Source organism: Perognathus longimembris, chromosome 28, assembly GCF_023159225.1.
Source record: "Perognathus longimembris pacificus isolate PPM17 chromosome 28, ASM2315922v1, whole genome shotgun sequence".
Taxonomy (NCBI): Eukaryota; Metazoa; Chordata; class Mammalia; order Rodentia; family Heteromyidae; genus Perognathus; species Perognathus longimembris.
Window position 1 is genome coordinate 82835307 of NC_063188.1, and position 288358 is coordinate 83123664.

Below are 288358 nucleotides of genomic sequence, written 5' to 3' on the forward strand. Positions count from 1 at the left end.
TATTTTCTATTATTGATGATCCTCTTGTATCCCCTTCCTGTGGTCGTACCTTCACTATCTCTGTATCTTATCTGAGTACATCGGAAACCGTGTATACTGGTATTAGAACTAGGAAACTGTAAGGGAATACCAAAATCGAGAGACATAGGGTAAAAAAGACAAACGATTACAAAAGCAATACTTGCAAAACTGTTTTGTATAAATGAACTGAACAACTCATGGGGGGAAAGGGAAAGGGGGAGGGGGGACAGGGGAATGAGGGAGGAAGTAACAAACAGTACAAGAAATGAATCCAATGTCTAAAGTATGAAACTGTAACCGCTCTGTATATCAGTTTGACAATAAAAATAAAATAAAATAAAGAGTTCTAGGACAGGGCTGGGGATATGGCCTAGTGGCAAGAGTGCTTGCCTCGTATACATGAGTCCCTGGGTTCGATTCCCCAGCACCACATATACAGAAAATGGCCAGAAGTGGCGCTGTGGCTCAAGTGGCAGAGTGCTAGCCTTGAGCAAGAAGAAGCCAGGGACAGTGCTCAGGCCCTGAGACCAAGCCCCAGGACTGGCCAAAAAAAAAAAAAAAAAAAAAAAGAGTTCTAGGACAACCTAGACTATGTCAGAAGACTTTGTGATCTCAAAAAAAAAAAGAAGAAAAGAAAAAGAGCCAAACAAACAAAAATCTAGTACTAAATACCAGTGGTTCCTGGGACAAGGTAGATTTTACTCTTCAAGTAATGTTATCCTCACCATTATTTTTATGCTTAATTTTTATTTTGCTGTCTGGGAGATTATTGAGGAAAAGAAATAAAAGAAAAAGAAAAAAAATTTGTTGTTGATCATGGTGGTGGGGCTTGAACTTGGGGCTTCGGTGCTTTCCCTGAGTTCTTTTTGCTCAAGGTTAATATTCTACCACTTGGGCCACAGCACCCCTTCCAGCTTATTCTGTTTATGTGGTATTGAAGAATTGAACACAGGGCTTCATGCATGATAGGCAAGAGCTCTACCACTAAGCCACATTCCCAGCCCAATAATTACTTTTAAACGGACAAATAATAATTGAATATACTTATGGAGAATAATATGATGTTTTGTCTTATGCATATATGCAGAAAGATAAATCAATTTAATTAATATATTCATCACTTCAGGAACTTACCTTTTATATAATGTTAAAAATCTATTCTTTTAGCCATTTTTCAAGTGATATGAATGAAACAAATCATGAGAGGAATTATTAGCAAACTATCTAGGACAAAAAGCTACCAACCAAAAATACATAAAGAATTTATGTAACTCAGTAGCAAAGAGTCACAAATAACCTGATTTAAAAATAGGCAAATAACTTGAATATACATTTTTTCCAAAGAAAGCAAGTACATAAAAGAGTACTCAGTATGACTCATCATCAGAGAGATGCAATCCAAAGCCACATTATCACCATGCACTTTTAGTATGGTTATTATAAAAACAAGATAATGGAGTTTGTGAGGGTGTGGATAAAAGGGACCTGTTATGGTAAAATTCAGAAGTTCCTCAAAAATTTAAAAATGGGGCTGATTGTGATAGCATTCTTCTATAACACCAGCTACTCAGGAAGTGGAGAAAGAAGACTAGTCTATGAAACAAGAGTCTCATTCAGAGTCAAAGTAAATAAGTAAAGAAAATAACCTAATTACAAAGTTGACCAAATATACCCAAAACCATGGCCCTGGAGTTAGCATCAAACTCCTGCAAGATACAGATTCAGTGTCACAAGATTTCTTCAGATGTCAATTGTAAGTACTGGGCCATGGGTCACTGTGTGTATGTGTGTGTGTGGGGGGGGGGGTGTTGGCAGTACTGTGGTATGAACTCAGGCTCTCACATTTGCCAGTCAAGTGCTCTACCATTTGAGCCAGCTTTTCAAGTTTATTTTTCAACTATAGTCTTGCTCTTACTCACCACCAATCTTTGTGATTCTCCAATCTGTGCATTCAGATAAATACTCAGTCTTGCTTATTTGTTGAAATAGTCTCATTAACATTTTTTTCCCTGGCTGGTCTTCAATCATGCTCTTATTACTTAGACTTTCTGAATAGCTGAGATTACAGGCTTGAGCCACTGCACCCCTCTCCCCTCCTACTGCTACTTTCCATTGATCACAATGGCCTTAGGCTCAATAATTTTCTGGAATGGCTCACTGAACTCAAGATTTCACTTTGCATACAGTTCCAGTTTGTTATAAAAATACATAAAACATCAGGTGATATGCATAGGGTACAGTGTTGAAGGATCCTGAGTGCAAGAACATTTTTGGGGGTATACTATCCCCCAATTCCAAGTTGGGGTACACCATACTTCTGGTACAAAGATGTGTCCAGCAACTCTGGTTTAGTTAGAGGCTTTTATAATATTATTTTATTGATGTGATTTCTATCCCATCCATGATTGAGTAAACCATTGCCTGTGGTTGGGTTCAAACTTCAGTCCTCCTCTCCCTGGAGATTAGGGAATTGGGGTACAATTTCTAATCTTCTAATCAAGACTTGATCTTGGTGTCCAGTTCTCTCATCCAGGGATATGTGTCTTACATATATCTCTGATTGCCCCAGTCACAAAATTTGATTGCAATCATCATCTGGAGTCCCTGTGATGTAAATATCTATTTATAATAAAATCCATAGAGAGAGATAAGTTAGCTCAAGGCTACGTAAACACAGCTGAAGAACTGTTTAGGCATCAATGAACTTGTATATGAAATGAGAATCATAGAAAACAGAAAAATTCATTGTAAATAACTTTAAAAATCAGTATTTAGTATACAGTGGGACTCTAGCATACATTTTTTTCCATTTTTTAACGAAAAGAATTGCTGAATGTCCTTATCATGATATGTTCTAACTTACTCTTCTTCCTGAAGTGAATTTTCTGTTACTGTGTTTGTGGAGCAACAGGTGGAACCAAGGCCTCAAGCATGATTGACACTTAGGATTCAAATAAGATCTTTCTTCTGTTTCTGCCTTCTCTGTGCTATGTCTAAGGATACCCTGTGTCTATCTAAAGAGAAGTAGCATGGTGTCTTTGCCTGACTGTACATTCTGGGATCAACACTTCTGTGCTGTGTCCTCATGTTTTCTAAGGCAATAGGGAAAAGGGCCATAATTGTGCTCTTTGGGTAGAGCCATTTTTTGTCAATCTTCATCTTGTCTCAATAAGCCAGCTCAAGGAATCCACAGATGATTCAGGTTGTCAAGTCAGGTATATCCCACTTGCCCACTGGCTTATTTCTTGCTAACTCTCTTTTGATTCAATTTCTGAGAAGTCCTGTGGCCTTGGGCAGAGGCTTGATCTTAAGCAAGCCTGTAGACTATGGAGCTAGATCTAGCTTGTCTAACACAACTTCCTGTGAAGGGCCTTAACTTGGCCCAATTTTTGTACTGCTTCAGGATGTAATAATCCATTATGGCAGTTCCTTGAGGGCCAAAACATGATCTTGGCCCTTGGAACGATCTCCTACTGTCTTTTTCTTTCTTTTGTTTTTTTTTTGCTGGTCCCAAGGTTTGAACTCAGCACCTGGACATTATCTCTTAGCCTCTTTGCACTCAAGGCTAGTGCTCTACCATTTGGGCCACAACACCACTTCCAGCTTTTTCTGAGTTTTTTTTTCTTTTTAATTGGAGAAAAAAAGTCACAGGAAATTTTCTCGCTGGGGCTGGTTTTGAATTGAGATCCTCACATCTCGGCCTCTTGAGTAGTTAGGATTACAGCCATGAGCCACTGTTGCCCAGCTGCTGTTGCCTTTTTGTTATCCTGAGGAGGACATTTGGACACTCTTGGGTAAGAATCCAAGCTGATAATGGTATACTGCTCTGGGCCGAACATGTAGGTCTTGAACTCTCCCAAATAAAAATTAGTAAAGAGCTGTGTTGACTGCAAGTGTTGGGCCCCTTTACCATTATGCATTGAAAAAAGATTGAAGAGTAGTTAGGAAAAAGAAACTGATACTGTAAGCCCAATAGCTTCCTCTCCCTTAGCCTGGCATGCTCTTTTCCTAAGCAACACTAGGCTCATCTAGTAAGGGCAGTAAATAATCAACCTCCACCCCCTTTACCTGAAGATGGCATCCCTTTAGGGCAATTATAATCATATAAGGCAACAAGATCCCCTTAGAGTGACCTCCAGGCCTGGGTAGCTGCAGGACCCCTTATCTACCATTTGAGCAGCAGCCATAAATCCTAGCCTGTCATGCTGAAGCCCCTGGTCCACATGTCCATACTGGGGTCCCTGCTTCTAAGATCTTCTAGGTTATATATGCCACCCCAGACAATAGTGGGCACTTCTCACTTCTCCCTGGTGAGGGGGGTCTTGCCAGTCCCTTTGCTACCAAGAAACCTTTCCTTTGTTCTTTTGTACCTGGTTGTCTGTGTGGTTTCTGGAAATGTCTAATATATTCTAACAGATGCATTCTAAAGAATTTCATTTTAAAACAAATTTTCTGTCCCCTGTCAAGCTTCTAGCTTCCAGGGGGGACAAAAAGGAAAAATATACAAGCTAGATAGTATCTGGAAAACTGTTCTACACGGCCTGTGTTTATTGAAACCTGTGGTATCATAGGGATGCACTGAAATATCCGTTAATGAAAAGCTGGCCGGCAAGCAAGAAGTAATAAGGACATTTTATCTCTTTGACAGTCTTATAATGAAAAAAATGAAAGGAAAGCATGTTCATTTTAATTGATGAAAGAAACATGGATTTCATGAAGTTGAGAAGGCAACTCCACTTTGCTAGGGGCAACCAGCTCTCCTCAGCGTGTCCTGCTTGGTTAAAAACAGTGAGCATCACTGGGTTAGAACATAAATTAGCTTGCTGGTAATTACCCACTTGCATAGTTAGTTTTCCTAGGATTAGCATTACTCTTTTTAAAAAATTTATAATGACATGTTTCTAATGATAGGCACAGTGCCTGCCACAGAGTTGATATTCACTAAATTATTCCTGAATGGATGAATAAAAGATAATGCATTATCCCTTCCTTCAGGAATTAATTATGTAGGTGAGAACAGAGGATGGAAACACATTCAAAACCAAGATGCTTATCACTGCACTCGTGGTTGATCATTCACTGTGATCATCTTATTATACACTCTTAATTTGGTGGTGTTTGGGAGAAGTCTTAAAGATGGTCAGTGATGGGTTTCTGACCTAGCTTGTATCCATTTTCCCAATGCTCCAGCCTTAGGTCTACCTCTATATCAGCGTGAATTTGCAGTTCATTTTCTTCAATAGCTGATTAATCCCTTGTCATCTTAATAAAACTGTCATTTATTCCTGAAGTTTCTCCATCATTGCCTGGACTAGGTTATCTGGCCCTGCTATATGTTTCAATATTACTGGAGTTCTTTCTTAATGGAGTGTAAGCCCAAGAAAGGGAGGGAAGTTCAAGACCATGGCATTGGTATCTGCCTGGCTCCTGGTGCAGAATGACGGAAAAGAAAAAAAGGAAGCAGGTATGTATGCAAGAGGGGCATGTGCACAAAACAGACTGAGGGAGGGCAGGTTTCTGGCTCTACTTCCGGTTTTCTGGTGGTTAATTGGAGATTAAGAGTCTTGCAGACTTTCTTGCCTGGGCTGGCTTTGAACTGCAATCTTTATATTTCTGCCTCCTGAGTACTTAGTCTTAAAGGCATGAGCCTCCAGTGCCCCGCTGTTAGTTCTTGAGAGAACTACTTTAATTCACTCATGATGGTGGAGCCTGCATGACCTAAGTTCTTAAAGGTTGAGTCTTCTCTTAATGCCATTGTTTTGAGGAACTGAGCCTCAACATACTTGGTGGTGGGGATAAAGCTGTGGCAGACCCTCTTTCATTACGAAATCTTTGAGAAAGCAAAGGGGTTCTGGAACATGGACCTGGATCTAGAACTCTCAGGGAGGCAGAAGCCTAGGTAAGTACTCAGAGTGCAGTCCCCGGACCAGCAGTGTTGGCGCTTACTAGAAATATGCTTCTTCAGGTACCTTCCCAGACCTAAGTGCTTTGTCTGCATGCTCAAGTGTTAAGAAGCACCATTATTCAGAGGGAAGACACATGTCAGGAATTAGCCCACCTAGGAGATTGAGCACTCTAAACTGCCTTGTATGTGAGTACCAGAAATGACTCTTCTAAATACTTAAGTTTTTCCTGCCACTGAGGCCTGAGTTCTAATCCAACCCATTTTGGTCTCATTTTGCACATTGTAAGTGATTATCTTTGTTAGGGGAAAATGTTACTTGCCAATGGGTTTTCTCCAGACACCATGGATTTCTGGTCCTGCTCTTGGCTTTATTATCAGGTGGACCCTGGGAAAGCAATAGCTACTCTGCTTCAGGCTCAAAGCCTTAGATGCCCAGATGACTGGCTGACTTTGCATGTTGGGACCAAGCCAAAGAGATTGCAGGTGGACCATACAAGGAATATCTTCATCTCTCCCACTCCATCTAAGATATGATTCACTCGAAGGCAAGTGTCCACAGCTAAGCTGCCCCCAGCTTCACAGCCCTGTGGACACAGGTGGATGTGGCAGGAGGTGGCAAGAAGAGATCAAACAGGCATTTCCAGAATGAGGCAGGATTTTACTCCCTGCAGTGGGAAATGCCGGTGGGCAGTGAGGGGTCTCAGGGTATAGGCACAGGGTCAGGAAGTTTCTAGAATCTAAGTAAGTCACAGCTGGACCAAGATTTTTTCTTCAGTCAGAGAAGTGTCCAATCCCTTTCCTTGCCTGAGGGCAGCAGAAATTTAGGATACCTGAATAACAAGTAGTTCAGGCAGTGGGGTGCATGGGTTAGAGGCTTGCTTTCAGTGTTTTTTTTTTCTTTTTTATCAGTAATTCACTGGGTGCAATCCCTTCCAGGCTCACAGCTCATCCCCCCCCCCCCCCCCCGCCAATAATGAGCATTTCACCCAATTATTTCTTTTGGGTTTTTTTTTTTTGTTACTTTTGTTTTTTCTCTTTGGGGCAGTTAGTTTTTGTTAGGTAGTCTCATTACTATTTGATCTATGCCTCCTGTTTCTTTTTGTGCCTTGGTTATTTTCAAGGTAATATCTTGTTTTATACCTGGACTGGCCTGGGCTGTGCCCACCTACTTGTGCTTCCTCATGGCACTACTGAACCCAGCCATTGTGCTTCTCCTGTAGCTGGGATAACAGGTACACCACTATGACCAGTCATTTGTTTGTGATGGAGTCTCCAGAACTTCTTTTTGTCCCAGTCTGAACCATGACCTCCAGATCTTTGCAAACTTTAGCCTCTGTGCCTGGTTCTTTCTTCCTTCTATCTTTCCTCCCTCTATCTTTCCTCCTTCCCTCCCTCCCTCCCTCCCTCCCTCCCCCCTTTTTCCTTTCTCTTTCCCTCCCTCCCTCCCTTCCTTTCTTCCTTCCTTTCCTCCTCTTTGCCCGTCTCTGTCTCTCTGTCTCTATCTTTCTTTTCTGGGCTCTTTATTTCCTAGTTCTCTCCTCATCTATAATATGGGTTATTGTAAACTAAGATAGGAATAGAGATGAAAGGCTTGGTGCTAGGCCCTTGAAAAGCCTCAATATTTATTCTTATTTACTTTACACTTGAGGGAGAGGGAGTAAGTGGGGAGCTGCTGGAAAACAATCGGATCAGCCAACCTCTCGTTCCCCAAGCTTTGTAAAAAGCTGATTGGAAAATACCATGCAGGAGGCCATGGGGTGGTGGCCGGCAGAAGAGACAATCTGAAGTCCCCCATCTGTCGGCTGGGGCGCCCGCCTCACCCTCACAGGCCCTGGGCGGCTGGGCGGGCCTCTGAGCTTCTGGCGGGGGCGGTGGCCGAGCACTCCAGCCCGGGTGGCGCGTCGGCAGAGCGGGCGGGGCTGCGCGTCCAGGCGCTGGGGACCCGCAATATAGCAGCTCGGCCCAGGCTCCGGTGCACAGGGGAGTGCGCAGCGTGCAGGCCAAGGCAGAGGCCCAGAAATCGGAGCAGCAGGCATCATGAGCAGCAAATGCGACGTGGTCGTGGTGGGGGGCGGCATCTCAGGTCAGTCTCGCTGCACATTCGGACAGGTGGCCAGCTTAGAGGAGTCCAACAGGGCAATCGCAGGGTAAAGGCTGATCCTGGAGTCCCCCCAGATCCGTGGAGATCTAGCTGATCCTCTGCACCACACCCCCAACACTCTCTGGGTGGCGGTGGGGGTGGGGGCGGTAGAAGTCAGGGACTGGAAGCCTGTTGAAGGTCTGGAGCTAGACTTTGAACTTCTCCGGAAGGCTGTTACAGGCCTGGGCTCGCCAGAATTTTCGAAGGGAGGGAAAAGGGGTTGGAGGGTGTGTGTGAGAGAGACTCTTGTTGTGGAGAGGGGGCAGGAGCTGCAAAAGTCATTTACTTCAACGGGACCCTCCTGCGTGCAAAGAAATATTGCTATCTTGGTATCAGAACCTGATTGCAAGATTCCTGCACAGCAAGAAGAGGTTGGACCCTGGCTGGTCAATGATCAAAGGACTTTGCAGATTAATTCTTTATGATTCCTTGCTTGTCCTGGGGTCTACCTGAGCCTGCAGGGCCTTTTTGACAAATACCTCCTAGTCCCTCACCTGCTAAGCTCCCCTTACCCAAAGCTCTATGCTTCAGTTAATGCTTCAGTTAGTCTCCATGGTCCAGCCCATATTTGGTAAGGATGAGTTAAGAGATGACCCCTGACTGTAGGCACAGCACGAGCTCAAAGCACAGAAAACAGAAAGGATGCCTTCAGTGGGACTCTCTAAGATAGTCAGGCAGATTGTATGGGGTGGGGCCAGTGGGAATGAGTAATACACTCAATACAAGCAGTTTATCACACTCCTATGGGCTGCTTTTGCCCAATTCCCAGGGCTTCTGCATATATGAACAGTAATGGAAAACACTTCCAGGATCTGGAGAAGTCTTGTCTAAGACTTGCCTTAACCTGATCTTAAATAGCCTTCTGGAAGAGGGGCCCACCTTGCTACTTGTGAGGAGGGGAGGGCATGGGGGATCCATTGTTATGAGCCTGGAGCACATCAGATGTGGGGAGCTCTCCCTGGTCCTAGGCTGCTGCCTGGAGCTAGGCCAGAGTTCTGGTAAATGTCTCTGTCTACCCTTCTGAGTTCATCCATGGCAGGCCACCAGCCTGGTGCTTGGGGGACACAGATGCAAAGGATAACATGCAGAGGTCAGCAGGGTTGTGCACATATTCAGTATACTTTAAAACTTTTTTACTTAAATTCTCTCTCTCTCTCTCTCTTTCTCTCTCTCTCTCTCTCTCTCTCTCTCTCTGTGTGTGTGTGTGTATGTGTGTGTGTGTGTGTGTGTGCTTGTGCCAGTAGTGAATCTTGAATTCAGGGCCTAGGTGCTGTCCTTTATTGGCTCTCTACCACTTGAACCACAGGCTTTTTGGAGTCTTGCAGACATTACTGCCTGGCTGGCTTCCAGTTGTGATATTCAGATCTCAACCACCTGAGTAGCTGGACTACATGCATGGGCCACCAGTACCCAGCACATAGTCAGTTTCCTTGGAGTATTTTTGATATCTTCTTTCTCTTAGCCTTCACAGTACACCTGCCTTAGGGTTAGAAAATCTTACAGATTTGATGACTTTTTTTTGTTCATCACCTCATGTTACAGAAACTGAGAAGTGAGAAAGCCAAACTTCAAAGCCCAGCCTTACTCAGTTGCTTCAACTGCTACAAGTGCAATGATGCCACTTAGTTGTAGGCCCCCAACATCCTTTTGTTACCCAAAGGGATATCTCATGGATTCACATTTTTCTGCTTCTCCTATATTCAGTTGCCTTTTCTGATTTATACTCTAAATCTTCAGCAGTATTTAGTTTTGCTGGTGTGAGGTTTTTTTTTTTCAGTTCTGAGGATACCCCACCATGCCCAGCCCTTATACCCCAAACCTTCAAACCTATGTATATTAGTTTCATACAAGGGAGGTTGGTGAGGGTTTAGCTCTTTTTCTAAACAGTAATAGACTTCTATATTTATCCTCAAATTCTGATTAAACAAGCGAGAATAGCCTTGTCTTTACTCAGGAAGACAGACATTGCTCTAAGAACTGAGAAAGTCAAATTTCAAAGCCTAGCCTTACTCAGTTGCTTTAACTATTACATTGCAATGACACCACTCAGTCATAGCTAGGTTACAGAGACATTGTAAAAGGCAAGTGACATGATGTGCGTGAGTACTGGCTTTGCAAAATGTAAAATATGGCATGCAGGGGCTAGGGGTATAACTCAGTGGTAGAGTGCTTGCTTAGCATGTGTGAGGCCTTGCCTTGGATTCCATTCCCAGTACTGCAAAGAAGAAACAAAAAAGGCAAATATGTATGGATGTTATTTGGGTTGAAATTATAATTGAATGGTAGAGAGCTGGATTTGCTCCCCAAGTATACAATCAATCCATTAATCAATAACTAAAATATGGTACAAGGCCTCATAAGAATTTTGCTCAGTTATTCAAACAGTAGGCATTAGAAGAGGCTGTATAATGGAATTAAAATATGTGTCATAGTACCTAGCACTGGTGGTTCACACCTGTAGTCTCATCTGTAATTCTAGCTACTCAGGAGGCTGAGATTTAAGGATCATGTTTCAAAGCCAGCCTGGGCAGAGAAGTCTGTGAGATGCCTATCTTCAATTAAGCAGCAAAAGCTGGAAGTAGAGATATGGTACAGCTGGAAGAGGAGCACCTTTGAGCAATAAAGCTAAGCAAGAAGCACAAGACCCTGAGTACAAGCCACAGCACCCACATATTCAAAAAAGTGATCATGTCAAAAGAGAAGACAACGTGTTGGTTGTCCCAGAACTTTAGAGAAGAGCAGGAGGGTCGTGATTTTAGGGACAACCTGGGTCACATAGCAAGACTATGACTTTAAAAAACAAACAGAAATAAAAAAAAAGGGAACACTTGTCAATCCAAGAAGGGAGCTGAGATTTTCCCCCAAGGACAATATAAGAAGTGATTTCTAGTGGTCTCTGGTGATCAGTTGCACCATAAGGTGACTATCAATATAAAAAAAATCACACTGTACTGAATACTTATGTTTTGGTGCCAGTCTTGGGGCTTGAACATAGTATCTGGGTGCTGTCCCCTTTTTTGCTCCACTTCTGACTTTTTGGCAGCCCAGCATGGCTCTGAGAAGAAACTAACAAAAAATCATTTGAGATAAATTTTGGGAGCTGTGTTTGTCATTCTGCAAAGATATGACTCTTCTATTGTCAATGAACAGTGATGAAAATTTTTCATTCACAAAGAAATGTGTGTGAAATGGCTGGAAATATGAGGGACTGTTGGCCAAAAAAGAAGGGAGTGATGAGGAGAGAGGGTAGGCTCTGGGTAAAAACAGGACATCTGAGAGTTGAAGGTGCTAAAAAGACACCCAGGATGAAAAAAATCTAACAGCTGAAAATATTGGAAAGAAATTGTTGTCACTGAGGTGTGTGACAGAGAAGTTTTAGTTGAAGCCACTGGGGTAAATGAAGAGGACAACAGCAAGAATGTAGAGTGTGGAATTTTAGAACCAGTCATTGACACCATAATATGTGTTTACAAGTCTCTGAATCTCACTCTGGTTTTCAAACTTAGTTACTGATTAAACTTGGAACAGTCTAGTGATTAGCTGATACATTTTTTTAAAAAGCTGTCAGCAAATTTTAATCACTTCTTTTTTGATAAACAGAGATATACAGAGAGTATACCTGGTTAATATATAATGTTCTTTTTGATGTTTAAAAAAAACACCTCATGGCAATTGTAGAATAGGTCTTTTTTCCCCTAGAAATACATATTTTATAGAAATAAATCCCTACCAGAAGTTCTTCCATGAAAAAGCCCAGGTCATCTCCAGAGATTTGGTGAAGCAAATAGTGTTTCCCAAATGAGCAGTTGTCTCAGTCTCAAATCACCATGTTAGGATTTGGGTTGGCAGGACCACAGGAACAATCTTTTGCAACCCTGGGGTGGATATTGCTCAACTATCAAAATTAAAGTGGAAGAATGAGAAACTCTGAGCAGAAACAAGAGTGTGGGGTACTTTTTGGTCTTGTTTTTTTTTGGGGGGGTTCTTTGGTGTAGGGGATCAGGCTTAGGAATGAAGATTTGGTCATCTGAGAGATATTTGTTTGAAATCTTTGGAAAAACTGGAACGAACCTTCCAAACTGTAACCAGATCAACTGGCTGGTGATTGTGTAGCTGTGATTGTGAGCCCAGCTGCTTATGGGTGTCACTAATCTGAGTAGGGATTGTCACAGGGCATCATGAACTGAGGGGTGCTGTGGGCAGATGTGGTCAGATGTTAATGGCCAAACTTCCTCCTCACTTCTGGTGAAGAAAAAAATGGAAAAAATATTTGGGCTCCTTTTAACTTGAAAAGGAGGAGGAGGAAGAGGAGGAGGAGGAGGAAAGATGGAAGGAAGGAAGGAAGGAAGGAAGGAAGGAAGGAAGGAAGGAAGGAAGGAAGGAAGGAAGGAAGGAAGGAAGGAACAAAGAGTAGGAGGGTGAGGAGGAAGAGAAGAAAGAGGAGGAAGAGAGGAAGGAGAGTAAGAAGATAGACGTGTCTGTCTAGATAAGGAGAGGACAGAGGCAATCCAGCAGGAAGCTTAGAGCTCAGGCTCTCCTTGGTCCCTGGAACACCCTGAATTCTACGTCAGGAGAAAAATCAGAAGTTCTAGATCTGTACTTCAGCAACAGTTCAGCCTGGCTCCTATTGCACTTCCCAGTTGGTCTTCATTTTTTCAGTTACCTGATTCCTATTTTAACTATGACTAGAAATAAATACATTAATAGCAAATGCTGTGCTCCTTTAATCTTATACAAGTAAAAAGGAATTTAGCTGGGTGCTAGTGGCTCACACCTGCAACTACTCAGTAGGATGTGGATCATAGTTAGAAGCCAGCCAGAGCAAGAATGTCTGTGAGACTCTCATCTCCCACGAACTACTCAGTAAAGACCAGAAATGGCACTGTAGCACAAGTGGTAGAGTGCTAACCTTGAGCAGAAGAAGCAGAAGCTCAAGAACACTGCCTAGGCCCTGAGTTCAAGCCCTGGGACTAAAAAAAAAGAAGACAAAAGAACGTGTTGACTGTGGACTGCAGACTGGGCAATCAGTCAAGAGCTTGGCTTTTCATGACGTCTATGTGAAGTTGCAGAATGAAAATGCCTGTCCGGTTCCTCTGCCTTCGTCTCACATCTCAGATACATGTGTGCAAAGTGCTGGCTGTTGAGCTGTGTGGGCAGAGCCAGGTGCTACTAAAGCCACAATTTCTGAGGTTTTGTATATCCTCAGAAGTCATCAGAACAAGTATAAAACAAGTCTGGGCCACTCATAGCAGTGGCCACAATTCCTTCTTCACTGAGGTCTGGGCTCCCTACCATACCAGGGAAGTGGCAGAGCATAGGCATCTTCCCTGGTTGCACCACTAACTAGCTGTTCCATCTTAAGCCAAAAGGTTAACCTTTATTTGCCTTCATTTTATTACCTGGTATCTGCTTCATAAGATAGTTGAGAAGATCAAAAGAGAAAATGCAAAGTACTTGAAGCTGGGCTCATTTAGGATAATTAGGCTGACCAAAGGGCTATTCACCCCCTAGTGGGCTGAGGAACTGGTTTGTGGCAATGTGTGTGTGCATGTGTGAATGTGTGTGAACACATGTGTGTGTGCGCACGCATGCGTGCGCGTGCGCACACATACACACGCGTAGAATCTTACCTTGCAATTGAAAGCTTCTTTCAAGTTCTGCTTCTTTGGTTTGTATGTGATTTACCAACCCATGTGATACACAGAATCCAGAAGTTCAATTTAAGAAGAAAGCTTAAACTCTATAATTATTTTTAAGATATATCTAAAAGATAAATATGTCAGATACTATAAATGCAGAATAAATTGCTATAAGAAGACATGGTATTGATTTGGTGCCCAGCAGGTATTAATATTAGAATCACCACACAGTTTTTATGTTTAATATTCATTTCCCTGTTGGATTTTGCCTATGAAAATTTTCCCTGTGAAAATACTTATATCGAAGTGAGTTCCAGTCTTTAAATCTTTGCCCATACCAGTGTAGCCATTTCCTCTGTAGCAATATTTTGGCATCCTTTCTTCACATTCACATGGCTGCAGATATGCATGTGCACATCCATGCGTGCACACACATACACACACATGTTAACAAGATTTTAATGAAGCACTGATCTCATGCAACTGATCTGTACATCATTAAAATTTGTTTTAAAGTATCACAGCATGTAACGGAAGGAGTCAACTGTTCTAGCCATTCCTGCATTTGTATATGTGTATGCTGGAACTGGGGCTTGTACTCCAGGTCTCTGCTCTGGTTTGGCTCTACCATTTGAACCACACATCTACATTAGCCTTTTCCTAGTATTTTAGAGATAGAGTCTCAAGGACTTTTTCTACCTGGGCTGATTTTGAATCCCAGTTCATCCCTTGAATGTTAAGAGATAATTAAGTTTTTAACCTTTCTCTAGAAGTTTGAGCCTCAGTAGATTTCCACATTACATTGGCCTAGTAAAGTCTGTGTAGAGATGTGTCATTGTCAACCCTATCTCTCTAAGGCCAGGTGAGGTGGCAAAATGCCTCCAATCCCAGCTACTCAGGAGATGAAGATGAGGAGGATCATGCCCAAGCCATCTTAGGCAAAGGAGTTAGTGAGACCCCATCTCTACAAAACAAACTAAGAGTAGTCATATGTGCCTGGAGTACCAGCTACACCAGAGGTATAGGTACAAGGATCATGGCCCAAGGCCAGTCCCAGAAAAAACCTGGAGACCCTATCAGAAAAATAACTAAGGCAAAAAAGACTAGAGAAGTGGCTCAAATAGTAAACCACCTGCCCAGTAAGTCCAAAATCTTGATTTCAAACTCTAGTACTGGAAAAACAATATTTCTCCAGGTATAAATATTGACAAATAGGGCACTATCACCAACTTCTAGTATGTTAGTACATTTATTTTTTCTTGTTAACATCCAAACAATAAATGCACATGTATGTAACTGACATATATTGAATGGGAATTCCTCCAGCTTAAACAACATATGAAAATAACAAATATAGAATTGTTATAAATGACAAGGTATAATGGTATAATACACATTACACTGGGTGTCAGCAGCACCAAGAATAAATAGAATGCTTACTACAGTTGCATATGACTTTGTATAAAGTCACTTCACTTTCATCTTTATATTTGATGGACATCATAGGTAATTTTGGCAGCTCTCTATGATTATTACTATATTTATTTTCCATACTTTATTTGATTATCTATTTAATGGTCTCTGAACTTTCCCCTTGTCCTAAGCTTCTCAAAATCAGGGACTTCATATGATTTAATTTCTCCATCTCTGGTGTTTAGCAAAGTACTATTCAGCTCACTCCAGCCCTCTCCTTCCATCCCAAATTAAATGAGGATCATGGGCCTTCTCAAGCTCTGGACCAAGAGAAGGAGTAAGTTCTGCAATTGCAAACCTGTTGAAAGAATGAAGCTAACCTACTAGCTGAAGAAAGAGGGAAAATGATGTCAAGTCTCTCCTGTTCTTCTAAATGCAAGTCACCTACCACTTCAGCACCAAGAGCCTTATGAAATGGGTGGGGAATGATCTTAGGGCTAGGTCCAGGGTTAGTTAATAAGTATTAACATGTTTCTGGCCACTGCTACGGATTGAATTTAGGGCCTTGCCCTGAATTAAAAAAGGAAGCCAGCTGACTAGGCCTGGTGTCAGTGCCTCATGCCTGTAATCCTAGTTATTCAGGAAGCTGAGATATGAGGATCAGAGTTTGAAGCCAGCCCAGGCAGAAAAGTCCATGAGACTCTTATCTCCAATAAACTACACAGAAAAAGCCAGAGATAGTGCTGTGGCTCAAGTGATAGAGTGCTAGTCTTGAACACAAAGAGGCTCAGGGTCAGTGCCCAGGCCCTGAGTTCAAGCCTCAAGACTGGCATTAAAAAAGGAAACCAACCTTTCTCTCTTTTCTCTGACATGGTACAAAAGACCATGGTTCTTTACCAGTTCATAGTCATAATTCATTGAAGTTGAAGGTCTTAAAAATTACAAATTTGTAGGACGAGGAATATGGCCTAGTGGCAAGAGTGCTTACCTCGTATACATGAAGCCCTGGGTTCAATTCCTCAGCACCACATATATAGAAAAGGCCAGAGGAGGCGCTGTGGCTCAAGTGGCAGAGTGCTAGCCTTGAGCAAAAAGAAGCCAAGGGACAGTGCTCAGGCCAAGCGCCAGGACTGGCAAAAAAAAAAAAAAATTACAAATTTGTAATTACAAAACACAAAATTCAATTGTGTGAAATCTTAGTGGTGGCAAGTACGTTTTTCCTTCTGCTGTCTGCAGGCAACTTGGAGCTTGAAATTCCTACCATATGCCTACCATCATTTACTGGGCATATATATTTTTACAGCTCTTTTTAATGTACAGCATGCCATTTATCTTGCACTTCCAAAAGTTTGCTGCCATTAACTAGATAGCTATTATGCTTCAATGCAGAAAAGAAAATAGCCTTGTAACTAACCATATTCTATGATTATTTTACCCATTTAGATAAGACATTTGTATAGTCTTTGTCCACAGCCTATTATAGCAGCTGATCAAACAGCTGTTGCATGTTCTACATTTTAATTTCCTTTCTAGTTTGCATTCACCTCCTGGGACAGATTTTTGTTTATTTACGAGAGCTGCAAAACATAGTTGGCTGTTGCATAACAACCCATTTATGCAATGCCAGCTAGTCAAAAATCAAACAGCCCTTGTGCAGAGCTGATGATTAGCAGAGAGAAAGGTGTACACTTAAGTAAATTGCTGTCATTTCATCAAGTTTGTTTCCCATCTCTCGGTTTTTGTAGGACAGAAGAATCAGTCTGTGAATTTGTGGATTTGTTAAAAAAAAAAAACTTATATTAGCTTAGGTGTGGTGGCTCATGCACGTGATCCAAGCACATGGAAAGTTAACACTAGAGGATTTTGAGTTTCAGGCCAGCCTGGGCTGAGATTCTGTTTCAGAAAACTAATCACTAATCAATCCATACTGGATGCAGTAATTGCCAAACATTGGGCTTGGAGTGACAATACTAGATGGGTAATGCATTTGCCCAATATGAGGAATTCATTATGCAGAGGGGGAATTGACATGTGTGAATGAATACCCTGAGGGGTTGTGGGTACTGAGAAAGACATGTTTACTTGGTTTAGAAGAGACTGAGAAGACCAGGTGCCAGTGGCTCATTGTAATCTTCTCAGGAGGCTGAGATCTGAGGATTATGGTTCAAAGCCATTCCAAGAAGGAAAGTCTCCATTAGCCAGAAAAATATGCCAGAAGTAGAGCTGTGGCTCAGATGGCAGAGTGCTAGCCTTAAACAAAAAGACCAAGAACTTCTGAGTGCCAGTGTTTCATGCCTATAATCCTAGCTACTCAGAAGCTGAGATCTGAGGATAAAAGCCAAACCAGGGAAGAAAAGTCCTTGAGACTTTTATCTCCAATAAACTAGTCAGAAAAAGCTAGAAGTGGCACTGTGGCTCAAATAAGGTTCAGGCCCTGAGTTCAAGCCCCAATGCTAGCACTCACAAAAGAGAGAGAAGAAAGAGGAAGAGGAGGAGAAGGAAAGGGGAAGGAGAAAAAGGAAAAAAGAAGAGAAAGAGACAGAGAAGATGGCAGCTTTGCTTGAAAAGTCTTAGATACCCTGGGGGAATATTTGGGCAGTAGGATTTATTGATGACAATAACAATCAGTTCAAATATTATTCCTTCAAATATACCTCTACAAAGACAAATGTAGGGGTGTAGGCCTGAAATTCCAGCACCTGGGAGGGTGAGGCAGAGGATCTAGGTTTGAGGCCAGCTATACAGTGAGACTCTTGTCTCAAAAATAAAACAACATAGATATACAGGTTGATAGATAGATAGATAGATGATTATATATTATATATACTATATTTTATAATTATATAATGTTTTATAATATAATTTTATATGTTGTATATGATTACGTATTATATATATATGATTGAGTGGTTGCAATGTAAATCTGTGTAAATCTAGTGGGTTGAAATATCCCTTTTTCTCTTTTTCCTATTGTACTTAAATGAGCAGTGCAGTAGATGCCTCTGTCCTTCTTCCTCTTTCTTTTCTTTCCCTCTTTCTCTCCTTCCTTCCTTCCTTCCTTCTTTCCTTCCTTCCTTCCTTCCTTCCTTCCTTCCTTCCTTCCTTCCTTCCTTCCTTCCTTCCTTCCTTCCTTCCTTCTTCCTTCCTTTCTACACTAAGAATGAAATCTAGTGCCTTACTAGGCTAAGCATGTGCTCTATCACTGAGCCATTCCCTTCCCTAAGCTTTCATCTATAGCATTTTCAATTAGCAGGTCCTGAGATGCAATCCTGTGTGACTCACCAAATGATTTAAGAGCCAGGAAAAAAATGTACTTTAATGGTTTTACAGTTGAGTAGAGGAGATAATAATTTCCATTTAGAGATGACAGCAGTCCTTTCTTCTAGATTGAGAAAGGCAGGAATCATATACTTTGGACCTGGAAGATTCCAAATAATGGTATGCGTTAAAACCAGCACACAGTCACGGGGAAGGATAGCCCCTCAATTGGTCACTTGTACTAGAGATGGAAGACAAGATGGGGACAGGACCTGAAGTAATGTGCTCAGAGTTCAGCAATGCACAGTACCTGGGAGGTAAAGATAGATTACCTAACAGCTCATTTTCTTGAAGATAATTAGAAAAATATAGAAAAGGCATTGACTGTATTATTTAGAGCCAAGAAGAAACAATTCATTGTCCTATTCCACAATATGGGGAGGGAGAGAGAGAAGGAAGGACAGAAAAAGAGAAGAGAGAGAGAGAGAGAGAGATCTTATCTAATTTATGCAAAACCTGATGGAGCTAAATAATTAGTATTGTATTGTCTAGCACTTTGAGGCTTCTGCTCTCAAATAGAAAAAGAAAAAGCACATTATTTTTATGGATGAATCAGTTTTAATCTTGTGATTCAGCCTTTTTTATTTACTTCCCACCTACATCTTGGCTGGTAGTATGTCATGTCTATCTCTGTCTATATGTTACTAGTCTTTCATTCAGAACACGTGAGCTGAATGCCTTCTACCTGCTAAGTGCTAGGAATGAACAATCAGAAAACAGTTGTCTATAGCCATACCACTCTGAACGCGCCCCATCTTGTCTGATCTCAGAAGCTAAGCAGGGTCGGGCCTGGTTAGTACTTGGATGGGAGAAAACAGTTCCTACTTAGCATTTCTGAGTACAGGTGCACGTGTACATGCACACACACTACACATACACACACACACACACAATTTAACATTGGCTCATGTCCAAAGGTCCTTTTTGCAGTCTCTTGGACAATGCCAGGAAAGGAGCCAAGTGTTCTGTCTTTCCTTATGGATGATGTGATATTGCTGGCCTGAGGAGGGAAAGGTGACTCTCACACATGTCTTTCGTGTTATCAGAAATATGGCCTTGCCCACGAGCAGTCACCATGGGAAAGAAAATCACATGGTCTTAGTCGATAAAAGGCAAAAACATCCAAGATACTCTTTGTGTTCTGCTTTTCTCTCCTTTTTCCTTTCTCTCTGACTCATGGAAACTGTCCAAGGAAAAAGAGAGGTTTCAGTAGATAAATCAGTTTGCTGGTCTACAATCTTGGGTTTCTAAGAGATAGAGCTGAGAACTGGAAGAGTACAAAGGCGTGAGATGAAAAAAGGTAGGACAGGCACTTATGTGTGGAAGAAAAAAAATCACTTGGGCTTGTGCTAGTTTTATTTCTGTATTTCAGTTTGTGAGAAGAATACTTACAAGAGGATGATAAAAATGAGAACATTAATGCTTGCCTAGCACACACGAAGCCCTGGGTTCAATTCCTCAGTACCCCATACACAGAAAAAGCTGGAAGTGGCACTGTGGCTTAAGTGATAGAGTGCTAGCCTTGAGCAAAAAGAGCTCAAAGACAGTGCCCTGGCCCTAACTTCAAGCCCCAGAACTGGCAAAAAAAAAGAGAGGATATTTTCCCCTCTCCTACTTTGTTTCGTGGGGCTTGAACTCTGGGCCCAAGTACTGTCCCTGAGCTCTTCAGTTCAAAGCTAGAGCGCTCTACCACTTGAGCCACACCACCACTTCTCGTTTTCTGGTGGTTAATTGGAGATGTGAGTCTCATGGATTTTCCTGCCTCAGCTGGCTTTGAACTGTGGTCCTCAGACCTCGGCCTCCTGTGTAGCTAGGATAACAGGTGTGAGCTGCTAGCATTGGGCTACTACTGTGTTCTTTATTTTATTTTATTTTTTTGCCAGTCCTGGGGCTTGACTCAGGGCCTGGGAACTGTCCCTGAGCTGCTTTTTTTGCTCAAGGCCAGCACTCTACTACTTGAGCCACAGCACCACTTCCAGTTTTTTCTGTTTATGTGGTACTGAGGAATCGAACCCAGGGCTTCATGCATGCTAGGCAAGCACTCTACCACTAAGCCACTTTCCCAGCCCCACTACTATGTTCTTTTAAAGATACATTTCACCAGTCATATTTACACTCTGAATTACTTCCTTAGCACACATTTCTTTGGAAAGTATTGGTAGGTAAAGATAGTAATTCATTTTTTTAAAAAAAAAAAAAGATTGTTTAGAAATTAGCTAGGTTGGGCTGGGGATATGGCCTAGTGGCAAGAGTGCTTGCCTCATATACATGAGGCCCTGGGTTCAATTCCCCAGCACCACATATACAGAAAACGGCCAGAAGTGGCGCTGTGGCTCAAGTGGCAGAGTGCTAGCCTTGAGCACAAAAGAAGCCAGGGACAGTGCTCAGGCCCTGAGTCCAAGCCCCAGGACTGGCCAAAAAAAAAAAAAAAGAAAGATAGAAAGAAATTATCTAGGTTTTGGTTGCTCGTGCCTAAAATCATAACTACTATGGGGTTCAAAACCAGCCTGAGCAGGAAAGTCTGTGAGACCCTTCTCTCCAATTAACCACCAGAAAACCAGAAGTGGCGCTGTTCAAAGTGCTAGAGCATTAGCCTTGAGCAAAAAGAGCTCAAGGACAATGCCCAGGTCCTGAGTTCAAGCCCCACTACGATGAGTAAATTAAATCAAATTAACTTCTTAAATATTTTTGTACCATCAAAAGAAATCTCCACACTGTTTTGTAATCATTCTACCTCTGTAGCATTGCCTGGGCTGGACATTTCATATATGTTTGCAAGGTTCACCTATGTTCCTATGTTGTAGCATGTACCATTACTTTATTCCTCTTTAAGGTCAAACAATATACCATTGTCTGGGTAAAAATTTGAGCTGTATCCACTTTGGGGTTATTATAAATACTGCTGCTATGAACATTTGTACTTAAGTTTTTATGTATATATGTTTGCATTTCTTTTGGATGCATAACTGGAGGAAGAATTGCTGGGTCACATGTTAACTCTCTAAGATTTTGTTCTTGGTTTGTTTGGTGTTTTTTGTTTGTTTTGTTTGGTTGTGGTGCTTGAATTCAGAGCCTGGGTGTTGTCCCTGATCTCTTCTGTTCAAGACTAAGGCTCTGCCACTTTGAGCCACAGTGCCACTTCTGGGTTTTTTGGGGGTTTTTTTTTGGTGATTAATTGAAAATAAGAGTCTCATGGACATTCCAGCCATGGGTGACTTCGAACTGTGATCCTCAGATCTCAGCCCCTCCTGAGTAGCTAGGCTAATAGGTGCGAGCCACCAGCACCTGACTTGTTCTTGTTTTTTTTTTTTTTCCTTTTCTTTTGTTTGAGACAAATCATGTTGTGTAGCCCAGGCTGTCTTCAACTCACAATCCTCCTGCTTCTGCTTACTGAGTGCTGGAATTTGTACACTGAAGCTTTTGAAGATAATCTTAAGATTTCAAAGTATAGACTGCAATGATTTACTGCAAATCTCAGAGTGTTAGCACACCTACAAAGTCATTTTTTTTTCTGAGTTGCCTTCTAGAAAAAGGATAAGGGTACCTGGCTTCCTGGGTTGTCTATTCAGATTGGAAAAGATCCATTGGGCAAAACTGTAGCCAGCTTAGCTTCTTCAGGCAATATATTAACCTGAGGCTGACCTCATTATGACCTTAGTTAGGATTTCAAAAGCAAAGTAGAGATATGGCACCATGAACCATGCTTAACCCCACCACTCCCATCTTTTAGAGCTGACTGAGCCATCTTGAATGTTGGCCTAATAATCAAACCTAAACCTCCTCTGTGGAATTAAGCACAAAGTCCAAATAAGCCCTTGTCTTGGCAGGGATAAGTCCATTTATCCAAGTGCTGTTTACCCATCCCTTGCCTGTTGGTGTTATTTGTTGAGTCATGCCCTGACCATTGACATTCCTGGGAAAGAGTGTGAAATAAGATAAGCTTTCAAAATGAAATACCAACTAAACAGAAATGCAGACATACTGAAGTTTTCTATTCAAAACTGATACTCAGAGCCAGGTGCTGGTGGCTTATGCCTGTAATCCTAGCTACCCGGGAGGCTGAGATCTGAGGAGTGTAGCTGGAAGCTAACACCAGCTAAGCAGTCTGTGAGACTCATCTCCAAGTAACTGCCAAAAACCTAGAGATGGAGCTATGGCTCAAAGTGGGAGAGAGCTACCCTTGAGCACAAAAGCTCAGGGACAGTACTCTAGGCCCTGAGTTCAAGCCCTACTGACAAAAATAAGATACTCAGGAGACCAATTTTAAATTGATAATTTTAAATATTAGACATATTCTAAGTGATATTTTCTGTATATTATAGATCATAATGTATATGTAATGTGTACAGCACTAATGCTTACAAAATAGCACAACATTCCCATGAAAATCTGGATGAAAGAAAGTACTTGCAAGTGTGTTTAAAGGCATCCATGTATGTATATGATGTATGTGTTTACATAATTTTTTTGTGCCAGTACTGGGGCTTGAACTCAGGATCTGAACACTGTCCCTGAGCTTTTTATGCTCTATCACTTGAGTCATAGCTCCCTTTCTGGCTTCTTGTTGGTTAATTATACATAAGAGTCTCACAGACTTTCCTGAAATCCTCAGATTTTAGTCTCTTGAGTAGCCAGGATTACAGACATGAGCCACTGGCACTGGCTATATGTTTTGTTAGATTTTATATTTATCTCATCATAAGTATTTTCCTTAGTCACAATTCTTATGTGAATGCTGAGGCTTTTATGTTATGCCCTGAGCCTATAGTTAGTGATGATGCTATCAAGTTCATTCCCTTAATTGGTGAACAATAATTACATTGCATTCATCAGTTTAGAAAGCACAATATAAACATCATAATTAAATTCCAAAGTTTGCAGTATAATCTAATAAAGACCTATTTCTGGTGTTAAAGAAAAACCAATTATTGGAAACAGCTCCTGTGCCTTGAAAAAATGTGTCTCCTCTCCTCCATTCTGACCATTAAGCAGTAATTCAAGTCAATTTCATAAACTAGCAGGCAGATGGATGCATGTTTTAATTTAATTACATATGCGGTTGACCTTTGGGAAAGCATTTCTATTGATCTATTTACATCCATTTTTTCTGAAACAATAAGGATTCATAGCAATATAAAGGAAGATATGACTATGATTTACAGAGAAGTTCTGCAGTTATGAGACTTTATTTGCTTAAATTTAGGTGTCTAAAACATATAAAAAGCGTAAAGAAAAGTTGATCATTTAGATGGAGAATCCTGGAATTTTTTATAAGTTGATTTGAAACTTTTGGCACTCAAAGCCTGCTAGTTTAACATTTGGTTATATTTGTTTTTGGTCTTTTGTCATAGATGTTTTTGCTTGGCTCTGAGTATAGTCTTACTATAGATACAATTGTATACAGCACAATCATTTTCTGTATTATCACACTGTTTATGAACATAGTTCAACAGTAAGACACATCACAGCTTACTTAACTAGTACCAGACTAAAGGATATTATATATTAGGTAGTGATTTTGATATATAACACTTAACTAAAGATATTTAGGAATAATTGCATTTTCTATATTTAATACACATTTCTATATCATTTCCTTAACTTTGTATCACAAAGTAACAATTTCTGATTTAAAATTATGAGTTGAAAATTTTTGACAGAGACTGCCAAATTGCTTTTATGAATACTTTCCCAATGACTCCTGCAGCTAGCTTTGTTGCTTCCTTTGTTATTGTTGGGAACATTTGATTTCATCAAGAGGTGAATGGGACTGTTTTCTCATTTTTAATTATTAGCAAAATCAAATATTTTTCTTGTGTTTATAAATAATTATGTCTTCTGGAAGGATGATTTTAATTTAATTTGCTTTTGTCTTACAATTGGAATACAGAGTAGAATCTGTTCTTCATTTTGAATGAATCAGCATTTATTTATGTTGATATTTTTTGAACTGATAGGCAACTATTATGAAACACATTTTATCCAGGCTGTTTTCCTGGCTGAGAGCCCTTCAGCCTTCTAGAATATGCATAGAAACCATTCTGTGAGCCTCTCAGACATAGCCATGTTCAAATTTCACACCAGGTGCATGGCCACAGACACAGGGTGATGATTCCTGATACTGTAATTAAAATGGCCTAAATCCATAATCCAATAAGTAGACTTCTTTGAGCACATTTACTGCATTGTGGTATTAGTCCACGTAGAATTTTTGTTGTGATTCTATTACTTTTACAACCCTTCAGGGGAACTCAGTGCTTTCAAAACTCACCTTTAGACTTGGGGACATGACTCAGTGATAAGATACTTGCCTAGCATGCACAAGACCCTGGATTCCATCCTAACATTGCAGAAAGAAACCAAAATCATGACAAGCTTCACCTTTATCAAAATGACTTCTAGGTTTCTATATATTTTCATTCAAGCCAAGGTGCAAATTAAATATTTGTTGGCTTTGCAGAAAGAGGGAGAAAGAACTAGTAGGATATAGGCATGGACATAATAAGACACATAAAGTCCCCACAAGGACCTAGCACAGGGTAAAGGGGCTCCAGAAGAAAAGATTCATGCTGTCAAACATAAATACAAAGGACCAAAGAAGCACCGAAGAAACAACATAACCACGTGATTTTCTTGCTCCTTTGTCTAAGGAGAATTTGTCAAGGATGGAAGTTTCCTCTGCTCTGAAAGAAGGAATTGGCCTCTCCTATGAGAGATGGCTGGCTGATGTGACTGCTTGTGGCTATGTACTTGAGGGTACAGAGAATGTACTTAAAGGATGTATGCACACACGTACACATACATGCATGTACACACATGCTATTTCAGCCAGAATCTAACATCAAAACACATTTAAGATGAAATATGATAATCACAGTTCAAAGCTAGCACAGGCAGCAAAGTCTATGAGACTCACATCTCCAATTAACCAGCAAAAAGCTGGAGGTGAAAGTGTAGCTGAAGTGTTAGAGTGCTAGCCTTGAGCAAAATGCTCAGGGACATGCTCAGGCCCTGAGTTCAAGCACTAGGATGAACACACACACAAACACACACACATGTACACGCACACACACACATTAAAAGGCTAGGTACAGATGGCTCACACTTATAATTCTAGCTACTTTTAAGAGGCTGAGATCTGAGGGTCATGGTTTGAAGCCAGCCAGGGCAGGAAAGTCCATGAGACTCTTCTCCATCTAACCAGCAAAATGCTGTAAGTGGAGTTGTGGCTTAGTAGTGGAGTGGCAGCCTTGAGAGAGGAAAAAGTAAGGGACAGTGCCCAGCCATCCCTAATAGCTATCTGTCTGTCTGTCAATCTGTCTTTCTCTCTGTCTATCCTTTTTACAACTACTTGATGTGGTCAGATCCACACACTGAGACTTAATGACTTTTGACCAGCTATTCAGTGGCAGATCCAAAATCTGATAGTTGTTAAATTTGGTTTTTGTTTTGTTTTGTCTTTTGAGACAGGGCCTCATTTTGTACCCTAGGCAAGCTTTGAACTCATTCAGTAAACTTACCTAGTAGGTCTTGAACTTGTGATCTTATGCCTTAGCCTTCCTAGTCTGGGGGTTATGGGAATACACCACCACACCCTAATGAGATGTCTAATTTTTTTTTAGATAAACCCATTAAGATTTCTTTTTAGCAGTAATACAAATTCAACCCAATACAAACAATTAAAATAATTGAATTGGAAAGGAATAGTGCTCACCACTAAGCACTACATCTGTAAAATTTGAATGAAAGTACCTACATTGGTTTTTAACTGGGGGTGGGGACTGAGCAAGTATTCTAAAGTGAATGGGAAAAGAGGAGCTCAGCTACGGACCTCAAACACAATTAATTTCCCCAGGTAACTATGGAGATTTTGTTTTTCTTTCTAAATCTTTATAGCAGTGTTAATTTGGGGGGGCCAGTTCCTCCTCTGATACTGACTGACAAATTGAATCCAGGACCTCTTGCTGAGTTCTAAAATTATTCTTTTTTTCAAAGTATACTTTTTTCTAAAAAGGATCAAACCTCATAAAAGTCTAAGTAATTTCATCTGGGTTCTACTTACGACCTGTCTTCACAAACATTGCTAGCTTGTTTTGGCTTTCAGTTATGTCTTTTATCAAACCACCAGCTGGGTGTTGGCCAGACATGGAAAGCTTTCAACCTATCTCTAATCTGTTGGTATAAAATAACAGGAAGAGCCACTTTCCAAAAATAATTTGAGGGAAACATTTCAAATCATGGAGCTCCCCAAAAAGATTCTTATGGGTTCACATTGCAGCCTCTGCCTTAGCTTCTCTTGTTCTGGCTCTCTGTAGCCTCTTTCTTCTTATTGTGGGCAAATCAATAAGGGGTGAATTATTCACTTCTATGAAAACCTCTAATTGGGATCCTGTCACCCCTGGGAGCCTATTAGGTTAAGCTGTCAAGATGAGGTGACACCTGAGCACTTCTAGGGGATAAAGTAGATTTAGATGAACTCTCCACAAAAAAGAACTTTGAAAACACCAAATAATGCATAGAGAGGGAGCCATGGGGGAGGTTGTGTACTATTGCTAAATAGAGACTAGGAAGTAGAAGAGGCTAGAGAAATTGTGAAAGATTGCCTGTCACAGATCATGGGTTAAACAAGACAAGAAATGAGGAAGACTCAAATTTTAGACTCGAGAAAAATCTAAGCAGACAATTTTTTCTAATTAATAGCTAGGGAAAAAAACCTTTAGGATAATAGGTAGGATTTAACCATTCCCTAGTTTCATGATAGTCCATGATCATTCCATTGTAAACATCCCCCTAACTAGGGATTTTTTTAGTAGTTTGACAGACGTGCTCTGCTTAGGAGCAGGGAGTTGATTGGAATCAGTGAGGGCCCAGAAAAAAAATGGCATTTTCTACTGAGACCATATCTCCAATAAATGAGACAAAGCCCAGGTAGAAGCTTGAAAAGATTCTAAAACAGTGGGCCACAGGTCACGATTCTCACAAGCTGGGACTAGCTCTCTAGTGCCTCAATATTTTATCTTGGTGCTTGTTTTCAGGGCATACATTCTGTAGCCATATAGCCAATGTTTGTAGCTTTCATTGCACTCTCCTCACACTCTGCCCTGCTCTACTCATACCCACATGGAATGAAAAACAAAGGAAAAATTATTTGCAGCCAGATAGGCAGACGTCTGAATGTGTTTTATAGGCTAATAGCCTTACCTGAGTTTTAATTTTATGTGAGGATGGTCCCAGAATGGGAAAAACGTAAGCTGGGGTCATGGCTCAAGTGGTAGAGAACTTGCATACACGCCAAGGTCCTGAATTCAATCTAGGTAATAATAATATTGAGAGATTAAAAGATTATCTAGTCAATGCTCTTGACAGTTGGATGCTGGTGTTAGAGTTGGCCCTATAGCCACTGTGTTCTATTTTTAAAGAAAAAAACACCTAAGTGAAATGGAACAAACAAATAAAAATTAAGTGAAAGTAGTCAGATGCATGATTCAAAAGCTGCCTTTTTAAAAACACTAGGTTTTGGCCACAGACTCTATGTGCTTGCATGCATGTATAACTTCTGGTGCTTTGTTGTAAATCTTTGTCATTCCTTGGTTTGCAGGGCTCTTGCTTCAATGTCTGCCTTCATCTTCACACGGCATGATCCTTATGTGCATGTTCCTATGTCCAAATTTCTCCTTCCTTCCTTCTTTCCTTTCTTTTCTAAAATACTAGGGTTTAAACTCAGGCAGGTGCTCAGCTGATTGATCCATATCTCTGTTCCTTTTAATATGGTTACTTTTTTGAGATAGTCTTGCATTTTGCCTGGACCAGTCTGGATTGCGATCTTCCTATTTATGCTTTCTGACATACCTGGGACAAGAGGTGTATACCACAGTGCCAAGCCTTTTCTGCTGAGATGTAATTTAAGAACATTTTAGCTGAGCTAGTCTGGACCTGAGATCCTCTCCACCTCAGCTTCCTAAGTAGCTAGGAGTCCAGGGTTGAGCCACTGCAGCTGACTCAAGGGTATCAATCAGATTAGCTTAGGGTATATCCTAATGATCTTATTTTAACATAACCGTCTTTGTGAAATAGGTGAAAATTTGGAGGTCCTAGGGGATTTAGGCTTCAGCATAAGAATTGGGGGGAATGATACAATTCAGTGCTCAACATTGTTCTGCTTAAATTTACTTAGCTGGTTGTTTCTCAGTTCACTTACAGTTCCTCAGAGATGATAGCACGTTTTTCCCTTCCTCCAGGCTCCAGGCATTGATTCCAAGTCCTCTCAACTTTAGTGTGCCTTTGCCTTGGTAGTCCTGCACTAGGTAGAGAGGGTGCCTTCTGGTTCCTTTCTTTGTAGGCCATTGAGTTTTTCTTCTCACTTGGCACTTTTCTACAACTTGGCTATACTCACTGTGTTTCTGGCCTTTTCTGGAAGCTCCCTTTCCAAGTACTGACATCTGTTTCTTAACAATAGAAACATGTTCTAAAAAGTATATTGTTAGATAATTTTGTCATTGTATTATGGAACTCAGATGCTGCATGCACAGAAATTCAATGCCCAAGACACAAGTGTCAAGGAGAAAGCAGGCAGGATTTATTGAGCGTACTAGTGAGCCAGAAAGCAGATGAATGAACGTCTCAACTGCCATCTTCCAATTCTTTGGGGAATTGGGGAATAGTTACATGAAGATACGGTTAGGAGCTACGTGCCAGGACAATCTGATCCTAACCAGAGGTGGTGAACTCCTTGGGAGGCATTTCTTTGAAATCTTGAAGGCAGGAGATTTCCTTTTTTTTTTTTAATGGGTGTGTGTGTGTATGCCCGCGCATGCATGCATGCATGCATGCATGCACGCGTGCATATCTTTGGAACCAACTCAGAAAAACAGACAAGAATACAGGCGTGTAAAATGAAGGCCATAGTCTGAGAATTATAAAGGAAACAGGAATAAAACAAGATGAAGTAGAACTGATGACAACAGCCTGGTAGAATTGTGCCAACATCCTAATGTACTTAAGCCAGTTGTATGATGACATAACTGTTTCCTTGACGATGATTGGAGGATGCCATATCTCACAGCTATATATTAACCCCTCTGTGGATTACTAACAGTTTGCAGGATTGCAAGCATCTTTAAGGCAGAATATCAAACTAGAGAGCTGCTGTACGACCTGACCTCACTCTCTAAGAGAGACAGCTTTCACGAATGGCGCTAGGTAATGTAATATTAGGAGAGCATCATCACATGTGTGGTCTGCTGTTGATAATACACCCTCTTCCCTGCCCTGTGTCCTGTTAGTCTTTGCTTTTGTCTACAGGCAAGTTATGATTTAGGCATCAACTCCTTGGCAATATACAGCCTAAGAAGAATGGTGATATTAATAATATTTGAATTGTTGGGAAGAAGGGAAGAGGCTTTATTTTTCTTGTGGTGGGAATGGAACCAAGGGCATTATACAAGCTTATGGAAGAAAGTTCTCTACCATCATAAAAGGGTTTTGTTTTGAGAGGAAGCTTCCTTATATTGAGCAAATTGGGTAACATATTTAGGTATGTCCTCCAAAATATGTTAGAAGACATTTCTTCCCTTACGAAAAATCCATCCCCTTTTTACCAATAAGTCATAAAGGCTATGAAATTAGATACATAGTAGATATAGCGTCTCCTGATGGAGTTCTGTTAAATGTTAATTTAAGTTTAACAAGGCCAGTTGAATAGAACTGGATTTGACATTTTCCTCAAGGTGTGTGTGTGTGTGTGTGTGTGTGTGTGTGTGTGTGTGTGTGTGTGTGTGCCTGTCCTAGAGCTTGAACTAAAGGTCTGTCCCTGAGCTTTTTTACCCAAGGCTAGCACTCTACCACTTGAACTGTAACCCCACTTCTAGTGTTTTAGTCTCTTGACTGGCTTCCAGCCACAGTCCTCAGATCTCAGCCTACTGAGTAGCTAAGATTACAGGCATGAGTCACTGGTGCCCAGCTTTAGAAATTGCCCCCCCCCCACCACCACCACTGGAGTGTCGCTGGACACTCATATACCTACAAACCAGATCCTACAATCATTGACATCACTCAAATTTCAAATTTTATAGGCTAGATACATTTGACAAGACAAATCATCTATATAATGAAGTCCCAGTGTCTATGTGATCATCTGGTCTCATTTAATTTAATTACAGACTGGCAGTCTCATCCATTTCCCTGTACAGATCTAATTTTGTACTTTTTTGGTGAATAAAACTGCACTGTGTGTGTGTGTATGTGTGTGTATGTGTGTCATTTTCTTTATCAGCTTGTTGGTTGATGGGTAGCTAGGCTGGTTTTATAGCTTGGCTATTGTGAATAGTGTTGCCATAATCATGGGCGTGCACTATCTCTATTGTATGCCGACTTAAAATACTTCAGAAATAAGCGCAGGACTGAAAAATCCAGTTTTCTTAGAAGAATGTATGTTTATTCAAACATATTTCATCTAATTGCCAAGAGAATTGGGGGCATGTAAATTAGAAGTTATAGAGCAGTATTAAAGACAAATGGTATAGTACATATGCTTGAGAAAGACGGCTATAATTTCTTTGTTTCTGTTCTTTACTCATCAGAGACTATGTTGAGATAAACTAAATACAAATTTTGTTTGCCACAGTTCCGATACATAAAAGATATTCAACTTCTTTCAAACAAGAAAAAGCAAAGACAAATGCTTGTATATGAAACAAGATTCATTGTGATTGCTGACATTTTTGAAAAATTCAATCATTTGCATTTAAAGTGTGATGGATAAACAATTTTTATGGTTTTAGACATTCTGAAAGGCCTTGGAAGGCAATCTCATTCTAGTATCTTGAAGTGGCTACATCTGAAGATAGGTTTCCATGGCAACATATGGAAGCTTGATGGGTTTTTTTCCCTCTTCTAGAGCATAAATCATCCCATGGCCTGAGGCTTCAGTAAAGGTCTCCATTATTTTACAAGATACTGCCATTTATTTTTGTGTTCTATATTTTGATTGTCTCAGAGAACACAGAGCAAAGGTTATCATGCCTTCAAGAAAGCTTGGAGTTTATTTTTTTCATTTTGAGAGGATACACTGTGAATAATAGAAGTCTAGATTTGTTTCCCAACATGAATATGTGTGGTCTGTGTCTTGTGTTTCAATTTTCTTTCCAAACTGTGATAGGCATGTTCCCAAGGAAGAACCGACAAGAACTTAAAGCGGAAGAACTATTTGGCTGTCTTATGCCCCTTCTCTGGATTTTTGGGATATAGCCTAGGTTCACTTCAAATGCATGATTCTCTTACATCTGCCTCCTGAGTATTAGACTCTTAGGTGTGCACTCAACTCAAAGACCCTTTTGAAGGATTGACCCCCACCCTATTGTACCAGGGGCATACAGGCACCAGATGAAAACCTCAGGTGTGTGTGAACCTGCTTTAATGTGCAGGCAGGGCAATTCACCTAAGCCCATCTGCAAATCACCCATCTTTAAACAATCCATTACTGGTCCAAGGACAAGCCACCAATTTCCTTGACCTAGTAGCGCTTTCAATAACCTCTGCCCCTTGCTCAGACCCTTTAGAAGCCTGGTCCCAAATTCACCCCCTCGCACAACCTCCAAACCCGCGGGAAGGTCTGTTCCTCGCTGTTCCTCAATGAACAGTCCTGGCCTGTTGCTGTTGATAATCAAGTCGAGCCTATTCCTTTGCCGCTCTCTTCCATTTTTCCAACACCTTTTAATGAATAGAGAATGCTGATTGAACCAAAGGTATTCAGATCTCACTGATAATAGCATTCCAGGTCTTTGGACACTGGAAAATTCCAGGTGATTTTTTTTTTATCAAGATATTCCTTCCAATAAAGCGAATGAAGAAAGATTTCTGATTTTAATTAAAATACTGCCTACTTCAAGAATTTATTTGTAACAGCCTAACTCTTTCTTTGTTACAGGAGGTGATGTGGCTCATGAAAAACACGTAGGAAACAGAAACATAGCTAGGTTTCAGACCATCATTAGCTGTTTGTAACTTGGAGGACAGCCTTGAATTTGTGGGCTTCCATTTCCAGATATGTGCAATGGGAATAATGATGGCTGTCTCACAGGACTGAATGTATGATAGTGTTAGAAGCTGTGCACTGCTGTAGAAATGTCAGGTGGTTATTATTATGGGGTGGCTATCTTTCTTCTTCCTTCCAAAAAAGGGTATCTATTACCATACCCAACATGACTAGAAGAAATCAGTTTCAGTATGTCTAAAGATTTGTATTTCTTAACCTCTATCAAAACTACACATGCTTACCTAGGTACTACTGCAGTCATTTATTTGTTTACTGAAAAGTACTAAGTGGCATCTTTGTTGAGGTGTATTCAATAATGATTTAAGTGCCTCCTCGTCCTAGCATTAAGAAAAAGAATAGATAATTAAATTCTTATCATTTAGGCAATATGTTTCTGAGCTGCAAGGACACCTAGACAATGCAGTAAGTGAGGATTGAAATCCTGCAACACCCTGACAACAAAACCTTTTGAGAATTTACCTAACAGTAAACGTGTTTTTTTGTAATTCACACAAAGGCATAAATGTGCTAGTAGAGGGTCTGATACATAAATGGTGCATGGTATTAAAAAGATTTCCAGTGTTTTTCTTCCTTCCTTCCTTCCTTCCATTCTTTTTCTTTCTATCTTGCTTTATATTCTTTTACTGGGATTTCTTTTAGCTTGAAGGCTTACGTCTATAGTTTATTTCTCAAGATTTCACACATTTTCCCGGGTTAGTTTCAGATCATGATCTTCCTATCTCCACTTCCCAATTAAGTACCTGAGATTACAGACTTCTCTCTCTCTCTCTCTCTCTCTCTCTCTCTCTCTCTCTCACACACACACACACACACACACACACACACAGTATTTCACAGATAACTGGTAAAATTGTTCATTTTATGCAGTGATATTTATCTGATTTCAGATTACCTGGATTTGAATACTGGTCCTGCTGTTTGCTAACTGTGTAACTTTGGACACATTACTAGGTCTTTCTGTGCTTGGATTTATACTTCTGTTCATGCCATAAAGATGATGGGAGGATAAACAAGTTCTGATATATGAAACAGAAGAGAAATGGGCACACAACTTATGCCCCTTGTGTTAGCTGTTTCAATTGTGGCTTAACCTGCTCAGAGGTTTTGCTATTTCTGAGCTGAGAAGTTCAACAAGTAACATCTGGATTTTACTTACAAATACCACTTTTATTTCATGACTGTATTTCGAGTTGAGGATGTTTTTCTTCTAACTGGAGATTCTTTTGGGGTGTACTTGTGTTAAATAACTAAAAGAAAACCCACTCTCCTTGGAAACATCAAAGAATTCTAGTTCTTTGATTAGGAGGTCACTTGGCTGTTAGAATTTCTGCATCAAACCTTTGCTTTGTCAGAAGCAACCAAGTGGTGAGGGCCATTTGTTCTTTGCTTTTGTTCTGAGAGAAAGTTTATATACCTTTTACCAGGGCTATATGATTAGTCATGCTTTGAGGTACTGTGAATTCATTCATTGTCAATTTTGGTTATAATGAATCCTCCTTATGCATATTTAAGTTCCCTCTTCTCTAACCACTGTGTAGTTTCAAGTCTCCCTTATAGTATCTAATTCTGACCATCGCATATGTGGAAGCAGAATAATGCCATTGATTTCAAGATCTTTAAAATAATTTGGAGATTTAGTCCTAAATTATATGATTATCACTTCAATGAAACTTTTTCCAAATAAACTTCTCAGGAAGAGAGAGAATATTTTGCTGTTTGTTTTTGTCTTTTGAAACAGGACCTCCTGGATGGCCTGAAACCCACGATCTTCCTTCTTTCACCCCCTTATATTTGCATAATTTAATAGCATGAGATATTCATTTACTGCTTTTGTGTGTATTGTGCTATGAGTCAGGGACAAATAGGGACTGCTTCTGAAAATTGAAATGATTATTTGTTTGTGAAATATTAGATGATCTTGGAAATTAAATTCAAGTTTCATTAGCATTTTTATACCAGTACTAAGGCTTTAACTCAGGTCCTGTGACTTGAACTCAGGACCTGGGTGCTATCCCTTAGCTTCTTTGCATAAGGCTGACACTCTACTACTTGAGCCACAGATCTGCCTCTGGTATTTTAGTGATTAATGGAGATAAGAGTCTCATGGACTTTCCTGCCAAGCTGGCTTTGAACACAGATCCTCATGTCTCAGCTTCTTGAGTAGCTGGGAATTTAGGCTTGAGCCACAAGCTTTAGGTTATGTTTCATTAGCTTTTGAGAAATACAGTGACTATAGTTTGCTCTTAAATTGTAAAAATCAAATACTTACCTAAGAAAAAACCTTGATATTTAAATTTTTTATAATTAGACATAGAGCAGACTATTTTAAGACATTTTGCAAGGATCTACGTATAGAACTTGGACTCAGGGCCTGAGCACTGTCCCTGGCTTCTTCCCGCTCAAGGCCAGCACTCCGCCACTTAAGCCACAGCGCCGTTTCTGGCCGTTTTCTGTATATGTGGTGCTGGGGAATCGAACCTAGGGCCTCTTGTATCCGAGGCAGGCACTCTTGCCACTAGGCTATATCCCCAGCCCCTTTAGTTTCTTTATAGTCCAAAGGTGGCAACCAAAGCTCAGGTTTGGGGTCCCTCTGTCACTTTGCTATTTTTCCAAGGCCCCTGATTGTCTCTAAATTACCTTCAGTTTTTCTTTTCTTTCTTTTTTTTTTTTTATAAATGGGGATAAAACCTAGATTTTTATGTCTTGTGATGAGGATCAAGCAAGCTTTGTATGTAAAACATTTCACACATACCCAGTGCTTTTGTGGTGAAGGCTGTTGTTACCATGAATATTTCCATTAAAAAGCTGCTGTTGTATTATTCTAGCACTGCATATTTAAAAATGCCAATTACTTTGCCTTGTGTTTTTAGGGCAAATGTTTGTGCTACTTTATGGATTTTTTTGCAGCATTATTTTCTGCACTTAAAAATGCCCAGTCTCCTTAGAGACTGTAACATCATCTTTCACTCTTTTCTTTCTAGGGCAAATGTGTTAAAAGACCCAAACAACCCTTTTGTAAGCTGGGAGGCTCTGGAGAGTTGTTTATGCTTTTTTGTTTTTTATTTTGTTGGTTATCTTTTTTTGTTTGTTTTTTATTTTGTTGGTCATGGGGCTTGAACTCCGAGCCTGGGCATTGTCCCTGAGCTTTTTTACTCAAGGCTAGCACTGTACCACTTTGAGTCACAGCTCTACTTCCAGGTTTTAGATGGTTAATTAGATAAAAGAGCATCATGGACTTTCCTGCCCAGGGTTACTTCAAAACATGATCCTCAGATCAGCCTCCTGAGTAGCTAGGATTACAGGCATGAGCCACCAGTACCCGGCTGGGTTGCTTATTCTTTGAGCAGTCAAATCCTTGATCCCCACCCCTGAGAGATTTTCTTGACAGCCAGCTTCCTGTTTATCTTAATCACCTCCTGACCACACTCCAATTTCTTAGGTAACCCAACTTTCTTCCAAAAAGGCAGTTACGCTCCTAAGCCACTGATATTAGAACCAATTATTTTTCAAATCAATTTTTGTTCACTGATGCTCAACAAGCATTTTACTACCCCTTCCCTCCTCAAGAGAACACTAATGAGATAAATTGCAACGCATTCCCAACAAGATTCTTTAGTGTTGAACCATTTAATGACATTTTTACAATTTTCTCTTTATAGTGTTTTTAAGGCACACAAGCAGAGAGAATTCTGTTCCATGGTTTGATAAGCACCTGGTTTGTTCTAATAACTATTTAGCTTTCCCATCAGATACTAATGGGTAACTGCATTCACTAAATGACAGTAGCTTTTGTGGAATTTAATATGCTAGTGTCAATGAATGATGTTCTGTTTCCTTCTGCATCCTTTTGTTTAAACCTCCCCTGTGCCCTAGGGGTTTATCTCAACCTACTGATAACAGCTGTTACCATGGCTGCATGTTATTTCATTTGTTGAACTGATGTTAGATAAGAAAAATGTCATTGGATTGTCTGCAATCCTGCATTTAAACAGAAGATCCCCACCCCGCACCCCTATGAAGGTCTAATTAGGAAACAGAAGGTTTAAAAATCCATGCCTTGTATTCTGAAATCTGAATTGTGCAATTCTTGTGTGAGGGTATGGCCTTTGGGATCATTAATTTGGCCACCAACTGGAAACTTTGGCCCTGCTCCCTGGGGATAGAGATGAGAAGACACATTAATTCAAATAATGAAATGTCAAATCAGCCTCTGAAACAATGGGTTTCTTTGCAGATCACCGCCAGATGGTGACTGAAGACCTGGCTTATATTTTGTGTTCTACAGTCTTACCAACTCAAAAGATTTAAGTGTTCTTTCCAATCACCAATAAGGAGAAAATATTGTTGGAAATGTAAATTCTCTCTGTAGCAAGCATTGGGAGAGGTAATCAGTGTCAAGAATGGCCCCAAGAAAGGGTCAAGGGTCATGTTGTAAACACAAAAGCTAGTGTTGAGATGACTTTGCCACCTCCTCCACATGTGACCTTGGATATTTAGCTATCCTTTAGTTTCATCAGCCATAAATTGAGACTCTCAGTCGTACCTATCTCATTGGAGGAGTTTATTGAATTAATATACTATAATTTTTTTTAAATCGTAGTTATCCCTCGCTATATTACAGTTCACTTATTGCGGCTTCACTATATCATGGTCACTATATTGTGGGTAAAGAAACAAACAAACAAACACGTGTATTGGAACTAGGGAAGGAAAAGGGTATACCAAAATCGCGAGACAATGGATAAAAAGACAAACCAATGCAGTAGCGATACTTACAAAACTATATGGTGTAAAACAACTGTACAACTCATGTGGGGAGAGGGAAATGGGGAGGGGGAGGAGGGAAACGAGGGAGGAGGTAACAAGTTGGATAAGAAATGTCCTTACTGCCTTATATATGTAACTGTAACTCTTCTGTATATTACTTTAACAATAAAGAAATGAAAGATAAAACAAATGTGAATAGTGATCCCTCACCTATGGCGGGAGTTACATTCCAGAGACCCTGCCATAAGTGAAAATTCAGGAAATAGTCATAAGTGAACCCTGATAACCCTGATATAGTGAGGGACGACCGTCTAAAGCTGCTACTTCGTAGACGTTCACCTATGGCCCTCCCAGGGGGTGGAATCTCTGGAACAAAACTCCTGCTATGGATGAGGGATTACTGTATGATTTGTTGTTCTGGGGAAGGAGCCTAAGGCATCACCAATACTAGCCAAGAGCTCTATCTCTGAGGTGCAACCCTCAGCCTAAATTTATGTAGCCAAATTCTACTAGTTGCTTAAATGCAGTAAGGAAGCTAGGAATATTAGTTATTGTTATAGAAGCATATGCATATATCTTTATACTTTTGAAAGACAGCATGGGAACTATTTTTCATAACAACTTGAACTCAGGACCTTGAACTCTCTTGGTTCACTAATGTTTGCCTTGGTGCAGTACCATTTGAGCCACGCCTCTCACTCAACTTTTTGTTGATTATTTTGGACATAGAGTGTCATGGAGTTTCTTGATTGCTGGCTTCAAACCTCAATCTTCTGGATCTCAGCCTCCTCATTAGCCATGATTTACAAGTGTACACTACCAGTTCCCAGCATAAAGAGCCAATTTTGATGTCCTTAGTTTGAACTTGTATGTCAGCTTCCAAATGTCCAATCTTAAAAGTAAATGCTAGATCCTCATATATGCCCAAAGGCCCACTCCCCAAGTTTACTGGCTTTACAGAATAACCAAGAGAATGAAGTCAGTGTCAGGCCAGAGACATGTACCCACGTATACCTGCTGCAGCATATAGATATATGGATTGGGGGTAGGCTTTCATTTATGTTGTTAGACCTGTAATTTAGTTGTCAAGGTAGACATTTAGTGACTGACAATGTTTTTAGAATCTGAAGCATTTGCAAAAAATGAAATCCCTTTTGTTTCCTTCCTGGAAATATCTGTTGGTTGGACTGTGGGCCTCTCCTGAGAAACCCTATCTAGCTGTCTGTCAGTTGAATGGCCCAGTAGGCCATGTGTGAGCCAATGAGAATGTTTCCCACTGGTTGTCATTGTGGGGAGCTTGTGTGTGATCCCTGAAACACGTTTGATTTTGATGCCTTTTCTTTTCTCCCTCCCTCCCTCCCTCCCTCTCTCCCTCCCTCCCTCCCTCCCTCCCTCCCTCCCTCCCTCCCTTCCTTCCTTCCTTTTTCTTCCGTGCTGGTCCTGGGGCTTGAACTTAGGGCCTGGAAGCTGCGCCTGAGCTTTATTGCTGAAGGCTAGTGTTCTACCACTTCAGCCACAGGTCTACTTCCAGCCTTTGGGTGACTAATTGGAGATGAAGTTCACAGACTTTTTACCTGAGCTGGACTTGACCCTTATCCTCAGGTCTCAGCCTCCAGAGTAGCTAGGATTAGAGAGTAAGGCAAAGGCACCAGGCTTGATCCTAATGTCTTAATGCTCTTCCCCATAGGAATGGCAGCAGCCAAACTTTTGCATGACTCTGGCTTGAACGTGGTGGTTCTGGAAGCCCGTGACAGAGTGGGAGGCAGAACTTACACTGTTCGGGTAAGACACTAAGGATGGGGAGGGGAAAGTGGGACTGAAGCTGACTTCTATTTTTAACATTTTCTTTTCCCCCAAAGTCTTCAATTCCATGAAATTATTTCTGATTGGCTGAAAATACACTGAAAAAATTAAATGAAAGTCTTCTATTAATCTAAAATTAAATCTTTAATCTAAAAATTAAAAATCTTGAGCAACTCACAACTGTAACAGAATGAGTACCAGGAAACTGGGATATATGTTGTCAGGGAGGTGTGGGGGAGGTCAAGGGGAAGGGGGCAGACAAATGGAGAGAAGTGTGGATGAATACAGTTATAATAGTCAATGTATTTATGTGAAAATAGACCCAGGTAACTTTAGAAGATGGGAGGGTTTGGGAGAGATGGGGGAGAACAAAAGAAGGGGTGATATTGAGCAAGTTGCATTATACTCATAAGCTGATATATTGAATGAAAACTCCATTGTACAACTACTTCAAGATAATAGAAAATAAACAGAAAAAAATTCTCTATCTCTGTTATTTGTTAATTTTTTGGTGCTAGTGATGGAGGTCACAGCCTTACACAGACCTTTCTCTTCTTTGTTCTCTCCTTTTTTGTGATCTTCTCACTTCATAATATTTGGCACTGTAGAGTTAGGACCAAGAGAGAGGGAAATGTGGATGATGTTTGTGTGCATGAACATGGTACACAACACAAGTCTTTATACTTTCTACCTCTAATTTTGAGGCTTCTCTAGCACAACACAATCATTTCAGCCAGATAATTTAATCTTTTTGTGTGTGGGGGGGTATGTGTTTTTGTTTTGTTTATTTATTTATAATTTATATTATTTTAAATCAGTCACAATATATTTGTGGAATACAATGTGTTTTAGATACAAGATGGGATGATTAAATCAAGCTTATCTATCACCTCATTTAACAGGTTTTGAGGCAGTCTACCCAAAATTTACTTAGTTCTTTTGAAATTTATGGCACATTATTACTGACCAGGTTAACCTGATGTACAATAAATCTCAAAAGTTATTGGTCCTATCTGAAACTTCATGTACCTTGACCAATAACTGTCCATTTGGTCAGTGCCTACTCCCTTCATCATTCTACTCTACTTTTATGAGCTCAACTCTTGTTTTAGATTCCACAGGTAAGTGAGATGATGTGGCATTTGTCCTTATGTGCCTGATTTACTTTGCTTACGGTTACAAGCTTCCAGGTTCATCCATGTTGTCCCGAATGACACTTTCCTTCTTTTTAAAAGATGCATAGTATTTCATTAGGTATATGTACTACATTTTCTTTATCCATACAAAATTGTGCTATTTTTTTTTCAGGAGATAAGTGTGATTCTAGACAATAAGCAAGTATTGACTACTAGTTAACCTGGTTCTGCCTGGACATGATCAGAGATATGGAGCCTTTTTATTCATTTCTAATTGAAAGGTTGCCCTTTCATCTTTAGAACTCATGTGGATTCAAAATCGTATTAAATATTAGTAAACAGAGAAGTCATTTCCAAAGTTCAAAAGTTTTATGACCAAATAGTCTCTGGTGCTATTTTTCAAATGTCTGAGTTTTCCTTTCTTATTTTTTGCTAAGTGAGCCTTCATACTAAGTAAGGAGACTTTAGTTGCACCTCAGATGTACCAATAACTTCTGCAATATCCATCTGCTTGTGTAAGGTGTTTTCACAAACATTTGTTCTAATTTTTTTCCTCTGCGGAAACAGAACCAAAAAGTTAAATATGTGGACCTTGGAGGATCTTATGTTGGGCCAACTCAGAATCGTATCTTACGACTGGCCAAGGATCTAGGATTGGAGACATACAAAGTAAATGAAGTTGAACGCCTGATTCATCACATAAAGGTAAATCTAGGCCAGGCTTTGCAGAATCTCAGCCACTCTGAGAATTTATCCATTATCATCAAAGGGGAATTAGGTGATGTTTCTGATATGTTTGTTGCCCTACTTTTGAGGCATTGGGATTTGAACTCAGGGTCTTATGCTTGCTAGGCAAGTACTCTACCATGTGAGCCACAAAATCCAGCCAGGTGGCACTACTAAACCTAGTTTGAAGGGTTAGTGATAAAATAATACTATCCATTTGGTAAAATATTTAACAAATTCAGTAGAGAAAAATATTTGTGATTTATTTATCAAATATCTCTACTTAAATATTTGTGACATTTTAATGTTATATTAAAAATCTGTACAGGTTAACAAATGTTGCCCTATACTTTATATTTAAAGATTATTTGTCATGCAATTCATAGAATCTTTTAAAAATTTATCATCGTGTCCCATATGTAACTCAGTGTTACTTATTCATTGTTGGATATTGACATAAATGTGGTTGGGATTCTAAAGCCCATCTATTTTCAAGGAACATTCCATTAATCTTGCCATGGTTTCTACGAATGTACAGATCTCTCATTCATGATCACATGTTGTCTCCATGATCCTAAGCTCATTCATATCTCGAGGCCTATGACTTATTTCTTCCTTTTTCTCTGTACCAACTTGAGCTCAAACTCACTATTTCATTTTGATTTTCCTCAAACAACCCAGCATTGTGTGTAGTAGACATGAGTGAATTTTGAAGAATAGATGACTTTCGAACTGAGAAATACTCTCAGTTCAGAATTAAGTATCAGACATCCTACTGACCTCATAGACCAAAGCACTCTGAGGAGTGCTCACTGATCACATTGTCTTTGTAGTCCAGTCTCCCAGCATGTTGCTGGCTGTCAGAGGCTCTTCACCTCTCTTACTTCTCCCTATTCCTCTGTTTTTCCTGGATCCTCAATTTGGTCCAAAAAGTCACTGATGTTCTCTGACTAGCAAAGAGTGACCCATTCTCCGTCCCACCTTGGAAACCCACAGAAGAACTAGCAGGGTTTTCTTTTTGAGACAAAGTCTCGCTCTGTAAGCTAGGCTGGCCTAGAGTTCACTTTGTAGCTCAGGCTAGCCTTAAAACTTGTGATTTTCCTGCTACAGACTCCTGTGTACTGAGATTACACATGTATACTACCATGCCCAGTGCTGACAGAAGTTTTGTGTTTTTATCTTTCTTCTGTTTTTCATTTACCCATTTAGATGAGAGTAAGAAGTACTGAGTCGTACTCCTCACAGGTAGAAATTATTCCTTAGAGAATAGAGTGAGTGTTTTGCATAGGTGAAGTCCTGGGTACAGGCCCCACTACCACCAAACAACAAACCAGAACATCAAAAAAGAAAAAACTCACAATAGTCTCTTGGTTAAGATAAATAATTTTAACATATTTCTATTTGTGAGCAATACTATCACAAAGGACAAATAACAAATTACACTTTATAAATCATTTAATAAAAAAATACGTAAGCAATGAGGTGGGGAATATAGCCTCATGCTTGCCTCTTATACATGAAGCCCTGGTCTTGATTCCTCAGCACCACATATATAGAAAAAGCCAGAAGTGGCACTGTGGCTCAAGTGGCAGAGTGCTAGCCTTGAGAAAAAAAAAGAAGCCAGGGACAGTGCTCAGGCCCTGAGTTCAAGCCCCAAGACTGGCAAAAAATAAGAAGTAAGCAATTACTTAATTTGTCATGACAGAAAAAGATTTCCTCCAGTAATATACATATGCTTTGATTGTCCTTCAGATTTTGCTTTCTAAGCCTTTTTTGCTTCTGAAAGATACATTAATTAGCCAGATGCCAGTGGCTCATGCCTGTAAACTTAGCTACTCAGGAGGCTGAGATCTGAGCACTAGAATTCAAAGCCAACCTGGGCAGGAAAGTCTGTGAGACTCTTGTCTCCAGTTAACCTCCCAAAACCAGAAGTGAAACTGTGGTTCAAATGGCAAAGCACTAGTCTTGAGAAAAAAATTAAGGAAAAGCACTGAGGTCCTGAGTTCAAGGCCCAGGACTGGCATAAAAAATGATAGATGAATTACAGATGAGAATATAAAAAGGATGGTAGTGTTATTTGTTGACAAACAGCCAGTAGTTCTTGATAAATAGACTTTGTTGGGTTCCTTGCTGTTTTAAATGTAAGTCATGTTGACTGAGTTTTTGTTTTGTTTTGTTTTTTGCCAGTCCTGGGCTTGAACTCAGGGCCTGAGCACTGTCCCTGGATTCTTTTTGCTCAAGGCTAGCACTCTACCACTTGAGCCACAGCGCCACTTCTGGCTTTTTTTTATATATATGTGGTGCTGAGGAATCAAACCCAGGGCTTTAAGTGTATGAGATGAGCACTTTACCACTAGGCCATATTCCCAACCCCTTAACTGAGTGTTAATGACTTCCTTTTTGTGTCCATTTGACTTACAGAAAATTAACTTCTTAAAGTACTCTGCTCTTAGATTTCTCTAGAGATGACTAAGTTTATATCTGCTTCTCTTTTGGTAGGGCATGTGCATTGATTCTTGTCAAGTTGAGAGCCATGTCTAAGAGGCTTGGCTTATCCTTGTGGTCTTACTGTTGCCAGGAAGCCTGTGTTTGAGAGAGACGTCAGCTTATCAATTGTGGAAACTATGTTGAACTTAAATGATATTTCACAGTGGTGATTTTCTTTAACTATTTCCGGTGATCAATGTGCAACTATGAAAATATAACTAATTAAGCAGTAGCACTAACTTAATAAAGGGTAAATATGCAAATATGTAACGGTGTTCTTTATAAATTTTAAAATAAATATTATTGCTTTTTAATTATTACAAAAGTAAAGCATGATTGTAAGAAACAATGTGAAAATATAGGGAAAAGAAAATACTTTGTAAAACCCTCAAATATCCTACCTTAAGAAAATCATTCTAAAATATTCTCCTGGTTCCTAGATTTTCATAATCCAGGATTGCTCTTGTCTGACCTCTGCTGGAGGAATGGGAAATATTGGTGCATTCACAAACGTTCTTATGCAGATTGCAGATGTGTACATGTTTGTTCCATCTAGCAACATACTCTTATTAATTCTCACTACTGAGAGAAATGAAACACAATGACTCCATGAAGCAAATGTTTTTGCTATCTTGTCAAAGATGCTGATTTGACCACCTGTGGTTCTAGCTAGTGAAAACTACACAATAATAAAAAATTGATAAATACTTCACTGCCAAGAAGCCCACCTCAAACTAAAGTCTTGCTTTCTACCTCCACAACTTCCATGTCTTTGGCCATAGGTCACTTTAAAAAAAAATTGTTGGCCATGGGGCTTGAACCCAGGGTGCTGTTCCTGAGTTCTTTTACCACTGAGCTACAGTGCCACTTCTAAGCTCCTGGCAGTTAATTGGAGATAAGAGTCTCAAGAAGGCGTGGGGGAGGGGGGGCAATGAGGGAGGAGGTAACAAACAGTAAAAGAAATGTATCCAATGCCTAAAGTATGAAACTGTAACCTCTCTGTACATCAGTTTGAAAATTAAAAAAAAAAAAAGAAGAGTCTCAAGGACTTTCCTGCCCTTTCTGGATTTGAATTCCAATCCTTAAATCTCAGCCTCCTGAGTAGCGAGGTTATAGGTGTGAGATACCAGTGCCTGGCAACTTTTGTTATTTGTAACCTAGACAAAGCATCCCTGATTGCTGTATCTATTTCTGGAATTCTTGACATGACAAGCCATTTCACTACCCCCAAGTGAAAACTGTAGTTTGTATAAACTAGATAGTTGATTTGCTTTGTTTCATGAGCCTGTGTGCATTTTTAAATCTCTATTTTAAGACTATCACGTATGGTGCTTGCCATATTGTCAGATCCTTTCTTCAAATCAGATCTGTTTTAAATATTTTATGTGATCCTTAATGGAAGGTAAGTTTTTCTCCTTATTATTATTCCTAAATAGTTGTACAGTAGAACTACTGTTTAATGAAGCAGTTTATGAATACAATATATCTTGATATGTTCAGCCTTAATAGTATTATGCTAAGGATCATTGATATTTATTTCAATGTCACCTCTTTCAATATTCTCACCCATCCCTAATTTATATAATGTAGGTGTTTTCTTCATGATACAGCTATGAGTACTTTAGAATTATTATTAGGGAGCCATTAAAGTTGTTTTACATATAGGCATGACAATTTCTGCTGGTATAGTTTACAAAGCACCATTTTGGTGAATCTCCTTGTCTAAACAGCCTCAATATAGGAGAATAAAAATAGAATGGAGAGTAGAAATACTAGCTGAACACCCATGGCTCTTGCCTATAATTATATCTACTCAAAAATTCTGCATCTCTGAGTAGCATCTCTAGCTACTCAGAGATCTGAGGATCTGAGCTCTGAGGATTTGGGTTCAAAGCCAGCCACTACCTTATATCCAACTAATGAGCAAAAAGCTGGAAGTAGAGGTGTGGCTCAAGTGGTAGAACACCAAATTTGCATGGAAAGAAGCTAAGCAAGAGTGCAAGGCCCCAAGTTCCAGTCTTAAGAACTGGCCCCTAAAATGTAAAGAGTAGAAATATTAAGAAATAAGAAGTCAAATGGTACTCGAATTTAGCAAATGGAAATCATTCTGCTGTTTAAGAGCTTGGCAGCTCCCAGACTTCAATAGGCCAGAAATGTCTGGTCTCATGACCCCTCATATCTCCTCTTCCACTTCTGTGTCCTAAATCCTATTAGTCTAGGGAAGCCTAGACCAAAGTCCAGAGTGCATTCACTTTTTTTTCTTTCTGTTGGTCATGGGGCTTGAACTCTGGGCCTGAGGGCTGTCCCTGAGCTCTTCTGCTCAAGGCTGGCACTCTTCCACTTGAGCCACAGTGCCATAGACTTCATAGACTTTCCTGCCTGGGCTGGGTTTGAACTATGATCCTCAGATCTTAGCTTCCAGAGTAGCTAGGATTACAACCGTGAGCCACCCAGTTGCACTTGCTTTTTTCATGATGAAAGAAGCCTCCAAGAACAGGTTACATAATCTCTTGTATTTCATCCAGGGACAGCTATTCACTTCATATGAACTTTACAGGTGCCATTTCTGTTTCTTGTTCTTTCCTCTCTTCTTGCTGTCTTCCTTTTTTGTTTTGTTCCTCCCACTATTAATCATCTATTTGTTTATTTTTTCCAACCATAGCAACCATCCACCCACCTTTTCTATCTTGAAGTTATTTTATACAAGGGTCTGAAATGTCTTACACTGAATGGTTTGGCTTCTTTTTCCTAACCTACATACAGTAATGTAAGGTAATTTATTGCTTTCTTCTTTGTGCTTTTTTGTTTTGTTAGAACTTTTTATAAAAGCCTTCTCTCAAGTTTATTTTTATAAATTTAATGACACAGACTTTGGAGAGCTCGTGATCAGTGAGAAGAGGTCAGGCGTTTTGTTTCCAACAAAGCTTTATGTTTCTCACCTGTCTAGGCAGCAGTCTCCTAGGTTACAGATCCATTAACAACAACCAAACTACTTCCAGCCAGGCTTAGTGACTGAGCTTAGATCCTTTGAGTTTAGGCAGTCTAGATCCCAAAGCAGCTGCTCTAATATAGAACTTCAAGGGCTCTTATCCTGGCATTATTGGGCTGCAGAATTTCCCAATGTCTCTGTGTCTGTGTTAGTCTTTGTGTCTGTCTTGCTCTGTTATGTATACATATATATATATATATATATATGTATCATCATTATCACCATCTCATTATCCCTATCATTAACCTTTTACTGATCTGGCTATGTTATTTTTGGTTGTGTGTCTTGATTTCTCTATCTGTAAAAAAGGAACCTTCTCACTAAAATCCACTTAGTACTTTGAAGTTTCAAAGAAAGAAAATATTAACAGAGGGAGGCTGAAAAGCCTAAGGACATGTTCATAGAAAAGATACTCTATTTCATTTTCTTTTTGAAAACACACTTTTCTAATAGGCTCCAGGGATTCTATCAAAGAATTCAATGAAGACATACTATAAACTTATACAATGAAATGTTGAGTTGAAACTTTATTTTACAACTACTTAAGGTAAGAAAAATATAAATTATAAAAGAGACACTAGATGGGATAAAGCTTTTCAAATTCATTTCAAAAAAGAACCAGGGCTATAAACTCATCCTGAAAATATTTTTGCAAGTTCTTTGCACACTGAACAGGGAGTTCTCCTCTCAAAATCCAATTTTCTCTTCTTTGTTTGCGTCCAATATTATGAGTAGACTAGGAGATTAACATTTGGATGTAGCCAAACTCACATACTCAGGCAAACTGGCCAAAGAGATTATAGAAAAGAAAAATAACATGCCTTCTTCTAGTTGGGTTACTTTCTGAATTTCCTTCCACTCCACTTGGATTTCTTTAGACTCTTGCAAATAAGACAGTGGTTATGACTAGGTCAGTTGATATCCTGTCCTTAGTGCTCCTAATAGCAATACTCCTATAGAGCTAAGTTTAGAGAATTAAAATACATTATTTTTTCTTCTTTGCCATATGCAAGAAATCTGGGAAAACTCAAATGGTTTAAGACAGTACTGTCTATGAGAAATACTCAGTGTTCACATAAATCATTGCAAATTTCCCAGAAGATATATTAAAAGGTGAAAAATAAGAGGTAAAGTTCATTTTGCATAATACATTTTATTGAATCCAGTATATTAAAAAATACCATCTCAACTTTGGATCAATACAAAACATTATTAATGAGATAATTACATCCTTTTCTGTGACAACCTTTAGGTGGAAATGTTATTTACAGGTATGTAGTTGCTAGCACGTCTCAATAGTATATGTGGCTCATTGGACATGCCTAAATAGTTAGTGTATTTCATATGGTTGTGCAAGTGTTCTTAATCCATCTTCCAATTTTAAAACATCTGTACAAAGCATATGCCTGGACTTCACAACATAGACTGTATATTATATCACATCACGAATTCTTTTCTGCAACTGAAAATGTTTGACAACACAAAGAACTTAGAAGCAAACAGAGAGTGAAATTTCTTCTATGTCTGTTGCTTCCTAAGAGAAGACCAGCTTTGTATCACTTCAAGAAAACTCTCCTATTTGCACTAAGTGATTGATTTTGTGTCTCTGTAATTTTAAAGTTCTTTTTATAGTTGTTTTCTTTTCCAGAGCTGAGGACCAAACTCGGGGCCTTGCACTTGCCAGGCGGGCGCTCTTCCGCCGAGCAAAATCCCCAGCCCCTGTGTCTGTAATTTTTATACCTGAGAAACTGAGTATGTTGGGACTATGACCAGCTCAAAAGAAATTTAACCAAGTAAGCCAAAGGGCTATCCATTGTGATTGCATTAAACACAGCCTAAAGAAGTGCCCAGAAGTGCCCAGCAAGTGAGGAGGCATAGAGGAGCCAGGCTTTCTTCACTGGGAGGATTTTATATACTCATTTCCTCTTTCTATACACATGTTCTATGCCAAATTCTAAGCAAAGGGGCCGCAGAGTAACATGGAACCCTCTATGGCTGACATTTACCATCCCCTTTTTGCCATTTTAAGTTAGCACAGATGTTAATGGCAGTTGCTATAAACAGGTGCAAGTCATGTGCAAACTGGAAAAAGCCACAATTAATAATTGCCAATGACATATACTTATAGGCAAACATACATTGGACTTTGACCATTGCAATAACTGACATCTTTAAATTTTGAAGGTGTTCAAAGTACAATTCTAAGCATTTGATATGCGTTAACATACTAACATTGAAAAGGCTTGATGGTTAATATTATTTCTCCTTTGCAAACGAAGACATGGAAGCATAAAGCACTGATAATGACTTGCTCCACATCACTTAGTTCGTAAAGGAGAGAGTGGCCACTGTCACCCTGATCCATTTTATTCCATAGCCCAGGGACTTTGCACTCAGCTGAGTTGCTGACATACATAGAGTAAGCAGACTCCAGGGATGCAAATAGGTGAGGGTGCTGAGGGCACAACTGTAGGTGAAGTCCCTGACTCTTTCCTTTCTGTTCAAGGTCTTGCTTCCTAATCCTGACTTTTTCTGCCTCGTGCTCAATCATCGATTTTAAAAAAATTCCTGTTTGACTTCCTAGGACCTCTCTGATTTCCTCATGGCATCATCAGCCCAAGGACTAGTAGGAGACATTGTTCTTTGCTAAGTTTTGGATGTGGTTTATCCGCTAAGGGTTCCATTTGGAGCTTGGCTGCCAATTTCATAATATTAAGAATTGGTGGGATCTTTGAGAGGTATAGTTTAGTGAAAGGCTATTAGGTCATTGGAGGTGCCACTCTTTGAAGAGATTAAGGTAGTTCTCATAAGAATTTGGTTAGTTTACTTTGAGGATTGGTTTGTTTTAAAACAGCAATACTGCCAATAGCCAGTGGCTCATGCCTGTAATCCTAGCTACTCAAGAGGTTGAGATCTGAAGATAAATGTTCAAAATCTGCCTAGGCAGGAAAGTCCATGAGGCTCTCCAATTAAGCACCAGAAAACTGGAAGTGGTACTGTGGCTTAAAGTGGTAAAGTACTAACCTTGAGTGAAAAGAGCTCAGGGCATGCCCAGGCCCTGAGTTCAAGCCTCATGAACAACAAAAATAAATAAATAAAACACAAATACTGACCCCTCCCCACTCTCTTTGGTTTCCTCTTTTGCCCTGTGATATCTCCCATTTCGATGGTGCCAGCTGCCATGACATAATATAGGTAGGGAGGTCTTTGCCAGACCTGAGCAAATGCCAGTCCTATGTTTTTGAACCTTCAAAATTGTCTGCTAAAGAAAATAGAGTACCTTCAGGTATTTTGTTATAGCAGCCCAAACCACACTAACACAACAGTAAGCCATCTCATTTCATTCTTAATCTAGGAATTAGAAAAATATTTAAACTGCTCTTTCTGGTGAGAATGATGGAACTCTGTGTTACATGAGATAAATATAAGAGTAGAGGGCCACATGTGCATCAGTTTCATTTTAATGTTTCCACTGCAAAGGATAAATATAGTAGGATTAGAAGACGCATTGTTTTAATGTATAATGCCATGCTTAGGTGAGAAAGAGAAGATAAACATATTTAAGAGGGATTAACAATAGTGCTGATATTTTGGCAATTAAAGAACACCACTATGATACCTAATGACATTGATCCTTTGGATTAGAAAGGATGCAAGGCCATCTAAAAACAACAGGTTGTTTTGAAGCTGACTCGGCTCTAAGGTCAGAATAATTGTTCTGCTGCTATTTTCGGGGTCTTCATATGTCTCTCTGATTGGTTCCAGGCATTTCTCCCAGAGTCTGGATTACATCTTGTCTATCTATCTAGGTTAGAGTGAAGATTTTTTGACTATAGAAGTCTGTAAGAAAAAAGAAATAATAAAAAAAACTTTTGGAGAATGAGTAGAATTCAATTTTTATCATGGCTTATAAGTCCTGAAATGATCTGTTCTTCCCAATCTCCTGGTTTAGTTCTGTCCAGTCACCATGGCCTTCAGTTTATTACTACCCTCTGATGTTTGCACTTTGAGGCAGATTAAATTTGGCTGGTGCATATTCCTTGGCTCTCACAGAGAGGAAGAAGTGGGTTTCATATCTCTGCCTTTGGATCCTTTTGGATCCTGATCATTGCTTTGAGCTAGAGAATATGACAGAAGTACTATTGTTCCAGTTTAGGGGATCAAGCCTTAAGAAATTGGCAAGGTCTACTTCTCTCTTGGAGCACTCACTCTTAGAGTCTTGACTTATAGAGACTAGAAAGAAGTCTGAGTATCTGCAGACTGTCAGGTTGGAGAGGCCGTATGGAAGAATTCTGGTCACCTGTCGAGGTAAATACAATCTAGCACCCTATTTAGGTGCTAGACTTGGGGGTGAAGAGGTACAGCTTGTCAATCCTACTCCATCCTTCAAAGGGCCCCAGATCCTGACATAATCTGAGCAACTCAAAAATTGCCCAGCTAAACCTATTCAACCCACATAGAACTGTGGGAGAAACTAAGATGGGATTTGGAGCCAATAAGTTGTGAGTTATTTCTTTATGCAGCAATAGAGACGCAAAACTCCACTTAGAATATTCTTTCTGAGGTCTTAACTCAAATAAAGCCTCCTCAAAAAGGAAGAGTAGATCTATCTTTCTTAAGGAGTAGCCCTCTGCCAACCTGGTATTCTCCATTTCTAATTTATCCTTTCTCCACTTTTTTGTAAATGGGCAATCCAAAATATACAATATTAAGTGCATCTGTAATAACATGGAACATATGATCATAGGCTTAGAACCTATAGAATCTGAATTTGAATTTCAAACTCACTATTTATTGGCTATGTGATTCTAGGCAAGTTTCTTAACTTCTCTGTGCCTCTGTTTCTTAGCCTAAAATGAAGAATAACTACACTTTTCTCATGGAATTATTAAGAAAGATAAATGAATTTGATGTCTAAAATCCTTAAAAGGACTTCAGTATACAGAAAATGTTCAGAAACTGTTTATTATAATGATGGAGATGGTGATGATAATGGGGATGATATTTATTATGATGTGTGCTGTTCTAGTTTGGATGTTTGGATCTCAAGTGTTCTCCAAAGGCTAGCCTCATTGCTTTTAAGCTGTGGTGACACAACATCACGGCAGACTGCAATGCTGTTCACTTTGTAATAACTAGGAAGCAGAGAACCAGCAAGGAAGGGCTTGGGAACAAGATATGCCCTTCCAGTGCCATCCTTCAGCGACCTGTTTCTTACATCAAGGTCCCACTTTCTAAATTTCCACCAGGTGGAAATGCCATCACAGTTTGATTCATCAATGAATTAATCCATTGGTAAATCAGAGCCTTTGTAAGCCAATTAAGCCCCACTTCTGAACTCTGCTGCATTGAGAGTCAAACTTTCAGTACTTGAATCTTTGGGGGGAATGTTTTCTATCCAAACTATGAGTGGTGGGAACTTTAAGAGGTGAAGCCTACTTGTAGAAAGCATGCCTTTGCAAAGGATAGTGGGAGCCGGGTGCTGGTGGCTCACATGAGTAACCCTAACTACTCAGGAGGATGAGATCTGAAGATTGAGGTTCAAAGCCAGCCCGGGAAGAAAAGTATGTGAGACTCTTATCTCCAATGAACTACTCAATAAAAGCTGGAAGTGGCTCTGTGGCCCAAGTGGTAGAGTGCTAGCCTCAAGTAAAAGAAGTTCAGGGACAGTGCCCAGGCCCTGAGTTCAAGCCCCAGGACCAGAAAAAAAAAGATAGTGGGACTCTAGTCTCCTTTTCCTCTCTTTTGTTCTATCAGACATGAGGTGGCAGTTCCCTTCATCACATATTTCTACCATGTTATACCACCTTGCCACAGGCCCAAGGTGGCAAGACCAATTAGTCCTGGGCTGAAACCTCCAAAATTGTAAGAAAAAAATATAAGCCTTTTCTTTTTTTATGAGTTTATTACTTAAGTACTTTGTTACAGTAGTAAGAAACTAACACACTTGCCTATCATAATCCTTAATGCTTATTTCCACATTCTTCTTGTTAATGAGTGACCTCTTCTTCAAAAGTATGGAGGTTTTCAACCAATCATAAGTACTTCCTGAGTGTCTTGGACTACACTTCCTGAAAGTAATTATTTCACAAAAGCAGATGCTTCTAAGATAGCCCTTTCATCTTAATCCAGTTGACAAAGTTTGAATTCTGTTGGAGCCTCTCCAGAGTGTCTTCCATGAAAAGCTCACATGTTGTTTCTTTGCCAAACTTGTCTCTTGCTATTATCTGTATCTCACTCCAAGATTTCTCCTGACATGTCATTTCTGTGATGGTTAGGATCTGCCCAGTACCCCTACTGCCTGGACATGTGAATTTCCCTTAAATCAAAACTATGTCAGCACTAAAGTTTAACACTGATGGGAACAAAACTCCTATAAGAGCCAAAGAAATCTTCCTGTTTGTGCAGAAAGTTTCCTCTGATTGATTTGAAAGTAAAATTCTGGTTCCTAGTCTAGAACTTCTGCGGGTGGGTAGTCTGAGTCATCTAGGTGATTTCATCCATCTAGTTTTTACTGCTAAAGAAAGCTGCATCTCTCCCAATTTATGAAGTGAAAAGTTGGTACCTGTATAGACTGGAAGCAGAAGCACACTTTAGAACTAGGTGGGTAATTCAACAGAGAAGAGAGTCCATGCAGTGCTCAGTTAAATTCAAGGATAGCAATTTCCAGCTCCTAAGGATCTTTCTAGCAAGCAAGACATGTAACTGTCGAGTCATAGAACTGTTAGACTCTTGAGGTTTCAAACAAGTCATCATGACCCCTAGGCATGTACTTTAATGCTTCTTAGAAGCTTCAATTCCAAGTCTATCAGTGGGTCTATTAGTTCCTAAGTTAAATATGACAATATATAAAATGACTATAAATATTAAGAGCTTTTTATCATTATTAATTTTCATTTGCTAGTGCTATGGCTTGAACTCAGGGCATGGATACTGTCCTTGAGCTTTTTTTGCTTAAGGCTAGTACTTTACCACTTTGAGCCACAGCACCATTTCCTGCTTTTGGGGAGTTAATTGAAGATAAGAGTATCACAGTCCTTCCTGCTCAGGCTGGCTTTGAACTATGATCCTCAGATCTCAGCCTTCTGAGCAGCTAGGATTAGAACTGTGAACCACCAGCACCTGGCTTGTCATTATTTTTTTAATCTTAGGTAGTAGAGAAACCCTTTATGAGAATTTCTTTTAAGAATTTACTCCTTATTTACAAAATTTCCAGACTAAGGAAATCCCATGTCCTCAGTCTGACATCCGAGGGAAAAAATTGATTTGAGAAAAGTAATTTATGTTGGAAGTCCATTTTTCCTTCTCAAATCTCTCTCATCTATCTATCTTTCCCCCTACCTCTCCCATCCCCCTTTCATTGTCCTAGGTTTGTATTTCATTACAAAGAGCTTTTCCATCTTCTCATTACTCTATACATTTCCGGAACATCAAAAGCACTTGGGATCTCTTTGAGTGATGATATACTTGTCATCTGGCACCCATGACTCCAGGAAGGGGCTACCCTTGGGTTAGGAAAGTGGTATAGTAGTTTTGCATTATCTGAGCTGCTCTTGGATAGTGGAGTAGAGGAGTCCAGGCCTGGAACTTCAAAAAAGGTTGGCTAGATAATGTGTGAATGAGCATTTCTCTTGTCCAAGGGCTGCTGGGTAAGCCCTTGACAATGGAATTTTCTGTTGGTAAACTCCAGCATGCTCAGGGCTGCTTGGTGAGTCTATAATTCTGTATGATGGGATTTTCCTGAGGGTTATGGGAAACTCAAGATGCATATAGAAAGGAGTTAAATAGTATATACTAAAACCATAATCATAACTTAGATCCTTCTAAGCCCATTGCATATCTTAACTCATTTCTTCCTTGTCACAGCCCTGGAAGTAGATGTTATTATCTCATGTGCTAGAACCATCTGGAAAATGCAAGTGACCTTCCCAGGAAGTGTAGGAGATAAAACAGATCCAAACATTAGTCTGTTTCCTGAGATGTTACTCCCATACTCTAAATGACAGCTGGTGGTTCCTTTGTGGGAGGAAGAGGGCAGGGACAGTAATGATAGCATCAGTCAATATTTATGCATTCACCACATGCAAGAGATGGTATGGGTGTTGTCTCACTAGTTGCCCTCACTAACACCAGGATGTTGATTCTATCTATTCTATGCAGAGACCCAGGCATGCCTGAATTTATGGCTACCTACTAGGATGTTTCCTGGTGAAATCTGTGTGCTGACCCTTAATAGCATGTATATGTAAACAAGCCAGATCCTTTAAAATACTTTTTTCAGTGCTGAGTATTAAATGCAGAAACTTGCACATGCTAGGAAAGCATTAGAATACTAAGCTACACCCCAACCTTTACATGGCTATTTTCCAAGTGCTTTCTGATGTTTGACTATTATAAAATAAAAGTTTATAGTGGTTATGATCGAATTCAGGGTCCCTATTTGCTAATTCCATTTTGTTAGATGTTCTTTCCTGCTTTACATTATTATCACAAAAAATCATTGTCTGTCAGTAGTGAAAAATTTCAAACTGTCGCGTGTCTATCAGAGCCTCAAAGTATATATTTCTTAAAGAACGGTTAGTTGAGATATCTGAGTACTAGACATTAAATCCAGGACCTCACACAAGCTAGAACTTCTCTTCCACTTGAGCCACATCTCAGCCCTTTTGCTTTTAGTTTGTTTTGAGGTCTCACACTTTTGTCTGGACTGGCCTTAGACTGTAATCTGTCTACCTTCACCTCCTCAGTACTTTGGGATTACAAACATGTGTACAAGCACATGTGGCCATGGCTATTTTAATATGCATTTTATTGATACTTTTGTCAGTGAAAAACTACATTAGACGTATTAAATTATAATGTGAAAGCTGGAAAACCTATCTTAAATGATAAATTATTTATTGGAAATTTTATGAAGGGTTATAGTGAGAATAAATGTTATCATCTCTCTAATTTAAGAATTATACTCAAAGAAATGGAACTGTGGCTCAAGTGGTACAGCACTAGCCTTGAGCAAAAAAGGCTCAGGGACAGGGCCCAGGCCCTGAGTTTAAGACCCAGGACCAGTGCATGCACACACACACACACACACACACACACACACACACACATTCACACAAGAATGGCACTCAAGAAAATGCTGCCAGTAGCATGTTAAAAATGAATAGAAGAGATTTAAATATTTAAACTTGTCTATGATTTATTAAAATTCAAAAATAATGTAGATTTTAATTGCAACATCTATTTCTAAATAACTCAAAGCATATTACAGGAGTGTTTTAGGTTGTTGGAGACATTTTTGAAGATGACACATTCACTCCTATTCCCATACAAACCTTTACTATAACATTGATGACATTAAAAATTGTAATCTAGGATATAAAAATAAGTTTTGCCTTATGAGCCTTAGATTTGATTATCAACTTTCTTCTCTCCATTTCTCCTTTTTAGTACATTTACCTACTTGACAGCATTTGTAGCATCCCTGTCATATTTCCCATTCCTTTCAGTGATTATGAAAGAAAGTCTAGAGAGAATCATAGAGAGGATTGGAATCACCCCCAAAGAATACACTCCTACTCTCAAATAGAGAAATTAGAAAATAGAGTCCTTTTAGGCCTAGTTCCAGAAGTCCCTTATCATGTTTGGGCCAATCTAGAGCCCTGGGATAGAGATTCTTCAGATGTTGTTATGTTCTGCTGTGCCCTTGCCAGCCAGAAGAATGGGTGTGGGCCTTGTTAGGATGGTTCTGAGAACCAATAGCTATGAAGGGGAGGGAGAAGAGGCACAAATGGGAGAAGTCAGACTATGAAGTAGTTGCAGGGTTTGGGCAATTTTGTGCTCTCTCTCTCTCTCTCAGCTTTCTTACTCACAGCTGGTACTCTTATCATTTGAGCCATGCCTTCAATGGGCATTTTGCTGGTTTGTTGGAAATGCAATTTTACAGACTTTCTTTTCAGACTGGTTTTGAACTTCGCTTGTCATGAACCACCAGTTCTCACCATTTTATTTAAAATGGTAATCAACCCTAAGTGGCCAGCACTTCCTAGTTGTTCCTGTTTTCTCTATCTTCTTATAATTTTTGCCTTCTAATCTACTACTTGATTTTTTCTTAATGATTTTGCTGAATGACTGTGTCATTTTCTGTGTTTATACATCATAGAACATAAGCTTTCAGGAAAGCAGACTTTTATCTGTAGTTTCTTTAGTACCTGGAACAGTGCTAGGAGGTATTCAAGAAGTGTGTGTTGAATGAATGAAACAACTGAGAGGATGAGCATTTGAGGAGGAGATGAACTGGGCATTGCTTGGGAAACAGAGACAGCTACAGAAGTGACCTGGTGAATCATTAAATACATCATTAGCTTTTGACAATGGTCTGAATCTGAAGTGATCACTAGATTTAAATGCTTTCCAGAGTCCTTAATTAAAGCAACTGCGAAATGGCTCACAGAGCAGAGAGTCAAAATATGAGCTTTGTTATTCCTGGGTAAAGTTTATCATTTCAATCATACTATAATAAAATTCATGGGAAAAGAGAAGACATTAGGGCTGGAAATATAGTTCAGTGGTAGCATACCTTCCCATCGTGGGCAGTGCCCTGGGTTCCATCTCTAGCACTGAAAAAAATAAAAAGGAAATTGACTTCTAAATTCACAAATCTGGGCTTAAATTTGGATCCTACCCAGTTCCAAGCTGCGCAGCCTTGAACAGGTTGCTCAACCAATCTGTTCTTTGGACCACATCACTAAAGATGCATTCCAAAGCACACTATTACTCACTGTGTTGTTGTGAGGATTAAAGTAAATTCATTTAAGTAAATCTGTTAGCTCAGTGTTTGGCGATGGCAGATCAATAATTAGAAGAAGCTAGAGAGCTTTCTGGTCAAGAATATTGGCCTTTGAATGTATGGATTAAAATCTTGCTGCCACTTAACTAGCGTGAGGATTATTTGTAAGAATGTAAGTATCTCTATCCCCAAAGGATAGCATTTGATCGCTTCTGGCATTGTAATGAAGTGCAAAGAATAGATGCAAAGTACATCAAAAAGGGGAAGCACTTAGTGTTAGCTGTTATCATTATTGTTTGCTACTTCTTTTTTGTAAGAATTTTCCTTAAGTAGTTGCACACAGGAGTTTCAATTCAACAAGTTAGTTTGTGTGTACAATGCATCTTGATTACTATCACCCCTTTCATCATTTCTCCCACCATTCCTAACCCTACCCCTCCTCTCAATTTACCTCTTTCCATTTTCACATATGTATATTTAATATTATGACTAAATTTGCCACCATTCTGTTCGCTACTTCTATTCCTGAAGTGCTTGGCCTATTTTTCCCACCCCATCCCCCCATTTATCTACATGAAAAATGCTAAGCCTTTATATGTTGGGCTGCTGCTGGTGAGTTGTAAAAACACAGCTGTACCTGTGTGATGGTGCAATCAGAAGACATGCCAATGCAAATTCTAGGTGTTTAGAAGTGTGAAGAAGGGGCATGTCTTAATCTCCCAACTATTCAAGAGGCAGAGATCAGGAAGCTCACAGAAGCCAAAAAGTTCACAAGAGCCCATGAAAAGTAACAAGCCAGATGTGGTGGTATATGCTTCAGCCACATCGAAGACATAAATAGGAAAACTGCAGTCCAAACCATGATACTCTGTCTGAAAAATAAAATGAAAAAAGGACTAAGGGCATGGCTCGAGAAGTGGAGCACCTTGCCTAGTAAGTATGAGGCCCTGAGTTCAAATATAAATACTACCAAAAAAAAAGAGAAAGAAATATAAGAAGTCTGAAACAGGACCACCAAACAGGCATATCACAGAGGAAGAGGTTTTTTTTTGTCCAAGTAGAGTATGTATATTATATTATAGTATGTATATTATATTATAGTTCTTTTTCTCAAACTGGAAATATAGATCCAAAGTAAAGCTTGGTTCTCCAAATGAGTTTACTATTTAAGAATAGCTCTTGTTGGTAGCTGTAAAAACAAATGCATTATAGAGGGAGCAGGTGGCCACCTTAGGTCCCCATGGCCAGAAAAGCACACTTCCCATGAATGTCAGAGGGAACATCCTGAGGAGAAAAGGTCACTCCTCAGAAACTGAATGTAAGAAAGACAAAGCCACTTGTTTCTACTCAGAGGGATCAAGACTGACAAAACAAGATGGCAAAGAGGCCAAGAAAAAAAAAAGACACAAGAAATGCTGATCTTGACATTATTGATAGCTGCATTGCCTTGCCAGCCTATTTTTGTTCTGTGAAGATTCCAGAAGTCAGAGTTCCTGTGTTTTGAGCCTGGCAAGTCTTTACAGGCTCCAAAAATAAGTCCACATGAGAATCAATTTAGTTGCTGGTTTTCAACAAGTTTGATTTAAAAAGCCAAACCCAAATCTCTATGCCAGAAATTCCAGTTCTGGGAATTTAGCCAAAAGAGATGAATCAAGATTGTGACCATGGATTTATTAGCACAAAGTGGTAGCAAAAAGACAGATCATTTGTCACAATCACAAAGCCAACAGAAATAACCATTTACCACACATCCTATGTGCTGTGTATAATCTCAGCCCATTCCCTTGGCATAGCTATGAGATGAATGTGTTGCTTCTGATTCTTAAACTATCAGTACCAAAGGTAGGGTTCAGCTCACTGCCAGAGAGTCCCTGGATTCCAACTCCAGCACCATTTAATTAATTAAAGAAAGAAAGAAAGCTGCAAATATTGATTGGCCTGTCCTCAAACCTGCTAGCACATTTCAATGCCAATTCAAGTCCATTCTATCAGCCTCTTAAAAATCATTTTGCTGAATGATAACTCCTTTGTACAACTACATAAAAATAATAAAAGTATTTTTAAAACTATCTTGTAACCTTTCTTTATCTTTTACAATAAAAATGTCATCCACTTTTCTTCTTAGGATGGCTTTGAATCATGATCCTCCAAGATATCAGACTCCTGAATAACTAGGATTTACCTGTGTGAGCCATCAGCATACAGATGTTGCTTAATTTTCATCAAAATGATTTTGATATGTATATATGCGCTAATGTGTATTGATAATTACCAGACATTCACTATCCTATGTATACACACAGACACATGGACACACAGGCAAACACACACACACACACACACACACACACATACACACACAGTTTTGACTGATTTAGCTACTATACATTCAGTTGAGCTTCTGGTAGCTTCCACTTATGAGCTGTGAGATCGTGCACTACTAATTTGAACTTATCTGTGCATTATTTTCTTTATCTATAAAAGAAAGAATGAACTGCTACTAAGCTATCTCATAGAGCTACTAGGAGGTTCAAACAAAATATTATATGCTATTTGTCTTTGTGACTTGAGCACATCTTGAGCTAGGGGCTTATTGTGATGGCTTCATGATTTCTTTAGGACAAAGCAATCACTGGATTGTCTCTTCCATGGCCAAATAGGAGGTCCAGTCCTCTTGCACTGCCTTTGATTGTGTAATCTTATAAACATAGCCATTCCTCTCTCTCCTACTTACTCCCTGAAGCTTGGAGATTTGAGATTTTTTTTAGGAGTCTAACAATAGCTCTTTCCTGTGTTTATCAGAAGTTATCCCTAATCTGACAAGAGAACACTCGCTTTTATTAACCTGGCTAAGTGAAGCCATTGCCTGTTTGGATGAGAGCCTGAGGATTCTAAGTCAGCATATAAAAGGAGAAAAGTACTTTCTACTTCCTCAGCCTTGTGTTCTTTATGTAGCGTTACCCAGCATTTGGTGATGCTCACTTTTTATTCTGATTTTGGTTTTAGAGCTCCCAACACACCTTGTTTTTTTCTGAAAGCATTCCTGAATTTGAAGGTCTGTCATCATTATCTTGTTGGAATTTTCTTGTGGAGGAAACCCCTACTGTGTTTAGGACCCCATTGAAAGAGAGTATATATATTTAGGTAGGGTGTCATTTCAAGTAGACTACTGAGCAGGGATGGATCAAAAAGAGTCTGTGACTGGGTGCCCCCAAACTCCTTTATATTGCTTCCACAGAGCACATGCTAGTCAAAGATGCTGTCCCTGAGGTAAGAAGGCAGGGATGGGGGAAAGTGCTAAGCATACATGTCTGGGTAAGTGTCACTCAGATGTTATGGTTTGTTGATTGACTTTGTCCTCATTCAAAATTTGCCTTTAGCCCTTTTCCCAGGCCAAGCCCATGAGTCACATGGGAACTTTCCCTTTCAGAGCCTATCCTCTTTTTTTTTTTATTAATAGCTCATTTTAAATTTTATTTTCCTTCAATACTATAGAAACAAATATAATAGCAAATATAAACTGGCACATAGAAGGCACAAATGACAGAAGAAATACTTTTTCAGTTGTTATTTTACATATGGAACTAGATCTAAGTAACACCAAGAAGAGTTAAAAATAACCTAATCTTTCCATTAGTGGCTTGATGGAAGGATTCTTCAATGTTTTGCATTTTAACAGGAAAACTTAACCCAATGTATAGCCATGAATAAAGACTTTGATAGGTTATTTATTTATTTGCTGTACTGGAATTTGAACTCAAGCTGTGATTTTGGTTTCCCAAGTGCAAGTTGGCAATCTACAGTTTGATTTACCCCATGTCCCCTGCCTGTTTTCACTTTAGTCCCCCTCCCTCCAGGCATTATTTTTGCTTCTGTTGGGGCTGGCCTCAAACCATGAGCCACCTACCTCTGTCTTTTGGAGCAGCTGGGATTATGATATATGCTACTCCTTCTGGCTTTATTGTTGACAGTATTAGGATTTGAACTCAGAGAGCCTATCCTCTTAACAGAAAAAACTGTTCAACAGAAAAGCGTTTGAACTTCCCAGAAGAAGAGAGGATTCTGCTAACAGGCTACTATTATTGTTGTTGCCAGACCTGGGGCTTGAACTCAGGGCCTGGGCACTGTCCCTGAACTTCTTTTGCTCAAAGCTAGCACTCTACTACTTGAGCCACAGCACCACTTTTGGCTTTTTCTATATATGTGGTGCTGAGGAATCAAACCCAGGGCCACTAGGCTATACTGCCAGCCACACAAGCTAGTTTTATGAAAGTAATCTCTCTGTGTCAATGTCTATCTCTGTCTCTGTTATTGTCTCTCTTTCCTGTTTATCTGGAATACTGATTGAGAAAAACTCTTCTTTATGAATCACATGGTCTGGGTGGAGACACTTGTCTGCCATCGAAATAACACAAAGAACAGTCTGAGATCTCTTCCTATATTATAGCTCCAGTTTCTCTATTTCTTTTCTTTTTTGTTCCAAGACTGAGACTTGAACTCAGTACCTGGCAGTTTTGCTCATTGGCTAGTGCTCTACCAACTGAGATATACTTCCAACTCCCTCCATTTTCTATCTAAAATCAAGATGAATCTTCTCTGAATAACTTACTGTGAGATTGTGGTTTACTGAGAAATTTGAATTTGTTCTTCTTTGGTGTGTGTGCCTCTTAGTTACCAAAACCAAGTAAAGCCTCCAGGAATGTTTTGCATTCTTAATCCTTTGCTGAGAAATATTCCTCTATCTGGTCAAGATGCTGACATGGTGAGAACCCGATGGTGTCAATGTGTCTGGATCAGACATCTGGAGTTAGCTCATCCTTCTGCTTTGATTGGACTGATTTCTGGGAAATCCTGCCTTGACTTAGTAGCTATCACTCCTTTGGAGAGCTTGCTCGGAGCCTTGTCTGATAGTTCTTTCTACACATCATTGCATTTCTGCAATTTGTTTTTATCCACTTCTATCCTGTATAATATTTGTAATGGTAATGTCCTGATTGTCTATGCTTACCACAAGTCTGTATTCTAAGATATTCACAAGTATTACTCACAAATGAGATTCCATTTGGCAATGCTAATCCCACTTCTGTCCTGGTATTTCAACATTACATAGTAAGGGTTCTGATTTCATAAAGAACATTTTTTATTGTGCTTGATGTGACATCAAGCTTAGTCAAAAGAGGCTTTTGGTGGGAATCCCACCCTAAAATAATAGTGACACAAGGAACCACAAGACTTAAGTATGTATCACATATCTGTATCTAACATGATTTTTGCCTGCAGACACAGAGATTTAACTACATTTATGGTGTTCTGGAGATTTACTTTTAAAAATGTCTCTGTCTTACAGGGAAAATCATACCCATTCAGGGGCCCGTTCCCTCCCGTGTGGAATCCTGTCGCCTACCTAGATCATAACAACCTGTGGAGAACAATGGATATCATGGGGGAAGAGGTAAAGCTTCCAAAAGATTCCTTGGCTACAATTTGTATTTTTTTCATAACAAGTTGAGCCCTTAAAAGAAAGTATGCCAGCCTTTAGTGGATCACACCTGTAATCCTAGCTACTCAGAAGGCTAAGATCTGAGGATTATAGTTGGAACCCAGACATGGCAGAAAAGTCTGTGAGACTGTTATCTCCAATCAACCACTAAAGAAACAAAGTAGGGTATGGCTTAGGCGTAGAGTGCCAGTCTTGAGAGGAAAAGTTAAGGAACAGTGCTCAAGCCCTGTACCAGCACAAAAGAAAGAAAGATAAAGAAAGGAGGAAAGAGTGATATATTATCCATCCATCTTCTATGTGTAGCATATTGTGGCTCACATAGGACTAAGCAGTGAATACCTAAGACTTGAATGAATGAACTTGTTTCTAACTCAAAAAGAATAAGCTATCCGACTGCTACTTGTATGCCATGCTGAACAGAAAGAAAATGATAAACTACTTAGCCTTCATGGGATGATATTTGGAGTTTAGAAAATGCTCCAATAGCAAAGTAAGACGTCTTCCTATCTAATTCTCTATGCTCAAATCTGCAGCCTATAAGGAAACATAAGCAAAACATCCTTGGATATTCTAATTTAAACATGATTCGGTACAACTTTCTGAGTCTAGTTAAAAGGGAGAATTGGGAAATGGTCTTTGTAATTTAGCACAGTAGCTCTTCCTTATATGATAGTTTCACTTTCTGTGACTTTAGTTATCTGAATGTAGTCTTTCTCTGTGTTTATTTCTGAAATTTTCCACTTAATATTTACCAACTGATGTTACATAACTTAATGACAGTATATTGTTATGGTTTGTCCACTTGACTGCTATTGTTAATCTCTTACTGTGCTCACTTTCTAAATTAATTTTATTGTGGGCATGTATATATAGGAAAATCCAGATAGATGCATAAATAAATGTCTATTTATCTATAATCAGATATAATCTGAAGTTTCAGGCAGCTACTTGGGGTTTTGGAACAAGTGGATTAGGGGAACCACTGTCATTCATATTTGGAACTCATCCAATTAAAATATACTTCCAGTCATTGTGTTAGAAGGGTTTTTGTAAATTAAATATGGACTGAGTACTATAACAGAAAACCTATACATATTTCTTTTTTGTGGTAGTAAATTGTGTGGGGTGTGTGTGTGTTGGTACCAGGGCTTGAACTGAGAGCCTTAAATTCTCTCAGCTGCTAGCTCACATATACTGCTTTACCAACTGAGCCAACTCTAGTTCAGTATTTTTCTGGGTAACTGGAGATTGAGTATCATGCACTTTGCTGCCCAGTCTGGCTTTGAACTCCAATCCTCAGATCTCAGCCTCCTCAGTAGCTGGGATTACAAGTATGAGCTACTGCTGCTCAACCATGCATTTGCTACACAGGACCTCTGCCACTTAAGTCATGTCCTCTTCTCCCCACATCAGGAAAACTATTCAGCTAACATTGTTTATGCAGTAAAATAAACTACTGGAGGAATTTAGAAAACGTGCATATTTCTTCTTGCGATAGTTTTTTTATACTGTTTGGATATTTCAAATGGAAAATTGTCTTCCTCACTTGAATCTTTCTCTGAGTATAGATCCCCAGTGATGCCCCATGGAAGGCACCCCTGGCAGAAGTGTGGGACCACATGACAATGGAGGAACTACTGAACAAGATCTGCTGGACTAAGTAAGACCCATATTTAGACAAAGACACTTACTGTGAATGCATTTTTAAAATTTATTTAGCCATATGACTCAATAAGCTGCTTTGGGTCTAAAATCATGCTACTGGCACAGTGGGATGCTGGAACTGTCCCTATCTTGAAGAGAGCTGCACTGTCATTTTCCTTCTTTGTAATAGTTTTATATCACAAAGTTGCTGCTGCAAGGCTGAGAGTGTGGCTTAGTGGTAGAGTGCTTGCCTTGCATTCATGAAGCACTGGGTTTGATTCCTCAGTACCAAATAAACAGAAAAACCTGGAAGTGGTACTGTGGCTTAAGTGGTAGAGTGCTAGCCTTGAGCAAAAGAAGCTCAGGGACTGTGCCCAGGACCTGAGTTCAAGCCCCAGGACTGGCAAAAAAAAAAACACAAAAAACAAAAAGTAAAGCAAGTTGCTACTGCCATAAAGTCCTCAGAACAGACCAGAACATACCACCTCCTTAAAACCGTATAAAACTTTGTCTTTTTACCCTGTGTCTCTCGATTTTGATATTCCCTTTCAGTTTCCTAGTTCTAATACCAGTATATATGGTTTCCAATATACTGTGATAAGATACAGAGATAGTGAAGGTACAACCACAGGAAGGGGATACAAGAGGATCATCAATAATAGAAGCTACAGTTTCACATCGCATGTTGAAGTCATTACAACAGTGATATAACAGTCGTTTCCATAACATGGAGTTCATTTCACTTAGCATCATCTTATGTGTTCATAAGGGCATAGCTATTGGGCTCTTGTGATCCTCTGCTGTGACTAGCCTAAACTTGTGCTAATTATTCCCTATGAAGGAGACCATAGAGTCCATGTTTCTTTGGCTCTGGCTCACTTCACTTAGTATAATTTTTTCCAAGTCCTTACAAAAGCAATACTTGTAAAACTGTTTAGTGTAAATCAACTGAACAACTCAAGGGTGGAAAGGGAAAGGGGGAGGGGGGAGGGGGAATGAGCAAGGAGGTAATAAACAGTATAAGAAATGTATCCAATGCCTAACGTATGAAACTGTAACCTCTCTGTACATCAGTTTGACAATAAAAATTAAAAATAAAATAAAATAAATAAAAAACAGTATAAAACTAATCAACTTGAAGATGTTTTTCGTTTTTTTTTTGTATTATTTTGTTGGTGGAGGCTAGTCCTAGGACTTGAACTCAGGACCTGACACTGTCCTCGAGATTCTTTTTTCTCAAGGCTAGTGTTCTACCACTTGAACCACTTCTGGCTTTTTCTAAATAGTTAATTGGAGATAAGAGTCTCATGGACTTTTCTTCCTAGGATGGTTTCAAACTGCATTCCTCAAATCTCAGCCTCCTAAGTAGCTACGATTACAGACATGAGCAACCAGTCCAGCAAAGATCTCGTTTATTAAGTTGTTGATGGAGGAATAGTTCATATTCCTCACTGGCAGATAAATGTAGAGATGATTACCTTATGCATTTGAAACACTTTCTGTAATACAGTACCACTCCTCAAAGATATGAAGAGCACGTTCTGGGTTATTCACAGCTATAGGAAAATCATACCAATGGACCCACTGGTGGTAATTTCTAATGAAAAGTATGTAGTGTTGAAAACAAGTACTTATAGTACTGTAGACAAATTGTAAAGATTGTTTACAGAGATGATCTGAAGAGGCCTTACTGATCTTAAATAGTAGGGAAAGTAGAAAAGGTTATGGGGAATTCAAATTCAAGCATATGGTGAGTTTTTGGGTTTGTGGAGTAAGAGAAATGAAGGCCAAGGTCAAGGAGACCGCCCGCTCTGGTTAACCAACTTTAATTGGAAATACCTTTGGTTCTAGAGATGATGTCTTCATGCTGTAGGTGTAGGGGAGGAAGCTGAGACACTTCCAACCAAAAGTAAAAACAATTTTTTAGGAATATCTGAGTCTAAGATGTGGGAATAATGAAAAGACACACAATTACACATTTCTCTTTTCTTATTTGGTGGGATTTTGAATTCAGGGATTTGCACTTGCTAGGCAGGCAATCTACTGCTTGAACTATAATGCCAGTCCTTTTTGTTTTAGTGATTTTCGAGATAGGGTCTTACATTTTGCCCAGGCAGGTCTGCATTGTCATCTATTTATTTTTTACACTATATCTGGAATGATAGGTGTATGCTATCACACCCAAATTTTCTCTGTTAAGATGGGGGTTTTTGTGAACCTTTTTTTTTTTTGGCCTGGGCTCTTCTCAAACCTTGATCTAAAGATCTCCACCTCCTGAGTAGCAGAAAGGGAAAGATGCATATAGGGATGGAGAAAGAGGGAGAGGGGCTGTTCAGAGCTTTTTTCCTTTTCTTTTCTTTTTCCTTGATGTTTGAACTCAAGCCTCCAAACTTACTTGGACTGTTTACTCAGCTGGTGCTCTCCTACTTAAGCTGCATATGCCCAAAGCCCTGTTTTTTTTTTTGTTGTTGTTGTTGGCTATTTTGGAGATGGTATCTTGTGGACTTTTTCGACCCCACTGGCTTGAAAGCATCATCCTCCAGATTGTAGCTTCCTGGGTGGCAAAAATTAAAATTATGAGCCACTAACACCTGGCTGAAAGCATCATTTGTAAAGGAAAGAGTATTTGAAGGTTTAATATAATAACAAGAGATTGGCTAGTTGAATTATAGAACACATAAAAGATGGAATGATCTATTGTTTTAAAATCGTTAGTGAACTGAAAAATCATAATTAAACACATAGAAAAGCAGGTTGTCATGGAGTATGTGCAGTGCTAACTGAAAGTGTTTACTTATATGCTGCTAAAACAATGCAAATCCCATAATGTATTTGCTCCTTATCACTCTGTTGCATATTTTGAGTTCTTCTAGTTGTTCATTATTACTACTACATAATATTCTGACTATTCTGAAGTGTTAGAAAGCAACCAATTGGGAAATAGTTAATCATTTTGTGCCATGAAATCAGTGCTTATTAAAAGAACGAAATCGGGGCTGGGGATATGGCCTAGTGGCAAGAGTGCCTGCCTCGTATACATGAGCCCCTGGGTTCGATTCCCCAGCACCACATATACAGAAAGTGGCCAGAAGTGGCGCTGCGGCTCAAGTGGCAGAGTGCTAGCCTTGAGCAAAAAAAAGAAGCCAGGGACAGTATTCAGGCCCTGAGTCCAAGCCCCAGGACTGGCCAAAAAAAAAAAAAAAAAGAACGAAATACTTTTTTTTGGTTGGCAGCAAATACGATATACTTTTAAACACTTATGTAAGGCTGTCTGACATTGTTACGAAAAATAGCTTACAAGATAAATATAAAATGATAGTATTTATTTTTAAATCCTATGCTTGCATCGTCAAAATATAATGGAGGTTTAATTATATCCATGTATTTGTTTTTAGAACTTCTGTTATGGAAAGTTTTTTGTTGTTGTTGTTGTTGCTCATAGTGAGGCTTGAACTCAGTGTCTTGGTGATGTTCATTAGTTTTTTCACTAAAAGCTGGTGCTCTCCCACTACTCGAGCCACTCCTCCACTTCCAGCTTTCTGCTAGTTAATTGGAGATAGACGTCTAATGGACTTTTCTGCCCAGGCTGGCTTTGAACTGCAATATTTAGATTTCAGCCTTGTGAGTAGCTGCATTGCAGGTGTGAGCCACTGGCACCTGACTTGGAAAGGTTATTATACATTCACTTTGACTTTGTCTTCCCAGAGCTCTTAAGTTCTCTGAAGATAGGACCAAGTATATTTTGAGAGGATCATAGAGACTTGAGATGCTATATATCATAGCTCTTGGCCTCAACTCACTGAATACTCTTAGTTGTTGACTAATCAGAAAAGCATTCTGGGGTGGAGGAAAAATAGACTCTGCTGGGGGTTGGGCTATCAATGAGGATAAGAGAGGTTGTATGCTGATAAAATAGATTGTTTAAACTAGGAAAATAGAATTGTGAAATTTGTTGAAAATTTTGGGGGGAGCAAGAGACCACAGAGAGTAATAGAGGGGTTAGATTGATTGGAATATATTATAAACACGTGTGGAAAAGTAACATCGAACTCTCCATTCCTGTATAACAAATATAAGCTATTACAAAAGCATCCTAAGCCTATTACACATGTGCATACAAAAGGAAAATTTCTAATTTCTCCTAAGAAAGATACACCTGGAATTATTTTCTTGTTTAAAGAGAAATAATCCTGAGAATAGCCATCCTGGTATAACTCAAGAGCACAATAATGTATTCAAAGATCACTGTGCACATTTTTTTCTGTTGTCCTTTAAAAACTGCTTTCCAAGCCAGGCACCAGTGGATCACTGCTGTAATCCTAGCTATTCAAGAGGCTGAGATCTGAGGATCATGGTTCAAAGCCAGTCTGTGAAGAAATGTCTATGAGATGCTTATTTCCAAGTAACCACCAAAAAGCTGGAAGTGAAGCTATGATGCAAATGGTAGAACACTATCATTGAGCAAAAGAAACTCAAGGACAGCACCCAGGCCCTGAGTTTAAGCCCCAAGACTGGCAAAAGGTTCTCAAAAATACAAACTAATAAATAAATAAAATTTTAAAAACAATTTTAAAAAGAAATATAAATGACATTTCAATGAGATCTTGGGTGATCCTTTTTAGAAAACCTATGCCTTGAAGAAAATGCATCAATATGTGACTAGTCATTATCTTTTTGAAGTTAGAAAAATGGAAGCTACTCCTCTCATATTTTTGTCTTATGAATTTTCCAAACTTGATCTAATGTGTATATATTTTTCATGTAGGAAAATGTTATAACATTTATCTTTGAAAAAGTCAACAAGGCAAAAAATACAAAAATAGTAAAATAGTATTAGACTAGCTTTCTTGACCTTCCATCGATCAAATACTGTTCCATTTTTTTTATTGCTCAGGTTCTGAAAGTAAGTTAAATAAAGGATTAGAAATGGACTCACCTTCGGGTCATAATCATAGTCAGCTCCCTCATCTGCAGTTCAGCTCGCTGTAGTTTCAGTTCCCCATGCTCAATTTCCATCTGAAAGACTTTACACATAATGCAGAAATAGAACAATGAAATCTGTTAAAATTTTTCAAAAAGTGGGAGTGGAAATGGGAATTAGTAATCGAAGGGGAGAATTTGATTCATATATATATGCATATACATATATGAATGTATAACATGTGTGTGTGTAATATGATGGGGAAATTCTTTTGTATAATTGACATGAGTAAATAAGTCACCATAAATATTACTTTTTACAGTTATTTTAGGAGAGATATGATCCTAACAGGTAGAAGGTCAAGGCAATGGTCCTTATTAAAGAGATCCCAGAATTCATATTACCATGATGGATTTTAGGGTGCATTACATAAGACTGAGTCCTTGGAATTGCAGGAGATTGTCCACTTTCTGGTGTGTTTGTTGGCAGGATATAACCTCTTAGCTACTTACCAGCCGAACACCAAGCAGAAGTTCATCTGTCTATGTTTTAATAATCAGTTTCACTTCATCCATCCTTGGAACTTGTCTTCTTCTAGTAATTGAAATATATAACTGTTACTACTTTTATATTTCACATGTCACCTAGACTATCTTTTGCACACTATGAATGAGTTAAAAATTTTAGTTCAGTTGAAGTAGAGTATCAGTGACTCATGCCTGTAATCCTAGCTACTCAAGGCCAGCCTGGGCAGAAAAGTTTGTGAGACTCTTATCTCTAATGAACCGCCAAAAAAGCAGAAGTGGATCTATGGCTCAAATGGTAGAGCACTGTCACTGAGAAAAAAAAATACTAAGGGACAATTTTCAGGCCTTGAGTTCAAGCCCCAGGACTGGCACAAAAAATGTTCAATTGAGAATTATATTCATTCATTCATTCAGTAAGTAAGTAAGTAATTACTGAGTGCTTCCTACATGCCAGATGCTCTTTTGTTAAAAGAGACACTACAGTGAGCAAGAAAAATGATTTCCATTCTCATAGGTTGATATTCTAATGAAGGAGACTGCAGAAAAGATAAGCCAATAGTCACGATAACTTCAGATGTAGAAGACTGTTCTAAAGATATTATACAAGTGAAAAATGACAGAGTAGTAGGAATATGGACAGTGGTGCTCATTTTCATAAACACATAAGAGTGTATCTCTGAAGAAACATTAGAATACCTGAGAGAGGGTATGAGATGAGAAGGAAAAGGCAAGCCTGAGCTACATTGCTTAGGGTTTTAGAGGCTATAGTGAAAGATTGGGACCTTATTCTGATTTTGATAGAATGCTAATGGGAGGTTTTAAGCAGAGGAATAGTGGGACTTGAATTTCATTTCAGAGAGCTTCCCATGTGATGAGAGAAGTAAAGAAAGCCTGATGCCCAGTGTGTTCAGTTGATACCAGGTGGAGATGAATGGGAGCAGAGACCAATCTGCAATACTACTGGCAAGAAGTGATACTAAATTGTAGGGAGTGAAGTTGAAATGTTGTGATGAGAACTGGCTAGACTTCCCTTATAGATTGGAAGAGGAAGAAAGAGTGATGGAAAGGGAAAAATACAATTTGATTTCTAGAATTTTGACTTTAACCCCTTAGTGAATGGTGATGTGTTTTACCAAGATAAAGATCAGTGGAAGAATGGCAGGTTGCATGTGAACAAATCATGGCCACACTGAATATGGAACAAAAGTTGATTTTGAATAATGTTTCATTTAAGGGGTACTCAATCTCATAGTCCCTAAGTCTCTTTTGTTTTGTTCTATAATATTGAGTTCTGGTGACATTTTCCTGTAACTTGTGCAATGGGGCAATTGTAGAGAATTAAGAAGGTGCTTTCCTGGGGCTGGGGATATAGCCTAGTGTCAAGAGTGCCTGCCTCGGATACACGAGGCCCTAGGTTCGATTCCCCAGCACCACATATACAGAAAACGGCCAGAAGCGGCGCTGTGGCTCAAGTGGCAGAGTGCTAGCCTTGAGCGGGAAGAAGCCAGGGACAGTGCTCAAGCCCTGAGTCCAAGGCCCAGGACTGGCCAAAAAAAAAAAAAAAAAAAGAAGGTGCTTTCCTGCATTTGCTAATGTTGCTCTCCTTCCTTCCTTTGCAGATCTGCAAAGCAGTTAGCCACTCTTTTTGTAAACTTGTGTGTCACCGCAGAAACTCATGAAGTCTCTGCTCTTTGGTTCCTGTGGTATGTGAAGCAGTGTGGGGGCACAACCAGAATCATCTCAACAACCAATGGAGGGCAGGTACCTATCCATTCTCCATCCAGTACTAGAATGAAAGATGAAGCATTATCCTTCAATCAGGAACCACTGAAATTCTACACAGGCTTGTGGCTTAACCTGCTTTATTCTGACAGTTCAAAGTGTCTTTCAGAAGGGATAGGCAGATACCGAGGATGTGTCTATAGTAGCTCGTGTACTTTTATGACTAGTGTTGCCTTTATGGATTTTTGCTATTTTTTCCATTGGGATATACAGCTGATTATTGTCTGGTAAGTTTGTAGGAGATCATCTAATGAACATAGTTCTGGCACTTCCTACAAAGCTCCAAAAGGAAAGTTAGGGATGCATTTTTAATTGAAAACACACACCATGGGATGGAGTTGTAGCTTGGGGGTGATGGGGTGGTAGAGACTTGTCTAACACATGTTAGGTCCTGTGTTTCATCCCCAGCACTGTCTCTAAAAAAGTTCATTGGAAAAAATCGATAACACATATGAATTCCTTCCCTTTTCACTCATCCAATATTTGCTCTTGAGCCCCAGAATTATACAATGCACTGTGCTATAGGCGCAGAAGGAAGTGGATTGAGTTCTTAATCTTTGTAGCCTATGTTCCTCTCCTCCTCCTCTTCTTTCTCCTCCTTTTTTCTTCTCTTTTCTTCTTCCTCCTCCTTTCTCCTCCTCCTCTTCTTCCTCCCTTTCTTTCCCTTCCTCCTCTGATTTCTTCTTTTCCTTTGCCTCCATCTCCTCTTCTTCTTTCTTCTTCTTTGTCTTCCTTTTCTTCTTTATCACAAACCTATTTGATATAGTCTTTTAAATTAATGGATCTGAAAAATCAAAGAAAAGGCAGTCAGCTCAAAGGTGAACACATCCATGTAGAACATTTGGAAGCTTTGGGAGCAAGGCCTGTGGTAGGTGGTTACACTGATGTGAAATGACCTCAGTTACCAGATCAACAGTGTATGCCCAACCTAAGATGAGCTGAGCAGCCTGCAGTAGAGACGAGGTTAGGCTGGGGCAAGATGTGCTGAGGAAGATGTGCTGAGGCAAGGTGATTCTGAACCGGAGTCATCAAGGCAAGGCTTAGGCTTGCCCAGCCAAGTGATAGCCAAGCTCCAACTCCAGACAATGTTTCTCCAGGCCAGCATCCTAATAAAACAATACAGATGGGACTCTGAGCACGGTGAGAACAAGCTTGGTCAGGGATGGGGTCATTCTGAGGATGTCCAGCTGAGGTTGGAGCCTGGGAAAACGCACGAATCTCAATTTAAAGATGACTTAGAAAACCTATTAGTGTTGTCACTAGTTAGAAGACTGCTGAAAGACAAGAGACCCAACAATAAAACGACTTATTTTTTTTCCTCTGAGATATATAATACAGGAATGGGTGACTTAGGCCCATATATGTATTCCACATCAACCTCTGAATCCTTATTTTCTTTCCAGGAGAGGAAATTTGTGGGTGGATCTGGTCAAGTGAGTGAGCGGATAATGGAACTCCTTGGGGACCGAGTAAAACTGGAAAGACCAGTGATCCGCATTGACCAGACAGGAGAAAAAGTCATTGTGGAGACCCTAAACCATGAAATGTATGAGGTAAGCAACACCCTTAAGCTGGAGGAAGAGACCAGACTCCCATAGGTAACCAAAGCTTATAGACAGACAAGAATATTCCAGAATTTAGAGAGATCCTTTGCCAAAGCTACCTATGTCCGAAAGAAAGGGAAAAAAAAATTATGAGGATACTTGGGAGGAAGGAAATTACTAAAAGATAGTAGGTTCTTCTTATGTAGTTTGAAACCTAAAGGAAATATGTATTTGAGAAATGTCAAGTACCTCCCACATACCTGGCATTATTCCAGGAGTTGGATAAATAGCAGTGGAAAAAAAAAACCCAAGATGCAATTCTCTGTCCTCCTGAGGCTTCCATTGTAGGAGATAGATCTAATCAAATACTTAGTGTGAGGAAGAGAAAGAGGAGTTGGAATCAAAGGTAACTGAGGTCCATTACAGGTATGACCTTGGAGGTTACTGTGAGGAACTTGGCTTTGACTTCAAGCATGATGGGAAGCCAATGGCGATTTTAAACTAGGGAACAAACAAAAAGGGTTGCATTAGGATTGAATGGGATCCTTCTGGCTTTTTTAATTTAAATTTCATTGTAAAGGTGATATGTAGAGGAGTTACAGTTACGTGAGTCAGGTAATGAGTACATTTCTTTTTAAACAGTGTTACCCCTCCTCCATTTTCTTTCATTTTCCCTTCTCCATATCCCCTCTCCCCTCAAGTTGTAAGTTCATTTCCAACGTAGTGTCTAGTGAGTATCCCTGTTGCATTGGTTCACCCTTTGTCCCACAGTTTCTATGCTTCCCCTTCCCTTCCCCAAATCACATAAACTTATGTACAAGACAAAGGGTACAGAAGTCAAAACAGTGACAACAGGGAATAAACAAAAGGAAACAAAAGAAAGAAAAAAGAAATAACTGCAAAAAGTACTATAAAAACCCTCTTGTTTCCATTTTTTGGAGTTCATTTAAATAAGCATTGTTTTATATGGTCATACGGATATAGTTTTTGAGCCATTTTGATACTCTCCTAAGAATATCTTTTTTTTTCTCACTGTGGGATGCTTAATCATGACCAAGTGTAATTATTTGTTTTACTATCCATTGGATTAATTTGTAGGTTTATAGACATATTTGGAAATCATGCACCCTGCGTTTCTTTGGATCTTTCTTACTTTGCTTAATATAATTTTTTCCAAGTCTGTCCATTTCCTTACAAATAGGTCAATGTCATTCTTTCTGATGTAAGCATAGAATTCCATTGTACAAATAAACCACATTTTCTTGATCCATTTATCCACTGAGGAGCATTTGGGTCTATTCCATATCTTAGCTATGTATGGTAAATAATGCTGCAATGCACATGTTTATGCTGGTGGCATTACTGCAGGCTGATTTGTTGTCATTTGGGTAAATGCCCAGGAGTGGGATTGCTGGGTCAGAGGAAAGGTCTATGTTTAGTCTTGTGAAGAACCACCATGTTGCTTCCCAGAGCTCCTTCTGGCTTTGAGGTTAAGCGGTAGAAAGAAACAATAGGAGAATGAGAGAGAGAGAGAGAGAGAGAGACAGAGACAGAGACAGAGACAGAGACAGAGACAGAGACAGAGACAGAGAGAGACAGACAGAGAGAGACAGAGAGACAGAGACAGACAGAGAGACAGAGAGATAGAGAGACACATAGAGAGACACAGAGAGGGAATCATTAGGAAAAAAGTAAAGCAGCAACCTATGATGTTCAACCATTTTGCCTTCTATTTTAGGCTAAATATGTAATTAGTGCTATTCCTCCCACTCTGGGCATGAAGATCCACTTCAGTCCTCCTCTGCCAATGATGAGAAACCAGCTGATCACTCGGGTGCCTTTGGGTTCTGTCATCAAATGCATGGTTTATTATAAAGAGCCCTTCTGGAGGAAAAAGGGTAAGTACTTTTCTAATACAAAGACTGTCAAAAGAAGGTCCACACATGTATTTGTTTGGAGCTATTTCTATTTATAATTCTGAACATAAAATGTGAGTCCAGCTTCTAAATATATTTCTTACAAATCAAGTATATTGGAAGCTAGGTGTAGTGATGCATATGTATAATCTCAGCTACTAATACAGTGACAGGAGGAGGTTCTGAGGTCAACCTGGTCAAAAGTGCAAGATCCTACCTGAAAACAAACAAAAAGAAAAAGAACTGGGAGTTTGGGTCAGTGGTAGAGCAAGTGCCTAGCAAGTGCAAGACTGTTCAAATCACAGAATTAACTTACCTTGGAACATGCTCAACCGTTTTTAAAGATAATTCACTAGAAAGCTTATTTAATCCTCTTGCCAAACCCTGTGAGAATAGGTGATTACATTTTCAAATACACATTTCAAAATCATGCATTACTAAAGCCATTCACAAATGTGAGGATTCAAGTTGGGGGTGTGGCTTAACAGTGGTGTACTTGCCAAGCGTGTGCCAATTCCTTCCTGGGTTCTATCCACAGCATGTGGGCGCAGGGGCCCGTGTGTGTGCACACACACACATACACACGTGTATACACACATACACAGCGGTGAGGATTCTTGGAACTTCCAGGCTACCTCCCATTAGTGTCAGAATTCTATTATGCTAAATAAGACTCATTTCTTTAGTAGTATATAGTCATCAGATGTCCTACTATTCCAGGTCAGATAGCACATAGGAATGCTCATTAGAAGTACTGGATTCTGCAATGATGTTGAAGATCACCTCTGCTTAATATTTTAGTCTCTGGCTACATGTGTCTAATGAACATTTGCAATACAGCTAATAACAGTGAGGGAACAATTTATTTTCATTTCATTTCATGTTAAATGCTTTAAATATAAATGTAGATTGCTGAGTGAAGCTAATAGCAGCAACATCAGATAGCACAAGCTTAAAGGTGGATGTAGCTCAAGGGGTAAAGTGTGTTGTTAGCAAGTGTAAGGCTCTAAGTTCAAGCCTCAATATTGCCTAAAAGAATCTGTATATGTTGTAATTATTTTTCTCTTCCAACTAAATTTTCGTGTGTGTGTATGTGTGTGTGATTTTTTTTCCTTTTCCTTCTTTATCTTTGTAAATTCATTATGTTCTTCCTTCTTTCCTTTCTTCTCTTCTTTGTTCCCTTGCTCCCTTCTTTCCTTCTTTCTTTCCTCTCTCCTTCCAACTCATCTTTCCTTTCTGCCTTTCATTTTATACTCGTTCTGGGCATGAAACCCAGAATGCACATTAAGCACATGTTTCACTACTGAGCTACACTGTTAGTCCCTACATTGGGCCTTTCTATTTATCTCTTTGTTAATGGTTCCAAATATTTTTGTAGCTCTATTTGTTTAAACAAATCAGATATGAACTACCACTTTATTTATTCCTAATAATACACACACACTTCTGAAAAGATATAGTCTTATAAATATAAAACATGCAAAGCAGACTTTTATTTTGATAGTATACTAGAGTTTGAATTCAGACCCTCATGCTTGTTAGGCAGGTATTCCTGTTGAGTTTTGCTTCCAGCACTTTGTTCTGGTTACTTTGAGATTGGATCTCACTTTTTGCCCAGCCATATGCTTGGATATTTATCCTTGTACTTTAAATTTCCTGCTGTAGCTAGGATGACAGATGCATACCACCAAACAGCTTCTTCCATCAAGATAAGAGTGCATAAGATAAGAGTGGTGGGCATTGGTGGTACATTCCTCTAATCCTAGGTATTCAGGAGACTGAGATCTAAGAACTGGGGTTTGAAACCAGTCTGGGCAAACAAATTCATGGGACCCTTATGTCCAATTAACCATCAAAAAGCTGGAGACAGAAACATGGCTCAAGTGATAGTGAGTGAAAAAATCTGAGCAAGAGCTTAAGGTCCAAGGTTCAAGCCTCAGTACTAGCACATACACATGCAAATAGATGAAATATAGTGACTATTTTTACATTGGCTGACCTTGAACTATGATCCTTCTTATCTCGGGTTCTCATAGGTGGGATAACAGGTACATTCCACTACACCTAGCTATTGGTTGAGAAGGGGGTCTCATGAACTTTTTCTCAGGTTGGCCTTGAGCTGTGATCCTCCCAATCTCAGCCTCCTGAGGTAGCATGAGCCACCATGCCAAACAAAAAGACTTTTTGAAAAGCTGAAATTAAAACCTAAAAATGTCTCTCATTTTCCTATTGTCTGGATATATAATCTCAGTGTATTATCAGCATTCTTTTTTGGTATGCTGGTCCAAACTCAGGTTTGGGCTTTGGCAGGTTCCCTGAGCTTATTTTTTTTTCGCTCAAGGCTAGTGCTCTACCACATGAGCCACACCTCCATTTCTGACCAGGATTTCAGCCTCCTGAGTAGCTAGACTACAGACATGAGCCACCACTGCCTAACTATAGATTTATGCTATGCAATTCTATGAGCATCTTGCACTATTTTAGTTATTACAGCTGTATGGTATATTTTCCCATCTAGTGAGACAAATTCTCATATTTTCCTCATTTTGTCCTTAGTTACCTTCAAGTGGTCTTCCAGATGAATGTGAAGATTATTTGGTCAGGACTTCTTTATCCACATACTACACATAGAAATCTCCGATTGAATTCTTTTATTCTGAATCCCCCTCTCCATCAATTTCCACCACTACAATATCTTTTCTGTTCTCTCACAAGATGTTCCTTAGTGCTTACTGGGAGGGTTCCCTACTTGATAATCATTGTCTTTTTGTTGTTGTTGTTCCTTCTGGTTGGCTGGTTGTTTCTGCTTTTATCTTTGCCTTTCCCTCTTAAATGACATGATAGAAATTTCAAGAATAATGCAAGGTCTCATCTGACCCGGCTGTGGCATTTTTTTGGTCTGTTTCTGCTCCTTTCATTTTCTCCAAGTGCATCTGCAGGGCTGAGACCATTTTGCTCTGAGAAAGAAGTGTCTTTCATGAGCCTCTATCTGGAAAGCGGTACCTCTTCCCTTCCCATCTGGCACACAAGGATAATTCCTCCTCCTGCCAATGTAAGCTTCCATGGTCAGCATGAGCCCACCCCACCTGTCCTTTTTTTTTTTGCTAGTGCTAACCTAGAACTTGGACTTAGGGCCTGGGCATTATCCCTAAGCTTTTTTTGCTCAAGACTAGTGGCTCTACCATTTGAGCCACAGCTTCACTTTTAGCTTTTTGGTGGTTAATTGGAGATAAGAGTCTCATGGACTTTCTTGTCCTGGCTAGCTTTGAACTGCAGTCCTCAAATCACAGCCTCTTGAGTAGCCAGAATTACAGGACTAAGCCACCAATACCCGGCATAGGTTCTATATATTGTTTGTTTGTTTGTTTGTTTGTTTAACAGACTTGACACATCCCTTCTTTAGTCCCTTCTCACCTGAGAGGCATGCAAGTATCTCTATGGCAAGTAGCTGGCTGGGGCATTGATTCTCTCAGATGCATGGTGAGGAAGGATGTCGGAGAAGCAATATGGGTGGTTTAAGCCTCTGGTGTGTCTGCTCATACACAGGTGCACGCACATAGGAAGGGGAGCTGTGTGCTCCCAAAGTTCTTTCTTTGTTGTTCTTTCCCATTTTGAGATCATCTTATTAGCTTTTCTCTATAACATTTGTTCCAGAGACTTCCACCACAATTTTGTTTAAACAACCTCACATTTGCAAGTGAAAGTAGAAGAAGAGGAGGCGTGTACTGCAGCAGGATATTATTAGAGCCTTTTACATTCTGACTTGACATTTTCACCCCTTTCTCTGATAGAGTCTCGGTGAAATCACAGATAGAAGCATCCCCTCATAGCCATGGGTGGGTGCATTGGTTCCAGGGCCCCCATGGAAACCAAACACCTGATGCTCAAGTCTCTTAAATAAAAGGGTATAACGTTTGCATAATACCTACCTACATCACCTCATATACTTTAGATCATGTCTAGATGGCTTAGAATACCTGCTAATGCAATGTCAGTGCTTTGGCAATAACAGTTCATGTGCTCTTTAAGGAACCACAACTAGCAAATGGGATGGACATATTTGGAACACACATCCTTCACAAACATTGGCTACTCAGTCTTCCTCTTTTCTAAAAACAAATTTATTGTAAAGGTGATATACAGAGGGGTTACAGTTACACAAGTTGGGTAATGAGTACATTTCTTTATGAACAGTGTCATTTCTTCCCTCATTCTCTCCCACTGTTTCCTCCTGACCTCCCCTCCCCAACAAGTTGTATAGTTCATTTTCAGCATAGTGTCTAGTGAGTATCACTGCTACATTTGCTCACCCTTTGTTCTACCATTTCTGTGCTTTAATCTCAGGCTTTCTCTTGGAAAGTATTTTCAAACTCACAGTTTGAATCCACACATGTAGAACCAGGGGATTCCGCAGATGCCAGGAGGTCAACTGCATTTTCTTCAGCTCATTATATCCAAAATTAGCTGAAATTGTTTTCCTAATTGTTCTTTTAATTTTTTTTCTTGGTCAGGTGCCAGTGGCTCACACCTGTAATCCTAGCTACTCAGAAGGCTGAGATCTGAGAATCACAGTTCAAAGCCAGCCCAGGCAGGAAAGTCTGTGAGACTCTTATCATTAATTAACTACCAGAAAACCAGAAGCGGCTCTGTGGCTCAACTGGTAGAGCACTAGCCTTGAGCTGAAGAGTTCAGGGACAGCACCCAGGCCCTGAGTTCAAGCCCCCCGTGACCTGCAAAAAGAAATTCTTATCTTTGAGTAGTTAGACACAAAGGTTTCAATTCAGCCTGTCAGTGTGTGAGTACAATGCATCCCAGTCAATGTCAACCCTCCCATCATTCTCCTCCATCTTTCCCAAGCCTACTAATCCCCTCTAGTTATTTGCTTCCACTTTCACATATGTACACTGGATATTAAGATTGCTTGTGCTCACCTTTCTTCTCTCCTTTTGTCTGCATCCCTAATTATTCTTGAGAGGAAAATAGGTCCTTAAGAGGTCATGTTTGAATTGAGGGGTTTCAGACGCTATGGATTTAAGCTATCCATGTTCTTTCTGCCCTGTGTTCAGACAATCAAAAATATTTTTAAATAAAAAAGTGTCAGGTGCAATTAGTGCATATTTGTAATCTCTGCTATAGGGAAGTTGAAGCAAGAAGGTCATTTCAGCCAGGAGTTTAGGGGCAACATATTGAGATTCTGTCTGTAAAATTAAAAAAATAAAAATAAAGAACAACTGGAACTTCATAAAAACAAAAACATCTAATGCCTTGTATTTTACACAGTGGATGAGTAGTTCCATTGAACATTATTTATTTACTTACTTATTTACTTACTTATCATGCTCTTACCAGGGCTTAAATTCAGGACCTTTGGCTTTTTCACTCACAGCTGGTACTCTACCACTTGAGCCAAGCTTCCAGCTTGCGTTTTTGCTCTCTAGTTAGAAATGGAGTCTCAGACTTTCCTGCCTAGGCTGTCTTTGAACCCCTATCATCTGGATTTCAGGCTCCTGAGTAGCCAGAATTACAAGTATGAGCCACAAAAGCCCAGCTCACATCATGCTTTTTATTCTGAATCCTTATGAATAAAGAAATATGGGATACAAGTATTCATAGCAAGGAAAACTAGACTTCATTAAATGACATTGAGAATATCACCGGGCCCTATAGTTTGAAATTAAGGGCTTAAATGGTTTGATGGGGGGGGGGGGCAAACATTGGCTACTTAAACTTCTTGACATCACCTTGGTTTGTCATGGCATTCTATAATAATTGAAATGTTTAGGATTCTCAATTGAAAACTGTGTTTCCTTGCTAGTAGGATAGGATGATAAACAAGCTTTTCTCTTTTCATGTTCTCCAAGATTTCTGTGGAACCATGGTCATCGAAGGAGAGGATGCACCAATTGCCTACACATTGGATGATACCAAACCTGATGGCAGCTGTGCCGCTATAATGGGGTAAGGCAAAATGGTGGTATGGTGACTGTATTCATGGTTGACAGCATACTGAAACATTGTGGATATGTTTATCCTAGAATTTGTGAAATAACTTTTATTCAATGATACCACTCTCCAAATCCATCAAAAGAAACATTCTTATAGCTTCTTTTTCTCAAGGTCTTCGAAAAACAAATATCTAGAGAACAAGTAGAGTTCCTGAACATTTTAAAATGTGTTGTTTCGATTTTTTTGTTGATATTTAGTTCTGGGGAAGATATATTCTGATGAACTCTCCTTTGCTGAAACATAACACTAAGACCTTACTTAGGTTGTTTTACTAAGATGGCTTTTTGTAAGAGACTAAGTAGTTACCAGTGTTGGCTTAGTCTTTTCACGTTGCTGTAACACAGTACCCAAGACTAATTTATAAAGAAAAGAAGTTTATTGTAGCTCACAGTTTTGGAAGTCCAAGTCCATGATGACAGTATCTTCTTGGCTTCTGGTCAGGGACTCATTTTCCATAGTGGTAAAATAAAAAGAAATGGTCATGTGCAAACAGTTTCCATGGCAAGAGAGGACAAAGGAGAGCAAATAGAGGAAGCCAAACCAGCTCTGTAACAACCCATACTAGCAAGAGCCAATCCACAGTCGCTGCAAGTATATTAAACCTCCCAAATGGACAGATCCCTCCAAACCCGTAAATGCCTTTTAAAGGTCCCACCACCTCTCAATGCCACCACATTGGGAATTGAATTCCATCACGAGTTTTAGTGGGGATAAGTCATCCAAATATAGAAAGTATGATTTATGTGCAATACTGATATTTTCCGAGATCCACAGGGAGAAACCAAGTCCAACCCACGCCTTGCCAGAAAAGACCAGAACAGATGCATGAGGTTTTGAGGGCCAGTATTGACCCCAAAAGATGTTTACCTGGAGCAGCTAAAACTACAATGTCCACTAGGACATGTGTGTGTGTGTGTGTGTGTGTGTGTGTGTGTGTGTGTGTGTGTGTGTTTATATCATAATAAACCAAGGGGCTAGGCACCAGTGGTTTCTATCTGTAATCCTACCTACTCAAGAGACTGAGATCTGAAGATCATGGTTCAAAGCCAGCCCGGGCTGGAAATTCTGTCAGACTTATCTCCAATTAACCAGAAAAAAGCTGCAAGTAGAGGTGTGGCTCAAGTGGTAGAGTGCCATCCTTGAGTGACCAAAGCTCAAGGACAGTGTCTAGGCCCTGACTTCAAGTCCCACCCATTACTGGAAAAAGGTTTCAATTAAAACATAAGCCAAGAATACAACAAGAAGTTGAAAAACATCGTAGGGCTAGAAATTAGTCAGAAATGTAAAGGTTGGGAGCACAAGAGACACCTGGAGGAGACACATCCAAAGAGAAAGGGCCAAATGGAATGGGAGCTTAGATGCAGCCTTCCTTGGCATTGAGACCCAGGGCTTATGGGGGGAAGAGAATAAGTAATGGTGTTACCACAACAGAAATCATAGCCAGGCATGTATTCCCTTGAGTCCCCAAAGCCAAAAGGTGCTCTTCAGTGTCAGGAGGGCAACATGGAAATGGTAAAAAGTGAACATAAAATAAGCTAGTGTACAAATTACTTCTGGCTAGCTTTTAACATTGTATACTGAGCAGCTGAGTAGCTGTAGAAATGAAAGCAGGATGAAAAGAAAATATTAATTTCTCCCCCTTTTCTCCTTTGTGTATTTTAGATTTATTCTTGCTCACAAAGCCAGAAAGCTGGCCCGCCTTACCAAGGAAGAAAGGTAACCATAAGTACTTCCTTTCCCTTCCCTCTCCTCTTCCCTCCCTCATATCCTTCCTTCCTTCCTTCCTTCCTTCCTTCCTTCCTTCCTTCCTTCCTTCCTTCCTTCCTTCCTTCCTTCCTCCCTCCCTCCCTCCCTCCCTCCCTTCCTTCCTTCCTTCCTTCCCTCCTGTCTTCCTTCCATTTTTCTTCCTTTCTTGCTTTCTTCCTTTCTTCTTTGCCTTCTTGTTTGTCTTACAGTTGTGTTTAGCTCAGAGTTTGCCAAATGTCTACAAACGCATGCACTGCTCATACTATGTCTGTTACATTATAAGTCTCATATAAAGGTGCAGTGCTGATAACTTAGCAGCCAAGTACTCAAGTTAGTATCTATTGAGTTTATTGTACAAATAATGCCATGTTGAGAAGTCAGAGACTATGGGAATGGACATACCCCAGGTGCTAAAAACTGGCTTGTGCAGGAAATAAGCAGGTAGACAAATTTCCGAGTCAGTGAGCAGAACCACCAGTGAGGCATAGCAATTAGAGATTATAGTTATGGAGGCACTAATTTCTATAGAAGTGGCAATTAGTATTTATCACGGCCAGTTCTATATTCCCACATCACTATTGGTAACATATTTACCAACTAAGAACCCTGAGGGGTGTTATGGTATATATTCTCCATTCTATCAGGTATGTTCCTCCTTGACCAATGTCAACACCACATGGGGCCTGGACTATGAACATCTGCTCAGGACGCATAGCTAAAGATATTTCAGCTAAGCTATAAGATCACAAAGGCTAGGAATGCTGTCTGCTTGGTCCACTGCTAGATCTCCAGTGCCTAGAGAAAATAGGTTGTTTTATACTATAAGAAAATCATATGTTCTTTTTTCAAGTACCTTTTTGTTGAATCTGTCTTTCCCCCTGTAATTTGAAGTGCTCCACTTGGAGAATTCAAAATCTCCATCTCTGTTTGCTTCTATATCTAAATTTCATTTTATTTTATAACTCTGCTTAGCCATTCTGTAAAGAGGGTGTTATAGAGAAGGGAAGAAGAAAGGAGGGACATTTTGATGGTATTGAGGTTTGAACTTAGGGCCTTGTGCCTGTTAGTAGTTGTTTCAGATTTTTTTTGTAAAGAGTTTCTACAGCTGGGAGGTGGTAGCTCATGCCTGTACTCCTAGCTATTCACAAGTGAAGGGTCTCAGTTCAAAGCAAGCCCAGGCAGAAAGTTTATAAGACTCTATCTGTAATTAATCAGTAAAATGCTGGACTGGAGACACGACCCAAATAGTAGAATGCCAGCTAAGCAGCAAAACTGGAAAAGAGTCCAAGACTCTGAGGTGAATCCCTGGTCTTCCATCACACACACACACACACACACACACACACACACACACACACACACACACATCTGAGTTTCTAGCTGTCTCCAGATCTCTCAGATCTCTCTCTCTCTCTCTCTCTCTCTCTCTCTCTCTCTCTCTCTCTCTCTCTCTCTCTCTGGATATATATTTCAAACTTGTGGGTAAGAACTGGAGGAGGAAACTGGGGGAAAGCAAAGGAAAGAATGAAACACATTACCTGAATTTTTAAATAGTAACCCATATGTACAACTCTTTAATAATAACGATAAAATTATCCACTTTAGTATTACTATTCTATGAAAAGAGTCTTGGAATTACTATGTATATTTATAGAAATAGAGTTGTCTAATCTTACCTTAATTGGGTAATTGATACATCTTATTTGACTACAATTGTTGTCTTTCAATACTCCAATTAGATTTAAGAGCTACACTTTATTGCTCATTTTTTTGTTATATACCAACAATTGGGTTTGGGACTTTATATCATGATTTCTCAAATTTGAGAATCATCCAGAAGGTTTGTATCAACACAGATGACCCCATTCTCCTTTCTGAGTCATGAGCCAGCTCAGGCAAAAGTATGAGACCTTATCCAAACATAAATTAAATGCAAAAGGATTAGGGGACTGGCTCAAATGGCACAGTGCCTTACTAGTAAGTGTGAAGCCAAGCTTGTGAGTACTGCCAAAATAAAAGAGTCAACAATATGATCATATTTGTGATCTCATAGAATTTAAAGCATTTTGCTTATTTTAAAGTAACAAAAATGGGGCTTGAGGATATCACTTAGTAGTAGGATGACTGCTTAGCATGACTGAGGTCCTACCTGGACTCCATTCCCAGCTTCTCATAAAAAGAAAAGAAATGGAATGTCAAAGCTGAAGCAATAACTCACAGAAGCTTTTTTCAACAAGGGAGTGGGTATCCGTCATGTTCCACTTTTTCTTTTTTTCCTTTCCTTCACTTCCACTCTTCTCATTTGTTTTCTGTTCCCTAGGTTGAAGAAGCTTTGTGAGCTCTATGCCAAAGTTCTAGGCTCAGAAGAAGCTCTGCAGGTAAGGTGCTTACTTGGCATTTTACCGGGCAAGAAGATAGATCTTGCTTTGCCTGAAGGTGTGATGGGGTCAGGTATGTTTGTGCACACAGGACCTTACGCTATGGTTTTCTCTGCTAGACACCTAGTGTCCGCACAGGGTAGGCAACTGGCTGTGCTGGAGGCAGGGCAGGTTAACCACACTGTGCCATGCTGTAGTTTACATGGTCCTACTCTAGTCCTTGATTTCTGAGCTATGTCTGGAGCCACTTTGCCCCCAGCTCAGTCAAAGAGTGAAAAAGAGGGTGCTTCTGCTATGTATGGGGAACTCCTAGGTCCTGGCATCCAAGATAACAGTTTCAGGTGGGCACTGGTGGCTCATGCCTGTAATGCGAGCTACTCAAAAGGAAGCTGAGATCTGAGGATCACGGTTTGAAGCCAACCTGGGTAGGAAAATCTGTGAGACTCTTATCTCCAATAAACTACCCCCTCCCCAAAAGCTGGAAGTAAATTTGTAGGTCTAGTGATAGAGTGGTAGCCTTGAGCAAAAGAAGCTCAGAGAGCACTCAGGCCCTGAGTTCAAGCCCCAGAACTGGCTTGCGCACACACACACACACACACACACACACACACACACACACACACACTAAATATGAGTCTCATTTCTGTACATAAACTGCTAATCTACCCCACTGTAGGTAAAGACAGGAATGACTCGACCTTCCCCTCCTGGATGTCCCCTTCCCTGCTTTGTCTTTTCTTGAAATGTATGGATCAAAGGAAGACTGGTTGATTGGCCCAGCCATCAGCTGCGATTCTTAGAACTTTGGCAGTAGCCTGGGGAAAAGGTGCTCTCCAAATGATGTCTACCTCAGAGGTGGTTAAAAGGTCCAACAAGGAGGCAGCAAACTAGTACTTCTTTTTTGGCACATTTGATGACAATCAGAGGGTCTGAGAGACACATAGTCAGAAGTCATAACCATCTCCTTCATCAGTATTTAAAATGATAATTGTTGCTCTTCTAACAGTCAGCAGAGTGCTGGAGTATGAATGGATCATGTCACTTTTGGGAAATAGATACTAAATCCTGGACCTCCAACAAAAGCAACACAACCAAACATATATAAGCATACATTATATTATATATATGATATATGAACACATATAATACATGTATACACATATAATATATACACATAACATATACATATTATATGTATATATGTATGTGCATACATAATACACACATAATATGTATATTTGTGTATACTTACAGATGTAGATAGATAAATAGATGGATAACACATATATAGGTATATAAATAAAAACATACACATATATATATGTTAAAATCATTACTTTCCTTTCTAAAATGTTCTGTTTGGGGTAGGTATGATACCTTATTCCTGTCATCTCAGCTACTTGGGAGGCAGCAATAGGAAGATCACAGTTCAAGGCCAGCCTGAGCAAAAATTTTGTGAGACCCTTACTCAAAAAACAAGCTGAATGTGGTGGGTCATACCTATAATCCCAGCCACTTGGAAGGTGGAGGTAGGAGGATCATGATCTGAGACTTGCCTAGGCAAAAGTACAAGACTCTATGTGAAACACATACTAAAGCCAATGGGGAAGTACTGAGGTTTGGGGCTCACAGCTGGTGTTCTTCCACTTGAACCATGCCTCTAGCCCTATTTTTTCCTGGTTATTTTGGATGAACTCTTTCTGACTTTCCTACTCCAGCTGCAAAATGTACTGAGTATGATTGACACTTCACAAGGAATTTTCCTTTGCCTCTCCTTTAGACATTTGTTCCTTTGTCTTGCAGCCGGTGCATTATGAGGAGAAGAACTGGTGTGAAGAACAGTATTCTGGGGGCTGTTACACCACCTACTTCCCGCCTGGAATCATGACGCAGTATGGAAGGTAGAGTAAATGTGTACTTTGATCCAGAATCCAAACCTCAATAGGTTCCTGTGATGTGGCTTTTCTTCCTGATTTCTGGTCAAAGAAAAGAAAAGAAGGAGGAGAAGAAGGAGAAAGGAGAGGGGAGGGAAGAGGAGGAGTGGGGAGGACGGGGGCGGGGAGACAAGAAGCAGAAGATAAAGAAGACAGAAGAAGAAAAGAAGAAGCAGAAGCAGAAGAAGCAGCAGAAGAAGCAAAGGAGGAGAGGGAGAGGGAGAGGGAGAGGGAGAGGGAGAGGGAGAGGGAGTAAATGAAGGGAGAATGAAGTTATTTTAAATCAGTCCCCTGATGCTGCTTCTCATTCATCATCCCACTGCAGAAAGGAACCCCAATCCTTACAACCAATAACGGTTGCTGTTCAAGAAAAGCAATTTAGACAACAGAGGGCTCACTTATGTTGTTAGAATGTCCTAAGCCATTGGTGCCCTGGGCATACAAGTATGAACATAGTGTTATGAAAGCAAAAGAAATTCTAGCCAGACTGCAAAAAAACTTAAATTCTGTTCTAGCTGCCATAACCAACTTTGCCATGGTAGACAAACTCATTTTCTTTGACATACTGATGACAAAGCACAAGCTCTATGTGTAATGCCCAGATTTCAAGGCCCCCAAAGACAACCATCAGAGTCCAGAGTCAAAGCCAAACCGCAAGGGTCATTTATTGCAAGTTCGAACTCAGACCTCCGCCCACTCGTTGCCAGTGACGCTGAGAGCCCCGAGCACAATTCCAGCACAGCTTTTATAGACAAGTACAGGGAAGTTGGGGAAGACCCCTGGTTACAAGTACATGATTGGTTGACATTTGCCCTAGTTTACTGGTCGCTTCAGGATTGGCCTGGGTTTTCCCGCCGAACTTACGGCACCAGACGGCCTTAACCTTGGGGTACAGATCCGGGTGGGCCTCCAGGAGTGTTGTAGCCACATTCCTGGAGCCAGATGGTTCCTATCTCTTGTGCCCAGATCCGGGCCGGGGTCTGAGACTGGGCACTTAGTCATGTCCAGCCTTGAGTGGGCTCTGGGCGCGGACAATTAATCACGTCCCGGCGCCAGATGGCCGTTATCTCCAGTGCTCAGATTCGGGTATGTTCAGAGTTCACAGAGGGGTGGGGGGGGGCGTGTAGTTACAGAGTAGCTATAGGAAGACTGCTGGTATTTTTCCACTTCCTCATGGGTTAGCAAGCAAAGGTACAGAAGCAAAATAGCTGTTAGGGGCATAATGGTCACTATTTTATTCTCTACACTCTTTATATGCAGTGGGCAATAATATGTTGGGTCAGAACTGGAGTTACTTTTTAACAGCTTAATTAATTGAGGTCTAATTACATACTATGCAATTGGCCCATTCAAAGTGCAAGGGCAAGTTACTGATGTCAAGATCATTGTATTCCATGACAATAACAAGGTGAGTAATGACCTAGAGGTATTCATAATGACCAGCATAATACTACTAAGCAAAGCAATAATTTGATGCCAAGCACTCCATATCAACAAAACAAGAGATATGGAATGAGTGAGAGGAGCTTGGGTACACGCTGAAAATGGGGTGTGTGTAAATGGCTGTGCTCAGCCATCTCTCTATCACAACCAGATGAAGCAGATAAAAACGTGCTTGTCAGAAGAAGCATAATGAACTTAATCAACACGTTCCTTATCTTCCTGCAGATGGCAAAATACCACCCAAGAGAACATTCTGGGGGCAAAGGGTACTACCTGATAAGCTACTGGGTTATTGCCAAGTGTTAGATATGCTGAATGCGGAGTATGTCAATCATTGTTTCACCCAGCATGTATTAGCTCAGTGCACTATGTGGGAGGCTTCAATGTCAAGTCCAGCACTCCAGGCTGAGAAGACATGAAATTGTCTTTGGTGCTGATTTGGCTCCAGGAAGCAGAATCCAAAATGATATATGGGGTTGAAGAGCTTGGAAAGGGAAGGAAAGGAAGCAAGACTGCTCAGAGGGAAATTTTAGAGGGTAACACAGTTTCAGTGATGGCTGAAACTCACTCCCTGGAGTGCTCTGGAACTAGATGGTCTCAAGATAGGACTTAGGGCTCAAGTCTTTATAGATCCATGATGATCCATCACTGAGGGCACCTGCTCCTAGCAAACCTTGGTGAGGTCATTTGCTGCAGAGGGGGAAGTCTTCAAAGAAGGCCAACATCAAAAGGCCATCTTCTAGTGGCCTTCCTAGCACCTAGAAGGCTTCTGTTATTAAAGGGGCCTACCACAGTCTCATCTGCACAATTGATGTGGTGAGGATGCAGGTACCTTGATGAGTAATTGGCATCCAACAAATGGACACTGTTAAAATTTGATACAGTGAAGCTCAATCTTAGGGTTGTTAAGGCAAGAAACCCTAAGACTCATGAATTTGTTCAATATTACTGATAAAGAGCCAAGTATAGTGTTGCATGTCTATAATCCTAGCACTTAGAAGGCTGGGACATGAAGATCATGAGTTTGAGGCCAGCCCAGGCTATATAATGAGACTGCTTAAAAAATGTTGTTATGGTTGATTCAGTGGCAAATTTAAGCTGTATAAATCTTTAGGCTAACTCACAATCCAACAAAATGAATGCTCAAAATGAGTTCAAAAGATGGGGCATGGGGGTGGGGCCTAGGGGTGAGGAGTAGCAGAATGGGGAAGAATGTAGTTATAAAACTCAATGCACAACCTACAAAATTAGGAAAATTGAGAGGAGGAGTAGGGTTGAGAAAGATGGGGGAGAACAATAAAAAGGGATGCCATTGATCAAGATGCATTGTATTTACAAACTGCTTTGTTGAATGGCAGCTTTTTTGTACAACTACTTAAAGATAATAAAAATATAAGTTAAAATGTTATAGATGGAAATAACCTTAGAAATCATTAGCCCATCTCTTTAAGAGATGGGGAAAACAGAGTTCAATGAAAAATGGTTTGCCATAAAGGGACTCATCTTGACTGACCTCCTACAGCCTCTTACTTCATCCAGATGAAGCAAATATATAACTGGAATCCATCCATGTCAGTTCCTTTACCTATGAAGTATTGGGGTAGGAATGGACTGTAGCTTTTATTCCATTTTGTCAGTGCCATGCACAATGCAAGAGCCAGTGGTGCAAGTCTGTAATCTCAGCACTTGGGAAGCAGAGGCAGGAGGATGTCAAGTTCAAGCCTAGCTTATAATGGACTTCATTACAGCCCCAAGACATTGTTTTCCATTAGAACTGAAAAGAACTCTAACCTATTGCTGGACAGTCCTTTTTCAAATACAATGCAACTAATTGTTATTTTAATTATCTTGTAGTTTATACAGAACAGGGTTAAATATTAGAGTAGAATTAAATAATGTTATCCACGATTTCATATAAGATTTGGGTTATAACAGCTATTTAAAAGGCCACTTGGTAATGGTTCACTTCCATTTATAAAGTATGAGACATGAATGTATGTTTTAATGTGAATGTATATTCGATCAGATAATAATATAAAGCACAAAATAGCAATAAATGGCCTTTGGATAAATTCACATCACCACTTGCTTTTGTAAGTAAACGGAATGGAAAAACAAAAATCGCACATGAGCTGGAAAAGCCAGCTTGTAGACCATTATTCCAGAGCTGACAAGAGTTCTCCTTTAAGTTTTGGACCTGACGAAAGTGACTAGCCTTGGTCCTTATGGGAAAGGTCACTTGCTGCGTGACAACACTCATACTTCTTGTTTTTGGTCTCTAGGGTTCTACGCCAGCCAGTGGGCAAGATTTTCTTCGCAGGCACTGAGACTGCCGCACACTGGAGTGGCTACATGGAGGGGGCTGTGGAGGCTGGAGAAAGGTCGGCTCGAGAGGTAGGGCCCAAAGTTAAGGGCTGTGAGGAAAGACACCATTCATGGTCCTGAACAGATTAACAATATCTGAGATCCTGGGTGACAGTTCCCCAGGAACCTCATCTAAAGACCCAGGAAACACTATTATAATGGCATTTGTAGGTGTAGGCATCTTAATCTAAAAGCAATAATGAGAAAGATTTAACATATCATCACCTAAGGTAAAAAGAGTTCATGAAATTATACCTGAGAGATAATCTAGGTCTCTATTGCAGGATCAAACATATTTATACTAGGACTCAAAATGTATTATGTTTCTTGTCAGTCCCTCTGATCTCCTGTGGTATTAAGTCATGTTCACATTGCCCAAAATTTACAGTGAAACCAATGGTCAGAACCTCTTATACCACAACTAGAAGACCTTTTAGAACCTTTTAAAGGTCAAGTAGACTCTTCTGGCCTTTACCTTGGTATTTATCCAAAAAGGACAATGACTTATTCCTTTGTTTAAAGAGTAAATTAGAAGATAGGACCTGTGTTGCTATTCATTGAGGTTATACTCTTTCATTTCAGATCTTGCATGCCATGGGCAAGATTCCAGAAGATGAAATCTGGCAGCCAGAACCAGAGTCTGTGGTACGTTCCATTTCCTAAATGTAGACATCTTTCCTCAAAAATCAATGTTCCACAAGGATACACTTGTATCAATTCCACATCCCTTTCCTTAAGTGATTCCACCTACGACTATTTAAATAGGGGTGTGAGTGAAGGCAGGGGTGAGAGATTTATTTGGTTGAACTCAGTAGAGTCTAGGGGTGTTGCTCAGTGGTAGAATGTTTTATTAACATGTTGAGTCTTAATCTGTCTGAGGTCCTGGGTCCCATCCTCAGCAACACACACACACACACACACACACACACACACACACACCCTACTCAATGAATATCTGTTGAGTAAATATCTGACTTGATGAATCTCAGTAGGAGGTAGTATGTTATCTCTTGTGTGAGGCAAAGAGATGGAATAAATTTTGGAACTTATTTAGATTCTAAATCCATTCTCAATATGTTTACCATGTTTGCAATAAAAGCCCAGGAAACTCCCCCTGGCTAGGAGGAAAGATGCATAGGGGATAGATAGAGTGAAAAGCTGCTATAGCGGACGAGAGTTTAAAACATCAAAGAGACAGAGGTGCTGGTGGCTTGTTGGGGTTCTTTCTCTGACCGGGCTCAGATGCTTATTTCTTTCTCTCTTATTACCCTCCGTATCGTCCTCTCCCCTAACCCTCGATCTGCAGGTAAGTTAGAGTGAGACGTAGGGGTCACTCCGGCCAGGCGTGCGCGCAACCTACGTGGTAATGTGACCACTATCCTTCCCTGGGAGCTAGCGTACATAGACCACGGAGTAGGCTTCTGAGAGCGAACTAACTTTATTGAGAGAAGGTCAAGGGGAGATGATTCCGAAGGAAGGGGGTTGGCCAGGATTCCGATAGGCCAAGAGCTGTCACTTGACCTCCAAGGGGCTGCGTCACTCTGAGCGCGCCTAACCAGGGCGGGGCTGGTAGGCGCCGGGCTGGCTGCCGGCTAAGTCGGGGTCTATTTGCCCAACCGGTTTCTCCGGATTCCAATGTAGAGAGGGTGGAAGGGCCGCATTCCCCAGCTGGGGGAGGTGCATCAAGCCCCTTCCATCCAGGGGGGAAGATGGACCCCAATATCGGCTCATGTCTATAATCCTAGCTACTCATAAGGTTGAGATCTGAGGATCACTGTTCAAGGCCAGCTTAAATCTGTGAGATACATATCTTTAATTAACCAGAAAAAAGGCAGAAGTGAGACTGCTGGTTGGTAGAGCACCAACCATATAGAATGGCCCTGACACTAAACTCATCCCTCTCTGACTTCTGATAGAGATGGAAGTATGGGTTGGGGAAAGCCATTCATTTATTCTTTCAACAATATTTGTGACACATATTTGTCCATAATTGGCTTTGTGGTCAGAAGCACTTTCATGGGGCTCCAGGTCAGGTGGAGAAGATACATCATTAGCCCCCTAAATGTTCAAGTGTAATAGAGACAACATGCTAGAAGAGAATGTAAAAAGAAGGATCTATCTCAGGCAGGGAGGGGAGTTGCAAAAAGGCTGAGATGAAGTAAAGGACCCAATGGCAAAGAGAGAAGAGTGATTTCACTGATGGAATGCCATGTTTAATGGCCTAGAGGTTGGGAAGAGTGGGGCACTGTCAGGGAAGCAGAGGAAATAGACTTTCTGGAATAATCTTCATAAGCCCCTTGTTAACATAAATGTTCTCTGACTCCAGGATGTCCCTGCACTGCCCATCACCACCACCTTCCTGGAGAGAAACCTGCCCTCGGTGCCAGGCCTACTGAGGCTGATCGGATTCACCACCATCTTTTCAGCAGCAGCTCTGGGTTTCCTTATCCACAAAAAGGGGCTGCTTCTGCGCATCTAAAGAGACCTATGTGAAATACACCCTTCTTTGACTCTACTTGTGATATGGGCCTGGGGAAATGGTTACAATAAAATTCCTTGAAGTCATAAAGAATGTAGACTGAAGAGGGAGACCATGGGGATAGGTCAGAACACAGGAAATACAGTATCTTCTTCTTCATGTTGGTATCAGGTTAGCATCCCCTACCTGCCTTGCCACTGTGGCCCACCCATTTCCAAGTTCACTGCCCTCAGAATCTTGCCAACAGTTAAATAGGCTTGTGTAAGGCCCTCCCTTATTGTTGTATACATGGCTTTTTATCACATCTCTGTGCTGGTCCTTTCCTCCTACCTACAATATCCTCACCTGCATGACTTCTCTGCACTTGACTGTAGAGCCTTAGTATTGTTATCGCCAGGAGACCTTAGACATCATCTGGTTCTCACCCTTTATTTTTATTTTATTTTATTTTTTGTTGGTTATGAGGCTTGACTCTCAGGGCCTAGGTGCTTTCTCTGAGCATTTCCACTCAATGCTAGTGCTCTACCACTTTGAAGTACAGCTACGAATGGTGATCCTCAGATCTCAGCCTTTGAGTAGCTAGGATTACAGGTGTGAGCCACTAGAGTCCACAATTACCCTTTATTGTACAGTTGAGTAAACAAACCAATGGGGGAAGAAATTCAACACCCAAGGTACACAATAAACCACTGGCATCTGGGCGGGTAGGACACAAGTTCAGCGCTTTTTCTCTCCTGGATGCAGTCCTCAACTGTTTTCTCTACCCCTACCAGTCACTGATATGTCCCTGTGTGGCTTCACAGCATACTAAGGCTTTCCTGCACTCAAATGCTATTCAGTATACATCCTTAACTCTTGCAGTTTGTGTAGTGTCTCTATCTGATTTCAGTTGTTCTGCGAGTGGGAAACTGGTCTCTTGTTTTTCTTCTGCATCCTCCATGATGTCTCAATACAAAGGTCAATACACACTTGGGTAATTAAAAATAAAGCTGATTGACCAGATGTCTGCTGTCTTTTTTCTTTTCTTTTCTTTCTTTCTTTTTTGATGACTTTGAAGATTTTGACAGACCCAATCAAGATCCAGTAGTGGGCATATAATTGTGACTTGAAAGCATTTAGGCAACATTTTCTCCAAGTCTGAATGATGTACACATTTTCATTGTGTGACCCCATCATAGGTGCCACATGTGTGAGCACTTGGTTAAGGATTTATAATGATGTGTAAAAGACACAGCTCCTTGCTTTTCTCTCTCCCAAAAGCTGTCTAAATAACAGACATGTTAATAAGCAAAATGATTTAACTATTAAGATAATTATATTTCAGTTAACCTTTCATATTCCTTATCAGTGCAAGATTTTTTTACTAGGTACAAATTAATTTAAAATTACAGCTGTACAGTCCATTAAATCCTATTTTAATTATTTTTTAAATTAATTCATTATTTTAAAGCACTCATACCTCTCAACTCCCAAGGCCAGTTTTTATCAGGATGTATTTTATTGCCATAAAAGACCATTTCACGCTCTCCCTTAGTAAATGGAATAAATGGAATTTAAAAATTCCCTAGGGGGCTGGGGATATGGCCTAGTGGCAAGAGTGCTTGCCTCGTATACATGAGGCCCTGTGTTCAATTCACCAGCACCACATATACAGAAAATGGCCAGAAGTGGCGCTGTGGCTCAAGTGGCAGAGTGCTAGCCTTGAGCAAAAAGAAGCCAGGGACAGTGCTCAAGCCCTGAGTCCAAGCCCCAGGACTGGCCAAAAAACAAAACAAAACAAAACAAAACAAAAAACGGGCTGGGGATATGGGCTAGTGGCAAGAGTGCTTGCCTCGTATACATGAAGCTCTGGGTTCAATTCCCCAGCACCACATATACAGAAAATGGCCAGAAGTGGCGCTGTGGCTCAAGTGGCAGAGTGCTAGCCTTGAGCAAAAAAAGAAGCCAGGGACAGTGCTCAGGCCCTGAGTTCAAGGCCCAGGACTGGCAAAAAAAAAAAATCCCCTAGGGTTAATCAATAATGATATGGAGTTTTTTTTTTTTTATTTTGTAGTGACATTCACTTGCATGACTTTATAGGAAGTTTAGAAGTGAAATGAGGAAATTAAAGAATCTGCTATGATATTTTGTAACCACTTTGGCCTTATTTGTTTAAAATTGTAATGTTGGAGCTGGGGATGTAGTTTAGTACTAGAATACTTACCTAATATGACATTTCTGGGTTCCATCCTCAGTACAAAACAAAACAACTTAGTGAGAGAAGAGAAGCTTGGGCTCTTGGTCAAGTTCAGAGATTTTGTTATTCTCCAGTATCTATTTGGCATCTAAAATTAGTGCATTGAGACTTGATTTGTGACTTAAAACCATAGAATGTGGGCCTGGTATGCCAGTGTATGTCTGCAATCACACCTACTCCAGAGGTGGAAATAGAAGGATTGAAATACAAGCCTAGCCTGGGCAAAAGTGTGACACCCTTTCCAAAAACTAAAGTAAAAGAAAAAGAAGCCAAGCACTAATGGTTCATGCTTGTAATCCTAGCTACTCAGAAGGCTGAGATCTGAGGATCCAGTTTGAAGCCAGCCCAGGCAGACAAATATGAGACTCTTGCTCCAATTAACCAGCAAAATATCAGAAGTGGAAGTATTACTTCAGTGGTAGGGCACCAACCTTCATAGAAAAAGCCAAGCAAGAGCACAAGTCCCTGAGTTCAAGCCTCACTACTGGCAGAAACAACACCAATAATAATGGGTTCTTATACTATTTGTTTTCATTATGGATTGACAATCCTGTTGTACCCATTCGGCCAACAGAATGCTCCTGTGTTCTTTTGTGCAGAAAGCCAATTATCAATTTCTCTCAACTGCATTTTGAGATTACCACTTGTTTTCTTCAATATATTGTAGTTGAGGGTAGCAGTAATGATGGGATAAAGTTTGCATCTTGGGTAGACTGATGAGTCTAAAGCTATGACTCTCAACTTTGGTTGAGCATCAGGATGATTGAGGGCTTTGGAAAAACCCCACATGCCTAGATACCTGGGCAGTTCAGCAGAGCACCTTGGTAGTGAGCAAACATCTTCATAGTTTTTCTCTGTGAAGGTCTTAACAATGGGCTGAAAATCACTTATTTGAATATACAGAAAGGTTTGTGGATATTTCATTGAGCTTTAGTTTACATCCTCTTTCATCTGTCCTGTTGTATTTGGGTAGAAAGATGTGTAGTAGAAAATAACAAGGTAACAAACAGTACAAGAAATGTATCCAATGCCTAACGTATGAAACTGTAACCTCTCTGTACATCAGTTTGATAATAAAAATTTGAAAAAAAAAAAAAAGAAAATAACGTGGAATGAGAAGAAGCATTGTTGGGCTGGAGATGTGGCTCAGCAATGGCATCTGCCTAGTCACTGTGAAGTCCTGAGTTCCTACCTTAATACTGACAAATAAAAATAACTAAAAAGAAACTGAGTTTCTCTCTGAAGGTTAAGCATCAATTCAACTTTAACAGAGGTTAAAATTTCAAGGGTTAATGAGAGGCATATTTCTTTGATCTTAGAAATAACTTGACTAGAGAAAAAAATATCTTGCTGGTGGCTCATGCCTATAATCCTAGCTACTCTGGAAGCTGAGATCTGAAAATTTCAGTTCAAAACCAGCCTTGGTAGAAAAGTATGTGAGAGTTTATCTCCAATTAACCACCAGAAAACTGGAAGTGGCACTGTGGCTCAAAGTGGTAGAGCATTAGCCTGGAGCAAAAAGAGCTCAGGAACAGTGCACAGGCCTTGAGTTCAAGTCCCAAGACTTGTGATATCCCAACACAAAAATTGGAAGAAACAGTATCTTAATTGAAAAGTATCGTTGCTTTGGATTAGGTACTTCCCCAAAAGCAGAGTGTCTAACCAGAGCTTTTGTGTGGGTTGTTTGCACTGGGGAGTGATCCCGGGGAGCAAGAGTGGAAAGAATGAATCAGAGAAGGGAGAGTTGCTCCAAGGGTGTGTCATTGCTGTGGGCTCCTGGGGACTGCGTGAAGAGCTGGGCAAAATGCACTTCAGAATAGATCTCCTGAACGAGCAAAGAGGACTCTATTGGTCCTGCATTGGTCAATGTACTCCCAGGAATATGCCTTGAACTTCTAGGCTTGTGGGTATATGAGAAGGGCCACTGAGGAAAGTATTGGTGTCAATTTTCACATCTTGTTGCTACAACAACAACTGGTGTGAAAAAAATGCAGTGGTACTTGAGGATGTCACATAAAGAAGTCAGTAGGCAACTTCAAGAGAACTAAGAGAAGCACAATATATGTTTCTTTTCCTTTTCTTAGCCCAAGAGATAGAAATGTCAAATGTGAAAAATATGTTTATATGACAGTTTCATGGATATTTTAGTTATAAGAAGAACTTCAAGCTAGATTCCAGTGGCTCACAACTGTAATCTTACCTACTCATAAGACTGAGATCTGAAGATCATGGTTCAAACCCAGCTTGGGCAGGAAAGTTCATGAGACTCTTTTCCCCAATTAACCACCAGAAAACTGCAAGTGGAAGTGTGGCTCAAAGTGATAGAGCTCTAGCCTTGAGCAAAAGAGCTCAGAGATAGCTCCCAGGGCCTGTGTTCAAGCCCCCACACTGGCACCAAAAACAAAACAAAGCAACAACAAAACAACTTCAGGGCCGGGAATGTAGCTTAGTGGTAGAGTGCATGCCTAGCATGCATGAAGCCCTGGGTTCGATTCCTTAGTACCACATAACCAGAAAAAGCCAGAAGTTGCACTGTGGCTGAAGTAGTAGAGTGCTAGCCTTGAGCAAAAGAAGGTCAGGAACAGTGTCCAGGCCCTGAGTTCAAGCCCCAATACTGGCAAAAAATAAATAAATAAAACAATTTCAGGGGCTGGGGATATGGCCTAGTGGCAAGAGTGCCTGCCTCATATACATGAGGCCCTGGGTTCGATTCCCCAGCACCACATATACAGAAAATGGCCAGAAGTGGCGCTGTGGCTCAAGTGGCAGAGTGCTAGCCTTGAGCAAAAAGAAGCCAGGGACAGTGCTCAGGCTCTGAGTCCAAGCCCCAGGACTGGCCAAAAAAAAAAAAAAAACAAAAAAAAACAACAATTTCAAAGCCACACAACTGAGGTAGCTTCTCAGTTAGACAGATTGCATCTCTTGGTAAGATCTCCTCCTACCAAAGTGTCTATGAAACACAGAATCATTGCCATGCCAGTGGCCTCCTTTTTGAAAATGTCAGAAGCAGAGCTTTGTCAAGAGGTCACACTAACTTTTCTACTGCCACTCATTGGACTTGAGTTGATTCCTGATTCCAAGTATGCTAGGCATGGACAGCACAGGTTAAGAAGCAGGAATGGGGATATAACATCCAAATTGGAAGCACTGACTACAAAGTGGCTGTTGTCACTTGACCTACCAAGACATCCTGACAACAATTGACAGTTCTCCAGGACATCCTGAGAGTTTAACAGATTACAGTGGAGATACTGCCCCATTCCTCACTGCCCAATACATTCATATACAAGTGAAACAATGTTTAGATTCCAGGCCCCAAATCCAGAAGTCCCATGTTAGTTACAGCAATAAATGCCAAATAAAGAGATGCGGTGAAGGGCAGAGAAAGGAGATTTATTATATGGCAGCCATGGGAAGACAGCACTTCAGTACATCTTCAGCCATCTTCTGGGGTATAGACTTTGGCTTCAAATTAAATAGAATTTGCAGGGGCAGAGGGTGAGGATGTACAGTTACAAGAGTCCCATTTCATAAGCTGACTTGATTTACAGGTGGCCTGTTTGATTATTAGCTCATTATTTCTCTGGAGGGTCTGGCTAATGGACTGTAGCTTTTGGTGGTTCTCTTCAAGATAATTAGATGGCATTGCCTGTTGATAAGCAGTTTGCCATTTATCACAAGATGCTTATCAATGAATCCTTTTCTTCCCAGCCCAAAGTAACTATAAAAGTGACTGCAGGAAAGAATGGCTCAAAGGGTTCAGACGCAAGTTGGGGGAGGGGTAGATGTCCAGATTTTAGTTAATTCACAAAACAGCAAAAGCAGCTCTATGTGCATGTCTGTCTTCCAGTCCTAGGGCTTGAACTCAGGGCCTGGGCACAGTCCCTGACCTTTTTTGTTCTGCCATTTGAGCCACAGCTCTACTTTGGTTTTGGGGTGATTAATCGGAGATAAATCTCATGAACTTTCCTGCCCAGGATGGCTTTAAACTCTAATCTTCATATTTCAGTCTCCTGAATGGCTACAATTACAAATGTGAGCCACAGGCATCCTGCTAAGAGCAGTTTTTAAGTTGACTCTTACAAAAGCAGTGTACCTGTCTTACAGTGGTGTCTTGCCTTTGCTAATATGCATGTGCCTTCTTCTTTGCTTCCTTACAAACATCAACTTGGCTAGGCTCCAGTTACTTAGTTTTCTGTCACTACATTCCCCTTTGGACCTTGTCCATTAGCATCCTAGACATCTATGCTCTTCTTTTCTTCACAGTCCTGGCTCCAAATTACCAAACAAAAGTCCTACATGAGAGCAAAAGCACTTTACTCATTCACTGCTCACTTACATTTTAATTATGGAGCAAGTCTTGTAGCCAGACTGAATAAACTAGAAGGGTCTGCACTCTAGGAGAATGACTGCACAACTTGATGAAATATGTTTGGTGGGGTGCTTTTGTTATTGGTTTCCTATTAGTTTCAGTGCTGTGGAGGACCAACTGGAATTCAAAATTTTACTGGTGAGTGTTCTTAATGACATCAAGAAGCCAAGTTCCTATTTTAGAAATAATCAGTCTAATTGGATTTTGCTTACATTTACACTGAACTACCATTTTCTGTTGCAATTCCTCTAGTCATCTTCCTGAGCCCATGTAATGAGTCACTGACAAGCTATATGCCACTCTGGCAGAATGACATTTCAGCTTCTGGAAACCAGCCTTTGATCACCACTTTGAACTCTTCTTTCACATTTTTAATCTTTACCATTTCTTCCTTAAGCATTCTGACTCCGTTTGTTTTCTTTGAGAATCCATTTCTCCACAAGGCAAAATGCTGAGTGGCTTTGAGCCATTGTTCCTAAGTGTGACACATCTGCCTGTCTTATCTTTCAAAACCTTTCCCAATACCAGAATTATCTATGGGTTATAGAAAATCCAGGAGAAAGTCTTGGAGTTCTGTGAGGGCTGTGAAAAGATTTCAGAAGAGTATTAGGGTAGCTAGGCACGGTGGCATGTGCCTGTAATTCCAGCACGTGGGAGGCTAAAGGAGGATTCTTGCAAGTTGAAGACCAGCTTGGGCTCAATATGAAGAAAAAAGAAGGGGAGGAGGAGGAGGGAAAATCACTAGTGTGTTCTGTACCAATCAATTCAGGTGTCTGATGTGAATAGCACTGTCAGCCATGATGGGTAGGGATGGGGGAAGAGCTTCCATGCACCAATCTTGAGTCTCTTTGACCTTCTAGGGAAGAAAATTCTGGAGCTCAGTTCTAAATACTAAATATAGAAATTCTCCAGGCTGATAAGAGGATACCCAAGATAGGAGTAGCAGGTCCAAGACCTGGGGGATGGTTTTGGAGCCAAGTCTCCTTGGCAGATAGAAGGTCAATTAGAGCTCATGGCGGTTTTCTCTTCTAGCTTTGCTCTACTTTTATCTTCCTTCCACTTTCTCAGAACTCTGTCAAATAGGGATAAGAAGTGAAAAGTGCTTAGTATGTTGCCTCTGACCCAGGAGAAGATATTGTACTAAGATGAGGTCCTTTGTATCTGTCTCAGACTGATTGTCCTTGCAGAGCAACTGTTTTACAAGACGCTGGTCCATGGATGATATCATCTTCCATGCATTTGAAAGCATCTACCTGATGCCAAACCACACATTGCTTTAGTAGATACCTCTCCACCTAATGAGAAGTTTCTATGACATAGGGGTGAGGGTACCTTCCTAGATGTACCCATGGAATAAGCCGAGGCAAGACTGGATTTCTTTTATTCTTTCTGTGCCATTCATTTTAATTCGTTAATTTTTGTGTTTTAGCGAAATACCCAGCTTCTTTTAGAGACTAGGTATGTCATAAATGACTGAATGAAACAAATAATGAATAAATGTTTCTCTCTTGGATTCCAATTTAAATCCAAGTAGTCCTGGTGATATCTGAGGAGTGGTCTTGTCAATTATTTCTTCCTGGCTGACCTCCCTTTACTAATTGGCACATTTAAATCCCTTCTTTGGAGAGCTTGTTACAACAGAAGTGAAATAATTAAAGAGAAGTAAGCTTGAATTTGTGGTTGAATATGTTTGAAGCAATTATTTATTGTTATGATACTGAGCACTATATGAAATTGTGGTCCTGGGAAATGACAGTGGCTTTTCATTGTTCTCCTATAAGTGATGTTTCACAGTAGAATATGAATATTAATGGTGATCATTGATCCTTGCTTGCTTGTTTCTCTATCTACCAAAAATCCTGATTTAAGGCAACATCTACCAACATTTTTTTTTACCTATTATTACAGAAAAACAAATGGATCACATTTACTGGCACCCTGGCTAAATCACTAACATTACCACATGCCTGGAAGTGAGCAGCCCAGAACTGTGGTCACCCAAGGCCCTGCCTCTGTGCACAGAAGACTGACCAACTCCGATTTTCAAATAGATGACCCATAAGTGGTAGGGTCTCTCATGTGGAGAGACATTAAACAATCATTTCATTTCAACAAATATGTAATTTTGACTCTTTTAGACAAGGTCTTGCTATGTATCCTAGACTGGACTAGAACTTTTTAAAAAATTTTTATTGTCAAACTGATGTACAGAGAGGTTACAGTTTCATACTTTAGGCATTGGATACATTTCTTGTACTGTTTGTTACCTCCTCCCTCATTCCCCCCTCCCCCCACCCCTTTCCCCCCGTGAGTTGTTCAGTTTATTTACACCAAACAGTTTTGCAAGTATTGCTTTTGTAGTCGTTTGTCTTTTTACTCCATGTCTCTCAATTTTGGTATTCCCAATCAGTTTCCTAGTTCTAATACCAGTATACACGGTTACCAATGTACTCAGATAAGATACAGAGATCGTGCAGGTACAACCACAGGAAGGGGATACAAGGGGGTCATCAATAATAGAAGCTATGGTTTCACATCACATGTTGAAAGTAATTACAACAGTGATATAACAGTCGTTTCCATAACATGGAATTCATTTCACTTAGCATCATCTTATGTGTTCATAAGGGTACAGCTATTGGGCTCTTGTGATCTTCTGCTGTGATTAGCCTAAACCTGTGCTAATTATTGCCTATGAGGGAGACCATAGAGTCCATGTTTCTTTGGTTGTGGCTCACTTCACTTAGTATAATTTTTTCCAAGTCCATCCATTTCCTTACGAATGGGGCAATGTCATTCTTCCTGATAGAGGCATAAAATTCCATTGTGTATATGTACCACATAAAAAATAGTCTGGAAGAAAGATAGCCTCTAACAAATGGTTCTGGCAAAACTGGTTCAACATATAAAACAAACTAAAACTAGATCCTTATATATCACCCTGCACCAAAATCAATTCCAAATGGATCAAAGACCTCGAAATAAAAAAAGATACCCTGAAAACACTAAAGGAAGGAGTAGGAGAAACACTTGGCACAGGACGGAACTTCCTTAACAAAGACCCAGAAATGCTACAAATCAAAGAAAGGATGGTCAAATGGGACTGCATCAAACTGCAGAGCTTCTGCATGGCAAAGGACATAGCTCACTCACAAGATAAACAGAAAGCCCACAGATTGGGAAAAGATCTTTACTGGCCATACAACAGAAAAAGGCCTCATATCTAAAATATATGTAGAACTAAAAAATTACATTCCTCCAAAACAAAACTGCAAAGAACCAATAGCCCTCTCAACAAGTGGGCTAAAGACTTAAAAAGAGACTTCTCTGATGAGGAAATGAGAATGGCCAAGAGACATATGAAAAAGTGCTCTACATCACTGGCCATAAAAGAAATGCAAATCAAAACAACATTGAGATTCCATCTCACCCCAGTAAGAATGTCCTATGTCAAGAAAACTAACAATGGGGCTGGGGATATGGCCTAGTGGCAAGAGTGCTTGCCTCGTATACATGAGGCCCTAGGTTCAATTCCCCAGCACAACATATACAGAAAATGGCCAGAAGTGGCGCTGTGGCTCAAGTGGCAGAGTGCTAGCCTTGAGCAAGAAGAAGCCAGGGACAGTGCTCAGGCCCTGAGTCCAAGCCCCAGGACTGGCCAAAAAAAAAAAAAAGAAAAGAAAAAGGAAACTAACAATAACAAATGTTGGAGGGGGTGTGGCCAAAAGGGAACCCTACTTCATTGTTGGTGGGAATGTAAACTGGTTCAGCCACTCTGGAAAGCGGTATGCAGATTCCTCAGAAGACAAACACAGAGCTCCCCTCTAGACCCAGCAGCCCCACTTTTCAGCATCTACCCAAAAGACCACAAACAAGAACACACTAAAGCCACCAGCACAATAATGTTCATCACAGCACAATTTGTCATAGCTAGAATATGGAACCAACCCAGATGCCCCTCAGTCGACAAATAGATCTGGACTAGAACTTTTTATGTAGCTCAGGCTAGTGTCAAATTCAAGATCTTCTTGCCTCAGCCTGGAGTTAGAAGCATATTCCACCACACTGAACTGCACTTTCTTTTTTTTTCTTCTCTTCTTTGCCAGTCCTTGGGCTGGAACTCGGGGCCTGGGCACTGTCCATGAGCTTCTTTGTGCTCACAGCTAGCACTCTACCACTGGAACCACAGCATCATTTCTGGGCTTTTCTGAGTATTTTATTGGAGATAAAAGTGTAATAGGCTTTCCTGCCCAGGCTGGCTTCAAACTGTAATCCTCAGATCTCAACCTCCTAAGTAGCTAGGATTACAGGTGTGCGTCACCAGCTTCCAGCCCAACTGCAATTTCAAATATGTATTGAGGGAAAGTAAAGGAGTGGGAGGTGTCATGATGGAGAATTAACTGTGAGAGAAGGAGTATGAGGAACATATCTCTGAGAAGTAATATTTTGTCACACATATTAGAGATAAGATAGCCTCTTCAACACAAGGTGCTGGGAAAACTGGATATCTATGTGGAAAAGATTAATATCAGATCCCCGTGTATCTCCCTGCTCTAATATCAAAGTAGATCAAACATCTTAAATGTAAGACCTAAGACCTTGAAATCAATGTAGTAAAGAATAAGGGACTAGAGAGAATGGGGGAGAATAGAGGCTGTTAGAGGGTGAAGAATATCAAAATACATTGTAGCTGTGTAACAGGATGACATAAATTCACTGAAACATTTGAATAATTGGGAGCAGGGTGAAGGGGAATGAGAAAATAATCAAGGGGGTTAGTCTGGTTAGTGTCATACAGGTGCATGTGTGAAATGCCATGGTAAACTCTCTTTGAACAATTAATGTACTTCAAAGAAAACGAATGATGGGAATGTAAAACAATCTGTATGGGGAGGGGGAGACTACTAGTAGGAAGAAGGAGTGTGAAGAGAAATTGAAAGATGGCTGATGTTCTTTGTATACATGTATGAAAACTAAATAATGATATCTGTTGAAATGGTTTTAAGAAAGGGGGAAGGTGATTCATGACAAAGGTATCAAAATCATATTGGAGGGAAGATAGCCTCTTTAACAATCATGCCAGGAAAACTTGATATCTATATGTAGAGTATTGAAACCAGATCCGTATGTGTCACCCTGTATAACAATCATCTTAAAATGGATCAAAGGCGTTAAGACCTGAACATTCCCAACATAAATAAAATGCTTTAGGAAAAGGAATAAATAAGGATTTTCTAAATAGGACTCTTAACAGCTCAGGAAATTGAATTAAGATTGATAAATGATATTGCATAGTATTAAACAGTTTTTGTATGCCAGGCACCAGTGGCTCATGCCTGTACTTCTAGCTAATCAGGAGGCTGAGATTTGAAGATCACGCTTCAAAGCCAATCTAGGAAGGAAAGTCCATAAGGCTTTTTATCTCCAATTAACCACCAAAAACCATAAGTGGAGCTGTGGTTCAAAGTGGTAGAGCACTAGCCTTGTGTGAAAGAGCCGGGACAGCACCCAAATCCCAAGTTCAAGATCCATGACAAGAAAAGTTTCTGTACTGCAGAAGAGGCAATCAACAGGATGAAGACAAGCCTAATAAAGGGGAGAAAATCCTAAAATAGGGAGATTATCCTTCTATGCCCACAGTAATCACAAAAGTCCCTCAAAGAGCACCAAGGAAAGGATGTGTCAATCAACTCTAAAAGCAAGACACTCAAATGTGGAGTCACAAGAGAGCCAACCAGGCAGCCTCTCCAAGCTGAAAAAGTTAAGAAAGACTATCAGGGACTCCAGAAGAAACTACCATACTGGCACCTTGATTTTAGCTATGGAAAACTCAACTTCTGATCTCCAGAATCATACAACAATAAGATTGTGATTGTGGTAGTTTGTTACAGAGGCCACAGGGCAACTGATAAAGCCCATAAAACTCAAATGACTGCCATATCAAAGATGGTGTGGCTGTTTTTATGACAGAAGCTGATTTGTGTTAAGTTACTCCATTTGGCCTGTCTGAATTTGTGTCTTTTGTCAGGGAATGTGGTTTTTGGATATACACTTTGTTTTTTTTTTCCTCTGACCTTGCTTGTCCATTATAATATTTATTCACTTATGTAAAATTCTTTCTGTATTAATATTTAGAATGAAATAATCTTTTTCATTTCTGAATAGTTCCATAGAAAATTTGCAAAAAAGTGGTTCAGAGTTCCTATACATTCTCTTACTCAGTTTCAACCCATTTTTGACATTTCACATCAGTAAGATACATTTTTCACAATTAATGAACCTTTTGGTCTGCTACAGGTCTGCCTTTCCCATGTTTGTTGGTGGCTGTGATATCATGGTCTATAGTAGATAGATGAATATACACAGCAGGCCAACAGACCACTGTTCATTTTTCTTCATGTAAATCTGGTTCACTACTAGACATATGAAGTGTAAGTCTGGGCTGGATACACAGTACCATACATCAGCTTGGTTGTTGATCTTGCCAAAGTCCTTTCTGTTTAACTACACTGAGGTCCCTTAACTGTAACCCATAGGATTCAGGCACTATTCAAAATGCCAAGTACTATTAGCTTTATGTCTTCTGAATTTGTATAGCCCAAGATATCCAATGGCTCTCTGAAAGGTCTTTAAGATTGTCTTAATATATTACACTGTCTAAAAGAAACATGATTTGGGGCCAGGTACCAGTGACTCATGCCTGTAATCCTAGCTACTCAGGAGGCTGAGACCTGAAGGACAGAGGTACAAAGTTAGGCTAGGCAGAGAAGTTATTGAGACTTCAATAAAGTGGCAAAATCCAGAGCTGGAATTGTGGCTCAAGTGAGCCAGAAAGTGGGATGAGAGTCCAAGGTCCTGAGTTTTAAACCTCATTTGGGCACACAAACATACAAATGTAATATGACTTTGGCTCCCAGAATTCCAAGTCATGTAGATCTCTCTGAATACTAACTACACATTTATGAACTAGTGGGAAGTTGTGCTTCTTTCTCTCCTTACTTTTTGCATCTCTATGCTGTCAAGGTAGCTTTGAAAGGTCAGTCTTCTACCCTGTCCCTTTCTCATTCTTCCCCCAGAGCATTTCCTTTCCCATTCTTTTCTGCCACTCTCTGCTTCCATCCATTTTCCTCTTTGGCGATTATCCAGATCTATACAACAGAGGCTGATCCACTGAGCAGTTCTAACCAAAAACTCCTTTGAGAACAGAGCAGACAAAAACTTGTAGGTATTGTCAATAGTTTTGAATCATGTCATAACTAAAAAGAGAGTCAAATTATCTCAGGCAAATGAGTCTAGAAGAAACGCTGGGTAGAAGTGACCTCAGTGGCTTTTGTGGAGGACAACTGATTGAGTACTGTATTGAATTTGCTAGTTTTTCCACAGAAAGGAACAGCAGTGCCTGGCCAGCAGATGGCGATCTTTTAAAACAAATTTACAGCATTGGCCTGTGAAACAAGGTATCATAGCTGAAGGAAAAATGGATGGCACTGGAGATCATCATGTTGAGTGTGATAAACCAAGCCTCTAAAGCCAAATATCCCATTTTCCATCATCTGTGGGATCTAGACCTAAGATGACGACGGGCTATGCATGTAGAAAGGGGACTGTATGAAGACAGTGAAAAGTGATGACCCAAGTGCATTACACACACACACACACACACACACACACACACACACACATGTACATATATATGTATACTAACAATCTCCTTTGAAATCTCACTTCCTCTGCATTTATAGTAACCTATGCTTTTCTGGAGCCTGAGTTGATGTATTGCTTAATATCTATGATTGATTATATGCTCCCTGAAGTAGGCTCCATCTGTCTTGCTCACTGCTGAATCATAACATGGTGCTCACCTAGCACAGAGTAGCTGTTCAATAAGTATATGTTTAATGATTATAAGAAATCAAAGGTGGCAACTACTTAGAAAAAATGTCTTCTGCTCAGACAGGCATGGTGATGGTGGCACATGCCTATAATCCCAGCTTACTGGAAAGTCAAGATCAGGATTGTGGTTCAAGACTAGCCTGGGAAAAATGTAAGACACTATTTTCAATAAATAAGCTGTGATGTGCTCGTCCACATCTGTACTCTGAACCAAGCAGGAGGCAAATAGAAACCCAAGGAAAGCTAGCTCTGGGCAAAAGCACAAGACCCTATCTGAAAAAAATAACTAAAGCAAAACAGACTGAGAGCAGGGATCAAGTAGTAGAGTACCTGCCTAGCAAATATGAATCCCTGAGTTCAAATCCCAGTATGGTTCCCCTTACTAAGTGTTTTCCCTCTGCTTACATTCAAAATGGCTAACAGAGAATAGCTATGCTAAGCTTTTTGCTTGCATTGTCTCACTTGTATCATGAACTCTATAAGGTAGGCCCTTCTGAGTTACACAGGGGCTGTCTAGGGGCATGTGAATAGCCAATGGCACAAGGTTTGGGGAGGCTATTCACTTTGGAAATACCAACCAGTTAAGATTCTCATTAGTGTGCTCCTCTACGGACCTTCCCCATTCTCCTCCTCTTCTCATCCCCCTAACCTAGACCTATACCATTCCCATTTAGTCCATGGATCTCAGTGGTACATGAAGAATGTGGTTTCCACTGAGGCATGACAATAAAGAAGTAGAAATAATCATCTCTGGATTGATTATTCATGCATTAAAGGGAGCTCTTGCTAAGTTCCCTCAAGCCAATACTTTTTTTGCACCAGTTCTGGGGCTTGAACTCAGGGCCTGAGCATTGTCCCTGGCTTCTTTTTGTTCAAGGCTAGCATTCTACCACTTGAGCCACAGCACCACTTCAGTTTATTTGGTGCTGAGGAATCAAACTCACGGCTTCATGCATGCTAGGCAAGTACACATTCCCACATTCCCAGCTCAAGCTAACATGTCTATATGATGCCTCCAATGCTCCCTTCAGAAATGTGACTCCAGTTTAAGACAACCAGTTCACAACAGTTCCCCCTTAGCTCCGCCTTCTCCTTCAAACTCTGAAGAGAATGGCCTTGGTAGGAGGGAACAAAGTCAAGCTCTGATAGACTAAAGAGACCTAGTACTATAACCTTGTATTTTCCTTTGCTTTCATCCCCTTCTTCAGTGTCTCAGCCAGCTTTTTTCTTGCATTTTCATCACCTCTTTGGTGTAAAGCAAACAGCAGTTTCAAAAGGTTAGCCCACTCACGTTGATGTCCTTGTTTACTGGGATTATAAACAGCATAGATGGAATGTTGACAGAAGAGTAGTTGTGTGTGAGTGCGTGTGTCTGTGTGTGAGAGAGAGAAAGAAAGACAGAGAGAGAGAGAGAGAGAGAGAGAGGTGGTACTGGAGTTTGAACTCAGGGCCCTTTGCTCTCATTTGGCTTTTTCACTCACATTTCTACTAATTGAGCCATGCCTCCAGTTTAGCATTTTTCTGATTAATTGAAGATGGTGTCTTGAGGACTTCTCTGCCACAGCTGGCTTTGAACCACTCTCCTCAAGGATTCAAGACTACTGAATGAATAGCTAGGATTGCAGGTGTGAGCCACTGGTGCACAGTGAGAGTAGTGGTTTCAGTCTCATTGTAAAGATAGTGTTTCTACTAATCAACTCTGGCACTGCTGTCACCAGTCATGGATGACATTGACATTGGCAGATGTGGGCTGAGGGAAGGGTAGTACTCTAAGAGGGATTGAGGGGTGTTCTCCCACTCTTTTCACCCTTCCAACCCAGGCTGACAGGCTCCAGATAGTTTTACAAAATGGTTTCTGATGTTTGTTGCTTATTTCTCAGAAAATCAAATTCATTTCCAAAGAATTTGCTATTCAAGTGATATAAAACCAAGCTTAGTATTTATTTATCACTGACTTAAGGACAATGTGGTATATAAAAAGCAAACCTTTGGGTAAGTTTTCATTGGTCAGTGATCATTTAAAGAAATCTGAACACTCTTCAGAGCAGTACATACTTCCTAGGTCAGCTTTTGTCACCACCACTCCATAACGTCTCAGGCTTGCTATTGTTTATTTTTAGTTGATTCCTAAAGACATTGGATTTTGGACTCTTGTTTGTAAGTACCCGCTTTCCCCTTTGATCCTGCTGTAAGGTGAGGCTCCTTTATCAAGACTCAGTTTCAGGATTCCTTCCAATCCTGTTGTTTCCCTATCTTTGTCAGAACTAGGGAATGAGAACACCAAAATGGAGAGACAAAGGATAAAAGGTAAACCAATTCAACAGCAATACTCATAAGACAATATGCTGTAAACTGATTGTATAACTTGGAAGAGGGTGGGGAGGGAATTAGGGAAGGGGGAAGATGGGAGAGAGGAGGTAACAAGTTGGATAAGAAATGTACTCACTGCCTTACCTATGTAACTGTAATCCCTTTGTACATTACTTTGACAATAAAAAAAAATTGAGGGGAAAAAAAGAGAACGGTGCTGAAATACAAGTACTGGCATACACATTAAAAGGATCCTTAGAAGCCATATAGTGTATCTCACCTTTCTCAGTCAGGGAGATGGAGACAGAGAATTATTTGGTGAAGCTATCATAAGCTAATTAGGTGAGATTTATTGGCTCAAAATCCATGCCAGTGACCCAGTCAGGTTGAGTACAATATTCTGGCATTTAATCCATTCCCAGGCAACCTTAATAAATGAGAATCAAACCCAATGTTGAAGACCTGGAGTCTCAATAGCAAATGCTCTTTGAAGGCTATCTTCTATGAACAATGCCTTATTGTGACTGCCATGTATGAGAAGCCACTGAACCTTGGGAACAGAACTAGCAGCCGAATAGAGGAGCCAGTTCTGAGTTAAGAGTGGCAGTGCACTTTATTAACAAACAAAACAGTATCATATAAGCAATGTCTTACTTCAATGGCAAATCACACACATATGCATATGACTCTCACATGTAGCAAGGGCAAATTTCTGACAGGGAACATTAGGCACCAAGTTCACAATAAAAAAAAAAATACGGTTCACAATCCTTCAATCATTTTTTTTTTCTCCAATGGAGTACAAGGCCTTCTTAACAGTTAACTGTGACAAACAGATGAACTTTTAAAATTGAATTTTGACCTAAGTATGGAATGAGGCCAACTCAGTCGAACTCACATATGGGCGATATTCCAAGCCCCAGGTCTAAGCACATCTGGATGGCATTTACTTTGATACTCAAATCTGTAGCTTAATAGGGTTGATGGAATTAGACTGAATGAATTGGTTTTCTAAAAAGTGTGCGAAGAGGATAAACTGTACCTTCAGGAGGCCTTCAACATTCAATATTTCTATAGGCTAACAATGTAATTATGGTTAAAATAATGCTGCCAGTTCAAAAGTTTAAATTAGTATTTGCCAAGGTGTGTCAGGACGGAGTTAATCAGTAACTCAGCAAAATAACTCAGTAACTCAGCAAAATCAACTATAAGAGATTAGGGATGAGATTTGTCACTGTGGTTTGCTATAACAATAGCAAGGCAACTCCTTATGTACAGGAGCACATCCAACTCTTAAGTTACTTATACCATTTTTGAATTGCAGGATAAAAAATGGCAGAAAAGCAGCCCTCTGCTCTTATTGGTTGTTTCCTTTCCTCTGGGGACTCTAATTCTTATTCAATAAAAGTATAGTTATATATTTTAAAAACAATTCTGGTATTCTGGTTGAAAATTTTAAAATGTTTAAAAAAATTGGATAGTTCAAATGGACAGTATTTCAATTCTTTATCTCCTAGAGAACTCAGTCTTCATAGATAAAATCCATTCAATTTTATATCTATTACAAAACTTAGAAAAAGTGAGGTTATCACATAGAGCCCAAAATTGTTTTCTGTATTTAACAGTCTGAATAAACAAGAATCAGGAAATTTTCATATGTATTTTAATAGTTATTTAAGAAAAATTGGCCTGCTAATATCTGATCATGTTAAAAACATATATAAGTTAAAAGATCAAATTCTAAGGTCATCAGAAAAAAGAAAAAAAATATGATTCTATGGACCTTCAGACAATCAGGAACTAACTGAAGAAATAAAGTTCTGCCTTCCTCAAAGTGGTTTAGAATATTCTCACTGAAAAGGTCCAGTTGATGCCTAGTCACAATCCAGAAGAGAAGATGCCTATTGTACTTGGTCTCACTTACATGCTGCTGGTCAGACAGGCCTCCTGGGAGGCAGTCCTGCCTTTATTTTACTCTGCTCACCTTGGGAGCTTCAAAAAACTCATAGCAAGTCAATTTAAGCATTATAATACCATAAACATTCTTCTCTGTAAGAAGCAAAAGAGGAAAACATACAAAGAAACAAGTGCTGCAACTAGACAGAAATTCTAAGTGGTTAGGAAATTCCCATGCTGGCCTAAGGACCTGCATGTTCCTATGCCCATTCTGCTTTCATTTACTATTACCTCATCCAAAGTGGGAGCTGGGCACCTAGGAAGCTGTGAGTCTTTGGCCTCTATACCAAAACATCATCAATTCCTAAGGACAGTCACAAGCTGGGGCTCAGTCTACACCACTTATACAGAGACAAAGTCAAATGCTTTATTTCTGAAGTCATCAGGTATTTTGCATTACAGGTCAGAAAAACAGGACACAGACATAGTTTTTCACAAGCACTTCAACTTTTTGAAATTAAGAACACTCACATAGGCTTAGTCTACCAACCAACACCACTTAGTCTACACAGCCAAGATTTGATCTTACTCCAAGAATTTGATCTTACTTCAAAGGTGATTCTTTGGGTTGTTTTTAATGGCAACTGAGATTAAACTGGGTGATGGGGGGGGGCTAAATCAAGTGCACTTAAATGGCCCAATGATACAACCTGTAACTCGTCCACATTTTCTTTTTGATAGTTATAATACTAAGGACGAGTAAGCAGGAAGCTGGACAGTGGAATTTCAGTATCGTGGGAACAGTTTGAATCTGTATAATACAATACAGATGGAAGCTACAGAAGAAAAACCAATGATCTTCAGCAGCCCAGGCACGGAAGGCAGGTGTTTCTCCAAGAAGGTGTGGGTGATCTCAAATGATGGAACATCCTAGACAAATGACCAAAAATCATTAGCAGAAGACTCTTCGCACTGACAAGAAGAAACAAAACCTATGAGTAATGTCATGCATGGCTATCTCCTACATAGATGCATTTATAATGAAACCAGGTACTAAAAAGGAGGTTGTGATTTCTATAAACTGTAACATGTCTATAGCAATAGATCAGCCAAATTTACCTTAGATTCAGGTTCTTGAAGCCATATGTCTTTCTTGGGCACCTTCCCTACAGCATTCAAGATCTGAAAGAAAATAACCATGACATTATAAAATAAGGTTGTAAAGTTTTGACAGATAAAAGCCATAGATAAACCTCAGGAGTTAGGGTGAGGGAAACAGAGAAGTCAGTATACTGAGTCTATCAGTCCCAAGAAGTAGATGGATGAATAAGAAAAATGTGGTACATACACAATGAAATATTATTTAGCCTTAAAGAAGAATTTCATCCTATTGTATGTAATATGAACGAGCTTGACGACATTATAAGCCATACCCAGAAAGATAAGTAACTCATGCTATCACACATGTAAAAGCTGAAAAAGTGGATCTCACAGAAGTTGAGAGTCGACCACAGGCTACCCTGAGAAGGACAACAGGGAGTGAGATAGTGAAAGATTGGATAATGTGTACCAAGATCCTGTTTGATAGGAAGAACAAATTCTAAGGATCTGTAGTATGGTGGGGTGACTATAGATAACAATTTACTGTCTATTTCAAAATAGCTAAAAAAGAGAGAGGAATTTGAATGCAAATTAATTGTTTTGATGTGAAGAAAATACTATTAAACTTGATTTGATTATTGCACATTGTATGAATGTGTTAAAACATCACATATGTACAGTTATGGAACTTGTAAGCATGTCATAAATCCATTTAAAGAAAGAAATAAAAACCAGAAAGATGCCAAACAATGCTGCTATGAGCACCTTGACTTGCTCCCTTACCTCTCTAGCTGCTCGTTCTCCAGCTTCAACTGCTCCTTCCATGTAGCCACTCCAGTGTGTGGCAGTTTCTGTGCCAGCAAAGTAAATTTTGCCTACTGGCTGTCGAATCACTCTTTAAGGGAACAAAAAAGTCACACAGAGTTACCTGGGAAGGCACTTAGGAGAAATAAGCTTATCACTGTATGCAACTACTCCTCAGAAAACAGGGAAACTCAAATGGTGTAGAAAACACCCATGAGACTCAGCCAGAGGTAAAAGGCTTGACTCTTGGACTTCTAGGCCTGTACACTAGGATCTGAACTTTCAAGGCAGAGATGACTGTCAGATCATCAAACACTAACAGTGATGAAGACCTTTTCCCAGCTAGCCAGAGTGAGCTTGTGAAATCATGCATTTGGTCCACAATTATATTTCATGGTTGCTTTTCCTGTGTGTGGTCCATATTGTTTCCTGTACAGAGCCCAGCCATGCATGCATTCCCCAGTGGATTGAAGAGGGACTAGAGTGGCAAGGGAGGTGGGGGTGACAAGGACATTAACTGTTATTTCTAGCAGAAGAGAGACCCAAGGAATTATATGGATGTATCTTGTAATACTACAAGCTACAGTTTCCTGGAACATCTCTGTGGACTAGCTGCAAACAAATAAATGAGCCTCCTCTTACAAACAGGTCCTGAAAAGAGAACCAAAAAACAGTTAGACTGAACGGGCAAATGTCTCCCTCAATGTTCTTGGCATTGACTCCTGCCAGGTCTGCTAATACTGCCTATGAACTCTCCAAAATTGCACACTCACCCCACCCAAAGGCCTTCCCCTCAACCCACTAGCCCTGCCTTTTCTAATTCAGGAACATCGTACATATCTTCTCAGTCACAGTGTCATCTTCTGTATTTCTCCAGTGACTTCAGAACTAATACAATTCACCAATGTTGTTATACGGTGCAAAAGCTAATTGATTGCATTTTTTAAAAAACCAGACAAAACACTCCTGAAAGGATTAACCAAGTGAGCCTGGTGCCAGTGGCTCATGTTTATAATCCTAGCTACTCAGGAGGCTAAGATCTGAGGACTGTGGATAAAAGCCAGCCCAAGTGAGACTCTTTTTTGTAATTAACCACCAGAAAACTGGAAGTGGTGCTGTGGCTCAAAGTGGTAGAGCACTAGTCTGGAGTGAAAAAGCTCAGAAACAGCTCCCAGGCTCTGAGTTCAAGCCCCATGACCAACAGAAAAAATAAAAATAAAAAAGAAGGTTAACAAGTTTTTTTTCCTCATTAGAAACAAAACCATCACTCCACCTCCATGTTGGAAAACTATATCTAGGTGAAAAGGACTCACTTCAGTCTTCCTCAAGTGTAAAGTGACAACCTCAGACACTTTGTCTATGAAGCATAGACATAATAGCTCATATGGAACAAAGGATTTCTAAGTCAAGGTAGACCCTCAGCCCTGTGTGGACCTCACTTCAACACAGTTTAACTGTACACAGTGAGAATTCCTCCCTGTGAAGGGAGAAATACCTAGTGCCCTTGTATTGGCCAGACAGATATGTTATAGAAACACATCCAACATTCTTCTATGTAGATTGGTACCAAACAGCCTAAGGTAGTATTTGTATGAGACTCCAATGCTCTTGGGGGACATTATAGATTTCTTCATCTCACAATTACTTCTCATGTCCAAAGTCCACTCATTTCTGTGTGCTAGTATCCTTGCTTTTCTAGAGACATCCAGAAAGATACAAACAGACTCTATCTTTCTGGGCCATTGAAATAGGAATGCTGACTGTTTCTAGAATTTTCATTGGCTATTGTCTTAAATGTGGTGCAGGGATTGTGTTACTTAGTGTAGCACTGGGTAGTACCTGCCATACTGCGTCATGATCCCCGGGGGGAAGTAGGCTGTGTAGCAGCCTCCAGAATACTGCTCCTCACACCAGTTCTTCTCCTCATAATGCACAGGCTGCAGTGCAGTGGGGAAAAATAGAGCTGAAATGCTACCAGTCAACAATGAAGGCTCTTATACATTTTACTTTAATAAAAGGTTACATTATAACACTCTGAAGATGAAACATGATTGTACCAAGTAGTAAACTAAGAGTGATTTTTCTCAATCTCTTGACTAGGAGAGATATGAAACAGCTCAATATCTGGGATGGGAGAAATGGCATCTACATGCAGATTCTGATTAGAGCTAAGATTTTATGGAAACTCATCAATAATCAGCTTGTGGAGAGGTCTGCTCCCATCTCTGGAAGTTTTTTTAAGCTAATGAACTTTACTTCCCAGTCTACCTGGGCATTGCTGTTGAAGAGGGAAGAAGCAGAGGACAGTCTAAGAAAGGCCTCCCCCCGCCCCCCCCCACCCCGCCCCGCCCCGCCCCGCATCTCTTCCCTAAGTTAGAAAAGGGTGTGATGGGAATCCTGCTAAAAAGGGGACAATTAAGATAAGAAGTGTTCCTTAAGAGAACAGAGAGAACCTTCTCTGATTTCCCTAATGCATTCTGAAAGTTTATTGTTTAAACAGTTCAGAGATAATCTCTGAAAAGAATTCTCCAGAAATTTGTGTGTTCTTCAACAATCTTTTGATTCTCCTTGCTTTCAGTGGTGTGGTTAAAAGCTCTGGCATTCCTAAGTGAGTTGTGAGTTGAGTCTTTGTATGGGGAAATAAATTAGTATGACTTTGGCCTGGGCAGAGTCTAGATTCTAGTTTGGCTTGTTGATATACTTCTGTGCCTTCAGCAATACATAATGGTATATCTAGGGTTTTATTTTGCAGTAAGCAGTTGGCATGAACACGGGGGCAGGACCTCTATCTGAGAAACAATCCTGCCCATCCTTGAATATTATCTGCGGTTCCAAGGATATCGTTAAAATTGGCACAAGTTATCCACAGTATGTTTGAACAACCCCAAGGAAATGTAACATCAGAAATCCCATGTACCTGGCACCAGGTTTTAATGGCCTTTTGGGACTGCTGAAATTAATCCTCCAAGTTAAAGACATCCCTTTCTACTCTCCTCTTATGACTGTCAGAAAAGCATACACTGTTTTGCTTTACCACATTGAGCAAGCAGAACGGGGAATAAAGCTTGGGGATAGGATTTCTTACATGTAAGGCTTCTTCAGATCCCAGCACTTTGGCGAAGAGTTCACAGATTTTTCTTTTCCTATAAAAATGCCAAAAATTGTTAAGGAAGTTATAACTGATGTGTCTAGGAGGCTTCGTCATAAATAAATTCATTTAGAGAAAAGAACACAATAAATCTCTGTGCTCAGATTAACTTTTTATGCTTCAGTATATAGGCACTTGATATGAAGACTCAACAGAATTTTTTTTTTTGAGATAGGTCTATGTAGCCCAGAACTCAATTCTGCCTCCACAGTGCTGGAATTAGAAGTATGTACCACTATGCCCAGTAGAACTTTCATACTTTTTCACTATTTTTTCTCTTTACTTATCTACTATGATATCTATGAAAGATAACAATGAGAAAAATAAGATGAAATTAAATTTAGTTTTAGGAACTGATACAGTATTACTTTTCTGGCATATGCACAATTTTAGAATGATTCCATTTATAAGTTTATAGTACAATATGATAGCGTATTTAGATATCATATTTTCATGTTTGAAATATCAGCAAACATAAGGCTTGTTTAATCTTTTTCGATAGCATTGGTATTTAAACTCAAGGCCTACCTACGAAGGCAATTCTACCACTAGAATCATGCTTCCAACCCCTTTTGCTGTATACGTCTTAAGATAATTCTCCACCAGTTTATCTCTAAACATAAAACATATTTCAAGAAATAAGGAAGCTGAAGCTCAATGAGATTCTTATTTCTTTAATACTATAACATATTTAATAGCAGGTAATAGCAGGGCAAGGCTGTACTCTTTTGAGCACATTGCCCATAGCAGGTGCTCAATAAATATGAGTTGAATCAAAATCCATGCTCAGCCCAGTATCATACCTTCTTTCTTAGGCTATAGATAGATCCTTATTAGTGTTAGAAGCAATTCAGAACTTTTGAGTAAATTAGGAAACAAAACTATTGACAATCAGTATTCTAAAAAAATTATGGTTATAAGGTTATACAGTTAATAAAATTATTGATGCAGAATGAATCTTAAAATTGAATCAAACTGCTTTGTGATTAAGTTTTTAATGGTGAATGATTCTTAAAATCAGTTAAGCTGCATTATGGTAAAATTTTTAATGGTGAATGAAAAAAAGTTACAATAGAAATATAAAGCTGGGTTTGGTGGTACACACTTAGAATTTTAGCACTTACATCAGAAATTATCCTTTCCTTCCCTTCTTCCCTCTAAAACTACATTTTTTGGGAAAAGCTATATAAGGAAAGCATGTTAGAGGAGTGCCTTTTTCAGTGCTGGTATTCTACCACTGAATACATTCCAGGCCTGGAGCAATGTATTTATGGATTAATTTGGGTCTCAAATTAATAGAATGCATATTAAATAATGGCCAAAAGAGGTTATCATGCAAATTTTCTTGCAGTTGAATTTCTCTACTAGCATCCAAATCTGGCTTCTCATCATAAATCACCTGAAAAGCTTGTTAAAAATACAAATACTCTGCTGGGAATATGGTCTAGTGGTAGAGTGCTTGCCACGTATACATGAATCCCTGGGTTCGATTCCTCAGCACCTTTAGAAAAAGCCAGAAGGGGCATTGTGGCTCAAGTGGTTGAGTGCTAGCCTTGAGCAAAAAGAAGCCAAGGGCAGTGCTCAGACCCAGTTCAAACCCCAGAACTGGCAAAAAAAACAAAAACAAAAACAAAAATACAAATACTCAGATTCCATCTTGAACCAATTGCATCACAATCTCCATGGCCCCTGAAAAATGTACTTTCCAAGCATCTTTTGGGAGGTCTGGATGTAGTTAGTTCTGGGAAACACTGCTCTCATCAATGATATATTCAGCAAGTGTTTTGTTTTACAAAAACCTCAGAGAAGTTCAGAGTGTGTGGAATCATAACCAAATGCTTACGTCCAAGCTGGTACTTATTTTATTATCAATAAGGAGAGAAATCAGTAAAATCAAAAGAAAAGGTCAAGCTTAGTGTATGTGTTATTTGCTACTGATGACTTTGTCACACAAGTTTGAGGTATGAGTCCTTCTAAAATTTGCACTTTGGAACTTAACCCCCAGGGCAATGGTAATAAAAAGTGGTACCTTTAGGGATGTGATTAAATCATGAGGGCTCTACCTAGATTTTGTATTCTGTGATTATTTTTCCATCCATCTAACAAGAAAATGCTACCTCTCAACGACTGCAACATGAACTCAAGTTAGTACAACCATATGAAAAATATGGGCAAGGGATAGGTCAGGGGGTCCATCGCAAAATATTGAGGTTGAGAATATATGTGAAATATTGCGCTTTTCCTAATGTGATTCTAATGCCACTAGTGTAACAAATAGAATGTAAAGCTAAACTTTTACCAATTTTCAGGTAGTAATTCTTTACCTTATTTCTTTATGGAGCTTGGTAAGCCGGTCAGCTTTCCGGGCAAGTATGAAGCTGTAGAAAGAGAACACATCTGAATATCAGTCATTTCTCTTAAGAAATGAATGTAACTTTCCCAGGCCCTCCCCCTAAACTAGAACAAATTTCACTCTGTCTTCAAGCTTCCTCTGTATGCAACACCCTGCTAAGTTGTCAGCTCCTAAATGACAGGTCATGCTCTATTTGATATTCTACTCGTAAAGTTCAACACAGCATTTGGCCTTCAGTAGGAAGCCAAATGTGGATTCATTAATGTTGCACTTAGATCATTATCCCAGCAATGACTTTGTCTTCTGCCAAATACGTGATAAAAAACTGGCAAATATTCACACATGTCTTAGTGGATGTCATAGTGGGCCCCTCCATTCCGTCTTCCGAGTCAGTAATTAGTGCCCTGAGCTCACAGCTGAAACATTCCCCATCAATTCTACTCAGCAGCAGAGCATCGTCATGGTCCAGGTCCCACTCTTCCTTAGAGGCAATTGGAACTCAGTAACCAGCTCTAGGGTGAGTTAGTTACCACAGAGCTCAGTTCACAACAATTCAGAAAGGCCATTCAGGCTTCAAACATTCCCATAGGATGGCAGAATGCTTGCTTGGGACAATGCTTAAATCCAGTTTCCTATGTCTGATCCTGATCCCTTCCTTTCCCCAAAGGAAGTAATCCCTTAAGCACTTCCCCAAAACGCAGGCACCCAAAATCTTCACTTTCAAGCCTGCTTCCTGGGAAACTAACCAAATAGTCCCCAAATAGAGTAACTTAGGTATAATCTGTTCGCTTCAATTTAGCCAAGTAGATTCTGTTGAGTATGCCAATATTATTAATTACATATATATTTTAAAGAATTGAATTATGACATGAAATCCTCACACTATTATTAAAACCTTTAAAAAAATCCAAATGAGAACTGAAGATGCATCTCAGAGGTAAAGCACCTGATTAGTCTACAAAGACCATGGGTTTGAACCTCAACTTCCTCACCCCGCAAAAAAAAACCCTAAGTAACATAAAGGACAATGAAATTACTTTTCTAGCTTAAAATAACTTTAAAATTATACTTTTTGGTGGTACTTGGGACTGAACTTAGGGCCTTGCACTTGCTAGGCAAGCAGTCTACCATCTGAACCATCGTCTAACATTTTTTGCTTTTAGTTATTTTACAAATAGATTTTCATGCTCTTTGACCTGGCTTGCCTCAGACTGTAATCCTCCTACTCACATACCTGGGATTACAAGTGTGAACCAATGCACAATAAAAAAATGTATTTATTTTGCTCTAGACCACAAAGGTAAGTACATAAGAACTAAAAACAGGTATTTCCTTTCTCTCCTACACCCAAATTAAACATTTTGATTGGCAACTCCTTAAGGGCTGTTACTAGAGACCCTTCTGAAAAGTAAAGAAGTACAAAGTATGTTAACCCAAAGAATAGCACTTCAGAGGAAGCTGTAGACTACTTAAGAAATGTAACTATTCGGCTGGGGATATGGCCTAGTAGCAAGAGCGCTTGCCTCCTATACATGAGGCCCTGGGTTCAATTCCCCAGCACCACATATATAGAAAATGGCCAGAAGTGGCGCTGTGGCTCAAGCGGCAGAGTGCTAGCCTTGAGCAAAAAGAAGCCAGGGACAGTGCTCAGACCCTGAGTCCAAGCCCCAGGACTGGCCAAAAAAAAAAAAAAAAAAAGAAATGTAACTATTCAACTTTATGGGATATAGTCACAATTTCGAATGATTTAACATCTTAAGATTCTGACTCAATGGTTTCAGTTAAATTTTAGGCTTATATGAAAATCAGTATGCTTTAACTAATGTAAGAGAAACTCATCAAATTGGATGAAAGATGAAATGATTTATCTGAAAATCACTTTAATTAACTCATTATGTGGGGCTTTAAAAAAATATCCTGTCAAAAAGGACATTTAAGTATTAACTATTACTGCTGAATCTCCTCATGAATGAAATCGTCTCTTTGATAACTATGGTCAGATATCCTTCAGCATTCTTTTGTGGCTTATTGTAGAAATCAAACATGCTGGCTTTATGTTGGAGGCATTTCACAGTTCTTAAGTCAAGGTCCTTTTCTGTGTCCAAAAGGTGATGGTTATTACAAATATAGTGCTGATCAAGTATCACCTCTGTCTTTGAGGTAATATGTACTCAAGAGTTTCATTATCAAGAACAAAGTGCAGGGTGGAGGCAATTACTTGATAAAATGAGAGAAGCTGCCTTCGCACCTAGTGGCTCATGCCTGTAATCCTGAGCCAGCCCAGAGAGGAAAGTCCATGAAATTCTTATCTTTAATAAACTACTCAGAAAACACTAGAAGTGGTGCTGTGAGTCAAACTGTAGAGTGCTAGCCTTGAGCATAAAGAGGCTCAGGCATAGCGCCCAGGCCTTGAGTTCAAGCCCCTAGTTAACAGATATGAAAGAGAAAACTTCTCAACTCTCACATTTATAGTTAAGACATATAACAAAAGACATATTAATAAAAGAAAACAAGTAGGTTTGTTATTACATGCAGTACACATCATTTGGGAAGCACTTTGGTGAAAAGTAACTCAAGGTAGGGGTTTAGGAGTCTGACTTATATTGTCTATATAATAAAGAACAATGCAGTTCAGAGGCAAAGGAAAGCAGTTTTAGGTTTCTATAGGTGGGAAACTGTGGAAAGGATATGTATAGGAAGACACTAGTGCAGTCAAGTTGGATTGTAGAGATCTGGGATATCAGCTGAAAAAGGGTGCTTCCAATAAAGCAGAATTTGTCTCCTATCTTTATAAATCTGTATTCTGCTTTTGGGAAAACAGGGTAGGCAGAGAGTATTCTTTCATCTTAACTGAGTTCAACTCAATGATTTTGGAGAGATACTTTATGCTCTCCTAAGGCAGTTCTCATTAGATTTCAAGACTAAATTCTGGTGATGTAGTATACATTAGGTTAACAATAATAATAATAGTGATAATAATGTATATTTTAAAATCGCTAAAAGAAACCAGGTACCTGTGGCTCACATCTGTAACCTAGTTACTCTGAAACCTGAGATTAGAGGATTGAGGTTTAAAGCTAGACTAGGCATAGAATGACCTAGGCATAAAACTCTGCAAGAGTCATCTCTAACTAGCAAAAAGCCAGACGTGAAGCTGTGGCTCAAGGGGTAGAGCACCACCCTTGAGTAAAGAAGCCAAGTGAGAATGCAAGTCTTTGAGTTTAAACTGCAGTAGCCACACACACAAAAATAGATAAAAAGGATTTAAAATGTTCCTAACACAAAATAAGTAACTATTTGAAATGAATATGCTAATGATTCTGATTTTACCACTCTACAATGTAGATATGTGTTCAAATATCATATAAAGTTGCACAATATCTATGAATATTTTGTGAATTAAAAAACTAACAAAACATATTAGGGTATCCCCTTACTATCCCCTTATTATCTGGCAGGACCCTGCCACAAATATCCCAGTTATAAAGCCAAAGTGACCCCAGAAGAGCACATGTCATTATAATGTTCTTCCACCTGTAAAGTGAACTGGGTTTCATGGGTATTCTCTTGAATCTTGCTTTTCTGTGGCCAACAGAAGATGAGTGCCAAACTTGTCCAATGGGGCTAGAGGAGGCTGTGCTGTTCCCATGGTCGTGACACTGCAAGCACCTGCACTTATCAAGAAGTCTAGTACTTCTAAGCCCTTTGGGACATGAGTCTGTTCCTTCATTTTTTATCATCTTCCTAAAATGACAAGATGAATATAACCTTAATTTCCCTTTAGGCAAGAGGCATGCATTTCTTAGGGATGAAAAGGGAAAACACTAGACCCTACTGAAGCTGTGTTCTATTTTTATTGGGAGGTAGAATAGAGTATTTTTTAAAGCAAATGATAGGCAGCTAGAAGGTTGTGGCCTTCCTTAGCATTTCCTTTTGAAAGTCATTCTCTGGGTTTCTAGTCCCCAGTAGTCAGGTGGTACACAAGGGGAGAGCTTTCCCTCTCCTCTCAGCTCCTACCCCCACAGATATTCACTTCTGTACATAGAACCATACCCTGCACTGTCTGTGTTCTTCTAGTGTAATATCACTGACAAGAAAAAGAACTGTGCCCTCCATTCTAGGATGGGTCAACAGTGAACTGTGCCTCCTAGTTGGTCAGCCATCTTATATCTCAGGGTAACACTTTATATTTAATACTTAGCAAGTGTTTGGAATGGTTAAAACATTAAAGCCAGTAACCCCATATGTAAGAGGTTTTATAAGACAAAGTAGTTCTCTTTTCAAAATGGTTACAGACATTCTACCTATACGCAAGGTTGACTACCATACTGCTTATCTAGTTGCTTTTTCTACCCTATCCTCAACATGTATAAGGTTGTGGTAGCTGCTGCTTTTGTGTAAGAGGTTTGAATTCAGGGATGCAATATTTTATTACTTGAGCCATGCACCAGCCCTTTTTGCTTTAGTTATTTTTCAGATAAGGTATTATGCTTTTTTGCCCCAGCTGCCCTCAGATCATGATCCTCCTACCTATGCCTCTTATGTTGCTAGATTACAGATGGGAACTACCACATCTGGCTTGTTCTTTGAGATTAGGTTCTCACTAACATTTTTTACGGGGGGGGGGGCGCCAGTCTCAAACTGCAATCCTTGTATCACTGCCTCTCAAATTGCAATCCTCCTGTCTCTGACTCTCAAGTAGCTAGGATAAGTGTGAATCTTAGTACTGGGCTTTTAAAATATGAGTTTTATTCAAAATGGTATCAATTTTAGTAGTCCTGTAATAACACATCACTATAAATATATTAATTTATGGAAACATAATTTTGCATTATTATCGTTGCTTGAGATCAATCTCAAAACAATATACTTTGCCAGTATCTACATCAACACAATTTAGAAAATATAGAACACCAGTTCTAATTTACCCCATGATGGCAGGCAGTGATCCATCTGGTTTGGTGTCATCCAGGGTGATTGAAATCGGAGCTTCTTCATCTTCAATGATCATGCAGCCACAGTAATCTTAACCAGAAGAAAATGAACCAGGAATTGAGATCAACCTCATTAGACAGTCAAGTACATATACAATGTTTATAAGCTATTTTAGTAAGAGGGAGGCAAATCTCATACTACTTGTCTTTACCCTCCCTAGAAGCTATTCCCTATCAAATACACTAAAAATACAAAGATGTCTATTCCTCCATGTGGAAAATGGCCCATCTCTACTATCTTTATGTAAAGGATTTATGAATGGTACATGGCAAAAAAGGTAACATGGCTCTGGATGCTAGGATATGTGGCAGAAATGAAGTGATGTGTTAGAAAGAATCACCTTTATCAAGCCTAGAAAATGTTGTGAAAAGGAATCCTATTGAGTGTGAGTACAAACTTATTAATAGCAGCCACATTATCTGGAGAGCCCACTAAGTTCCAGACCTTGCCTCATTTAATTTCCCCAACACTGTGAGAGTAGGCATTACTGAAGTTGAGAGAATCATGAAATTACGCCAAAAACATTTGACTTCAAAGCAGTGCCTCTGACAAAAATAATTACTGCCGGGAACTAGGGATAAAGGGGACCCTGCAAATAGGGTTCTCATTGCAAGCCTTCTTTTCCCTCTCCTATTGCCATTACTCTTTGGGTCATGGGGGGCAGGGGCTATGAATAAATTAATAGTTTCCTGATCATTTCTCTACCAATGTGAAAACATTATCCTTCCTGATCAAGATTCCTAAAAGAATATGGCTCCTTCATTTAATATAGTTTAAACACAAGTAAGAGAACTTACCCTTTCTCTTCCAGAAAGGTTCCTTGTAATACATCATGCACTTAATGATAGCCCCCATTGGAAGACGCTGAATTAACTGGTTTCTCTCTGGTGGAAGTTCTGGTTTGAAGTGGATCTTGGCAGTCAAAGTCGGAGGGATGGCACTAATTACGTATTTGCACTGGAAAACACATATGCAAAATCTCACTTCAAATGAGCTACAGTCTTTGCAGAGGGTACAAAAACCTGTCTTCATCATTATGAATGGCATAGAGTAGCAACAACAAACAAAATGAGGCAACAAAAGAGAATAAGGTAGGTGTCAACAAAGGCTGTTAATTTAGAAGATTGTGCATTAATCTGAATAGTGCTTAGATTCTATTTGATTAGGAACTACAGAAGCAAAAGATCTATTTACTACTAAGTTCCTTTTGACTAAAATGAGTTACCTCATAAACTTCATGATTCAGCGTCTCTACAATGACGTTGTCCCCTGACTGGTCAATATAGGTAACAGGACGGCTTAGCTTCACTCGGTCCCCAAGGAGGTCCATTATCCGCTCACTCACCTGGCCTGATCCACCTACAAATTTCCGTTCCTACAGGAAGTAGGCAGCATAGGAAAGTTATAAAAGCCAGAGAAAGCAATAAGAACAGTGGAATATTTGTCACTGATAGTAAACCTTCAGAAAATCATAGCCAGACCTCCATGTCAGCACATTTAACCACTGGGAAAAAAATTATCAACATAGAAGCAGAGCTAACCAAGGAACCTCAGTTATCATACTCTGAACAGCTTCTAACCAGGAACAGCTATTATTTGTGTATAAAAATCACAGACAAGAAAAAAATGTCCCCCCTATGCCAATGCTGATCTGACCAAATAGAAATAGGAAGTCTATGAGCTTCAGATGACCAACAGGGTGGGCAGGAAGTGGGGGAGATGCGCTTGTCCTAGGGACTGTAACTTCTAACTCCTCTTGGGTTCTTAAAGTTCCATGCTGGGCAGCTTAAAGAGAACAGGCTGATGGTGCTCTTAGGACCAGCCATGCCCTATCAGTCACTACTAAGTGAGGTCCCAGGGATCTGAATCTCTGGAATAACTTTTTGAAAAAAAATCTGGGATTATAGTGGAGGCCAAATGTCTATTTGTTACTTCAGAAATTACAATAGCTCCCTTGAACTCTTATCAGACCAGGAATGCTCTGCCCACTGCAATCTTCTAGCTCTGCTACATTCACTATGGAAATGGTTCTGGTTTAGTCTAAGAAAACAAATCCATAACACAAAACATTTGGTAAAAACCCAGAGAATACTGTTAGCCTTTTGGTAAAATATTCATTAAATGGTTAGAAATGTGTGAGGCACACATCACCACTGACAATTAAGTATGTCAATCATGAGTAGACAGGCAGTAATTTTTACACGTTTATAACCATAACTAGTTACTGACATCACCAAAGTTCTTTATAAAAGAAGTTCCCCTAGTTGTTCAAACCTAATTTGTAATTTTATCCCTCCTCAAAAAAGTTGGTAGAATTGTTTATAGTTTGACCTAGATTATTCAGGAATTGCTCTGAATTTTAGTTTATTGGAAAGATCATAAATAAATTCCTTCTTATTCACAATCTACCCTTTCATGTTTAGTATTGGTTGAGTTAAATTGTAAAAGGGTAAAATTTATCCTTCATTTTGAAGAAATCAAAATGAAACGTTATTTAGCTGTGAGCTTCTTTTCAGGAATGAAAAGAGGAAATGAGAACTTTTTTGCAGACATGACTTTTGAGATATTTTATACTGCTCATTATTCATAACTGGAACTACTGAAGCAATTACAAGGACACTGCTCACGGTGAAGGAACAGTCACAAAGTCAGTTTCAGAACAGCCACACCATACCTGGCCTCCATTGGAGACTGAGAATATCCGAGTGGTACCACCACACTGCTTCACATACCACAAGAACCACAGAGCAGAAACCTCATGAGGCTCAGAGGTGACATTGATGTTCACAAAAAGAGTAGCAAACTCCCTAGCAGTCCTATTCACAGAACAAGAACGGGAGTTAGGCATCAATAATATAAGCACCAGAGAAGTACATGTTTCCATAATGCTATATTTCACAATTAGAAAGTATTTCTGTTGGGGCTGCAGAAGTAGCTCAGGTGGTAGACCATCAGCCAATGAACCAAAGTGTCAGATCAAGAGTTCAAATCCTGGTTTCACACCAAAACAAAACAAAACAAACTCAGAAAGTATTTTTTGAAACAAAAAAATCTCATGAACTCAATTTCCAAAGGAACACATTTGTTCATTCTTGAGGCAAATAAATGGTGTGGGGAAATAGTAACTTCCAGGAAATGGGGGGAATACAACCAAGAAAAGCTGATGGTATGGATGGATGACATCTAGGAGTGGTCTAAATGGCCTATTGGATTTGGCATGGTAGAAAATGCCAACAAATTGCTAATTGCCAATTATGGATTAGTTCCAAATATGCTAATCATATTTCTGTCTAACATTCCAATATGCTTGTCAGTGGTCATTAGGGTTATTTTTCCAATCTATTTTAAAGGTCCTTACCTCTTTGGTTCCTTTGCCTCTGCCCTGGTCCAGGATACTGGACCAGTTTCTACCTGGTCACACTACACCCCCTCTTACATACTATAGGAAATGATTTTTGAGTTCAAAACTGAAAAAACTTTCTGCTTGGCTGGGCACAGTATTTCACACTTGTAATCCCAATGACTCAAGAGGCAGACATCAGGATAGAGGTTTCAAGGTCAGCTTAGGTTAAAAGTTAGTGAGATTCCATCCAACAATAAGCCTCATGTGGTGGTCATGTCTATAATCTCAGCTACGTAGGATAGAGACAATTGTATTTACAGACCAACATGGGCAAAAAGTGTAACCTCCATCTCATTTAATAAGCCATGGTGGCATATTCCTGTGATCCCAGCTACATGGGAGGCTACATGTGACAAAAATCCTTCAATGGCCTAAAATGAAGAAATTTCAAATCTTGCATATAACCTCAAACAGTACTCCAACTTCCCCTTAAACCACATATGCTTCTCATCTCTATAGTCCAGGCACACTGACTATTCAGTTGCTAAAATCTGTCAATTTCCTTGCCATCACAGGTGTTCACAAAAATCTGTTTCTCATTCTGTCTTTCTAGGCAAATACCACCCCTTCACATGATCCTTAAATTTCTCTCCTCCCGTCCATCATGTGGGTCATTCCTAGAAGGTACAATCCCTTTCACAATATCTACCTTTTCCTTTCCCCTACCCTGCTCAGTGGCTCATTCCTGAAAAATACCAGTCCCCACTATCATTCACCCAACCTGCTTCTACCCGTTCCTCCAGTCATTCCTGGAAGGTACCATGTCACTACTCCATTAATCTTTGTTGTCTCCCTTGTCCCTGAGGGCAGACAAGGAAAGTAGAATAATTACAGGGGCTGAATAAGAAAAACAGGTAGGGTCCTTGACTCTATGGGCCATCCAGGGAAGATAGTGTCTACTCTTACTATCTCTTATCCTGTCTAAGTAGCTCAACCAGGAAGACATGCCCTGTTCCCATTATTCAATGCACTCATCACATCTATGCTTCCCTTTCTTCCCTTCAGCAGAGCTCCTTCTTGAGCCTGTCTACCCTCCCACATGGACAATATACTTTTGATTTGCTTTGTCTTTGTTTTGTATTAATAAAACCCATTCCTGCTTTAAAAAAAGATTATATAGCCTAGTGATGTAGTGGTCCTCTTAGTTTTAGTAAGAAACCTGTCATTAAGTCATGACTATATTAATAAACTGTAAGTTACTAAACTAGTAGCATAGATCCTAACTGAACCATTATATATTTTTCATTCATACAGACTACCTTCCCTCCAATTCCCTATTATTCTGTATCTATATATAATTACTTTAAATTTTTTTGCTTTTGTAGCCAATCTCTATATAATATAAAATGGTAATTGTGCTTATATTATATAGTGATAATATGACCCTTTCATTAAATGATGTTCTATTCCATATACCCATTTTTCTTAAGTTTTTTACTTATCCTCATTCTAAAGTATTGAAAGTACCTTCAAAGTTTCTATGGACAGAAAAATTTCCTCTTTATTTAATATGTAAGTTACTAAGAAAAGAACTGTAGCTCAAGACAGGAAAGGATCAGGAGGAGAATTAAAGAATAAATTCTGAATAGCAAAGTATACTTTGTCCAGCAGATTTTATCAAAGAGATCTTTCATAGTCATCTTGTCCCATTCTTCAGCATGAGGGGCATCCCATGGTGCGTCAGCTGGGATCTGCAAGGAAAGGAGGTGCCACCCTCAGGCATGAAGGTAATTGTCACCACTACCAGCCCACTCTGAAAACACTACACGAGAACTTCTGAAAACTAGTTTTAGTCTCTGGTGCAATGTATGTTGGTTTGGAGTTATACGTAGAGCTTGAGTGCTCCTTGGAATCCATGCTTTAATGCTATTGCCAAGACAATAATTACCAAAGTACATTTAAAAGCATCATAAATTTAATCTGTAATTGCAATTAGCATGATGATGATAATTAAAAGTTCATGCCCATTTTAGGTCCCCAATTCAAGTTTGAGAGTATGATATTACAGAGCCTGAGCGTAAGTAAACAAATCTTACGGCAGGAAAAAATCCTTCACTAGTAGCATTATGGATGGATAACTGTTAAGTAGAGATACTTGGCAAATATGTCACATAAATGCTCAATGACAAAGGATTGAAGACACAAGAACATTAGTATCAGCAAGAGGGGGTTAGAATGCTGGTCCCTTGCTGTGTAGTCTTGGGTAAATTATATAACCTCTTTGTGCTCATTTTCTCCATTGGTTGAGTGGAAATCATACCAGCTTTGCAGCTGTTGGGTGTATTGGAAATGATATACATAAAAAGAGTCTGGAAAAATGTTCCTAGCACCCTGGAAGGCTATTTCAGTAATAGACTATACAAACTGAACACGGGTTTTACCTCCATTCCCATTTTATCCATTGTCCGCCACAGATTGTTATAATCCAGGTATGTGATGGGATTCCACACAGGTGGAAATGCTCCCCGAAATGGATAAGATTTCCCCTGGAACATAAAAGCAAAGAGAATCAATTACAAAGGACAATCATTTAAGTTTGCATGACATTTTAAACTACAACAATCAACCAACTAAGCCATTTTCAAAGGAACAGTATCCTCACTGTGTCAGAAGCATACACTTTGATGGAAAGCAAATACATGCTACAAAAACAGGCCCAATTTTAATAGGATTAGTAAAAATTTCCCTAATGCTATATAAATTCACTTTCAATTTATAGGAAATAATGGCTTTTGATTCATTTCTAGCTATTTGAACAAATAAGGCAACTCATTCTAGTATCTAAAATCTGAGGCCACAAAATTCTTTATTTTTATTGATGTCACTCCTTTTATTACTCTCCCTCTTCCCTCCCAACCCAGCCCCTCCCCTCAATATCCTAGGATATGCATTAGTAAGTATTGTAACTGTCTTTCTCCTTCTTCTCTTCATTTGTCATTCCCTCCCCTTAGGCCTTATGCCTTACCCCCACCCCATTCAAGTAAACTTTCCTAGTATTCATTTTGTTGGACTGTGAGTTAATTTTCCTAAGGAATTACACTGTTTGAATTATCTCCTGCGAATACAATTCAGCAGGTTAATAATTTTTTTCCAGCTTCCTTTGGGTGGTGTGCAATTGCTGCTGAGCCTCCACTACCCATGTCTTTCAAAGGCCTCAGTGATCCAGTGTGAAGCTCCTGGCAACCTATGAGATCATCACCACTGTTGTCACTGTTGGTATACCAATGGTGTCTGAAGTTCTCACCAGGATTTTCCTTTTTTTCAGTTTTTTAATTTTTATTTTTTTTATTGTTAAGGTGATGTACAGAGGAGTTACAGTTACATACGTAAGGTAGTGAGTACATTTCTTGTCAAACTTGTTACCTCCTCCCTCATTTTTCTTCCACCTTCCTTCCTCCCCAATCCCCCCCCCCCACCTTGAGAACCCTGGGTATTGTATCTGTTTGGAGTAGGGAAGGGAAGGAGAACAACAAAACGGTGAGACAAAGGTAAAAGGTGAATCAATGCAACAGCAATACTTCTAAGACAATATGTTGTAAACTAACTGCACAAAATTCTTAATTCCTGAGTTCTTATCTCTTTGGAAGAATGATCCTACTTAAATGAGAACAAACTGAGGACATGGAGAACTGTCTTTAGACCACATATAGGACAGGAAGCAAAGGAGAACATTTCAGATCATGTTTTAACGTTTATAGAAGCTAAAGACAGGTAACACCACAGACTATATCTAATGCCAAGAATCAAAATATTAGCAGGATGGGACAAAGGGCATATGTCAATTTGGCCTGTCCAGTATCTAATTTTCTTTCTGAACAATACTTTGGTTTCCTTTTAGGAAACTGTTTCCACTCCTCTTTGTATTATCTACGTAGGAAAGATGGTCCCTTGTACCAGTGGCCATTACAGAAGTTATAATGTTTAGATTCCTCTCCTTCCGGCCTACCTCAGTGAAACAGCCTAACTTTGGGCAGGTGATCTGACCTTGACTCAGAGGACTTTGACCCTAGAGGATTTTGCCCAAGGATAGAAGAGAGAAGAATATGGATTTTCTTTTTCCAAGACATCATGATAAGCATATGCTAAGCTGTGACACAGCATGACTATGGCTTCTACCCCTAACTTTCTAGAGCTCCTCTGCTCCCTGCAGATTCTCATGTGTGGTCTTGCAGCCTTGTGTTGAGTCTGTGACCTCTCTTATTTCCTTTGAGTAAATTCCCTCTGTTATCCTAACTTGGTTTTTTATGGTTTGGTACTAACATCTCCAACATGAGGATGGCTTACTAACACATATATACTTCACATTCATTATGTGATACACATTATGCTAAGAAAAAGCAAGGGTGAATCCTTAGAGAAAGAGACCAAGAGTAGTTTCTGAGGCCTTATTTATACATTTAATTCATTTTATACTCCACCCTCTGTATCTTGAGTTTCTGTATCCATAGTTCTAACTAACTGATTATGGAAAATATTTAACTGTTATCTGTCATGAACATGTATATACTTTTGTTTCACCATTATTTGCTAAATGATATAACAAATATTTTCATAGCATTTACATTATACTAGGTACTATAAACAGTCTGGAGATTAAAGTATATGAGAGGATATGCATAGGAAAATACTATGACATATTGTGAACATCCTTGGATATTTGTTTCCATAGTGGTTCCTGAAACCAATCCTCTATAGATACGAAGGGACAAATACACCTTAAAAATAACTGTCTTCTTCCCAAAATACAACCTCCCATGTAAATATACAAAGGGGCATATCCATTTATACACAATCAAGTTGGCTAAAGTATAGTATATGCAAGAGTGAAACTTCATGGAATAAGTTCTTTGAACAATTAACAGACAGTTTAACAAAATGAATGCTAGGACATGGTTTGAATGGGAAGGGGTGTTGGGGATGGTGATGAATGTTAAATTGTAACTTCCTTAAGTAAACATCTGAAGATTTAAAAATAACAGCTGTCTTCTTGCTGGACATGTTGGCTCATGCTGTTAACCCCAGCTACTCAAGAGGGGCAGATATTAGGAGAATTATGGTTTGAAGTCACCTTGGACAAAAAAGTTAGTGAGAACTTATTATAACAAAAAACTGGATTTGTCATCCTAGCTGTGTGGAGAACATATATGGGAGGATCACAGTCCAGGCTGCTCAAACAAAAGTGTGAAACCCTAACCCCAAATTAGCTAAAGTAAAAAAGACTGAGGATATGTCTCAAGTGGGAGAATGCCTGCTTAGCAAAGTACAAGGCTCTGAGTTCAACACTCAGTACTGCTAAAATAAAATAAAAATAACAAATACATCTCAATATTCATAAAGTCTAAATCTTTTCTACTAGTATAATTTTCATGAGAAAATGTAAGTGAATAAATATTTGTAGGAAGTCTCCTGTACATACTATACAGTATCCAAAGTTGTATTAAGCATTTTTTCAAAAAGGTTAAAAGAAAACCCTTCTGACCATCAAAGCAGGTTCACAAGACATCACTAGATACCCACACCTTGCAACTGAGTAAGAATATATGGCACTGATTAAGTAATAAAGAAGTTGCCTTTCCACAGAGCAAATTTGAATAGCCTTGATAGATCACATGGTCTGATTTCTTATCTGAAAATGCTATGCTGAAATGCCACAGTACAATGTTTTAAGACTCCAAATCATTTATCACTATCACCACCATTATCACTATTTATTGAGTTCTTTCTCCATGCCTGACATTATCCAAAGCTCTTCATATGCGTTATGTCATGTAATGCTCCCCCCAACTCTGTGAAGGCAAGCACTATTAATATTTTCATTTTATAAATGAACCTGAAGCCCAGTGACAGTAGCTAATAAATAGTAGAGCAGAAATTTCCTGTTCCCAAAGTCTTTGCTCATAAGATATATTTTCTTGCCACCTACATGGGTGATAGAATGTGGAGATAGGTCTGTTTCAGTGACATTATAAACCCCCAACTAAAACAAAGAGAGTTCTGAAATGTGAAACTTATAAATCTTTCACTTGTATCTTTTCTGTTTCTAAAGATTAAGAATAGAGAGCAAGAAGCCCCAGGTTATAGAAAGACTGGTGAGGAAAAATGGTCATCTTTGGAAAATGCAAACATGTGTTCTGAGAGAAAAGGGCAGAGACATTTTACACTGAGCACAAAAATAGCTATAGAGGAGAGAGGGGGGGTTAAGTAATAGCTTGGGCAGCCTTCAGAACAGCTGGTTCTTGTTATAATTCATCCTCAAATTGAAAGCTTAGGGGGAAAATATCTGTATTTTCCTGTTCAACAGTATATTTATAGTTAAGAAATAGTTTCAAACAAAAATGATCTAATTTGAAAAAGAATACTGTATTAAAACAATCCTAAGTATTTTCAATCATCTAGAGATGTTAAGTACTATAAATATAACTATATTTATATAAAATGTGTTCTATATTGCTAACGACATTCTTTATAGAATGATGCCAACTTGAGTGTGCTTATACAAAGTACTAGAGGTCTGGTGATTCAACCTTCATAAATACACAAGGGATCCAGGAGAACTTAAAGGCTCAAGGAGAGAGAAGAATCTGACCTGGAAATGTCCTTAGGTATAAAGACTATGAAATATTCTTCTAAAAAGATAATAAAGGCCATTCATAGCATAAACTTTTATCCTGTTGGCAAAGGCATCAAGCAAATAGAGGGTTTCATTAATTAGTTTTATCTTTATCAGTTTCTGCCTTCTCTGTCCTCATCTCCCAGAAAATCTAACCCTGCTAGAGAAATGTATATATGTAGGGAAATGGCAACTACAGGATATCTCTTCATTCCTAACAAGTATATAACAAGGGCTTAATTTCTCTATGGACCACTTCTCTTGACTACTTTTGTATGTGTAATTCTCTAAAGTAACATGGTAGGAGACCCTGAAGAAGTCTCTTGGCTGAAAGAGAACTGCCTGAGACCAGGAACCTTCTCAATCTACTAAATGGGACTGTATAGTTTCTCACTAAGAAGTTAGCAATTTCTCTGTCCTAAACCACTTCTTGGCAAGAAATGCCTAAGAGCAAGTGAGGCAGGAATTGCGGAATAATACTTCCAAATGGTTACTGCTCTTTAAAAATAAAATCAAATAAAAATTCCAAAGTAAGTTCATTTTGTGCCTATGCTCTGAAATTTACTACTTTTCCAAAATGGCCTTTAACTTCTAAAGGACCAACAAAGTAGAAATTACTGATTTTAAATAAAACACAATGTCCCTGGAATTGTGCCCCAAATATTTAAGTAACCTTTGAGAAACTACCTCTTTAATCTGCAATGTCCATAATAGCAGAAGCTTACTGAAAGGAGATGACAGTTTATGAATATCCATCTTCATTATTGGTCTTATAAACTAAGCCAAGTTTATAATAAGGAAGTGAGCAGTTACTGATTGGCACATGAAGAGTTTCATCTCTGTACTTCTTATATTATAGTTAAACAAAAGGAAATGACTGCTATTGCAGTCAATGAAGAAACTGCAAAATACTTTTAATCATCTTCAAACTAGCTTCTGGATTGGTTTAGGAATATGCCTTTCCAACAGAAATTCCTTAGGACTTATGTACCCCTACTATTTTGTGAGAGAAAAAAATTTCTTGGAGACGCAATTGAACCCAGGGCCTTATACATGCTAGATAAATGCTCTATCACTGAGTTACATCTCCAGTGAGGGAAATCTTTTAATGATTTCTTTTCTATAATTCATAACAATCCTCTGAATAATGAAATCATGTAAAATGAGACCCATTCAATAAATAGGATGGCAGTATTGTACTGTTTTAAAATTCAACTAATTATTTTCTTCCCCTTTCTGACTGTAGGCAACTAAGACCTCTTCAAAATAAGTAAGGCACGATGGTTCACACCAGTAATCCCAGATGTTTAGGAGGCCAAGATGGACAGATTTCAGTTAGAGGCCAGCATTAAAAAGAGTTAGCAAGACCTCATCTCAATCAGGCCAGGCATAGTGGTGTGTGTCTGTGAGAGACCAGCCCTGGACTTAAGTGGTAGTAGTGTGCCTGCCTCTCAAATATGAGGCCCTGAGTTCAAACTCCATTACTGCCCAAAACAAAAGCATATATAATTTCTACTACATAATATCTGTGGGACCATTGAAGACATCCATATTTTTCAATTATTCTTTTTGTGTTCCATTTTTTTCCTTTTGGTGCTGGAGATCAAAAACAGAGTACTGTGCATGTTAAGCTTGTGCTCTATCACACAGCAATGCTCCCAGGCCTGCATTATTCCATCTCATAGTCAAATGATGCCTCTGTTTTCTTCAAATATTTTATTTCCTGAAATGTGACTTGTTTCTTCGTGAAAACCCACAGGGACCTTTTTCCTCTATGGTCACCAATGAGCCCCTATAGCTAGATCTGAAGGCAATGTATCCATCCTAGAAGCACTTGGCTACATCTGATCCATCCCATCAGACTGTACTCCTCCCAAATCTCCACCTACTTCTGTGAGCCTTTTCCCTCTCCAATCCACTGAATCTCTGAATCTCCCAGAGTTCCATCCTAAGTCTTCCTTTTCCTCTGCCCACCCATTTCCTGTTTCCCTGGGAAACTCATCCACATCTTGTTTTGTTATTATATTTGCACAAGGTTATGGTTTGCATTTTTATGTCTCTGTTCCTTGTTTATGAGTACAAAACGTAATCTATAACATCTTACATAATTTCAAGGGCTTGGTTCTTGCATGTTTGCTTATGAACTGACATTTCATCATAGTCACAGCCTCTCTCAAGGCTGAATAGCTTCTAGCTAATACAGTGGGTATCTGAGTCATGCAATCCTATTTCCAAAAAAGGAGCCACTATATTCAGGTATGATCTAGCTTCAAGAATGAATAATTTAAAATGAATGGTTATGGTCTTTCCCATGGGATTCGTGTGTGTGTGTGTGTGTGTGTGTGTGTGTGTGTGTGTTTGTGTGTGTGTGTGTGTATAAAACAATTAAGATAGAAACGACATAAATCTTCCTGGTTCTTGGGTAATTAAACACCAGTGGCAGTCACTGTTTAAGAAACATTTTTTTGGAGCCAGGTGCTGGTGGCTCATGTCTATAATCCTAGCTACTCAAAAGGCTGAGATCTGAGTATCACAGTTCAAAGCCATCTCAGGCAAGAAAGTCTGAGACTCTTATCTCCAACAAACTACTCAGAAAAAGCCAGAAGGGACACTGTAGCTCAAGTGGTATAGTGCTAGCCTTGAGGAGAAGAAGCTCAGGGGCAGGACCCAGGTCCTGAGTTCAAGCCTGAGGACAGGCAAAAAGTATATATTTTCTGACTTTCACAAATGCCATTAACTAGGGAAGAAAAGGAAGTTAGGCAAAAGATGAAAATGTTACATTCTTGAAAGCACATAGCTAACAGTCCCATTGATAATATCATTCCCATATCCTATAATGCATCTATCTGAAGCTACACTTCATACCTCACTTATATAATCGTAACCATTCTGTATATTACATTTGCAATAATAATTAAAAAATAAAAAATTTAAAAATTTAAAAAGTTACACTACAATGGTTTTTGGTATATTTGAAGTGTGCAACTATACACTTTTAGAAAAATGTTCATTAGCTCAAGGGAAAAAAATCCCTTATTCATTAAATAGTCACTCTCGATTCTTCTCCACCCCATTTTGGAGAATTACCAATCTTTTTTCCAAAATGGATGAGTGGATATTTTACATTCTCACCAGTAATATATGAGGTTCTAATATTGGTCTGCCCTATTAAAACACTTGTTATTAATTATTTACTATCTTTTTTTATTATAGTCATCTTGAAGGGTATAAAGTGGCATAATATATTGATTTTCTTTCTTTTTTGTTATTCTTTCTCTTTTTTGTGGTAGAAGCAAGGTCATGTTATGTAGCTTATCCTGGACTCAAACTTTGTGGGTCTCTTGCCTCTGCATTCCTAGTGATAGGATTTAGGATTACAAACATGCACTATCACTTTTTTTTGAGGGAGAGAGATCTCACCATACTGTCCAGGCTGACCTCAAACTCTGGACTCAAGTGATCGATCCTCTTGTGCCAACCTTATGAGTAGCTGAAACTACATGACTAAGCCACTAAGCCTATCTCCTAATTGTGGTATTTACTTAAAAACTAATGATGGTGATAATATTTTCATATCCTTTAAGGGTCATTTGTATATCTACTTTGGAGAAGTGTTTGAGTCTGTTGTCTAATTTGGGGGGGGGGCAGTCCTGGGACTTGAACTCAAGGCCTGGGCATTGTGCTTGAGCTTTTTTGCTTAAGGACGGTATTTTACTACTTGAACCACACCCCTACTTCTGGTTTGGTGGTGGTTAATTGAAGATAAGAATCTGATGGACTTTTCTGCGAAGGCTGGCTTCAAATCACAAATTTCACCTTCCTGAGTAGCTAGGGTTATAGGTATAAGTTACTGGTGCCCAGTTTTTGCCTATTTTTAATTGGATTGTTTTGCTTTTTACTATTAAGTTTTAAGAGTTATTTATATATTCTGGATGTGAGGCAATTTACAAATATGTGGGCTATCTTTTCAGTTTCCTGAGAATATCCAAATTAAAAAAATGTTTTGATCACTGGGTGCTGGGAGCTCATGCCTGTAATCCTAGCTACTCAGGAAGATGAGATCTGAGGATAGTGGTTGAAAGGTAGGAGGAGCAGGAAAGTCCAATTAACTATTATCCACAATTATCTATCCAAAAAAGCCATAAATAGGGCTATGGCTTAAGTGTTTGACCACTAGCCTAGAGCAAAAAGTTTCATGACAGTCCAGGCCCTAATTTCAATCTTTAGGACAGGCACAAAAATGCTTTGATCAATTTATCTCTTTTTTTGTTGCATGTACTTTTGGGCCACCAAATAAATCACTGCCTAAATCAGATAAAAAAGAGTTGCACAACTCCCTTGTACAACTAAAGATAATAAAAATGTGAGATAAATGCAATAAAATAAAATCTAAGTTCTGAATATTAAAAAAAAACAAGGAGCTATAGTACAGTAATCCTAGGCTTCTGATAGCTGTTCACTTTAAGCAACTGAAGCACTTAAGCCTGTCTATTGTGCCTAAGGGATTTCTTTTCCCCTAGGAATTGGCTTAGCCTAAGGGCAGGAGAGCATGGGAATACTAAGAATTTGACATTCTCAAGGGTGATAACATCGAATGAGGAATATGGACAAAACACCTCAGTTTCCCTTTATTAGTAAGTCAATTCTGTAGCATAATGAACAAAATGAAAAAATTAAAAACACTTTCTGTTTAATCTTTATGTTCTTTAAACTTAAAAAAATGCAAAAGGGGGGCTGGGGATATAGCCTAGTGGCAAGAGTGCCTGCCTCGGATACACGAGGCCCTAGGTTCGATTCCCCAGCACCACATATACAGAAAACGGCCAGAAGCGGCGCTGTGGCTCAAGTGGCAGAGTGCTAGCCTTGAGCGGGAAGAAGCCAGGGACAGTGCTCAGGCCCTGAGTCCAAGGCCCAGGACTGGCCAAAAAAAAAAAAAAATACAAAAGGGTCAGGCACCAGTGATTCATGCCTGTAATCCTAGCTTCTCAAGAGGGTAAGATCCAGAGGATAGCAGTTCAAAGCCAGCCCAGGCACATAAATCCCAGAGACCCTTATCTCCAAGACCCTTATCTCCAATTAACCAGAAAAATCCAGAAGCAGAGGTATGGCTCAAGTGGGAGAACCTCAGATTTGAGTGAAAAAGCTAAGTGAGATTATGAGGCCCTGAGTTTGCATCCCAGTACCAGTATGTTCACACACACACACACACACACACGCACACACACACACAAATATACTGAAGGAAGACAGGTATAGTGGTGCATGCCTACAATCCCAGGAGATTGAGGCAAGGAAACAATTTCAAATTTGAGGCAACTGTATAACATACACTGTAATATAAAACATGACCCTGTTTCAAAAACCCTGAAACAAACAACCTAGAAATGATCACGCCCATTTCCTTCACTAATATATCCTTCCTTCTTTCCTCCTCCCTCTCTTTCTTCCTTCCTCCCTCTGTCCTCCCTCCTTCCCTTTCGCCAACTCTCCTCCTTCCTTTGCAGTGAAGACCACTACAAACCTTATCCATAATGATCAGAAATAAACATTACTATCAAATCCACTAGAAAGTACTATATGTAAGATTCTGATGGGAACAGAAAATAATAGAAGACAAGGTATTTTAGAAAATGCTGATCTCTAAAACCATTTCCTTACATTAGCATTTCTCACTCTGATCTTTAGACATTGTAGGAAAATGGATCCATGGTGATATATCTGGGAAATCTTAGTTTATAGTTAAACAGTCCTTTATTTTTATTGCCAGACCTCACAGGACTCCTAATTTGCTAATGAGCATCTTGACTCTCAGGGCCAGAACATAGAGTACTTCCAAAATTTATTTTAGAACTAAACTTTCTCTCCTGCAAAGCATTTTTAAGATTGATGTTGTTTAGGAAACACTCAGGAAATATTTCCCAAGGAATTATTTCTTCACATTCTGGCTAGCACTTGTTGAAGTCTGAGAAAGTGTATTCTGGCTAGCACTTGTTAAAGTCTGAGAAAGTGCAGAATAAAAAAGGACCTGTGATAAGCAGAATATTTATTTCCCATCTGCTGTTCAGGAAGACAGCCTCATTTATATCCTTCTGGATAAGTAGGTACATCATCCCACAACACTCAGTTGAAAAGAGAAATAAAATCTCTTGCACATCTAGCTAAAACTCCAAGTGCATCATGGACTGCACTCAGTCTGGACCCTTCTTGATAGTGTAGTGATAAAGTATGTCACTGGAGGTTGAAAAGACCAAGGGCAAAGCAGAGCTTTCAAGCTAGGCTGTTGACTGAGTGCATCCACATTGTGTATCTGTGAAAGAGCAAAGTCCTGCTCCTCTACTGAAGGAAATCATTTGAATGATAGCTCCAGCATGATGATGATGGATATGATGATGTCATAGAGTGAGAAAGAGAGAAGCCATGGGCCTATTAGACTACAGTACAATTTTCCTAGCATTTGAATATTAGAATATTTTTCTTTGTTAAAAATAACCTTCATTTTGTATTTAGATTCAATGGCCTATTCCTATAATCCTGGCTAAATTGGATACAGAGCTTATGAGGATCACAGTTCAAGGCCACTCTGAGGGAAAGAATTAGTTAGACCCTACCTCAACAAGTAGCTGGGTATGGTAGAAACATCTCTTATGCCAGCTACACTGGAAGTATATATAGAAAAACTGCAATGGGGGCTTTCCCAGAAATAAATGCAAGACACTATTTGAAAAATATCTGAAGCAAAAAAAGGGGAGGAAGTGGCCTGGGTGCATGGCTCCCAGGAAAAAAAATTGGAAAAAGACATGGGTGTTTAGTATTAGTCCACTGGTAGATTCTCAAATAATTATATAGATTAGCACTTGTACCCATGTCTGTATTCCAGTTAGTATCTACGTTATCACCTGCTGCTCGTCAACAGGTATAAACCAGAGTGATTTCCTCCTATTGTACTGAAGCTTGATTTTTTTCAGGGATATTTCTCTGCTGGATATGGCTATGGAAACTAGACCACTGGGTACTTTGGGAAACACAAAATTAAATGTCAGCTTGCAGTTCACTATGTATCATTTGAACATGACAAATTAAAGTCATGAAAATGAAAGGAAATGGATGAGTTCAGCCATCATTCTCTTTGTTTGGAAAAGATGACATGAGTGTTCCAAAATGAGAAAGACTTCCACAGCCTTCAGGAGCAAGCTGTTCACTATACTGAATAGTAATTAACACTCAAATTTTCTGATTCCATTGGATGCATGAAATTCTAACATAAAGCAAAAGAAAAAACAGAGTACTATAAAAACATTTTGGGACTGATCAAAAGTCACTCTTTCAGTTTCAAGTTCTATATGGATACTGATTAATGATTCTCCCCTCTCAGGGCCTTATCTTGCCAGGCAGGCTCTCTACCATATAAGACACCCACTTTGCTTTTCAGGTAAGGTCTTAGGTTTTGTTTGGAAACGGCCTGGACTAAGATCCCTTTATTTATGTCTCCCACACAGATAACACCACAGACATGTGCCATCATACCTAACTTGTTGAATGAGTTGGTGGATCTCACTGGCTTTGTGCTCATACTGGCTTTGAACAATGATTTTCCCTATCTTCATCCCCAAGTAGTCTAAACTATAGGTATAAGCTACCATGCCTGGCCTAATAAGGGTTACATGCCTGACTTTCTTGTTTTTATAAGACTATGAACCAAACAGCCCTTCTTAAAACATTTTCTCATCTCTAAAGTAGCAAATTACTGTTACTTATTAAAACTCTGAGGCCTACTGAGTTTTCAAAAGTTTTTTTTTCCTTTGAATTTGACCTTGAAATGAAAAAGCAACAGTGAAGCACCAATGCTGTTAAGTGTAAGATGGCTTAATGACAGAAGACTTTCAGGCTGGGTCTGAACTTCCCTTCTTCAGGAAGTATCAGAAGGGACCAGGTATTGGTTTAGAAGTTTCAAGTATTAGGAGCAAACTGCAAAAGTCTGAAAGATAAATAATAGATAAGATAAATAATAGAACCTTTTGGCTGTAGTAGTAGATATGTGCTCTGTGGCAAGGATAGAGATTACAGAGGGAAAAGTAGTAAGGAAGCAGAAAGCAAGGAAGGAGGAAGTTTTACTCACCACTGAGTAATTACATTACAAACTGAGAGGTGAGAAACTTCATTAGTTAGGTTACTGTGGAAATTAGAGTGATTTCTCTTGAGGAGACTGCTTATGGAATGTTTCATTCTATTCACAAGGTTCTTTTTGCCATTTAGCCAAACGTCATGGCTTCACTAATAAATGTGATTGCAAAGTTCCACAGCCTAAGTATGAGAGGAATTCTTTGTGTTTCACCTAACTCACTTTCTATGAGGCTAGCGAAAGCCATGCCAAGGCAAGATGGTGACTACAGGACTATTCAATGAGTAGCTAGAAATAGTTCGTTTTCTGCTCATGGTTAGTGCGCTACTACTTGGGTCATGCCTCCATTCCTAGAAATAATTCCTGTATGGGCTTGGGATGTGGCTCAAGAAGTAGAGGCTTACCCATATTTGTGAGGCCCTAGATTCAATCCCCAGTACTACAAAGGAAAAAAATTGAAATGAAAGCAAATTTAAAAATGAATGAAGCCAGGCACTGGTGGCTCACACCTGTAATCCTAGCTACATGGGAGACTGAGATCTGAGGTAATGGTTCAAAGCCAGTATGGGCAGAAAAGTCCATGAGACTTTTATCTCCAATGAAATACTGAGAAAAAGCTGGAAGAGGCACCGTGGCTCAAGTGGTATTGTACAAAGAGGCTCAGAAACAGCGCCTAGACCCTGAGTTCAGGCCCCAAGACCAGCAATAAAAGGAATGAAAGGGATAAAAAGGAAGCTGCTGGGGTCTTGATCACAACAAAGAGGATGTTCTGTGGATAGACAGCAGTGATGTTTGTACAACTATGTGAATGAACTTAATGACACTGAATCATATACCTAAAAATGGTTAAGATGCTAAGTTTTGTGTCATGTCTATTTTACTAATATTTTGGAGAAAATACATAGAAGAAAAAAATACTTGAGCCTGTTGGACATTGTTGGGCTGTCTGAGATTTATTCCTGAAAGTGTAAGAAAAAGAAAGTTACCTTTAAAAGGAAATGGCTAAGGGTGACTAGCTCCTAAGCAGTACAGTTACTGTGCATGTGTGTGCGTGTGTGTGTGTATGTGTGTTGTATGTGGTGTGTGTGTGTGTGTGTAGTACTCAAGGCCTTATGCTTGTTAAGCAAGCAATCCCCATATTAGTATAAGGAATTAAGGGTAATTTTGTATCCTTAGGATCTCTAGTAGCCTACAAGCAGCAAATGAAGTCATTCCAAAGAAAGGAGTGGAAAAATTTATGTTTCTAATGCCTACTTTTATAAGCTACTTCCATATATCTTTATATGGATGTTTGATAGATCAAACTGAAAATAAGTAAATGTTTTAGCCTACACATTTTTTCAAACCCTACTTATAACTGGGAAATTCAAATGAAGTAAAACATCTATAACCACATTGCAGAAGGAGGGCAAAATTATAGCATGTAGTCAGAAATGATGAATTCAGAGAATTAAAAGGAGACAAAGACAGGTCAAGCAACATCCCTATAAGGGTTTAACACCTTGGCTCTCTTGAGTTTCCTTCCAAGAGGTTGTGAGAGTGAACTATAACTTTCTTTTGGACAAAAGAAGTATCTTACATAAGCAGTATAGGAAAGGTATTAAAGAAGCTTAAAATTTAATATTTTAAGTTGAAACAGTTTTGTCTGGTAAGCATTAAGACAAATGGGTTAACCAATGAGTGAAAGTGTCAGGTACCAAGTTCAAGTCCCAGTCTCAGACCTAAAAAAAAGAGGGAAAAGGACAAAGTAACAAAAAGCACACCATCTGCCTTATACTTGATCCAGTTCATTTCTTGGCAACAACAAAATTTACTTGATCAAGTTCATTTCTTGGCAACAACAAAATTTACTTAGTATTCCAGGATACACACATTATGAAAGTCTTTTGGTTTCAGTTGTTGGCATAGAAACCTAGAATAATGGTGATGAGCAGAACAGAACCAATACTGGGAAAATTTGCTTTCTGGGCTATTACTATCATAAAAGCTTGTGTTATTTTAAATAAATCTTTACCAGACTACTCTAAAAACAAATGTGTGGTGCACATCTATAGTCTCTAGTTTCATTTAGAAAGAATTAAAAAGGAGAAAGTGAGAATGCATAACGATGTCAATTTATCCTTGAAAGCAACTCTATCTCTGGTGGTGCTTCTCTCTTCAAACCCTGTACTCGGTCCACATTATGATCTGGAGGAACCCAAAGAAAGCAGAGAGAAACCGAGTATTCTCATCTTCCTCTCTAAGACTTGGCACTGCAAAATTCAACAGTAACTCATCATACCTTAACAAAACTCATTCATAAAACAAACTTAATGTTGGAACATTTTAGTTTCTAGTGCACATTATGAATGAATCTAATAGGCATTCTGACCCAGTTGCTTCTCTTACCATCCAAAAGAAAATAACTAACAGAAAGTGTTCTAAATGTACTTAGTTGATGCCACTTAAAATTCATCTTTTAAAAACAATGGGATTCACTTCTATTCACTGCACAGATCAGATAAAATATCTTAAATATAGCCATATCAAATTAACAACATTCATAAAACTTGTTCACTGTAGTCATTTCAGTGTCATTTATAGAAAAGAATGCACTATATTAGATTATGAAAGCTAGAGTTTTCATGAGTCAGTGCAGGTGTCACATAGACAATATATATTGTGACCCCGGTAGACTATCATGCTAGAATTCTTTATTTCCTTCTAGAAATGGAAAGAATAATGAGAATTATTATATTTTTAAATAAGTGGAATTATTTTTACTATATCATCTATTAACAATCTTATTTGTAATATTAAAGTAAATATCTTCCTATTTTCCTTAATATGACCTCTTCCAGTTACAACTTCCTTTTCATCATGAAAGCATCCACTACACTGATTATTATAGTTAGTAACATGGCTCTTTTGGGCTTCTAGGCCATGAATGAGCAAAATGGTCATCAATATTGAATGTAGAAACAGAATAAAGGACAAGAGATGATCCTTAAGAGCCATCAGAGAGAACTAGGTCAAGCACAAGCTATAAGGAAGCTTCCTGGAGTCTATAGGTCATGATAATGGAATCTGGCACACTAAGAGTGAGCATAAAACAGTGGAAAGATTTTGATCTGAATTCGAGCTTAGTGCTTCTTACTCAACTGGAAGGTTACTTGAACTTGATCTTTAGACCTTTTTTTATCCTTAAGGTTTTTGTAAGAGCTAATATAATGGAAGTGAGGGCCTAGAAGATACTAGAAGCTCAGTGGAGAATAGTCAGCCTTATCACTACCGTGGGGTTGGTACTGACCTTGAATCAGCTAAGACAAAGATTTAAATGTGAGGGGAGAATGAGGGAGGAGGTAACAAACAGTACAAGAAATGTATCCAATGCATAACGTATGAAACTGTAACCGCTCTGTATATCAGTTTGACAATAAAAATAAATAAATGTGCTATTCACTGTCCAAAGTGCAAGTGAAAACAGGAACCTGTCACATTATATGATTTAATGCTACTATTGTGTTGATATTCTTTTTCTGGAACATTGTTCTTTTTTGTACTTAAACTTACAATCCTCCTGCTTCAGTGACTACAGGTATGTATCCTCATATCTAGCTTAATTTAATTCTTAAAATCAGCTTCAGACTATGAAGTTCAATGCCACAGATCCCTTTTTCCATAAACATATGGAAGCTTAGTGATACTTGTGTTTTTGTGAAACCTAAACAGTAAGAGTTGAGTAGTTTCCACCTGCAGAAAGATGAAACTGGGCTTTTTCTTAGAAAGAACACTACCAAGGATGGTATGTACTTTAGAGAAGGACCTAGCTGCAGCAATGAAAAATGTGAGTCTAGATGCTACTTTTAACATTTATTTCCCTAAGGTAATTACCTGATACAACGCATACCACTTCCTTGAGACTTCCTATGAACTCATCCTCTACTAAAGCTTGAAATAGGGAGCTTTCTCAAAGTACAAAAAAGTGATACTTGGACCTCTAAAAAGCGATGGTCCCTGTGAAACCTAGAAAATTCTATGGACATTGGAAAGAAAGCTCAATATTTAATGGAAGACACATAACTTATAGGTTGTAAGGAAGGTTGGACAGCATCAGCATGTTGATATCTGTGGATAACTTATAGGCAAAGTCAAGATTCTCAAACAGCATTTTCTGATTTTGATCCCACCTACCTTCATCAAGAATTTGAGGAGTTGGAGTACTCATCAAAACTGGCTCTGAATGCCCCTTTTAAAATCTCATGTTAACGAATTACATTTTAGAGTGGGTCTAACTAGAAAACTGGCAGGTTCATAGTTTGAAGATATAACCACAATTTCTCCATATTTTCCCATTTTCGAAAATGTGCATAAAAGAACACAAACTGGAAGAGGAGTAAGAAAGTAAAAGAAGAGTGGTCTTTCAACTGCATCCACTCATCATGTGAGCTAGGCAGGCTTCAGTGAAACTGATACCCTATAATAATAGATATGTTTAGAGAAATTAATGTTGGAGGGGGCTGGGAATATGGCCTACTGGTAGAGTGCTTGCCTCGTATACATGAAGCCCTGGGTTCAATTCCTCAGGACCACATATATAAAAAAGCAGTAGTGCTGTGGCTCAAGTGGTAGAGTGCTAGCCTTGAGCAAAAAAAAGCCAGGGACAGTGCTCAGGCCCTGAGTCCAAGCCCCTAGACTGGCAAAAAAAGAAACTAATGTTGGAGCTTCAGTATGTTTGTGTTCAGTATCCTCACTGTCATTTCCTAGACCATATATTTAGATAATGGTGAGTCTGCACGCTGGAGTAAGTAGACTGTTATAACTTCTATGGCTTTATCAAGGCACTTTACCTCTATGAATATTGGCATTTTCATCTGTAAAATGGAAATAGTTATGCCAGCCAAGTGGGGCAGATCTAAGAATTTAAGGAGTTAAATATATAGTTTTTCGTTGCTTATTGTTAGCCTCCAGGTAAAATAAATCTCTCAGTGTCTGACTTGTAGGAAGGAACAGATTACAAACATGAGTCTGTTCAGATTCCACAGTAATCATCATTTACATTTGCTTCCCAGTTGGAATGGAGAGTCACTTTCCATGACTATCTAATCAGTAGTTGAGTGTAGAGGGTTTAGTTTCCATCCTCACATTAAATATGTTAGCTGTTATTGTTTTTACTGGTGTTATTCTTTGCTAGCCTAGGAAAACACTGTGAAGCACAGAAAAAAGGATTAGGAAGCAAAGGTTTCTTTTCCTTTTTGACTGTGGCTTAATGAAACCAAAATTCCAGATACTTTCCTGGGGTGCTAGGGATTGAATCCAGGACCTCACGCATACTAGGCAAGTAAGTATTCTGTCACTGAGATAGTCCCTCGGTTGCTACATTGTAGGCTTTTTCATATTTTCTTCATTTCTCTTTTAACCTCTGAACCTACAATTTTTCTAAAAGTTTCTGGGTTGGTTTTTTTTTTCACATGTGTTACTGCCAGAGTCTCCCAAGCATCCAATCCACATGTTTGTCAGAGTTTTCCAAAATTCCTGACCTCCTAATTAGACATCAGGGTTTTTAACTCCTAAGGTCCTGTAGTCTCCACTCTTGGTGATTATCTGTGACAAAGAAAAAGAAGAGATGTGTCTGCTGAAAAGTGATATGGTTACTGGCATGGAAATTCTGCCATTGCAATGAGTAAATGACCCCTGTTCATTCCAGGAAGGGGACTGCAATGTCAGATTGGAAACATGATTTCTTAGGTACGTTTCCAGAGTTCAACTACTCCATGTTTGTCTTTAATGAGAAAGAAAAACAGTGATAACAAATATTGTTTTTTAGGTGAATATGAGCAGCTGAGTTTAAACAATCCTTTGTTGAAGCAGCTAGGAAATGCACAACTGAGCTAGGCTTCCAAACAATCAAAGCCAGGTAAAAAGGAAATTATCAAAGTGTTCAAAAACATGCCAAATTCTGAGGATGAAGAGGCAGAAACAGGACAAAGGCTATAGAAGTGGCCTCAAACTATTGTGTTCCTTGGGGCTTTACAGTTGGCTTCTAGATGAGGATGCCTAGAACTGGAGAGATATATGTGTGTGAGCATGTTTATTCAGGCAATCTCACCTCCATACTGATTTTACTTCATAGGAAGTTTCTAAAAGATGAAGGGAAAAAGGAAAAGAAAAGAAGGGTCAAATACAACTTTAAGGCCAAGAGGCTATTTTTATGATTGCTTTGAGAAAAAAATCAGTAACTGAGAACAAACAAAATATTTCTCAAATAAAATGCTTCCTCATTGGTCACTTGGGTAAAAAGTCAAACTTACCTTGACATATTGAACTAGGCGCTCACGGATGTTTACTTTATAAGTCTCTAGGCCTAATTCCTTAGACAAACGTAAGATTCTGTTCTGGGTTGGTCCTACATAGGCTCCACCAACATCTACCCAATTAACATGCTCATTCTGCAAAAAGAGAAAAAGTGGTCAGAGGACTTTATTTAAAACTAAAACTCAAAAAGTATGTTTTATAAAAATGATCTTATTTATTTTACAAAATAGTATCTTATCTCTTCCTGATAAAGTGCAACTAAACAACTGAAAACTTCACAAGAGGACCTCCATTTGTAGAGCTGTTGGTGAGCCATAAAGATTAAAGAAAACTGCAGTATATTGGTTACAAAACACTTAAGTTATTATGTGTGCTTTTGCTACAGGAGACACAGAGATTTATTAGGCTTGATTCCCTGATTGCGACTGAATAAAAATTTAAATCAATTCACACTGATGAGCTTATGATAACATTTTTAAACACTTCTAGGGAAGAATGCATCTAAGGAAAAGAATATTAAAAAGTTAACAAGATTCATATACCTACTAAATTTTTTACAAATATGCAAATTCTCATAAGCTAAAATTTTTCTCTTACCCTCTCTTGAATGCAGTTTTCCACTTTTCATAGCTTTTTATTAACATGTTTCCCAGTGATTTGATAAATAAATTATACTGTTATGTATTTATTTGGTGGTAATGACATATTATATGTGTGTGCATGTATGTGTATTTATTTATTATTTGGTGGTACTAGGGTTTGAACTCAGGGCCTCATACTTGCTGGGCAAGAACTCTCCCATTTGAACCACATCTCTAGCCTCATTTTGCATTGGCTATTTTCAGTGAGGCTTTGCCACTGTGCCCAGCCATGTGCTTCCTCTGTAACTATGATTAACCTCTGTGAGCTACCATACCCAGTCATTGATAAAGTTACAGAAAATTCATTTTTAAGTGTGAGATTTAAGCTGGGCTGAAATGCACATGTCACCTAGTCTTACTGCAGTTCACCATTAATCCTAGTTGCAGCACAACCAAAGTGAGAAGTTGACCAAATCTCCTCCCCACTCCCGGCCCTTCCACACACCCTTCTGCTGGCTTCTAGCTTTGCAAGACTATCAAAAGCACTGCTTGCACCAGGCACTAGTGGCTCACATCTATAATCTTATCCACTCAGGAGGCTGAGATCCTGAGGATCATGGTGCAAAGCCAGCCTAGGATGGGAAATCAGTGAGATTCTTATCTCCAATAAACTTCCAAAAGCCAGAAGTAGATCTGTGGCTCAATGGTAGAGAGAGCACTAGCCTTGAACCAAACAGCTCAGGGATAGTTCTCAGACCCTAAATTCAAGCCCCAGAACTGGCAAAAAGAAATAAAAATAAAAACAAAAGCACAGCTCAGGCTCCCAGCAGCTTCTTCAATAGTAAGTAATCCCATCCTTACCATCCCAACCCCCATACCTAGGCAATCCTATTTGTTAGGTCTCTGGCTCTCTGATGCTTTGAACATGTAAGTGTGTGTGAGTGTGTAAGTGTGTGTGTGTACATGTACACACATACAATATAATTTGTCTAGTCTATATTTTAATACAACTTACCAATCTGTTATTTCCAGAAAAAGAGTACACTGCCACAGAAGGAAAAGCCAGTATAAAGACTAAGGCAGAGAGCACCTAGTATATTCAATAGCAAAGGAGCAAATGTCCCTAGAACAAAGGGAGCCAGGAAAGAGAATTGAAGATGAAAGGCTATTGGAGAGCACATCAGGTTATGCATGTTCTCATTTAACCATCTGTGCTGGCCTTCAAAATTTCTCTAGTGTCCAACACCCATTTTAACCTTGAAGAACAAAACTAGAGTTGGTAATCTATTAACTTCTAGGCTTTAATAAAAGTAGCAAGAGGACTTTGGCATTTCCAAACATGATGTCATTAGAACACTGATACTCTCTTTACAGTAAATAATTCTAAGTGAAAGAATGAAACAGTTGAAGCATTTTACAGAAAATTTCTTTATGAAGCAGAAACATTCTAAATGTGGTACCTTGGGTTCCAGAGTAAGACATTGAAAGTGCAATACTGTGTTCTGCTATGCTGCACTCTGTCTTTGGGGCCTTAATTTACATCTCATTAGCCACTGAAGACACTGTGGACATGCAGTTATATTAGGAAACACATTAGAATAAGCTTGTGCCTGCTCTGTGGGTATTTCAACGTTATTAATTAGATTCTGAAGAATTATGGTTCTCATGTCAGGAAAAATTAGCAGGTTTGGACTTGCTAATAAGTTTTACTGAACGAATATCAGGTAATAGTGCCAAATTTGATATTTTGGTTATTTCTTTTCTTTCCTTTATTTTTAGGCCTGAGACCAAGATTCAAACTAGATACTACTTTTGCTTATTAGCTAGCACTCTACCAACTGAGCCATGCCTCCAACCCTGACATTTTTGATATATTAACATCCAGAGTAGTTTTTTGGCAGCTCCTCTAAAAATTATCCAAGTGACTAATGTTATTTGAAGCAATTCTCACAATATTTGACTTAAAAATCCTGTTTAAAATACTTTTGTCCCTTCTTAAAACCTTCTTTGATGGGAACTGGTGGCTTATGCCTGTAATCCTAGCTACTCAAGCTGAGATATGAGGATCACGGTTCAAAGCCAGCCCAGGCAGGAAAGTCTGTGAGACTCTTACCCAATTAATCGCCAGAAAATCAGAAGTGTCACTGTGGCTCAAAGTTGTAGTGTGCTAGCCTAGAGCAAAAGAACTCAGGGACAGCAGCCAGGCCAACAACCCCCTCCCCATCTTCTCCTAGTCATTTGCATATAAATGCTAAGTACTCATTTCTAAGCACTTCTGAGGCTCCCTTTTTGTATGCCTAAGAAGTTTGCAATATTATGCTGACTACATATTAGAAGTTCCTGTCTGATGCTCCCATATACAAACAATGTAACCTAGCCAAGCAGGCTAAGGCTATTGGTATAGATCAGGACAAACATGGTAGAATTCTCATTTCCTTTATATAACTTGTTCTTAATGAAAATCTGCCACATGACTGATGCTCCAATTTAATAAGCAAAAGATTTTAGAGATTGAAAACAAGTGGGGCTAAGGAACAGCTTAATAGTGATCTCCAAAATGAAGATAGGTATTTCAGAAAAACAACAAAAGAGAGAAGGTAAGATTGACTGAAATACATTGCATACATGTATGGAAATGTCATATAGTCCCTACCCTTGTATAACTAATGTAAACTTTTAAAAAGTCTTGAGCAAATGGACACTTCTGATTCTATATATGAGACAAATGAGGTCTCCAGCCATCCAGGTGCTGCCAACATCAAAACTAGAACCAGTTGGGTGTGGTTGTACATGCCTGTAATCTCAGCTACTTAGAGGCAGAGATCAGTAGGATCACAGCCTGACATAAGCTCAGGTGAAAAAGTTATGGAGACCCTATTCACAACAAATAAGATGAGCATGGTGGTGCCTGTAATCCTAGTTTCTGGGCAGGCTTAAATCTGAGAATCACAATCCAGGCTAGCCTGGACCAAGATTCAAGACCTTACCTGAAAAACAACTAAATCAAAAACAGCTAAGGGTGTGGCTCAAGGTATACAATGCCTGTTTATTTTCAATTCAGTTTCTTTCAAAGCCAAACAACATTGCTTACTCTTTATAAGGTAAAACTGTATTCAAAGCCCTGGATATAACAGACATATTTTCTTAAAGAAACTGAACATACTCTTGAGACCTCAAATGGACAGTCCCACTTGCAGTTTGGAGCAAAGTTATATGTATTAAAGTCACTTACCCTCACAGTATATGTTCTTCCTCCAACTCTATCCCGGGCTTCTAAAACCAAAACACTAATATCATATTCAGACAAGAGTTTAGCAGCAGCCAATCCTAAAGGGAAAACAAAAAATTAGAAATATTAACATCTATATGCTAGATAGCCAAGATTTATCTATAAAATGAATGCAGAGCATCGCACAAAATCCATTGTTTCGGTGTTTTTCTAAAAAAAAAAAAAGATCCAGCCACATTGAGTCACCAATATCATTATCTATTATAAGGGATCCTAAAGGACTAATTATCTAGTATGTCAGGTTAAGTTACACAAAATTACTGTTAACATGTGTATTTTGTTTTCTGGAAAAAAAATTGTATTTAGAGAATTTTATGAGCTCCTCTCACAGAAATCTTGGTGGTACAAATAGTACTAGGGTAGCTCAGTGTTAAGAGTGCTTGCTACACAAGCAATGCAAATAATAATAATAATGCTAATTATATAAACAGAAGCATGTGTTTACCTGAAAATTCTCACTGCTTATACCAATCCTCATATACCAATGTTTTTTCTTCATTGAAAATTCTGATATTATGACCTTTTATGATTTATATCTAAATGATATGCTTCTTAGAAATTGTTTCCCTTACTATATTATAAGTAACCAAAAGATAGGAACTATTTTTCATACAAATAATACAAAGACACATTCCCAAGTGGTTGAGGAAAGGAACAATTATTACTAGTGATTTTAAAACCCTGTAATTTGGCAGTTCAATTTAAATAATTTGTATCCTAAAGACAAAGAACTGCAAACACTGTTTCAATAATCATTTACTTGGTGTTAGCACTAGTGCTACTGTCCTGAGATTGTATATGTAGGAAAAAGCAAGTAAATCAAGTTGGTAAATCAAGTTGGTATTACTGAAAAGTGGGATTTTTGCTTAGGTAAAAAGAAATGCAACTGTGCAAGGCTCCCATGGCTCACATCTGTAATTCTAGACACTCAGGAGGCTGAGATGTAAGGACTGAAGTTCGAAGCCAATCCTACACAAGAAAGTCCCTAAGACTCTTATCTCCAATTAAATAGTAAAGAGCCAGAAGTAGAGTGGTAGCTCAAGTGGTAGAACCCTAGCCTTGAGCAAAAAAGCTCAAGGACAACACTCAGGCCCTGAGTCCAAGTCCCAGAACTGGCACAAAAAAGCTGCAAGAGTAAGAACAATGAGATAAAGAAAAACTCTGTGGTCCTAAATATAAATTGGAATTACTAGTCTTAGAATTTGAAGGGGAAGATTTAACTTATTTTAAGAAAATCTACTTGAGTCAGCCCTCTGTATTCATGGGTCCATGTGTTCCACATCCTCAGAATCAATCGGCTACAAAACAAAAAATATTTTGAAACATAGACTCTGAAAAAAAGAAGAATCTGTAGTTAAGATGTACAGATTTTTGTTGTCATTATTCCCTAAACAGTATAACAACTTACAAAATATTTACATTGCATTAAGTATTATAAGTAATCTAAACACGATTTAAATAAACTGTATCGGAAGCTTGCATAGGTTCTATGCAAATGCTATACTATTTTATATAAAAATTTGAACATCCATACATTTTGTTGTCCTAGAACCAATTATCCTCAGATAAGAAAGAATGACTACATATACAAAGCCTATTTCTTCTAAGTTGCTGACTAAATGGGTGCTAATGTGTCATTTTGCTTGTTAGTTGTGAACAAGACTGTTAGGTCCTCTCCCTGAGGGCTACATGCAGATGCCCCCACCTCATTAAGCCTCCACCCAGTTACCTGGGTAACCTGCAGACCTGGAGGCAGTTACCTCCCCTTTCCCTGAGGTCACCTCCTAATCCACCTGGCCACACCCCTTGCCCCTGCCCTAGATAAAGCAGGGCTGGGTGGGGGTTACTCCCTCTCTCTTCCCCTTCTCTTTGGCCATGGATCACCTTGGCCACAGGCCAGCAGTTCGGTAATAAACGTTCTCTCCTGCCTGAATACCGCGTGGCGTTCTCCTTTACCGGCTACCTACTTTAAAAACCTAACAAAGACATTGATAAGAAATTTTCATGATAACTGAAAGGTTAGAAAAATACAATAGGTCACAAATAAAGCACAGACAAACCCTATTGGTGTAGAAAAGCTTATCTCATGCAATTGTTGTTGTGGATTTGAATGGAAAAAAACTAAAGGTGATACCTATTTGAAGAGATAAGTCTTAGGTTAACCTCTTTAACTCTGTTTTTACTTTAGTTTGCATATCATTATGCATATTAATTTACTCTTGTCATTACAAACCCCAATAATCAATTATAGAAAAAATATCTCAATGATCAAGCTCACAAGTGAGTTTAGGGGCTTATGTAGTATCTCTGAAAATACTTAACATTTGTAAATAAATAGGACAAAATTATTAGAAAATATTCCTATGTATGTAGGAAAGTCATCAAATAAAATGTGACCACTATAAAAGTTGATTTTATAGCCCAGCCTAAAATACCAGCTTTTATTTCATCTTGTTCCAAGTAATATAGCTTGGTAAGCCCAAACTAAGAATACTGTACATCATAATTCTTCCTTTTTTTCATTTTCTATAATTTAATGAGCATATGGAATCAAGAGTAAAAAGCCTTATGTCCCACTCTTCCAAGATAAGGAAAGAGACTAACACACATATGCTAGTAAATTATTAGCTAACAGCTAGTAGGGAGCAGCTGTTCAGAAGCATTTGTATTTCCATGATATATATACACTGCCATTTCAGACTACCAGTGTGATTTCAGGCTAAACAGAATTATTGTGAGGGGATTTAAAGTTTTTTGTTTGGAGGGGTTGCTGGAAACAGAACCCAGGCTATATAATAAATGTATTTAATCAGCAAATATGAATGATATTTATTGGGATATTGAAGCACAGAGGTCATCTTGAAAAGGGTCTATTATTCCCTATGAGGGAGACCATAGAGTCCATGTTTCTTTGGGTCTGGCTCACATCATTTAGCATGAATTTTTCCAAGTCCTTCCATTTCCTTACAAATGGGGCAATGTCATTCTTTCTGATACAGGCATAAAATTCCATTGTGTATATGAACCACATTTTCCTGATCCATTCGTCTACTGAGGGGTTGGTTTCATATTTTAGCTATGACAAATTGTGCTGTGATGAACATTGTTGTGCTGGTGGCTTTAATGTGTTCTTGTTTGTGGTCTTTTGGGTAGATGCCCAAAAGTGGGGCTGCTGGGTCATAGGAGAGCTCTATGTTTAGCCTTCTGAGGAATCTCCATACCTCTTGCCAGAGTGACTGAACCAGGTTTAGGCTAGTCACTGCAGAGGATCACAAGAGCCTAATAGCTACGCCCCTATGAATGCATAAGATAATGCTAAGTGAAATAAACTCCATGTTATGGAAACAAGTGATATATCACTGTTGTAATTACTTTCAACATGACATGTGAAACTGTAGCTTCTATTGTTGATGATCCTCTTGTATCCCTTCCTGTGACTGTACCTGCACTATCACTGTATCTTATCTGAGTACACTGGAAACTGTATGTACTGGTATTAGAACTAGGAAAGTGAAAGGGAATACCAAAATTGAGAGACTCAGGATAAAAAGACAAACGACTATAAAAGCAATACTTGCAAAACCATTTGGTGTAAACCAACTGAACAACTCATGGGGAGGGGGCGAGGGAAAGGGGAAATGAGGGAGAAGGTAACAGTACAAGAAATGTATCCAATGCCTAACTTATGAAACTGTAACCTCTGTAACCTCTATTTGACAATAAATAAGAAAAAAAGAATGCTGCAACAAACATGAAAAAGTAAAAAAATAAAGAAAAGGAAAAATAGGTATCACATAACAAATTTGACATGAAATGTACTCACTACTTTACATATGTAACTATAATCCCCTTGTACATCATCCTGACAATAAAATTAAATTTAAAAAAGGTAAAAAAAGAAAAGGGGTCTATTAGATCACACTTTTGTTTTTAGGTCATGCTTTTTAAAAAGTGTCATACTGTCAAAAGTCTGTGATTCTTCTATCTGTGTTTTCAGAGAAAGAAGTCTAAATGAACACTGGCCCACTCAGAACTCTTCTCCCAAGCCATGGTAAATAAAGCACATTAGGAGGGAAAGAACTCAGGATCCTCCAAGTGTCCTGTGGTTTTCTTTTTTTTTAATTTATTGTAAAGGTGATGTACAGAGGGGTTACAGTTACACAACTAAGGAACTAAGTACATTTATTGTCGAACAGTGTTACCCCCTTCCTTGTTTTCTCCTTTTCCCTCACCCTGACTCCCCTCCCCCACAAATTATAAAGTTCATTTCCAACATAGTGTCTTGTGACTATTGCTGCTGCATTGGTTCACCCTTTGTCCTCTGTCTCATCATTTCTGTGAGTCCCCTTCCTTCTGCATAGCAGATAAACTTTTATACAAGACAAAGGATATCGAAATAAAAAACAGTGACAACAGGGGATAAACCATAGGAAAAAATTAAAAAAAAAATAACTGCAAACAGTATACTAAAAAAAAACTCTTGTTTCCATATCTTGGAGTTCATAACAGAAATGATAGTAAAGAGCCCAGGGAAGCTACATTCTGTTTATAAAGGTCTAATGGTGTAAATAGGACATCTGATCACTTTGAAAATGCAAACAATCTGGAAACAAGAAAATAATAATTTATGGTTGAGACAAATCCTTAAATTGTGGATTTTAAATAATGATAATTTTTTTTTTTTTTTTTTGGCCAGTCCTGGGCCTTGGACTCAGGGCCTGAGCACTGTCCCTGGCTTCTTCCCGCTCAAGGCTAGCACTCTGCCACTTGAGCCACAGCGCCGCTTCTGGCCGTTTTCTGTATATGTGGTGCTAGGGAATCGAACCTAGGGCCTCGTGTATCCAAGGCAGGCACTCTTGCCACTAGGCTATATCCCCAGCCCGATAATGAGTTTTAAACAACATGATTCTTTTCTTGCTATCTCTGCCTCTTCAAACATCTGAGTTGCACAGAAACCAAAATGGAATAAATTTGATAGAATCTCTTCTTTTTTTTTAAAAGACAAATCTACTAAAAGCATACCTCATTTGACAGCCCTGGTCATTAAATGAGGAAAGCCTGGGTGAGAGATTGTATCCAGCTAGCAGTGGTACTGCTACTAAACACACACTTCATTTGACAGCCCTGGTCATTAAATGAGGAAAGCCTGGGTGTGAGGTGCAAGATTGTATCCAGCTAGCAGTGGTGTTGCCATGACAACCTCAAACCAAGCTCCAGCTTCTGAAAGCCACGCTCATGAATACTACTGTTTCCACCGATTTTTGTAGTGTTTCAAGCATCCTGGAAGGCCTACTATTCCCAGAGAAATAGTATAAGATAATTCTAACCACATAGCACACCTTGGAAGTTAGTATTATCTTCAAGGAAAGTGACCCTGAAGGTCACCTTTAACCTATTGCTCATAATTTTGCTTCAATCCTTAAACTTCTTTATAGTATACTAGGAAATGTTGATCATTCATCTGTAAACTCAGGTTGTTTTGTCACTTTCTTTGTCTTTCTCTTTCTCTCTCTCATTCTCTTTCTTTCTGTCCTTTGTCTTTTTTTTTAAAGAGAAAACATTGCTATGTATCCTAGACCAGTTTCAAATTCATAGTCTTGCCTTAGCCTCCACCATGCCTGGCTCAGTTTCTATCTTAAGTAATACTTCCCTGGTCTTGAATTAACTAATTCAGCATTTTCCAAAAGGTATAGATAAGTACCTCCTTGGGATACACATGGGATTTATCAGGGCTGTTCAGTAAAATAAACAGGTGGTCAAATTCAAGCTGTACTACTCACTATAAGGATGCAAAAGGTGCTAATGAGCTATAGGTTCTTGCCTATAATCAGAGCTACTCATGAGGCTGAGATCTGAGGATCCCAGTTTGAAGTCCCTCAAGGCAGAAATGTCCATGTTGCTCCGCTCCACTTAACCAGCAAAACAAAACAGAAGTATAAGGGTGGCTTAAGTGATAAAGTGTGAGCCTTGAGTGAAAAAGTCAAGTTAAGAGATAGAGGCCCAGAGTTTAAGCCCTAGTGCAGGCAACAATAACAACAGGTGCTAATGGAAGCACTTAAGCAAGCTTACCTGGAGGAATTTGGGAAGGCTTCCAGGACTTTTGGAATGACTAGCTTTGACATCATGTTTAATGGAAAATTATAGGAACATTAAAGTGAGAAATGAGGTAGTAACTCCCACCATTACCAACTTTATTTAACATTACACACTAAGCACTAGCCAACTAGTAACTTTTTTTACCTTCACAAGCAAAGGTTTATTCAGAAAATAAACCTAGCTCAGTATATTCCTTCATCCAATAAGTAATGTGCTCCTACTAGGTCCCAAGCACATTCACAGGTATGATACAAAGGTATCACCTGAAGCTTAAATTCTACTGGGAAGGCAAAGACATAAAGAAATAAATATTAAGTGTTATAAAATATTAAGAATCTATTAAGTGCTATGAAAATAAATAAATCAGAGTAAGAGGACAGTGATGAATGGTGATGGGGACTGCTATTTTATCATTAAAGCATCTCCAGGGAGACATTAAAGCAGATATTTTAAGGAAGTCAGGAAGTGAGCTATTCAGGTATCTGGAGAAGATGAAAACAAGGCTGATGTGCTCAAAGGGCAATGAGTGAGGAAAAGATGGTTCAGGCTACAGAATCTCAATGAACAGTGGAATGATTCATCTTATTTTAACTTAAAAACAAACATGCTAGTTGTTGTGAGGTAAACAGACTGTAAAGGGAAAAAACAGGAGCTGGGTGCTGGTGGCTCATGCCTATACCCTACCTACTCAGGAGGCTGACTCCTGAGGATCAAGGTTTGAAGCTAGCCTAGGCAGAAAAGTCTATGAGAATCTTATTTACAATTACCCTCAATAAGCAAGAAGTGGGGCTATGTCTCAAGTGGTAGAGTGCTAGCAAAAAGCACGTAGGCCCTGAATTCAAGTCCCAGAACTGGCCTAAAAAGGAAGAAGGAAAGAAAGAAAAACTCAGAGAAAACTAGCTAAGATACAAGTCCCCATGTAAGGCATTCTGGTGTTTTGGACATTGGCAAAAGACCACAATGGCTTGAATGAGGTGTTCGTGGTTACAGTAGGGGGAAAGTGGTAATATTTAGAACATATCTGAGGCTAAGCCAACAAGACTTATCATTTTAATGGCTGTAGTATACAACAAAAAAAGATGAGTCATATTTTACAGCCACGGCTCAGTAGTTAAGAGCACCAGCTTATCAAGTGTAAGGCCCTGAGTTCAATTCACAGTACCATGAGAGAGAGAGAGAGGAGGAATCAAGAATGACTATGAGAGTTTTTTTGCTTGAATAACTGAATAAATTATAGTGCCACTTACTAACCTGGAAATAGCCAGAGGTATGGGAAAATAGCAAGTGCCTTCTTGTAAAGCTAAATATGCTCTATGAACTTTCTTTTATACAGGGTCTCACTATGTATTCCATGCTGGCCTTGAACTTGCTATGTTGCTCAGCTTGGCTTAGAACTCGTGATCCCCTGCCTCTGCCTCCCAGGAGTGGGGATTATACATTGTGTGCTACCACATCCAGCTTGTGTTATGAACTTCATGATAACAAAATTACATTACATTAAGCATCTTCGCTTTCCTACAACAGAGCCTACCATATTGCAGGTGTCAAATGGGGGATGGGGGAATGAAGGAGGAGGTAACAAACAGTACAAGAAATGTACCCAAGGCCTAACGTATGAAACTGTAACCTCTCTGTATACCAATTTGACAATAAAATTTAAAAAAAATGCTTGTTGCAGCAAATGAAAAAAATCACATACTAAGAATGCCTTTTTCTTATGCACATATGAGGGCAATAGGGAAGTTTCTAACAGGCTTTTTTTGTTTATGTGATGCTGAGGAATCGAACCCAGGGCTTCCTGCATGCTAGGCAAGCACTCTACCACTAAGTCACATTCCCAGCCCCAGGGAAGTTTCTAATGCTACTGATTGTTTTTGCTTTTACAAGGGTAGGGTGTTTTATAAGGATATGGTATTAGGCCATTTTAACTTTGGTAGATTATAAGTATTAATAGTACGTTTTCTGGTTTTTAAACCAGTACTGTGGGGGAACTGGGAATGTGGCTTGGTGGTATAGAGTGCTTGCCTCCCATGCATGAAGCCCTGGGTTCGATTCCTCAGTACCACATAAACAGAAAAAGTCGGAAGTGGCACTGTGGCTCAAGAGGTAGACTGTTAGCCCTGAGCAAAAAGAAGCCAGGAACAGTCCTCAGGCCTTGAATCTCAAGCCCCTGGACTGGCAAAAAAAGAAAGAAAAACAGTACTGTGCTTGTTGGCAGAAGAAAATAGACTACTATGCAAACAAACTTGTTCCTGATATATACAACCATTCCTATGTATGTTGTATATCTGTGTTTCTGTCTATATATCCATCTGTATTTTTGCTTCCTTTCAGAGAAATAATTCACTGTTTTTGAAAAGGCCAAATCTTATAAACTCTTTACTCCATAAGCAAGAACAGGGCTGTCTCAAAGGATAAACAGAAAAAAGCTAACAATTAACTTTAATTTGCCCTGAATTCAACAGACCGGTTGTCTAGACAGTCCTAATTTATTTGATTATTTTTCAGCATTCATCTTCACTTTAGATAAACAGAGCTCACCTAAGTTAGGGAATGTAAATTACCTCTTAATTCATTATTTGCCCAATTCTTTCAATGACACTTAAAATACATCACTGGCGCTGCACAGAATCATCCTCAGATTATGCACAATAGGTTATGCTACAATTTAAAGCCATAGTTCCCAACTTGTTATAGGGGACCTGAATCCTCAAGAGAAAGCTCTAAGGGAAAAGCATCAATGTTCATAGAAGTTGGGATACTTTATATTGTCTCTACGTCTGGGAGAAATTCTCAGAGCACACTGGTAGGTTAAAGAACTTCAGAAATCCTGTGGCAAAAAGATGGGTTAAACTCTCAATTCCTCTACCCTTTATCATTCTTCCTTAAAAACTAGACTTCAAAACACTTTGAGCTACATGCCAGTGGGTCACGCCTGTTATCCTACCTACTTATAAGGTTGATATCTGGAGGACTGCAGTTAGAAATCAGCCTGGATAAAAGAGTCCATGAGACTCTATCTCCAAAATAATAAGCAAAAAGCTGGGCTGGAGGTGTGGCTCAAGTGATAGAGCACCAGCTGAGCAAAAGCTCTCAGTTCAAACTGCCATAACAGCAAACAAGTAAACAACAACAAAAAAAAACCCTACAGACTTTGCAAAGCTGGATTCATCTCATACAGATTGCTCAAATAGTTACAATAAAAACTCCCACAGGAGAAAGGCACCCAAATGTGAAATACAAACTCTAAATTATATGTACATAAATTCATATGTACATAATTTAATATCTAGGCTGTAAAGAACACCAAAAATAAAGAAGTAAAAGACTTCTTTGTAATCAATTTTAGAGAAACTAAAGGACCATATACCCTTTCCTCACACAAGATGTACACAGGTACACATCTGAAAGAAGCTCAGACACAGAATGAATGGAAAATAGAGGGGGGCAGATACAGTAGAAAGGGCCCAACAGCTGCAACAGGAGGGCACTAAGGAAAACAATCTAAGCAACTCAAGGACAGCAGGGAGTGGGGGGGGGAATTAGAGAAAAAGAAAGAACAGATTACATGAAACAAAAGAAAAGAGATATATATGTATATACCACCTGAGCTGGAAGGAATTTACAGTCACTAATCATAGAGGACAGAGCATCATAGACTAGAGTGACAATTAACATTAAGGATAAGATTTCTGTTTATTTTATTTTAAATTTTGATTTTTGAAAAAATAATTAAGAAAGCAAGGGAGTGGGGTAAAGGGTGGGGGGGGGAAGGATGGAGGGACAAAAACGAGGAAGGGGAAAACAGGTATGATAAGAAATGTATATGTATTCACTACCTTTAGCATGTAACTGTAACCCCTCTGTACATCATCCTGACAGTAAATTTTTTTAAAAGAAACAATACAGAAAGTTGGGCACTGGTGACTCATGCCTGTAATCCTAGCTACTCCGGAAGCTGGGATCTGAGGATCTCAGTGCAAAGCCAGCCTGGGTAGGAAAGTCTATGAGACTCTTATCTCCAATTAACCACTGGAAGTGGTCTTGTAGCTCACAGTGGTAGAGTACTAGCCTCGAGCCAAAAAACTCAGGAACAGTGCCCAGGCCATGAGTTCAAGCCCCACAACTGACAAAAAAAACAGAAAAAGAAAAAAAGAGAGAAAGAAACAAACAATACAGAAAGATGGAATGTGCTTTCTCCGTTTTTTTTTTCAATAGCAACTAGAAAAACTAGAGTGTGTATATTATCCCAACCAAAATATTGACATTGGTACAATCCATAGATTTTAAACAGAATTTTCCATTTTCTGTGTACTTGCATGTGTGTGTGTTTAGTTCTATGCTGTTTAATCAATAAAGTTTTCTTATCTCTCTGGAAAAAAAAAACTCCCACAAACAGGTTCCTCAGTGAAAAATGCCTACAGCTTTGGTGTCACCATGGCTTATGTTCTGATGATTCAATCATTGCTAAAACGACATTTTTCTTCTACTTTCACATTCATCGCCACCCAAGAATTGTGTGTAGCACATTACATAATACCCCCTTTTTAAGTTAATTCTTTACTATTTAGTAAGGTCCCTAGAAAACAGAATTCTTACATAACTGTATATTTGGACTCTTGGACTGTACATTCTAAGGACAATGCAAAGGACAGTCAAACATCAGCTTACACTAAAGTTTTCAAGGCACTGTTCCCAAAGCTGAATAACATAGCTAAACCTACAGATTTTACTTGAAGCACATAGTAAGCATTCAATAGACAAATATTGAATGGATGAATGTGAGTCCACAAGAAAAATGTTTTTAACTTAAGCCACAGATCACACTTAACTCATTTGATTTGGAAATGGTCACTTTAAAGGTCGTTTCCATTATATTTCAGAATTCATCTAAAATCTAAAATCCATGGCACCTTAGTCCAGTATGACTTTCTCCATAAAATACTTTCCTTGTCATTTCTTCCAGGTAGAATGAATTGCCCCTTTCTCTGTGCCCCTAATGGACCGCTGAAACAACCTTGAGTGTAAATTGTGTGTCCTTTATCCAAAACACTTTGGACGAGAATAATTCCAGATTTTACATATTTTCAGATTTTGTCATATTTGCATATATACAATAGGATATCTTGCTGGGCGCTGGTGGCTCGTGCCTGAAATCCTAGATACTCAGGATGCTGAGATTTTTAAGTTTAGGATATACAAATTGGAGGTGCTCCATCTGTACCAATAGTATTTCAGGCTTACAGCTAGACACCTTACCATATAGACAGGTCCTATGTCTCACATAAATCACTGGACAGACAACAGGACTAACAGATAAACGAGAAAATACCCTGTGACCAAAACTTCCCTCTTCTATGTGGCCTGAATTTTGTCTAATATCTTCAATGGTCAATGATCTTGATAAGCTATTATAAATGTGTATTAAATAAAAATGCATATTTTATTTATTTATTTATTTACTTACTCATCTATTTGTTTATTTTGCCAGTCCTGGGGCTTGAACTCAGTGCCGTCCCTGAGCTTCTTTGTGCTCAAGGCTAGCACTCTACCACTTGAGCCACAGTGACACTTCCAACTTTTTCTGTTTATGTGGTACTGGAGAATCGAACCCAGTGCTTCATGTATGCAAGGTAAGCACTCTACCATTAAGCCATTTTCCCAGCCCTCCAAATATATATTTAGTATTAACAGCTTCACTTTAATATGAAAATCTCTAAATACCAACATTCAAAAATTACTAATGTAATCACACTACAGCTTTGTTTTCACTGCTTTCACTTATGATTTCTCCCCCAATGTTCTCTTTACAAACACATCAGGTACACTGTTCTTATAGACTTAAAACACAAAATATAAGTTTTCAGCCTAAATATTTTAACTATATTTGTCAAGATCTATTTACAAATTGATTACTATTAACAATTTCGTGATGGAATAAATCTTTAGTATTTTTTTGAACTGCATCTATGAACTCTCAGTGATATGCCCAAATTACACTACAAGGACAGTGAAACTGAAGAGGTTTTCACAATACTGGATGTTAGCCTGGAGCAGGGGAGGAAAGTTTATGTGGGAAAAATATGTATTTTTTTTAGTGAAAAGGTCAAATAACTTTCATCAGATTTTCAAAAGGATATATGACCCAAACCAGATCAAAAGTATTAAATTTCTCTATACGTTACTCTAAATTTGCTATTTTCAAAAGTATGATTGTCACTTGAATGTGCTTATACCTAATAGAATGCCTCATATTTTCAATTTAAATGCTCACAGAGAAAAAACAGTCCATTTAATATAGTTTCATGTATAAACTACTGTCAAGCAACAATTACTACGTTTATCATCAATGTTCAAAGTAAGCAATAGTGAAAGTTATTGCAGATCTATGGATAAACTACAGAGCAAGTTTACTGAAGTGGGTAATAAAAAACATACTGTCCTGGAAGTCAATATTTTAGAAGTCCAGAATAAAATTGTGTTATTTAAAACTTTTCTGGCATTTGGTAATTTGCTTATAGCTCTAAGCTTCTGTATCTGTCCTTTGAACTCTTAAAAAAAGACATTCTGTGATCACTGGACATGGTTAATATGTAATTAGCTCTCAAAGCTTATCATTTGGTTTTTAAGTTATTATTGATCCTCTTACCTATTCAATCAATTAAATATTATTAATAAGTGGAGCTTTGTTTACTTTGGCCTAGCAGCTAGAAAAGGCTTTTAAATAAAGACTCAGAGACTTCATAAGGAAGGTGTGAATGAGAACCTGAGAAGAGACGCAGGTGCTGATTTCATTCAGTGGTGGATGTCAGTTTGAAAGATGATGCAAACCATTCCCAGAATAAAGCATAGGAGAAAACCAGTTGAGGAGTAGGTATGAAAAGGAAATCTGAAGATACAGACCTTCATGAAGCAAACTGCTAAGAGGAGAAACCAGAATATATATCACATATTGCTTAATCCAACCTTTTATATGACAAAAACTGCAGCTCAATGACATTATATTTTCCTCATACACAACATTAAACAATATAGCAGCAAACGGATAATTTGAAGGGAAAAGCAAACTGCTAGTGGGGATACACACACACACACACACACACACACACACACACACACACACACACATCGAGGAGGAGAATGTAGCCAAAATATGCAATGAAATCAAGGCAACTGAGGGGAAGGCTTGGGTTAGAAAGGATGAGGGAGATTGATGAAAGGTGTGGTATGCATCAAGATGCATTGTACTTATAAACTTATTTGTTGAAGGGGTGAGTCCTTTGTACAAGTACTTAAAATAATTTTTAAAATTAAAAAAATTAATTAAATTACACGTATATGCATATCTATCTATCTATCTCTCTCTATATATACATATATATATATATATATATGTTGCAATAAAAGGGTAACGCCAGTGGCTCATGTCTGTATTATTCTGTAGGCTGAGATCTGAAAGGTCACAGTTTGAAGGAGGCTGGGGCAGAAAAGTCTATGAAACATCACCTACAAAATAACCAATAGATAGGTATGGCTGAAGGCATTGCTCAAGTGTTAGAGCACAAGCCATGACTGAGCAAGAAAAAAGAGACCACCCCACAAAAAAAAAAAATCCTGAGTTCAAGCCCCAAAACCAGCACATACAAAGTGGGTGGAATAATCTCACCAATCAACTTGTCTGAACTAAAAATACTAACCCAACCCTATCATCAGGAAATCTATCCATCTCGCACATGCAAGTATATTCCTTAGACAAGTACTTATTGGGTGATAGCATTTTCTAAACTACAGGGCTCAGCATTTTTGCAAGCCAAGAGTGATATAAAGCTACATGTGATATAAAACTGAATGATATAAAATGATATTAAACTGAATGTGATATAAAACTATAATATCTCAGTTATATTGGTATACCAATCTAGATACACATAAATCCAAACACTGCAAAAGTTGTCATATGTTAAAGTATGCTACAATTGCATAGAGTACATGACCCAATATTAATCAAGAGCTTCTACCATTATTTTTCTCCAGTATTGTTCTGTGATTCATAGAATTATATGACACTTATACCTACCATTAAACCCCCCTTTTGACATTAACTGAAGGTTATGTATAAGTTCAAATCAATTAGGATTGAGTACATGCTCAAATTGCCCATTAAATGTCAGATCCATCCAAAAGCTCATTTAACAATAAAGATTTTAAAAAATCAGAACTCAAATAAATGCAATTCTTATATTCTTTACTCATCAATTAAAAGCTTTATACAGTCAAGTAAAAGTAACCTAGTTTATTTTTAATAAAAATATGGAGCACTGAGGCAAAAATTTATTCTAAGAGGCAAAAATTCTCAATTAACCAAAGGGTGTATAAATAATAAGGCAACAAAAATAAGTGCCATTATTGTTAGATGGAAGCTTTTCTGAATAACTGCAAAACCACACAGTATGTGCTGCCAAGTTCTAGGTTAAATATCTAAATGGTTCTTGAAAAAATGATTCTTGTGTGACACATTTCAGTTTAAAAAAAAAGGAAATTGAGGTATGTTGTGCCCTCAATTGTTGTAATTTGGAACATTAATCATCTTGCAAAATGGCTTTTCTGTCTCCGATGCTGAGAAAAATTCAATCTCCACTGATCTCTGGGTAACTAGGACTTCCAATTCTCTTAGTGGAATGGAAGTGGGCTCCCAGGACAAAAACAGGACGGGGTGGGATTCTACTGCTCAGACTATTTAGCTCTTCCTAAATGACACTGGCATTTAATTACAAAAGCAGTCCTATGACTAAGGTGTTTTCATTGTGGTAACCATTCACAGTTCTTACAGGCATGAAAATCATGGGCAGACATGGCACAATGACTTATCTCAGTAGCTAGTCGCATCACCTCCTCAATGGGGATAGAAAGCAACTATTCCCCCTCCCACACTTCTGACACAGGCTTAAATTAAGTACTGCTTATATCTAGCTTACATCCTCATAACTCTCTATTGGTTCTCTTCTGGTCACTACTGTTGGGTTAAAATCCTTTTGTTTCTCTCAAGGTCCTAGTACTTTATTCTCATTCAGAACATTAATGATTATCTCACTATATTCTTGTTAATTATTTTCCCACTGAATTGCTGCTTCCAAAAGATTAAAGGCACCTTACAGGGTGTTATTCATCTTTATATCTCTCTTTCCTGTGATCTAGCCACTGCTTGGTACATCGTAGAGATTCTAAAAACTATTCACAAGTCCAGGAACCAGAGCTACCTCTACTAATAATGAGTTGCTTAGAGGGATAAAGCAAGCCACTTCTCTAGATGTGTTTAGAGCTACAGTTAGACTAAGGAGATACCGTCAAGAGGATTACAATCTTAGGTGATTGGAGTACAAAGCCTTTTAAAACCCCTTTGATCCAAACACTCCGGAATCCCAAACACACTCAAGAAATAGAGAATAGTTTCTCTTTTCCTTATTTCTATCTCTAAAGACAGACATTTCAGAAATGCTCAGATAAGGGCAGATACTAAATCTCTCATCACTGGTTTTCTGTCATTTGTTCTATTTGAAGTGAATCATGAGTAAAACCTAACATCTAAAAGCAGTGGCTAGACCTCTGTCCTTAAAATCAAATTTAAAAATAAGATGCAAAAATAAGCATAAATTGCTAAGTAAAGATTATAAGCTGGGGCTGGGAATATGGCCTAGTGGCAAGAGTGCTTGCCTGGTACACATGAAGCCCTGGGTTCGATTCCCCAGCACCACATATATAGAAAACAGCCAGAAGTGGCGCTGTGGCTCAAGTGGCAGAGTGCTAGCCTTGACCAAAAAGAAGCCAGGGACAGTGCTCAGGCCCTGAGTCCAAGGCCTAGGACTGGCAAAAAAAAAAAAAAAAAAAAAAGATTATAAGCTCTACAAAATAAAGAAAACAATGGAAGCAACAATGATGAAGGAAAGGATCTTCACTCAGGTATTATAGGCTAGATATGAGGAAAGAAACACTTCCATGTAAAGATGAAACCAAAGGGGGCATGAGGGTACAAAATAAACATAGTGTAGCACTGGAACAAGATGCAGTGTGACTAAAGTTCAAGTCCACATTGGGGAAAAGTGGGTAATCTAGTTTTTCAACAAAGTAGGTACAGATATTTCTGGGTAAGGAGGGGGACAGGCTTGACAATGTGATAAAAGGAGACCAGAATGCCTTGACCATAGAAGAGACATGAAGAAATTAGTATTTAAAGCAAACCAATACTTAGGATGGATTTTTTTCCAAGACCTTCCATTTCCTTACAAATGGGGCAATGTCATTCTTTCTGATAGAGGCATAGAATTCCATTGTGTATATGTTCCACATTTTCTTAATCCACTCATCTACTGAGGTGCATACATGTACGTGTACTGGAACTAGGGAAGGGAAGAGGAATATCAAAATCGAGAGACAAAGGATAGAATGACAAACCAAGGCAACAGCAATACTTACAAAAACCAATCTGGTGTAAACCAACTGCACAACTAAGGGAGGGAGGGAATTGGGGAGAGGGGAAGGCAGGGGAAAATTAGGGAAGAGGTAACAAATTGGATAAGAAATGTACGCGCTGCCCTATGTATGAAACTGTAACCCCTCTGTACATCACTTTAACAATAAAGAAATTTTAAAAAAGAATAAAGTAAAACAGAACCAGGAGAATAATGTACGCAGGATGGATGTGAAGGGATAATCATATCCGCAGAGCATGGTCACTGGGAAGATATTATAACCATGTAGGCTTCAGGGCTCATAAGTCTGTCCTGAGGATAGGGACAGGAGAGTGGTACTAGGGAGGCAGAAAAGGAATTAGCCCAAGACAGAAGCTAAACACTCTGCTAAAAGGTGCAAGAGGTCTATGGATGTATACAGTGGTGAGGCCCTGTGTTAGATCCCTAGCACATTAAAAAAAATTAAGGAACAATGTGTGGAAGATTAAAGAAAATGATGTTTTTAAAATGATGGAAAGAAAGTGGGGCTGGGAATATGGCCTAGTGGTAGAATGCTTGCCTCGTATACATGAAGCCTGGGTTCGATTCCTCAGCACCACATATATGGAAAAAGCCAGAAGTGGCGTTGTGACTCAAGTGGTAGAGTGCTAGCCTTGAGCAAAAAGAAGCCAGGGACAGTGCTCAGGCCTTGAGTTCAAGCTCCACAACTGGCAAAACAAACAAACAAACAAAAATGATGGAAAGAATGATGTTGGCAATAAGAGTCAAAGAACCCAGGAAGAGAAGCTGGAGTGAACAGCATGGTAGCTTCAGGACATGGTGAATCTTAGTATTTAAGTGTGAAATATCCACAAGCAGATAAAGTATTAGGCAGGAGTTTGGAAGAAGAAAAGGGTTCAAATTAGAGACTTAAGAGATTTCTACAGGTAAGGAAACACTGAAGCCCTAGGCTGAAAGTGGGAGAGAGTGGACAATAACCCTAAATTGATCAACAAAAGAAACATGAGATTATTTCTAAACTAGATGTCCACAAGAATATAAGCTCCAGTCAGGTATTAGTGACCCATACCAATAATCATAGCCACTCAAAAAGCTGAGATTTGAGGATTAAGATTTGGAGCCAGGAATTACCAGGAAAAAAAACAAAAACAGAAATTGAGTGACAGAGTACCAGCCATGAGGAAAAAAAGCCAAGTAAGAGAGTGAAGTCCAGAGTTCAAACCCCTGGAGGGGAGGGGATGGGAGCATAAAATAAATGAAAGGAATAAAAAAGAAACAATCAATGTGGAAATAAAAATTTAGGATCTTATGGTGTCAAAGAAAAAATGATTTAAGTGTTTAAAAATATATGGATGATAGAAGATGGATGATGAGCCACAATATGTTAAAGAAGCAACTAACAATAGAGAATAAGGGAAGGTGAGACATGGTTCAAAAATAATTGTACGCACTACCTGACTCATGTAACTGTAACCCCTCTGCATATCACCTTCATAATAACAATTTAAAAAAATAAGTAAAAGTTGAAAATTTTAAAAAGAAGCCAATAACAGAAGTGAATGTGTGGCTCAAGTGGTAGAGTATCAGCCTTTAACAGTTCAAGCTCCACTACTGGTGTGCGTGTGCACACAAACAAACACACACACACACACAAAATACAGGCATTGTCTATGAAAAACAACACTAACAAATTAGCAGGGTTGTTCCTCCCTCTCAACTGCTAACACAGCATATAAAATCATTTAATTAGTTATTAATAGAAAAAGGTTTAATGATTGTAAAATATTCTTTCAGACAAAATAACAAAAAGGGATCTATCAAGATACTGTTATTCTTTGTTCAAAAATAGTCACAGATCTCCAAATGTACATCAGTCTTTTGAGACATGATCTCACTAAGTAGTCCAGGTTGACTCAAACTCATGATTCTCCTGCCTCAGTTTCCCAATCACTAGGATAACAAGTGTGCCCCACAATGCCTAGCATTGGATCAATTCTGAGTAATGTCATTTAGAATATGTACTCTTTCAGGAGTTATGCTGAAGTGTGCAAGCCTGGCAAAAGTTGTAGAAAATATCCAAAAGCATTTCAAACCAGCACTGAGACAATTAAGTTCTCTAAAGTTCACTAGTATGCCTTTCACTTATTTATGAAACACCCAGTCTACATATAGGACCTAATATTAGGCAGACCTGAATCCACTTTTATTTTAGTTACAAAGTCTATGGAAAGACATCACAGACAGAAAACAATGTTTCTAGTCATTTGGGTATTAAAATCACTCAGATCTGAATGATAGAGATGGCATTTAGAAGAAAGACAAGTGTTTTGCCCAGTGTCACTGATGGACTAGAAGCTGGCCTCTGGAATAGTGGTATGAATTATTGTACAAGAAATGTCCTCTCTCCCTTTGAATAAAAATTAACAATAGTGACTACTAGTTTTGTGGGGCCTTACACAATTTGGATGCTCTCCTTAAGAAATAAGACAAAAAGCCAATAGGTGGTGGCTCATTCCTGTAATCCTAGCTACTAAGGAAGTTGAGATCTGAGGATCTGCAGTTTTCCCAGGCAGCAAAGTTTGAGATTCTTGTCGGTAACTAACTACCAAAAGTCAGGAAGTGGAGCTGTAGTTCCTGCAAGCACTAGCCTTGAGCAAGACAACTCCCAGGCCCTGAAATCAAGCCCCAGGACCTGCACACCCACACACAAAGAAGACCCAAGACAGCAAATTTGTGAATAAAGCATGAGAGGTTCATCAGCTATCTTCTAAATCAGCTTCTGTTATTGACCAAGTATTAGAATACAGGTGTGGAAAAGGAGAAACAGCAAATAACGAAGCAGATGTAAAATAAAAGACAAAACTCTATAAGGAATATTGGAAACATATTAAAAAAAAGGACAAAATAAAATCCCAGAAAAACTTCTGAACTGTGATATGGAAAGACAGAAATCCTTATTAATTCACACTACACATTACCATTATAATTATTTTCCAGTGATCAACAATCATGTCACTTCTAGAAAAGCTGACTGGAAGGACGAGTTGTTTTTTTTTTTTTTCTTTTAATACATCAGGCCATTTCATGGCAGGCAGTCACAAATATTTGTTGAGAATCAAGAGTAATGATTCTTTTTCTTATTCTCCACTAGGACCTGTTTTTCTCTGAAGCTCCAAAATACATGCATGTTTTTTTTTGCTGGTAGCGGCTAGAACTGTCAAAGCAATAATTCATACCAATCACTTATCCATATCCAGTGTTTAGGACTGTTTGCCCTTACCAAGCAAGACAAAAGTATCCAAAATTAATCTATAAAGATGTTCAGAGTCTCCTCAAAAGGAACATTTAGAAAAATGATTACTGTTGAAGTACCCTATTGCCTTCTACCTTCCTAAATCAGATCCTGCAAGTACATTTCTGAAATTATTAATACTTCTTGGGGAAAGACATAGATCACTGTGGAGGTCTAGCTACAGCTGAAACATACAATTCCTAAATTTTCAATATTTCACCAATTATGACAACATAAGTTGTAATAAAATATATCAATCTTGATGAGACTTACTAGAAGATACTGAAAAGGCTCATGTGCCCCTTATTTGTTCAGCTACAAACCCAAGCCAGGACCAGGGGACATAGTTGGAGCTCTGAGTAAAAAGAGAACACAACAGGACACTCCCTGACTTGCCCTTAGCTCTGGTTTCATAAAGGGATTCCCTTTGGGCAAAAAATGCCCTGCACTGAAGTTCTGAAAAAAATGGCAAAGGTTAGAAACACATGCTCACCCCCTCTTTTCATTGTTTAGCTACTTTTTCCTACAGGATTAAGCCTTTTTGTTCCTCATGGACCCAAATTTCTAAGGAAAAGTAATTTAAGGAAGCACAGAACTGGACTAATCCTACTACCTCAATACAACAGACATTCACAGGCTGGTGCTCTGCAAGGGAAAGCATGGACAATCAGGGAGGCAAAGCAGCCACCTCAGGAACTAAGAGGGTCTTAAGTGGCAGAAAATCGTTCAGCATCTTCCCAGCTGAGTGATTTATCTCAGGAGAGTTACTCAAACTCTTCACTTACTTGGTTTTGAAACTCCTCACTTATTTGGTTTTCTAAAACAGGGATGAATTTGGTACCCACCTCCTGGGACTATTGAGGACTGAGGAAATCCACATAAAATGCTAAATGTAACTGCACAACAAGAGCTCAATAAATATGCATCTAACAGCAACAACAGTAGTAGTAAAATCTTTGCCTCCCTTCCCCTAGTTCACACCACCAGTAAAAATGGCCCAACCCTCCTTCCCATTTAGCAAAATTTGGGATCCCAGCCACTGTTACAATCTTGCATGCACTAATGAGATCCCCCAAACACTACAAGGACACTGCAAGTTCCCCACTCTGGGTGAACCAGAGTCCCTCAAGCCAAGCCACCAGTTTAGGGTCCACACTAACCTGAGATACCGCCTCCAACCACGACTACGTCGAACATGTGGCCTGTAAGATTCGCCTTCTCCCGGTTCGCCATGCTTTGGTTGGGATGCTCCAGAGGCGTGGGTATCCAAGTGCCGAATGTGAAGGTTGGAACAGACCTTTCTAGTGACTCTTGCTGGGAGTCTGGGGGCGGAGCCGATCTTTCCACCCTTACCCGGGGAGAGCCGGGCCCAGAGGGCGGGGCAGCCCCTTGTGCTGACACTAGGGGAGCGCCTGGGGGCGGAGCTGATCTTTCTAGAGCTACCCGGGGATAGCCTGGCCCTAAGAATGATGAGGGCTCTTCTACAGACAATCGAGGGGTGTTAGTGGGTACAAAAGGAAATTGTATAGAACCTGTTGGGGAGCTGGCCGCCGGTGAGGGTATGAAGTACCCTACTCCAGTTGTTAGAGAATTGCTGGGTGTCGGAGGTCCTTGTACCGACAGTTGAGAAAGAAAATAGGGTGGAGAAGATACTGGTATGCTCATCCAAGGGTAGCTGGACAGATAGGGAGTGGTGTCTTGTGATGACACTCGGGGAGTATTACTGGGTGTAGGAGGTGTTGGTACCGACAGTTGGGAAGAATCTGGGGATCCCTGAAATCCTGATGAAACCAACACCCAAGGATAGCTGGACCTTGAAGAGATGGAGGGATCTGGGCCCGACCCTTGGGGGGTGCCGGCCACTGAGGAGGGCATGGACCCTTGTAACGTCCCTTGGGGAGTGCTAAGTACAGAAGTCAAGGAGGACCCGTGTACCGAAATCCGAGAGGACTCCAAAGGCTGGAGGGATTCCCCTGCCAATGACTGGAACATGCTAAGGTCAGGGCTGGAGGCATATGTGGCAGGAGGGTGGCTAAGGCCAGGGGCACTGAAGCTCCAGGAGCCACTCTTGGCCTCTGGGCCAGCCGCCTGCTCAGAACCGCTACTTAAGTGAGAGGGCACACCAGCGACCCAGGACCCAGTCAATCCCCGGCTGGACACATTTGACGACGGGGTGTTGGAAACTGGGTGCGAGGAGCCGTGCCACTGAGACTGGGAGCTCCACTCGGAAGGGCTAGACGAAGGAGCACCCGAGCTGGAGACGGGGGGCGGGGCCGCAGAGAGGGCCACGGCAGGGGCCACGGGTGGCACCAGCGGCTGCCGTGCTGGCTGTGGCTGTGACGACTGCGGCGGCGTTGGAGCCGGTGACGGCGCCGGACCTGAGGCCGGAGCTGAGACCAGAGCTGGTGGCGATGCCACAGCTGGTGGGGGCGACGCCAGAGGCGATGAAGCCGGTGACGGCGCCGGACCTGCGGCCGGCGCTCGCGCCGGGCTTGAGACCTTAGTAGAACCCTGGGTTTTGGCAGTGGATTCCCCCTCACGTCGCTTGCCGCGCCGGCCGCCGCCCCCGCCGCCCCCGCCGCCACCGGCGCCAACAACGCCGCCACTGCTGCTGCTACCGCCACCGCCGCCGGCGCCGCCGCCACCAGCACCGCCGCCGGCACCGCCGCCGCCGCGACCGCCACCGCCGCCGCCGCCACGACCGCCGCCGCCACGACCGCCGCCGCCTTCGCTACTGCTTACGCTGCCGCTGCCTTCGCTAGAAGCGACCGGGAGCTTGGCACTCATGGTTCTTAAACTCGCGCCGCTACCTTTGACCCTCCCCTACCGACGCTTGCCTTAGGGCCCCAGCAGTTACCGTCCCGCACTCTGAGGCCCGGCCCAAACGCCCGGCCCACACAGAGGCGGGGAGATGAGGTGTTGGTAGGATCTGGCTCCGCCTTCCCGCCTGCTGCTGGAGCGCGCGCGCGTGCTCGCGAAGAGGCTTCTATCTGGTAATTGCCGGGCGATACCACTGCGTAAGGGGGAGAGCGATGGCCAGGTGTTGGTGAAAGAGTAGATGTGGACGTGGTCGGTGGATTAGTCACCAGGTATTTTCATTACAATAATTTTATTTAAAGAGAGATGTGCTTCAGCGTGATCAGGAAGAAATCAAGTATTTGAAGGAAGCGACCATATAGGGTTTGGCGGCGGGTTGGCCTACCTCCACTTGGTGTGGCCCTTGGGTGACGTCACCTGAGTGCGCTGTGGCGCGTCCTCCTGAAGTGGGGGCTGGGGGGGGGGGGAGAAGTCAGTGTCACGTGGGAAGGGGAGCGGCTCCGCAGTTTTGGGTTCCCGGGCTTTTCAGTCTGAGGTGTTTTAACCAATGTGGAACCAAGTATACAAGAAAATTAACTCCGATTTTGTATATTAAGTTTGGCTGCAATTTAAAAGTAAAAGCAAAGGACAGCCGAAGTGCCCAAACGGAAAAAGAAAACTTTTACTTATTGAAAGCAGCGCTTCGCCTTCTGGCTTTATCCCTTTTTCTGTATGCATATCCTAAGGCAGGACAGACTAGGGAAAATGAGGTAAATGACTGCCAGGATTCCAAGTAAATTAAGCTTAAAGCAAATATAGGAGGCATTCATTCATTACTGCCCTTAAGATTAAGGGACCACAGTCATTTTTACGTAAAACAAAGTAGGATAAACTAAGGGAAATGAGACCTGGTGAAGACAACTCAAACCCAAGTATTTAGAAACACCGAAGCACTATCTTGGGCTGGGAATATGGCCTAATGGTAGAGTGCTTGCCTCCTATACATGAAGCCCTGGATTCGATTCCTCAGCACCACATGTATGGAAAAAGCCAGAAGTGGTGCTGTGGCTCAAGTGGTAGAGTGCTAACCTTGAGCAAAAAGAAGAAGAAGCCAGGGACAACAGTGCTCAGGCCCTGAGCCCAAGCCTCAGAACTCTGGCAAATAAAAAAGCACTATCTTTGCTTCTGAGACTACCAGACTGCTTCCTTATCTCAAGGGTAAACATCTGTTTTATGGCAGGATGCATCTGGAAGGAATGCCCAAAACATCCAGGAACACCAAGAGTGATTAGAGCAAAGATAAAACACCCCTTTTTGCATGACTTTGAAGTCAGAGCCCCCTGCCTTTATCATATAAATACCCCTGATACCAAAAAGAGGTATGTCCCTCTCCCTTTGAGAGCACCCATGCTCTGTTAGAGTGTGCCCCTGCCTTTCTGCTTGTCTGATTGACTATTTGCTTGCTTACTTAATAACACTCTGACAAGTTTTCTTACCATTATGACTTGTCCAGAAATTCTTATTCTGTGATAGGAGTCAAGGATCCAAAGTGAAGAGCTCCTACTTTTAGAGAGAAACTTCACAAACTCTCACCTGCATTTGGTGACAGTCCTGGGGCTTGAACTCAAGACCTGGACATTGTTCCTGAACACTTTTGGTCAAGGTTAGTGCTCTCCACTTGAGCCACAGATCCATTTCTGGCTTTTTTTGGGGGGGGGTTATTAATTGGAAATAACAATATTATGGACTTTCCTGCTCAGGCTGGCTTTGAACCACAGTCATCACACCTCAGACTCCTGAGTAGCTAAGATTGTAGATGTGGGCCACTGGTTCCTAGCTCTTTGTCCCTTTTTTAAGTTTCCCTTTTCCCTATCCTCCTAAAACTTTGTTATCAATGAAACCCTTAAAATAGTTAAAATTATTATATTAATCCAAGAGTAAGTGATGAGAAGCCCAGGAAGTTAACTAGGTAACTAGGTATAAACCTTTCTCCTGCCTGCCCATCCCTATTCTGTAGCAAACATTTTGTTGAATAGGCTGTAAGGAAATATAAATTAAGTCTTTGTCCTATTTTAGCAGCTACTACTTCCTAGAAAAGGACTTGAGATTCTGGTCTAAATGGGAATCAGTGTAATCTTTGTTAGACTTTGAAGCATAGAAAGGGGAAATAATAAAGAATTTGCTCCCCTGTTGTTTGGCAGCACAGTACAGTATCTGACCCATGAACTGAGCCATGAAACTCAATACAAGGCCCGGAGCCCAAACTTTAGTAGCAAAAATAAATCAAGAATTTATGTCTTTCTAATGTGATTTTGCCCACTTATCATTCCCATTGCCTTCTTTCTTTTTTTCATTCAAATTCTTGATTTCATGCTCTCTGCTAGACTCATAAGGTACTAGAGATATGCAGGCAATGCCAAAGGAGCCATCAACTTAGAACACTATCTGATAGAGGAGGTAGAAAACCACAGCTTCAGCTAGGTATTGATTGTTCACACCCATAATCCTAGCTACTCAGGAGGCTGAGATTCCCAAATATCTGTGTGAAGTCATCTTGGGCAGAAAAGTCTGTGAGATCCTGTCACCACAATAACTAGCAGGGCTAGAGGCATGGCTCAAGATATGTAAATATAAACTCTGATCAATATTTTGTTGGAAAAAAATTCTTCATGGTAGGGAAGTATTAGTGTTAGAAGAGGAATTATTTCAAATAAAATTTATCTGAACAATGCAAAAAAAAAAACCTCAGCAGAATGATTGGGCAATCCTTCCCCCAAACCAGAGTGGGTTATGAGAATTATAACCAACAATGAGGTCTGACTGGGATGTGAGAGCATTTGTCAGAAATAGTGAAGTGAGACGTGGTTTTGTTTTGCTTTACATTCCTATTTTAGCCAAACCACTATTCGTTTATATCATGTATGTCTCAGCGTGTTTTCTCAAATTGTCAAATTCTTTTCACAGCAAAATTACTTTTACACATTTCCTGTTTGGGAAAACACACTCACACACTTGGCACACTCTCACACACACATGGCTGGCTGAAGTGGGAAATGGTAGAACCCTGTGGTGAGGAAGGTGGCACTAACTAGCATTTACCCTTTGGTCCAGCAATCCCAATTTCAAGAATTTACTCTAATAGTATACTTCCACAAACAGGAAAAACACAAGGTTACTTATTACAACTTCATATAACATAGGCTGTCACTATTAGCCTTATTTGGCCTACAACTCTAGATCCTCCTGACTCAGCTTCTGTAGTGCTGAAATTAAAAGTATGTACTGCCTGCCACCATATGGAATATGTGTGTATATATGTGTGTGTGTGCACGCACAGGACAGAGAAAAAGAAAGAGGGAGAGGGAGGGAGAGAGAGAGAGAGAGAGAGAGAGAGAGAGAGAGAGTGTCAGTCCTGGAGCTTGAACTTGGGCCTGGCCTGGGCACTATCCCTGAAACTTTTTGCTCAAGGATAGCTCTACAACTTGAGCCACAGCTTCACTTTTGGCTTTTTGGTAGCTAATTGGAAATAAGTCTCTCAGACTTCCTTGCCTAGGCTAGCACTGAGCCATGATCCTCATATACTCAGCCTCCTGAACAGCTCAGACTCAGGTTACAGGCATGAGCCACTGGCACCTGGCTAGAATTTTTAATGTGTTTTTTTTCTTTGAAAAATGCATTGTAGTGAGAGAAAAGCGAGGGAAGGGATAACAAGTATGACAAGAAATGTACTCACTACCTTACATATGTAACTGTAACCCCTCTGTACATTACCTTACATTAAAATTAGACTTTTAGAAACAATGCATTGTACTCATAACCTGTGTTCTGGAATTGAAACTCCCCCTACCCTTTTTTTAACAATACTTAATATGATTTTTTTAAAATTTTTAGATGACTTTATTTAAAAAAGAAATGAACTAGTTATAAAAAATCTTTGCTCCAAATAGTATCTTACAAATTTTTTGCTGGGTTTTGTGCCTTAAAGATTACTATAGAAATGATTTCCAATATCATAAATAAATGATTACTTTTTCTCCAGGGTTGAGTTTTTGTAGTGCAGTTAGTACTTACAAAAACAGAAAATGGAAAAGTTTATAAATTTGTACCATTTATAAAAGTGTTTCAACTTTGTGTAGTGTTCCTTTATATACAACAAATGAAACATTAATAAATACATTTTTTACAAATGTGGCAAAGCCTCTGAAACACGATGCTTTTTATGTTTTTCTTAGCTTATCTTGGAAAAACAAAGCTTTGTTAAAGTTGATTTCTGTTCTATGTAAACATGAAGTTCTTGTCTTTAGTAGGCTCAATTAAGTTTTGAAGGCATTTAAATTATTTTTTAAATGCCTTTTTTAATGACTTAAGATTTTTATTTTTTGAAAGATGTAGGCTTGCTGTATTGCCTAGGGTGACCTTGCATTCTTTATCTCAATTGAGCTTCAGTCTCCCTAGTAACTGGGACTACAGGTATACTCCAACATACCTGCTTCTGGAATGATTCCCATGCCTATTCCTTGGAGACTGGTTGCATAAACTGTGTTATGTCTACACAAGGAAATGAGATAGCCATTTAAAAATGAAGGGTGACGGTATGACTCAAGTGGTAGATCATCATCAGCCTTGAGCAAAAACGCCACGTGAGAGCAAGAGGTTCTGAGTTCAAACCCCACCCAATACCACACACACACACACACACACACACACACACACACACATACCACTCATGTAAAAAATGAACGTTTCAGAAGGGCAAAGGGAAGGGCAAAAGAGAATGTTTCTATATATGAAGATGGAAGAAGGAATCTTACTGAAAGTTGTTAAGCAATAGTGGTGAGAGCAGGTAAAGAGAGCAACAGAAAAGGGAATTTTGATTAAAATATAATATATGCACATGAGAAATACCATGGTGAAACTTCATAGCACAATTATTACACACAGAGAAAAATGACAGGAGAGTGAAATAATCTCTATGGAGAGGGGATTATTTGTTTGCCTGTGTGGAAATTCAACAATGAAATCTCTTAAAATTGTTTTAAGAAGGAAGGAGAGGGTAAGGAGGGTGATAGAGGAGACAAGGTTGATATGGTATAAGCCCCATCTTGTACAATGAATGTATGCTAATAAAATTCTTTTAATAAAGATTTCTATGGGGCTTGGGATATAGCCTAGTGGCAAGAGTGCCTGCCTCGGATACACGAGGCCCTAGGTTCGATTCCCCAGCACCACATATACAGAAAACGGCCAGAAGCGGTGCTGTGGCTCAAGTGGCAGAGTGCTAGCCTTGAGCGGGAAGAAGCCAGGGACAGTGCTCAGGCCCTGAGTCCAAGGCCCACGACTGGCCAAAAAAAAAAAAAAGATTTCTATGAAGTACTATCAGTGAGTTTCAGGATATTAGCAAATAATAAAAATCAAAGTATGAAAGAACCTAAGTGGTGTACCTTTATATATGTGAGTATTTCTTTCTTCATGTGATAAAATCATGTACTTAAAAGTCCAAAATATAGAAAAGATAGGTCTAGGACAAATATAGGAAAAAAATGAGTAAGAGTGGTATGCAAGGAATAGGGATGGCAGTAAAAATTTTCTGAGAGTTCTTTTTTTTTTTTCAGGTATTGATGTTTGAACTCAGGGCCTCGAGCTTGCTTGGCTAGCTTGCTCATAGCTGGCAATCTACCATTTGAGCCTCCAGCAGCAGTGGATCACAGAACAGACCAAACAGCTGAACTGCAGCTGTTCTCTGTAATTCCCCCATGGGAGAGATTAGATACAAAGAAGAAAGATTCCCATGAAATGTGGAAGCTAGTCTGGGTTTGCAGCCTGATGTCCCATAGGAGCCAATAACTTTTGGCATAATTCCACAGTTATATATGTGATATGTGTGTATGTATGTATGTATATCTCTCTCTCTATATATATATGTATATATATTTATATTTATCTATTTACATGGGCTCCTCTTATGGGACCACATAAAACATGTCAATGCTAAAGGAAGCCCAAAGTTATGACTGCCTCAATTACTTACAACTTATTTATACTGGACTGGGAATGTGACCTAGTGGCAAGAATGCTTGCCTCATATACATGAAGCCCTAGGTTTGATTCCTCAGCACCACATATATAGAAAAGGCCAGAAGTGGTGCTGTGGCTCAAGTTGGCAGAGTGCTAGCCTTGAGCAAAAGAAGTCAGGGACAGTGCTCAGGCCCTGAGTCCAAGCCCCAGGACTGGCAAAACAATAATAATAATTTACTTATTTATACTGTCTACAAATCCAGGTACTAGTTGCCAATCAGAAGGGACATTTTTGCCATAGGAATGTTTCTCAATAATGTTGGAATAATTTGAGCATCAAAAAGAATAATGGCAGGGCACTGGTGGCTCACACCTGTAATCCTAGCTACTCAGTAGGTTGAGATCTGAGGATCACGGTTCAAAGCCAGCCCCAGGCAGGAAAGTCTGAGCGATTAACCACCATAAGAAAAAAAAAGGAAGTGGATCTGTGGCTCCAAGTGGTAGAGCACTAGCCTTGAGCAAAAGAGCTCAGGGACAGCACCCAGGCTCTGAGTTCAAGCCCCACCAGGCCCGGAGTTCAAGCCCCACCACCGACCAAAAACACACAAAAAGAATAATGAAGCTGGGTGTGCTGGTACACACCTATAATATTGGCATTCAGGAGACTGAGGTTAGAGGATTGTGAGTTTGTGCCCAACCTGATCTATATAATGAGTTTCAGGCCAGGATAGCTAAATAGTGAGACTGTGTCTCAAAATTATTAAAATGCTAATTATAAGGCTTATTAAAGTAGGTAGCCGTGGCTGGGAATGTGGCCTAGTGGTAGAGTGCTTGCCTAGCATGCACAAAGCCCTGGGTTCGATTCATCAGCACCACATATACAGAAAAAGCTACAAGTGGTGCTGTGGCTCAAGTGGTAGAGTACTAGCTGGTAGCCAATGAATGAGAACACCACGCAGTATTCAGGCAGAAGAGAGAAAAGTTTATTCCCAAACTGCTGGGCTGTGGCCCAGATCACTCGTGGCCTGAGAAGGACTGAGCCACTTCTGGGCTATGCCTTATCTAAGGCAGAGGCAGGACGGTATGGCCAAGTGAAGGTAGGGGGCTGCCTCCAAGTGTTCCTGAAACCTAGTTAACAGAGGTACTGGGTGGAGACTTAAACAGGTGGGGCAACATCTGCATGGAGTCCCCACGGGGGTGGACCTTACACTAATTAATAAGACATTAACGAAATGTATGTCAGTAGTGTTATGCCAAAATAAATAAGTTAATAAAATATACAGAAAAAGGGATTAAAAATTGAAAGCTCTTCTTTATAGAAAAAAATCCATTAGTAAATACAGAAGGAATTACATTAAAGCTACCACTTTAATCAGTTCAGGCAAAGATGTTGACTGCCTCAGATGTTGAACACAGTTGAGTGCAAGATTGTTAGAAAACAGTTTATTCATAAAATAGCCAAGTTTCGATCTGCTCCATAGATTACTTTATTAACTATAAGAAGAAAAGCCATTGTTTCACAGATTTGGCATCTGGCAGTCACCCCCTGAACAGAAAGATTGAACTTCAGATCACTAGCCATCACTAATCTCATATAAATTGTTCTTTGATGTGAAGCAGTACATACACAAACTCAATTATGCAGTACCCTTATCAAAACTGTTTAACTTGAATCCAATCATGAGGAAACAACAAACAAATCTCTGAATTGGATTTTACAGAATAACTTGGGTAGATCATTTTTTAAGTCAATGTTGTAAAAAAAATAATTTAAAAAGATTAAGTGAACTGTCTAAGATTAAGAGAATAGGACTGGGGCCAGAGGCTAGCAAGGGAGGAGGAATAGAGCTTACATCTGTAATCCTAGCTACTTGGTAGAGAATGAGAGGATTGTAGTTCAGCCATTTTGCAGCCAGGGCAAAAAAAAAAATCACAAGACCCCACCCCCCACCCCCCGCAGTTCAGCCATAGCTGAGCAAAGTGATACACACCTATCATCCTAACTACTGGAGACTCTGATATCCATAGGTTCATAGGCTGTTTAAGACAAAAGCAAAACTTTACCTCAGAACTAAGCAGACCAAAAAGGGATAGAGGCATGCTTCAAATGGTAGAGTGCCTGCTTACCAAACAGGAAGCTCTGAGCTCAAACCCTAGGATTTTCAAAAAAAAAAAAAAAAAAAAAAAGAGAGTGGGAAGAGGGGCCATGAATATAGCTCAGTGGTACAGCACTTACCTAGGGTGTGCAAGGGCCTAGATTTCATCCTCAGTACCGCAAAGAGTGAATAATGGCCAAGTCACACCTGTAGTCCTAACTATTCAGGATGCAAAGATCTGTTGTTTTAAGCTAGCCCCTGCAGGAGAGTCCATGAGACTCTTATCTCCAATGAGGCACCAGAAAACCAGAAATGCAGCTGAGGCTCAAAGTGCTAGATTGTTAGCCTTGAGCACAAAATCTCGGGGATAACACTCAGGCCCTGAGTTCAAGCCCCATGATTGACAAAAAAAAGAGTAAATAATGATAAAAGAATAAAAATCCTGGCTGAAAACTATGTGAAATTTGATTGGATTCTGGGCTAGAGAAATCAAAAGTGACAATTGAAGAAATTTCAATGTAGATGACATTGGAAGCCATTAGGAGTATGGCAAAGAAGAAATAATGGAAAATCAAGAGACACAGGGTAAAAAAAGACAAACAACTACAAAAGCAATACTTACAAAACTGTTTGGTGTAAGTGAACTGAACACCTCATGGGGGGAAAGGGAAATGGGGAGTAGGGAGGGGGGAATGAGGGACGAGGTAACAAACAGTACAAGAAATGTATCCAATGCCTAATGTATGAAACTGTAACCTCTCTGTACATCAGTTTGATAATAAAAATTTGAAAAAAAAAAAGTAAAAGAAATAATGGGAGCCACTGGCATGTGCTTGTAATCCCAGCACCTGAAAGACTGAGGTACTATTAACACTTGAGTTTAAGAGTTTGAGACTAGCCTGGGCAATACTTTGTCTGAGAGAAAGAGTGACAGAGACAGAGACAGAGACAGAGACAGAGGCAGAAAGACAGAGTCAGAGACAAAGGCAGAAAGACAGAGTCAGAGAGACAAAGACAAAGGGAGAGATAAAGACAAAGACAGAAGCAGAAAGAGAGAGAATGACAGAGAGCCAGAGATAAAAACATAGAGAGAGCCAGAGACTGAGCAACAGAGAAAGAACTTGGCTTGAACAGAGACAGACATACAGACAGACAGAGATGACTGCCTGTTTTTGCCTTTCAGAGTAAAGAAAAATTTTCATCCCTCCCTTGCAGCTATGCATGACAATAGATATGGTCAATAGATATGATGTGAAACCCTCAGGAAGATTTCTTGAAGAGAAGGACTAGCTCTTGTTATTTCCTTACTCTTTCCTGCTACTTGGAATATAGGCACAAAGGCTAGAACTCATGTTGCTATATGAATGAGACTATAAGATGGAAGGAGATGGGTAATTGGAGTTTGTGCATCTATAGATTTCTTTTACATAAGTGAAGCATTTTTAAGTCAACATTTGTGGATTTTAGTCATAATAGCTGAACTTAATCTTTTTATATGATTCTTTTTTTTTCTTTATCTTGCTGGCAAAGGAGTAACTCAATACCTTTCCCTTATTAGGCAAGTGCTCTATCATTTGAACCATGCCCATAGCGTTTTGTATGCTTTAGTTATTTTTTAGGTAAAGTCTCAAATTGTTGCCTGGGGCTGGCTTCAGGCTATGATTCTCCTACCTATACCTCTGCTTAGCTCAGACCACAGGTTTGTACTATCAGCTTCCACTGATTGGTGGAAATGAGAAATTTTACTAAATGTTTGCCAGGCCCAGCCTTGAACTGTGATCCATCAAATCTCTGTCTTCCAAAGAGCTGGATTACAGGTATATGCCACCAGGCCTGGCTGACATAGTTTATTACATGTGCAAAGTTAATGTCTGCCTTTCTCAAGGATACTTTCACCCTGTCTAGCTCACTTCAATGTGGACTCTAGTTCTTATTTTATGTTTCCCTTCCCCACTCATTGGCCAAGGGTTAGAATAAGGACAGGTGGAGGAGACTTACAAATATCCAATAGCTTTTATTCCAGTGCTAAGATTGGAACTCAGGGCCTCATACAAACTAGTCAATCATTCTTTCAGGTAGCTACCCCCAGGCTTACTACCATGTCAATTGAAGGTGAATTGTCCTTAAGTTATGAATTGGCAGGAGTAGGGGGAAGGGAAATACACAAAGACAGCCTCTCCTTTAAATCCCTTTTATTCGGCTCTCTGGTTATGGTGAATGAAAGCTCATTTTCCCCATCTTCTTACCCTTCTGCTTGAATGTCTTCTTTGCTGTCTCTTTTTTCATGTTGCCCGTGCTCTTTCACTTATATCCAGGAAAGGAAAAGCTGACATACACATGTCTCAGCATCTTCATTTAACAATAGAGAAAGTTACAGTTTTCTGTGGATGTTTTTACTGTGCTTTTATTTAATTTCCAGTAAGACGAGAAGAGCACATTTGCTCCCTAGTGTATCAACAACAGTTAAATAGGCAGGAAACAATCCCAATAACTGTAGGAAAGAGCCTCACTGGTTACTATAGTGATAAGTAGTGATGGAACCATTGTGATATGATACATGTGAACCAGACTAAATTCTCAGAAGCATCTCCCATGCACAAGAAGCATGGATGTATATGGGTGAGTTCCTTAACAAATGGCAGAGAACTTGAGCCCCAAGTGAGGCACTAGAGGTAGGGCGATGAGTTTTTGTCATCCAGATGTTTAAAGTAAAGCTTCTAACCTCAGATTGTAAGAGCTACTTGTCCTTTAAAGGAGTTGTTGTTTGTCAGGACAGAGGATCAGGGCAATATAATGTTTTTCAAGCACATCATCATCACTTCTTTCCCAGACTTCTGTTCAGTAATGATATTAAATCAAGCCTTTGGGTAATTTTTTAAATGCTGGCTCTGGCTGTCTGCATCAATAGCCTCACCAAGGACTTTGTTTACTCTTTTCTTCACTAAATGGACAAAAGTCAAGAATCCTCTGAATCATGTGGCTCTAGGCAATTTCAAATCCATGCTCTTCTTTAAATCAGCCCTTTTATTTTCAATACATCAAGACACAGTTTGAGCAACAAGAAGGATATAAAAAAAATAACACAACGTAATCCAAACAGTGCCTTCCTCAGAGCTGAGAAGCAATTAAGTTCAAATCAGCCTCACTTAAGTAAGACTGCAGCTCCAGGCATTCCTGTTGCCTCCATCTAGGAAGGCTGAGTGAAATAGAAAAGTAAACAAACAATTATCTATACAATTAGATCAATATGGCAAACAACCTTCCTTAAAAGCATCCTCTGAAGACAGAGTGGAATTATAAGACAGATAACTGCCTTCCATTTCTTCAACTTGTTTTTGTATAAATACCATTCCAAAGGGCAGAGGGCATATGCTGTTTCTTCTCCGTTTCTCCCTCCTACGTGTTATCTGCCCGTCTTTGCCTAACCTGCTCTGACCCCCATGGGATGGTCTTTACCTATGAGCTTCTGCTTTGCCTGAGCTATGGAAATCATGGTGGGAAAGAGACTGAAGGGCAGGAGCAAGAGGTCAGGGAGTTGATTCCATCATGATCAATATTGTCCACTAAGTCAAAGTCAAAGTGTGGTTGCCTCCCTCCAGCTAGTTTCTGCCATTTTCCACAGCTCCAGCTTGGAGCTAAGATGCCGAAATGCCAGTCTTCTCTGTGTCCAGTCAGGTCCACAAGCCAAGCAATGAGTAGTCCCTGGGTGCTTCACCCTCTCTCGTTGGTTGTTTCAACCCAGTCCATACCTTTATAAGCATTTCCTTTAAAAGTTTATTCAAGCCAGGTGCCAATAGATTACGCCTGTAATCCTAGCTATGCAGAAAGCTGTGATCTGAGAATTGTGGTTCAAGACCAGCTCAGCCAGGAAAGGCTGTGAGACGCTTAACTCAAATAAACCACCAAATCACCAGAAGTGGAACTGAGCTTTGACTTAAATAGTAGAGCACTAGCATTGAGCAAAAATGCTCAGGGATAGCACCCAGGCCCCGAGTTCAAGCCCCAGAACAAGTACCAAAAAAAAAAAAGTTTATTCAAGCCAAGTGCTGGTGGCCTACACTTGTAATTCAAGTGTAAGATCTGAGGATTATGTTTCAAAGACAACCCAGGTAGCAAAGTTTGTGAAACTCCTATTTCCAATTAACCACCAAAAAGCTGAAAATGGAGGAGTGGCTCAAGTGGTAGAGCAGGAGACTTGGATGAAAAAGCTGAGAGACAGCACCCAGGTCCTGAGTTCAAACCTTAGTACTAGCACACATACAAGTCTATTCAAACTTCCAAGTACATTTGTCAAGTTTCTCCCAGTTGACCCTTTGATGGTCAGCTTTGTCAGGATGGTTTACTATGGCAGCTAAAAAGAGAGACTGAAACTAGAAATATTTTGTATGTTATGTTTTCAAATCATTCCTTTAAAATTATTTCAAAAACAAGCTGGGTGTGATGGTGCATACCTATAATTCCAGGATTTGAGAGGCTCAAGGGAGGATCTCAAGTTCCAAATCAGTGTAAGAGAGATATGCTGAGACTCTCTCTCTCTCAAATTTTTCAACAATATTGTAATTACAGTATATATGAACAGTATATACTAGTCTAAATTTGCTGAGATGAAAAAAAAGAAAGTGCTTGATTTTTTTTTCTCGGAGGTGAAAGGTCTTCATAATAGTTTAAATAGAGAAAAAGGAGCATGAGTCAGCCTGTCATTCTTTTCATTTGTTTTCATGTTTGGAATAAAAACGTGAAAGTTTCCAGGCAACAGTGGTTCACACCTATAATCATAGCTACTCAGGGTGCTAAGATCTGAAGATTGCAATTTGAAGCCAGTCGATGAAGGAAAGTCCATGAGAACCTCTTTTGTTGTTGTTGGTAGTCATGAAGCCTGGGCGCTGTCCTTGAGCTCTTTTGCTCTATAACTTTGAGCCACAGCTCCACTTCTCGTTTTCGGATGGTTAATTGGAGACAAGCGTCTCAGGGACTTTTCTACCCTGGCTGGCTTTGAACCGTGATCCTCAGTTCTCAGCCCTCGAGGAGCAAGGATTGTAGGCATGAGCCACCAGCACCCAACTCAGGAGACTCGTATCTCCTGTGGTTCAAATAGTAGAGTGCTAGTCTTGAGCACACAAGCTCATGTACAGAGCTCATGTACACACACACCCAACTTGGAGGTCACAGCTATTGCCACAAATGTAGAGAAACCCCTCTAGCTTAAAAAATTAAGCAACTTTTACCCTAGAGGCTGGAAATCATGATGTCTACAATGAACTAGGTCAGAGTGCACTGGGAACATTAGAGGCAGAGCCAGCAGAGCTAAAAGGACCTGAGCAGATGTGTATAAGACTAAGCACCAGGCCCTGTACACACCAGAGATCATTCTCTAGGGAGTGTGTGTACTCGTAAGGCCTGACTATTATCTCTGAGCATGTATTTGGTATAAAAGGAGAAGTTTCTTAGAATACACTAGTGGATCCTGTGTGTGTCTATGGGAATAGGCAGTAAGAGGACAGATTTTTAAAACAGATATTTGGGGTGTGTGTGTGTGTGTGTGTGTGTGTGTGTGTGTGTGTGTGTGTGTGTGTGTATGGTGGGGATTGATCCTAGGCCTTCACAAATAATAAGCAAGTGATCTAGTAGTGAGCTATACCGTACAGACCTAGACCAGAAAATTTCCCTCCCCTCCTTCATTTCTTCCTCCCACCCTCCCTTTCTTTCTCTCTTCCTTTCTTTTCCTTCCTTCCTTCATTTCCATATATATTTTCCTTAATCCTTTTTTCCCTTCCATCTTTCTTTTCCTTCCTCCCTTCCTTATTTCCTACTTCTTTCTTTTTCTTGACACAAGGTATTGCTAGGGAGACCAAAAGTGAACTAATAGAATTCAAAGGGAACTATGATTGTGAAAAGAGAAAAAGTTTCATCTTTTTTTTATTAACTTCAAACCGAAATCAACATGTCTTTTGACTGTGCATGTCGACAATAAACCACTATACTGTACATTTTTAACAATAAGAAATCTCAGGCATTGTCATATTATATAAATCCTTTATGATTAACACAGTCCTTTAAGATTTGTCAAAAAGCTCATTGCTAGACCTAATGAAAATCAACTGTGGCCCCAGCTACTAAGGCAGAGGTAGGAGGGTTACAATTTGAAGTTGGCTAAGCAAAAGCACGAGGCCATATTAAAAAAAAACTACAAAAGCACAAAGGACTGAGGGTGAAGATTAAGTGGTAGAATGCTTAACCAGAAAGTACGAAGTCCTGAATTCAATCCCCAGTACTGCTAAAAAGAAAGACAAAAGGAAAGAAAGGAAGAAAAAGGAACCATCTATATTATTGAGCTATAAAATATTAGTACTGTGATAACTACATTTCAATGCAATTAGTGTCCTTTATGACCTTAGAACTTTTATTTATTTAGAAGCATTATCGTGCAGACTGCAGAAGGGTCCATGGCACAAAAATCTTAACAGTTATCAGCCTCAAATAATCAGAAATTGTTGAGAAATGTTTTTAAGTTTCTATTGAGTTTTTTTTAGGTTCAATGACCACTGCAGTTCCTACCCTTTGAATGATCAGAATCATTTGGTTTCCATTGGGTTCAGGAGGAAATAATTCTTGTCATTTTGGAAACCACATTTTCCCAGATTAAAGCACAAAGGTCAAAACTGACAAGTTTAATAAGTCCAAGTCATTGCTTGTAAATACCTGCTGTCTTAGCAGAAGCAGCAAGCAGCCTTTTCAACATTTGGTCTGCCCTAATATGTTTATATTTGGGTTACATGGAGTCACCACTGCCAGCAAATTTCCAGCTGATCCTGCAGGATTGCTTCCTTCTTGAGTCTCTATTTATGATATGGATTATTTGCATTGCTCCTGTAGGAAACCAGTATACCTCATTCCCAAATATACTTGTTAAGCATGAGGATTATTTTGAGCTGATAATTTTGAGAAAAGACAATGTCAGGAGAAACTCTGAAAATGTAATTATAGGGGAAAATTAAATCCATAAAAGGCATCTCTATTTCAAATGGTATCACTCTCTTACATGCACACATGTGTGCACATGTACACATACACTACTCAGAAGAGAAGGACTATTACATCACTCCAGACTATTGTCAATGGAGAAGGTACCAACTTCTGCAGTTAACCCTTACCCCCCCACACCTTTTTTTCCCAGTTCTGGAGTTTGGACTGGGGGCCTAAGCATTGTACCTGTCTTCTTTTTGCTCAAGGCTAGCACTCTACCTCTTGAGCCACAGCACCATTTCTGGCTTTTTCTGTTTATGTGGTGCTGAGGAATCGAACCAAGGGCTTCATGCATGCTAGACAAGCACTCTACCACTAAGCCACATTCCTAGCTGCCCTTACCCTTTTTTTTTACAATGCTTTTTCTTGGCATCTTCCTAAAACCGGCCTTCTCCTACCAGACCTGGGAACTTTTTTCTCTGCGAGGGTCCATTTACATATTTATATAATCATTCTCAAGCCATTGTTGGTAACACATGACCTTCTAGACTCAGAAAATAACAAATAGGCACACAGAGATAAAGGTCATCAAGGCAATTTACTTCTACACAGAGGGTATTCTGCCACTCTCTCCAGAGTTAGGCAGGCATACCAAGTGGGACAATCTACTTGGTTTTTATCCCTACCCAAGGAGTGATACTGACCCTCCTCCTTGTTAAGGAGTAATGCTTACGTTTTATTCACAATTGGTTACCAGTGTGATGGAAGTTAGAAAGCCCTCCAACCATCAGTGAAAAAGATCCCACTCAAGTGGAGCAGTGAGAATGATGCTTTAACTCTGTTAGTAGGAACTCATACCCTTGACATGTTTGGCTGGTTATGAACAATACAGCTGATATTTGCAGTTTAAACTTCCAGGAAATAGTATAAAATGATGGTAGTTACAAGATGGAGAAACTTTGGTTTGACAGAAAAGGTTGTTGTTTTTTCATACTACACAAAATTATCAATATAGGCAACCAAGCCTCAAATAGAAGACAAGAAATATACTGTCATCTATGGAATGCAGGGATTATAAAGCCCTCATGCTGGATTTCCCCTTCTTTGTTTATATCAGGAACTGATAGGGCTGGGAGTATGGCCTAGTGGCAAGAGTACTTGCCTCCTACACATGAAGCTCTCAGTTTGATTCCCCAGCACCACATATATGGAAAACGGCCAGAGGGGGCGCTGTGGCTCAAGTGGCAGAGTTCTAGCCTTGAGCAAGAAGAGGCCAGGGACAGTGTTCAGGCCTTGAGTCCAAGGCCCAGGACTGGCCAAAAAAAAAAAAAGAAACTGATAGTACATAAACTTAGCTTCACCATTTGAAACTTACTCAGTTCTCCTTGGTATGTGTATCTATCTACATAAGATATGCATATTATTAAACATTTGCTTAGCCAGGCACTAGTGGCTCACACCTAGCTACTGAAGAGGCTAACAACTTGGAGGATTAAAGTTAGCCCAGGCAGAAAAGTCCCAAGACTCCATCTCTAATAATGCTGCATTGTATGTGTAGGTCAAGTGGTAGAACACTAGCCATGAGGAAAACAAAAGTGAGCAAGAGTTTGAGGCCTTGAGTTCAAGCCCTGGAACTGACAAACATAAAACAAAATGACAGCAACAAAAGACATAATATATATGTGTATATATACATATATAATATATAAATATGTATATACATATATATAACTATTGAAACACAAATACTTTGATTTTAAAGGCATTTTTGTTTGGTAAAATCTGTGTTCAAGTTAATTGTATTGTGTTAACATCAGCTTTCTAGTTTTAACTCCTAACTCCCTGCCCCCATCTTTAACATACATTCTATGCATCAACAATACCAGCATGATGTTTCATAATGGCATACTTCATATTACTTCTTGGGTTTATTATCCCTCTATATAAAGATTTCCCTGCAGCTAAGTTCAGTGACTCATACCTGAAATCTCAGTTACTCAAGAGACAGAAATCAGGAGGATCAGGCTTGGAGGCTGGACCAGGCAAAAATATGAGATTCACTCTCAGTCAACAAGCCAGAGATGGTGATGCATGTCAGACATCCCACCTGTGGTGTGAAAGAATAGGAAGGAGGCGGGTCCTGAGCAAAAACATGTTACCCTATGTGAAAAATAACAACAACAAAAACAAAAAACAGATTGGGGATGTGGGTAAAATGGTAGAGTGCTTGCCTAACAAGTGTAAAGACCTCAGTTCAACCTCCAGTCTTTTGTCATGTTTTCAGAACAAAACCTATATAATCATTATTCATTCTTCTAGACTAAATTAAATATTCACTCATGAAGTTGTACCCATTAACAATGTTCTGAGGTCTCAGTTTTCCCAAGGCTCTACCTTCTTAGGCAACTCACTTTCCTTTCCTCTGCCAATAATCATATTTAAGGTCTTTCTTCCCTCCTCCCATTTCTTCCATTATTCGGTGTTTTACTTCTCATCTTCTTGTTAGTATCCATTCAGCTCTTTCAGATGGAAGCTTTTCAAACTGTTTACATGAAAGCCATTAGAAACAAGACTCAAAGCCCATTTTTATCAAACCATCTCAAGTTCATTTGCCAAGAATATTCAGAGTTAGAATGAATCAGTAGTTCCAAAGCAGTCTCAGAGGGAAGATCTATTCAATAGGATTATTGTCTTGCTTTGAGGGGGAAGGCAGATCCAATAATCCTAACTCATTTAGGATATCTGCTTCCTGGCACATTGAGTCAGGGATGGCAGACCCCCAGGCTTCTATTCTTCCCTTGCTTTCTTCCTCCCTGCTGTCCCTCTTCTCCACCCCCTCTTTTGGCCTGACTCTAAATGAACTGTAATCTCTTTCAATTGAGATTAAATTTTAAATAGTAATGAATGCTTAGGTAAATAGGCAAGTGGTGGAGTTTTATTAAAAGAAGAGGCCTGAAACAAAGAAGTTTTTTTGAGATTGGTTTGGGAATCAGAGAGAAAGAGAGAGAGAGAGAGAGAGAGAGAGAGAGAGAGAGTGAGAGAGAGAGAGGAGATGAGGGAGTATGATAGAGGGATTGATCAAAGTTATGTTGTGTGCATATATGAACATGTCAGAATGAAACCCCCTTGTACAACTACTTGATGCTGATAAAAATATGGAGGAAAAATAAAAGCAAGAAGAGACTTTGCGAGATAATATGTATTTTCACATACATTATCGATGACCCTTTCTGGCTTATTTATGTATTAACCTTTAATTTGTCAGATGAATGCCTTCTATGGCCTCTAAGAGTCATTATTATTATTATTATTATTATTATTATTATTATGTTTTGTGCCAGTACCTGGATTTGAACTCAGAGCTTTGCACTTCTGAGGTGTATAAGTGTCTGGCATTTTTTTTGGCCAGTCCTGGGGCTTGAACTCAGGGCCTGAGCACTGTCCCTGGATTCTTTTTGCTCAAGGCTAGCACTCTGGCACTTGAGCCACAGCACCATTTCTGGCCTTTTCTATATATGTGGTGCTGAGGAATCGAACCTAAGGCTTCATGTATATGAGGCAAGCACTCTTGCCACTAGGCCATATTCCTAGCCCCAAGTGTCTGGCATGTTGCTGGTTAATTGGAGGTAGAGTCTCTTGAAGTTTTCTGCCTAGGCTGACTTCAAAGCTCAATCTATGATTTCAGCTTCCTGAGTAGCTAGGATTGCAGTCATGTACCATAGGCACCTGGCTTCTTTTTGGTTTCCTAATACAAGGTTGCCTATGTAGCTCAAGCTGACCTTGAACTCCTTATCCTCCTGCCTCTGCCTCCTGGGTGGTCTACCATGCACAGCTATTTTCATAGCCCTTTTTTCTAAGATAAAAGAGCTCTAGATTACCTTTAAGCCAGGATTTTATTTTCTCAGTATCCTACTTGCCTCTCCTCAAATCTCTGATGGTTGTGTTGCTGATATTCTATTGGAGTGATTCTCTTGGTCCTAGGAACAATGTTATGTACCTAATGGCCTAGGGACCTAATCACATAGTGGACTTCTTTCACAAGATTTTTTGACCTCCATTGCTAGTCCGTATATACTTCCTTGAGCAAATTTTTGAGGGCTTATAATGGGGTTTGAAGTGAGGGCCTTGACACAATCTCTTAGCTTTGTCGTTTAAGTATGGTGCTCTAGCATTTGAGCCACAGTTCTACTTCTGGATTTTTGCTGGTTAATTAGAGACATAGGCTTTCTTTCCAGGCTGGCTTTGATCCACAATCCTCATATCTTAGTTTCCTGAGTAGTTAGGGTTACAAGTGTGAGTTACTTGATGTTCCACCATATTCTTTTTTAATTATTATTTTAATTTGGCTTCTTGCACTGGCCTAATTATTTTGAAATTTCAAATGAATCAATAATTCATTCTTTTTATTGCTGGAAGTGGGTACTTATTGATATCAGATAGTCATGGATATTGCATCATTTGTTTACCCATTCACCTCTTAAGAGCCAGCTGTGTGATACCAGCTGGTGTCATTCAAGTAGAATTACTACTAATATCTCGTGTGCAAGTTCTTGTATAGATTTAATCTTTCATTTCACCTGGATAATTAATGAGAAGTGAAATGGCTGCTTCATGCCATATGTATTGTCAGGAAGGAAGTAACATTTCTCCTGAACGTGTATAGGTTCATAGTCAGGATAATTGCTGTACCAAATGATAGATTAACAAAAGAAAAATAAGCAAGTTAATTAACAAGTATGTACATCACATAGGGGAAAACTTCAATGAAAACATTTTAAGGTAATTATCATAAGAATAAGAAATCTGTGGTGAAATGACAGGTCAAAGGAAAAACATTTTGTACTTCCAAAAGTGGGAATTGTGGGAAAGCAAATGTATGGGAAGAAAGGAATGTAATAAAGTTTACATGTGGTTTTCTCCAGCACAATCTATGAGCTGAATCAGTTTTTTCCTGATTGACACCAGTGGCCCACACCTGGAATCCTAGTTACTCAGGAGGTGGAGATCAAGAAAGAGGACTGTGGTTCCACGCCAGTCCAGGGAAAAATGTTCAGAAGACTCACATCTCTTAAGCTGAGTACCAGTGGCTCACATCTGTAATCCTAAATATTCAGAAGTGTAAGATCTGAGGATAGCAGTACCAAGCCAGTCCAGGCAGGAAAGTGAGTGAGATTCATATCTCCATTTAACCTGCCCAAAGCAGAAACTGGAGGTATAACTCAAGTGGTAGACAACCAGCCTTGTGTGAATAAGCTAAGCAACCACACACAGGCCCTGAGTTCAAGCGCTAGGACTGGCACACACACACACACACACACACACACACACACACACACACACACACACACACAGATTCCTCTATCCTCTCTCTCTCTCTCTCTCTCTCTCTCTCTCTCTCTCTCTCTCTCTCTCTCTCTCTCTCGTCAGTTGGAGGGGTTGAACTCAGGTCCTGGGTGCTGTCCCTGAGCCTCGTTGTGCCCAAGGCTATCATTCTATACCACTTGAGCCACAGCGCCACTTCCAGCTTTTGAATGGTTAGTTGGAGTTAAGTGTCTCATGGAGACTTTTCTGCTAGGGCTGGCTTCAAATAGCGATTCTCAGATCTCAGCCTCCTGAGTAACTAGGATTACAGGCATGAGCCAGTGTCACCCTGCTTCTCTCTCTCTCTCTCTCTCTCTCTCTCTCTCTCTTTCTCTCTTTCTCTCTCTCTTGAAGAGTTGTCTCTCATACGGGGAAATGTATATTCTGTCCTTACACAGGAAACAGGGAGGTTACAGAGTGTTTCTTTTCCTTTTGCTGATTTTTAGTTGACTTTAGTTAAAAATAATAATTTTTAACCAGGCATGAGTGCACATGCTTGTAATTCCAGCTACTCAGGAAGTGGAGATAGGCGGATCAAGGTCCAAGGCCAGCCTGAGCCAAAGTTAGCAGGAGACACTATCTATGAAACAAAATACAGAAAAACAGGCTGGGGATGAAAGTTAGCAGGAGACACTACCTATGCAACAAAATACAGAAAAACAGGCTGGGGATGTGGCTCACGTGATAGAGTACTTGCCTAATGAGTTCAAACCCCAGTACCACAAAACAATTGCATTTTTTATACCAAAGGGACACATTTAGTGGCAGTATGATTTCACTCAATATTTTACTCGTGTGTGTGTGTGTGTGTGTGTGTGTGTGTGTGTGTGTGTATGTGTGTGTCCGTACTGGGTCTTGAACTCAGAGCCACAAGCTCTTGCTTAGATTTTGTGCTCATGGCTGTTACTGTACCACTTGAACCATGCCTTGACTTCCATAACTTTTGTCATTAATTGGAGAAAGGTCTCTTGGATTTGTCGGCTTGGGCTGGCTTCAAACCTTCATACTCTGCATTTCAGCCTCCTATTTAGATAGGATTCTAAGTGTGAGTTAATATACTCAGCACCAATAATTTACTCTTGAAGTTGCCACACTGTTTTCCAAAGTATTAATGCTATTTTACTTCCTCATCTGCAGCCTATGAAAGCTCTTGTTCCCCCACATTCTTGCCATATTTTATTGGATATTAAATGTCACTTTGGCAAAATGAATTTACCTATACATAAAGGGAAAACTTTTTGGGGTCTGAGAGTAAAAGAGTGTATGAAAACTGTCTGTGTTTGACAGAGGGGCAATACCTATATGCCTCTGATCATACAAAATAATATTTATCAAAATGCACTCCAGGAAATAGAAACAAGAGGGTTTTATTCATTGTTATTTTTTTCTTTTCTTTTTGTCTTGTTTGTTGGTTTATCTGTCTTTGAGAGGGCAAGAGGGGGCACAGAAATGGAGGGATAAAGAGTGAACGAATGCAGCAATGGTACTCACTGGGCACTATGTTGAAGTTGAACTATAGAACTTATGGGTGGGGACAGGAGGGAGAAACTGGGAAAGAGCAAGGGAAAGAGTAAGATTGTCCAAAAAGAAATGTACTCTTTTACTTGACTTACGTAACTACAACCCCTCTGTATATCACCTTTATAATAACTATAAAAATTAAAAATTAGAGCTGTTAATGTGGCTTAGTGGTAGTGTTTGCCTAGCGTGCATGAAGCCTTGGGTTCGATTCCTCTGTACCACATAAACAGAAAAAGCCAGAAGTGGCGCTGTGGCTCAAGTGGTAGAGTGCTAGCCTTGAGCAAAAAGAAGCCAGGGACAGTGCTCAGGCCTTGAGTTTAAGCCCTAGGAGTGGCAAAAAAAATAAAAATTAATAAAAATTGTCTGAAACAAAACTTTTCTAACAAATGTTACCTGCTCTTAAGTCCAAATTCCTATCACTCTCCCATTTAATTAACTAATTAATTAATATGTGCTAGTACCGAGGCTTGAACATTTGCTTTGTTTTTTCACTCAAGGCTAGTGCTCTGCCACTTCACTCACACCTCCTCTTTCCACCCACTGATTTCAAAAGCATATCCCAGCCAAGCAATGGATTCTCACTCCGGTATTCCCACCTACTCAGGAAGCTGAGATCTGAGAATTGCAGTTTGAAGCCAGCCCAGGAAGGAAAGCCTGTGAGACTCATATCGTCAATTAAACTACCAAAAAATAAGCTGGAAGTGGTGCTGTGGCTTAAGTAGTAGTTCACTAGTTTTGAGCAAAAAAGTTCAAGGACAGTATTCAGGCCCTGAGTTCAAGCCCCAGATCTAGCATACCCGCACCAGGTCTAGGAACACGCACACACACACACACACACACACACACACACACACACACACGTGCACACGGCATATCTCACAAAGCAGGAGTAAAGCAATAAAGTTTTCCAAATATTAAAATTTAAGAAATCATAAACTTCATGTTTCTGTAGCCAAGATATTTTAACATCATGGAGGATTTCTTTTTTTACATTTCACATGGTCAGAAGATAGCTGAAAACTTTCCTATTATTATTATTTTGATTTGAAAAGTAAAAGAAGAAAATCTTAAACATGAAAGGTGTTTGAAAATTAACACATTTCTTGGTAATATGTGAATATTTATGAACAGCTCCAGTAAGGGAATAAACGTTAATATGCACCAAACTCAGTGAAGAAAATTAAGCTAAAAAGCAAATCACAGGCCAAGCTAGCTGGCAAGTATTTTTCCCATCAAGAAATATAGAGGGCTGGGGATGTAGCTCATGACACAGTGATTGCTAAGCTCTCATGAGCCCCAGAACTACAAAAAAAATTCTAGAAATACAATAGAAGCACTTATGTGTTTTAAGTACCTCTCTCTGAATTTTACTTCAGAATATCTGTACACAGCATTAAAGCCATTCACTACATGTCTGACTGAACTTTACTCAAAAAACATGGGGTCAACCAGTTAATGATAAAGCTCAACTCCAGGTATAGACTTATCCTGATTGGGGGAGGAGGAGGTCTCCTGCAGAAGGTCCTTGGGCTTCACTGGGTTAAGTGATATTGTGGCAAAATCTCTTTGGTAATTCAGTAAAGTCTTTTAAAACCAGGCCCCAGTGGCTCATGCCTGTAATCCTTGCTACTCAGGAGACTGAGATCTGAGGATGATGGTTCAAAGCCAGCCCATGCAGGAAAATCTAGGAGATTCTTATCTCCAATTAACCACCAGAAAGCCAGAGTGGCAGTGTGGCTCAAGTGGTAGCACATTAGACTTGAGTGGAAAAAGCCAAGCAGTAGTGCAAGGACCTGAGTTCAAGGGCCAGTACCAGCAATCACACACAAATGAAGTCTTCTCAGTGTATTTTGCAGACAGATAAATTTAGAATGAAGACCCACGTCTTATGCTCTAAATACCCTGAAGTTCTTAGAAACACTGAACAATGGCACTACTTTAACCTGCCAAATGCATTTTATTTTCTACTCTAAATTTCAATAAACCATTCTGTCCAATCTCTAGACAAACTTATATGAGTCAGTTATATCCAATGTAAAGATTACTTTAAAAATAAACAAATCTGAATAGGTACTATCTTTTCAATATTTTAAATTGTTGAAGGGAAAACAGTTTCATTTCAGTATATGGTTGTTTATAAGTGGTATCAGGTGAAAGAAAAACTTTCTACTCAGAATAAAATACAAAATGTATTTTTTTCTTTCCCTTAACACTCTCAAAATTTTATAAATTCATAATCAGTTGTTATGATTGCCTAACATTTCATCACATGTGTCTGATGACTTTTTAAAAACAAATCTCGTACTTATACAATTTCATGTTTCTGCAACTTGAGTTAATGATGTGATCAAATATATAGAACAGAGTTTTCCCTATATTTGGAGTTATTCATTTAGAGTAGAAGAAATGTAATTGCTTTAGAAAAGAATATTATAGTCTTAGTTTTTATATAAAAATTAAAATACTTCCCATAAGCACTATCTCAATTTTTATTCTGTTGGCAATAAGATTCTGTTTCATTGAAACCCTACGAAGTAAGACATTTCATAATTTTTTAATATGTACTAATTCAATAGGGAAAATATTGCTTTGTTTTAATTACTTTTTTATTACTGAAGTCTTATTTTCTGCTTGTGAGTTTTCTACTCAGATCATAAAACATTTATATCAATGAAGTATTCATGTTTTTATTTATTGATGTGTATAAGCATCTTAAGTATTACAAATATCAACTCTTGGACTGTCTAGGCAAAATTTACCACAAATGAAAACTCAGCATGTCTGCCTAAAATACTCCTAAAGCTAAAAGTCTAAGCTAAGTTGCTTTATCAATTTGATAACTGACTTCTTTTTAAGGTTTCTCTTTATATCAGGTGGGCCCCAGTGGCTTATGCCTGTAATCCTAACTACTCAGGAGACTGAGATCTGAGGCTCATGGTTCAGAGCCAGCCTGGGCAGAAAAGTTGTGAGACTCTTATGTCCACTTAATCATGAAAAAGCCAGAAGTGGTGCTGTAGCTTAAGTAGTAGATTGTTAGCTTTCAGCCAGCACAAAAGTTCAGGGACAGCAACTAAGCCCTGATTTCAAGTCCCAGGACTGGCACAAAAACAAACATGTTCATCCCTAATAAGCATCTTTTTTTGTGGTTCTTCGGGCTTAAACTCTGGGACTGGGCACTGTCTCTGAGCTCTTTTGCTCAAAGCTAGCATTCTACCCATTGAGCCACAGTGCCACTTGTGGATTTTTCTGTGATTAATTGGTCATAAGAATCTTACGGACTTTCCTGCCCAGGCTGGCTTCAACCTGTGACCTTCAGATCTCAGCCACCTGAGTAGCTAGGATTACAGGCCTGAGCCACCAGCGCCTAAACCCTAATAAGCATCTTGTATCCTGGTATCTGTCGCACCATCTGCTTCAGAGAACCCAAGCTGCAAAATATTCTTTGGTCTCTGCAGTCATCATTAGGTTTCCTAGAAGTTTAGGGCTAAGATGTTATTCAGTCATAGGTAACTAATGCAATGATCCTCCATAACAGGTAGGCAAGGGTGAGGGGTTCTCCATATGAGTATTCACGGGGAAAAGAGGCTTTCATTTTCTTCCTAAAGTCTGACTTTATCTTAGGCTACATAAAGAACTATGAAATCAATGATTTGAATAGAATAGAGAATCAATATTTCATCTGGGTGCTGGTGGTTTATGCCTGTAATCCTAGCTACTCAGGAAGCTGAGATCTGAGGATCATGGTTGGAAGCCAGCCTGGGTAGGAAAATCCATGAGACTCTTACCTCCAATTAACCACCTAAAATCCAGAAGTGGAGGTGTGGGTCAAGTGGTAAAGTGGCAGCCTTGTGCCAAAAATCTGAGGGACGATGCTCAGGTTCTAATTTCAAGCTCCAGTACTGGCAACAAAAAGTAAAAATGAAAAAAGAACCAGCAGTTCAGGTACTTGGATAGCTGAGCAAAAAAGAGAATTGGGATTTCAGGCCAGCCCTAGGAAAAAGTCCATAAGACTGCATCTCAACAGCTCGGGATAGTAGTGGGCTTGTGCCTGTTTTTCCAGCTCCAAGCAACAGTGGAGAGCATAAATTGAAGGAGTGCAGTCCAAGTTGGCCCCAGCAAAAAGTAAGACCTTATCTGGAGAAATAGCCAGAGCAAAAAGTGCTGGAGGCAGAAGTGGAAACCTAGCAAGCATGATGCCCTAAATGGCCAAAAAGAAGAAGAAAATCAGCATTTCTAAGCTTCTTGGAAAGAATTACAGAAAATCTTGCACTTAAAATTGTTTCATTTCCACAAAGTTGTGCTACCTTCCTGATATTAAAAAAAAGCACGGAACAATTTGTTCTCTGTTTGTGCATGACAAATGATGTCTCCAAGGGAATCAATGACTGATCAGAAGCAAAAACCTCACATGGATTTAATGACTTTGCATAGAGCCTTAAATTTATACTTACTCTAAAATTGAATTTTAGCATGCACCCACTCAAACCTACCCCTTTTTCTCATAAAAATATGTTTGTTTAATTTAACATTAAGTCAAGTCAGGTTTATGGAAACCTCAGCAATCTAATACTTGCAGCAGAACTGGGAGTCACAATGGAGGAACAACTTGATTATAGAATACAATGGAGTTAAAAAGCCCTTCTATGACCTATCATGCTCAGGACAGCAACTATCTTTTTGTTCTTAGTAGACTTGAATAAAAAAGATCCCATGAGTTAGGAGGAGAAAATATTTCAGCTTTTAGTAATTCTTTCATAGTCTTACCTTTCCATCAAGAATTATCTGACAATATTGAAGGATGAGTGTATGACTTGATTAAACACAGACATGGTTTAAAAGCAAGCAGATCTGGCTTCAGTTCTGGTTCTTTTGCTTCCTAGCACCAGGTATCATTGCTAAGATGAACATACTAACTGCAGTCTGACAGTGATCTTAAGTAAAGTTTTCATGAACTAATGCATGGGAACCATCTGTCTCATAGTGACAACCTTTCCTTCCCACCTACATTCACTGCTGTCAATCATCACGCATGCCTCCCACCCACACCTACTCCATATCATTCTAGGTACCTACTTTGCTGTCTCGACATGAATACTTATAACTTGTATCATTTTCTTAATAGTATTGAAACTGCTTTGGAGTTCTATAAACTGTAGTTGAATGTATTTCAAGCAGGGCACTGGTGGCTCACACCTGTAGTGCTAGCTATTCAGGAAGCTGAGATCTAAGGATCACAGTTCAAAGCCAGCCTGGGCAAAAAATGTCCATGAGATACTCATCTTCAATTAACCAGCAAAAACCAAAATCTGTTTTAAATTATCCAAATTACTGTGTGTGTATTTCTGTGTGTGCGTGTGTACAATAATACTACTCACCTATCCTAACAGTAAATAATTGTTTTCTGAGAATCATGGTAGTTGACTTTCACTTAGAAACTGCTACTTGTTTTTCCTCTTCCTTATTCATCCAACTTATCTATTCAGAAAAATGTTTTGAAAATGTTTTGGTAGAATATTCTTGAGTTTTTTATTATTGTTATCAGATACTGGAAAGAATGGTTTCAATCAACCTCATTCATTAGATATTGTTTTAATGAATTGCTTTGTCTGTGTATCTCAAAATGTTTCTCTTAAAGCATTGATTCTCAAACTTGACATTGGAATCCTGTAGGGTTTGTCACAACAACAAATTCCTGGGAGCTGGGAATGTGGCTTAGAGATAGAGTGCTTGCCTAGCATGCATGAAGCCCTGGGTTCGATTCCTCAGCACCACATAAAGAGAAAAAGCCAGAAGTAACACTGTGGCTCAAAACGTAGAGTGCTAGGCTTGAGCAAAAAGAAGCCAGATCTCAGGCCCTGAGTTCAAGTCCCAGGACTGGCAAAATAAAAAAAAAGAAAAAAAGAAAAAGAAAAACCCTGGGCTTTATATTGTTCCAATTGGATAATTAGTTGTGTAGAACAATTGAGTCTAGAGGCTGGAGGCTATGGCTTCATAGTAGAGGACCTGACTTGCAACCACCAGACATTGAATTTAAATCCCACTACGGACAAAAAAGAAAAAGAAAATAAGAGAAAAATTAAGGCTGGAATTCAGAGCTTGATTGGTAGAATGCTTTCAAGCAGGAAGCTCTGAGTTCAGTCTGTATGCCAAAAAAAAGAAGGAAAAGAAAGGGGAGAAAAACAATCGAATCTAAAATCATTAAGTAATAACTTTTAAGGAATTGGAGTCTTGAATTGTTCAACAAGGACCTGACTTTGTCTTTGACTTGCAACTTGTGTTACATTGTACATGACTCTATTCTTTAGTTTTCTAGTCCATGAAACGCTAGATAATTTCATTTCGCATGCATAAATTTGTTGGATTTTGATATTTCACAGACTTTCTCATCTGGTTTCCAAAGGTTTTTGAGGTTCCCAAATTTTTGTTTATCCAGCTGCACTGGTACTCCTTACTATCTGGGGGTGCTGTGTAGTTCCAGTTAGTTCTGCTGGCCGCTCTCTAAAGGCTAAAGTCCTCAGAGCTTTGTGTCTTCGCTGAGGAGGGTTTAGTTTAGCCGCAGCCAGCAATGCCTTAGAGTCCCCTAAAACTAGTGGGGACCCCTAGGAATAGAAGAAATCTATTGGGCGGGGCAAGCAGGAAGGATGTGGGAAAGTTGTTTGTGATGGTAAGCCAGAGGGGCTCCACAGGAGTGCTGCATGGTGACTTCTTCAAAGACATCCCTGGAAGTCAAGGGAGGCCTAGACTAGACAGCAGCCTGCACTTCACATACTAGAAGTTTAAGAGTGCCCATCAGAAAGTTAAGTTGTCTAACCTGCACTACGGTGGGCAGCTAGAGTCTTAGCTACTAAGTAGACCAAGGCAGGAGGATGGCTTGAGCCCAGGAGTCAAACATATCCAAACCTCATTGCAAAATATCCCAAACAAAACTTCAGCCTGCACTGTGTGAAATTATTTCTTCCTTTTTTCCCCTTTGGTTTGTCCCTGTTGTCACTGTTTTTTTTTTTTTAATTTTTGTACCTGGTTTCTTCTATAGATGTTTATCTGATTTGTGGAAGGGAAGGGTAATCACAAAATTGTGAGACAAAGGATGAAGGGTGAACCAATGCAACAGCAATACTCACAAGACACTATGTTGGAAATTAACTTTACAACTTGGGTGGGAGGGGAGTTGAGGGGAAGGGAAAGTGGGAAAAAAGGATGGAGGGAGTAACACTGTTTGACCAGAAACGTACTCATTACCTTATTTATGTAAAGTAACCCCTCTGTACATCACCTTTACAGTAAAAGCCTGGATGACATCTCTGGACATCATCAACAAAACAAAGTGAAATAAAGAAAATGAAACAAAACAAAACACCAGGTGTCAGGTGGCTTCCACTAGTAAATCTGAGCTACTAAGAAGGCTGAGATCTGCAGGATCAAAGTACAAACCCAGCTTGGGCGGAAAAATCTGTAAGACTTTTTGTATTTGTCCTGGGGCTTGAACTCTGCACTCAGTCCCTGAGCAATTCAGCTCAAGGGTAGCACTCTACCACTTGAGCCACAGTGCCATTTCTAATTTTCTGGTGGTTAATTGGAGGTCAGAGTCTCACAGGGACTTTTCTGCCTGGGCTGGTTTTGAACTGCGATCCTCAGATCTGAATAGCTAAGATTACAGCCATCTGAATAGCTAATATTACAGGCGTGAGCCACCAGTGCCTGGTTTCTGTGAGACTTTTATCTCTAAATAACCAGGGTGAAAGTGTGACTCAAGTTGTAGAGTGCCAGTTGTAAGTGGAAAACCCTGAACAAGACTAAAAGGCCTTGAGTTCAAGCCCAATTGTGGTATAGGAAAAAAAAGAAGCCCAAATGAGAGAGAGAGAGAGAGAGAGAGAGAGAGAGAGAGAGAGAGAGAGAGAGAGAGAGAGAGAGAGGGAGAGAGAGAGAGAAAGAGAAAGAGAGAGAGAGAGATGGTAAAAGGAAGAGATGAATAAAAGCCTCTCAGGGAGGCAATGCTCAAGTAAACTGTCCTAAATCCATGATCACCTTAATAGTTTTTTTTTATGTGCCAGTAGTGGGACGTGAACTCAGAGCACTGTTACTTAGCATTTTCACTCAAGGCTCGTGCTCCACTTAAGCCACACCTTCAGTTCCAGCTTTTTGCTGGGTAATTGGACATTAGAGTTTCATAGGCTGCACTGCCTGGGCTGGCTTCAAAATGTAATCTCAACATCATTTTTTATTTATTTAAATTTATTTATTAATTAAACAAAAATTTTTTGATCAGGTGTTGTGCAAAAAGGGTACAGTTACATAGTAGGGCAGTGGGTACATTTCTTGTGATATCTTACACCCTGTTTTTCTTTCCCTTCCCTAGGTCAGGCAGACATATATACAATACCCAATGTGCCAAGAACATATACAGTAGCCACGTGGCCTATGCCAAAGAAAATTCACCTAGGACTTTAAATGTAATGTCGACATTAGACAATATGTCAACAGGAGTCTTATAATAACGTACATACATAGCTTTTGAGCTGTTGTATTCCCCTGAGAGGTCAATTTTTGACCTTTATATGTTGAGTAGTTGTTTGGTTTTAGTTACATACTGTTGGGTCGCTGCCCCAATCCTGTGGGAAATACCATTTGACAAGCAGTTTTTGGTTTCACAGACCTGGTCTCTACTGTCTCACCATCACCCCATCTTAACAGTCATATATCAGGGAGATCATGCCCCTTTGTTTTCTGTGTTCTAGGCTTGTCTCGCTCAACATTATTTGTTCAAGTTCTGACCATTTCCCTGCGAATAACAATATTTCACCATTCCTAATCACTATGTAGTATTCCATTGTGTATAACTACCATATTTTTTGGATCCATTCATCTGTGGAGGGGCATCTGGGTTGTTTCCATATTTTGGCTATTGTGAATTGTGCAGCAATAAACATGGAAGTACGAATGTCTTTTTGATATCTTGGGACCTGTTGTCCAGGATAGATGCCTAGGAGTGGTATGGCTGGGTCATAGGGTAGGTCTATATTGAGCTTTTTGAGAAACCTCCATACTGTTCTCCAAAGTGGTTGTACTAATTTGCACTCCCCCCAAAAAAGGAGAAGGGTTCCTCTTTCCCCGCACCCCCTCCAGCATTTGTTGTTGCCTGAGTTCAGAGTATAGGCCATTCTAACTGGAGTGAGGTGATATCTCAGGGTTGTTTTTATTTGCATTTCCTTTACTACCAGGGATGTTGAACATTTCCTCATATGTTTCTTTGCCATTTTTATCTCTTCTCTTGTGAAGTCTCTCTTTAGCTCCTTTGCCCATTTCTTAATTGGTTTATTGGGCGTGGAGCGGCTTAGTTTTTTGAGTTCTCTGTAGATAGATGACAGATATTAGGCCTTTGTCTGTTGCTGTGCTAGTAAAGATCCTTTCCGATATGGTTGGCTGTCTTTCTATTTTGGTGGCTATGTCCTTAGCTGTGGAGAAACTTTTTAATTTGTAGTAGTCCCATTTGTCGAGTCTCTCCCCTATTTGTTGTGCCCCTGGGACTCTATTCAGGAAGTTCCTTCCTGTGCCTAGAAGTTCTAGCGTCTTTCCTACTCTGTCCTTCAGTAGTTTCAAGGATTCAGGTCTGATATTGAGGTCCATAATCCATTTTGAGTTGATCTTGGTGCATGGTGATAGGCTTGGGTCTACTTTGAGTTTTCTGCATATGGCTGCCCAGTTCTCCCAGCACCAGTAGTTGAAGAGGCTAAGTTTATTCCATTGTATGTCTTTAGCTCCTTTGTCGAATATCAGCTGACTGTAAGAGTGCGGTTTTATTTCTGGGTCTTCAGTTCTGATCCATTGGTCTTCCGGCCTGGTTTTATACCAATACCAGGCTTTTTTGTTATGATGGCCCTGTAGTAGAGCTTGAAGTCTGGTATTTTGATACCTCCTGCATTGCTTTTTTTGCCTAGAATTGCTTTGGCTATTCTAGTTTTTTTGCTGTTCCATATGAATTTATGGATTGGTTTCTCTATTTCAGTGAAGAATGTGACTGGTATTTTGATAGGGATTGCATTGAATTTGTATAACAATTTGGGTAATATGGCCATTTTCACTATATTGGTTCTGCCTACCCATGAGCATGGGAGGTCTTACCATCTCCTTGTGTCTTCTTTGATTTCCCTTATTAGATTTTTATAGTTCTCATTAAATAGGTCTGTCACGTCCTTGGTTAGGTTGATCCCTAGGTACTTTATTATTATTTTTTTTTGGCTACTGTAAATGGAATTGTTTTCATAATTTCCTTTTCTGCTTGTACATTGCTGGTGTATAGAAAAGCTGCTGACATTTGTGGATTGATTTTGTATCCTGCTACTTTGCCAAAATGGTTTATTAGGTCAACATCTTATCCTCATGAGTAGGCTAGGATTATAGGCACTAGCCACTAACATGCAGCTTCACATCATTTTTTAAAGTGTGTTTCTAAAGTCATTGAATATTTGTTTTCTTTTCTTTTTTTTTTTGATACTAGGATTTGGACTCAGAGTCTTGTGTGGTTTCAAGGCAGGGATTCTACCACACCCCAGCTCTTTTTGCTTTAATTATTCTTTCAGTATGTTTTCATATTTATAACTGGGTTACCATAGACCATGTTCCTATTTATGATTCCTGCATAAATGGGATGACAGGCATGTACCACCACACTCAGTTTTTTTTTTTTTTTTGGTTGAGATGAGGTGTCATGCACAAACTTTTTGCCAGAATTGACCTTGAGCCTTGCTGCTCCTAATCTCCACCTCCTTAGTATGCAGGATTACAGGCATAAACCACCCGTGCTGGCTCATTAGCATGTTTTATTCAGTCACGGTATTTGTAGTAGAAAGGTCACCTTGATTTGTGTAGGAGTGAAAATGTAGCAGGTAGGGCCAAATAAAATTTGTCAGTAGTCTAGCAAGTGATGAGAAGGGATGGAAGTTAGTAAGAAGTGAATCCAATTTTGAACAGATTGAAGTTCAAACTTATTTGAATATGGATGGAATGACTGAGTTAAGAGAAAGTTGAAGATGATACAAATTTTTGATCCAAAAGACTAGCTGGGATTGTTGACATCGAGATGAGGTGCTGGTATTGCACAGGGACTGAAAAAATTGTTTTAAAGTATTGCTTTTATTTTATTGTTTTTGCCAGTCCTGGGCCTTGAACTCAGGGCCTGAGCGGTGTCCCTGGCTTCCTTTTGCTCAACCTCTCGGGCCACAGTGCCACTTCCACCTTTTTCTGTGTATGTGGTACTGAAGAATCAAACTCAGAGCTTTGTGCATGCTAGGTAAGCACTCTACTACTAAGCCACATTCTCATCCCAGAAATACTCTTTTTTAAGTAATAAAATGTGCCGTAGATGGGCTGGAATGTAGCTCATTGGCAAAGTGCTTGCCTAGCAAGTGCAATGTCCTGGGTTCAATCCCCAGTACTGAAAAAAAGAAAAGACAAATAAAAAAAAAAAGGGCTGGGATGTAGCTCAGTGGCAAAGCGCTTGCCTAGCAAGTGCAACATCCTGGGTTTGATCCCCAGTACAAAACAAAACAAAAAAAAGAAAAGAAAAGAAAAGACAAAAGGATAAAATGTGCCAAGATGTCATCAAAGTATACAGTGCTTCTCAGGTACAATTTTTTAAATTTTATTTATTTATTTATTTATTTTTGCCTAAGACTCAGGGCCTGAGCACTGTCCCTGGCTTCTTTTTGCTCAAGTCTAACACTCTTGCCACTTGAGCCACAGTGCCACTTCTGGCCATTTTCTGTATATGTGGTGCTGGGGAATGGAAAGCAAGCACTCTTGCCACTAGGCCATATTCCAAGCCCCAATTTTTTTTTATCTCTGTGAGTAGTTCTCCTTGTGTTTGGGAAAATTCATTAGGGTTTTTCTTGATTAAATCATGGAGCTATCTCTCCTCTTCAGTGTATTAATATATCTATGTCTTCTGTGTGTGAATATAGATCATAGACTCCACAAAGAACCTGGGTGACCCTCCTCGCTGCCCTAGGCACAGATTAAATAAGGTTTGTCCTACATTTTGTGTGTGTGTGGGGTGTGTGTGTGTGTGCACATGCTGGTACTGGTGCTTGAACTCAGGGCTGTTTCTGGGATTTTTCACTCAAGGCTAGCATTCTACCACATGACCCACATCTCTATTTCCAGATTTGTTTTCTAGCTAACTGGAGATAAGAGTTTCAAAGACTTTTTTACTGCCCAGGCTGGCATTAAAAAGTGATCCTTAAATCTCAGCCTCCTAGAAAGCCTTTTCAGTTTGTGTAATGTTGAGCTGACAATAAGAGTGACTACTTTTTAGCATTCTTCTATTCCAAGTGACATTTTGTTTGAGTATAAGAAAAGTAAACCAGCCAGGCACTAGTGGCTCACGACTGCAATCCTAGCTACTCAGGAAGCTGAGATTCAGATGATCACAGTTTGAGGCCAACTCAGGCAGAAAAAATCTGTAAGATTCCATCTCCAATTAACTAGCAAAATGCCAGACTGGAGACATGGACTAAGTTGAAGAGTGCCAACTATGAGCAAGAAACCTCAGTGAAATCATGAAGCCCTGAGTTACATACCAATCACAGTACCCACCCATCCCCCCAAAATCATTGAACAGGGTTACAGCAAAAGTTTTGTAAACTCTAAAAAATTTAAATAGGTCTAGGTTTCAAGGTATAATGCTTAGTTTAACACATAAGAAGCTAACTTAGTTTGTCTCCTAATGTTTTGAAAATATCTGATAAAGGATATACTTTATAACTAACACATCATCAAAAGGAAGGTTTTACTGTATGTCTAAGTGTTTATTCTGTAGTCTTAGGAGAATTAAAATAGAAATGAAGACCTGAGAAGATGATTCTATAGGTCTGACTTGACCTGACTCTAGCTTGGTTAGGTTGGTAGCTAACTGAAGCTTAAGTCCCATGTATGTCATTTGACCTTTAATTTGTCTTAAATAACTTGCTGTTAACCAATTCGGGAATCGCCAGAGGTAGGACTTACATAGGAAAAAAAAACTTGTTCCATTCCATTCCCAAAGCCTAATCCATCCCTTCGAATTTTGTTAAACAACAACAAAACACAGGTTCTAACACTTGTAATAATTCTGAAAGGATTTTTTTTGCATAATAGCATATTAAATTGTTATTCCTACTTAAAAATTAATATGTTCATTTACTGCATATATTTATTCTCCTGTGTGTTGAATTCTAAGTTGGCTTCTTTCTGTGTGGCAACAAACAGTATCAGTGGTATATTAGACACAAGAAATGCAGTAAAAAGGCAAAATAAAATGTGTTCCTGATGAAAAGTTGCTCTAGTGAAGTTTGCAAAGAGGAAGAGGTGCAGGACTCCAGCATTATTTCCTACACACTTCTTGTGCTTTCCCTGCTCTGCCTTGTCCTTCAAGAGTATGTTTTTTTCCGCTTTGTGAAGGGAACTTCTGACTAGCTTTACCCAATGGGGGACATCAGTGAGAGATCACAAATCAGAGAGTAGGCAGAAGAAAGAAGGTGAACCGCTGCAACAGCGATACTCACTGGACACTACATTATTAATGAACTTTACAACTTGGGGTAAGGGAAGTCAGGGCGTGGGGGAAGCAGGAGAAAATGAGGTGGGGGGGACACTATTTGAAAAGAAATGTACTCATTACCTTACTTATGTAATTGTAACCCTTTTCAATAAAAATAAACCCCTTGCTCTCCTTTGAAACATCAGGTGCTGCTTTACAATGGTTCTATCTCTTCGTGAGCTGCTGCTGTGGTCCCTGCCCTCTGACCTCAGCCTCTGGGCTCTGAGAATTGCTTCTTTCCTTTGACCACCTAGGCTATCCTTTGTGGTCACATCTTGTTGTTGCCCATTTTCAAGTTACCTTACCACTCTGCTTGTCACTTCCTCAGTCACTTGTATGAACCCATCAAGAACTTCAATTCCTTCTGTTGTAAACCTCTGAAGTGGCTTCTCTCTTCCTGTTGAGACTGTGATACACTGTGCTGCTTTGTGCATAAAGATATGAAAGGGGGGAGGAAGGAGTTAGTGAGACAGTGAAAGCCTGTTATTCAACCACTCCCAATCAAAGGAATTAAACTTTCATTTTGGTGGCATTCAGGCAGTGCAAGTAGATAGTTATAAACCAGCATTGAAGCCATAGATAAAGCCACTGAAATTGGATAACTGTTCTTATTTCCACTGCTTGCAATGACACTGCTCCTGATAACAAATTGCATTTCTAATGGCATTCTGGAGCGTGTTGATTGTGCTAATGGCATGGTTCTGTAGACATGGTAGCTATTAAAAGTAAATCTTAAAGGTTTGGCATCAACCATCTGTGATTCTTCCTTTAATTGAGTCTTGTTAAACAAAAGCTTTTCTGCAAATGATTTCCCACTTACTCAGAGGTATTATTGATTGAATTATGTCCCCTCCCTGCCAAATATGTTAACGTCTAACCCCTGGTGACTATGAATATGAAGTTATTTGGGCACAGGGCTTTTGAAAGTGTAACTGAGCTAGGATGAGATTGTACTGGGTTAAGCTGAGCCCTAAAATGAACTGATTGGTGTTTATAAGCTTGGTGCTGGTGGCTCACACATGCAATTCTAGCTCCTCAGGAGGCTGAGATCTGATAATCACAGTTCAAAGCCAACTTGGGCAGAAAAATCTGTGAGAGTTTTCTCCAGTTAACCACCAGAAATAGTTGGGAGTGGAGGTGTGGCTTAAGTGGTAAAGTGCTAGCCTTGAGCAAAAAATGCTAGAGAGAGCACTCAGGCCCTGAATTCAAGTCCCAGTATTATTGCGTGCGCACACACACGAATGCCATATGTTAGAAAGAAGTAGAGATTGGAGTAACAGATCTGAGCTACAAGCTAAAGAGCTACACTGATTGCAGGGAATACTGTTGTTTCGTTGGTTAGTGGTACTAGGGTTTGACTCAGGGCTTTGTGATTGTTAGGCAAACACTCTATCTCTTGAGCCACACACACAGTCCAACTACTCAGTATGTTGTTTTTTTCTTTTTGGTGCCTGTCCTGGGGCTTGAACTCAGGTCCTGGGTGCTGTTCTTGACCTCAAGGTTAGTGTTCTACTACCTGAGTTACAGCTCCAATTCAAGATTTTTTTTTTTTTTGTTCGTCGTGGGACTGGGCACTGTCCTTGAGCCTCTTTGTGCTCAAGGCTAGTGCTCTACCACTTGATCTGTGATGTTTCTTAAGTAGCTAGGACTACAGGCATGAGCCACTGGTGCTTGCACCATTTCTAGATTTTTGGTGGTTAATTGGAGACAGGAGTCTCATGGGCTTTCCTGCCTGGGATGGTTTTTAATTGCCACCATCAGATCTCAATCTCCTGAGTAGTTAGCATTAAAAATGTCAACCACTAGCATTTCTTTTTTTTTTTTTTGGGCCAGTCCTGGGCCTTGGACTCAGGGCCTGAGCACTGTCCCTGGCTTCTTCCCGCTCAAGGCTAGCACTCTGCCACTTGAGCCACAGCGCCGCTTCTGGCCGTTTTCTGTATATGTGGTGCTGGGGAATCGAACCTAGGGCCTCGTGTATCCGAGGCAGGCACTCTTGCCACTAGGCTATATCCCCAGCCCAACCACTAGCATTTCTATTCAGTATTTTTTTATGCTTGTCTTAGGGCCTGGGCACTGTTCCTGAGCTTTTTCACTCAAGACTAGCACTCTACCACTACTTGAGGCACAGCTCCGCTTCTGGCGTTTTGGTGGTTTATTTGACATAAGAGTTTCATGGACTTTCCTACCCCTGCTGGCTACTGTGATCCTCAGATCTCAGCCTCCTGAGTAGCTAGGATGACAAGTATAAGCCACTGACACCTGGCTTATTCAGTATTTTTAATGGTTAAAAAATTAGGCATTAATCTACAATTTCAAGTTTTGTTTTTCATATAAATCGTAGTCTTTTGCCAGACTTCACACTTCATTCTTTTAAAACATAGAACTCAGTGGTTGTTGGAATAGTTAAAAAATCATACAACCAGTGCCATAATAATTTTAGAAAATTTTCATCAACCCCCAAAGACCTTCTATACTCATTAGTAATCATTCCTCATTCTACCCTCTCACAATTCTAGCCTTAGATATCCTCTAATTTACTTAATGTCTCCATAGATTTTTATATTTGAGGACATTATGTGTCAATGCCTATACAGCATGCGATCATTTATTCCTGGCTTTTTTCACAAAGCAAAATGCCCACAAGTTTACTTGCCCTTATTTGAATGAAAGTTTAGGGAAATGTCTACAGTGGCAAAACAGTGTAGATTTCAAGGAGTGAACCTTTTCCTACTTTTCTATTTAACTTGAAATTTAATCAGATGAAAATTATCGGAGAAAAAGCTCTGGTAAAGACTCATGTAAGTCAAACATACTTAAATATATGGTGGGCTAAAATGTGTTTGGGCATTCACATTGTTTTATGAGAAAAGTAGAAGGCAAAGGTGAGAGAAGCTAGGATTTGTATCATTAAGAGTTTATCATCATGATGACTTCCTCATTTTTTATAGATGAAAGGTCATGCTATTTGCCATGATAGTGTTTATATATTCAGTTTTATATTATTAAAGCTAAGAAGGACAAAGTACTCAATAAAAATCAGGTTACTAAAGGAAAAGGAGGGGAAGAGGAAGGAACAGAAAGCATACTAATTTGAGAGTAAATGTCAAACCATTTGTTTTTCAAGTTACGAGCTTAAATTAAAGCAGTTAATGTTACAGAGTAAAAGCCTACAAAACTGAAGGAGGGAGCAAGTGTTAGATTTATACTTAATTAAGTGGGAATGAAATTTTTTATTTCTGGAGGTGATGAAAACTTTTAAAGGAACTCTTATTTTAATTCAGTTCTTTAAAGAAAGGCAGAAAGAAAATAAAAGGGACACAAGAACAGAAAAAAGTCCCAGCACATCTTTGTTTGGAAGCTAGGAAAACATCAGCTTCTCATTTTCTGTGTTTGTTTTATTTATTTTGTTTTGTTATGGTACTACTACTGGGCTTCAGTGCCTACTACTGGGTTCAGTACCTCATATTTACTTTTTTGACTCAAAGTTGGTGCTCTTCCACTTGAGCTACATATCCACTTCCAGTTTTTTGCTGATTGATTGGAGATACGAATCTCACAGACTTTTCTGGTTGAGATGGCTTTGAATCATGATCCTCAGATCTCAGCAGGAGTCACCAACACCCAGCTCCACCTTTTTGTCCTGATAGTAGGTGCTGGTAGAGGAAATGCTCTGAGAACTATTCTGATTTGAGCAACTAGAAAATACTTAGGACAAAGTACTGTATTTCTGAAGTGGAGCCAAGGAGAGCAGGTGAAAAGAAAGTTGTTGCTCTAAGAGTGTGTACAACACATTGTTAAATCTCTTGCCTTTTTGTTTCCCAGAATGGGACTAGAATTGTACTAGAGATTATTCAAAAGATACATTGTGCCAGAGAATCTAAACATTCCAGTCCACCAAAAATGGCAGGAGTTGAAGGTCATTGACCTTCAACTTGAAGCTTTTTTGCTTAAGGCTGATGCTCTACCACTTGAGCTACACCTGTACTTCTGGGAAGATCTTAACTGAATGTGGAGACTCTCATGTTTTCTTGTGTTCACCCCTGTTAATGCTGGCTATTGGGCTTCGTTCTCCATACTTTCATCTCTTGTTTAAGACTGGATCTATTCAATGTCTCCAGGGACAAAATTTTTAGAGAATCCTCTTTATTTGATTCTTGGTGGGATGTTAGCTTGTAAGGCCTTATCAGATTAATGTCCAGTGAGAAGTAGAAGAAAAAGAAATCCCTAATAGAACAATTACTATTTTTTAATCAGTTAAAATTTATTGACAATAATGCCATAGTTTTGGTATAATGCGATGTTTGCTATAGATGTACTGTAGAATAAGTAAATCACCTAATTAACCTGTCACGACATATTTATCATTTTTGTACACTAGATCTCAAACTTATTCTTGCCATTTAACCAGAATTTTGTGTACTTTTGTATGACAACCTCTTCGTTCAACACCCTTCTTGGTCTGGCCCTTTTATTCTTCTCTGAGTTTGACTTTCTTAGATTCTGCATATAGATGAAAACATGCAGGTTTTTTTCTTGTTCTATGCCTGGCTTATTTCACTTAGTGTACTGTCTTCTAGATTTGTATATGTTTTCCCAAATGAAAGAAATTTCTTTTTGTGTGTTGAATAGTATTTCAATGTGTGTGTACCACACTTTCTTTATCCACTTATCATCTTTTGGCAGACATTTGGGTTGTTTGTGTATCTTGGCTATTATAAATAATGATGCAATGAAAATAAGCATACAGGTCTCTCTGCCCTAGTGATAGTAGTTGCTTTAGATATATATTTGGGACTTCTGGATCATATGTTATACCTGCTTTTAGTTTTTGAGGACTCTCCATACCATTTCCTATGGTATAGAGACATCCTATGATATAGATATGAATTTACCCTCCCATCAACAGTGTAAAAGGGTTCTCTTCATATCTTTACCTTTTGTCTTTCTGATCATAACCTTTCCAACAAGTGTGAAGGGAAAAATTCATTGTGGTTTAAATTTTCATTTCCCTGATAACTAGTGACACTTAACATCTTTGTAATGTATCTGTTGTCAGTATTTCTTCTTTGGATAATTGACTCTTCTGGTACTTTGCTATTTTTTTAAAGAACTATTTCAGTAGTACCAGAGCTTGAATTCTGGGCTTTGTGCTTGCTAAGCTGACACCCTATAACTTGAGCCAGACTTCTAGCCCTGTTTTTTTTTTTTGCTGGATGCTTTTGAGATAGTGTCTTATGAACTTTTCTACACAGGATAGCCTCAAACTTTATTCCTCTTCCTCTCACCCTCCTGAGTAGCTAAGATTACATGTATGAGCCACCAGCACCGAGCTTACTCATTTTAATGGATGATTTATTTTCTAGCTCTTGACTTGAGTTTCTTATACATCTTAGATATTAACCCCTTGTCATATATGTGGTTTTCAAATATGTTCTCCAACTTGGTCTTTTAACTTAATTTTCCTTGCTGTGTAGAGTTTTAGTTTAAGAAAATCTCTTTTTTTAGGTTTGTTACCTTAGCTTTAGTGTCATATCCAAAAGATTATATTAGCCAGACCAAATCAGGGAGACTCACTTATGATACAGCATTGGAAGTGATTGTGTAGAATATAATTCTAATAGGGGTTACACAGTTCCATTGTAGCGACTGAGGAACAAGTGATATGGTGGGAAAATGAGTAAATAAAAAATGAGGTATGAAGACACTCATAGGTAAATTTCTGATGTTGGCAGGTCCACGAGTCCACGGCTGAAGCAGCTAGTTTTCTGTGAATGCCTGGCTACCACAGCTCCACAGTGGAAAGTGCTTTGGACAACCCTGCCCTCTGCTGGACAACTGGATGCTCTGCCCTCTTCTGAGGCTGCCTCCAACCTACCACAGATTGTTTCTTGATGATATAATGCCTTCTTTTTGTTTTTCTTTTTTTGCCAGTCTTGAGGCTTGAACTCAGGGCTGGGGCACTGTCCTTGAGCTTCTTTTTTTTTTAATTTCAACATTATGTAGTTTATTGAACTTAAAACCAACTGAGTTTCCAAGTTGCAAACTACAAAAATTCTCAGAGCTATTCTCAGAGCATTTCAGGAATCATAGTCTCCATGGTATGAACGAAAACATAATTAAAAATTACTTACTTGTTTTTAATGTACAAGGCTAGCACTCTACCATTTGAGCCATAGCACCACTTTTTGTTTCTGTTTATGTGATACTGACGAGTTGAACCCAGGGCTTCATGCATGCTAGGCAAGCACTCTACAGCTAAGCCACATTCTCAGCCCACACAGTGCTTTCTTGATGCTCAGCCTCAAGCTGAGGGCACTGGCCCCTTTGGCATTTACTGCCTTCCTTGTTTCAGAGCCACCTAGATTTCCAATTTTTATCTAGAAAGTTGTAACATTTTTTTGGAGGAAACATTTCAAGATACTCTCCCAGTATTTTAATGAGATTAAAAACTCATATTTTTAAAAGCTAAACATGGTGGCTCAAGCCTATAATCCTAGCTACTTTAGAGGTAGATATCAGTGGATGAGGTTGGAGCCTAGCCCAGGCAAAAAGAAGTTTACAAGACCCTAACTCAACTAGTGTCTGGATGTGGTGGTGCGCATGTGTTATCTTGGGGGGGGGGGGCATAAGTAGTAGGATCACATAACTCAGGCCATCCTAGACATAAACCAAGACTTAACCACAATGTCCTGACTTCAATCCTTAGTCCTCCCCAAACAAATTTCCTGGTTTTATATAATACAGTATAAATTTCCATTATCTTAATTTTTTTTTTTTTTTTTTTTTTTGGCCAGTCCTGGGCCTTGGACTCAGGGCCTGAGCACTGTCCCTGGCTTCTTCCCGCTCAAGGCTAGCACTCTGCCACTTGAGCCACAGCGCCGCTTCTGGCCGTTTTCTGTATATGTGGTGCTGGGGAATTGAACCTAGGGCCTCGTGTATCCGAGGCAGGCACTCTTGCCACTAGGCTATATCCCCAGCCCCATTATCTTAATTTTTATCCCAGTAGAAAATAGGAAAATAAAAATGATAATTATGGGATACATGTGACCATAGCCTCAGAAGTTGATTATGATACATGCATATCCAAACATACCTGAGATGACCTGAGCTTCAGTACACATGAAAAAATGTTAGGGTATATGAAAAAAATTGTCCTGCTTCATTGGAGATTATTCATGTGTCTTCTTCAATATCTAGTTCGAAGGTTGTAGGTTGGGGTAGTAGTTCAAAGTAGTAATATTCTTGCAAAGGACCTGGGCTCAATCCCCAGTATCTCCAACCAACCAAACAAGTAAATAAACAGATAAAATCACAAAGGGAGAACAGAAAAACTCCATATAACTTAAGCCTTTCTTGAAAGGAAGCAAGTGGGGAAGAAAGCAGCAGTTGTAGCCTGAAGAAGGGAGTGTCCAGACATTTGCAAATGACAGATGAAGATTTGTAGAAAGTCACAAAGGAAAACAATGTTGAGGGATTGTGGATGGGTGGGGGGGAGGGAAGACGGGAGAAAATGAGGGAAATATGGGTAACAAGTATGACAAGAAATATACTCACTGCCTTACATATGTAAATGTAACCCCTCTGTACATCACTTTGACACTAAAATTAAATTAAAAAACAATGATTGTGCCTGAAAGAAAGCAAAAAATGGGGCAGGCAGTTGCTAGTGTGATTCAGAAATGAAGTTTGACCTGAGGTAGATGCACAAAGAGATGTATAAGAAAGCTAAATATAACCTTAGCATTTCCTACTCAGATTTCAGTCTCTTAAGAAGGAAAATCCATGGGCTAGGGGATGTGGCAAGTCCCTGCCTGGTAAGCATGAGTTCAATCCTCAGTACTGACTCAAAAAAGAAAGAAAATAAAAAAAATCCTTATATATCTAAGAAAGAATCACCTTCACTCAGTAATGAGCAAGTATGGCAGACATTTAATTCTGAAATACTGGAGATACTGGCAGTGCTTAAAATGTCCACTTTGTTTTGATAGAAAGTGAATGTAAGAAATCTCTCAGAAGGCGAAGTAGCAATACTGAAAATGATGAATGACATGCAGAGAACAAAAACATGTGTTCTTCTTTTATTCTTTTCTTCCTTCTCTTCTTCCTGGCTGACAAATCACATCATCAATACCTTTAGAACATCTGTGTTGATACTGGCCATACAGTATAACAGATAAAGTGTGTATGATACATCATCAAAGAACAATCTTGTAGACATGAGTTTCTTTTGGAAAAACTGAGAATATATAGGAGATTATTTCAATATACAAAACCAAAGCATATCATAGTAGTGTTTTAGTGCAAAAAGATTTTCTTTAACTAATTACTGATAACTAAATTGTAAGCCTTATAAGACATATTGAATCTCTAAATTGTTTCCTTTGAACTTATGAAAATATTTAACTTTCTTAAAACAGGAAGAAAAACAAAGAGTAGGAGAATATTGACAAAGAATGCATTGTATAGACCACAAAATTGAGGAAAATAAGGGAATGGGTGTGCTGAAGGGGGTGTGTGTGTGAAGATGTTGAAGGGATGAAACAGATCAAGATGCATTATATACATAAACTGCTTTGTTAAATGGCAAATATTTAAATACATAACCTAAAAATTAAGTAAAATCTGGGATGGAGACAGGTAGGTGAGAATGTTAAAAGGCGTGACCATTGATCAAAAGACATTTTACTCATAAGCAGTTCATTTGAATGGCAACTCCTTTGTACAACTACTTAAGGAAAAAAATATTCAAAAAATCCTAAACAAAGAGTCATGATCATGCATAGCATTTGTCTGAGCAGTCACTCACAGTAGTCATAATAAAAGGAAAGTTTTTCATGTCCACGGGTCCCATATGTGTGGAGTCAAGCAAACACAGACGGAAAATATTGCTAGAGAATTGCATCTTGGCTTGTATCTCTGTGCTTGAAAATAAAATCAGTTAAGCTGCCTTCCCTGAGGTGGGCAGAGCTTAGGGACAGCATTCACTCCAATGAGAACCTACTTGTTCCTTTTCATATGAGATTAGCCTGGCCTTTAATAGTTTGTAATTTCTTTAGCTGTAGTTTGGAAAGGTGATTGCACACATAGTGGGAGTTGGATCTGTTATTAATGAGACCAGAGATACAAGTTGAGGCCTTGGTGGGCTGTTAGTACAAATTGATCAGCAAGAAAAAGAATATAGTTAGAAACCATGTGGAGAGATAATTGGATATGAAATGTAGTTGGATAATAGTGTGTGTGGAAATCTTTATTACTCTTAGCTACAATGAAAGGCTTCCCCAAGAAAATCACTCAGACACATGGTCACATACAAAGGAAAATAAATTTAAAGTCAGTAACCTGGCAGGCTACCTCGTGGGCAGAGGGTAGTAGCAGGGTAGAGTCACACACATGACTTTTTTATAATGCCAGGCTCATGTGACAATGGGAAACTACATTGTGGAAAGGGTTAACATTTGCAGTTAATACTTGCACAACAAAGGAGAGGAGAAATTGCATTAGGGGAGGAGCTGCTATTTGAGATTGCAGCTACTTGTGTCACCTGTTTTTCACCTGTTTTCGGGGTGGAGGGAGGGGCTCTGTGTCACCAGTTTTTGGGGAAAGGCCATGCTTTGCCTCAAGGCCTAAGATGACGAAGTGACTTCTAAGATGGAGGAGATCAGGTTAATATACAGTACTGATGGGATGCAATAAAGAAGCCACCTGGAAGTGAATTTATCTCAAATGATACCCACTACCTTTCCACAAAGTTTGCTTTAGATATTCAGAGTCTCTGACTAAGAACAGTTCTTCAGTGAAAGTTCAAGAAGGTGAGAGCTGGGGCTGGGGATATAGCCTAGTGGCAAGAGTGCCTGCCTCGGATACACGAGGCCCTAGGTTCGATTCCCCAGCACCACATATACAGAAAACGGCCAGAAGCGGCGCTGTGGCTCAAGTGGCAGAGTGCTAGCCTTGAGCGGGAAGAAGCCAGGGACAGTGCTCAGGCCCTGAGTCCAAGGCCCAGGACTGGCCAAAAAAAAAAAAAAAAAAAAAAAAAAAAAGGAAGGTGAGAGCTAGGTTTCTATCTACCTAGTGTCCAAGATGTAATGAGTGTTTCAGGAAGACAAGACATGGAGAATTGCCCATATAGTTTATAATCTCACCTTCTGTCTCCCAATAGACAAGAGTCTAGTCCTCAAACATCTTTTCTTACCTACAAGGTCCCCTTCAACAATGTAAATGGGTTACAGAAGACACCGCCCACCAAGAAAATAATGATTCTCAGGATCATAGGACCATATGAAGCCTTTTTCCTAACCCTTTCAGAAGGCTACCCTGATTTTTTTGGCAAGAAAACTTGGCTAGGGAAGGAAGGAAGGGCTAACATTGTCCAAAAAAAGAAAGAAAGGAAGAAATTTACTCATTATCTGATTTATGAAATGGTAACCCCTCTGCACAACACCTTAATAATAATAATAATAATAATGAAATTACATTTTAAAAACGTTGGCTAGTAGCCAGTGGGACCTTGCAGTTAAAATGGGGTACACAGACTGACAACTCAGGCATTGCCTGCAAGGGTTTTACACGTGTAAATTCTTAGCCTCAACTCTGGACTTAAACAATCAGAATCTGCTAGGAAGGTTTCTTGGTGATTTATTTGCATAATAGAAGGATGTGACCTTAAATATGCCCCTTTTATTTTTGCAGTGACCAGATGCAGCGAAGCTGTTTTCTTTCATCAATTAATTTAGACTGTAAAGAGAGACAGTCTCTTCTTCATAGCCAATCTGGAGGAGCCTTATCTTAGACCTATTACCAGAGTCATTATCTGGTGTCATTATAACTAGAGTCAAAATTGTTAGTGACATAAAACTGGTTCTCTTTTTCCTGAATAGAAGGCATGATAATAAGGTTATAGGTGAGAGGCTTTAAACATGGCTGACTTTTCTGCTGTGAAGGATTTATCTTCCTTGCAGCAAAGGAAAATTTTCATTTCACCTGAGTAAGATTATCTTGACACTTTAATATAAATAATAAAAGACCTGAGGGATATCTATATTAATCAGGATTCTTCAGATAAATGGATCCAACAGGAGTGAGCCTATATAGAGAGACTTATCTTAAGGAAAGAGGTTATGTGAATATTGAGGCTGGCATATCTGAAGTCTGCAGTTCAAATCTAAAGTCCATCAGACTGACAGATTCCCCGCTTGGTTTAGGGCAGATCAGTCTTTTGTTCATAAGACCTTCAAGTGATACAGTATACCTACTTTATAGAAAGCAGTCTGCTTTACTCAAAGCCCACCTGGGCACATAGTAACCGCATCCAAAAAACACCTTCAGAGAAATATCCAGAATATGCTTTCACTGACTATCTGTGCATTGTGGCTCTGTCAAGTTGATACATAAAATTAACTACTGAAATTTTTAGCTACTTCCTTTCTCTGTCCATACTTTTTCTATTATTTTTTAATTCCCCAAATCCCCATCTCAGTAGAGGGAAGGAGTAGATGTTGGGAAATGGGAGCAGTGAAAGAATACATTATAATGCTGAATGTATATATATGTTAAAAAAAGAAGTGAAAACTTTATTTGATTGGTAAAGAAAGGAGTTAGGTGGGAGGAAAGGGGAATGATGGAAGGTGTGATGTTGATCAAGATGCACTATACCCATAAATGAACATGGTAAATTGTAACCTCATGTACAACCATTTGAATATAAAAATATATTTAAAAAAATAGGGAGGGAGCTGGGGTTATGGCCTAGTGGAAAGAGTGCTTGCCTCTTATACATGAGGCCCTGGGTTCAATTCCCCAACACCACATATACAGAAAACGGCCAGAAGTGGCGCTGTGGCTCAAGTGGCAGAGTGCTAGCCTTGAGCAAAAAGAAGCCAGGGACAGTGCTCAGGCCCTGGGTCCAAGCCCCAGGACTGGCCAAAAAAAAAAAATAAGGAAAATGTAATGACAGAAACTTCACTTTTAAAAGTGGAATAAAAATTACAACATAAGGGGCTGGGAATATGGCCTAGTGGCAAGAGTGCTTGCCTCGTATACATGAGGCCCTGGGTTCGATTCCTCACCACCACATATACAGAAAATGGCCAAAAGTGGCGCTGTGGCTCAAGTGGCAGAGTGCTAGCCTTGAGCAAAAAAGAAGCCAGGGACAGTGCTCAGGCCCTGAGTTCATGGCCTAGGACTGGCCAAAAAATAAATAAATAAATAATAAATAAAAAAAATTACAACATAAAAAAATCCCCATCTCTACCTCCACTTAGCAGTAGCAGGCAGAACACAGTTGTTATCCCACACCTATGGAACTAGAATGAACGATTTACAGTAGGGAATGTAGCAGTGCAGGCAGAAAACACTTTGTTCTGTAAATGGAAAAATGTTTTTAAAATGTCCAGAAAAAGAAACTTCAGTTGATTATTTTGAGAAAAATTGGGATACGAGGTTATGGGTTGAGGATTTTAGATTTTAATTCTCCTTCCAATCTTTCCCCCAGTCTTTTATTTATTTTCATGTCTCTCCAATCTTTTTCTGTGTGTGTGTGTGTGTGTGTGTGTGTGTGTGTGTGCCAGTCCTGGGACTTGAACTCACAGCCTGGGTGCTCTCCTTGATCTTTTGTGCTCAGGGCTACTGCTCTACCATTTGAAACACAGCTTCACCTGTGGAGCTGGTGGATCATTATCCCAGTCCTGTTCTCAGGCTACAGAGTTTCTTTTTTTTTTTTTAAATCATCATCACCACTTAAGGAAAGCAAGTTGCTTCCCATGAGATGACTATGCCTGCTCCAAGGTGCAGCCTTATCATTATAGCTAATTGTCCTCATGGGGTGGAGGGGAGTGTCGATTCCTGTTCTCCAAATCTGTTGTTTCTTAGCTTCTGTCCCTTATCCTAAAGATGTTTTCAGTGTGCTTCCTAGAATTGAGGCGATTGCAAAATAAATAGCTTAAAATAAAGACTATGCATACAAAATTGAGGTTGGAATGACAGAAGGCTTTCGGTGAATTCATGAGCCCAAGTAAGGAGCTGATGCTTTACAATCTCACCTTTTTTAAAAATTAATTTAATTAATTTATTAATTGAACACAAGTTTTTTTGACAAGGTGTTGTGCAAAAAGGGTACAGTTACATAGTAGGGCAGTGTGTACATTTCTTGTGATATCTTATGCCCTGTTTTTCTATCTCTTCTCTAGGTCAGGTAGAGAAATATACAATATACAATGTATCAAGAACATATACAGTAGCCACCTGGCCACGCCCAAGAAAGTGCGCCTAGGGCTTTAAATGTAATGTTGATATTAGGCAATATGTCGACAGTAGTCTTATATGAACGTACATACATAGATTTTGAGCTATTGTATTCCCCTGAGAGGTCAATTTTTCGCTGCCCGAATCCTGTGGGGAATACTATTTGACAAGCAGTTTTTGGTTTCACAGACTTGGTCTCTACTGTCTCTCAGTCTCCCTTTCTTAACAGTCATATATCAGGGAGATCATGCCCCTTTGTTTTCTGTGTTCTAGACTTGTCTCGCTCAACATTATTTGTTCAAGTTCTGACCATTTCCCTGCGAATAACAATATTTCACCATTCCTAATCGCTATGTAGTATTCCATTGTGTATAACTACCATATTTTTTGGATCTATTCGTCTGTGGAGGGGCATCTGGGTTGTTTCCATATTTTGGCTATTGTGAATTGTGCCGCGATACACATGGAAGTACAAATGTCTTTTTGATATCTTGGGGCTTGCTGTTTATGATAGATGCCTAGGAGTGGTATGGCTGGGTCATAGGCTAGGTCTATATTGAGCTTTTTGAGAAACCTCCATACTGTTCTCCAAAGTGGTTGTACTAATTTGCACTCCCACCAACAATGGAGAAGGGTTCCTCTTTCCCCGCACCCCCTCCAGCATTTGTTGTTGCCTGAGTTCAGAGTATAGGCCATTCTAACTGGGGTGAGGTGGTATCTCAGGTTTGTTTTTATTTGCATTTCCTTTACTACCAGGGATGTTGAACATTTCCTCATGTGTTTCTTTGCCATTTTTATATCTTCTCTTGTGAAGTCTCTCTTTAGCTCCTTTGCCCATTTAATAATTGGTTTATTGGTCTTGGAGGGGCTTAGTTTTTTGAGTTCTCTGTAGATGACAGATATCAGGCCTTTGTCTGTTGCTGTGCTGGTAAATATCCTTTCCCATATCGTTGACTGTCTTTCTATTTTGGTGGCTATGTCCTTAGCTGTGCAGAAACTTTTTAATTTGTAGTAGTCCCATTTGTCGAGACTCTCCCCTATCTGTTGTGCCCCTGGGACTCTATTCAGGAAGTTCCTTCCTGTGCCTATAAGTTCTAGTGTCTCTCCTACTCTGTCCTTCAGTAGTTTCAAGGATTCAGGTCTGATATTGAGGTCCTTGATCCATTTTGTGTTGATCTTGGTGCATGGTGATAGGCTTGGGTCTACTTTGAGTTTTCTGCATATGGCTGCCCAGTTCTCCCAGCACCAGTAGTTGAAGAGGCTATGTTTATTCCATTGTATGTCTTTAGCTCCTTTGTCGAATATCAGCTGACTGTAAGAGTGCGGTTTTATTTCTGGATCTTCAATTCTAATCCATTGGTCTTCAGGTCTGTTTTTATACCAATACCAGGCTGGTTTTTTTTATGATGGCCCTATAGTAGAGCTTGAAGTCTGGTATTGTGATACCTCCTGCACTGCTTTTTTGCCTAGAATTGCTTTGGCTATTCTAGTTTTTTTGCTGTTCCATATGAATTTATGGATTGGTTTCTCTATTTCAGTGAAGAATGTGGCTGGGATTTTGATAGGGATTGCACTGAATTTGTATAACAATTTGGGCAATATGGCCATTTTCAATATATTGATTCTGCCTACCCATGAGCATGGGCGGTCTTTCCATCTCCTTGTGTCTTCTTTGATTTGCCTTATTAGATTTTTATAGTTCTCATTAAATAGGTCTGTCACGTCCTTGGTTAAGTTGATCCCTAGGTACTTTATTCTTTTTTTGGCTACTGTAAATGGAATTGTTTCCATAATTTCCTTTTCTGTTTGTATATTGCTGGTGTACAGAAAAGCTGCTGACTTTTGTGGATTGATTTTGTATCCTGCTACTTTGCCAAATTGGTTTATTAGGTGTAGGAGTTTGGTGACTGAGTTTTTTGTGTCCTTCATATAAAAGATCATGTTGTTTGCGAATAGGGATAACTTGATTTCTTCCTTGCCGATGTGGATCCCTTTGATGTCTTCCTCTTGCCTTATTGCTATGGCTAGGTATTCCAGCACTATGTTGAAAACAATTGGGGAGAGTGGGCATCCTTGTCTTGTTCCTGAGTTTAGGGGGAATGATTTACGTTTCTCTCCATTTAATATGATATTAGCAGTTGGTCTGTTGTATATGGCTTTCATTGTTTTGAGGAATGTTCCATCTATTCCTGTTCTCTTCAAAGCTTTTAATAAGTATGGATGTTGTATTTTGTCGAAGACTTTTTGGGCATCAACTGAGATAACAATGTAATTCTTAATTTTAGATCTGTTTATGTGGTGCATTATGTTGATTGATTTACGGATGTTGAACCATCCTTGTGACTGTGGGATGAAGCCTACTTGGTCATGATGTGATTTTCTTGATCATTTTCTGTATCCTGTTAGCTAATATTTTATTAAGGAGCTTTGCGTCTGTGTTCATTAGTGATATTGGTCTGGAGTTCTATTTTTTTGTTGGGTCTTTGCCTGGTTTGGGAATGAGTATGATATTAGCTTCATAGAATGAGTTTGGGATTTCTCCCTCTGTTTCCATTTCGCGGAAGAGTTTGAGGAGTATTGGTATTAGCTCCTCACTAAAGGTTTTGTAGAATTCGTTGGTGAATCCATCTGGGCCTGGGCTTTTCTTTGTTGGGAGGTTCTTGATTACCTCCTGTATCTCAGTGTAAGTTATTGGTTTATTTAGTTCATTTATTTCTTCTTGGTTCAGTTTGGGCAGTTTGTACTTCTCTAAAAATTGATCCATTTCTGTAAAATTATTGTTTTTTGCTGAGTAGAGGTTTTGGAAATAGCTCCTTATGATTGTTTGAATATCGTGTGTACTTGTTGTAATTTTTCCAGTGGAGTCCTTGATTTTACGTATATGAGTCTCTTCTCTTCTTTTTTTATTTATTTTCTCAAAGAACCAGCTTTTAGTCTTATTTATTTGTTGAATGGTCTTTCTATTTTCAATCAGATTTATCTCTTCTTTAATCTTTGTGATCTCTCTCCTCCTAGTCGTTTTAGATTCTGTCATTTCTTGTTTCTCCAGTTGTTTTAGTTACATTGTGAGGTTATTCAACTGCTCTGCTTCCATTCTTTTAATGTGAGTGCTGAGGGCAATGATCTTCCCCCTCAGTACTGCCTTAGCTGTGTCCCATAGGTTTCTTTGTGATGTGTTTTCATTGTCATTGTGACTTATGAATTCGTTGATTTCATCTTTAATTTGGTCTGTGGCCCAAGTGTTGGATAGCAGTGTGGGGTTTAGCCTCCAAGAGTGTGTATAGCCTCTGTGGTATCCTTTGTTATTGAGGGTTACCTTTAATCCACTGTGATCAGATATAATACATGGGATGACGTCAATACTTTTGTATTTGCTGAGGTTCTTTGTGTGGGCTATGATGTGGTCTATTTTGGAGTATGATCCATGGGCTGCTGAGAAGAAGGTGTATTGGGTCTCTGTAGGGTGGAAGATTCTGTATAGGTCTGTCAGATCCATTTGGGATATGGTGTTACTTAGGTCCTCAGCTCCCTTGCTGATCCTCTGGGTGTTGGATCTGTCTCTTGGAGAGAGTGGGGTATTAAAGTCACCCACTATGATTGTGTTTGGGTCTATCTTGTTCTGTAATTCTGTGAGAATTTGCTTGACATATGTAGGGCCTCTTTTGTTCGGTGAGTATACATTTATCACCGTGATGTCTTGATTCTGGATTTTTCCTTGTATTAATATGTAGTGTCCTTCTTTGTCTTTTTGAGTTGATTTTAATGAAAAGTCCAGCTTGTCTGAGATCAGGATGGCTACACCTGCCATTTTGGTAGGTGCGTTTGCTTGGTAGATCTTGCTCCATCCTTTCATTCGGAGCCTGTTTTTGTCTCTTGCTCTAAGGTGGGTCTCTTGTAGGCAGCAGATGTCAACTTTTTGTTTGTGGATCCATTCTGCCAGTCTGCTCCTCTTTATCGGAGAGTTTAAACCATTTATATTTAAAGAGATCAAGGATAAGGGTGTTTTTTTCTCCTTCCATTTTTTTTGTTGGGCTGTTTTTTCCTCTTTTTTCTTCTTGTCTTTAGTGAGCTGTTCTTTCTGTTGGGCTTTGGCTATTGTAGTTTCTTTCTGTTTCTGTCTGTGTGTCTTGTATGATCTCTGTTGGGTGGGGCTCCCCCTCTTAGAATTGGCTTTGGGGCTGGTTTTTTATTCACATACTCCTTTAGCTCCTCTTTGGTGTGGAAAGATCTGGTTTTCTCTTTGAATGTGAACTCCAATTTCGCTGGATATTTGATCCGAGTTTCCATATTGTTAGCCTCAAGTACTTGGGTGGTGTTCTTCCACTCACTACGTGCTTGGTAAATTTGTATGGAGAGGTCCACTGTTATTCGAATCCTCTTCCCATTGTAGAAAATTTCTTTCTTCGCTTTGGCTGAATTCAGAATTTGCTCTTTAATCTTGAGATCTGAAGTCTTGAATTTTCTTGGCTTTTCTGGGGTCTGGCCTGCCAGGTGTCCTATAGGCTTCGGTTACCTGGATGGGGTCCCTTGTGAGATTGGGGAAGTTTTCTGCAATCACTTTATTGAGAACATGATTAAGCCCTCTGCTCTGGTATTCGGCTCCTTCTTCTATTCCAATTATGCGCAGATTATAGCTCTTGTCTTTGTCCATTAGTTCCTGGATTAGTCTGCCCTGAAGCTTCACCGTTTCTTGGAGTGTGGCCATTTTCTGGTTGTTGTCGGCTCCTTCATCGTCCAGGTGAGAGATTCTGGATTCCATATGGTCAATTCTTTGTGCTGTGGATTCAATTGCGGAGTTTGTGGATGTCAGAGAGCTATTTATGGTTGTCAGATCAGCTCTGATAGTGGAAATTTCTTCCTTTAAAGAGTGGTATTTTAAATCTATTTTTTCATGCATTTCAATTCTCAGGATGTTAATATCTTCTTTAAAGGAGGCTTGCATTGTATCCATTTTTGCTTCCATTTCTTTAAAGGAGGCTTGCATTATATCCATTTTTGCTTCCATTTCTTTCTTGGATTCCTGGGTGTCCTTCAAGATTTCCGCTCTAAACTCCTGGAATTGTTTTCTGATTTCATTTCTGACGCTTTCCATCATTCCTGTTAACATGTCCTCATTTGCTTTTTTATTCTCCATCTCCTCTTCAGTTGTGCTGCTTTTTGGAGCTGGCAGGTTGGCTTGCTCTTTGATGAACTGTGTTATGTTTCTTTGTGATTTGCGCATCTGGAGATCTGTGGATGGTGGTCCTGGATTGTGTGTGTCCCGCGCAGCTGTTGGTCCTTCAGCGGGTGGCGAGGTGTCATTGTGGTGTCCCTGGCTCCCCCCTTCTGCCGCGCTGGGTTCCCCAGCTGCCATCTGTCCGATCCCAGTGTGGACCCGAACTTCTCGTCACTGCCATCACCGTATGTCTTGGTCCGCAGTCTCTGTAGTGTCCGTGGGTCCTGCTGTCTGGACTCTGCGCTCCCGGCAGCCTGTCTGCTGATAGCCGGGTTCCCCTTTCCCAGCCTGGCCCTGTTTGGGCCAGGGTCGGCTGGTGGGGGGAGGGGGCCCGGAGATTCTCCGGCTCCGTGTAGGTTTTTGGCTCTTCTTTTTTACTCCTTTGTGTTTTTCTGCGTGTCTCCACTGCTTCTGGCTGCTGGTTTTGCTGGGTTCTTGATGGGGTGTTGGGTGTTGGAATTCCCAGCTCGTTATTCAGTTGGAGCCAGTCGGGGTGCCTCCCTACTGTGACGGCACCACCTTTCCTCCTCCCACTTCTAGCTTTTTCATGGTTAATTAGAATAAGTGTTTCATGGATTTTTTTTCTGGGTTTATTTTGAACTGTGATCTTCAGATTTTACCCTCCTATGTAGCTAGAATTATAGGCATGAACCACCTAGTCCTTTCTCTAACTCTTTCAATGACCCATCCTTTCATATGGTATCTCTGTAGTACCTCCCACTGTGATATGTATACAAATTGGTTTACCTAAAAAATGCAGACTTCTGTTGTATCTAGATCACTTTCAAAAATAGGAGAAGGAGATAGTGATGTGGTATTTCCTGACATTGTTCCTATGCCCCATAAAAAGCCTTCATATACTTTGGTCTCTCAAAGATAGAGGTTTGAGCTACAGAAGTCTCCACCACTTTCCTTAATTCTGGCCTTCAGTAAACCTATTTCCTTCCACCAATTCTATTTCCATGGTTTTCAGTAGCGCAATCAGCAATATGGGCCTCAAGCTTTACTTGAGGGAATGCGTATCCAATTCCTCATGGGAATTAATGACTTGAAAGATGTTCAGTCCTTCATCACTTCCTCTGTCCCTTACTCCTGCTCCTCAGTTCTTCCAAAGGAAGATATTTCACTTAAAGCACTGCCCCTCTAGGAAATACCAAAACTAAGTGTCATGTCATTACTACTGGCTTTAGCCAGGTGAAACAAGTAATAGACAATACTGTTTGAGGGCCTCTGGCATGCCAGACACTCCTTAGACCGAACCGAGGTTTCCTTACCAATGAATGATAGGAATTAAGTAAGGCAACTTTATCAGGCCTGGATTCATTCTTTTTGTTAATCCAGATCTTCAATTAGCATAACCACCACAAAATTCCCTTTCTGTCCCTTTAAAAACTACTGTGAACAAATGAGTGCATTTCTTCACTGTCATACTATCCTTTGTTCAAGATGTTAGTAGACTGTGTTTCATACTTAAAACCTCTGGTGGCTTATATTTCATTTTTTGACATCCCTCATATTTGAATGTCTGGCTCCATTGATTTTTTAACCTCTTAAGTAATTATCAAATGCATCCCAAGTGCCATTAACTTGGTTGTAATTCTCATTGATTACTGAGATTGTGGTACATTTTTCTTAACTGGCTTCCACATTGCTGGCTTTCTGCTTAACTTGTGTCGTGATTCCATATGTTGAATAGAAGCTAGAGTCAAGACTATTGGAAGTAAAGATATAGCTCAAGTTGTAGAATGCCAAGCTTCAGCACAAAAGCCAAGCAAAGAGCTCAAGGCTCTGAATTCAGGCCCCAGAACTAGCACACACACACACACACACACACACACACACACACACACACACACACACACTGAAAAAAATCATTAAACATTAGACTAATTATTGACCTTCAAGAGCCATTTTTCTTCATCAGATAAGGGTTTAAGATACCAGATCAAGACAGCTTCCTGTCTTGTGTTACCTCCATTTTAGCTTTACCTGAACTGTTGTGTCTAGACTTATAACTATGTTTTCTTGTCATAGAGAATCAATCACATTTCCCAATCTAAGTATCATCTAAGCTATTCCTCACGGTTCTGTAGCTGAGGTTAGTCTTTGAGGACAAGTGTGATTAGCCAGCTGTTATATCAGGCAGAGTCCCAAGGACAACAGATGGCACATATGACTGAGGACCACTTGAGGAAGGATTATATAGAAAGGGTTTAATTCAAGTGTAGGTACAATGAAAAAACTGTGTGTGTGTGTGTGTGTGTGTGTGTGTGTGAGAGAGAGAGAGAGAGAGAAAGCACAAAAACCACAACTAGAAGCACCTGCTTCCTTTATTACAGCAGAAGAGACGAGGGGAATGAACAGCTGCTGGATATAAGGGAGAGAGAGAGAGTATGCTACATATAACAGACCCTATAAGAGGACTAGGGGCCTTCTGTGATAGGGAGTGAGTCATGGGAATGGAAGCCTGAGCACACGTACCTTTCTGTTCTGATCTCCTCAGCACATTCACTGACTCCTTTGTTTTCTGGCTTGTAGTCTACACAGACCAGCCTCTCAAGGCAGGGTTCGGTAAGGAAAAAGGGTGGGAACTGGATCTGGAGGGAACAATGTCTGGAATGATGCAAGAAACTGTTCCAAAAGCCCTGGGATTTGGTCACTTTTGTTTTTCTTTGTGAGAGCCCATCTAATTTCTTTCTTCCACTAGATGGTATCTCCAAGGAACTCATTGCTTTCTTGGGATTTGGATACACAGAGTCTAGAATCCAGATGTTCAAGGCTGATCAGGCTCATTTTTCCCTGTGAGGAAAAAGCAGTCTTTTCTGCCAAATTAAAGCGCTTCTGTCTTATATATTGGTATTTTTGGTACTGATATTTCCTAGAATTATTTGATTTTTGGCTATTATCTGTGCTGTTTGTGACCTGCAGCCATGTGATGAATGTGAAACTTTTGTGTCTAATGAGTTGAAAGAATATATTGTAATTATTGGGTATGCTGCTTGTGACCAGCTAGCCATGTTAGGGAGATAAGCCTTGTGGTGAGGGAGTTAAAATAATGAACTGTAACTACCAAGTGTATTGCTTTTTAAAAGGAGAAATCTATCAGTTGAGTTAAAAGGAGTGTTAGTGGGAGCTTTCCACTGACCTCATCAACTCCCTCGGGGCACCTCACTCTCAGACAGCTGTGATGAGAAAAAAAGTAAACTTTTGATAGAATTTAAAGAATGGCCTCTTCTCTTAACTTTTGTAATCAATTGTACTTAGACTAATTTCTTAACAAGCAAGAAAGACAGTTTAGATTGGGGTAAAAACCTATCAATCTGCCCTGCATAGTGTGCCTACCCTGCTTTGGGTAGAGTAATGGTACTGCATCTTTTTGCACAAAAGTAAATTGCCTTGATGAAATCTCCTATATTTCTTGTGTGTCTATTCATTTCTGATACCAGAGAGTCGTGCAGTTTCTAATACCTACTATTCTCTTCCTTTTGATAGGGCTCATTTGGGAATTAACTCTTGATTGCCTTGTGCATGGTATATCTCCTGGCCCTAGGCACAGTATTAGGCTTATACACTAGGCTCAGTACTGAATCAAGGTGGGGACCCAACAGTCACAGACAAATTATATCCTCTCTACACTCATGGGCACCCAACTGGACTTTCCCTCTAGATGGTATTTTGCTGCCACCTTCTGGCATTTTGTCACCACAACTCAGGCTTAGAATACTGAACAAATTGCACCTTCTTCCCTGAGAGCTCGTGTGTGTGTGTGTGTGTGTGTGTGTGTGTGTGTGTGTGTGTAAACACAATGTGAATGTTGCTCAAAAACAACCAAGCCCAGCTGGCCCCAGTTTCTTGCTGATCAGAAAGCAGGAAAAGCTAGAACAAGTTGAATATCCCTAATCTGAAAATCTAAGCTGCTCCAAAATCTGAAATGTTTTGTGCACTAGCATGATGCCACAAGTGGAAAATTCTATACTTCACTTTACATGAGGGATTGTAGTTAAAATGCAGACTGGCTAAAATAATCTTACCTCTTGCCTCTATGTATATAAGGTGTGTGTGTGTGTGTGTGTGTGTGTGTGTGTGTGTGTGTGTGTGTGTGTATTCCATCTGGGAGATCTCATGCATTTGCAATTATTCCAAAATCTAAACAAAAAAGACAGCAAAAATACCCCAGTCATTCCTGGTCCCAGGCATTTTGAATAAGGGCAACTCAACCTGCATTTCAAAAGCAGTAAAAGAAAATTGGTGTAGTGCTTAATTACCAAACTCTAAAACAACGGCTTCCTCCTATTACTGTCACTCCAGTGAAATACTGAAGTGCTACTGGTGGCTGTCCCCTTGCCTTTCCTTTGCCATCTGTATTCAGCTGCAAGTCTGGATATTGATGCAACATACTTTTCTGCTGCACTTCTGTGATTGCCTACAAAACAGAAATGGGCTATTGGTCCTTAAATTTTTTTCCTATAAAAATATATGCAACACAAGCTTCCTACTCTAACTAATTTGAAATATATAATTCTATGGTATTCAGTACATTCACAATCACTGCAACCATTACTACCATTCATTTCCAGAACTTTCTCATTACCTGAATCAGAAATTCCATATTCTCTCTGCCCCCCTGAGTCCCTGATAACATCTATTCTATTGTCTAAATATTTGTTTTTATCCTATTACTGTAGCCATATCTTATTTACATAGGAAAACATGTAAATATCCTATTCTTGATTTGATTTCCTATTTACATATGGGAACCATATCTGCCTCTATGTCTACCATTGTAGGTGCCTCATAAAAGTAGAATCATGTAACATTTGTCTCTTTGTAACTGACTTATTTGGCTAAGAATATTACCTTTAGTGTTCATCTGTGAGTTCATTCTTTTTTATGGCTGAATGATATTCGAATATATGAGGATAAATATATACATGCAGACAAACAGAATACCAATAAATATCAGTCTATAAAATGTTAGTCAATTTTAAGAAATAAAATATTGCAGATACATACAGCTAACCTCATTTCATCTACCTCCCTAGTCCTATTCTCTTTCCTTCCTTCCCAAAGACAACCTTTACCTGGAAGTTGTTGGGATTCCTTTCATTTTATATGTTTTAGGTTTAATATTTCAAAAATCAACATGTAGTATTCATTTACATTTTTGAGACCATGTCTTGCTATGTAGTCCAAGCAGTACTTGAACTTGTGAGTCTTCTGCCTTAGTTTCCCAAGTGTTAAGGCAATAAGCCTGTGTTGCTCTCCTCAGCTTCTCTTACATTTTAAACGTTCACATCCATTTAAATAGTACAGTGTATATGTTATTCTTATGCCTTCACCTTTCATTCTGTTGTTTTCAAGATTTATCCCTCTTGTTCCATGCAGTTCTAATTCATTTAGTTTTGTTGCTTTATGCTTTTAAGAATACACATATGACAAATTAGCCATCCTTTCATTGCTGAACTGTTGGGATGTTTCCAAATATTTCTGCTATTGCAAATAATGTTGCAATGAATCATCTGTATCCATGCCATGTATTATTTATGTCCTTGTAACACATCTCAACAAGCTTAGCTATTTCCTGAAGTCTAGGATGCATACTCTGAATTAGAATTTCTGAGCTATAGGCCATACACATCTTTACTTTGGATTGATACTAGCAAGTGCTAAATTTCTACTGACATAGCAAACTATCCCATCCAATTTAGACAACGGTGCTGGAAAGTTCCCATTTTTTCCATATTCTTGCCACCAAGTGGTATTATCTGGGTTTTTAACATTTGACAGTCAGTTTGAAACAAAATGGCATTTCATTGTTGCTTTAATTTTCATTTTTTGGGCCTTTTTGGAGTGATATAAACATCTTCTCATAGCAGTTAGTCACTTCTTTCTAGTTTCTTTCCTTTAATATTCCTAAGATTGATTTATATTTCAGAACTTGAAGAGGTTCTAAGACAAGCAAAAGGCTTGTGATGAGTACAGCTGTATTCTCTCACAGAAGCAGAAAAAAAAATGAATGCCAGTTCTATGTTTTAGGGCTTGCTGCCACCAGATGCCAGCACTGTACCATAATGTCGCTGTCTCATTTCTGTAGGAACTTGTTTTTCATACGATTCAAGATGGTGGGTCTTAATCACATTAGGTAATGTGACTATAGATTCCTGCTGTTGGAAGTCAGGATATACCCCTAAAACATGACTGTAGGAGAATAGGATATGCTTCCTCAAAATAGATTTCATTGGTATGTTTTGGGTTAGTTTTGCTGAGAAACTGGAGAATAGCTCTGAAACGTTGCCCTTTTAAAAAAGAAATTTACAAGAGGCTGTTTTGTCATAATTAAACATCTTTTATTTACCCTATAGTTTCTCCCTTCATACTCTCATAACTTGTACTTCCTCAAAGACCTCAAAGCTCATATCCCTTTCTGTCTGTATCCTAGGATGCTATATAAAGTTTGATCAACTGACTACCCTTTGAGTTTTATATTTTCTCTTTCCCTCTCTTTATTTCTCTCTTATTCTCTATATGTAGTGAAATAAACATTTTCCTGCTAATATGTGCTATGTCACTTTATTTCATAATCCAGGCAATGAACTAAGAAGAGAGGTAGGAAGCCATCTTTACTTTCCCTGCAATGCACATATGTATAAGCAACTTACCCAAGATACTTAAGTAAATGCTATTGTTGTTTTATGTGAAATCTCAAAGCAAGTAAACTTCTAAGTTGACATGCTCCAGTGTTAGACTTCTGATTTCTCATATGCCAGCTATAGAATGAGATGGCAAGAAAATGTGGAAAACAGCCATGTTTTAAGTAATGTGTCAGAAATTGCAGTCCACATGTCATTTTTAGCATAGTCCTGTGAGTTTGCATCTTTACTTCATCTGTCAGATAGGGCTAATTGAAACTTTGCTGTCAAAATGTAAATGAATTTATCATTAGCCTGTAACTAGTTAAATGTCCTAGTCATGTCTTCTCAATGCAGGCAGACTGGTTTCACTCTGTGTTCTTGCACTATTATGCTACTCTGGCTATCAACATATGCAATTCTGCAATCAGCTTGTGTCGTAATCCCCTAGGCAGTTTGTGCTTAGGGATAAGAATAAACTTGAGCTAACAAGGGGAATCCTTTCTAAAACTGTCTCCTGGCAGTAGAGACACATCTGCTTATTTCTGAGGTCAGCTGTATTTTATAGTAACAAGCCTTAAAAAACCCCACTTTCTTTCAAAATCAGTTTCTACACTCAATCTTAGCCAAAAGACTGAGAAAGTAAAAATTGGTTTCTAAAATGATAGCCTAATTTTTTTCACTCTACTTCTTTGCAGTCTTTCGCTACATCTTATATCACCCAATGAGAAAATGCCTGTTTACTAGTGCTTCATGTGTCAGTGTATTTGCCAGTGTATTTGCCACCTTGACATCTACCTGTTTTCACAATATACTTCCACTCCCACACACATGTACACACCTGTAAAGAAAGCATTGTGTTGCCCCTCTTTCTCTTTTACCTTTCGTAGCCACAACAGATTAGTGCTATGCAGATAACAGATTGTGAGAGGATGTGGCCTAAAGACTATGAAGATGTAGATGTATCTCACTACTGCTCTCAAGTACTGAGGTGTTTGTCTTTCACTTTTTAAAAAAATTTCCATTATCACTAAACACGTGGCAATAAGATTGTCTAAGTCCATTTTGTCATTTTGTGTTGCCATAATAAAATGCCCAAGGAAGTTTATTTAGCTCAGGTTTTGGAGGTTCAAGAGGATTGCAGCAGCATAAGCATCACATGAGAGCCTCATGGTAAATGGTATCACATATACAAGATTATAGCAGTCGCATGGAGAGACAGACTGGAAGCAACACAAAAGTAAGCTGAGGGATCCAAACTTGCTTTACACCAACATGATGTCTAAGTAATAACACACTTCCATGAGATCTAGCCAAATCTCAAGAGAATTAACCTAGTCTTCTAAGAAAAACACGAATCCACTCCTGAAGGTGGTTCCCTTATGACCCCAAATACATCTTAAACTTTCTACCACCTCAATATTGTTACATTGGGAACTTAAATTTTCGCATGTGTTTTGGCAGGGACAAATAGTATTAAAACCATAAAAATAATCCCTTCATATGTAGTGACAGTCTCTGTGTGAACATCTTGTTTCTTCTTGTGGAACCATGAGTCACTAAGCTTCTCTCCTGTGAAGGACTAAGACGTCTCTATGGAATAACCTCAGAATAAACTATCTTTCCTAATAATAATCATGTCCATCTTGATTGGGTTGGGGATGACTTTGAGTATTAACATGGCCTACTGCTCAGCCAGTCTCTTAGTCTAAACCCTGCTGATCAATGCTTAAGCTCGGGCGGCGGGGCGGGGTGGGGGGGGGAGGACAGAATGTGCACATTAGAATGCTTGTACTCAGATTTAAAACCGCAGTTTCATTTCCAGAGACAAATTTAAAAGAAGGAGGGAGGAGACATTTCCTTACTTCTCAGGTAAATTTATCCAGCAAGAATAGAGCAAAGGCTCTGGATAGCCCAGTGAGTTACCTTAAGTGCTCTCAAAGGGTAGCAGTGCCTATGCCCTCACTCATGCCAGAAGGTTGCTATAAACTGATGGATATTGTCTCTCAAGGGCATGTGCAGGATGACAGCTCAGCTGCCAGGTAGCAAGTTGGAGAAAAGAGAAATAGCTAATGCCATGGAATAGTGAAGAGAAATGTTCATGTGAACTCAGGAGATGTATCCCTTGGAGTCTTATGGAAAGAATGCTTTCCTCTTTTTTTCCTCCTCCCTTGCTTGAAGATCTAGCAAGTGTGACAAACAGATTCAGAGAAATATTAGATGCTTTTTACTTGTACGAGTCCATGTTCTTCTTTTTATCATTCATATTTTATTTGTGTGTGTGTTACTGGGGATTAAACTCAGGGTCTACTACTTGTCAGGCAGATACTCTACCACTTGGGCTCCAGCCCCATTTTGTCTTAGTTGCTTCCAGGGAAGAGTCTTGTTTTATGCCCAGGCCAGCCTGGGCGGCAATATTTCTGCTTGTGCTTCCTTGTGTTACTGGAGATGACAGAAATGAGTCCCTATACCCAGCCATTGTGCTTCTTCTGTATCTGAGTTAACAAGCATACTTCAATGTCCCCAGTCATTGACTGAAATGAAGTCTCTGCCTCCCAAGTGGAGCTAAGGTTACAGACTTGAGCTACTACATGTAGCTGTGATTCATTTTATATGCTGGGCCTGGGCAGGCTCTCTTAGCTTTTCCAATCACTTGACCCACAGTTCCACTTCTGGATTTCTGGTGGTAACTGGGGATAAGAGTCACACGGACTTTCCTTCCCAGGCTGGCTTCAAACAGAAACCCTCAGATCTCAGCCTCTTGAGTAGTTAGGACTGCATGTATGAGCCACTGGTGCCTAACCTGTAATTCACTTTTCTATGACTTGTACTGATTCTTCAGAATCTACTATAGATTTGATATTGAATGCTGTGTGTGATGGCTCATATCTGTAATCCTAGCTGTTCAGAAAGCTGATATTACAGTTTGAGTCTGCTTAAGAAAGATCTTGTTATTGTTACTTTTCTTGAAATAGGACATTCTTACTGGGGTGAGGTAGAATCTCAATGTTGTTTTGATTTGCATTTCTTTTATGGCCAGTGACATAGAGCACTTTTTCATATGTCTCTTGGCCATTCTCATTTCCTCATCAGAGAAGTCTCTTTTTAAGTCTTTAGCCCACTTGTTGAGGGGGCTGTTGGTTCTTTGTGGTTTTGTTTTGGAAGAATTTTAATGTTTTTAGTTCTGCATATATTTTAGATATGAGGCCTTTGTCCATTGTATGGCCAGTAAAGATCTTTTCCCAATCTGTGGACTTTCTGTTTATCTTGTGAGCTATGTCCTTTGCCGGCTCCATTTGTCCAACGTTTCTTTGATTTGTAGCATTTCTGGGCCTTTATTAAGGAAGTTTTGTCTAGTGCCAAGGAGCCCAAGTGTTTCTCCTAGTCCTTCTTGTAGTATTTTCAGGGTATCTGTTTTTATTTCGAGGTCCTTGATCCATTTGGAATTGATTTTGGTGCAGGTTGTTATATAAGGATCTAGTTATAGTTTGTTGCATGTGTTGATGGAGGGGATATGGCCAAAAGAGAACACTACTTCATTGTTGGTGGGAATGTAAACTGGTTCAGCCACTCTGGAAAGTGGTATGGAGATTCCTCAGAAAGCTAAACATAGAGCTCCCCTATGACCCAGCAGCCCCACTTTTGGGAATCTACCCAAAAGACCACAAACAAGAACACACTAAAGCCACCAGCACAACAATGTTCATCGCAGCACAATTTATCATAGCTAAAATATGGAGCCAACCCAGATGCCCCTCAGTAGACAAATGGATCAGGAAATATGATACATATACACAATGGAATTTTATGCCTCTATCAGAAAGAATGACGTTGCCCCATTCATAAGGAAATGGAAGGACTTGGAAAAAATCATACTAAGTGAAGTGAGCCAGACCCAAAGAAACATGGACTCTATGGTTTCCCTCATAGGGAATAATTAGCACAGGTTTAGACTAGTCACAGCAGAGGATCACGAGAGCACAATAGCTATGCCTTTATGAACACATAAGATGATGCTAAGTGAAATGAGCTCCACGATATGGAAGTGACTGTTACATCACTGTTGTAATTACTTTCAACATGCCATGTGAAACCGTAGCTTCGTTTCTTGATGATCCTCTTGTATCTGCTTCCTGTGGTGGTCCCTGTGCTATCACTGTATCTCATCTGAGTACTCTGGATACTGTATATACTAGTATTAGAACTAGGGAAGTGAAAGGGAATATCAAAATGGAGAGACAAAGAATAAAAAGACAAATGACTCCAAAATCAATATGTGCAAACCATTTGGTGTAAACCAACTGAACAACTCATGGGAGGAGAGGGAAAGGGGGAGGGGGGAGGGGGGAATGAGGGAGGAGGTATCAAACAGTACAAGAAATGTACCCAAGGCGTAACGTATGAAACTGTAACGTCTTTGTACATCAATTTGACAATAAAATAAAAATAAAAAAGAAAGATCTTGTAAGAGCCTAGTAACCATTAGCTGGGTCCCAACCATGGCTGGAAGCATGAAATAAGAGGACTGTGGTTCAGCCACAGGCTTTGTAAAAGAGATAGAGAAACTATCTCAAAATAAGCAGTGCATAAGGGCTGGGAGTTGTGACTCAGGAGTAGATCACCTGCCTAGCAAGCACTCTGGGCCTTGAGCTCTCGTTCAGATTTTTTTGCTCATGGTTAGACTTGAGCCATATCTCCACTTTTAGATTTGTGTTCTTTAATTGGAGATAAGAGCCAGTTCAGGCTGACTTCTCATCATGATTTTCAGATCTCAGCCTCTTGAGTAGGTAGGGTTCAGATGTGAACCAACGGTACCCCCATTCCATAGCTGGATGTTTAAACATAATTTTTGTTGTTGTTGTTCTACTACATGGGCTTGAATTTAAGGCATAGGTATTGTCCTTTAGTTTTTTTTTTTTGTTCTACTACTTGAGTCATCCCTCCATTTCCATTTTTTATTTTTTGTGGTTAATTGGAGATAAGAGTCTTATAGAATTTCCTGCTCTGGGCAGCTCAAACTGGGACCCTTAGATCTCAGCCTCCTGAGTAGTGAGGGTTACAGGTGTGAGCCACTGGAGCCCAACTCAAAACATGGTTTTATTGATTAACATCTTCATAATCATATTATATGCAGGGAAAAATAACATCTCAAAGTATGGTGCCCTGAGTTTGTTTCTTTTCCTATATTCAACTTTTAGAGAATTTAGCCTTTATCCCTGGGTTTGCCTCTTCATAGCAAGCACAAGAACAGTAGTTTAGGTAATCCTTCAATTTTTCCTTCAGTACCAGAGATTAAACCTAGATCCTTGCATATTTCTAGGTAAGGGCTCTACCATTTGTTTTGTACTCCCAGGTTTAGCTAGTTCTAAAGGTCCTGGTGAGGAAACAAATGACAAACAAAGCAAAACAAAAAACCATACCAAACAGACCTGCTTGAAACTCCAACAGGATTCCACTTGTTTTTCTTCAGTTTACCTTTGTATCTCAAATGACCTGTGGTGAAGATATGGCTGTCTTTGGTCTTCTGCTACGATCTCCTATGTTATTCATAATTATAGATTTTTCCTAGGCTTGTCTGGGCTTCTAAGCAACCATTCTTTTTTATTCTTTCATTAAAAATATTTATTTATTTATTTTACTATTTTCACTCATGGTTACTTCCCTGGGGTTAGATTGTAGGACAAAGAGGAACTTTGGTACAGAATCTTTGTGTGTCTTTTTATAAATGCAGAGCTGTATTCTCCTATGCTACAGAATCAGCCTCCTGGTCTTGGATCTTTTTTACTTTCAGGAAGGTTTTTTTTTATCATCAAGGGCTGGCTTTTTTTTTCTATTATCAAGACTTTTCCAGAAATACCTACTTCCAACCACTTACGTTGTATTCAGTAACTTGAAATCTTTCCCCAACAAAATATCCTGAGTGAAATTTCTCAGCATTTTTTTTCAGAAAATCTAGTTTCACAAATAATGGAAATCAGCAGGAGTGAGGGGGAAGGCAACCCAAAGGGAACATTTTATTTATTCCTTCCAAAACAAGATTTAATATGTCCATTGCTATAAATAGAAAAGGTTCTTAGAGAAATGATTACTTATAAGTTATCAGGAAAAAGAAAAACACAAGCCTTTGGTCTTATTCAATCCCCACAGATCATTTCTTTGTTGTTTTCACAGAATGTAAAAGAGACCTTAGGGAGCCCACCAATTTGCTTTTGATTGTATTCCCCCATGATGCTCATTTTAGTCTTTCCACTTACTAAGCACATGGTAGGATTGAATTTTCTGCTCCAGTATGGTTGTATGAGACCACATGACCCATTTTACCCAACTAATAGTGCTACTGTTATCCCTTTATCACAGCCTACTGGCAATAGTCCAGATGGTGGATGCTCTCTTAGCTTGGATCCTGAATTTGAGAATGAAATAAAATAGAACCATAGCCAATTTATGAAGCACATATAATATGCTAAGAAATCAAACTTGACTGTTAACTGTCTCAGTCTTTCTTGACCACAAGGGTGTGTTACTTTGGATCTCCTTTCAATAACAACACTAATAAAACTGGCGGATTAACTGAAGGGTGGGAAGATGATTGCTATCTGAAAGCCTCCTGTTGCAGCACACTGTAACATTCGAGCTAAGAGCATGCTTTTTTATAGACAGGTCTCAGACAATGCCTGAAACTGAGCATGTTGGGAACACACTAGGACATGGTTGTTTCTGCCCAGCGAGGGGCTTTGCTAATGTTCCTCTTTTGTTGCAGTGCTCTTCATCATGTTGGCCAGATGTGTCACATGTGTATTGCCTCCTGAGGCTCTGCCTGCTGGATTCCGCTTCCTTCTTTTGCTCCTTTCACAAGAGTTTCATCAGCATTGAAGTCTGAAGTCTTTCTATTCCTAATTCTGCTTCCCCCATCATCTCTTTCACAACCATCATATCCTTGATACAGATCTTACACTTCAAACTGGTCCTTGGTGTCAGTTACCAGAGGACCTGAACTGATTGCATTAAATAGCAGTAAGAATCATCTGTTTTGTGTGCATGTCAAGTAGAGTGCCTGCACAGTAGCATAGAAGATAAAGAGAGGAAACCATGAAAATGAGTAGGGATGAAATAACATCTTGAGAAGTAAGTGACTGGCACATTTAAACCATCAATGTTTGAAACTAGTAAAAGTTTTAGAGAGATTCTGAAGCTTTTGGGTGGCTGTGCCTTGTTCTTGAATGTGTTTCCCCTTTTCTTGAACCTCTCTCCCTGTTACTATACACATATGCTCTCTGTAGGCTGTGATGTATGTTTGTCTATCACTTTCCACTAACTCCAAAGTAAGAGGGAGACTCACCTTTATAATGACAATAGAAAATTAACTTACGAGGAAAAAGAGAGAAGTTCCTGCACTGCAAGTTTCCTTTTATAGAAGAACATCCTGTAGACATATAACATTTCTTAATAAGCAGAATAATCATTTGTTTCCTCTATTCCCAAATGGCTATTATTTAGCTGGGAGTGAAAGCACAATATAGGTCAAAAGGACATAATCTTCAACTCTTGCACATGGTGATAAAAATAATATGCTTTGAGTTATTATAATCATCTTAGGTAGCAACTGACTCATTAAGTATGATATGCCCTACAGGTTGTCCTTACTGACACTGAGCCAGAAGTTATAGCCCCATGCTTAAGTGTTTCACAATTACCTTCCTCAGGATGTTAATTATCAACTTGGATTTCTCTCCTGGATGACTCAGTGGGCTATAATAGCCCTTATGGTAAATACCTATGGCAGGGTTGTGAAGCAATCAACCTCATAAGTAGGGACTGGATCACTAAGATAGAAATGGTCCCATAAATCCTAGTGCCTGACAGGTCTCAGGGAGGTGCTTCCTCTAGCTAAGAGAAGCCATTTGGCATATTCAGCACAATCTGCTTTACTAAACTAGATTCATACAGTTCGATCACAGCTGCCTTACCTGTAGGAAAATATGTCTCACTCAAGAATGCTTTTCCCGGGGCTGGGGATATAGCCTAGTGGCAAGAGTGCCTGCCTCGGATACACGAGGCCCTAGGTTCGATTCCCCAGCACCACATATACAGAAAACGGCCAGAAGCGGCGCTGTGGCTCAAGTGGCAGAGTGCTAGCCTTGAGCGGGAAGAAGCCAGGGACAGTGCTCAGGCCCTGAGTTCAAGGCCCAGGACTGGCCAAAAAAAAAAAAAAAAGAATGCTTTTCCCTTGAGCTCTATGTCTCTTGCTCTTTGGCTCATCATTTAGTGTACCTGTTGGATCTTCCAGGACCCAAACTGAGATAGAATCAAAAGTGCAAATGGGTTTATGGGGCAGGGTTATGAAAAGGACAACAGAGAGGGAGGTAGAAGTGGACAGGCAGACTTTAGATCATGTTACTTACTGATACAACATCAGAAGAAAACTGGAGAAAAAGCAAGCCTGGACCAAGTGCTTGAAATTGCCATGAATATGTGACAAAGTCTTTTCCAGCCCAGTAGGGAGACCCAGAGCAGAGAGCTCTATCCAGAGAGTTCCATAATAGAAATGTCCAGGTTCTAGAATCCTTGCTGTGCTCAGTCACTGGGCTGGGGTGATGGTGGTGGTAGTGGTGGTGGTGGAAAACAACATAGTCTTAGCTTGAAGCTACAAACTGTCAGCTGAGTGTGTTTCTTCCATCTGTATGATGGGCTCATTTCAGAGTGAAATCTGAGTGGTGTACTTCCAGAGCTGATCCATGTAGTGTCATCCCTCTGGCAGATGAGTTCATTTTAGGCTTAACCTTGGTGAATACTTAAAAGCAAAATTAATTACAGACTGGTCACTACAATTTCATCATAGATTCTTAGTGGTTAGAATTTGAGGTGAAAGTTGGGGGAAGCTGATGGCCTAGACCTTCCTCCTTTTCTAGCGTCCTCTCTCTGTAGTGCTTCCACTACTAGTTGGATATCTGTAAGAGCATCTTCCTTAACTTTCCTGAGATACAAAATGGGAGTATCATTGAAAGTTCCTCATGAGTGTGAAATGATAGTTTTTAAAATTCCTTTTGGTAAAGCACCTGTCAGATTTTTTTTATTGCATTCTTTTTCACTTTTGAGGTGAAAGTTGACCTTTAAATTAAGCCCAATTAGTCTGATTAAGACCACTTTGGGAGCTGGAGGTTTTGAAAAGAGGAATGTCTGATTATTTCAGGATTATTAAATACATATTAATCAGTATTCATGTGTTGAGTTTCTTTTGCTTGTAACCCAAAATTAGATAAGGCAAGAGTGGAATTTATTGGCATATGTAAGCAATCTGTGAGAGGGCCAGAGATTAATGCATTCAGGAATAATTGGAATCAGGGATTGAAATGCCACCATCTCCTTACTCTACTTTCTTTTTCTGCTTCTTTCTTAGCATCAGCTTGCTCTCTTGGGCTGCCTTTCTCCTCTGGGACCATTTTTTCTCTATTGGCAAAGCTGGAAAACAATATATAAGTGAATATGTAAGTGTATCCTAGACCTGCTGGCAAATTTTATTTCTTCACTTTCAATTCAGGAAGTCTAGCTAGCTTTAGTCCTTCTTCCTCTTCTGTATAAAGCCACTGATGCTATCCTGAGAGCCCACACTCATGACTCATAAAATTACAATTGCTTACCAAATGCCTTATGTCTAAATACCATTAACATGCGAATTTGAGGAGTAAAATTTCAACATGTCTACTTTAGGGGGGATATAGTCAAACCATAATAGTTAGGAATCAATGATCAGGTGATGTCCCAGAATCAGATCCTGGGACAAGAATTTGAGAAGCAGTCCTTTGGGAGGTATTCCCAGCAATCATGAATTGATGGAACGCGGATACAGAATGGAAGTAAATGAAGTATACATGAATGAGCAGGAGACTCACCTGAGAGGACCTGGAATTTTGTTTTCTTGGGGAACCTCTGGATGATAGTATCCTATATTTAGGGCCAAGGAAGCTGGATATTTATCCAACAATCTCAGTCATAGTTGAGGGATGCTTCTGGGAATGTTGCCTCCCTGCTCCTTCAGACCTGTCCCTACGCGCTTAATGAGGAGGCTTTAACAGTCAGAGGCAGTCCTCAGACATAATTGTAGGTCTCTTTACTTAATAGTTGGGTTGGTATTTACATATTGAGTATATGACTTACCTATTTCTATACAACAGAACAAATTATCTCTACATTTTGTGGAGGGTACTGGGGTTGGAACTCAGGACCCTGAGCTTGTTAAGCCAGCACTCTATGATTGAGGCACACCCCTAACCCTTTACTTTACTTTAAACTTTTTATATCTGATTTTATACTTTTCCCTTTTTTGTCTGGTTCAACTTGGACTCATCTTATCTCTCCTTCCTGGATAGTTGGTATTACAGGCATGCAGCACCATTCTCAAAGAAGCATTATTTCTAAGCTACCGTTTCTGTGGGTCAAAGACTCAGTTTAGTTGAGTGATTGTGGCTTGGGGGTTTTCATAAAAAGTCCTTTCAAGAAATCAACAAGGTTTCAGCACTCAAAGTCATGACTGTAACTGGAAAATCTGCTTACAACAAAATCCATAACTGTTGGCAGGGGCCTTCATGTTTAAACACTTTCACCCCTACATATAGGACTAATTGCGTGTCCTAAGACAGCAACAGGCTTCTTCTGAATGAGCAATCTAGGAGAGAGGGTAAGGAGGAAGACACAGTGCCTTTTATGGCCTATGTTTAGCAGCCACATCATTATGGTATTCTGCTATATTCCATTTTTGTTAGAAGCAAATCAGTAATTCCAACCCACACTTAAGGAGAAAGTTATGTCTTCACTTTTGGAAAATAAGTGTGTCAAAGAATGTGTGACTATATTTTAAAACTCTAATGGTTGTAAAATCATTATAGTGGCTGTGAGAGGATATAGGCTGGCATCAATGCCATTTGCTAATAGTAGATCTATATATCTTATCCTCTCTACCTGTCACCATTCTGGGTTCTTATATAGTTCCTGGAAGAAGGCTCTAAGGATCAATTAACCAGTCAGCTGATTTTTTGTACTTATTTTAAAGACACATACACATTCTCTCCCTCTTTTCTCCGTGACTCTTGCTGACTTCCCATGTGTCCTTCCACTAGACAGCAATTATTACTATCTTTTATCATTAGACTTAAAGATTTTTAACAAATGACTTGATGTCACAATCTCTATGTGACACTACTCTGCAGGCACTAGCACTTTTTATCCTAAATAATGTAATGTCAAGCCTGGCACCTGAAGCTCATGCCTGTAATCCTAGCTACTCAGAAGGCTGAGATCTGAGGATAGCAGTTTGAAGCCAGCTCAGACATGAAAATCTGTAAGACTCTTATCTCCAATTAATTAGCAAAAAGTGAGAAGTGGAGCTACATAGCTCAAGTGGTAGAGCACTCGCTTAGAGCAAACAAAGCTCAGGGACAGCACTTAGGTCCTGAGTTCAAGGACTGGCACACACACAAAAAGATTATAATGCTAAGTAACTTGGTGTCTTACCAACCCTCCTATTCTTTTTCCTGAGAGTTGTAAGTTTGTGTAAACTGTTTGAAGATTAATCCTTTAATTCAAAGGATGTTAGCAAGCTGGGCTTCAGAGAATATTTTTCATCTGCATGTATAATTCCTTGTGCCAAACATCACTAGTTCTTTATTTTATTCCTACTATTATTCCCCTTACTTTATAGCTCTCTAGTTCCTTCCTTCTCTTAAATTCCACACTGGTTCAGTGTTCCTTATTAACAATAATGCTTAAGACCACATGTAATGAGATATCCTGGGATGAAACCCAAGTGTAAATAAAAAAATCATTTGTTTCCCATACGCCCCATCGCATATAGCTTCAAGGTACTTTTATTCAATATTTTCATGTGGCTTTGTTATGACTGTAACCCTTTACATGAAGACAGGTGCAGAATTTTCTACTTGAGGCTTCTTATTGATGTCCAAAAGTTTTGGATTTCTGAATTTGAGTTGGATTTTTAAATTAGAGTTGCTCAACATCCATATTGTTTGATATTTTCTATAAATACAGTCTGTAAATGTAGTAATTTTAAGAATGAGAGAATGTAACATTCTAGGGCTACTTTGGACTTTACCTTGGGGTAACAAAAATAAGACAAGAACATGAGTGCAGTTTATTTAGGAGATGATTTCATGAGGCAGAAGGAAGGAAGTGGGGGAAGTAAGATACAGAAGATAGAAACCTAATATGAGAGCATATAATTGAAACAATTGCTGTGTGGAACAAGGCTTTGATTCCAGCACGGAGGCTTGTGCTTTTATCTGTGTAGCCAACATTCCCTGCTATCTTATTGTTTGAGAATCTTCCCTGGAGACATTACTTTCCAACACTTTTGGATTATACTAACTGTCTTGCTAAAGCAAAATGTTAATATATTGAAGACATCTCCACAGCAGAATGTTAAAAGAAATTTGGGCAAAAGTAGAACCCTGCTGTCCATCAGAGCTTTGAATGAAGTCAAATGTAGACCTAGGCACCAGGACTAGAGCACCGAAGGCATTTGCTACAATTGCCAGATAGTGGATATTGAAATACAGCCTTAGCTAAATAGGAGCAGTCCAATGGCAGTTAACTGCCTGAAGTAGGAGCTACTGAGGCAGATAGAACTACACATTAACTTGCCAGTTAAAGATCTTGATTCAGAAAGAAGATCATGCCTTTATTGGGAAATGAGTAGACTATCAAGGCATATTTTAGCAAGACACAAGGCAACAAAGTTATAAGTGCATGAATGCAAGTGGTTTGTGGCTAGGAGATTTGTTGTACAAAGATGGTTATCCAGGAGGCCTAGTACCAGTCAGATTTGTAGCAAGTCTGCTAGCAGAATTGGTACTTGGGGGTAAGAAGTAGGGCCAAGGCAAACACTGTTGGTTACATAAGAGTTCTGTCCAATTGGAATGGCTTGAAACAGTAATATTGAAGTGACATTATGGTCAGTTCTAGATGAATCAGCAGGACAGAAGGAAATATAGAGGGAAAAAGAGTATGGTGATGGTAGTAAAGAGTTGAAATAGGATAGAGTATCCCATAAGGCAAAGCTACATGGGATGGGCTATAGCCACATTTCTGGGCATCAGCTTTGAGAAGCCTCACTCTATATAAAGGTTAGCCAAAACTTAACCCTGACAATTCCCTTTCCTTCCTTCCCACTTCTTTCCTTTCCTTCTTCCTGCCTCCCTCCTCCCTTCCCTCTATCTCTTTAAATTAGGTTTATCTTATGTTGCTCAGGCTCCTCTCAAACACATGGACACAAGCAAATGATTCTTCTGCCTCAACCTTGGAAATAAATGAAATTAGATGTATATGCCAACACGCCCAGCTTGATTACATTTCTTTAATGTCTCTTGACTGTCCATCTATCTATCCCCTTCTCCACTGGCATATTTAGTTTGTCTCTATAGACTACTATGGCTATCTTGTAACATATCCCCATCCCAAGTCTTGACTATTCAATCTTTTATTGTTACGGTGATGTACAGAGGGGTTGCAGTTACATAAGTTCCCTCATTTCATATTTTAAAATAAGGTGAAAAACCTATTTACTTCTCAATGAAGTTGCAGAACATCTGTAGCCTCCCCCTCCCCTACCTCCATTTAGCAAGCCCCTTTCCTTCTATTCTATGACAAAACCTCTGTTTACAATGTTCTAGTATATAAATTTCATACATGCTATAGCTTCAGAATCTTTGATAAAGGCACGTGCATATGTGCTTTACCACACATAAAAGCTAAGCTGTCATGTCAACCCCAATCAATTTTTAGCTTCTCAGTTCAAGACAGTGCTCCCGGTGTTCACTATTGATTAATCAGTTAGGACATCTTCCTTGGCTGTGAGAATAAGGATCGAGATGGAAGTTGCACTGTCGGTTGCTGAGGCATACCTCAGTAAGCACCATGGTCTCAGATAGAGCCAGGTCCATGGTCCACCATAGCCCCAATACTAGAACAACAAACACAATCTTTATGCTATTGTTTCTCTTCCCCTAAAATTTCACCTCATTAAGTATATGTTAGAACCTATGTCTTTCTTCACCTTCTCTTCTTTCATCCTTTCCCCTTTCCACCTCTTTTGGTGTCTGTTTATTGTTTTTCTCTCTCCCATCCCTTGCTTTCTCCCTCGTCTCTCATTCTCTTTCATTTTGTCCTTTGTTTCGATAAAAAATAATACTTGAGATGTTAGCATACCATCTTTCTCTAAAGTAGCACAACTCAAACTTTCATGTACATATGAATGCCCTGGGGCTTTGTATTAATATGCAGGTTCTGGTTCAGTCTACCTGGGGGTGAGCTCACTTTCTGCATTTCTAACTACCTTCCAGAGGGAGAAATTCTCAGACTATGACTTCAGTATCAGGCTTCTGTGTGTGTGTGTGTGTGTGTGTGTGTGTGTGTGTGTATTGTGCCAGCACTGGGGCTTAGTGTTAGGTTTTATTTGGTAACCCACGAAGAGAACACCACGTAGTATTCAGGCGGGAAAGAAAAGTTTATTCCCGAACTGCTTGCCTAGCCTAAGTTAGTGGAGACTCAAGGCCTAAAGCCCAGCAGCTAGCTGTCTAGCCAGGGTTTAAATAGGGCAGGTGCTGGGGGAAGGTGTGGCCAGGTGGGGGAAGGTGTGGCCACGCCAGATGTGGATGTGACCTCAGAGCCTAGAACCCTCCCATGGTCAGAAGGGGCGTGACCAGGGGCCGTCCCGGATGTGACCTCAGAGAAGAGGGGGGTAACTGCCTCTAGGTATGCCAGTTACCTAGGTAACACAGGTACTGGGCAAAGACTCAGGAGGCTGAGGCTCCTGCAAGGCCTTCCCATGGGGACCTAACACTTAGCTAGTGCTCTACCACAGCTCCACTTCTGACTTTTTGATAGTTAATTAGAGAAAAGTCTCATAGACTTTTTTGCCTGGACCAGCTCTCAACTGTGATTCTTTGATCTCAGTCTCTTGTAAGCCAGGATTACAGGCTTGAGTGACCAACACCCAACTTATTTTATATTTTTGAAATGAGTTCTAACAATGCTTATGAGGCCTGAACTCCTATGCTCAAAATAGTGCTCTTGCCCTAACCTTGTGAGTGGCTGGAACTATAGATGTGTGCTACTGTGCTCAACTTAAATTATCCGTTTTATTTTGTGATTTGCTGCAAAAATGTTCTCAGCAAAAATAACCTACATGTCTCATCATTTTGTGTAGAAAAATGCTGAAAGAAATGCTGCCAGGTAAAACCTTTTGAAGGGTGTGAGTAAATCTTCTGTGCAGTGTACGGCAATGGCTGTGGCTCCCTGATTCTGACACATCTGCACTGCAGAGCTGCCAGCAACCCTGGAACCTTTCCATCTTCATTTCTGCTTGTTCTTTCATTGTTTTCAACCTTTGGTTCTATGCCAGATGGGGGCCAAAATGGTAAACAGCGTTTGATGACTGATGTCTTTCCTTTTGCTCCTGTCTTTTGAATGAAATCTACCTGCTGTCAATTAGTGATTCTAGTCAGGATTAGAAATGTCACTAAAATCAGGTCAGCATCACTCTGAACTCTGTTTTGCCTGGGATTCTCTTGTAACATAGCAGTGATAATAAATTAAAGGCCTCATCATTCTCTCTTTTCCAACCTCCCTATTCCTTTATGTGTTCTTTCCTTAGGATCACTTAAGTCATCTAATTAGCTCTTTCCTTAAAAAAAAGATGCTCAGTCATCCTGGAGTGCAGTCAGCAGCAGCTTTGGCAACCAACCTTTACATTAAGAAACAACAGCTGGGAGCTGGTGGCTCAAGCCTGTAATCCTAGCTACTCAGGAGGATGAGATCTGAGGATCCAGGTTTGAAGCTAGCTTGGGCATGAAAGTCCATGAGAATCTTATTTCCAATTAACCACCAAAAAAGTAGAAGTATAAATGTGACTCAAGTGGTAGAGTTCCAGCTTTGAGTAAAAAAATCTCAGGGACAAAGGTCAGGCCCAGAGTTCAAGCCTCAGAACTTGCATAATAGCAACAACAACCACAATCATTATAGTACTATTTCTCTTCCCCTAAAATTCCACCTCATCTAGTATATGTTAGAACAGATGGCTTTCTTTGCCTTCTCTTCTTCATTCATGTCCCCCCATCTCTCTCTTTGTCTGCCTGATCTTTTTCTCTTCATTCCATTCTGTGCTTTCTCCCTCTTCTCTCATTTTTTTCTCCCTATCCTTTGCTTTCTTGCCTTTCCCAATCATTGTTTCTCTAACGTATAGCTATTATAAAAATCCTTTTGCCAATGAGGTCGATGCCTGTTTCCAAAGTCTGCCAGAGTGCAGTCACCTGATACTCAGCTCAATGAAGCCTGAAAAGGGTTATTTCAGGCTCCACATTTAGTAAGCAACCTGCAAATGAATGCTTCAATTCTATGTTTTAAATTAATGAGTTGTTATTAGCCAACGACCCGAAATCCAATACTTGCAGCTAGAACATAGAGTTTCCATTAATGCAGAACAAACATGGTATGTTTAAGGTAGCAGTATGTTTACTGTTTTTCATGGAAAGAGATTAAGTAATGAGGTGGGACATGCAGCATTTGCCATGCTTTTGTTGTTGTTGGTCCTACATCTTGAACTCAGGGCCTGGGGACTGTTCCTGAGCTGCCTTTGCTGAAGGTCAGCACTCTACTGTTTGGGTCACACATCCACTTCCAGCTTTTCTCGGTGGTCATTTGGAGAGCAACGTCTCACAGACTTCCCTGCTTGAGCTGGCTTTGTACCTCAACCCTGAGATTTCAGCCTCCTGAGTAACTAGGATTACAGATATGTGAGGCACTGGAGCCCAGCTTAGTGCCTGCCATTTCTGTCTAGAGCTTGAATCCCATGATGTGAGGCCAAATGACTTTGTCCAAGTAAATGGTGCTCACATCAGCCTCAAACTTACCAACTGGAATGTCCTACAGATATGATAAGAAAAAGTATGGACTGTAGCTTTCTTAACAGATTCGGAGTCTTGGGTATACGCGTGCATGACATTAGTCTCAGCCCAGCCAACATTTCCACCAGGTCTAAGGCTCAATATAGTGGGAGAGAAGGAAACAAGAGAGCTTTTAGAAACACTCAATACCTTGCTGTCCCACAGCAGCCAGACTGGAAGGAATCTTGCCTTAGATTCTCTTTTCTCCTATCCTCCTGCCTGGGCTTTCTTCTGCTGAGATTTTTTTTAGAAGCACTGTTTTGCACTTTTCTTATTGTGTGTGCCTTCTGGGCTACCTTCTGTTGACCAGCAGAAATCATGATTTGTAATTATCTACAGTACAGTTGCAGGCTGACTTGAAATAACATGTCGGTAGTGAATGTGATCAATTTTCCTTGGCTTATGATGAAGTTATGTCCTGATAAACCCATTGTACGTTGAAAATATTGTAAGTCAAGATGCATTTTATGTACTTTATCTACCACACATTTTAGTTTAGCAACACAGCATGCTAGAGAGTACCAATTGTGTTCCCTTCAGACTGCACAGATGACCAGGAGCTGTGGCTCACTGCCATTACCCATTATTGTGAGAGAGGATTGGATTGTATATTGCTAGCCCAAACAAAAATCAGAAGCTGAAGGATGAACCCAGTGGAATGGAGCTTACCTAAAATTGCATCTTCTTGGAATACAGAGGTAGGAAGACCACTTGAGTCCACAAGTTTGAGACTATTCTGGACAACATAAGCAAGACCTCATTTCAAAAAAGGATGTTTTCTGCTAAATAGCATTGTGTTTGCACCATGGTAAAATCAGAAAATCATTAAGTCAAACCATCTTATGTTGAGACCATCTGAACAAACCTTGGGTTCTTTGCATCAATTTTCTTTGTCATGATATTGCTGAGTCCTTTTGAAATATACATATATTACACTGTTTTATACATAGGCTGACTTCAGATATATGCTTCACATACATGAATTTTCTAATGTGGTACAACCAAGTAGGATGGAAGAATGCTACATAACTTTGAAATTGTTTCAATGTGAGTGATGTGGCTTTGCTTTGGAAAGAACTTGGAATATGCTCATCTTTCTAGCACAGAATATGCTCATCTTTCTAGCACATGATGCCTTATCCAACTCCAAATGTGAGCTATTCAACTACTGGACTTCAAAATGCACATAAACCTAAGAATTTGACAGACATTGGAACAGCATAAGTTATGACAGGCTATACTCATGGTTGCTTCCCTAGGACTGTCAGCCTAGGCTGCAGCAAGGTCACACTTTGTAAGGCCTTAAGCTTTGTTGCCACATCTGCCACCACTGGCACTATCCTCTAGAATGGAGGGACCTGACTTGTCATCTCAGATCTCTTCTCTGCTGGATCCCATCTCTCCTGAGAATGCTTGTAAAAAGTGAAAAAAAAAAAGCTACATTCAAACTGTTATTTTGTTGGTCATGGAACTTGAACTCAGTGCTTGAGTGCTGTCCTGAGCTCCTTTGCTCAAGGTTAGCGCTCTACCACATGAAGCCACAACACTTGGTTTTGTGGTGGTTAATTGGAGATCAGTGTCTCATGGACCTCCTTGCCTGGGCTGGCTTTGAACCATAATTCTCAGCTCTCAGCTTCTCGAGTAGCTAGGATTACAAATCTGAGTCACCGGTGCTTGGCTACATTCAAACTTTAGTTAGACTTTATATTCCACAAGGCCTACTCTTATCTTAATTGAGCAACTAGACTTTAATAATTTGGGAACTTAGTATGTGGTTAATGCACCTTTTCTATTGAGTATATTTCATCTGCCATTTGCTCATGCTATTTTTCTCCTTTGCGCATTGTGAACCCAAGGAAAAAAATTCTCAAAATGTGGTATATATACACAATGTGATTTAATTCATCCATTACAAAGAATATTGTATCATTTGTAAAGAAATGGAAGAGAATGTTGAAAGGGATGACACTGATCAAGATGCATTACATTTGTAAAATGCTTTGTTATATGGCGTCTCATTTGTACAAGTACTTAAAGATAATAAGAACATTTAAAAAAAGAAATGGAAAAATTGTGTTAAGTAAGTCAGGCCCAGAGAGACAAAGGTTGCATGTTTCCCTCATATGTGGAAGCAAATTCATTTATAGAGTCATAATACACTACGTAGTATGTAAGTGTATACAAAAGCATTAACTGAAGTTTGGTAGATCCAAGGGAGAACTAAAGTAGTATAATTCCTTAGAAAGGCAAAGTCAAAGATCAACAAAATAAACACAAGGAAGCAGATACTTGAAACGGATGGAGTGGGGTCAAGGAGAAATGGGTGGGTAGACAACTGAAGAGAAGTAGAAGAAGATGCAGTTAAGACTTCAATGTTTATCCTACAAAATTAAGAAGAGTGAGGGAAGGGGTAGGTTGGGAGGGATAGGTGAAAATTTTAAAGCGGTGACTAATCAAGATACATTGTATTCATAAATTGCTTTGTTGAAGGACAACTCCTTTGTACAACTACTTAAAGATAATAAAAATATAGACCCAAATGCATTAAGGGAAACACATTCTCATTGTGACAAGAAACTATGTGATTTATGAAAGGAAACTTTGATCATCTCCTTATTTTTACCATATACAATAAAGTAGGTATTTAAACATTTCCAGAGTGTCTGTCAATCACTCACTGAGTAGCCATTTCTCAGACTGAGACGTTCCTGTGGAGATAGTGAATTGTAAACTGCTTCCATCTTGTGCTTGTGTGTTTCTTACTTCACTGGGAATAATTCTAGCATTTAAAGAATCAGAATGTGTTTTCAATACAGTATGGTCCCTGTGTGCCACTGGGCTGTCTGAAAGAGCTCTGTTTCTTCAAGGCAAAGTTGTTGTTAAGGAATTAAGAGTGAGCATAGATGCTAACAATCAGATTGCCTGGTTACAAATGCTGACACTAGCTACAGGTTCTTTTGGCCTTAATCTCTGACTCGTTTTTCTCATTTGTAATGTTACATTAATGTTATAGGAGAGAAAACAAAGCTTTACTCTTTCAGGTTAATTAGATGGGGCCTGCAAATTAAAAGGAAAGTGCTAAGGGTAAATCTCAGCTGCAGACCACTTGTTTAGCATGTATAAAGCTTTTGGTTTGTCCCCAGCACCAATACCAATATTTAAACTGACAAAAGATGATTTAACTGGGGAAAAATTTGATATGCATGCATATTGGAGTTACATAGAAAAGAGGTAAAAACTCAAAGAAGTGGTTACACTTGACATCTTATATACCATCTTAACAAAGGGAAATGAATTGTGGAGAAATAATTAGACAAAGGAAAATTGGTTTAGATTTCAGAGGATAGTAAATTTTGGGAAGATAAATATATGGGAGAAACCAGTGGAAGACAAGAGTTATCTACCAAGATTTGCTATGTAGACAGACTCAAGCAGTGCCATCTCTGGTGTTATCTGTGGTGTTTGAGACCTTTTTCCACCTAGTATTTGAAAGGGAAGGGGAACAACTTCACATTGGGAATTTATTCTCTGCTTTGGTGCTGGAAAGGAGGAGTTATAACAGTTGCTTTCATTCCTGCTGCTTCTTAATTTTCTTTAGCTCAAAAGAATCCTTATGCCATAGCAATAAGGCAAGAGGAGGACATCAAAGGGATCCACATTGGCAAAGAAGAAATCAAACTATCCCTATTCTCAGATGACATGATCTTATATCTGAAGGACCCCAAAAAAATCAGTTCCCAAACTCCTAGACCTAATGAAACATTTTGGCAAAGTAGCAGGATACAAAATCAACCCACAAAAATCAGCAGCTTTTCTGTACACCAGCAATGTACAAGCAGAAAAGGAAATTATGGAAATAGTACCATTTACAATAGCTAAAAAAGGAATAAATTACCTAGGGATTAACCTAACTAAAGATGTGAATGACCTATTTAATGAGAACTATAAAAATCTAAAAAGGGAAATCAAAGAGGACACAAGGAGATGGAAAGACCTCCCATGCTCATGGGTAGGCAGAATCAATATAGTGAAAATGGCCATATTGCCCAAAATGGTAAACAAATTCAATATAATCCCCATCAAGATCCCAGCTACATTCTTCACTGAAATAGAGGAAAAAACTCATAAATTCATATGGAACAGCAAAAGAACTAGAATAGCCAAAGCAATTCTAGGCAAAAGAAGCAGTGCAGGAGGAATCACAAAACCAGACTTCAAGCTCTATTATAGAGCCATCATAACAAAAACAGCCTGGTATTGGTATAAAAACAGACCTGAAGACCAATGGAATAGAATATAAGACCCAGAAATAAAGCCGCATTCTTACAGTCAGCTGATATTCAACAAAGGAGTTAAAGACATACAATGGAATAAACATAGCCTCTTCAACTACTGGTGCTGGGAAAACTGGGGAGCCATATGTAGAAAACTCAAAGTAGACCCAAGCCTATCACCATGCACCAAGATAACTCAAAATGGATCAAGGACCTCAATATCAGACCTGAATCCTTGAAACTACTGAAGGACAGAGTAGGAGAGACACTAGAACTTATAGGCACAGGAAGGAACTTCCTGAATAGAGTCCCAGGGGCACAACAGATAGGGGAGAGTCTTGACAAATGGGACTACTACAAAATAAAAAAGTTTCTGCACAGCTAAGGACGTAGCCACTAAACTAGAAAGACAGCCAACCATATGGGAAAGGATCTTCACCAGCAAAGCAACAGACAAAGGCCTAATATCTGTCATCTACAGAGAACTCAGAAAACGAACCCCCTCCAAACCCTGTAAACCAATTATTAAATGGGCAAAGGAGCTAAAGAGACTTCAGAAGAGAAGCGATAAAAATGGCAAAGAAACATATGAGGAAATGTCCAACATCCCTAGCAGTAAAGGTAATGCAAATAAAAACAACCCTGGATACCACCTCACTCCAGTGAGAATGGCCTATACTCTGAACTCAGGCAACAACAAATGCTGGAGGGGGTGTGGGGAAAGAGGAACCCTTCTCCACTGTTGGTGGGAGTGCAAATTAGTACAACCACTTTGGAGAACAGTATGGCGGTTCCTCAAAAAGCTCAGCATAGACATACCCTATGACCCAGCCATACCATTCCTAGGCATCTATTCTGAACAACAGGTCTCAAGATATCAAAAAGACATCTGCACATCCATGTTTATTGCTGCACAATTCACAATAGCCAAAATATGGAAACAACCCAGATGCCTCTCTACAGATGAATGGATCCAAAAAAATGTGGTACCTATACACAATGGAATACTACATAGCGATTAGAAATGATAAAATATTGTTATTCGCAGGGAAATGGTCAGAACTTGAACAAATAATGTTGACCTAGACAAGCCTAGAACACAGAGAACAAAGGACATGGTCTCCTTGATATATGACTGTTAGGGGGTGGGGGACAGTAGAGACCAGGTCTGCGAAACAAAAAACTTCTTGTCAAATGGTATTTCCACAGGGTTGGGTCAGTGACCTTACCTTATGTATCTAAAACCAAACAACTACTAAACAAAAAAAGGTCTAGAATAGAACTCTCAGTGGATCACATTAGCTCAACAGTTATGTACATATGATCATATAAGACAAGGATAAGCAAAAACAACTCCAAGAGAAGAACATGAGGACTCTATTGTTGACGTTACATTTAAAGTTCTAGGTGAATTTCCTTTGGCATACTCCATGTGGTTACTGTATATGATTTTGGTACACTGGGTATTGTATATATGCCTACCTGATCTAGGGAAGAGAAAGAAAAACGAGGGTGTAAGATATCACAAGATATGTATTCACCGCCTTATTATGTAACTGTACCCCTTTTGCACAACACCTTGTCAGCAAAATTTAATTAATAAAAAAAAAGAATCCTTATGCCAAAATGGCATATTTTGAAGTGGTGTACTCTGATCCTCTTCCACGTAAAGTGTAAAGAATAAGAAACTTAGGTTTGTTATAAGAATTGAGTAGGGTAAGCAGTCAATGAATATTCTTTCCTCCTTTAAGTGAGATAGAGGAGCAAACTCTAAGACACATAGCTAGGAAGGGATACACAATTGTGTTAGGACTTCTAGGGCAATTGGAGAGTTTGCTCAAATTCACAACCTGTAGAAACAAAGGCAGGCAATCATGCAGCCATAGCAAGCAAAGGTGGGCATTACTGAAGATCTTTCATTTATCAGAACACTTGGAATGGGCTGGTGGTGAGTGGACATGGTTGATGGTTGAGTAGGGTTGGTCTTGGCAGATGAGAAATGATAATTCACTAAATGATCCAATGGCCATACTTCCTACCCCTGCAACAGTATTTAGTAATGGTATGGGCATATTATAAAGAGTTTTACTCATTATTGTATTGTGGACTAGTCAAGCTAAAGGTAAGGGTCAACCATAGGAAAACTCGTTTTCTTCATAGCGCTCAGTCAAATATTTTCTCTACCAATCTAAAACACATGGTATGTATGCCATTTACATGGTAACTTTAAGCCCCCAAGAGAAACACTTCTCATTTAAATCAAATCTATCTGGAGTCTCTTTCCTAATGACTCAACTCAAAATCCAGCTAATATGACACTCTAAAGCCTGGAAGAAATTAACAAGGGTTAATGAAATAGTCTCACTCAGACCAAGCAGGAGGTTATATAGTTAAGTTTCTACTAAATTTTTTGATAGCACATTTTTTCCATTTTCTTTCGTTTGTCCCACTTGCCTGCTGTAATTTCAAAAATGTCCCACTAATAAGTGGGGATGCCCTGTAATAGCAAGGAGATATTCAAAAGAATCTTGTTTTTGGAAAAAATTATCTAGTTTGGTTTCCATGAGTATGGTGATTCAAAGTGGGAAGAGGAAAAACCCCACAAAAAGTGTAACCTTTCTATTTAAGCAAGTAACTTTCTTTTTCATCACTGAAACTCACTGCTCTGAAAGCTGCCTCTTTATAGTAGATCTGGAACATACATTATTACCCCAGGGTAAATTCTTAGAAGGAATGTTCAGAATAACTAAGAGTATAGCTTGTCAACTGGACTGTTGAAAATGAAGTATGTTTTTACTAGTGTATATTGGAAAATTTCTTAAATCTCTTTGGTGTACTTATCCTCAGACCTGCTGTTTCTTCTGTGCCTTCTGTCTACTTATATATGTCTTAAAATAATGGATATATTCATAGCTGGATGCTGGTGGCTCACCCTTGTAATTCTAGCTAACTGAGATATGAGAATCTGATTACTGTATGCCCATAATCCTTAGATCTGAGGATCACAGTTCAAAGTCAACCTGGGCAGAAAAGTCTTTGAGACTCTTAATCTCCAATTAACCATCAACAAGCTGGAAGTAGATCTGTGGTTCATGTGGAAGAGCATTGCCTTGAGCAAAAAGCTCAGGGACATCACTCAGGCCCTAAGTTCAAGCCCCAGAAGAACAAAACAAGTGGGTATATTAATGAGTTTGAGTGCATATTCTATAAAGAAAGAAAAATCTTGTATGACTTTCTTTGTTTTTTTTTTGTTGTTGTTGTTTGTTTTTTGCCAGTCCTGGGGCTTGGACTCAGGGCCTGAGCACTGTCCCTGGCTTCTTTTTGCTCAAGGCCAGCGCTCTGCCACTTGAGCCACAGCGCCACTTCTGGCCATTTTCTGTATATGTGGTGCTGGGGAATTGAACTTCATGTATATGAGGCAAGCACTCTTGCCACTAGGCCATATTCCCTTGTATGACTTTCTGAAACTACAGTTTAGGGGGCAGATGCTTCAAGACTAGGTAAAGTATCCTGTTACAGTTTGTCCTAAGATTATCTTTTTAGTGGAAGCTTTGTTGTACAGAAGTAAATGGTGATCACTAAATGAGAGAAAACAAAGGCTCTTTATTCAGAGCTTGTTATAACTAGGGAGTCAGCCACCATCATTTGTGCTTTGGCAGAAACTCCAAGGCAGGCAGATAAGGGCAAATGCTTTATGCTAGGAAAAAAGGGATGGCCTCACATTTGCTCTGATTAGAAAATGTTGGCATAGGAAATCTGTAACCAGGCTGATTAGAATAGATCATCCTATGTGCTTGGTTAGGGATACAAATTTGGCTATCTCTGGTTTGATTCTAAGCTGTAAAAGGTGACAAAATTAGGTAAACTATAAGTTGTTGGTCAAATCATGGCTAAATGGGGTTGATAGTTACAGGGGTATTGTTTGACTTGTCTGAGTTAATAGAGTATACTAATCAGACCTTTTGTTGGTAGAAAAACTAAAAGGAAGGAAGGAATTGATTTAGTTCATGATGTCAGGTTTGAGTCCATGGTTGCCTTAATCCATTTCTATGAGTTTGGTAAAGCAAAATATCATGGCAGCCAAAAAGTGTGGTGGAGCAAAGTTCTTCACCTCACAGCAGCCAGGAAAGTGACAGGAAGTGACTGGGGACAAGGTATATTGCTCTAGAGCATGATCCCAGTGGCCTACTTTGCCCAAGTAGGCCCCATCTTCCAGAGTTTCATTACTTCACAATATTGTGTTTAGATTTTGAAGCCATCAATAGATTAATCCATTAATGAGGTCAGAGCCCTCATCATCCAATCACTTCCCCAATGCCCAATTTATGAATACTGTTTGAATTAAGTACCTAGTCTTTAACTTATGAGTCTTTTCAGGGTGGACAGGGGGAAGGGGACACTTCATATCCAGACCATCATGTCAAAATTTCAGCCACACTATCTCAAATCTGACTTAGAGATATTAGGTTGGCTTCTTGTGCTGGTTTTTGTAGATTATGGGTTAATATTCTGGGCTGATAGCTGCAGTTTGTGAAAAAAGGCTCTATTGTATATAGTCTGGCCATTATCTATTTTCATACTCAATCTCTCAGCTGAAAGTCACAGCCTTTATATTTTTTTCATGAATGAAGTTATCTGAAAAAAGACATTTAAAATACATCCTGCATACTTTTGAAAATAGTTCTTCTGATAAACGCTATAGTGGATGTTATACTATATTGTCAAGATCTACTTTCAAGATGGGAAGATTCACTGGGTGCCGGTAGCTCGCACCTGTAATCCCAGCTACTCAGGAGGCTGAGATCTGAGGATTGAGGTTAGAAGCCAGCCCAGGCAGGAAAGTCCATGAGACTCATCTCCAAATAACTCTCAGAAAAACAGAAGTGGAGATGTGGTTCAATGTGGTAGAGGGCTAGTTTTGAGGAGTAAAAGCTAAAGGATAGTGCCCAGGTCTTGGGTTCAAGCCACAGGACCACCAGCAACAACAAAAAGATGGGAAATTTACTTAACTAGTGATGGTCTTGTCCTTTTTGGGAATTTCATTTGCTGAAAGACCTACTTGGCCCAAGGCCCCCTTTTCCATGCATGGTCAATATTTACTGACTGGTTAGTTTAGAGAGAATAAATGACTGTTTCTTTGGTGCCCAATTTTGGGTGAATCCAAAGGACCATCCCATATTTAGAAGCCCTGTTGGTTGAAATGGCATTATCAGTTCTTTCCCAAGTTCCATCCTCAGAGCACTGCACAATAAAATTTGTTTGTTAATCTTCATCACATAATCTACTTCCCAGGGGATATTACCTGCAACAATTCCTCTTTAAATTATCCTAATTTGAGTCTACCATCTGTTTCCTGCTGGGACTCTGACTGGCACAGGATATTACATTTATTATTTATCCCATTAAATGTAGGTTCATGATTCACAACAGAGCTTTTTCATTTGTCTTTTACAAAGACCAGGGGATATGCGCTTGCTCTGATTGTGGAAATTGGAGTGTGTTTAACTTGCTTTTTATTTCTTTTTTATTTCTGTGGTCTGTGACACTTACATTTTCTCCCTCCTTTCCTCTCCTTTTGTGATGTCCATTGCATTTGTGTAGGATTCTCAACTTAGTGGGACTGAGGTACACAGAGAAGAGAAATACAGCATAGCTTGTCTGGAGTCACACAGATTGTCATAGGCAACTGGGTGCCTTGAAAGGTTACAGAATTCAAAAACAGATCTTTTTTTTTGCTATGCTACAACCTTTTCTACTGTGCCTATAATGCATTCCTGGAAAAAATATATACCAAGGACCTGAACTGCTCAATTTATGGCAATTTTTATAAACATTGGACTCGTGGTTTTTGAGTTAAATTCACCTCTAAGACATCATCATAGGAAAGAAGCAGGTTCAGCATCCAACTATCAGGGAAAAACATAGCCACATCCAACTTCCCTGAACTCAGAAAAGGTATCTTTTTCCCTTTTTTGTGCTAGTACTTGGGTTTAAATTGAGGGCTTTAGCTCTCACATGGCCTTTCACTCAAGGCTAGAAGCATAACTCTACTTCCAACTTTTTACTGATTAATTGGAAATAAGAGTCTCATGGACTTTTCTGTCCAGCTGTCTTCTAACCTTGATCCTCAGATTTCAGCCTCCTGAGTAGCTTGAATTACAGGTGTGAACCACTGGTGATCAGCTAAGATACTTTTCCTACATCGAGGCAGAATTGTATCACAGGACTTAAAAGTAGGAGCCCAGGAGCAAGGCTACCTGGGTTCAAACCCTCTGTTTGCCTTTTACTTGCTTTGTGGCTTTAGGAAAGTGTTTAACTTCTCTGTGCCTCACTATTTTCCTTTGTCAAATGAAGCAAACAATAATATTTGTCTGATAAAATATGTGTACAAATTGAGTTAATCTAATGCAGTCCTTAGAATAGTGCATGATATACATCATCATATTTCTGTTGTACTGTCATTTCACTAAGGCTCACTATGAAGAATTTAAAAATTCTTATGTAGTTTGATGTACCAGTTTTAAAATATTTGTTTCTTTAAGAGAAATCAGGATGTGAAGTAAAAATGATTTTTTGACTCTAATACCATTAGCCTTCACACATATTTTCTTCTAGTGTATATTAATAATGAACTAGAAAGGTGTTACAGCAAAAAAAAGAAAGTTTAAAAACAAAAAATGCTTTGTTTTGTCCCAGTCTATCAGATAAATTTTTAATATTCATAATATTTAAGAATCTACATATTTATAAAAAAGACAAAGAGCCAATTGACAAGGGCTTTGTGCATATATAAAAGCAATTTTCAGAAGAAACACAAGTCTCCAGTAACAGATGAAAAGATGAGTTGCTCCACTAATAATTCAGGAAATTCAAATGAAGAAAAAAATAAGATTCCCATCTCCTATTATTTTGGCAAAACTTACATGAATAGAACAAACATGATTCCTACTTTCACCCCTCTTCTCATCTTTTGCTCAATGTCACTTCTAGTGTTCTATGTTAATGTCTTCCATAAAGGTTTTGTGTTGTGAATTACTGCTTTTCTACCAATAGCCATAGTGGCAGTATTTGAAACTTCTCCTTATTAATTTACTTAATTTTTTTTTTTGGAGACCACATCTTCCCATCTAGTCCAGGCTGACCATGAACTCACCGTACTCCCGGTCTCCCAAGTGCTGGGATTACAGGCGCATACTACTCTGTTTGGCTTTAATTTTCTTTTTATGTTTCCCATTTTTTAAAACAATCTGAAAAATTATAAATTGGCAAATTATAGTTGGATATGTATGTATGTATGTATATATATATATATATAATACAAGGTGTTATCATGAAATACAATATGAGAGAATTTAATCCAGCTAACTGACATATCCATCACTTTAAATGATTATTTTTTATGGTGTGAATATAAGAAATTTGCACTCCTAATGATACCGTAATGTGTAATATATTATTTGCTTTATCCACTATGCTGTGTTATAGCTAAGAAAAAAAATCCCAAAGCTTATTTCTTCTTATGTAACTTAGTTTCTGTACTCTCTGACCATTATCTTTCTAGTCTTCCAGCCTCTCTCAGTCTTTAGCCACCACTGTTCAACTCTACTTTGTAAGTTCTATTGTTTTAGATTTCACATTCAAGTAAGAAACTGTTATTTCCTGGCTCACTCTATAGTGTCTTCTAGATTCATCCATGTTATCACAAATGACCAAATTTAATTCTGCATTTGAAGGCTGAATAGTATGTAGTGTATATATAACCACATTTTCTTTAGTTATTCATTTGTTGGTGGCAACTTTGTCTGGCTCTATGACTTGGCCATGTAAATAATTTGCAATGAACATGGGAGGACAAATGTCTCTTCAGCACACCAATTTCAAGCCTTTTGTGTAAATATCCAGAAGTGGGATTGCTGAATCCTAGAGTAACATTATTTTCAGTTTTACTGAGGAAGTCCTATACTGTTCTCCATGATGGATATACTAATTTACATTCCTACCAGTAGTATACAAGACTTCCCATTTTTAATGTTTTTACCAACATTTATTTATCAACACTTTTCCATAACAGCAATTATGATATTGTTGCAGAAGATGATGGGAAAGCACCAAATGACACTCAGAGAATTGGAGAACTCATGTTTATTATGCTGGTGGGCTGAGAGGAGTTCCTACTCGAGTTTGAGCCCCTACACACAGAAGTACAATCCTTTTATACTTGGGTTCTAGGCTTTAGTTTTTGGTAGAACACAGGTGTCTTTCTTGTTTTGCCCCCAAAGGTCACAATTTCTTGAAAATTACTTGCAATCTAGTTTTGGCAATATCAGGTTGAGCTAGCTCTGATAATGGCAGGCTGGTTTTTCTTATCTATATGTATGAGATTATATCTTATTTGGTTTTAATTTGAATTTCCTGAGTGGTTGTGGTTAGTGTTGCTGAACGTTTTTAGTATACCTCTTGGCCATTTGTATATCTTCTTTTGAGAAAAATCTATATACATTCTGTGCCCCACCACTCCTTTTGGGGGTTGAGGTAGCATGCTTGCTAGGTTTATGCTTTACCATTCAAGCCATGGCCACAGCCATGTTTTTTTTTTTTTGTCGGTCATGGGGCTTGAACTCTGGGCCTGTGTGCTCAGCGATTCAGCTTAAGGCTAGAGCTCTACCACTTGAACCACAGCACCACTTCTTGGCCATGCCTTTTTATTTGTTACTTTTGGGTACAGATAGTTGAACTTTTCTTCCTTGGCTGGCTTTGGCTGGCTTCAAACTATAAGCTCTTAGTCTCAGCCTGCTGAGTAGCTAGGATTATAGGTGTGACCACTGGTGCCTGGTTCTATGATCACCTTTTAAATTGGATTATTCTCTCTCTCTCTCTCTCTCTCTCTCTCTCTCTCTCTCTCTCTCTCTCTCTCTCTCTCTCTTTCTCTCTCTCTCTGTCTCCTCTGTCTCTGTCTCTGTCTCTGTCTCTGTCTCTCTCTCTCTTTCTGAATGGTACTAGTGATTGGTTTCAGAACTTGGGCACTGTTTTTTAGCCTTTTTTGCTCAAGGCTGATAGTCTACTACTTGAGCTGATTTAAAGGATCTAAGATTCTCATGGATTTTCTTACTGAGCTTGCTTTGAATGGCAATCCTTAGATCTCAGCCTTCTGAGTAGTTATGGTTACAAACATGAACCATTAGTACCTGGCAGTATCTATTTTCTTGTATAGAGTTAAGTTCCTTATGTATCTTGAATATTTGCTTTCATTTCTATGTTTGCTTTTCTCTGTTTATTTCTGAATTCATTAGTGAACTGGAAGAGTCAGCAAAGTAACACAATGAAATTATTTCTTCCACTGTGTCCATTCTGCTCTTCAACCCATTTATTTCTAATGCCATAAATCATGTCTAAAAGGATAGTTCATTTTTTATTACATTCTGCTTTGTTTTTCTTGGTGTATGTCTTTTCACTTTGTGGAGCTGTGGACTTTGAGTATGATAGTATCCTCCCATGTTTTAGATAACTCCTCTTTTAAAAATTCAAACAATTTAAATGTGTTTTTTTACTACCTGCAACAAAGCAAGCCCCAGTTAGGACAGAAGTCTTAGGGAGAATTGGAAGTGGGAAAGATCATATTATTTGATAGTGTGTAAAACATGCTTTTTCCTTTTTTTTGTTTTTCTTTTTTGTCTTCTTATTTATTTTCAAAATGATGTACAGAGAGGTTACAGTTTCATATGTTAGGCCTTGGGTACATTTCTTGTACTGTTTGATTTTTCAAATGAATATGAGTTAAACTGTCAAGAACGGATGGAGTATATGTCATTGAAAAAAGAACATTATAAAAGCAGTCTAGTTCATAGTTTTCAGAAAGCAAGGAACATTTCATTTTGGCTGGCTCATAGGATACATGGTATTGGTTAGAGGAGGTAAAAGAGAAAGTTTGAAGGCTTTTTTAGGGAAATCATATGAAGGACTTTTAATACTAGGTAGATGATTTTTGAGCTAGTCTGATATTGAGTTAATGCTGGAAGGGCTTGAATTAAAAGTGTGCTGTAATATAAAATGTTTTTCAAGAATATTAATTTGGCTTCTATGTGCGGAATGGATTGGAGTGATGACAAAGAGCAGAAGAACAATTAGGCAGACTATCGAACTATTTCAAGCAAGGTGGAATGAGTGCCTGAAAATGTTGGAATGGAAATATTTCACACTGTCAAGAATGTTTGTATCTAGATTAGAAGATGGCATATGCCATGGGATAGTCAAGCAATGTTTAATATGAAATTCTATTAATAAAATTCAGAGTACCCAGAAATCTTGCTGTTAGTATAACTAAAAGGAATTTACTTTGTGCCAGGACTGAGACTGGAACTGAGGTACTCCAACTCTCAGGGTTTTTCTCTTTTTTTTGTGCCAGTCTTGGGCTTGAACTCAGGGCCTAAGTGCTGTCTCTAAGCTTTTGTTGCAGAAGGCTCACTCTACCACTTGAGCTATACCTCTACTTCCAAAATGAATTCATTTTGTGTGTGTGTGTGTGTGTGTGTGTGTGTGTGTGTGTGCGCACACATGTGTGTGTGGGAGGGTGGAGGTGGGGGTACCAGTACTGGGGCTTGAACTCAGGATCTTGGCACTGTCCCTTAACTTTTGCACTCAATGATGGCTTCGCAGATCCACTTCTGCCTTTTTGGTGGCTAATTGGAGGACAGAGTCTCATGGAGTTTTCTGGCCCAGGTTGGCTTTGAATCACAATCCTCAGATCTCAGCTCTCTGATATGTGGGGTTACAGGCATGAGCCCCTTGCACCCAGCTTGGATTCACTGTTTACCTCTTTTAAATATTCATGTAGCAGTCTGTCATAGTATTTCAGCAAATGACAATGACAGCATTGTGAAATTAGAATTGCAACTCTTAGAAAATTTCTCAATGACCTAGTCTTTGCATTTGTGTTTCTTAAAATAAATTCCTAATTTCTAGAGTCCTCAAAGTGTATTTCGACTTATCTTTTAGCTTGTTTCAAAATAATTGTATTGATCTTGTTTCTTGAGTAGTTTCAGAGAAAACCTGCATTGTGAAGCTTTCCTTAACTTTAGAGACCCAAGGGAACTGAGACCTAGAAAATTTTAATGTAACCCTCTCTCCATCTCCCAAACAAAGCAGGTGAGTACAAGAATGTTAAAGTGAGCTTAGAGCAAAGGAATTTAATTTTCTTGGTAAAGAACCATCTAACCAAATTTGTTCTTTCTATTTGGACTACATATCAATACTGAAACAGTGGTGCTGAGGTTGTGGAAAGTACAGGGATTTTTCAGAGGCAATTTTCCATAGGGTTGGACTTCTGGATCCCCCTAGATAATAAAATGTTCAGATGGTCATGTCCCTTATACTACATGACGTATTTGAATATACAGATGATAAGCATATCATCCTCCATACTTTAACTCATGTCCAGGTTACTTATAATGGTTAACCTCATTAATATGCTACATAAAGAGCTGTTATATTGTATTGTTTCAGGGAATGAGCCCAAAATGTCTGTACATATTCAGTAGAAAGATTTTTTTGATATGTATACTAGAACTTGAAGTCAGAGCTTTGGTGCTGTCCCTTAATTTTATTTGACCAGGGCTGGAACTTTACTACTTAAACCACACCTTCACTTCTGTTTTTCTGGTCATTAATTGGAGATAAGACTCTCATGGAATTTCCTGCTGGGGATGGCTTTAAATTATGTTCCTGAGATCTCAGTCTCTTCTGTAGCTAGGATTACAGGAGTGAGGTGCTGGCACAGCAGTTCAGATGTTTGTATCCAAGTACTTTGGATCCACAGTTGATTGAACTTGTGACTGTGGCACCTGCTATTGTGAAGGACTGACCATACAGTGACATCAGTCGGGTCCATCGTCTCATTCTTCCAAGAGTTTAAGCACTGACATACTCTTGGAAGTACAATCAACCTTTTCTGGGACTTGTCTTGGCTATCAAAAAGCTGCCTTACAGGGATGTCCACTCTCTCCCCTACTCTTCAACATAGTACTAGAATTCCTAGCCAGAGCAATTAGGCTAGAAGAAAATATAAAGGGGATCCAAATAGGAAAAGATGAAGTTAAACTTTCTCTCTTCGCAGATGACACGATCCTATACCTAAAGGACTCCATAGGTTCTACCCCCAAGCTACTAGAGCTGATCCAAAACTTTGGCAAAATTGCAGGATATAAAATAAACCCTCAAAAATCAAAGGCCTTTCTCTATGCTAACGACCCGAAGACCAAGGCTGAAATCAGGAAAGCAAATCCTTTTGCAATAGCCCCCCAAAACATAAAATACCTAGGAATAACCTTAACCAAAGAAGTGAAAGACCTCTTTGATGAGAACTTTAAAAACTTGAAAAACGAAATTAAGTCAGAACTAAGGAAATGGAAAAACCTCCCATGGTCCTGGATTGAGAGGATTAATATATTCAAAATGGCAATATTGCCAAAGGCTATCTCCAAGTTCAATGCAATACCCATTAATATCCCAACACCATTTTTTAATGAAATAGAGGAAGCAATCCAGAAATTCATATGGAACAATAAAAGACCTAGAATAGCAAAAACACTCCTAAGCAGAAAGAACAGTGCTGGAGGAATTACAATACTCAACTTCAAGCTGTATTATAAAGCTATAGTAATAAAAACAGCTTGGTATTGGCACCGGAACAGGCCTGAAGACCAATGGAACAGGATTGAAGACCCAGAAATGAACCCTCAGAACTACGCCTACTTTATCTTTGATAAAGGAGCTAAAACAAAAGTTTGGAAGAAAGATAGCCTCTTTAACAAATGGTGCTGGCAAAACTGGTTCAACACATGCAACAAACTAAAACTAGATCCTTATATATCACCCTGCACCAAAATCAATTCCAAATGGATTAAAGACCTAGAAATCAAAACAGACACCCTGAAAACACTAAAGGAAGGAGTAGGAGAAACACTTGGGCTCCTTGGCGCAGGATGGAACTTCCTTAACAAAGACCCAGAAAGGCTACAAATCAAAGAAAGGTTGGATAAATGGGACTGCATCAAACTGCAGAGCTTCTGCAGGGCAAAGGACATAGCTCTCAAGATAAACAGAAAGCCCAAAGAATGGGAGAAGATCTTTACCGGCCATTCAATGGACAAAGGCCTCATCTCTAAAATATATGCAGAACTAAAAAAATTACCTTCCTCCAAAACAAAACCGCAAAGAACCAATAGCCCCCTCATCAAATGGGCTAAAGACTTACAAAGAGACTTCTCTAATGAGGAAATGAGAATGCCCAAGAGACATATGAAAAAGTGCTCTACATCACTGGCCATAAAAGAAATGCAAATCAAAACAACATTGAGATTCCATCTCACCCCAGTGAGAATGTCCTATATCAAGAAAACTAATGGAGAGAGCGAAGATAGCGCCATCACAATAGGGAGGCACCCCAACTTGCTCCAATGGAATAGTGAGCTGGGAACTCCAGCACCCAACACCCCATCAAGAATCCAGCAAACCCAACAACCAGAAGCAAGAGAGAAACACAGGAAACAAAAAAGAACAAAAAAGAAGAGCCTATAACCTGCACAGAGCCGGAAAATCTCCAGGGTACCCCCATCCCCCACCTGTCGACCCCGGCCTGAACAGGGCCAGGCTGGGAAAGGGGACCCGGCACCGGTAAACCAACAGTCTAAAAGTCACACCAGGAGCACAGAGTCCAGACAACAGGAGCTCCACGGACCCCAGAGGGAGTGCAGACCGACCGAGACAGATGGTGGCAGTGAGGGACCGGAGCTGCGGGACCAAACGGCAGGGATCAGCAGGGATCACACGTAAGCAGCAGGGGAACCCGAGGTGTAGACGGGGAGAGCAGGGGCCACCACCACCAAATGACCAATCACCACACTCCAGCACCCCACCCCTGAAAAGCCCAAAGCAGTGCGGGACACACACACAACCCAGGACCAGTAAGTTCCCCATTATCCCCCCCCCCAATGGGAGACAAGCTCTAGCAGAGACCCAAGATCTACAAAGAAGCTAGAGCTCTCTCCCTCCCCCTCCCTACCCCGAGGGAATAAAGCAAGCCCCATATCTGGTGGCTTTAAGACCTCTGGGAGGACGCGGGAACTAGCAGAGGTGGCAAGGCGCCAAGGCATCCCCCACAAAGCCCCAGCTGGGGAGCCTAAACCTGGCCGCACCAGCCCTGCCCCATCCCCAGCAGGGGCCAGGGGACTGGTAGGCATTGGAAGCCGCACCTGAGGTGCCTGGTCCTGGCGGACTTTTGGAACAACAGTCACAGGCTCACTGGTGTGCAATACCAGCCCAGCAGGGACACCTGGGCCTGAACACCGCCCCCCTTGCAGCGGAGGCGCAGAGAGTCTGTGGGCACCAAACTGTACCTGGACACTTGATCCTGCTGGGGCCCACGCATACCGCCCCCCACACCAAACTCGCGAGAGGGCACAAGCACCGTCCAACAACTCGGGGCAGACGTCACTAAAGGAAGCATTTGAGTGCACAGGAACGTGCCCCATGGAGGGCCAGCATGGGCCAGTGTGCTAGCCCCCCAGCAGGAGGATCTCCTGCCCAACCCGCCGTGGGAGCGCACAAGCGAGCAAACTGCAACACCTGCTCTGACAGGTGCTCCCTGCACAGGTGGGTGGGCCGCTCCTCAACAGCAACAACTGCTCCCACAGGAGCTATCCACACAGGTGGGCGAGCCGCCTCTCAGTGGCAGATCTCAATCTGAGAGGTGAGCTCCTCTGACCAAGGTACCGAGTAGAAAAAAGAACCAAAGAAGAGAAAAGCCTCCATGCCACGCTGAATCAGCAACCCACAAACTCCCACCAGGGGCACGCTAGGGTTAGCACAACACAGCGGCAGGACACAGTCCTGCAGAGAAAGACGCAGAACCTACCCACCCCCAAGTGCAGTGAGGGTGACCACCCCAGCAACAACTGACACGGTCACACTCACCCATTTGGCAGTAAGATTCAACAGCCAAACTCAAACCCAGAGCCAGGACACAAACAAGTCTCCTACTGATGGACCAGCGGGAACCAGCACAAAGCCAACCCAAGGAAACCACCTACAGATCTCCAGATGCGCAAATCACAAAAAATATTGCAAACTACATGAAAGGGCAAGCCAACTCGCCAGATCCAAAAAGCAGTACGACCGAAGAGGCGATGGACAATAAAAAAGCAATCGAGGCTACGATAGCAGAAATGATGGAAAGCCTCATGAACAAAGTCACAAAACAATTGCAGGAGTTTAGAATGGAAGTCTTGAAGGACCTTCAGGAAACCAAGAAAGAAATGGAAGCAAAAATGGATACAGTGCAAACCTCCGTTAAAGAAGACCTCAACATCCTGAGAAGCGAAATGCACGAAAAAATAGATTTAAAATACAACTCTTTAAAGGAAGAAATTTCCATGATCAGAGCTGATCTGGCAACCATAACTAGCTCCCTGACATCCATAAACTCCACACTTGAATCCACAGCACAAAGAATTGACCATATTGAAACCAGAATCTCTTGGACGATGATGCAGCCGACAAGGTCCAGAAACTTACCACACTCTAAGAAACGGTAAAGCTCCAGGGCAGACTAATCCAGGAGCTAGTGGACAAAGACAAGATATATAATCTGCACATAATTGGAATAGAAGAAGGAGCCAAATACCAGAGCAGAGGGCTTCAACATATTTTCAATAAAGTGATTGCAGAAAACTTCCCCAATCTCACAAGGGACCTCACCCAGGTAAGCGAAGCCTATAGGAAGCCTGGCAGGCCAGACCCTAGAAAAGCCACGCCCAGGCACATAATAATCAAGACTTCAGATCTCAAGAATAAAGAGCAAATTTTGAATGCAGCCAAAGCGAAGAAAGAAATTTATTACAATGGGAAAAGAATCCAAATAACAGCAGATCTCTCCACACAAACCTACCACACGTGAAGAGAATGGAAGAACACCCTCCAAGTCCTACAGGCCAACAAATGCCAACCCAGAATAAGATATCCAGCGAAGCTGGAATTCATATTCAAGGGAAAAACCAATCTTTCCATAACAAAGAAGATCTAAAGGAGTATGTGAATAAAAAACCAGCCCTACAGTGAATTCTAAGAGGGGAACCCCACCCAAAAGAAATCGTAGAGGACACACAGACAGAAACAGAAAGAAACTACAATAGCCAGAGCCCAACAGAAAGAGCAGCTCACTAAAGACAAGAAAACAACAACAACAACAACAGAGGAAAAACAGCCTAACAGGAAAATGGAAGGGGAAAAAACACTCTTATCCTTGATCTCTTTGAATATAAATGCTATAAACTCTCCGATAAAGAGGAGCAGACTGGCAGAGTGGATCTGCAAACAAAAAGTTGCCATCTGTTGTCTACAAGATACCCATCTTACAGCAAGGGATAAAAACAGGCTCAGAATGAAAGGATGGAGCAAGATCTTCTAAGCAAACGCACCTACCAAGACGGAAGGAGTAGCCATCCTGATCTCAGACAAGATGGACTTCTCATTAAAATCAACTCAAAAAGACAAAGAAGGACACTATATTTTAATACAAGGAAAAATCCAGAATCAAGACATCACGGTGATAAATGTATATTCACCAAACAAAAGAGGCCCTACATATGTCCAGCAAATTCTCACAGAACTACAGAACAAGATAGATGAAAACACAATCATAGTGGGTGACTTTAATAACCCACTCTCTCCAAGAGACAGATCCAACACCCAGAGGATTAGCAAGGGAGCTGAGGACCTAAGAAACACCATATCCCAAATGGATCTGACAGAACTATACAGAATCTTCCACCCTACAGAGACCCAATACACCTTCTTCTCAGCAGCCCATGGATCCAAAATAGACCATGTTATAGCCCACACAAAGAACTTCAGCAAATACAAATGTATTGACGTCATATATCTGACCACAGCGGAATAAAGGTACACTCTACAACAACGGTTATGACAGAGGCTATACACATTCTTGGAGGCTAAACCCCACACTGTTATCTAACACTTGGGCCACAGACCAAATTAAAGATGAAATTAACCAATTCATAAGCCACAATGACAACGAAAATACATCATAAAGAAACCTATGTGCTACAGCTAAAGCAGTACTGAGGGGCAAGATCATTGCCCTCAGCACTCACATTAAAAGAATGGAAGCAGAGCAGGTAAATAACCTCACAATGAAACTAAAACAACTGGAGGAACAAGAAATGATCAAACCTAAAATGACTAGGGGGAGAGAGATCACAAAGATTAAAGAAGAGATAAATCTGATTGAAAATAGAAAGACCATTCAACAAATAAATAAGACTAAAAGCTGGTTCTTTGAGAAAATAAAATCGATAGACCCCTCGCAAGACTTACAAAAAAGAAAAGAAGAGAAGAGACTCATATATGTAAAATCAGGGACTCGAACGGAAAAATTACAACAAATAGACACGATATTCAAACAATCATAAGGAACTATTTCCAGAACCTCTACGCACTAAAAAACAATAATTTTACAGAAATGGATCAATTTTTAGAGAAGTATAAACTCCCCAAACTGAATTAAGAAGAAATAAATCAACTAAATAAACCAATAACTTACAGCGAGATACAGGGGATGATCAAGAGCCTCCCAACAAAGAAAAGCCCAGGCCCAGATGAATTCACCAATGAATTCTATAAAACCTTTAGTGAGGAGCTAATACCAATACTCCTCAAACGCTTCTGCAAAATAGAAACAGAGGGAGAAATCCCAAACTCATTCTATGAAGCTAATATCATACTCATTCCCAAACCAGGCAAAGACCCAACAAAAAAAGAAAACTACAGACCAATATCACTAATGAACACAGGCGCAAAGCTCCTCAATAAAATATTAGCAAACAGGATCCAGAAAATGATCAAGAAAATTATACATCATGACCAAGTAGTCTTCATCCCACAGTCACAAGGATGGTTCACCATCCGTAAATCAATCAACGCAATTCACCACATCAACAGAACTAAAATCAAGGATCACATTGTTAGTCGATGCCCAAAAAGCCTTTGACAAAATACAACATCCATACTTATTAAAAGCTCTGGAGAGAACAGGAATAGATGGAACATTCCCCAAAACAATAAAAGCCATATTCAACAGACCAACTGCTAACATCGTATTAAATGGGGAGAAACTAAAATCATTCCCACCATCCTCAGGAACAAGACAAGGATGCCCACTCTCCCCAATTCTTTTCAACATAGTGCTGGAATCCCTAGCCATAGCAATAAGGCAAGAGGAGGACATCAAAGGGATCAAGTTATCCCTATTTGCAGATGACATGATATTATATCTGAAGGACGCAAAAAACTCAGTCACCAAACTCCTACACCTAATTAACCACTTTGGCAAAGTAGCAGGATACAAAATCAATCCACAAAAGTCAGCAGCTTTTCTGTACACCAGCTATGTACAAGCAGAAAAGGAAATTATGGAACTAATTCCATTTACAATAGCCAAAAAAAGAATAAAGTACCTAGGGATCAACCTATAAAAGGATGTGACGGACCTATTTAATGAGAACTATAAAAATCTAATAAGGGAAATCAAAGAAGACACAAGGAGATGGAAAGACCTCCCATGCTCATGGGTAGGCAGAATCAATATAGTGAAAATGGCCATATTGTCCAAATTGTTATACAAATTTAATGCAATCCCCATCAAAATCCCAGCTACATTCTTCACTGAAATAGAGAAAGCAACCCATAAATTCACATGGAACAGCAAAAGACCTAGAATAGCCAAAGCAATTCTAGGCAAAAAAAAAAAAGCAGTGCAGGAGGTATCACAATACCAGACTTCAAGCTCTACTATAGAGCCATAATAACAAAAACAGCCTTGTATTGGTATAAAAACAGACCTGAAGACCAATGGATTAGAACTGAAGATGCAGAAATAAAACTGCACTCTTACAGTCAGCTGATATTCGACAAAGGAGCTAAAGACATACAATGGAATAAACAGAGCTTCTTAGGCTACTGGTGCTGGGAAAACTGGGCAGCCATATACAGAAAACTCAAAGTAGACCCAAGCCTATCACCATGCACCAAGATCAACACAAAATGGATCAAGGACCTCAATATCAGACCTGAATCCTTGAAACTACTGAAGGACAGAGTAGGAGAGACCCTAGAACTTATAGGCACAGGAAGGAACTTCCTGAATAGATTCCCAGGGCACAACAGATAGGGGAGAGACTCGACAAATGGGACTACTACAAAATAAAAAGTTTCTGCACAGCTAAGGACGTAGCCACTAAACTAGAAAGACAGCCAACCATATGGGAAAGGATCTTTACTAACACAACAACTGACAAAGGCCTAATATCTGTCATCTACAGAGAACTCAGAAAACTAACCCCCTCCAAGCCCAGTAAACCAATTAGGAAATGTGCAAAGGAGATAGAGACTTCAGAAGAGAAGAGATAAAAATGGCAAAGAAACATATGAGGAAATGTCCAACATCCCTAGCAGTAAATGTAATGCAAATAAAAACAACCCTGGATACCACCTCACTCCAGTGAGAATGGCCTATACTCTGAACTCAGACAACAACAAATGCTGGAGGAGGTGCGGGGAAAGAGGAATGCTTCTCCACTGTTGGTGGGAGTGCAAATTAGTACAACCACTTTGGAGAACAGTATGGAGGTTTCTCAAAAAGCTCAATATAGACCTAGCCTATGACCCAGCCATACCACTCCTAGGCATCTATTCTGAACAGGTCCCAAGATATCCAAAAGACATTCGTACTTCCATGTTTATTGCTGCTCAATTCACAATAGCCAAAATATGGAAACAACCCAGAAGTCTCTCCACAGATGAATGGATCCAAAAATATGGTACCTATACACAATGGAATACTACATAGCAATTAAAAATGGTGAACTATTGTTATTCGCAGGGCAATGGTCAGAACTTGAACAAATAATGTTGAGCGAGACAAGCCTAGAGCACAGAAAACAAAGGGGCATGATCTCCTTGATATATGACTGTTAAGGATGGTCGGAGGGGGAGACCGTAGAGACCAGGTCTGCGAAACCAAAAACTTCTTGTCAAATGGTATATCTCACAGGTTTGGGTCAGCGACCCTTCATTATGTAACTAAAACCAAAAAACTGCTCAACATATAAAGGTCAAAAATAGACCTCTCAGTGGATCACAATAGCTTAAAAGCTATGTATGTACGTTCATATAAGACTATTGTTGATATATTGTCTACTGTCGACATTACATTTAAAGCCCTAGGCGAATTTTCTTTGGCGTAGGACATGTGGCTATTGTATATGTTCTTGGTACACTGTGTATTGTATATATGTCTACCTGACCTAGGGAAGGGAAAAAAAACAAACGGGTGTAAGATATCACAAGAAATGTACACACTGCCCTACTATGTAACTGTACCCCTTGTGAACAACCCCTTATAAAAAATTTTTGTTTAATTAATAAATAAATTAAAAAAAAGAAAACTAACAATAACAATTGTTGGAGGGGATGTGGCCAATAGGGAACCCTACTTCATTGCTGCTGGGAATGTAAACTGGTTCAGCCACTCTGGCAAGTGGTATGGAGATTCCTCAGAAGGCTGAACATAGAACTCCCCTATGACCCAGCAGCCCCACTTTTGGGTATCTATCCAAAAGACCACAAACAAAATCACACTAAAGCCACCAGCACAACAATGTTCATCGCAGCACAATTTGTCATTGCTAGAAACTGGAACCAACCCAGATGCCCCTCAGTGGACGAATGGATCTGGAAAACGTGGTACATATATACAATGGAATTTTATGCTTCTATCAGAAAGAATGACATTGCCCCATTTGTAAGGAAATGGAAGGACTTGGAAAAAGTTCTACTAAGTGAAGTGAGCCAGACCCAAAGACACATGGACTCTATGGTCTCCCTTATAGGCAATAATTAGCACAGGTTTAGGCAAGTCACAGCAGAGGATCACAAGAGCCCAATAGCTATACCCTTATGATCACATAAGATGATGCTAAGTGAAATGAACTCCATGTTATGGAAACGATTGTATATCACAGTTGTAACTACTTTCAACTTGCCATGTGCAATTGTAGCTTCTATTATTTTTTTTTAATTTTTTTTTTTTTGGCCAGTCCTGTCGCTTGGACTCAGGGCCTGAGCACTGTCCCTGGCTTCTTTTTGCTCAAGGCTAGCACTCTGCCACTTGAGCCACAGCACCACTTCTGGCCATTTTCTGTATATGTGGTGCTGGGGAATCGAAGCCAGGGCCTCATGTATGTAAGGCAGGCACTCTTGTCACTAGGCCATATCCCCAGCCCGTAGCTTCTATTATTGATGATGGTCTTGTATCACCTTCCTGTGGTTGTACCTACACTATCTCTGTATCTCATCTGAGTATATTGGAAACCATGTATACTGGTATTAGAACTAGGAAATTGAAAGGGAATACCAAAATCGAGAGACACAGGGTTAAAAAAAGACAAACAACTACAAAAGCAATACTTGCAAAACTGTTTGGTGTAAATGAACTGAACAATTCGGGGGGGGGGGAGGGAAAGAAAGAGGGGGGAGGGGGAATGAGGGACAAGGTAACAAACAGTACAAGAAATGTATCCAATGCCTAATGTATAAAACTGTAACCTACCTGTAATTCAGTTTGATAATAAATACTTAAAATAAAAATAATTCTCAAAAAAAATGTGAGTTGGTGCCTGTTATTCTGACAAAGCACACCTTTCCTATCACCCCCTGTTTGCTTAATACAGAGTTCAATGTGAAAGACCTAACTTTAAGAGTCAGATGCTATTCTTAAACAAATTCATTAATTTTTCTTTTGAAGCAAGTGTGAAGTAATTGGGAGAGAAAAACAGTTGGAGAGAGAGCTGGTGGAGGGGATGATGTCATTGCTATTTTCCAGATCAATATAGGGACTCTGTACAGCTCTTCCAGCTTCTATGTATTTTGCTTTTAATAGCTCTTACCTTCAACCTTCATGATAGAAGCACCTCTGAATTGTTAGTTACCCTATCTGGAAACACAGAAAGAGAAAACTGCCTGGATTTTATATCCCCACGGTCCCCAAAGCTTTATAGTGGCTCATGGCCAATGGCTGGTACAGGGGAGTGTGAACCAGCTCCTTTGCCCCCAGCTGGAAGAAACTCTTCCAGAGAAGCATGATTTATCTTCCAGAAATCCTCATTACTGGGATTTACCCCAATTCTCTCTGTTTCGTTCATCTTCAGCCTTGCTCTGCTTCCCCCAAGCCCTTGCTGCCCTCTCCTGGAGTACTTCCTTAATAAATCACTCATATGCAAATGTTCATCTCAGGGTCTGTTTCTGAGGACAGGACTGAAATCTAAGAATGCCTTATAGAGGTTGTCTATGTGCAGGAATAAGACCATTATTCTACTAGGATTTTCTGAGAAACATTAAGAAATTTTCCATCTTCCCCTAGTTGTCTAAGGGCAGGGAGGCTGGAATGGGTCTCTCCTGCTCCTGTTGGCTATGGTTAGAACCTGTGAGTTGTTCACTCTTCCCTCTTTATTGGTTGGCTCATTACTGCCCCCTGAATAAAGCAAGCTCCCAAGACCTGTACAGAAAGTGAAGAGCTGTCTACGGCCATACCACCCTGAACATGCCCGATCTTGTCAGAAAGTGAAGAGCTAACTATACAAGGCTTGTGGTCGAACTCCAGAACTTGTATGTAATTGTTCATGGTATCTGTAGGTGAAATGGTTGAAGGAATATGAAGGGAAACATCAGAAGCAGGTGGCAGGGCAGTATAGCAAGAACAGCTTATAGGGGTGTAATCCTGTGATTCCTTTGTGTGTGGGGACCTGATGGTAGCTTTTGCTTTATTGATTTGAATAGTGGACACGATTTACCAATTATGTCACCTTCTGGGGACAGAGCACCAGCAATCAGAAATTTGGCTCTGCTAGTAAAGCAGTAAAACAAAAATTTGGTGTGCAACCCCTAAAGACACATAAAGACTTTCAAAGGAGTATATATTAGTGTGTTTGGACAGCTCTGATTGTACACCACAGAATGGGTAGCTTAAACAATCTTATTGCTTCCCAGTTTTGGAGGCTAAAAGTCTAGGATCAAGATAGCAGCAGGGTTAGTATTTGGTGAGGCTCTCTACTTGATGCACACCCCACTTTCTCCTCCTGTCCTTTCTTGCATGTGCACTTGTGGTGTCTCTTCTCTGGCCTTTTGTTTTTTGAGGTTATTATGATCAAACTAAAGGTCTTAAGCTTATAGGACAAGCGCTCTAGGTCTTGAGCCAACTTCTATCCCTCTTTACTTTAGTTTGTTTTTTAGATAGGGTCTTAAAATTTTGCTTGGGCCATCCTAGGACTCCTGCCTCAGCTTCCCATGTGCCAAGCTTGTTTGTGAGATAGGATTTCTACTAACTCTTTGCCCAGTATGGGCTTGAATTACAATCCTCCTATTTCTGCCTCCTGAGTAGCTGAGATTACAAGTGTGCAACACGATATCCAGCCCCTTCTTTCCTTTCTCATAAGGTAACCAATCAGGTTGAAGCCCTTCACTTAGTATCACTTAGCCTTAATTACTTTTGCAAAGATCTTAATCTGCAAATATGGTTATGATGAGAGTTAGGACTTTAGTATATGATTTTTTTTGCTGGTCCTGGGGGCTTGAACTGAGGGCCTGGGCAATGTCCCTGAGCCTCTTTGTGCTCAAGGCTAGAGCTCTACTTCCAATTTTTTCTGAGTGGCTTATTGGAGATAAGCGTCTCAAGGACTTTTCTGCCCATGCTGGCTTTGAACTGTGAGACTCAGATCTCAGCCTCCTGAGAAGCTGTGACTATAGGCTTGAGATACTGGCACCCAGCTAGTATATGATTTTTTAAGAGAACAGAGCTTAGTCTATCCAGGTTATATTCACATAATTTTTCTTTCCTGACTTGACTTTACAAAATATTGGCTTGCCTCTCGCTCATGCCATATTTTACTGAGGTGCAATGTCCTAGGATAAAAAAATACACCTTGGGTATTACACATTAGACAATTAAACACAAGCTTCCTGTACCCATGGTACCATGGGCCTGCCATTCTCTTGTGGATGAGTCAGGGAACTAGAGTAAACATAAAGTATTTCAGCTCATGTTGGGATATTCTAAATTTATATATTCAGAGTGGAAAAAGAGAGGAAATAATGCATTTCTGTTTTTCTTTTTTCTTTTTTTGGTAGTACCAGAGTTAGAATTTGGGATTTCAATCTTTCTCAGCTTTACTTGTTTATCTGGTTCTCTACCACCTGTGTCATGATTTTAACCCTGCTTTGTTTTGGCCCATATGTGGGGCTTAAACTAGGAACTTGGGCACTGCTCCTAGGCTTTTATGCTAAAAGCTAGTGCTCTAACACTGGAGCCACAGGTCTACAACTGGCTATTTTGGGTGGTTAATAGGAGAAAAGAGTCTCCCATACTTTTCTTCTTGGGGCTGGCTTTGAACAGCAAGCCTCAGATGTCAACATCCTGAGTAGTTAGGATTACAGGAGTGAGCTACCTGCCCCCATCTACTAACCCTGCATTTTAGCTGGTTAATTGGACAGAGTCTCAAGGACATTTATTTGCTCTTCAGGCTAGCTTCTAAGCATGATATCTGGATCTCACCCTCTTTATAGTAGCTAGAATTACATGGGTGAGTCCTCAGTGACTGGCTAATGTATTTCTTTGACAATATTCAGGGGATGGAAGAGGCAAGTCCTTTTAAAAGTTCATATATTATTACTGAGGGTGAGTCCCTGGGGGGAAAAAAAGGGAAGAGAGTGTTGAAAAAAAGACAGTGCCTTGGCTTATTTCATCCAGGTGACAATTCAGAGCTGGCTTCCTACTTTCTTAGAATATGAATATTCAAAGGCTTAATGCATTATGGGGAACATCAATCTTTTATTAAGCTCATTTCCAAAGCACTTCGATATTCTCAGTAATGACAAATTTCATTCATCCCTGTCTTAGTGTCTGTTTTTAGCTCTAAGCTTTTGTTGAAAAAATATTTCATTTATATAAAATAAAAGCAATGTGTAAAAGTATAAGAATAATTCAACATTTCAATTTGCCCATATTGAACAAAGTGCCTCTAAGTGGAGACTAACAGGAATGGGTTGCTATTTTACAAATTTTAGTAAAGGAGAAAGTGAAGAGCAATTGATTGGCCAACAAAACCTCTTGCAAATCATATGCTTTCCAATTGTTTCAAATAATTTATAAGATGACCTAATCAAGTAATCAACTGTTGTATCATTGAAGATGCTTTCTGCTGATATACCCACTATTTGATTTTTGGCATATAAATTGAAGTGAGTTGCTATAATGAAACTATAGCCATTTATTGTTTTTTGTTTGTTTGTTTGTTTTTGCCAGTCCTGGGCCTTGGACTCAGGGCCTGAGCACTGTCCCTGGCTTCTTTTTGCTCAAGGCTAGCACTCTGCCACTTGAGCTGCAGTGCCACTTCTGGCCATTTTCTGTATATGTGGTGCTGGGGAATCGAACTGAGGACTTCATGTATATGAGGCAAGCGCTCTTGCCATTAGGCCATATCCCCAGCCCCACTATAGCCATTTATATACTGAACTGCATGAACACAGTTTCTTAGTTTCTTAGTAAATACAAATTTACTCTCTCTTTTTTTTATGCCATTCCTGGGGCTTGAGCTCAGGGCCTTAGCACTGTCCCTGAGCTTTTTTTTTTTTTTTTTTCCTCAAGGCTAGCACTCTAGCACTTGAGCCATGGCTCTCCTTCCAGGGTTTTTTTTTTTTTTTTGGTAGTTAATTGGAGATAAGAGTCTCATGGACTTCTTGTCCAGGCTGGATCTCAACCTCCTAAGTAGCTAGGATTAAAAGTGTGAGTAACTGGTGCCTAGCTACTATAACTTTTAAAGTATATTAGATATAAGGGATGCGGGTGTCATTCAGTGGTGGAGTGTTTACCTAGCATGCATAAGGCTCTGGGTTCTATTCCCAGCTTGCCAAAAATAAGAATAACAGGTGCACTTTTAGTCCATTTCATGAAAAGGTCAATCTGTGTACAGACATGATACTTTCTGTAGAGACTTAGAGGTTGGGGAATAGTTTCTGCCTCTACATCCTGCTATGGCCTCTCAACCATTGAGAGTCTGAAAACTTGTCCACTAATTATAGAAAGAAGTGACAAAGAGTCCTTTTTAAAGACAAAGCATTAGCCTTACCACTTTGAAGATTCCTAACACAATGCCTCCAATAGAAGGCTACAATAGTTGCTATATAATTATAGAGCTTTAAAGCACCAATGAAAATTTAGTTTTGTATATATTAACTTGATGAAGTTTGATCTGCAACTTTTAGCATCCTCAGTTTTTCATCTGCTTTTAAGCAATATATTACTCATAATAACCAGTCCTACATTAGTAGATTTTATTTTTTCAGCTTAAAATTTGGCAGGATTTTCCAAGAGTAACTGAGCTTTCTTCTATCCTCTTTGTCATATTTAGATAAACAAGAATTCATCGCTATAACCATTGTATTCATTGTACTTGTTAATACCTTAACATGCTTAAAGTCATAAAGCAGTGGGAAATTCCTGGCTGTTATAGTAAAAATTAATTTTGAGGAGAACTTGACATTGTTGCAAAGAAAATGTGAAAGTTAGGTTGATGGTGAACTAGACTATTTTATTTTTAAAAGTCCCTGAGAGAATGAGAAGAAAGAAGAAAAAAATAATCATGCCATATTTGACTCCAGAAAATAAACAGCTTCATCATACATCAGTGCCTAAAATATATAATAGTGAACATTAGAATTGCAAATGAGTTGAGAGAAGAAAGAATTCTGTCTGCTTTTATATGTCTTTGTTTTGCATTGGGCTAAGGGATTTTTTTCTGACTGGAAACTAAGAATGAATTTCCAATTTCAAAGGAAAGCACGAACAAGAATTATCTTATGTCAGGCTATGATTTTGAAATGGGTGCATTAAGATACGTCTCTTTTGAAATCATATAAGTAAGCTCAAATAAACTTGATTGATAATAAGAATATCATTCATAACAAAAACAGCTTTGCAAAATACAGCTATATATCATTTCATGACAGGGGTGCATATGCTCTGAAAACTGTGCTGTTAGCAGATTTCATCTTTGCCTAACATCATAGGGTTTATTTATTCAAGCTAAGATAGCTGTGGCTTCAGGAGGTGATGTACTCTTACGGGACCACTATCATACATGTGTAGCATCATTGACCAGAATGGTATGTGGTACATGATTGTGTCTATTTTCTTCCTAAAGTTCAATGCCTTGTATGCGCATGTGTTCAGATTTCAAGGTCCTTGAGATTTACTTTCAAGTAAGAAGCCAGTACTAGGTGATTCAATGTCCAGGACTATGGATGCTAAACTATCTGGTCTGACTTTAAGTTCTCCTGAGAAAACGAATGATAATCAGTAACTACCTACTTTATGCTGCCTTCCAAGTGTTTTCACCATTTTTGGAAAGAGTCTCACGATATAGCCTAGGCTGTCCTTGAACTTGATATGTAATCCAGGTTACAATCCTCCTGCCTTATCTTCGCAAGTGCTGAGGAATAAGCATATACTATGATGCCAGACGCTCATTTCATTAGGGATGATAGGATCTCAGAATGGAAAAAGACAAGGGAAAGTATTTAATTCTAGAGACAATGTGGATGAAATCACCCAAATGGGCAGCAGGGGCAGAGTGACAATTGGTTTTGCAGGTATTTGGGAGGATGGGTTATTGATCTTAGTGTTTCTAGGACTGAAATAAATCACAGTTCAGCTTCAAGATCAACCCTTAAAGCAAGATTTGTGTTAAGAAATCTTACTGGGGTGTGCTCTTGCGATTGATATCGGGGGTGGGGTGGGGCGGGGAATGAAGGAAGCAGCCTTAAGACAGATGAAGCAGAGATGGAACTATGAAGTGTTCAGATTTGGAGCAAAGGTACCTAGCCTTTATGCCCCTGCACTGACCAGTCATTGGTTATAGAATATCTCTAGAAAGAGGCATGACCTTCTACTAACCAGGCTAAGATAGATAAATATAGAGAAGCTGCTGAGTTAGACTCAACACCTAATTAATTGTGTGCTTATCCAGTTATTCTCCAAGACTTTTTATCTAAGACTATTTTATGTTTAGGCTTATGTAACCCCTTCATAAAACAAAGCACTTTTGCTGTCAACATTCTCCATATCTGGAGAAATGAATGCTTTTGTCTTAAGGAAGGAGATGAGCTTTTGAGTGGTACCCCAAAATCCCCATAGTCCCAATTGTAGTCTTGTAGGATGTATATAAAATCCCTCAAGAGGAACATAGGTTTGGAGGAAGAGGGATTTGACTTAAATTATTGCAATTGAAGTCATGATCTCTTACCCTGTTGCTAGAACTGATCCAGATCACAGAAACAAGGTCCCCTTGAATAAAGGAGATATTAGTCCCCTGCAAAAGGGACCTTTGTTGTCGGGGTCTTTAGCCCCCAGCACTCTCCTGACCTGCGGGAGAGATGGGGAAGCATGCCCCGACTGGGGCGGGCCAAGAAAGGAGAAGGGTCAACAGACCACCCGCACCCAGCCCCCCCTCACCGGAGGACAATCAGACGCATCCGGGAGAATGTCTCACGCATGTCTTGCTTTATTGAAATAAGCTCCACTCTTAAATAAGTCAGAGAGCGGTAGGAAGGGGAGGCATGTACGAGCTCCTATCTAGGGACTGTGAAGGGAGGCCTGAGCTGTCTGTCAAGGATGGAGGGCCGAGGGATCAATCCTAAGAGGCGGCCTAATTTTACGTCACAGCCCACAGGACCGCCTCCAGGTTCACCACCAGGTGCCATCTTGGCCACACGTGGTCCCAAGGCTGGGAGGCAGGGCCAGCTAGAACCGCCTTTCTGGGTTGCAGCATAGCAGCCACATGTGGTCCCAGAGCTGGGAAACAGGCAAGGCCGGCTGGGAATTCCTCTTTCTGACGCAAGGCATCCTGGCATGCCCCACATCTCCACCTTTTTGTTTTATTAGCAGGTGGCCTGCCTGTCTTAGGTTGCCCCCATCTGAGGATCTTACCCATCATTGACTACCAGTCTAGCTCTTTAGGCAGTCCTACCTGCAGGGCCTGCCAGCCCAGTAGAAGGACTCAGGGGGAGGAATTGACACTCAAGAGGAGGCCCTGTTATTTTTGCCTCACGCCTGTACACCCTGGTAGGGATCATGGCCAACCTCATAGGGTTCCCAATAGGCTAAAGGCAGCATATTGCTGTCGGACCACCATTAACTGGACAGCTCTGGTTCATTGCTTAAGAAATAGCAGAAGCCTATTAACCATGCAAGGGTCAAGTGTAAACACAGAGGCAAATGTAAACACATAGGATCATGGGTGATCTCTCCCTCAAGGGGGAGAAGGTAAGGGAGCCACCCATTTAGCCCAGTCTAGGGAAAATTGGAATTCAGTCCATTTTGGCACCACTCAGGATAAAGCAGGCAAAGTCCCCCTTCTCTGGCGGTGAGCAGGTCCAGGCCTTGGCGATTCTGGAGGACTACGGCAGCCAAGGTGCTAGCAACTTAATGCATATCATTAGTAGACAGTTTATTGTAAACATGAAGCAAGGTGCCAAGACTGTCAACGCCTATTCTCCCCCCCCCCCCACGGGAACCCCTAAGCTCAGCAACAGGGGAAAGGCAAAAGTGAAACAAGAGTGCAAGCTCCATTCCAGTTCTTTGGCAATAAGCTGTAGGCGGTATCGCCACAGAGAAACATTGCGCCATAAAAGACATCGAGGTAGAGTCCAACAAGGCAAGTAGGGCCGGGCAACTGGAAGGAAGGGAGGCTGGCTGCCTCCATTGTTGTCTACAATTGCTGATACATGCAGGCAGGTTTCCTGTATTTCCAGGAAGGAGCAGGAAGAAATCCACTATGGTCTTTTTCATTCCTAGAGAGAAATAACAAGGAAGCATACTTCAAGAGGGGGTGCTCTTGGGTAGTTATTTTGGTGAACAGTATTTTAGGTCCCTAGCAGGTATCCAAATTGGGCTTGGTTCCCCAATCGGGAAAATGCATCCAAAGCCCCTTCCCACACTAATAAGCAGGTCAGGACCTCTCCATGATCCAGTAAGGGGGTCCTTCCATCAGACTTCCACCTTTAAATAAAGTGTCTGATTTGACCAATGCCTTTGAAAGGCCGTTAAAAGTTGATCTTTGGAAAAAAATAAAATATTTAATGTAAGCATGGCTGTCCTTAATTGGTCATGGGGGTTGCTTCCCCCTATTTGTTTTGTTAATTGGTCCTTTAGGGTCTTATTATGTCTATCAATTATGGCTTGGCCAATGACATTAGAGTTGGTAACAAATTGACCACATACAAACTATCAGAAAACAGGTTCATCCGTTTTTAAACATGGGTTAGTGCCAGGGCAACTGTGTGTAGCTCCTTAAACTCTGAAGACCCTGTAACTGGCTCAAGGTAGTGGGTGCCCTCTTCTCTATTGGCAGGGGAGGAGGTGGAGTATATCACCGCGGCAGATCCCACTTTTCCCCCATCACTGAAAACATTTACAGCTTTAATAAGGGGTTTGGTAGAGAAAAGTAAGGGGGGAGTCCACTGTAACCTCAAAAATCAAGTTACCCAACTTGAAGTGCCATAATGGTAGTTCAACTTCCCCATAAAGCCCTCTAAGGCACTAGACACCCAATTATGGTTTATTTTGACCCACTCAAAATCTGACAGCCTGTAAGGAATAACTAGCACATCAGTATCCCACCCATAATGTCTCAGGGAAGTATTCCTGCCCTTAATTAACAGGCCAGCTAGCTGGTCTAGCTGGGAGTAGGCCCTGGGAGCCCCTCCTACTGATGCATGTAACCCATTGGAGAGGCTTGCCCAACTGAGTAATGGCGCTGAGCCAGGAAGGATCCAAAGACAAAGGGGGCATATTCAAGGCCATCTGCATTTTTTGAAATATTACTTGATGTGATGGGGTTATTGTAATAATATCAGTGGGGGCTTTATCCTTTAAGGAGTCAAAGAGCGGAAGCAGATCTTCTGTAGGCAGGTGAAG

At 39.6% G+C, this 288358-nt stretch overlaps 2 protein-coding genes across 2 annotated transcripts; one reads left to right on the forward strand and one right to left on the reverse strand.

Moving 5' to 3' along the window:
• Positions 1 to 7831: 7831 nt before the first annotated feature.
• Positions 7832 to 93846, forward strand: Maob (monoamine oxidase B). Its single transcript, XM_048336515.1, has 15 exons — positions 7832 to 8009; positions 38944 to 39038; positions 40763 to 40900; positions 62534 to 62638; positions 64255 to 64346; positions 71398 to 71539; positions 72964 to 73113; positions 74843 to 75002; positions 80882 to 80978; positions 82689 to 82742; positions 85093 to 85150; positions 86954 to 87051; positions 90810 to 90921; positions 91474 to 91536; positions 93218 to 93846. Exons 1-15 carry the CDS (start codon positions 7964 to 7966, stop codon positions 93368 to 93370), a joined length of 1563 nt encoding a protein of 520 aa, XP_048192472.1. The 5' UTR covers positions 7832 to 7963; the 3' UTR covers positions 93371 to 93846.
• An 18644-nt stretch (positions 93847 to 112490) lies between these two features.
• On the reverse strand, positions 112491 to 175027 carry LOC125343382 (amine oxidase [flavin-containing] A). Its single transcript, XM_048335775.1, has 15 exons — positions 173789 to 175027; positions 152718 to 152812; positions 148901 to 149038; positions 130263 to 130367; positions 129481 to 129572; positions 127153 to 127294; positions 125704 to 125853; positions 125276 to 125435; positions 124412 to 124508; positions 119455 to 119508; positions 117068 to 117125; positions 115822 to 115919; positions 113962 to 114073; positions 113197 to 113259; positions 112491 to 113007 (listed from the first exon to the last, which is right to left on the reverse strand). Exons 1-15 carry the CDS (start codon positions 174618 to 174620, stop codon positions 112864 to 112866), a joined length of 2340 nt encoding a protein of 779 aa, XP_048191732.1. The 5' UTR covers positions 174621 to 175027; the 3' UTR covers positions 112491 to 112863.
• Between the last annotated feature and the right edge of the window lie 113331 nt (positions 175028 to 288358).

What these genes read in the sequence shown, in the direction of transcription:
- LOC125343382 (XM_048335775.1), bottom strand. Translation starts at nt 174,620, where the DNA reads ATGTTCCAGTCATTGGCAGGGGAATCCCTCCAGCCTTTGGAGTCCTCT. An exon ending in AAGCTCCATAAAGAAATAAG is followed by an intron (nt 117,126 to 119,454) that starts GTAAAGAATTAC and finishes GCATTTTTATAG; the next exon opens with GAAAAGAAAAATCTGTGAAC. An exon ending in GATCTGAAGAAGCCTTACAT is followed by an intron (nt 115,920 to 117,067) that starts GTAAGAAATCCT and finishes ACTGCACTGCAG; the next exon opens with CCTGTGCATTATGAGGAGAA.
- Maob (XM_048336515.1), top strand. Translation starts at nt 7,964, where the DNA reads ATGAGCAGCAAATGCGACGTGGTCGTGGTGGGGGGCGGCATCTCAG. An exon ending in GGTGGGGGGCGGCATCTCAG is followed by an intron (nt 8,010 to 38,943) that starts GTCAGTCTCGCT and finishes TCTTCCCCATAG; the next exon opens with GAATGGCAGCAGCCAAACTT. An exon ending in GCCCTTCTGGAGGAAAAAGG is followed by an intron (nt 75,003 to 80,881) that starts GTAAGTACTTTT and finishes ATGTTCTCCAAG; the next exon opens with ATTTCTGTGGAACCATGGTC.